This window comes from Diachasmimorpha longicaudata, chromosome 8 (genome assembly GCF_034640455.1).
Source record: "Diachasmimorpha longicaudata isolate KC_UGA_2023 chromosome 8, iyDiaLong2, whole genome shotgun sequence".
Classification (NCBI taxonomy): Eukaryota; Metazoa; Arthropoda; class Insecta; order Hymenoptera; family Braconidae; genus Diachasmimorpha; species Diachasmimorpha longicaudata.
In genome coordinates, this window is record NC_087232.1 from 6,099,620 (window position 1) to 6,308,078 (window position 208,459).

The window sequence follows — 208,459 nt, forward strand, 5'->3', positions numbered from 1 at the left end:
GGTTCGAAAATATTATAGACAGAAAGTTTCAGTGTTGCAAGCCCCGTGTCAGTGCATTTCGAGTGTCTAGTGTTTATTTAATATGGAAGAAATTGAAGAAAACTGAATCTCACAGGATATGGACTGAATTCCAGGTATTGGGTAGTGATAATCTAATAATTGGGAATATAATGGAAAAAATACCAGGGACAGGGCGATTTTCTATGGACAAAACACAATGTCGTATTATTTTATTCCATTAATTTTTATTCTCATATCTCAAAAATATATCGTATCAATGTGTATTACAATATCCACACACTTCACCATCGAGTACATTCTCACAAATGTCTATTGTGAAATTCCAATATTTATCACCACAATCGTCAATCGCGTCTGAATATATTAATATTGCTTAGAGTCATGTAAAATCTTCGTAGACTATCAAGTATCTCCACATTGTATTACAAGATAAATCAATAGATCGCAAAAATTTGCACAATTTTCTCGAAAAATCGACAATAGAAAAATTGACTTCTTCATTATAATTGTAAAATAATGGCTCATGATGCATAAATAGGATTCAATCATGCAGTGAGTGTTCAAAAATTCAGGAATGAATTTGAGCAGAATGAACACTCAGGAATGAATTAGAGCCAACAACGACAAAAGGCAAACTGAACTTTGTATCAACTCCAATATCTCACGAACCAACGATACAATTTTCGTCATTCACGTCTCATTTTGAAGACGGCAAAAAGACGTTCAAATCGAAAAAAAAATTATCGATTTTCACTCTGCCCATGTCGAGATATTGCAGATTGAAGCCAGTTCATCTATTCAAAAGGACAAATCGTATTTTGGTACTAGAATCCATAATTTAATTCTTACATTAATTGAGGGCTTGAGCTACAAATAGTTCCCAATGTCTTAAGCCAATTTGTGATCTCACGACTGAGCATAAAGACGTCTTCATCATTACGCGAGTAAGACGAATGAATTTTGTTGATGTTTTGCTCAATTCAAAAAATCCCCTCGAGAGATCAATTTCTTCAGTTTCAAATGTTTTATTTTTTTTTCACCCCTCGATAAATCGTATAAAATGGTAAAAATTCAGAATATAAAGCTATCCCCTACATCTCGAAATTCAGACTTAGAAAATTTTTTCGACTTTGAACCTTGACAATTTACTCAATACTGAGAATACTCATAAATTTTATTCATACATTCTCTCGAAAAACTTTCAAAGCAAACACCCCAGTGGATTCATCTCCAACCTTTATTCCAAAAAAGCCTCCACATCATATTCAAACAAAAAAAAATATATGTTCGATAGAAAATGAGAATTATTCTATATAAAGAGAGAAATCTTAATTCAAAAAAACAAATACATTTATGGCAACTGTTCCTCATATCTTCATGTGATGTCCTGACGTAAATAATAATCTTGCTCCATCACGAGGGACCAAACGACAATTGAAGTAATGAAATTCCTAGTAGAATTAATTCACAAAGCTGAAAGGAAAACCCAGCATTGATTTTCAACAATCAACTCTGAAAGTCCCCTCTAATTGCATTGGCTGTATTTTTGTTCTGTTGAGTCATGTTTTTAGGAAATATTTTTTAATTATTCCTGACTTAAAATTTTTCTAGTATTCCCGCTCGAAGTTCATAGAATTCTAATTAAATTAGTGCTGAATTTTGGTATAACTCATGAAATTCCAGGGAAATTTGCAGGAAATTTCAGCAAGATCGAATTTCGCTACTATTTGCAAAGAAATTTCGATCAATTCCCCACTTAATTTATACAAAATGATTTTTCAAGAGAAATAATTATCATCGACTCCCGGAGTCCTCGTCAATTTCCTCATACGTCATTTGAGTTGTCAAAAAAAAAATGTTGAAGCATTATTTTAGTCTAGTTCTTCGTCGTTAGAAGTTCCCTCGATATCATCCTGGCGTCACAAGCTGACAAGTTTAGGTGGATTGACATCTGGTGAAGTGAGATCAACAGCTGAGACATTGTTTCTTTGTTGAGTCGAGCAGGATGGAACCAATGGAGTTGACACAGGAGTGAGACCAGTGCCCCCCTCCATCAACGAATCAAAATTAAAGGGGATGCCACTGGAGGGTGTGGTGATGGGTATCCCAGCAACTTCATTAGCTGTTTTCATGAAAGCTGGTGTCTCCACTGTCTTATAATGAAGGGAGTCTGGTCGTTGTTTTGGCTCCACAAAGTTGAGACTTGTCGGTCGATTGTTATTATCAAAGCCCACGGGCAGGGAATTTGGACGATTTGGTCGGAGATTGGGGGTCGATGTATCACGCTCTGATGGATCGATGAATGCCTCGGATTTTATGATCGGTTTTACGTCTGGAGGTGAGGACGAACGCAGTCGGCAAACTGAACGATGGGCTTCTAAGATAAATTCCAACTCGTCTTTTGCTTGTTGGAGCTGATGAATTTCGTCCTGAAGACTCTGCTTCTTGTGTTCCAAGCCCTCGGTTTCCTGGAAACGAAAGGACTTTATAAGTTATCCAAGTTCAAGCGAATTTATGGTGGAGTTTATTTGCAATTGTGGGGAATATTTTATGGTATTTAATGTCAATTTCATTACCATTTCATGTAAATTTCTAAAACATTTATATTATAAAAAAGCTTACTTCAAGTAGAGCATTGGTATGATCCATTCTTCGTTTTCGGCATCTAGCAGCAGCCATTTTGTTTCTCTCTCTCCTGACCTGGCGCCTCTCCTCCTCCTCCGGGGACATGCCAATTGTCCTGGTGGGTCGTCTACCCCCCATGTTCCTTCTCGCCTGTTGAATTGGTCTTGACTGTTGATTCTCCAGGAGAACAGTGTTGTGATGCTGCTGTTGTCCACAAGTATTCTGGGTCTGGGCCGGTGTTGGCTGGGAGGGCTCCACCAGGGGTGGTACGAACCCTGCTTCGCGGCTGTGCTGGCCTGATTCACTCGCTAATTCCAAAAATGCTTGCTCAATGTTGCGAAGGGTTGTTGGGGTCAATGTTGGAGTTGTTCGGGTGGGGACTCCACTGTGTATACCATCGAGAGATGCCAACTGTAATCATAAATAGGGAAGAGATTTTTATATGAGGATTAGGATTGATAATCATAATGATAATTGAGAACAGTCATCGCAGGTGGATGTAGGGTAAATTTTGACGGTTTTGCGGTCATTTCTGGGTGGATATAAGGGAGCGCATTGGGCCCATCTTTCACCCGGTAAAACTTACAGTGGGACGTGTGAAGACACTCGTTTCGCCCTTAATAAATAATTTGTTATAAATACAGCCGCACATTTACGACCCACCCAATAATCCAAACCACGTGTATGTGCACCTAATTTTGGCAACCACATGGGGGAAACTCAAAATAAAAGTTCCCCAAAAAAAATATAAAACACTCAACTCCATGAGCCGTTATTTCCCCCTCATACTGACTCCTCCACACGATATCCCCGGAAAGAGATAAAAATATCGGTGATCCGGTCGATATGATATCCCCACGATTACCGAGAAAATTATTTTTCAAAATGAAAATTCAGAATTCCACGTGTGTTGTATATTCCCCCGGTCAATTCATGCCATAAAGTATATTTACAACTGCGACTACTTGAAGATAGACTTCTGTGTCATCGCTAAAATTAAATACACCCAAAAAGTGAATTTAATTGGCTTCCACCCACACAGCGAGTCCAAAAAAAAAAAAGAACTAAGAGAATTGAAACATTAATCACCAAATATCCATCTCTTTCTCTCATGACTGAGCATAACGCATATTTTTTCCGCCAATAGGAAAAATTAAATTTTTTTTTCCCCCCCGTACATTCACCTTCGGAGGTTCAAGAAACCTGTGATTGCCCGCCGAGTCATCGAAATCCGGTGCCGACAAGTTGAGACTTGTCGGTGAGCACGTGACCTCCCTCACGTACCTTCAAATTTCACAATCATAATTCACACTGAAAGGAGACCATGGCGATGAACTTTTTGAAATGGTTAGTGAAGGTCTCAAGGACACACAAGTCTTCCCAGAATTATCCTAAAATAAATTTCTTATCTACTTTTTGTGTATTATCTTCGAAGCTATCTGAATGCTGAATTTCGCAACGGACTTTATCAGATCCATCATTTTTCATTTTAACAAAGATTCATCTATTCGAGATTAAAAACGACATGGTTCAGGGATAGAATATGATGGTTCCATGGAGGTAATCGATGATTTCATAGTGTCGATCGATCATTTGATAATTGATTAGGGGAAAAGTAAAGGCGAAACAGTTGACAGTTGAAACGATTGATGTCGAGTGGTACTGAGCTTAAACTTCGCAATAGAAAATCGCTATTTCTATCAGACATTTTACTAAAAACTCTGAAAGCTCCCGAGTATTTTGCCTTATTCCCCACTCAATTAAGACCGAAAACTAGATATCGTTATCACATTCAATTAAGACAAAAAAAAATGACATTGGGATGATTTTATCGTACTCCTTGCGCTTTTGCGCTGCATCATTCTCCTATTTCTATAAATAATCTCAGTGACGAAGTGGTAAAACGAGATAAGTTACTTGCGATTATTGACCACTTTTCGGTGAATATCTCGAAGTCTAGGACAGATAGCACAATTTACATCAGAATCTTTTTTATGGAGCCAATTGAGATCTACAACAAATGTTATGACAAAAATCACGCTATCTCTTTTAGATTCGAAAATATTCGTCAAAAACACAACTCAGAAAGTTCAGTTATCTCGTTTTACCCCTTCGTCACTGATCTGGTGCCCTCAGTGATTCAGCGTTGCACCACCGAAATAATTATCTAGTTCATTAACGATCGGTGCAATTAATGCATTTGATCGCAATAAAAATCCACCAAAAATTGAACATCACTTTACATGCAAAAATCCACTTCTTCCCAGTCCCGTAATGACGTCAATAGCGGAGCAATCAAGACATATCTGTCTGTTTGAGACGCGATCTTTTCCTCCTTCTATCGCATAATTACCTGCTGGTAAAGCAACTCCTGAGCGAGAATATTCGCGATGTCCACAGAATCGATTGTAGTCGCCATGTCGTCTTTGTTATAAATTTTATTGTACCCAAAAGCACCAAAAAATTAAACGCAAATCGTCGCGTTATCGTCGGATAAATTATAAGCAAAATTTATATTGTCGAAATTGTTATAAATATTTAAAGACGACTGGTTAAAATTGACTAATCGTATCGTTCGTTCGTGATGAGATCGTTGGTCGTCGATTTGTAAAATCGGCGTTTGATTGAATCCTTCACGAGTAAGTCAGCAAGTCCGAAAACTCGCGTCCTTCTCGGATCCGTCGGCAACCGACGCCTATCTAACACTGAAAAACCGTTTCAACTTTTCTTCCACCTCAAGCCGTCGTTGAGATTAAAATAGATATCGCGAATTTTGAGCATGTGCCGCACAACCAACGGACGAATTATTTGGTAGCGTTATTTTCGCGAGTCATTTTTGAAAGAGATCGGCCAATTATTTTGATGAATTCGTTGGATATGGGAATTTCACTCGTCATTTGGGACTTGGGGAATTTTACCGATAATTATAGGAGCGAAATAGACGTCTTAATTAGCGATCTATGTTTAGGGTACCTCCGATGAGGATCATGGCAAGGGGCCAACAAATACTCGTACTCACAGAAATAGTTATTAAGACGAATAAAAGATTAGAGAAGTCGTAAAAGTTTCAGCGGAAACACCATTAGTCGAGTCTAATCTTTGATTTTTGGCGAATTTGCTATTATTATCATATCTATGACCGAATTTTACCTGGTAATTATGTACATTGTTATGAAACGAAAAAATCGAATGGTTTGGAAAAATGTTCATGTGCGAATTTTTTGTGATTTCAACTAAAAAAGAACTAAAGGCGAAGGTAAAAATTTAAATTTTAGGGGGGTAATTGGTATTGTTTGTGGACAAATTTAGCCCGAATGTCAACTCGATCGGTTCAGTAGTTTTTGAGATATGGAGGACTTTTTAAAACTTCGATGGCGTCAAGTTTTATCGAATTTTAGGAATTTTATTATCGATTAGGGAAACAGGAAATTTAGTTGATAAATGTGAATGTCGAATTGTTTCTAGTCATGAAAACGAATATAAAAATGTACATTTAGATCGATATATAGTTTGACTTGTCCATTGATTTTTCATATGCCAGAAATACCAAATTTATCGAAAATCTACACGAAATATTTAAATTTATATGTTACATACTTTTTATATATTAATTCCGTCAATTTCATGTGCAAAATATATAAAGAAATATATATTTCTTCGTATGGAATGACGGATCTGATAAAGGGAGAGGACCGGATGATGTTGGTCTACCACTAAATCTTGAGGAAGCCTCCGATATTCCGAGCTTCTTATTATTAGAATCAAAAATTTCGAAACGGAAGTTGACTCACGTTAGTATCCGGAGTTGAATTTTGGGTTTTGGGAATAGAGGAATTTTCAATGGATTTAGTTTTTCCGATAGTTATGAGTCAAACTTGGCAACTATGAGGGATATCTTGGTGCTGATTGTCTTCTTCTAAAGTTCACTTTTTTTTCCGGAATGTATTGTCTAATCAAGCAGGCATTCTATCTAATAACCGAGAGCACAAGAACGGAGAACAGTCTTGATAATTTGAATCCAAAGGTCAGACCTTCAATCCTCCGAGGAATGTGTGAAATATTTCAGGAATGTCGGATCGGAAATGATGCGAATGGTTGGAATCTCCAACTTAAACCATTCTTTTGGGTGCCAAAAACATAGTCTGGTAGGAGACAATTCATTCATTTCCGTTAATATCTTCATGTGGACGACATTATCATCCATTTTCACGCGCCTTCCGAGCAAAATAGACAATGCTATCTATTTATTTATGTGTCTTCCTAAAATATTTCACAACTTTCGAGGAAGATATTCTTTCAAATTAAAAAAAAAATCAAATCGCTTCAAAATCGTCTCTCAATCACTTCTTCTTAGCTCAAGCCAATCAAAGATACTTCAAATAAAATCATCAATCCCTCTGTTTACATAAACAATCTCATGTCATCACCTAAACATCTTCACTCCTCCCACAAACTATTTTTACTATACACTAAATTTCATTAACCCTTCACGGAGAGAAATGTTCAGTATAAATAACGTAATTTACTTTCATTTATCGATTACAAAAGTCACTAACAAGATTGACGTCACGATATCGCAATTTTTCACCAAAAATTTAACTGAAAATTGCGGAACGCTCCAAAAATATTCCGGAAAATTTTCCTCCACTAGATATTGCTTCAGAATTAGGAAAAAAATACGGAATTTTTATTTGAATAATTAACCAATTAATTAATTTAATGTCTCTTCGTGTGTAACATGTACACAAACCTCAACTCTCTATACTGAGTGTCGAAGGTGTATCATATACTCAATAAACACTCCATGAAATGCGATATGGAACGATGAAAAGTTTATCTCAGACTCAAAATACAAAAACCACATCGACTGCAATTACAACTAAGCATAACAGGGAAGATTCACCTTACTATCATTCCTCTAGGATTGAAATAACAACTGAACGAATGAATGATTGATGGGATGATAAAAAAAAAATCGACGCAGGACAGACTCTAGAGAAAAATCAATCCAATTATTTCAATGTGAAACATACATTCAGTTCCGCCCGCATACATTATTCATCAACAGAAGAGGATTAACTCAATGTATTCCATTCTATTCTCACCATCAGCATCATCTACATCAGTGGAGATAAACAGTTGTCTTCATCTCGTGAACAATTGTTCATTATTTTGAATCATTAGGAGAATGACGTTTGATATTTTAGGGGAGAACAAAGGAAAAGAGCTATCGTTCCTTAAATAATTCGTCCAACGACCCCGGGAGACCAGAAAATTCTCTACTCTTTTGAAATAGTCGTGTGCAAACAAAGGAACGTCTTCAAACACCCGGTGATGATGGCAAATAAAAAATTGTCTTAAAATAAAAATAAAAAAAAAACACCGGCGGATGGTCGGTTTTTTTCCTTTGTTATCGGTTCTGGGGAGATTAGAGGCTTCGGAGGGGGGTTTGGGGTAGTCGCGGAGAGGAATTATCTTTATATGATCATTTTTTGGGAAAAACTAAATCGTAAACTAAGGAAAATGTATTATTCCAATGAATCTGTCCAGAATTTGGCTGTGTAATCTCGAGATCTAGAGGAGGCGATTACGTTTTCGTAGTTTTTGGAGGGAATTTAATTCAATATTTGAAGGATCAAAGGGCGTTGGATATTTTGAGACAATTTTTATTGTCGTACTAAAATTATTTTACATCGATTCATGAAATTATGGGGAAATAGGTCTGACAAAGGAGTGATTGACGTTCGATTATAACGCTTGAACCACTTGACGTTTAGTTTTTCATCAGTTGAAGGCCTTTGGATCTTAAAATGAAAACAAAACTCTCGTAGTTACGTGAGGGAGCCCTTCTATCACACGTTCAATATCACTTGCATTCTGTATCTCCTGATAACTGAAGAATTATAAAAAAAAATATGTTGCTACGTATTTGCCTTTCATGTACCTCTCAATCAACTTCGTGTACGATCGTCTTTTCCGAAATTATGATTGATTCCTAGTCCGCGGAGGTGTAATTTGTATTTCGTTTTCGCCCTAGATTTTTTAAATAAATTGTTGCATATTTAAGCCCAGAGCGCATGGTTATACAAAAATCACTGGATATGGATTTATGAAATTCAATGGGTTGGATTTATGAAATTCTGGAAAAATAATTCCGACAAGGGACTAATTTACGATCGCTCGTAATCCGCACTCAAGAGCGGTTGTAATCCAAAATATGTGCTGAATTTTCTACGAAGGGCTGTGACCCTTCGTGATCATAAAACTTCGGTTGTCGTCTCTCGAGAAAGTTTTTCCTGGTGTCATAGTCTTTAGGCTCTGGGCAACGGCCGACGACTTTTTTTGCTAATTCGTTTGTACTTGTTGGCTAATATTCTGAAGTTTAAACTAATATCGAAATTATAGTCAAATCATTGTTTTCAGCTCTGAAAATTTTTTACAGAAATTTTTTCAACTAAATTGCTCTCATCTCCAATAGCTTCCGAGATATCCCGAAAAGCCAATTTCGCAGAGAAAAATAACTCTTCAAAAGTTGAATGAATTCCTCGAATCGTCGCACATAAAAAGAACCTCCGGTTAGACGAGAGTGGAGGGGGTAGGTGGGAGGACTTCATGAAAATGTCAGGCCAAGATCAAGAGGTCGGTTAACCTGCGTGTCCCGGTTGTCAAGGACAATTCTACGAAAAAAAATAAATAAATAAAAAATACGTTTTCCCCGATGAAATTTTTATTCACTGCTTATCGACAGTGTTTCCCTCTCACTCGGTCGCGTATTGCGCGGGAATAATGAGGCAATCCAAGGGAAATTCCAGAAAAATAGTCGCTTGTTTTATCATTAACTTGAAAACTGCTGGTTTCTGCCGTCCCATCCGCTGAAATATTATGAATAAATGATCATTTTTTTACGTTTTTAATTTGTAAAAATACTTATAATAGTTCTTCACGATGCGACGCAGTTTCTATTGTGGAAGGAGGCGATAAAGAATTCAGATGGAAAAAAAATGAGTACGGCGGACGCGAAAAAAAAAAACCCGAGACAAAGGACTAACGATAAATGAGTAGCAAATGGTAGTAATTTACAGGTTTACAACGAGGCCATTTTTGTCGAGCGAATGACGTTACCTTTTTTTTTTCTGTATTGCTGAGCCGTAAAAGGACAGCTCTTTTGCGAAATAATCACTTACCGATCCTCACAACTCTCAAAATCCAATAGTCCAAGTGATGTCAAGTCACAATTATTATTTATCGCTTTGAGAAGGGGAATTTTTTTTTTTTACACAATTAAAGTGGAATTTTTCACTTATTTCTCGCGTGATGGGAATTGAGGAGATTCAATGAGTTGCGACCTTAATCGTGGAATCGATGACGTCTTGGAGGTGGAAAAAAAAATGAGTGAGGAAAAAAGACGCAAGGATAAACTCGTTGGACGTTGGAGTGGAAGTTTACGGTACGGAGTCGAGAGTGACACTGACAGTGCTGTGGCTCGAGTTTCTGTCATCATGCTATCACCACATGGCCCGAGTGTGAGCTCGGGTGATGTCGAGAGGAGTCGGCCACCGGTCGGGAAGCCCCAAGCGCTCGGAAGGTGTTGGGAATTTTTTTTTTTTAGAGGAGGTTACAAAAAATGATGGAATTTTAGGATTGAATTGGCGATTTGGGGAGGGGCAGTTCTTTTGGGAGATGAATCGTGAACTTTCGTAATATCGTGCAAGAGTCCGGGAAAAATCGTGATTATTTCAAGTTCAATCGGATTACGTCATCACTGGAGTGGAAGGAGTTGATGGTTTTTCAGGTTTTATGAGGATAAGGCTTGAATTTTTGGGAAAGGGTTGATAACAGTGATGTTGAAAAATATTTTTTTTTTAATTTTTGGGCCTTATTGAGTGGCTGACGAAGTTGACGATGTTTCATGTAGTTTGTTTACCATGATAGAATTGAATCTGAGTTGGTAATTGTCGTTGATCAGTTTCATATCTTTAAGGAACATTTGGGAAAAAATTCATTGATTATTGAAAGGCTTGAAAACACTGATGAGCTGTTTTGTAAATCGGCCAGATATAAAAATTAAATTTTAAAGAGGGAACAGTCGTTAGAGTCACCGAGAGACGACTTTAATTTTGAAAAAGCTGTAGTTTGAAACAAAAATGTTATGAAGTTTATCTGAATTTTTGTTTTCTACATTTTCCAATCAATCATTATCAACTATTATCTTATCGAGGGCGGATAAAAATGTTGCAAGGAAATTTCATAAACAATTTTCTCGATTATAATGAAAATATTGTGCAACCGGTGGCGCTAAATCTGTGGGATAATTTTTCAATCCCTCATCACAAACTCCCATTAAATAAATCAATCTCAGTTTCTTTGTTCACCTTAAAACAAGTAAAAATCATCAACAATTACCGAGAAATCTGTTTATTCAGTTCTCGCACACCGACGTAAGTGATTCCTAGTAAACCTCGCACACTAGCCTTTCATTTTTCATCATGTCGGAGGCACGGTCGACCTTCTCACTCTTTTTAAGTTCCCATTTTTACATTTATCGCATTCTTTAGTACATACCACGTGCCGATCATAAAAAATCAAAACAATTCATTTTTACTCCACTTGATACCGAAGATTATTTCTTCGCAATTAATGAAACGCCCAAATAACACAATGAAATTAACCGATTCGTAATCAGTTTATCTTTGTCATTTGCTCCTTCAATTCATATAAATTATTTTGTTTCATTCCTCAGAATATTTATCAATCGTCATCGCTTCCTATAAACTCTTTAAAAAAAATTGCTATTTATGCATTTGTGTAAAAAAAATAAAATTGTTCGTAAATGTGAACACAACAGGAGGGGATGTTAATTCCTGTCATAATGAATAAATAAATTCACGATAATGACGAATGATAAATAATTTAGTTGTATAGAATTATAAGGCTTGTGGGAAATAATTAAAGAATGATGGATAATAAATGTAAACGACTGGGCCATTGATAAAAATAATATATAATTATCTAGTACAGTAGTGAAATTCCGAAGTGATGGGACAATTATTTTTTCTAAAGTCAAACAAAAACTATCCGTGAATTCCTCACCACTGACGTAATACCGAAGGCATTTCCGACGACGCGTGTGCTGCACTCTTCCATCCTCTCGGATCCTCGTGAATGCACATATAAAAGTTTCACCTACATATGAGGGTACCTACTGCACAGACACACGTGTGTCTGACCCTATCTCAACTTTTTTTCTCTTCTATTTTTCACGTCAATATCTCTGGAATTTATTTTTCCCCTTTTCTTCCTTTCTTTGGCTTTGTCACGGGACTTTTACCTGTCTAGTGCTTTAACGTGGGTCCCGGACATTTAAAAGAGAAAAATATTGTAGATAATATTTTATTTAGAATTTATTAAAATTAAATTTAAGGGCTCATAAGTTTTTTTTGTATTCAAAATGAAATTCAAATGTGATGGGACGATTATTTGGGGATGAATGGAATCTGGGCTCGTTTATCATCGACATAATGGATTGGAGAAATTGGAGATGATGGGGTGGGGTGGACTGGTGGCTGTAGATGAAAGATTGGGAGAAATTATTTTTTCAATTTTGAGTTACACTCTCGCGGTATTTCTCAGAATTATTTGATAATAATTCGCAGTCCTAAAAATACTTGAGATGTTCGTTCATTTCTATCGTCATAATCCAATAAAATTCCCGTTTTTTCAATGCCAAACGTAGCATTCAATTTTCAAATATAAAAAGTTCCTTCCAAAAGTTCTCAGAACAGACGAACGTCACGAATATTTCATAACTTCGGAGAAAGTACATCTCGTCACAACCCTTCCCTGGCCCCTCCGCCATTCGAAAAATCCCCGAGAAAGTTTTATCGAAGTTCTTGTTAAAAACCCAAGTTTACATCCGACATTTCAAGGTCGTGTATTACGTTCGCGTTATATCAAATTGAAAACACTTTCCCGGAAGCATCATACGTCCGTGAATGAGAAGATAATTGTCTCACGTAAATCAAAAAAATACAAGATTGAATTAAAAAGAAATAATAAATAAATCATTGTAATTACTGAAATGACTTCAGTCACTTGTGTGGTGAGAGGGAAAAAAACGAGAAAAATCATGCGAACTGGTGACTTCCGAGAACCCCCCGATGACTCAATATTAATCGCGATTTGCCAGTTTGCGAACGCGATGTTCAACAAATGTACGAGGATAATGAAAAATTGTGGATGTAGTGTATGATCGCGTAGATTTCATTCATGAGTCTATGAGGGGATGAGTCAGCCGATGCAAAAGTGAGGTAATCGACTCGAAAATAAAACAGGCGCCTTCGGGCACTCCCGAGAGTGATCTTTCAAGTGTATCTCTCTGGACAGACGGTATTTTTTTTTGTGGGTGAATATGACGTGGCTACTGAGCACGCGAGACGAGTCTGTGTCACTTGAATGGGTGATTATCGGTGTAGAATCGCGGAAGTGAGAGAAATGAATTCGGAAAACTTTTTTATTTGGTTCAAATTTAATGATCTTCAGGGTCAGGTGACCCTTGACTCTGCAGATCTCCAGATGTCGTTTGTTTGCTGGAGCAATTTGACGCTTGATCCTTACGACTATTTCAACCCTCAAATCACTTGACAATTAGTTTTTTATTTGGAGACCATTCGACCCCACAATAAAAACAAAATTCTTGTAGTTAAGGGTGAATCGTCCTGAGGGCGGTTTAGAGGCTTACGGGGTGGAGTAAACTGTTGGTTATTTAAACACAGGTTTCGGTTTTGATGTTGGTGCTACGTCCTTAAAGGTCGTTTGCCCTCAATACAATTTAACCCTCAGTTCCACATGTCGTTCACTGAAAACAAAGCAAAATTTCCCGGAAGGCAAGTGGCGCCGAAGGTCAAACCGCCCCGAGGGTCATTTCAACGTGAACAAAAACAATTATCTAAAATTGTTTATAACTCCATTTTTTATTATTCTCTCAGAATAAAAAAAATTATCTGACATTTCTCATTCTAATTTACTACCTGTTCTTTCTGGCCGATAAAAAAATATTGAAGCAACGGATAAACAAAACTATTTACTCCATCATATTCTCTCTTTCTTATATTTTTAACAGACAAAATAAATAGACATCAAGAATAAGCGGAGGAGTTACTTGCGGATGTAATAGCACCTTTTGCCTTATGACCCGTTGTATTTCATCTCCCGACAAAACTTAACCCTGCCTCGTTCAACTAAACCCACTAATTGAACGGGTTAACGAGCATTAACTCCTCGTTTCCTGTCAGATTTCAACGTTTTTCATAAGTTTCACCAACACTGGCGCCATGAAGTGTCTTCGAGACGGTCATTTCCCTCGTGTTAATCGTTATTTCACTCTTCATCATTTTTTAAAATTTTATCTTAACGCTTTGAATTCCGGAGGGCGTTAAAAATTCAGTCAATTGAATTAGTTACGATATCTCGGAAGAAGACGTGAATTCAGGCTGAATTTTTTTATCTGGTCATTATTATGTAACTGAGGGGGAGAATTACTTCGAAGAATTGCAAGATTATCCAGCTGCGAGAAGCTCACAAATGATCTGATTTATTATTCGTTTTCGGTCGTGATTAATGATTGAAAATAGCGTGTGAATTCCACTAAACCTTTTGAAAAAGGCAAAAGTTTTATTGAAAAATTTCATTTTAGATGAAAAAATTATCTTGTAATCAATACCTAATTAATCATCTTAACAGTCTCATTAATCACTGATCTTCATACTCCTGATATCACTTTGTCCTAAACAGCAATTGCAGTTAGAACTAATGACTAATTTTTTTAGAAATAAATATTTCGCATTCTTTCGGGGAATTCATTAATAATTCCCCTGAATTCCGCATTCCGTAGTCAATATCTGGGACAATCGACCATTCTCACATTGTTGTTTGACCTTGAAAATTTCCCGACCAACTCAACTCATTCATAAATTCAAGTCCCATCTCAAAAATCGCTCGCGATGAAAATAAAACTAAAAACCTCTAAACCATTATCTCCCGAAAGTTAAAAAATTAACAATTAGATCAACAAAATTTTCAATTTTGGCCAATTAATAGTCTGATCAAAGACACGCGATGCAGTCCAGTCATTCAAAATGACAGAGAAGTCATTTTTTTTTTCAAATTGAATCTCCTGTGAAAAATTTGTGAACTAAAAACTTTTGAAGTTCCGCGAGCCCTAAACGCAAACTATTAAATATTTATTTATTTATTTAATAGCCACATATAGCCGATAGGGCTTTTTACATGTATAACATGTTGAAACGATAGATTTACATTTTTCATTCATTATTTGTACTATTAATCTATTACCATTTATTACTATTTATTTATGATTTACAAATGATTTCCGGAACTCTTAATAAATAACCGCAACCAATTAATTCAATTTTCATACTCATTAATTAATTAATTTAACAACTTTACCATTGGATTGTCATCCTTAGTCAATTGCCACAGATCACATGCACCTGAATTCGGGTACAATGTGTAATATCCGTGATCATCAGCCATAGTGTCATATAATCCACTATTAGGTACACGCTGGGACATAGGTAAATCAGATGTGTCGTAGTAAGTCTCCATCAGTAAACAGTGTCACTCAACAATCAATTATCAAGAAAAATATCTCACAAAGTTCGATTATCAAGAAAAATATATAGAACTTTTTTGTTTTATTCGCAAATGTTAATCCAATGTTTAACGAAAAAAAAAATTATTTGAACTTCAATTATTGAAAACTCGGAAGTCACGACACTTGACTGGTCTAGATCTGCTGTTGACTGAAGTCTTCACGTAACTAGTGAAACTATATACACTTCGAACAACGTCGTACTCCCGCCAGGTCCCCCTCCCCTCGGCTCCCTTCCACTCCCATTGGCCACATGAGGCCAATGGTAGCGAGTGAGGCGCGCGCGCTTCTCAGTTCAGGTACACGTCTCTTATTCACGTTTAAACGTGCTACGGTATAATGACGTCATCGCCGTAATGATTCGGAGAATGTGCTAGGTTCGGGTGAATTCAGTGTCAATTCGTGTTATTGTGAGGATGAGATTATCATGAATTTTTTTTTTTTTTTCGAGGAAGTCATTTTATGCGGCAGGAGATTGGGTATTTTTGAACTGAATGCAGTTCAACAGAAGTTTTTACGGTGATGACGCGGGGAAATGAGGCGAATTTAGCCTTTGGGGGATTATGAAATTTCGGAGGATTAAAATTTTTGTTAATGTAGGAAACAATATCTCATGTTATCTCTGAATGGGCTTTCAGGAACGGTGTTATCTTATGAAATAATGCGATTTGAATAGATGTGTTTTCATTGTGAAGACGGTAAAAATACCGTCAAAGTAGTTTGTTTTCATACGAGTGTAGAAAGAAGAAAAGCGAAGATGAATACAAAAAAATTATTTCCCTCACGAAAATAATTTGTCATTTGCTAATTATGAAAATTCGATCGACGTTGGATAGGGATTCAACTCCGGGAGCTTTTATTTTCGAGACTCGCGCTCTTCATTATCAAATACAAAATCAAGATATCTTTTTCTCTTTTTTTAATGACTCATCGAAAGCCCAAAACTCTTCCCCCAGGTCTTTTACTCAACAATAGATGGATTATCCGTCATTTTCGGGCCTAGGCTAAGAAGTAAATGATAAATCACTCGGTGCTTTCAAAATAAATGAGTCACCGTAATTTTTTCTTCTCACATAAAGCGCTCTCAAGGTCCTACGGGTAATTAAACTCAGAATTGATACAACGAGACCAAGACAACCTCAACTGATTAGAAAAAAAAATGATAGGTGGCAATGAACCCATAACAACTACTATTGGCGGTGCAGAAAACAACAGTCTGCGATGAAAATGAAGCGCGAACAACTAACGGATGAGACAAAGACGACCTCCGCTTCACATGTGTTCCCAAGAACTCACGTTTAGGTTAGGAAATACCCTCCGAGGACTGAAATAGAAGAGGTTAGTCATGGATTTCGGGGTTTGAATTAGAAACTGAGAGGGTCCTTAACCTTCACCAGAGAGTCATCAACGAGGGTTTGAAGTTCAGAGCGAATTATCACGTAGAATAATATTTTTTGTTATTTCTGAAAACACTCGGGCTTTTTTCTCGTAATTGGTAGCTGATTTATAATTGGATAAGGATCGGAAAAATATCGTTGCTTTGTTTCTTCGGGGGAAATGAGGTATAATGGAACGGTGGGAAAAATGGAAAGATAGAAAAATTCGAGTCGAGACGTGCACAATTATTTATTTATTCACCTGCACTTCATATTCCAATAGTAGCCAATATAATCATGTCCTTGGACGATAGAATTAACATAATTCAAACCTTATCAGGAGCCTCTAGTAATGACTTGACTGAAGATGTACGATTATTGAAAAAAGAAATTTTTCTCTGGAGTTAATGAATAGTTCGGAACAAATATTTTTTTCTCAGTGGATGAGAGATTGAGATGATGAAAATTAGCTGACGTTCTTGGGGGACAAGTGGGTCAAACCTCTCCCACTTGACCCGCGAGAATGACTGACCGGTCGATTTCGGAGGTCCAATTAAAAATGTTTAGTTCAAAGCGAATTATGTGTAACATTTTTTTGTTATTTCTGATAATATAAATGGGTGAGTTATGAATGGATTGAAAAAAGGAAAGATACTCTGTGCATTGAGGTAAATTGGGACATGAGGAACATTTGTTTTTTCTCAGACTAAAAAGAAACATTTGCCTCTTGTTTATTTATTCAACATTTAATATGAAATAAAAAGGCATTTGAATTTCGTTTGTAGAGAATAGACAATAACTCGAACGTGTGCTATTTTCGAAGCGGTTTGCGACTCAAATCTTTGGATCATTTCACATAAAATTATTTCATTGTTCGTGAGAGAAAAAAAAGTCTTCAACAATAACCAAATCTCCTTGACGTAATTACGTCCTGACAATGGGCGCAAACATAGAGCCCTCTAGAGAAAATGTTCTTAACGAGCGTCATTAGGACAGTCTAACATTGCTCAACTTGTTCTGGCAAGTCAGGAAGCTAATTTGACCGTTTAGGAATCCGTAAATTGATCGATTTGAGCGGACAGTAATTACTCCCATGCAGAATCCGCTTATAGTGAGTTTTAATGAGGAATTTATTACTGAAGACAACGGATATTTAGTTGAGTTTGAGTAGAAATTTGTCAACTGGACAGAAAAAATATTGTCTGGAATTTTACAAGAATTCTTATCGGGACCCTAGCAGAGAATGCAATTACTAGTTCACATTGTGGTATTTTTTTAGAAGAGGTACATTATTTGGAAAAGAATAGAAAGGAGCACTCAAAAAAATATGTTAGTCATTTTTTATATTCTCGAACATTTTTTATGTCAAGTTGATTAAAGCTGAAGGGTGGATTGTAAATTAGAGAGAATAAACACGAAAGGAATGATGAACTGCGTTTTCGAGGGAATTCAAATGACAGAGGTGGTCTGCATTCGTAAATTCCAAGCACGAAAGACCCGAGATATAAAAGGATCCTAACGTCTTTTGTCCACGATGTTCGGTGCATCACAAAGCCGATTATTCTGAACTCATCGTCAGGGACTTTTGGAGGTTTTCAAAAGTATTCACGAGGGTTTAGAGTTGAGAGGGTTCACTGAACTTAAAATTGTTGTCCACGTGAACGTGTCGAACGATATCAAAACAAATTTATTACTTGAGAAATTTTATCAATAATTTCGTGGCGCCGATAGTGTTCACACATCGATAATCGGGTTTTATGACAATCAAAAAATTTTATTGGCGGAAATTAGAAAAATCAGTTCGTTGACGTGACCCTCTGGAGGACTTCTCTCAAGTGGAATACGATATTTTCTATTAATTTCATCTGAATCTGCTTGAAAAACTACATTATCTAAAACTATTATTATCAAACTATAGTTTTACTTATGAATTGCGTGATTCAACTGACAAAGAAGTAATACTACGTTCGATAATTACTTTAAGCGTTATTATTTATCATGAAAAAAACAGTTCGAGGTCATGTGTGATATCGAACCAGGATATTTCTCCGTGAGGACGTGCCAACGTTCAATTTCAATACGAAAATAATTTGCTATTTCTCCTTTCACATGAAAAAATTAATGATGACGTGATCTATCTTCTTATCGCCTTAACATAACGGGGAATGACAAGAGTAGTGCGTATATTCAGTTCAGGGTGCGATGATCCTAAATTTAAAATATTTATAATCCCTTGTAGTGTCATATATGAAAAAAGGGATTCTATATTTTAAACCCGAAATCACCGTCTTCATGTTGTTTCACTCTTATCGATCAATTGTTTTTATTAACCAAAGGCTCTATCGAACAAAATATCGATATTTGATCTCGAACGATCCCTCATTCAGACTATATTGACTATGCAAAAATCGTTTAGCCCTATCGTCAATTCGTTTTCGCTAATATCCACCTCCAGGCCATTACATTTAATGAATTGTCGGTATCACCTGTTTGATTGCCCTCTATTTTTACTCATGACTCTCACCGAAAAATTATTTACCCAGTGATAAGATACCGCGTATATCACAGGAAACAGATAATCGTATAATCGTGTATCCATTGTACACTTAATTTATCCAACTCATTTTTGCATAATCGTAAATTGAAAGAAAAAAATTCGTATTGTCCTTCGATGATGATCTCGTTATTGTGCGTTTATGTTAGCCCAGTTTTCCCCGGATTTCAATATTATTTTTAACTCATGATAAAACGTGTGGTTGTTACCCAGAAGTTCGTGAATAACTCGCAGGCGCTATCTACGATTTTTCATAATGCAATGTATTGCCATTTTTTTACGGCGACGAGTGGAGGTTTTAAAAAAAATAAAAACGATAAAACTGTCGTTTCCTCAGCTAAATCGATATATTTCCTGTTTTTTCGACGATTTTCACGATAATGTACAGAAATCGATGAATGAGAATTTTTGAATTTAGAAATTTGTAATTTTTTGGAATTATTATAGTGGTTAGGCTTGCAATTGAAATTGGAGAATCGAAACAATTTCCCTGAACAATAAATGAATTTCTACGAAAAAAAAAATCATAATCTCTGACCAATAGGAGAGATTATTTCCGCAATCCCACCAAAATAATAACATAAAAATTATGTTGACCACAATGACAAAACAAAAAATCCAATTCACGTTTGAGACACGTTCGTGACACCAGAGTGCGTCACTAACGCACGTCATACGATATTCTCGTAGTGGGGGTGACAGCAGAGGGGGAGGGAACGAACGATTGCACTTATCATTGGTCCAATTGCGTACTTCACTAGTCGATTGTTTTTTTTTTCTTATTCTTCTTCCCTCATGGCTTCATGATTCAATATGTTATTGATATACTTACGTTGTTGGCGATCGATGAATTCGTGATACTTGAGAGAAAATCGTGACTAACACGAGAACTCTGTGAGGTACCACTATCGCTGGACACGCTCGAGCTATCGTACAACACGTCAGACACTTCTAGTTTCATTTTGAAATGTAGATTTGTTTAAAAACTATTATATCCACTTCACGAGTCGATGAAAATTATCCGGAAATAATTTTTTATTTCTTTTATTTTTTTTTTAAAGGGTTATCTGGGAAAGTGTTATCAATAGTTAGCGCGAAAATAGGTCTGTCGCTTCGGATCTTTGTGAAAACTGTGTGGTACAGGCCCCCACTGAGTAACCGAACGATGACTCATGTTGTGGGGGAATACCTTCCCACAACTTCGGACGTACTCGAGAATTATCGGAAATTGCCGAGCCGCACCAGTGAATGATCTCATACGCGTGGAGGGCTTTACGTTTTCAAATTGTCGACCAATAAGGGGTTCTGGGGAGAGGGTAGTTTCGCGGCGAGGGGGTGGATCGATATCGACGGGTCGATATGCTGGGATGGGGAAGAGGGAGGGGGTAATTGATGGCGATGATTTTGGATACGTTTGATGAGAGGTAATTAATTCAATTTTTATTGTTCTGATTTTAATTTGAATTTTATTATTAAATTTGTTTAGGTCATTTGAGGGACTTTATTGGAGAAATTTATTGGAAAATAATTGATTGTTTATGCTTTCGAATGGATGCCCTGTTTTGCGTGGGTTTGGATTTTCTAATTTTGCTTGGAAATTATGTGGATTATGTGCAAAGTGTTTGTAATCAATCGGTTTGTAAATGTTTGTAAAATGGTCGTAAGCTTCCATTCGGAAGCAAACAATGTCTAAAGTAAATAATGTTGTTTAAATAACGCCCGAGTCACTGGTAAGCTGAAGAAATTAATTGAAAAACACCGATTGCAATTACTGTTTTCAAAAAACATTATTTGTAATCGTAAATCTTTAGTGTTATCATTTCCCATCAGTTATCAATTAAAAGACTAGTGAAATTCCTCTTTACTTGCTTTTCTTTACCATCATCACTAACGTCATTACAGAAATATTATCAAGATGTGACGCAATTAAATTGAAGCTGGGAATTTTCGAATTTAAAAAAACTTGACTTTCCAAGAATCGGGAACGGATGACTCATGCACTTGTGGTGTGGGTGTTTTCTCGGCCAGAGGTGGAGGGGAGGAAGAACTGCTGAATATAATATCGAACAAGATGAGTGACTCATCACATTAATATTCAAGATATTTTGTGGTCGTTAGTGTGATCCATCTGATGAAACAATCTTCGATTACAATCGGTTTTTCATGATATCTCGTTTCATTATCGATATCTGTGGGAAGATATTGTCTTGGTAGATGGATAATTACGGTTGGAGACAGCGCCTGCACCACAATTGTTTAATAATAAAAATGTATTTTGGTGATTCAATGCCTGACACAATTCTGAACATTTAATTTGTGACATTGGAGCATTGAACTTGGCATTAGACTAATGAAGATGGCGAAAGTTTTGTTCTCAAATTTTTTGAAGAGATTTCTCTCAACTTCCTTGAGATTTACGAGCGGTTTTTCTAATTCTCGATGTAAATATATACATTAATTATCTTGAGGCATCTCTGGGGTTTTATTTGTTTACAAAAGTGGCACTTTTTTGTAGAAGATTTATGTTGTTTAATTTGTGGAAGTTTCTTGTTTTGCGATTGCCCAATAGCCCAATAAATGTTGCAAAAATTAAGATATGGATAAATACCGAGGTGGGGAATTACTGGAATGCGATCTGGACCAAACCGTTGGCCCTAATGACATTCCATGAAATCAGAAACAGCAAAAAAACCACCGGAACTGGGAGATAATAGACGGGACGAAGTTATCATGACAAGACAAATATTCATTAAAAAACCGAAAAAGACTTAATGCAAAACTCTCCTATACTGATAATTAACGTTGACTCAGTTATCAAATTGGACAAAAATAGTTAAAAACATTTTTTTTTTCACAAACTGTGTGCGAATTGACGTTTTACGCACCCAAAATTCAGATGTAGCAACTGATTTTCTTGATTTCTGAAAGTGAGAGGCGAATAGAGATGACATTCACCCGTACAGTTCTACTCTCCATTTGAAAAATCAAACTCTCTCGAATTGCCAATAGAGAACGTAGTAATGGCCTTGAGCCAGTTCCTCCGTGCGGACTGAAGGCCGATAACGAGGGATAAAGAGCGCATACTAGAGATCACCGAAGGTGGAAAAATAAACGATTAGAAAAATGCGAAACAACGTCAAGATGGATAGGAATCTCATTGCCTCTCTGTGGAAAATTAGATAAAGCCTTGAATAGACTCCGAGGGATCTCATCAAGGTCTGAGAAAACACACTGGCATCTTTACTATGTCTAAGGACCTTCTATAAATTGACAATGATTTTTTTTGTGGTCGACAACCCTCGATGCTTCCGCAAAGATTAACGTCATTTTCATAAAATAAGTCTCCATCGTGCGTAATCGCGCGGAAAACTATTGAATTGTGAGGATTAGGAGAGGATTTAGAGAGAGAGACGTTGCGATGGATTTTTTCTTAGAACTAATTTTTTTCGAAAAAGCTTTTACAAAATTTATTTATAGGACTGGAATCCATAATGGGGGTTATTTACACTGCAATTATGCCACATTTTCCCCTTTTATATACATTTTGATTAGTTTTATACATAATTTTGATAAAATAAGAATTGCCAACAGTGAGCCAACGGTTGGCCAGCATTGGTTGAGTGTCGGCCCACTGTTGGTGATGCTTCCCCTCGTATCAGGAGATCATAAACCCCCTTTTCCCGTGATTATCGAACGTTATTTTTCAACACAATGTGTGAAAAGAGTTTTGCACATGCGTGGCGTGGGTAAAATACCACTTTACGCCCAGTGCGTCGAAAAATTACCATCTGCATTTCGTTAAAAGTGAATATTTTTCCATCCAATTTCTTACAAATCATTCGTTCGCCTTTCGATTCAATATAAAAAAAACTTGATAAAGTCGAGCCTGCGTCGAACCGCAGTGACTCGACAATAATCGAGAACAATGAAATGATAACGGGTACAACTGGTTTCAAATTTCCAGTGCGCAGTTTCCCGCGAATCGGGTAAAAAGGAAAGAATGAAAAAATACGAATTCAAGCGATAGTTACAAAATCGTACACTGAACAGCTGAGTGAATTCACTCGTTATATTCAACTCGAATTATGAGTCAACCCTTTTAGAGAAAGATAGTAAGTTATAACACGCACGTGCGACACGGCTGACCACACACGACTCGAGACAAAGGGGAAAAAATCTATATACAATCCGGTTCTATTTTATTGAAATCCATTGTGACGACTATTATTTATTCTTTTCACGGATTAACGACATGAAACTATATTACCGCATTCTCAGTTGGGTCATGTCGGTATTTCCTTTTGGGGATTCTCTATCAGTTCTTGAAGGGTATTTTACTTCCGAATGGAAAGCATTGCAATCGTCTAATCCCGATTGAAAAGACGAATCTTATTTTGCTTGGAAGTGATGGAGAATTGGGGTAATTTTTTTAGTTGAAAAAAGATATAGGTGGGTAAAAACAATTTTTAAAAATCGAAATTTTGGGAGATGGTAGGTAGGAGTTGACGTTAACTCTGGATCCAGATTCAGCTCAATCGCTCAAACGGTTTTCGAGAAATCGCTATTTGTTTATAAACGCTTTTCGCGAAACATCTCCTAAACTAAGGAAGGTATGGTGACTATTGTTGTCTTCAGAGGATCAAACGCATCATGGGGCACAGGAAAAGCCTCCCAGCTTTTAAAAGTGAAATAAAAAAAATCTTGTTCCTCATGTGTGATTTTTTTCATGACATACCGTATTTATTCACGATTTGTAAAAATTGCTGAGTATTTTTATCTCCATTGTATGTTAAATACAAGACCACAACAATGGACCTCGTACCACAAACCGATGAACATTTCGAAATGAATCACGAATTCAAAATGCGTCTTCTCGATGGACTATTGAATGTTGCATTAATTTTTCCAGCGGATACGACGCCTTATCAGTGGAGAAAGCAAAATAAAATTAAATATGACTAACATGTCAAGATAAACTCAGTTTTTATGACTCGCGATGTCAGAAGTGGTGATTTTTCTTTGTCGAAAGTGCTCATTTTTGCAATTGTCGAGTGATGAAAAAGTAGTGGATTTTTTCTTTCTCTTCCTATTTATCGAAACAAAACCGTAACAATATCCTTTTTTTATATATATTTCATCATATTTATACAAAATAACTGCACCGAAGCCACACACAAGAGAATAATACAAGAATAATAATATAATCTAATAGAAGAATTCAAGTTCTCATAAATCTAAGAAATGTCAATATTGCCAAAAAAAAAAATGTTTTAGGTCATACAAAACTCTTTTTACCCCAGTCCAAATCTTCGTTTGTTCCCCATAACATAAAGCTTACAGTACGTCGGTGTTTTAACTACTGATATGTACACGTGAAGTGGCGAATGTCCACAACAGCCTGGAAGTGGTTCCGTCGTATCGATAAAAGAGATTCTGACCTTTGAAATACGAAATAATTTATAGTACTGAGAATAAAAACTTTTTTGCTCATTCCACGAGAAGATCAAAGTGCTCAATTTCATCGAACGTTTGATTGACACTTTTTGCCCATTCGTCAAGTTGCTTCCGTTGTTCTTTTTCAGCTTTTGTTTTACGTTTTTTTATTTTACGTTTTGGAAGAATTTCGTCCTCATCCTCAGAATGAACATCATCAGTTTCGTCGGAGGTGTTGTGGTGAATATCTCTTTTTCGTTTAGTGTAGGAATATCTCGGAGGCTAAAATAATTAAAAATGTAATGAAAAAAAATAATATGAGGCTTCAATTAAAATTTTAATTTAGCTCTTAAATGTCTTAATAGCTAGGGAACTCAAGGAGAAATTCTAGAATTTTTTTAAGCATCTGATTTTCTAAAACATTAAATGTTAATTCAAAAAATGATTTACCTGTTTGAAGTGTACGGGTTCAGGATCAACGAATAGAGGTACTTCTAGAGGACTGGCATTCCTCTCGTCAGCGTCGAAGGTATCCAAGAATTGTCCTGCCTCCACCACGTCCTGTTTCGTGGCTTCGTGACTCTTAATGCTAGCAGCACTCCTTGTATCCTCATCCTCACTAACATCTCCACTGCTCACATCAGCCTTTCCCTTCTCCTCTTTCTTTTCCTTACTAACATCATCAACAATGGCCTTCTGCACTGGCCTAGTAGGCAATCTCATAGGCCTCTTCTCCAGGATTTTCTTCTGAACATTCTCCACATCGATCTTCCTCCGAACCTGTTCCTTGGCTTTATCCTTCTGAATCTTCTCATCAAAATTAACATTTTTCTGGATCTCCTCAGCACCATCAGTCCCTGAAGAAGTCCTCGAGGACTCATTCTGTCCTGCGTGGCTGTCTTCCTCGAATCCAAACGCATTCCCAATGCTGAAATGCTGCTCAGAAGCCTTGATACTCTTCCCAGGAACGATGCCATCCCCATCATCAAAGATTCCATGAGCAGTATTGATGCCGGTGCTCGAGGGCATCTCAGGAATTCCCAGGAAGTTATGGAGATTCGACTGCCTCAAAATCCTCTCGTCTCTCTGGATCTCCTGCTCCTTTAGCCCCCCAGGAGGTCCTTCGGTCCTCTTGTCCTTCTCCAAAGGTCTCGAAGAACTCCCCAAGGGTGCCCTCACCCTCTTGCTGGGGCTCTTCCTTGGGCTCATCTGATTTTCCTTATCTTGCACAGAACTTCCATCGGACATCCTGGGGCTGGCACTTCCAGGACTCGAAATATTCCCCAAAACAGTTCCGAATTTTCTAGGTGACTTTTTCGGGCTCTCAACAACCGATGAATCATTCTCCTCTACAATTCTGTTGATTTTCCCCAATGATCTTTTGTGTTCAGTCATCAAGGAATTGATACCGTGAGGTGTGAGGACTTTTTTTCCTTGAGGTGTGCTCTGAAAAACATTCTTCACTCTCGAGAATGTACTCAAGGAAATGGGCCTCCAAGGACTACTCGAATCAAAATTAGTATCGACTTTTTCACTAGTTTGTTTAACAATTGGAGAGAATGATCGTCTGATCAACGAGTGATTCAGCATTGTTTTAAACTGAGTGCAAGGACGATTGGTGAAGGCACTGGTTGGACCCATGGAATCCGAGGGTGGATGAAGTGGAGTTGAAGACAGGGTGATTCTTCTCTCTCCCTCGAGCTTTTCGTTGGAGATCATCTTGGGTTTTATAGAGTGGATGACTGGAGTTTGTGGAGTAGAAGTGGGAATTTTTGAGAGTCCAGGGGTAGATACTGGAGCATCTGGAGGGACGTGAACGTCTGCTGAAACCTCGAAGTGGTCGGCAAATGGCGAATTTCCTTGAGAAGATAGTGAGGAGGGAGATGGTGGGGCATCTTCGGGGATTTGATTATGATCAGTAGTATTCTGATGATCACTGGATGGTTTGGATGTTTCCTTCAGGACTTCACCAGCCTCCACAGCCTCTTCAATATCATCTTTAGCTGCAGGAATTTTTCCAGTCGTCTTTTTGGAGTTGTCACCAGATTCACCCGCAACAATTTGTTTACCTGAATGTTGAACGCCTGAATTTTTATCAACTTCTTTAGTTGCCTTCCTGGGCCTCTTGGCGGGTTCCTTCCGTACAGTCCTTTTCTTCCTCTTCTTCTGGAGACGTTCATTGGAGTCATTGGCATCGAAACTAAATTCATAGACTTTCTCCTTGTCCTTCGGTTTCTCCACGGTATTTAAGGTTTTGTAGACTGGCGTCTTTGGATGATCATCACCTCCAGGAGTTGGTTTTTTACTCTCGATGACTGTCTCCTCATTATAATCCTTGCCTGTTCGCCTCGGTCGCAACGTCTTTTTCATTTTTGCAAAAGATTCAGATAAAGTGAGCTGACGAACCGGTAAAGGAGATGTCTTCTTGCGTAACGGCCTTGTGGGCCTCAGGAGGCCTTGTCTGAGCCCTCGTTTCATGGGGGAGACTTTGGAATGGGATCCGATATTTCTTTTATGCTTGAAAAACTTTTTTTCTGATTTCTGGGGTGATTTAATACTTGATTTCGTTAGACGTTTTGATTTCCTCTCGATTTTTCCTGACTTCTGGGGAGACTTAGTACTTGATTTCGTCAGACGTTTTGACTTCCTCTCGATTTTCTCTGGTTCTGAAAGCTTGGATGGGGATTTTGGTGCAGCACTGGTCTTCAATTTCGTCTTGGGAAGGTCTCCAGAATCTACTGGACCTTTTGATCGAGTTCTTAAAGGTAATTTTGTGGTCCTGGGGGATTCTCGTCTATTTAACGGTTTGATACTCTTGGGAGGATCCTTGGACACGGTTCGTCGTATTGTTGTGGGGATCTTCGATTTTTCATTATCGGGCTCTTTCTCAGTCACTTGGACCCCAAGATTTTTACTCGATCTCGAAGGCACTGGGGGGATATGTTTTTTTACTCCTGGTGATGGCTTTGCTGATTTCTTCACAATTGTCTTCTTGCTGCTCTGGGCATCTGGTGTTGATGTTGACTTTGTCCTTGTCCCTCTTGTATTTTTTCTCGTTTCAGGTTTATCGCCAACCCTCTTATTGCCGATACCTTTTTTTGAAATAATAGTTTTTGATGACTCGACCGTTATATTCGTTCTGTCCCGCAAAACTGGTGATCGTAATTCCAATAGCACGTCTTTGTTGATTTTTTGATTACCTTTTCGTGATTTTGATGAAGGATTTTCAGCCTCCGGGGGTGGCTCCGCGATTCTGTATCGTGAACGAAGTCTCGTTGAACGAGACATCGTGATGGACTATTTATTTAGTCTGAAAAATCGTTAATTAATTGTTATTGAGTGATGAGAATTGAACGCGACAGGTAACATAACCTTCGTTTCTGTTTGGAGATTCACCAGTCGTCAATCTGTTGAGAATGTGGGAAGAACTCACCAGCTTGATTCTCAGGAGGTGCTTCAGCAACTTCAGAGACAGTCGATTATCGATTTAGGGGAACTTCTTCTCAGATAATTATTCACTACTAACTGATTTGTGCAATTTGGGGGAGAAATAACTTTATTTACTATCAAACCCCGCGCAAAACAGCGTCAAACGACATAAGGAAACATCACGACGCAGTATTGTGAGGGAGGGCTGGATCGTGTGAACCAATAGGAGGCGTAGAAATGGCTGCCATTTTGACGAGTTATGGAGGCAAACGAACAAGTCCATTCCCGTTGTAATTCGTATGTCGATAGCCCACAAAATGATTGTTTTTCGCAAAATAAACTGACTCCGTCGTTTGTACTAAATTTGTACCCGTTTGCAATCACCTTAAAAGGTTTTGTTAGTTCCTCATTTATTTTTAAATGAATAATTAAAAATCTAACATTGGTAGTGACCTCTGTATCAAATAAAAAAGTTCAATTTTTTTTCCGGCCATCATGGGAAAAATTCAAATGATAATTATCAATTATCCACGGAGCTACAAACAAAATCAATATATGTACAATGATGTACTAACGAGGTACAATCAGGAACATTAATTAGTTGTTCCATCTGCACCCTTTCGCTGGCTAAACACATTGGTGTAACAGATAGTGCGATTTGAAAAACATTCCGCTCCTTTCGGCAGAATAAGAATTGTTATCGAACCAATCCAGTAAAAAATTATTTTCAAAATGGGAGGGAAAGGTCCTGTCGGCAAAATGTTCGTGATTAAACGTGGTAAGTAATCAACAATGGCACGGATGCTCTGAATAATGGAAACAAATAAATCAACCCCCTGACGTTGAATCGACCTTATTTCCATTCTCAATATCTCGAGATCGAACGATACAATTTCAACGCATTAGGTTCCTGTTGAGGAGCAAAACAATATCTGTCGAATGAAAAAAAAATCCTGAATTCCTCTCAGCCGATCTAAAATAATCAGAAAATGAGCATACACTCCATTGTCCTTCCCCAAGTCCTAACCTACTAGTCTAACCGTCGCTCCAACATAATCTACGAATGAGGATATCCTGTCAGTCCCCCCAAAATGGTCTCCAATGACAATTCAATAATAGTAGACGCAGTAAATAGTCCAAGACAATGGAAAACAAACTGAATAATTTCAGATGGACATAAAGAGGAGGTCCACTACGACAAAATCACTTCGAGGATCCAAAAATTATGTTACAACCTGGACATGGACTTTGTGGACCCTGTGAGCATCCACCACACCTTAAGAAGTATCAGAAGGCCTACGTTTTTGTAAATTTCCAAACAAATTACCTGCCAGTTGTCAATATTTTTTGAACCCCAAAAGCATTCATCATCGTCTTTGCCTTGACGTCCAAAAATGTTGACAGCATTTCCTAGCGAATTTGTTCGCAAATTTTCAATACCATTGGCAATCTGTTATCCTTCAAAGACCATTTCCAAATTTTTCCACTCCTGAGATATGAAAAAAAAATTAATTTACAGCCTGCAATAACACTGAGAGTAGTCAGTGGTCTCTACTCTGGTGTAACAACAGTGGAGCTGGATAATTTAGCAGCAGAGACGGCAGCCACGATGACAACAATTCATCCAGACTACGCAGTGCTGGCAGCACGAATAGCAGTGGCAAATCTCCACAAAGAGACAAAGAAGAATTTCAGCGAGGTCATGAACGACCTTCACAACACCATTGATCCCATAACAAAGAAGCACACTCCAATAATTAGCAAGCATCACAATGATATCATCCAGAAGCATTCACAGAAGCTGGACTCGGCTATAATTTACAATCGAGATTTCAGCTACAACTACTTTGGCTTCAAAACCCTGGAGAGGAGTTATCTGCTGAAAATCAATGGGAAAGTCGTTGAGAGGCCTGCGCATATGCTAATGAGAGTGGCTGTTGGAATACACGAGGAGGACATAGACAGAGTCATCGAGACGTACAATTATCTATCAGAGAGATACTTCACTCATGCATCACCAACATTGTTCTCAGCATGCACCTGTAGACAGCAGATGTCCAGCTGTTTTCTCCTGACCATGACTGAGGACAGTATCGAGGGCATCTACGACACCCTCAAGAGGTGTGCACTCATCAGCAAGTCAGGAGGTGGTGTAGGAGTCAATATTCACTGTATCAGGGCTAAGGGGACAAGAATAGCTGGTACTAATGGCGTATCCAATGGGATTGTTCCTTTGCTGCGTGTCTACAATAATACAGCACGTTATGTTGAACAGGGTGGGAACAAACGTCCCGGAGCGTTTGCAGTTTATCTGGAGCCCTGGCATGCCGACATTTTTGATTTTCTAGACCTAAAGAAAAATACAGGAAAAGAGGAATACCGAGCGCGTGAGCTCTTCTACGCTCTGTGGATACCCGATCTATTCATGGAGCGTGTCCTGGCAGACGGTACCTGGAGTCTGATGTGCCCTCACGAGGCTCCAGGGCTTTCTGACCATTGGGGTGAGGAATTTGCAAAGCTGTACACAAAATACGAGGAGGAGGCACGTTACAAGCGTCAAGTGCCAGCTCGTGAGCTGTGGACAGCAATTCTAATGTCCCAGGTTGAGACTGGAACCCCCTATATGCTGTACAAGGACTCCTGTAATCGAAAGTCCAACCAGAAAAACCTTGGAACAATAAAATGCAGCAATCTGTGCACGGAGATAGTTGAGTACTCGAGCCCCGACGAGGTAGCTGTCTGCAATTTGGCATCAATAGCAGTCAACATGTTTGTGGATCCAGTTAAGAAGACATATGACTTTGATAAGCTCAAGACAGTCGTCAAAATTGTCACCAGAAATCTCGACAGAGTCATCGACGTCAATGATTATCCACTCGAGGTGACCAGGGTCTCCAACATCAGACACCGTCCCATGGGAATTGGTGTTCAAGGTCTAGCAGATGCATTTCTACTGATGCGTTATCCATTCGATAGTGAGGGGGCCCAAAAGCTCAACATTCAGATCTTCGAGACCCTGTACTACGGTGCCCTGGAGGCCTCCTGTGAATTAGCCCAGGAGAAGGGCACTTACGAGACGTACAAAGGCTCACCAGTCAGCCAGGGCATCCTCCAGTATGACATGTGGGGTGTCACACCGACAAATCTCTGGGACTGGGCCAAACTCAAGGAGAAAATATCTCAACACGGAGTAAGGAACTCTCTGTTACTGGCACCAATGCCAACAGCATCGACAGCCCAGATTTTGGGTAACAACGAGGCCATTGAGCCCTACACAAGCAACATCTACTCCAGGCGCGTGCTGTCTGGTGAATTTCAGATTGTCAATCCCCATCTGCTGAAGGACCTGACGGAACGCGATCTCTGGGATGATCATATGAAGAATCTGATAATAGCGCACAATGGATCAATCCAGGATATCGAGGAGATACCAGAAGAACTCAAGACACTATACAGAACAGTCTGGGAGATCCCCCAGAGGATGATCCTCAAAATGGCTGCTGATAGGGGAGCTTTTATCGATCAGTCACAATCACTCAATGTTCACATGGCCAATCCAACCACCGAGAGACTCACCTCCATGCACTTCTACGGGTGGAAAGCCGGATTGAAGACTGGGATGTACTACCTCAGGACCAAACCCGCCACCAATGCCATTCAGTTCACCGTCGACAAGACGAGGCTGAGGGCAAACAAACCGGCCAATGTGGGGAAGGAGTCAATGGATGAGTCTCTCAACAAGTCACTCAATGCCTCCATTAATGCTTCTCTTCATAAGTCTTTCAATCCCTCCATCAATTCATCGCTTGAGGAAGATGTTGCTCTCGTCTGCTCAAGGGAGAATGGCGATGACTGCATGGCTTGCAGTGGATGAATACTCATTATTTTTCTATAGTTACAGAATTGTTACAGTATTTTTCAGAAATCCCCGTTAAGATATACTTTAAAATATTTTTTTACACCTTGGAGTTGGCTGTGATTTTTTTGTACCACGCAGTTGAACTTGCATTATTATATAGAGTTTAATAAAAGTTTGGATTTCATAACAACATTATAATTATTTAAACATCAGCAGTAACGTTAATTTATTAATAGTAGTCATACAGATGCACCAGGTAATTATGAAAACGGATTCGAAGTCGTATGGAAATTATTACAGTTTTTAAATTTATGTTTCTGTTAGAAGGAGAGAAAACTACAGATTTTTTTATCAGAATTATTTTTTATGTTTTTTTTTTCTGAACATGACGTGGAAACAGAGATATCACACTCTGATTCACCCGTGAAAAATTGAGGAGGCCACGCACGGACTTGATTTAATCGTAGTTCCACACGGGAAACAAAGTGTTCTCTCAATTTGCAATTCTACTGGTAAATTATCATTTTTTTTCTCTAACGCACGATTTAATACTCAATCGAGGTACCCTTTCCACCTGCACGACCACCCAACGAGCGATAAAATTGCGTGTTTCCGGTGCGGAGAGGAGTATTTCTGCAGCGTATCGGTGAAGAGAACATATGTCAAGAAAATCCGTTCATATTAATTAGGAAATTTCTGGAAAATATCTGGGATTAAGAAGAAAAATAATAGCAAAATAATTAGCATAATTTATGTGGATGAATTTCGATACAAATATTGCAAGAGTAAAATTGTATAGGAAGATGGAATTTTACAGATTTTTTGCATAAAATAGTTTGTACGGATTTTGTTTATTTTTTTTTTTGCAACTATCAATTAGGATGATGAATTATTAATGTTTATGTCTGGAGTAATATCAAGTGCTTCATGATAATTGAATGGTCAATGAATAAAAATAAGGTGAAGTTATCCACTTATCTGCTCGCTCCATCTCTATGAAGCACCTGTTTCGAGTCACTAATTCCAAAACATGTGTTTTCACTCATTGATAGGATAATTCCGGGATGGGGGACCACACGTAATTAACGTGCTAATGACTCAGGGGCATCGTATTATGTTCCTTTACGCGTTGAACAAGTCAGTTTATCAACGATATGAAGGGGGTTCAGTTAGACAAGGTGGGTGCGGATGCCAAGTGTTGGGTGTCGCATTAGTGATAGCACTTAATTCCGAAGTGTGCATTTGTCGGTGGTAATTAGTCTCAGGAGCCTCACGAGAGGGTTCGTAACCGCAAATATTTGTAATACCTTGAGTGGAAATTTTTTTCAAGGGTACATTGCTTGAAATAATTCGGAGCATCTCCCTTTCCATTGGGCCCTTAAACTGATTTTATGCTTCACCCACACGTAAAAACACTTGACCCACACCTCGAAACACTCTCAAAGGTCGTTGGGCCCTCAATGAAAAATATTATCCTTTGAAGGAGAGTACCCTTGAGCATGCGATAAGTTTTAAGAACCATTTGACCCTTAAGTGTGGAGTTGAGGATTAAAAGGTTCCCTCGACTTTACCCAAAGAGAAAGAAAGTAGGGTAAACCAATCATTCCTTTTTTACTATTTTCATATTTATTCGTTCATCAATTATTCTTAATGCTCCCACACCCGGCACTTTAAACTACTCAGTTCTGTTCCAGTTTGTGAAAGTTCGGAACCTGCCGCTATTTGTTGTCACTCATCATTGGCACAAACATCCACTCGATTTAATGTTCGTTTTTCTCTAATTGCTCATCACACATACTTTATTACGAAATTCGAAATTACTTAGTAACTTCGAAGTCTCGGATTATTATGAAACAAAGAAATAAACAATTTTTTTTAACAAAAATGAATTTTATAATTAACTTTTATGGAACCTTTTACATAAGAAATGTTTGGATTTGTTGTTTTATTATTACGCGCATCTTCTCATTCTTCTCATTTATTTATTTTTATAATGTTTGTTTATGTTTGTTGAAAAATGTTGAATAGGAAAATTGATATAATGGGGTGGCTTATCATCTTTCAGGTGTCGTTCACTAAGAATTCATGGACCTTTATCGTTTTTCGTATTTTTTTAAATCAAAATTTCAGGTGAAAAAGTAAATTATTTCTCATTTATTCCAATAAATAATCAAATCCTCAGTTCAATCATGAAGTTTTTCTTTGTATTTAGAAGATAATGGATGATTTTTCAGTGAAAAATTGATTTAAAAAATCGAAATATGCAAATGTAAAAAAACAATTATGAAATAATGATATTATATTTAATCTATTTCAAGTCCACAGCTCTTACATTTACGTATAAGCTCTCAGTGACGATTTAACCCCCATAAATATCGAGATATCCCTCGATGTAATCAACGGAAAATATTGATTCTTTTAAACTCTAGGGATTATCCCAGTATAAAAATGATGAAACGTAATTGCACGTGTGATTATTTCGCTAATGAGTGGATCGATCGATAAATATGACAAGAGTTTTTTTTTCTTGAAATTTGATTCTCCACAAAAATGTCTCATAAAGCTTTTCGATGTATCCTTCAGTATTGGAGATACGCCCAAATCAATCACAGAAAAAATGTCATACAACATTCTTTGCTGAGAATTAAATTTTCAACAGAAAATATTTTTTAACATTTACCTATCGATCCATTTGGTAACAAAATAAGCACAAGTTTATCTGACGTTTAACCACTCGATCATTGATTTATTTTCATCGTTCTAATACTCAAAAATTTTGCAACATTAAAAGTTGCGAATCTTCTATTCCTTCTCGACCCATTAACCCTCAAATATCCTGGATCATTAATTTCTTCTATTTTTTACGATAAAAAATTTCAAGTTCTGAAACAAAATCGACTGGTTCTTTCCTCTTTGTCCGAATGCCTCCACTTCTCATCCTCAAGAAAAGCTATTCATTGATTCCTCTTTCCTCCTAATTATCTTCTAAAACAATCCTAATTGATAAATAAACTTAATACAAAAAATTTTGGTCATTAAATGCGAGAGGTGAGAGCATGGAGGGAGACAATGTTGGAAGGGCCAATCGAAATTTTTCCACTTTTATAATATTTTTTGCGCAGATAATTTTGTTTAACATTTTATTTCCTTACATATTCGTATACTGGTTACGGGCGAGATGACAGAAATTCCCCAAAAGTGTCTGGAAAAACTCTTGAATCGTTTCTGAATAATTTTCATGAACAATGACATTGAATGGATACATTTCAAAATTTATCGCAATCGTTTCGTTAATAAGAAAGGTAGAAAGGCTTTTAAAAATTCTATTTTGATGTCCGAATTTGAATGCCATTATTCATTAAAATAATTCATCAATTAGGCCCTCATTGCTTTACTCCATTTTCGCAAAAAGTCACTGACATTTTGAGGTCTATTCTTCATGTCAATTTGTGTCAAATCGCTTTAAACCTCAGTCAATGTTTCAATGTTCATTCCTTCAGCTTGCATTCTAGACGCTTTCACCTCGTCATTGTTTGTTGATTTCAGTAGAAACGGGTGTTCAGGATGCTTTTTTTATTTCCGGTGGAGGGTTAAAGATATTTTTAGAGTCAAATGACCCTCGTGATTGTTTCCAGGATTCTGAAGGTCAGGGTAGAAGGAAATGATCTTGAAGGTCAAACAACCCTTGATGAGCTTTAGGGTTAAGAGTGAGAAAGGGTTTTTTGAACCTAAGTTTTCAGGCTCAAATGATACTTCAAGAAAACGCTTTTTCTACGAATTGAAAGGTTGAAGGTTAAGTGGGAAGAAGGGCCATTTTAACTGTATTAGGTGGTTCAACTGCCGTCTAAATCCTTTATTTGGGGGACCTTTTTCACCAAAAACCTTTTTTACCCTTAGAACTTCAACCTTTTGACCTTTCAGGCTTTGAAGATTATTTCAAAAGCGAAAATGGCTGTTTAAAAAAAATGATCAAATGGATTCTTCCTCTCTATTTCATTCATCAAATGTTCTTTCAAAATTTTCATTCATGTTATTTATCAGTCCCTTCGTATCACGAACTAATTAATCATAAGACCAAGGCGAATAAATGAGTAATGATCGAAATAATACCCGACAAAATGTACTCCTTAATGATTCATTTAGCCTAGATCAGTCTCTCAATCCTCGTGATACGAAACAACTTCTCACAACATCATATTTTTCTTCCACTCATTCTGGTGAACAAATCAGAGGTGATAACGTCACTACACATTACTAATTTTACTTACGGGTATATACATACATTACAGTTATAAATTCATCACACGCATTACAAATTCCGCTCACAATTTCTTACGAAATCTAAACTTAGGTGCGATTTGTTCTGTTCTATTCTGTTCTCTTCACTTCCTCCTGTTTCATTTCTTCGGATTTTGTAGGTTTCATTCATCATTAATCAGTTATTTTCAAGGTCTAATATCTCGTGACTAATCTGTCTGCATAATTTTTCCTTCAATCACTGTTGAATTTTTTTTTTAAATTGCGGTTTCAACCCCCACGTGCAGACGATTTTTTTCGCTGAAAGCAGAGGTTGTTTAGTCAAGAGTTATCGCACATATATTCCATCATCATTCAGGGGGTCTCTCCATGGGTGTCCAAGGATTATTTAATGTTTTTTCCTTTCACTGAATCAGGGCGAAAAGAATTGAGAGTTGAACAATACATAATTAGTTGAGAATCGATAGACTTGGGGCTTCATTTCGTGAATATCCTGGGAGAGAGTCGCTGTAAGAGACAATGTCACTAGACTTTTGGCTCTGGGGATATTTACGATATAAAGAAATGACCGTCAAATATTAAAAAAAAAATTCAGGATCATGAAAAATAGTGGGATGTGATTTCTTGGGGATATTCAGTCAACAATTCCAGTGAATATCAGCAAGAAAATCAAATCTGTGACTTATACGAATGGTGGTTATCAATTTATCGATTAACCCATGGAGAGTTCTACGTCTACGAAGGAAAGTCTCAATACTCGATATTTGGCACAGATTAACCGAAGGTTAAAACAGATCTCCAATATGCACCGAGTAGAATAAAAAAGCAGTATTTAAAAAATGGAGCGCATTTCGGCGGTGAAATTGCAATTCTCTCTTCGTTATGACTTGATTATCTCGAGAGGTTCGATCGAGAAATGTATCTAGACATTTTTTGTAGGTTAAATTCTTCAGAAAAAATGTTCCATGACACTTCTGATAATTCCAGAGATAATCTTTTTTTCGTACCTTCGATTTTGCATTATTTCACCCCTTCACCACTGACTAAATCGCCTGAATCACTCAAAAATTTCGAAAAAAACTTCAATAATGTGTGTCAAATATGAAGCATGCCGGTAATCTCAATCAAAACCCTCCCTGTACGATATAACAATGACACAGGAGACATTGAGAAACATACAATATTCATTTTAAATCAATTAAACTCATCCAATGCATTTTTATTCATCATCTTTTAGTTTATGTTTTAACAATCGTAAAAAAAGAAAAAAAAAAAGAAAACGTAAATATATTATAATACAGCGTACGTACTTAAGCTAGGAATATTCATTGTGGGTTATTTACGCACTTGAGAGCCTCAATTTCTGTTTATTAATCTTAAAAAACATTTTTTTCCTCTTGTTTTCAACACAATTGAGTACAATTGTCTTGAAACTCTGCTTCATTATTCATAATTCATGAATAGGCTCGTTACATCGACGAATAATCTGTCATAAAAGTGCATGAGAACAAAAAAAAACATACGATATTTACATAAAAAAGTTGAAATATTGAATTTCATTTCGATTTTTCAGTTTTATCTTACATCACTCTCGTTTCTTTTCTACCCGCTGGCACCTCCAGGCACATTCAAATGTTCTCAATTCGCAATCAATCCATCATCTAATTATCCATTCGACTAATCAAGGAATTGATTACCGAAGACAATTTTTTTTCATCGAAGAAAAGTGAAAATTTCGTTTTTTTCTCGATTTTTTTTACTCGTTTAAGTTATATTTTTTGCTGTTGTTTCTTGCTTATCTGTTGGTGTTTATGGAGCTGTTGACGCGGGTTTTGATGTGGCTGATCACGAGTGCTTGACAACGATGACACCGGGTCGCTGCTGGTTGGGCTGATTGGTATGGAGGTGGGGGAAGTTGACGTCTGCATGGAGAAGTCGTTGTTTGGGGAAGTTGGCGGTGGCACCTGTTGGTTTGTTGGTGAGGGCCAACGGTGCGTCCTGGGCCGGCTCATCGCCAAAGAGATTATCACCTTCTAGGTGACGAATTGCCTCGACAATTGTCTCTAAATTCTGGCGCGAGGTGTTGGTGAGGTAGCCGCGCGCTTGGGGCGTACCGTCCTCGAGGGAACTTGAGGGCGATGGCAATCTGTAAATCATTGAGACAACTATAAATGTTTAATTTCGTGTTGTTTATTTCGTGTAATCCAGTAGACCCTTTTGACAATCTCGTTTGACCCTTGCAATTGCCTTCCCGAGCCCTTTAATTCCTATGACAACCCCTGTAAATTCCTCTCCATCTCCAGGAACGAAATAGAAAAATAAGAAAAAAAATTTTACCTTTCAACCTCGACCTTAGGTTCAGCCTTCATTGCCGCTTCAAGAACACTAGGTAAAATGGGCTCAGCAGCGGGCGAGAAGGGTCTCATCGGGCTCGCTGCAATAAACTGAGCCCCCGTATTTTTGAATTCACCAGCATACGTCACTCTCGAAGGTGAAAATGCTTCTGTATTGCTCCCTTCCTCAATTGTCGCTGTGAATATCTGATTGTTGGCGGCGAATGTGACGATTTTTGGACTTCCCGGACGTACCTCCTCATCCTTACCCTCCTCATTTAATAATTCAACTGGCTGGGGTGACAAGGGTGGTGATGTTGGATCTTCGGTGGTTGTTTCAACGGTTTGCGTCGAACCCACCGCTGGTATTGACATCACTGAGACCACCTGGAGGGCGGTCACGGCCTCTTCCGTTTCTTGGGCAAGAACGTTGTCAGTGTGTTCAATGACCTGAACATAATCATGATTAATTTAGTTGATAATAGGTTTCGTGATTGTAATTAAGGCTCGTATGAAGTTTCAGGGCAGTAATTTTTTTCGGGATCAAAATCGTCCGATTTTTATGACCATACGTTTATCCACTAGAGAAATAGACGGATAAAACGGTTGCTTTTTTTTTAATGTTGAGAACAAGTCTAGACATTTTTTGGACAAAATTTAATTTTCAATAAAAAAATTGATGACATTTTGTGGGAGGATTGTGGGGTAGGAGAGAGATTAATTACCTCGTGCGGCTGATAAGTCATGACTTGATTGTCACGGAATCTGTCTGGATAAACTTGTGCCTGGATAGCCCGCATCTGCTTCTCCAGGTGTAGCCTTTGATGGCGCTCTCTCTCCAACTGTCGTCTCAACTCGACAAGCTCACTACTGTTGTTATTGTTAACTACTGAGTGATTATCGGATGATACTGTGATTACAGAGAGGGGCTCGGGTGACATACTACCTAGTCCTTCGTCTCCACTCTCGCTTACGTGGATTGGGAGACTTACAACGACTCCTGAAACCAAAATTTTAGTTATAATGACTGTTTAACACAATTAAGGGATTTTATAAAATTTAGGGCGAGGGTGAAAGGACTCTTAAGGACGTTGGGAGCCAAAGATAAAAGGATCAGGCAAATCTTCATTTTATTCTTAAACCGCAATACTTCACAGTTCGTTCGTTCTTTAAGATATGGTTTTGAGAGTCAAAAAAATCTTGAGAAGATTTGAAGTTGGGGATCGAGGGGTCACGCACGTCAGGAGAAAGTCATTTGACCCTTCGCCCTGATTTCCCCGTGACTGTTTGTCTTTCCCGACAATTGGACCTTCAATTTTACATGGTCTAACTATCATTTAAACCTCGCGACCCTTTGACACGTGACTAAACACAAATAAAAAGTATCATGAATTGTGGGACTGTTAAAAGATATCGAACACGATTGGCTTTAAGAGAAAAAGTGCTAAAACCTTTTTCATAGTCAATAAAATTTTCAACAAAAATGATTTTATCACTTTTCCCTATAAAACTACTCATGACGCAGGAAAAAAAATTCAATCATTTGAACGTATCAATTTTTTCTCTTCACAAAAAAAAAATTCATTCTGAATAATTTATTTTTGTCGTTGAACATCGCAAAATGTTTTCAAAGAATCTTTCCCCAGTAATTTACCGTAATTTCGAGTCACCCGAAAGAAACAAAACTCCTGTCTCGAAGGGTTAAAAAAAATCGCGTGCAAAATTCCCCCAAAGGTCTCGCCATTTCCTCAGTACTTACTTTTTTATTGCATTCGAAAAAAAGCCCCGTTGCGTGTGTATGACCATTGAAATAAACTTGGAACCGGTATTTTACTTTCAAATTATCAAAACATAATTTTTCCTCGTGAATGCTCGCTTTTTTTTCTCCTACCTTGACTCTCGGCTTTGCGTTTTTTAATCGGCACGTCCCCTCCCTCGTGCTGATTCACCAGTCTTTTAAGCTGACAGTTTTGGGAAAGGAGCTGAGTTTTTTCCTGCTCCAGTTGGTAGATGTATTCAGCTGTTTGCTGCAGAATTGCCGCCTGGAAAAAGAAAAAAAAAAGTCCAAAATTAATTTCTATGATTTTGAGTTTCCTCCAATTATCCTCTGGAGTCAATCTAGAAATGTCCAGGACAAATCAGACTAATTTTTCTTTTAATATGAATTTCCAAATTTGAAAAACCGTAATTTGCCCTTTTGATCTCCAGCCATCCCTTCCAGAATAAAAAAGATGGAAGTTGGGACTGAGAAGAGGGTAAACCGCACACTCTGCAGGTGTTTCTGAGGTAACCCAGGATGGGAGTAGGGGCGTAGGGAGAGGGGATCGGGGGTATTACGATACCTGCATGTCATGGCGTGCGTAGTACTACGTAGTAAACAAGAATGACCTCAAAGAAATAAGGCGTGAAACAAAAGGGCTAATTGATACCGGCTGGGTCTTGTGTAAAGAGGGATGCGAGGGGAATGTGATACGAAAGGGAAAGAAGGAGGAGTGGGAAGCCACGAAGTCCACCTGCCGTTAGCGGGGTACCTTTTCTGCGCTGGGCTTTTGGAGACAGGTGGCCACCGACCCTGCAGATGCTGCACGTGACGCTTTTCAAATTGGGGGTCAAAAGATATTTTTTGGTTCTAATGGGGAATGGGGCTTCGAGGTGTTTGGGAATTGTTTTGTTTGATCGAGGGGTTCCAGCCCTTTGTATGAAAGTTAATTAGTTATTGACGAGGTTCTATACATTATTTATTAATGAGATTACCTGACAATTATGAGAGGATGCGATTGAATTCTGGGGGGATTTTTTGTTTTTCCTGAAAGGAAAAATTATGAATGAAAAAAAAATTACATAAAATAAATCATCCCCCAAATGAACTCAGCATACGCTGGGGCGGGAGACCATCGATGCAGACCCTCACAACGTAAATCCCGGTTTCGTGTTTACCCACATGGACTGGTAACCAGTAAACACCCGCTGGTCGTGGAGAAGGGCAGGCAGATCGACGCCTCCGATCTCAGGGCGGACAAGCTCCTGATGTTCCAGCACAGGTGAACTCGCCCCTCCCGTATCATCACCCCCATCTCCCGAAAATTTAGTTAAATATTGTGACAAGGGTTGAGTAACTGCCCCTTTTATCCCTTGCCTTGTTCTTCGGGCACCCCATCCCCTTGGACTTAGGACTGGGCCTGGTGCTGTTGGTTTTATTGCCCTATTAGTTCTCGGGGGAGACATGTGGACGTCTTCTCTACATTCTGTACAACCGTTTTACCCCACTAGTGGTTGAGCAACGTCCAAAGAAGAGACTGACGGTGGACTTTGGTCTTCGGACGAGTCCTGCGTTGTACCCTAACGAACTGGAGGGTTTCAGGAGAATTAGGGGAGTCCAGTCGGACTTCGCGTGGATGGTATTCATGGAGAGCGGATGGTACAATTATCATCATTGCTTCCCCTGGGATTACAGGTCATCAGAATTCGGAAGTCAAGGTGGTTTACCCCCCAATGTCATCGATTTCTTCGCTCGGTTGGATACGGCGTATGATTTACGGACAGCACCGCCACAAATTATTCATGACCACGCTCAGCGACACGGGGATGGCACACATTTCAAGGTCGGAGGTGATACAGGGAATGTCTCGGGGATTGGGAAAGTGTGGATGGGTGGACTGGGAATCGTTGACGGCTTTGGAATTTTTCCGTAACAATTTCAGTAGAAATTTTAATTTCCACAAAATATTTTCTCATGTTTTTTCAGGAAAATATTTACCACGAGAGTCTCGTAATTGGCAAACACGTCGAACTCCTTGTTGACGTTTCATTTTCTCTTTTCGTTTTTGGAAAAAAAATTGAAAGTCCCCTGTACGCATACGCGCCGTCTCCCGAAGAAAGTGCGGGTATTAATCTCCTCACGCACGCATGTCACCAAGTTTTATTCGTCAAACTCCAGGGCCAGAGGAGTAAACAAAATGGAGGGGACCGAGAGAAACAATAATACGAGTAAATACCGAATCGCATGTTGGGTCTTTTTTTGCGGGTTAATTATTGCTCGGGAAGGAACAAAAGGACGAATCGACAAACAATCCACTTTAACCCCACTAGGAGATATTTGCGTTTTAGTCAGACCTAAAAAGAAAGGGAAAAAAAATATTTGCACTAAAAATACAATACAATTTCTAAAAAATTCGCATCGAGAGGATTTTTGCGAATATTTTCTTTCTGAAACTTTTTTCATCTTTTTGTAAATAAATAATGAGTTGGAATGCAACATTCCACTGATTTTAATTGACGTATCGTAAAAATAAATTCGTCAATTAAATTAGTTATTTCTCTATCAAATATTTTCTCTTTTGAGAGTTGTTTTTTTTTTATTTTTCCGCAGTTAAAAAATGTTGAAAATTTTTTATGTATTTTCATGCATTACTTTTTCATTTTTTACACGGCCTCATTTCACAAAACATCGAAAAATAGGGGGAGAGGGGGGGCGAAGTTCTCCGCGAATATAGTCGACTCGTCCCATGTTCCTACGCACGTGCCGAATTCTCGTTAATACCGTTTTGCCGGGTGCCTGGGCCAAGGTCGACCTCTTGTGCCTCATTTTTTTTTTTCGTCTCTATCCTCGTCTTTCATGGGGCCTCGGGAGTGGATGTAGCGAAAATGTGCGCAGTGGGAGAGCAATTTCCGAGTGAAATGAAAGGAGAGAAGGAACATGGGACGGAGCATTCTTTCAAATAAGCCCTCGTTCATGAAATTACTGGACGACGCCTACCCGACAGGCCTTTTTCTTCTGCCGACATCAAAAGTTGCTCATGACTGTGTAGCAATGCGAAGCACTGCCACCAAAATGTAATCACTTGGAACAGCTGCCTCTCAGTCGTCATTTTATCACACGAGAGAGACATTTTTTGAGGGAGAATTCCGGCGCAATTTGGGTAAATTTAGAAAATTGGAGGATAAATATTTAAATTTTAATTATTTATTTATTTTCTATTCCCTTTCCTTTTTTGTGATGTCTATTTTTACGAGTGGTAAAAATTACGTATTTTTCCGGAGCAAAATATAGTTGTAGAAATTTTATCGACAAGACAATGTCCCTGACTTTTAACAATCAATTTATTGTTGATCAACGTGACAGATTCCTCTCTAGACGAACCGATAAATTATCTATCCGATTTTATCAAGTGTTTCGTTGTTTTCGAAACTTTATCGGAACTTTATGCACAAAAATAGTTGTGAAATAATACTCTTAATTAAAGATGTGATAGTAGAGTTATTGTAAATTGCTTTTCAATTATTTCATAATTATTTGTGTGAGAGAAATAATTATGAATAATTGATGGAGGGTAATTGCCAAGTGGGGTAATTATTCAACACAGGTAAGAGGTAAATAACGAACTATTATTTAGTTTTGACCAAAAAATGATGGCGCGAGTAAGTCTGAATAATCCAGCCTCGTGAACACCTGTGATTGCAAAAAATAAGAGTGAACCTGGCAACAAGTACGGCCCGATCACCGGGGAGGGCTCAAAATCCAGCCCATTGCATGCAAAAATGTCGAACGCTGCCGATAAAAAGCAGAAGCAAAAGAGAAATAACCGAGGAGAAAAACCAAAGACGGTTTGGCCCTCCGTGTGGCGTCCGGTCTTTGGAATGCCGCCGCAATAAGAAGAGTACTCGCGATTCCAATCCTCCTCCTCCTCCTTCTCCGTCAGGAGTGAGAGACTCTCGTACGCGGTGAGAAAAGTCTCTGAAAAATTATTGTGCCGGGCACTAGAATCGAGAGGCAAAATGCTAAAAAACTGAAATGTCTTTTACTCGCACATCAAAATTGATATCAATATTTTAAATTTTATAATAAATTTTGTAATTAACGGATAATATGTGGCTTCGTAAAATTGACTAAACAGTACTATAAAATTTGAAGATGTAATATTTTTTATTTGAGGGTAAAATAAAAATTGAGAAAAATCTTTTAAAAATTCCAGGTCAGATTATTTTTTTGGATCTTCATTCATTTTTCATTTTACCACACAGTAATTTTTCGGTAACTCACATGGATTGGTGCAACACTGAGTGCCGAATGGAGACGATTGTACGACGGCATAGTAATTTTTCCCAGAGCTGCAGTTTACGCCGACATTGTACGGCAGCTCAGTAATTTTTGTGGGAATCCCACTAAAAATTGTCAGATTTTTCTCTGTGTAACCGCATCGGTGGGAAGAGGACCGAGGGAATAAAAACGGCGAAAAAGAGCGATGAAAAAAATTCTTCAAAATAAAAGTGAGACTGTTGTAACCAGTTGTGGAATGTCATGGCGTTACTAACGTTGCAGCGATTGTGGGCTCTCACTTGGAACGGTGGGTTGTTCTTTTGGTTTTTCTACCCCCACGAAGTATCAGTACTCCCTTCCTTCTTCATCGGGTCTGATGGAACAAGAAGGGTAATTGCAGAGGGAGTGGAGTGGAGTGAAGTGGAGATTTATGAAATTCAATGTTTGGGGAATTTCCCTGAGAATTAATTATCAGATATCTAAGGGAGGGAGGGAGGGAGTTGGGGAAGAGTGCAAGGATGGGAGGGGGTGAGGTTGGATGACTGGAAAATTATCCGTTGAAATCATAACGTCACGTACGTAAAACCGAAAAAAGGATTTTTAAAAAATTTCCACTTTTGCTTTTTTACTTTTCTATAAAATCGAAATAGCTCGATCGTGAGGGGTAATACAGGGGTAGGAAAGAAATTTTGGGTAATAATTAAACCTTTGGAGGGTGAAATATGGGACGAAATAATAATCAACAATTTTTAGGTCAAGTTTTGTCGGAAAAAATAAACTTGGGAGACTAATTTTTGTAATAAAACTAACCTTTGCCCCTCGTTTCACCCCCTGGAGCCTCAATTTTAAATGTCTCATGACGTTTTATAATGAATTCGTATCCTGCGAAGAGAGTCTTATTTTTTTAACAGGAAAATTGAAGGAAAATTGCTGATCACATCAAATAATTCAATGAAATTGAACATAATTCTTCGAACAGAATAAAGTCTTCTTAATGAGGTACCCATAGACAGTTCAATCTCACAATTCTCCCGTTTTATCAATTAGAGAAGGTTTAAGGTTACAAATGGGGTAGAAAGGTGAGGAGAATCTGCAAAAAATGAGAGCGGAGTTTGTAATATAAAGAATTGACGAGGAGGGAGGGTGGAGAAGGGATATTAGAAATCCAAGAATGCTCTATCCGCGATTCTGATATGGGATAGCGGGTCGTAAAATACGAGGCTCCGTTATCCCATTATACAGAGTCACGTTTTGATGAGACGAACGAATTTGAATCGTGAATTACAAGGAGGGAGAGGGTGAGGACGATTAATAAGTGAAGATAATCGCTGACACGATTTTCACTGAGAATTAGAAAATATGGAAAAATTGTGAGTGTGTTATTATTTCAATGAAAAATTTTGGAAAGACCAGAACACAAATTTTTTACAAATGAGTCAGTCATTAATTTCTCAATTAAATAATAAAATTGTGTGAATTATCTAATTATTCGTATAAAATTATTGTTCAATTAAATTCATTTATCAAATTGAAGAAGAAATTAGTTTTTTGTGTATCAGATTGTCATCAACGTCCTCATTCGCAGTTGAAAAATAATTTTTTCGTGTTGTAAATAAATGGTCGCTGCTCCGATAACAATTCAATTTGCTCATTGAAATTCCTCTCGTGAATTCAATTCCCAACTGAGATATTAAATCACCCAAAATGCTATCATCGACTCCGAAATCACTGAATTTATTTCCCCTCAATTATTCTCCTCCCCCCTAGTGCAGAAAATTTGCGGTTTCCCTCTGTGGTGCACCTCCAATTTTAAACTTCACAAGTCCACACTGGTATTTCTTGCACTTTGTTATGATTATGAATGACTGCTGTTGAATGCTAATTTTATGTTGCACTGCGGTCCTTGTAGGAATTTTTCACAGTGTGAGTGTGTGGATAACGTACACTGAATCCACATCAGACACTGGTGGAAAATAATTTTTAATTTCAGGGCCGCAGACGACTATAACTTTCAGGAGCCACATTAAATGCAATTGAATTTCAATAAAATATTGCGCACAATATTTACGAGGAAATTTCAGAAAAGTTATTACAACTGAAAAGGGGAAAAAACTAATGAAAATGGATTTTCCATCGACCTTCCCTCAGACAAAAAACACGCAATAAATAATTTTCTTTTCTGATGAAGGGAAAAATTCAATTAACCCAGGGGGCTTTCAATCAATTTTCACCCAGAAAAATATCACAAAAAAAAATTATACAATTTTTCTTTCAATGGAAATCGCCCGAAGGTCAATTTTCACGCGAGAAGAACACCCTTCAGTGCAGTGAATATATCACGACTGAGTTTTCTATCGGGACTTTATGCACAAAAAAATCCGAAAATAAAATGTTATGCAAATAAAACAAAGTGGTACGTGATTTTTTTTCCAGCGGAGCGCCATTTTTTTATTTTCCCGGATGTTTATAGAGGGAGTAAAAACGAAGCGGGCATAAAAAATAGAGGAGCCTTTCCCTCCTTGGCTTTTATTACGTTTGTTCACTCTTTTATTTTTTTCCCCTTCATTTTCTTCCTCTCATTCTCCCCTTCTCGAGATTTTCTCTCGTGTGTATTTCTAAAGACTACTCGGTGTGACTCGCTCGCTAACTCCGAGGAATGTAAATTAACTCGGATGTTTCTGAGGCTCGATTGCGACTCCCTGCCACCTGCAATTCTTCCGATTTTTCAAAAATATTTTTCATTAATTTTCAATCTCAGTAGATGGGATAATTTCCGCTGCGAGAACGTCCGAAACGACCTGCCTTAATCGATTCCCTCGCACGATATCATCGATCGAAATTTCCAAATTTCAAACTTACGTCGTCGATATCTGCAGAAGGGGGCAAAATAGGTTCGTGACCAGTGAACGGAAGCGGAAATTACCCCGGCAATGCAACGGCCTCTTCCATTTTTTTTCTCGCCATTTTTTTTTTCATTGGATTTTTTTTTCGCAAAAAAATGTGTAGCAAAAAAATAGCATTTACATTAGTACACGAAGCCAAACGACGACGAGACATGACGCCGGTCGTTGTCTCGGTTTTCTTGGCACGCAAGTGCATATAATGCCCACCGATGTAAAACGGGTACGGTCTCTAGTCGCATCCGTCAGATTATGTTGCGCGGGTCAGGCGTCCCGGCGCCAGGAAAATAACTAGCGTGAAAAATCCTCCCCACTCCTATTCTCAAGCCGACCTCCCACTACTCTCATTGCTCACTTCGTCTTTAAACAACTTCTCACATGGCCCACTTGCATGTAAACGAATCAACTGAGATTGGAGTTGAGCGCAAGGGGGAGATTTATCACAGTTGTTGTGTGACGATGCTTGCGAGGGCGGGTTAAATCCCTTAAAGACCAGAAATACATTTCGCGGAATACTAAATTTGTTGGAGGTAACTGCTGGTTGTTGTCTTGAAGGAAATTGCGAAGGATTAACAAATTGCTCGGGAGGTTTTAATGACAAATCCAAGTTTTTGATGGTCGGTGGGAGTCTCTCGACATCTCAAGAATTCCCGAATTCCCGAAAATGCAAAAAAATTTCAAGCGAAAGCTGTTAATGTACTATTTTAGGGGAATTTACGAATTCGTAAAATATGTAAAAGACGTTATGACTTCGTGACATCTTCAACTGATCCTCGAAGGTCGACAGAATTCATCAATTCATGAATTCCCGGCATGGAAGGATGGAATTCCTAAAAATTCCCGACATCCGGGGAAAATTCATAAATTAGCAACACTTCACCCTTCGATGTCTACATTAACAAGTCAATGTCTCGATAATTCAATGCATAACGAGTCCTGAATTCCATTGAATTCCGGTGGTACTGTGAGAAGACCTTGGGATTCCCTGAACGAGTCCGACCAAACTGCAGAAGTTATTGAGTGACTACTCGACTTGGACTGGTCGTACTGTTGCATAATTCCATGAATTTGTGTTCTCTCCGATCATTTCTGAGGATTCGTGCCTTGGCACAGCCTCCACTTGTGCTTGGACCTTCCCCCCACTTTCGAGTGTCAACTCAAGGGTAATCGAACCATTGTGACGGCTTAATTGACGTCATTTGGCCCGCAATTGTGAGAAAATAATGGATCCAATTAGCATCAAAATTGTCAAATCCTTCCCTCTTTCCCATCTCAAAAATCCCCGGGGTAAAATGGGTTTGATCCGTGAACAGGACTGAAAAATTTCCTGGTTACCTATCGCGATGAGTTTTATTGCGATCCAACCATAATTAATAATCTCCACAAGTCGGTGCAATTGATAAATGAAAGGTAATTACGGCTTAATCATTCATTATTCAAATCCGTAATTATTTTCATGTTATATTGCATCTACGTAGGAACTTCCGACGTACATTTGTGACAGGATAATTGGTGAAGACCTCCTAGACCCATAAAGGGAGTAAAAACTGTAGAAAAATTATGAGAGTCGTAAATTTGAAGCAGAAGTAGCGAAGGAACTCTAGAACTACAGTCAACCATGATAATTCAGCCCGTAGGAGCAATTATCGCGGTGGAAACACTTCCGAGGGAATTGCCGTCAACTTTTCCTGATATATAATTCCATCTCATCCACTTATATCTTTACCTCACTCCCTTATTCTTTTCTTTTTCGAGTAGTTATGCCCTTTCCACGCGCAACTCGCTAGTCAACTCGAGACTATTTGCATAAATACATAAACTGCGGGGGCTCGAAACTGTGTTTCGGATGGGGAGGGGGAGGGGGCATGGGGGAGGTCTTATCAGAAGTATAATTGTTGTTATTATTAAAGGCTTAATGGAATAACAAGAAATTGATTTACGAGTTGGTGAGATATAGCACGAATCACTGGAAGGACGGGACAGGGCTCACGTGCACGGCTGTTTTCACGGGAATCCTTTGGAGATAGAAGAATTTTTGATAAGAACTTTATTCTTGAGAATTTAATTTTCTATAAAAAAGGTCTCTATAAATATTTCGGTAGCTGGATTAGATTCCGAGATATTCGTTGATAACCAAAGGTGGGACCGGATTAGAGTAAAATTTCGAAAGTTAGGGGAGAATATCGTTATAAATAATATTATAAAAAATTTAAAAAATGTAGATTTTTCAACAACTGACTCTCCACGATCTTCCCTGAATGTCTCCCCTGAAAAATATTTCACCCCATGTTATCCACCATTAGAATTCACCAGACGAATGCAGTTACCGAAGAATAAATACCCGGAATATCTGAAAAGGACACTTGAGGGCCTCTTATTACGCTCGGTTGATTTCGATCCACTTTACTAAAGAGAAGGATAAGTAAATTATCTTGTACTCTGCTATTCCCTCCCCCCAGGCGCCCTTTCACGATCGTTTTCCTTGGCAACTAAACGTGCGGTCTTCAACTCGAGTGAGTCAGTAACCCAAAAAGGCTTCTTACTCAGAGCCACTCCACCTGCAAGTGTCCCTTTTACCCGCTATTCCTGCGGTTTTATACAGCCAAAATGTGCCCAATGGAATGTCATCCAATGGCTTTTAGAATTACTTTGAGTGGCTGGGCAGAGACGGAGAAAAGCCACCATTCTCACATGAACAGACAGAAAAACCGAACTGCGGTGAAAAACTAGGTTCCACATGAGAATATCTGATGGAGTGGAGCACATTTACTTGTGAGAAATTAAACAAATTCATAGGACAGAGATAAAAAGGTGATAAAAATTATCCAAAACCTAGATTAACATTTTCCAGATGCTCCTTAAATACCTTTGATTTTTCTGAGAAGCTCCTGAATTTGTGACTCCTTTTCCAGACCTCACATTTTCCCTCACGTAAATTTGAAATTAAATTCTATGAAGTGGGGAGAATATAAAAATCCATTATTCAGAATTATGTCTCGTTTACTTTTTATCGATTCGTTCCTTATTCGGTTCATAAATGGGAAAAGTGGGATTAGAGTTCTGTTTTTAGAGCGAGAAATGAAGAGGTGGAGCAAGCGTGTGAACGTTTATGGGAGTTGTCCATTTACTTGGTCATCGCTGATGCCTCTGTACAACTGGGAATTACTGACCGTATGGCCATGACCTTGAACTGCACGAGGATAAGACGGATGGAAATGGACACGCGAATGGGGTATCTTGGGTTGAATCGTAGTGAGTGATAGTGGGCGTTGGAATTTCCCAGATTTTTCCAGATGTCACGAGAGGTACTTCTTCATGAATTCGTGAATTCCCCTGACACTCAAGAATTTATAAATTTAGGAAAAGTGTCATTAATTTGCAGCTTCAAACGAGTCCTCGAAATCCTAAAAATCGAAAAAAAATCGCGTTTATCTGGAATTCCCTGTCGTCAAATCCGCAAATCCGGGGAAAACTCAGTCGATTCATCTGCCACAGATCGAAATAAATCAAGCAAATACTGATGTATTTACCGTGAAGATGATACACAGCGTTGAGAATAAAAATTGAAGACTCCAGCGGATGAAGTTGAAGTGGAAATAGGCGATAGCATTGTTGAAGAAATTCAGGCTGTGTATGGACTCAGTGAAATACTTTTTCACGGTAAAAAAAAAAACAGGAGAAACAGGGGTAACTGTGTGAGAGAGAGAACAAGAGGGGGAAGAAAGCACAAAAGGGAAAAAAAGGAGCTATTGAAAATTGAAGTGCGCTCGAAGCGAATAAATTGAAGACACTGGAACGGGGAGGGACTCCAGACGGGGATAGTTACGACCAATAGAGGCGCTGAAAGCGACGAGGGAGCTGGGGGATTCCCCACCAGGAGAGGGCCAACTTGGTCATGGTGAAAAGTTGGTTTCTTTGCATTCCACACTCGTTCTTCCTCCCTCCCTTTCACCCCCCTACCGACCCCCCCCCCCTTACAACGCCCATCACTCCCCCGGTCTCTTACCACTTCTTCACTTCTTCCTCTCCTTACGTGGACATTATCGTCACTGGATGACGAGGGTATATTTATGAGAGACATTTCTCATTGAAAATTTGCGGGATTAATTTTGAAATAGAGGAACGTAAAAAATAAAGCTCGTGTTTGAGGTGGGGTAATGGGGCGGAGGAGGAGAGAGGAAAATATTCAATTTGACGAGGGACCTCTGGTACCTCATTTTTTTTAGTAATTTGCAAAAATTCGCGGATTTTTTTTTTAAGGGCCTCGAAACAATTAAACACTGGTCACATGTTGCAGGGAACGGTTAATTTTAAACAAAATTCCAGAGGATAAAGAAATGGAAATTAAAGCCAGTGAAATGGGGGGAAAAAATACGCCGGAAAATTTCGATATCTCGATAATAAATCAATGAAAAAAGTCTCTACGGGCAGTGAACGGAAGGGAAAATTTCCGGTGCAGAATCCAAATGTTCATATTTTTATGTCAACATGAGAATGTTTTTTTAATTGCACTAATAATCCATTTCGACCAGTTTTTCCGATGTTACTGAATGGGGAGATTGTTTACCAACTTTTACCAGTAATTCTCGATGCCTCCGAGGTGTACACTGGCTCGAGGGAGTAAGAGAGAAGTTGCCCCGAGGCACTGGGCCACACAGGATATGCAGAACGATATCGTGAATGCCACAATGAGCCACAGTCATATGGATACATTGATGGGGAGTGGGAGGGAAAGAGAAAGAACTCATGGGTTGGCAAACAGTGGGTACCAATATAGAACATCTACCTACACAATGTGGGATACATTGTCGATGGGGACGAGGGTGGCACAGTTGTCGGTTTTGTGCACGCCTCGGCTGATTGCATTATTCCCTCTATTTGTTTTTTTTTTTCATCGGAAAAAAATTAGATTTACCGTAATATTATGAGCGCGTTTCATGCGCGGTTGACGTTTCATTCCCTTTGAGGTTCATTCAGTAAATTAAAATGTTTTTTTTTGTATCGAGGATTTATTTTAGTTTGAGAAATGAGGAGGAAATTGTTAGACGAATTAAATGTGAGAAACAATAGATATTTTTCATAGGAGAAAAATTGACGAAAAAATACAACAAACAACATAATAAAATAGGACATTAATAGAAGAGAAATCGTAACTGTAGTCATTTGTAAAAAATACAATTGTTCTTTACTAGCGATGTATTACTGCAAAAACGGTGAATTCTTTTTTTATCCCGTGAATGAAAAAAAAGAATGAGGAAAAAAGTGTGAAAAAGAGTCACGCGTTAGCCAACTATTTTTTATTTTTTCTTGGCAGTCGCAACGTGTACGAGGACGAGAATGCCATGAGCAAACCTCCTTCCCCTGGAAAACTTTAATATCCCGTTTGGTTCCAAGAAGATTACAGACTCAAAAGTCTCACCTATCGTTCTTTGGTATTCCGGAGGAGATTTATTTTTCTGGGAATTTTTTATATTTTTTCCTGTCAATCGATAGCCGGGGAAAATTACCGATTCGTAAAGACGCTGGCAACCTCGTCCGATTGAAAAGTAAGGGGTAAAATGGCTTGAAGACCAGTGAAAATTGCCAATGAATGATAATTTTCCGAACTATTCCGAGGAAATATCCGGTTTTCCGTCGAAAAATGTTGATTTTCTTTATAAAAGTGATTTTTAAATACAGAGGAACATTTTTTTGACATTTTTTCAATTTTTCACCAACAGTTTTGCGCTGAAAGCCATGATAAAAATGCATGTGTGCATTTATGCCGCCCATCCCTTGCTCCAATTTGGCGGTTTTCGCAGTAGACGTGAAGAATTTCATTCCGTGTTCTCCACTTCGGATAAAATGCCACGAAAATTCGACCGTAATTTATCCACCGGCTGGGATGGAGTAAAAAGAATTCTGACTGGGTAAAAATATATAATGGCACATTTTAGGTGAGAAATTGCTGTATAACACTTGGAGAGAGTTAGGGTGGAACAGCGGGTGGAGGAAAATTCACAAGGCTTTCGGGCAAGAAAGAACTGGAGGAAATTTTTATCATCCAATTTTTTGCCGCGATCGTGACATTCTGCGATGAAATCAATCATGTCTGGTTCCTATAAATTGTATAATTTTTTGACTCGAGACAGCGCATTTTGCATGTAACAATACAAAAAAATCGAGATTTTTTTAAATTCTATGGAATTCACCCAATCGTCCAACGATTTATTCACCTGATGAGTCGGGAAAGGGGTAAAATTGGCTTGGAAATGGGATTGAACGATTTTCACACAGTAATAATGATTTTTCGCTGGGAATAACAAATAGTAAGGCATTGGTGAAGCATCTCCAACGGATTCCCCCCTGAAACTATGCGCATTCATGCACGTACACCTTGTTTGCACCGACGAACGCAGGTACACATACGTTACTGAGAAACTTATATGGTGTTTTATCGCAATGACTTGGAAATAGCAAAGAAAACTGCGAGAAAGAGAGAAAAAAATTCCGGAAACATTGACTGAAGCAATGGGGATTGAATAAATAATGAAAAAGATAGAGACCTATTGAGACAACTAACAATTTAATTACTTCAATGAATGAGGTTTCCAAAATACCGAAAGAATCCAGAGAAAAAAAATCTTCATTTTTTTAAAGTGAACATAAGAATGTGAAAAGCAAATGAAAAAAAAGTTTCACAGGATTTTTGTCTTTTAAATTCGCAATAAAAATATTTTAAAAATTGTTGAGGATTTTTTCGTCAGAAATCGCATATATTTTTTACTTTATTCAATTGCAGTTACGTAAACGAAGGTAATACGAGGTGACATTCTATTTAATTCCATTCCATTCTATTCCACTCTGTAAAGTTTCGAGTTGGACGGGAAGTGGAAAAGCCTCGAACGAGTCAGACAAAGGCTAGTGCTAATGACGCTTTTACTTGTCTCCACCCGTTGAAACTCATTTTATTCGTAATGAGGGACAGAGATAATTTTTTTTATTCATAATGTATTCGAGTTTCTCTCGTGTTTTTGATTTTACGTTTATTTCCACCTGCGGATTTATAGAATTGTTTTTTTTCTTTCGGGGAATTTTATTGTAACGCACTCGGTCTGCGGTCACAGCCAGAAGTGTTTATTTGAAACTCCAGTCGTCGAGATACTTTTATTGCCTCTTCGTGGTGGCTGTTTCTTTTGTCCTCATGGTTTAACATTCGTTTCTGAGGTGATGAGGACTTGAGGTTTGGATGAATTTTTTTTGGCAGGTGAAGCATATTTTAAAAAATAATTTTTACATCTTTTATACGGATGAAACATCCGAAACGAAAAATTATTGTTTTTATGAATATTGAAGGGACAGGATTATGTAGATTTTCTCTTGTAATGATTATTTGGCCCATCGCAAAATAAACAATTGTTGGCTTTAGTATTTGAAAAATATTCACAGAATAAATTTGAGAAAATTTCCGAGCTTGTCAAAGCTCTCAATATTAAATATTAAATGCTTCTGATGGCCCTGGATTTATTCGAACTCTTCAGTTCCTTCCACGTTTGGAGAAAAATAATCTGCAATTTCATGGAAATAATTAATTGAAAAAACTTGCGGAATTAATTGACCGAGTGTATTCAATAACCAAATGATACACCGACAACATTCTGCGGCCTTCTCTGAGCCGGCGAGAATCGATACTTATCGCGATGCCCGGTAATTACGCGAGATTGATCAGTTATCCAGGATGACGATCGCCACAGTAAGCCCGGCGCCTGTCGATCATTTTCTCTATTCCCCAGCCTCTTTTGTCTACTCTCAGGGCTGTTATATGTCCCGTCATCATGTTTTTTCATAAATCCGTGTTCTTTTGCCCCTCATTTCATCATTTTTTTTTTTCGATTTCTCACCGACGAATGATCACTAATGAAACGTTAGTTAACGACTTATCGACCGGACTATTATCCTCGGAATATTTTTATCACCGAGTAAGTGCCGGTTACATCAATTTGTGCGTGAAAAAGCGCATAATTGAGGAACGAATGAATTTACTCCCCGCAAATGTATTAAAATTCATTTCAACAAAAAAACGGATTTTCGAGATTTGAATTTCGCGCTCTTTCCAACTCACTGGTACCTATGAGTGACTAGGGAAATTTCAAGTATGAAATTTTTCCATTCCCATAAACAAATCAGTAACATTTATAGAATAATTTTGATGAATTTTCGATGTCTCATTCTGTGGTTGAAAATTGCTGGAGTCTATATTTCATTAAATGAAGATAATCGTAGAGTGACGTTCATTTAATTAGATACATATAATTAGTCAGTTGATGCAGTTGAAGCCCTCGCTGTGATTTTCACCGCAAGTACTGGATTAATTAACTAATTAATAATTAGTTAATTCACATGGGAGAATCGCTGCGAGAGGTATTTTTTTATTATTCCAGAAATTTCGAGAGCGCGGCGAGTATCAATTGACACACTTATTATCGATAATAAGCAAGTAAGTGGAATTATAGAAAATATATAATTACAAAATGCACTAGAGGTGCTGAGAATGAGTTGCATAATCACGCTGATTGTCCGTCAATTACGAATAAACACGTATTCCATTGATTTTTAAATCATTCGTACGCGGGAAAATATGTGTGGAATTGTTACGTGACATCGGTGGCTAGTAAGAGGGTAATGAGAGAATATAAAAAAATTATAGATCAAATAAATATATATATATTGATTACTGAATAAATTATCGATTTTGTTGCAAAAGAGGCATTTAATTACTTAAATCATTCCCTGCCCTCGTGTTATTTTCAAAATATCTGGAGAACGTGACATCCTACAGAAAAATGTCAAAAGACACTTTTTGTGCCCAATGAAATTTCCAAAAGAAAATATCTTGTCATGTTTTGCTCTAAATCTACTCGTCACCGAGATATTTCATTTTTAAAGAGATCAAGAAGTGGAATATTTTCGGACAATCTTCATCAATTGTCCCTTAACGTTAAGATTCATCAACATGTTAATGCATGTGACTATTTTGTTTAGATGTGCACAATTGTAGAGCATTGGAGGAAGTCAGTGGAACGATAATTTTGTTATAGAGAAACAATGTTATCCGATTTGCGTGATGAAAACAAGCGGCAAAAATTGTTATCTCGTTTTCTCATTTAAATTTTCTAATCGTGCTTGCCTCGACATTTGCTGTTATGGAGTAGATAAGATGATTGCATACGTGCGTACAGACTCCAACAGTTTTCTCGAGTCAAGGTCGGAAAATAACGGGTGACTCAATAGAGTTAATAATGTTAATAATATTCAGTCGGATGCTATTTTCAACGCCATTTTTTTGCTAATAAAAAACCTCGAGATGTTTGGATGAGTGAGAAAGAACCATTTATCTTCCTCGATGACTGGATCAAAGCATTTCATTTCAAGAACATTTTTTGAAAAACACAAAAATTCATATTTCCTTCTAAAAATCCGAAATAGAATCAATTAGATTATTATATTCCCTTTTCCCGGTGAAATTTTCCTGGCTATCACCAGTAGAACTCCCATTTACCCCTCAAAAAATCGCAAATTTTCAATTTTCTTAAATTCATCCAGAAGCAAAAAATAAATTCCCTGATCCCTCAGAATTTTTTATTTGCACAAAAGATCATTCATTCGTGGGAGAATGCGGGTATAATCGTCTGTCGGAGTGGTTTTCTAGGGGATAAATCGTTGGAGTCAGCCATCCACCACGAATAGATGTACGAATAAAGGACTTCGCTCCCCCATTCTCTCCCCCTTCCCCTACCACGCTACAATAGTAGTCAATTCTCTGTCTTTTTTCATCTTCCAATGAACAACTCCGTCATTCGACTCGCTATCTGCATTCCCCACGTAAAAAGCTGTCCCTGTATTTGCGCTAAAACCGACACAGAATCAAAGATTCGCTCGATAATGAGAGATGAAGTGGTGGTAGGTGGGGGTGGGGTGAATAGAGGGGCGAGGAGGAGGAGGAGGGGGAGCTTGTGCTGGGTCAGCCGTCAGTAGTATCTTGACGTACGTTTTACGAGTGTAGTAAGCGTACTACGGGAGACGGATCAATCTGAATTAAGGGGTTTAGTCCTGACGTTGACGGATTTTTTTATTATTCATGATGATAACGATTTTGGATTTCTGATGATTATTTTATGAAGAGTTGGGATTTAACTTGTGGGAGGAGATATATGGATTTTATGGAGACTATTTTTCAAGTTCCCGCACGGAGTTGAGATGATTTTTGGGTGTTGTACGAGATTTAAGGGATTTTTTGAGCTTTGGGGAGGGTAACGTTGGCAAGAGGGCGGGAAATTTTGGCAGAAGTAGAGAGCTGGGGCCATTTGCTGGTGTTGGAAATTTCATTTATGTAGTTTTTTCTTTTTTTTCTATTTTGATAACGAAATAAAACTGTGAGATAAGGATTTTTAAAAATATCACTCGATTATTAATTGTTAACTCATTAAAATCAATAATTATACTGGAAAAATACCGGGGCAAAATGGGTAGCCGAGACGAGAACAGAAATTCGAATTTCTCCGGTTATCTAGTATCACCCGAATCGACTCTATTTTTTATTTGCAAAACTGTCTTTCGCTTCATTCTGTTTTTCGAGCTGCCTAGAATGAAAGAGTGAGGAATGAGCAGCGCTGGGGGAAAAAAATGAGGAGATTATTATCAGTGACAATGACAATTGTTAGTCTTGGATGAGTGAGGAAATGCCATCCTGCAGTGGCATCGCTATGGTCTGGTGGAGGTGGGTCGTGCGCCACTACGGCTGCACTCTGTAATGAATGGTGCACCGTCCTGGGGCCAACGCCCTGTCAGCCAGCTGACTGAAATGAACCGAGGCGAATTGTACCGAGGTGAACCGAGCCAACCCGAGACAAAACCTCCACCCCAGATTTTTTTTTTTTTTTTCTTACTCTTGACAATTTTTTTTCTCTACCTTTCCACCCCCGCACGACGTCGGGAGCTTTTGAGGCCTTCTCTAGTGCATTGAATGGCGTGCAGAGCGTCTGACTGAATTTTCTGAGCTTACCTGTAACAGAAATGAGAGAAATGGAGATTAATTGATGTATTTCGATCGACGAGGACATTTGATGAGATTTTACTGTCGGAGGATTTTCGAGGGGGTGCGATATTTTTGGGAGGTTGAATGGATAGGGGCGGGGGCTGGGTATCCTAAAACGAGGTTGGTGACTTCTCAATTAGCTCTCGAGATGTATCGATTTTTGCCACGTACAAAAGTTTGAATAAAATCAAAAATGAAATAATTTGGTGAATCATAAATTATAAATGAATCAATTGTGATCATTTGTTAATGATTTTTTTTTCTTCATGATTGCATTTATAGCCCGAGGGATGCACATTGATCTCGGAGCAGGAGTGTATCTGGCTATGACGTCAGACGTCCGTAACTACTTCCAATGGTTCAGGAACAGGCGCACGGTATGTAGATAGCGCTTCGAAAATAAGTAGAAATGAACCCTAAAGGTTAGACAAGAGAATGCCCGAAAGAGTCACTGGGGTGAATAAAAAAAAAAAGGAGAATCTAGTCGCCCGGGCCGAGTGCAGAGTATCGAGCGAGGTCCAGCGTCGGGACGCCGACCCACACAAGCCGTGACGTCACCACGTCAGCTGCTGCATCAGGAGAGAGGGCGGCGGCCATGGAACTGTACCATGTGGACCCCGTAGCCAGAGTCGACGCCCGGTATTTTCCAATTTCCCGTTTTCGCCCTCGCAAAACCGCCAAAACATCAAAATCTCGCGGACAAAAACGTGATTATCTCGGCAATTAAAATCGCTATGCGAATAATTTTTTATTTTGGTCGAAAGCCAGGAAAATTCCGGATCCAAAAACAATATGACGATCGATTTTGCCCCAGCCATTGAGACGCCACCGTCGCACCAATTTCCGGCCGATTAAATACCGCAAAGAATCGTGAATTTGTTTTTTATTTCATTCAATTCTCCATCAACTGCCGGCAAAAAAAATAATAGAGTGTCGTTGTATGATAATCAACTACCGGAAATGATTAACTCAATTTTTGGAGCGTGATATGAGCCCACGTGGACGTTCCAAGACAACAGATTGTTTGAGACAAAAAACATATCTCGTGAAAAAAAAAAGCGTCAGAACCGCAGTGGAGAGACGCAGACACCCGGAAGTCACTCGCCAGACACTCCGGTGCAACGAGTCATTGTCTATGAATCCACGCACACGGCCCCTCTCCTCACCCTATTTCCCCACACCAGAATCTTTCGTTGTTCGAGAAGAAAAAAGAAGGAAGATAAAACTTGACACACACGAGGATTTTATGTACGCCTTGCCCTTCCGCCTGGGCGTTATACATTTGCACGAGCCACATTGCCGCTGGTATCTCTATTCTGATGGCAGACATCAGTGACCCGATCGCCTACGAGACTTTCACGTCTCGTTGTGCGTGGTTGTTCATTATTTTCCGTTTAAAGTTCCTTCATTTCCCTTTGTTCAAGTCCTTCACCATTTTTCGCCCTCTTCTTACTCCACTATCACCGTAACCGCTGGGGCAAAACGGGCTGTCTTATTGTTTTTGAATGGGAAATTTTCCTGGTCATCGAATCATGAGATAAAATTCGACGAAATTTTTCTCCGTGTAATATGGTCCTATTATGCACGAGAATATATATTCGGTTTACGGTTAAATCGTAAAATAATTTTTTTTTCATTCCACCTCCACCCAATCACAGGATAATTATTAAAGTAAAATTCGGTGACATGTGAATGGAAATGGAAAAAGGTAATGTTTGCGATTTTAATCGCATATGAGAGGTGAACGATTACGGAAAATAATTCTTTCATACGTGTGGTGCATCATTGCAAAATGTGTGCGAGATGAATCGTCAAAGCGATCATTCACTCATCGCATATACGAATAAGCGCAATTGGTTAACACGATAAACGTAGTTGGTAACGATACAGAATGGCCGTTCGAACACCGGGCATTTGGCTTCCTGTCGCGGGGCATTGAGTGTACCAACATTTAAAATGAGTAGACTGGTACAGCCAGTCACCGTTCAGTCATCACTGGATGGTATCATTCATCCGAAAATTACAGTTAATTATTTGCGACAAAAAAAACGAGGAATAGTGATTCGAGGTTTCATTATTCATTGGAAAAACTGATTTTCATCAACAGTCTTGAGAATATTAATGCAAATGTTCGGATTTGCTGTATCTCGAGAGCGGAATGACTGCAGAAGGTGGTCACCACCCTCTTTTCGACCAGTCAACCCCCCTGGAAATTCCTGCAGGAAAAAACCATAAATGCCGGAATACAACGAATCAATTTCAAAGGTCCCTCACGACGTGTTAATGACCCCCCAAAATGATAAGAGCGAGCGCCGATGAGTTCAGTTGAGTTGTAAAATTAGCGAAAATATCACTATTGCAGAAGAAGCTCAGGATATCGAGATGAGAATTTAAGTGTATCAGAAGGAGTTGGACGGGGATGGATATTACGCGTTTATTGCTGATAGGGGACGCCTTATCGGTTGATTTTTACTGGTGTGTTACCGTTACAAAAGTCGATGTGGGAGGGTGGTAGAGGGCAATTGCAAACTCTTCAAATGCAAGAGCGCCAATATACGAAAAATTTCAACTTTTAACGATCAGTGATAAAAGTGAAATAGCACTTCTACCGAGAGATTGAGACCCGTAAAACTACGACGATTCCGGTGTGTTGTGAATTTATTCGCTTGTTTTTTCACTATTTTATGGATTCCGGTTAATTAATTAATATCCGCCGACCACTGCAGGGACAATGGGAACAATGGGAAGAAGCTGATGAGAAATTTTTATTTGATGATTTCATAGGCTCATTCCTTTGACAATATCTCCAGAATCATCAGGTTAATCAAAAAATGCCTATAGACTTTTTTTCAAGTAATTGAATTTCCTACAAAAAATGTCTCATGACATTTTCCCCTATATTGAGCTATCATGGAGATAATTCGACTTTCATGTCGATTGTCTCGATAATTTAGGTGAATTGTGCTGATTGCACATTTGTTGGAAAATCCCACAAAATCATTTGTGTAAATAAACTAATTCTCCGCACAAAAAAAATTATATTTCCTTATAAAATCATTAGTTTTTTAGATGATTCAATATTTAAATCAACGAAAGGTGAAATTTCCTAGTTTTGTTGTATTCCATCATTTAACTTTCACCTTAATGCCTAAATTTTCATTCTCATATATTTCATCGTGAATCGTAAACTGTTTAGGAACTCCATATCGCGATGGGGATCGTTAACCACCCCATTTCCCTCGCCGATAAATTCCAATCCACGGAATTTCATTATCAATATTTTTCTCCATGAAATAAATGCTTTTTTTTCCTCAACAAATTTTCGCGTAGCAGCCGCATAAAATTCGAATCACCAAGCATAAATATGACATAAAAGTAATAACAGAGAATATGTGCGTGACAATACGATAATTGCTCAATAAAAATAACCGTTAAATTTTTCCAGTGAAAATGAATCTCACGAGGGAGTAAAAAGATCGGAGACGATGAAAAAAAAACTGCTGAGAATGCTGGAGGGAAAAAGGTGTAATTGATGCAAGTGTTGTAATACCACTGTAATTGACGAACAAAATGTGCAAGAAAAATGCTCAAGACATTTGTTAATGTTTATGCGAAAACAGGAAAAAAAGTGAAGAGTGAGAAATTGATGGGCCTTAAAAGCCGGGGAAAAGTGAAAAAAATTTAAACTAAAAAAAAATATTGATAACGACTTTTGAGAGTTGAACTGTGTTTTGAAAATGTCAGAGAGATGTCTGGGTGATGGAGTAATGTCGTGATTATGTATTGGCGCTTAAACTAACGGTTATTGACCGTTAGAAAAATGCCGGCATTGCCTGGGTGAAACTGCATTCTTTTCAAGTACGTTTGAGGTGGTATTGTGCAGGTGTATAAATGGCACTGGCAAGGTGAACTCGCGGGTTTATTGAGTCGAGTCAGTTGCAATTGAAATTTTTTATTGACGTTATGGTAGACTTATTACCCAATTTAGAATGGAGAGTGGACTAATGAAAACATTCCGAGGGTCATCGGAAAATGATGGAGAATCGATTTTTCCTGAGTTATTCATTGGACGGCGGCTGGGGGAGGGATATTTTTGTAACGTTTGATGGAAGAGATTCATCAGTCGTCATTTTTCCCAGAAATTATGGGTTTTCTGACTGTATCGGGAATGATAGGGGTAGAGTGGATCGTCAATTGCTGTTTTTTTCGGCTGAAATTCCCGTGGACTTTCGATTAAATCATTATCACTAAACTCGAGGATAATTTTTGTTGTTTTTTGAAAATGATGGGCCCATTGAGGAGGGGGATTTTTTTTGAGCACTCGAGTAGAGAGACTTGAGGGGTTGGGTATCCAAAAAAAGGCTGGCGACCTCTCGCAGTCGAGCGGTTCTCGAGATAAGTCGAACCGAAATCTTCGCAACGATAATTGAACCTGTGAATATCTTCCGAAATATTGTATTGGGGCAGTACGGGCCGTCATGTTGAGGTTTTCATCTGCAATTTTTCAGCCTCTGCGATGGGATAAATGTGATTCTCGAAGAAATTAATTTTTTTTTTCGGCTCAACGTGTGAAACTATTTAATTACTCGCTCCGCAGATTGCAAAACGGTACCTGAGAATTAAAGGCGACTGTGTGGGCGAACGAGGGCAAAGGATCCCGCGGTGATGTTGGCTATTTACATTTATTTCCACCCCCTCACACAGACACCAATAATCGTGTGAAAGAAAATGCAAGGGATCTCATACACATATGCCACCACGATTTTGTAACTGTGTGAAGTTGAGTTCTCAGCGCTCGCGCGAGCATGACCCGCGCAACCGCCGCTGCCGACGTCGTGGAATGCCACCACGGGGCCGGCTTTTCTTGTTGCACATCCGCACTCGATCGGTGGACCATAAAGCTTCCCCAGCGTGTGCAACACTGGGTAACGCCTACCTTTGGCCGGCCGATTGAAAAAGTTGCGATATTTTGGGACAATCGGGCAGACGATTGTTTTTTCGTTCACCAAAAAATGCATTAAATATTGAAAATAGCTTAAAAAATTGCATACTTTTTTTATTGCTAAAAGACAATGGACAATCAAAAAGTTTATGACGACCGAAGAAACGAAAACGTCTCCGATTTGGCATGAGGTCGTCATGAGTGAGATTTTCCCAATCGCGTTGAACTCGCAGATTTTTCCTGATTTTTTTAACATAAAAAAATTGGTATCTAATATTTTTTTATTAATTAGGTTTGGTCTGCTCTGTTGATATTAACGAGAACTCTAGCCTTCATGGCAGCTTCAGAGATTCGGATTTTAAATTGAAATAACATGCAAGAAGCTGTGGTATTGCCGTAACTCTCAGCAGTCAATCACTCGCTAATCAATGTTTGCTCTCTATTTTCCATGGTCACTGGGTGATTCATTATTTTCTATGGTCATTACTCAGGTTCTTCCATTGTGGAAATGAATGTTCACAAAGTAATGTCTACTCGATTCAGGTTACAGATGAATAACTGACTGTTATCCAACTCGGATGAACCAAAAAGCGATTATGAGATGATTATGAGAAATGAATATTCACCTCAGATTCTAAATTTAACCATTAACTAATTATTATCCTTATCAGTACTTTTTTTAATTACCTAATTTTACTAAATCCCTAGTAAAACCTTAATTATCCTGATTTTTGAATTTTTGAGTCGCGTTCACTACCACAAACGAACTGACCCTGAAATTCCATTTTTTTAATTATCAGTGTAATGAGTCATCAATTAATTTCAATTGTCATGACTCCCAATCACTTCCTTAATTATTAAAAAAGGAACTTCGGACGACAACGTCTCGTGATCCCATTGAATCGCTGCGATTTTTGATTTGTCAATCGCAATGAGGATCACGGGAGGGGGGGGGCGAAAATAGGGGTAAATTTCCTTGTCAATGAACCCCTGAGGGCTCCTGAAATATTCTCGACAGTGAAAAATCCCGGTGGGAATATATCGAATCGGAAAAGTCACCATTGGAACGCAGGAGAAGGCGCAGAGGCACGATGACCGGCTCACCTTGACGAGGTCCTTCCACTCACGAAGGCACGGAATGCAATTTCTCCCCCTCCTCCCTAACCCCCTCCCCGCCATTTTACCAACAGTTTCGAGTTTGTCGGTACAAATTTCAATGCAGTAGTTGTTGCTATTTTCAGTACAATTCAATGACGCGAGGGAACGAAGGAGAGGTGAATCGTGTACTGTGTCCTGGGGGAGAATATACTGCGATGCCGAAGGACGAATGAACGGGGAATTGGGTTATTCGTGTGTCGTAGCTCTCCACATTGTTTCCAACCGGAAAATATCATCGTCCATTAAATTTCCGGTGGGAAAATTTCGTGTTTCTCATACACAAAATTTTACTGTCATTGGGGGAGACGGTATGCACCCTAGGTGATAGCCGGGGAAATTTCCATCTCCGGTTGCTATTCATCATTTTTTTTTTGTGATTTTGGTCCATTTTTGGTTTTTTTGCAAAACTTAATTTTGATCTTGACAGTTAATACGATGATTCAATTTTATTCGAAGGCATAATAAATTCTCCTTCCACTTCAATAATTTTTATGACAAATTATTTAAAAATATCTGCAAAAAATAAATGATCAAGTGAAAAATTCTAGAGTGGTCGGACAATTTTACCGTATCACCTAAAATAAATTTATAGTATCATACAATATTGTTTAGCGAGCTTTGGTATAAAGATAATTTAACGATCCGAAATGACAGAACTGTAGGACAATATTTATAAAAAAATTCTCTCCGTCCAGTTGCCTGAGAACTTCTCCTCCCTTTTCGCCGCCAAATTCAATTTGCAATTCCCCGAAATGATAATTAAGGAATGATAGTGGGATTGAGATCTTGAATCAAGTCATTTACCCCTCGGGCGCAGTTAGCACAGAGCTGTTGGAATTTTACGAGCTTTTTTTTTACGCTATTAAACCATTGAACAGAGTGGTGCTGCCACGCCCAACATTGTTGGTCAAAAACCGACATCCTCCGACTAATAAACTCCCTCGGTTTTCCTCTCTGTACCGATCCTGCCAGTGCAGTTATTACGGCATCGTAAATATGTCGTTGGCTGTATGCGATACCGATCGGTGAATTGCTGTACGATAGTTGAGGTGAAGAATTGAGTTTAGAAGAGCCAAAAAAAAAAAAATATATATGAGAAGTGATGGAGAAGCGCAGGCGGTGGGTGATGAATGCCACGGTAATTTGCCGTCTCTCGGGGGGTCTAGCGAATTCTCATGTAACTCTTCAGTCAATGACTTACATCTCCTCATGAGCGGTAACAAATTTCTCGGGCTTTTTTTTTTTGCGAATTGAAGAAACAACAAAAAAGATGATAAATAAAAATGCGAATAGTTCTTGAGGCGAGCAACATAATTCAATTTAACTCGGCTCATGGGAAAGCTGAGAGAATTCTCCATGTAAATCCCGCAAACCCGTTTTACCCCATTGATCGGTTGAACGCAGACGTAAACACTTCATGTGAAAATGAAACTTGATCTTGAGATTCGATTATGTCATTAACGACTGAGTGTCCAAGGGAATGAGATTTCCCACGTAGAATTTTTACCCTATAGAGGATCCCATTTTGCCCCATCATTCGCGCTGTCACAGGCCAGGAAATGTGGGAAAAATCTTGAGAAAGACCAATGAAATTCCATTTATTTCCTCAATTCTGGTCTAAAATAATCTCTCAACTTTCTTTTCGCCCGCGGCATATGTCGGAGAGCCCCCAGCCACCTATCACCTCCCATAAACCCCCACTAAACCCCCATTGACTGGAGAAAATTAAGGAAAAAACCCGGGAACAATCGATCTCGTGTAAAATAAATAAAAAAAACTACATCAGCACCGAGTGATACTTCCTAGGGATCTCCAATGCATCTCCATAATTCATCGGTTAAATCTGTTCTGTTGTGTTGTCCCATTTAGCGACAAACTTTCACGAACGATTTTTCCCAATTAAAATTGCCCCATTTCCCGAGACGCGATATTTGCAATGCCGTCGGCGTCTTGTGTTGGTGCCTCGAGGAGGGGAAGGGAGAACACGGCCTGTCGTGATTTTAAAATGTCCCCCTGTCACCGGAAAAATTGGAATAAAATAGTTAATTGGCAGAGGCCAGAAGACGTTTGAGATATTGTTGGTAGTTTGCGTTGTGTGGAGACTGTGCGGCTCAAATCAATTGCTCGGTATAGATTTATTTTACTCAACTGGATCAGTTATTGCGGTTAGACCATTAGTTTTCCTGAGACGCGCTGACCCAGTCGGCTCGGAGATTTTCTGTTCAGCAAGGGGGGGGGGAGGAGGAGGAGGAGGCGGAGAGGTGTATCGTATGGAACGCGTTTTTTCGATAACTCAACGGTAAAATGTAAAACTTCACCGATGACTTCCCTCCGAATTAAAATGAAAAGTCTAAATTAAAAATTTTTCCGAGACAATAATAATTATTTCCAGTGTAACAGAATAATATATTTTTTTAAAATCTTTATTAAAAAAAATTCTGTTCTCCGCCGACGAGAAAAAAAAAATTCCCCACCTAACAACCAGTGTTTTTTCGCCAGCAAAAGTGCTGAAAAAAAATTCTCGTTCGTTGCATCTTTAGCAATAATTATTTCCACAAAAAAAAAAGAACTCGCTAACAGCGTAGGCGTTTCTTCCGGTTGTGCTAACCATGCAAAATGAAACCGTTGAGAGCCGGAACCCTCTTCGCGTGTTAGGCCGGAATGGAAACGAGTGAAAAGTTGGCTAATTCACCATGTTTTTTTTTCAACCCAGAAGAGGTGCTAAAAGGGTAACGTCAACTGGCTTTTCATCCGCCGCGAGCGCCGCCCACTTGACTGCAGCCCATTCATCCCACAGTATTTCATTGTATCTAAACCTCCCTTCCGTCATATCACAACCGACCCTCCCCCTCACCCCCTCTGACTTTCACCCTGCGCCGTTTCCTCGGTTGAAGTGAAGAAAGCGGTAATGAAAAAAAAAAATCCCATCAACCGTCGCAAATAATGCGCTTGTTTATCCTTATTATCATGAATCTCCATAAATTTAATAAATCCCTTTTCGTATAAAAATGAGAAAGAAACGACCCAGGAGATCTGCATCCTTTATTGGTTGAGAAAAAAAAAATGTACTTAAGAGGGCGATTGAAAGGAGAGTGAATCCACCCACGTAACGACGAGGCATTTTATTCAACGATAGGAACTTCTACGAGACCGAGATGATACAACTTAACGCTGAAATTATTATTGCCGATAATATTACATTATACGCTTCACTGCATATCTTATCGCTCTTCCCATGACAGTTGAAATCAGGATACCCTCCTGCCCACTATTCTTTATTTCACCCAATCAAATGAATTCTCCGCTGATTCTCCCACCATTTAATTCGTTTCGAAGGGAATCATTGAAAAGAGGAGGATAGATTGATAAAAAAAAGACATGGAATTTTTATTCACAATTTCCTTTCGTGTACCTCATACCTCATGATTAATTAAATTGACGAAAAGAAAATGGAGAATCAGTGATTTTAGTCAATGATCTATTATCAGCCATTGATTCAAGTTCAGTTGATCCAATGAAATGATAAATTATTCAGTATTAACTGATATCAAGGGGACACAAAGAGTGATTGAAGTAATTTCTTTCTGCTGTTAGTTGCCCAGGTGTGGCGTTCGTTGGCGGAGAAAATGAGTGATCTTCAGGTGGTGATTAAACTTTTATCTTGTATCGGAGTTTGGAGATAATGGAGTCATCAGTGGGTGTAAAGTCATGCATTATGTCACTCAAATGGCGCAATTATACCGATGTTTTTTTTTCATTCTCCTGATATTCAATCTTGTCGACGGGCGTTATTTGCACGTGGTGGTGGTGCAGGACACGCGTGTGCCCCTCCCCCCCCCCTCGCTCCCTCATCACACCGATTACCACTGACGGGGCCTGAGCATGCCATTGTAAACAGATACACCACGAGATAATGCCGGATAATTTTTTATTTAGAGTTGTTTTGCGAGAAGTTATCGGAAATTGGAATCGGTTGTAATGGTTGGAAAGAGTGAAATGCCAATAGACGAAGGAGAAAGTGAATTGCGGGCAGAACGAAATTGAAATAATTTTTTTTGTCTCAATTGTTGAAAATAATGATGATGAGTCGAATGTTTTTTTCGGTCAAATTGGTGAGTGGATGAAACGAGGGTCAAATCACTGAGCGAATACCCGACTCGTCACTCCCATTTCACCCTCTTGACCCATCAGCCATCATGAGAGGCACCTGAAGGTGAGATTGGGGATGATTCAAGTAATTAGTGCACTCATTTGCGCCCATTTGGCCCTCGACCACCGAAATTTTCCATCGTTTCATTCATTGTCACCACCACAACTATTCATTTCCGACGTAAAACCCCCGCCATTCACAACAGACTCGTAAAATTGACTGGGGAAACAATGAAAAAGTTAAGTGGAAGTATCATTTTACAGCAAAAACTGTACTTTTCAATTATCAAAAATTAATAGTAAAAGTTGAATACACACATGCAAAGTGAGGTTAATATTACGTGGTGATGTGCGAGTTTAAGTGGTTGTGCGTGACTCAACATGTAAATGGCCAACAGGTAGCTATTAATTTGTTACGTGTTTAACCCAAATAACCATTCTAGAATCAACGAAGGATCATTTTCAGTTTTGAATCAGTGTAACCCACGATGAGCATCTATCGACAATTTTCAATATTGAACTTGACCAAACCCTGTCGTTACGGGCACTCATCGTGTGGTGAACAGCAAATATTTTCCCTACCGCAAAAGGTTGCATTGGCACATTGAAAAAAAAAATAAAAAATAAAATTGACGAATTGGAAAGATACGTTGAAAATGGCATTAAAACCCAATCTACCACCCGACCAGGGGTGGTAGCTCTTTCTCCGCCATTTTTTTTTTAAATGGATGAGGACAATTTCGTGATAGCCTTCGATGATGACAGAATACCACAGGATGGGACAAGCAAGATGATACGTTTTTTTTTTCTTTTTAAGGGAAAGAAAATCTTATCCCGCGGAAGCTGTAAAACCAAACGACATTTGACGATCAGGGATTTACGACTTCCGCCCAACAAACCCTTTTCATAGTTTGAACGCTGTGCGCACACACCCAAATGTCTTCAATGATATTCCTCGGGGAGAGATTTCGCCCAAAGTTTTTCAATTCCTCATCTTTACGGCGTTGGGAAGGGATTGGTGGGAAGCTATCATCTTTAGGATTCGTCGACGCTGGTTTTACGATTTTCGGTGGAGGGCAATCTGCGCGAAGTGAATAATATGCTCGGGTATACTTGAAATAGATGATGAAAGGAGGCTTTAAGGGAATGTCTGTTAAGGACATTGTAAGCGGGGGGATCGACAAAAAATGGAAATTCCAAAATTTTTCAAGTTTTCGAGGGAAAATAATTTTTTTCTACTAAAATTTTTAAAGAAATTGTTAGGCGAACCTTGAGGACATCTTCGAAAGATGTCTCTGGTGATCCGAAAATATTTTTTGGAAAATTTATTTATGTGTTGAGTGCACTGTCCCCAATTAATTGACGAGCGAATCAATAAGAAATATCGACTGATTGGGTGGGAAAATCCCTCCTCCCCAAATATATTATTTCCTTCTCACCTGCGAAAGGGGACACGGGGCACCCGGAAATGTGACTTTTCCGCACAGCGATGTAAACGATTCTGTAACGAATCATCACAATTGCTTTTCCATCCTCTCAGCTCACACCTTCTGATCTGATTCATCACCTTTTCGTCGTCATTTTTTATTCCTCCCCTTCCAAGTTCCAACATTTTCCCAACTCATTCCCCAACGAACACTCAAACAAAAGAGTAACACTCACACACGGAAACATCACAAGAGAGGATATTTGATTTACGACAGGCTCCCACTTCCTTTTTTTTCCCACTCTTTTCATCCTCTCTTTTTTACGAGTGGACATTCCCGTAGGGCATAAAAACCCCTTCGCGAGCGACTCGTAAGTCGGAAGCGTTTTACGGACAAGCGTTTTCCACGGGGATGAAATAAAACCAGCGAATCGGCTTTCTGATTTTAAATGCTCACCAAGTGTTTCAATGAAAAAAAAAACCTTGATTAATATAAAAAAAGAAAGAAAACATATCGCAAAATTCATCGTAAGGTATCAATCATCGGCTGCGTGACCCGGATCGATGATAATCCCGGAGGGACGTATTACGCTGAGTATCTCGTGATATTCAATAGCCCGACTATTACATTATTCATGAAAGAAAAAATGTCTATGAATTTTTTTCGTACAATTTTCACAATTTTTTAAACGCCGTCATTTACATTTCGGCGATGTGATCCCCTCGGGGATCGTAAATAGCCCCAATGTCTTGGAAATTTCAACACCATCAGCTTAACGAAAGGCGACACGTTTTGCCTTGTTATAGTTTGATAAACGAAAATTCAAACAATGATTTTGAAATATAGAATTTTTTTTTCAAATTTTTCATTTACACTCCGTAAACAGTTTTCTCTGAAGTCACATTTGACCGCGATTTGCAGATAATTTCATCTGTTACGAAATAACACTTGGAAAAATGGCGATTCTATTTGTTAGTGGATTTGCGAGGAAACAATATGCAATGTTATGTTCACTAGAAGGAAAAACGTGCGGACAATATTCCCGAAGATGTCACGATTTGAAATAAAAAACATAAAAATGCGAAATAAGAATCAATTTGAACACATGGCACGCATCCAACAATTGTAAATCCCCCGTTAACCCAAAGTGAATGACGAAACCAATGCCAACAACCCCATTTCCCTCAGCATAAACACAGAATCAATGTTGTAATGTGACCCGAAAAGGTGACTCATCTCCGATGTAAGGATCAAACGCACATATTCCAAGCGTTCCTTCAAATGCAGAATTCCACGATGCATTGCCACTGGATATTTACGTTCGACATTGCATCTTGATAAGTGTTTTATAAATAAAATAGAATGTTCCAAGAGAAATATTAAGGTCGTGTTTGCTCCATCGGTTTTGTTTGCCATGGAAAAATAAAAGATGATAAAAAAAATACGGAGGATACCGTTGATTGGAGAATTATTCAACGAGACGAGGATTGATGATAGGATTGGATAATTTGATTCAATGTGCCGTTCTGCCGACATTTACACACCATTGGAATTCTCACTGAGATCATGAATTCTATCTTGGGATGGAAGAATTTAACGACAGCGAGTAATGGACATTTTTCGCGTTTTGAAAAATCTCATGGAACGGAATATCTAGCTCAATGGCGAATTCCTGTTAGGATGAAGACAACTTCATTGGATTTTCCTAATTGATACTTTCCGACATTTTTTGCATTCTCAAATTTAATTAAATTTATGCACTCATTAGATTCCTCATTTTGCCTTCGTATTTGCGAGGATGATTTGTTTCATAAATATTATTCAGACCTCTCTGGTAATGGTTGTTAGTCAACAATTTGCTGCACTGTTGGATTTATTTTACTGAGCAAGAGTCCCATCGAACTTCTAATCAATTTTGCAATGAATAAAAAGCTCAGAAAAATCGTTGCTCCAATTTTCAAATTATTTACTAAAATTCATTATCGAGTGAATGAGAAAATTCCGAGAAGCTCTCCGCTCATAAAATACCAGAGAAAAATACCTCTGGAATTGTTGTTCGGTCACTTCGGAGTCCCTTTTCCCGCGCAAGCCCTAGAACTATTCTTTTTAAAAAATTCCTTTCCACAAAGAAACAGGAGAGTGGAAAATGCTGGAAAATTTGAATTATTAAGAACATTCGGAACTTCTCAATAGTTTCTCCATTCCCCTCTCATCGTATATTTATATTCCTGCAATAACCCACAATTCATGTTGTAATACCAGTTGTAAATTCAAGTTCGTTAGGGACAAATCAACGCCAGGAAGCCCATCAACAATCCCGTAATTTGAAGAAATAACCGGAATGAGAGAGATAAAAACACTGAAACTTTTGCGAAATCAGTGATTTAACGGCAGATAAAGATAAAGACAGTACTTAAGCTTTATACTAAGTACAAATGAAAAGTGGGTGACGATGATGTTGTGAAAGTCTCATAAACCCTGTCAAATCATCAAGAAAACGGCTTTTCGGTGCGATGGAAAATTATTCACCAGCTCTTCACCGTGTGACTTATTTTTCGTTATTTGATGAATGAAGTCAAACAACATTGCAACGACTCCCCGCTGTTCCACCGCAATCAGAAATCTTCTCCAAGCTGAGCCATTTGATTAAGCAATACACGGGTTCCGACGTGGAAATTATGAGATGCAGTGCTCAAGTATCGGAATAAAATAAGTGAACTGACGGATATAATTTGCAATCACATAACGTCACATTTTTTTTTTTCTCATTCATCATCTTCTTCATTTAGATAATTTTCTCAATTGTGACAACTGCCGCCGAGAAAAGCATATCTGCTGTCTAATCATCTCTGTGAAACTTGATATGCGAATTAAATTTTTTCAGTAAAAAAAAGTAAATGTCAAGAATTAAAATTAACACTGAAAATAAGTGGGACATTGCTTTCACGTTGTGGACATATTTTCATGGGTAAATTACCGACTTGTTAACGAAGAATATTTTTGTGATGATGTCTTTCAAATTTAATTGGAGTTTTAGAGGTGAATTTTTTAATGTGAACATCAAAATATTGAACACGTTGGTTAAAACTTGTTGATTGATCTCCTTTTTTCTTAAAAAAAAATTCATATCAAATATTTTTCACCGAATTTCCGTATTTCCCAGGGTTTTTGCAATGAAAAAAATCCTAACAACCCAATTCGTAATTAATTGAGATCAATCCCGGCTCATCCGCGAGGAGAATTTCATATTTCAACGGGTAAAGTCCCCCATAACAAATTGATTACTTTCAGAATTTTGATTTCTCTGTGTACGTTGTAAATTACTGAGCCTTTAAACGCTAAAAAATACGAGAGAGAATTTTAGAGTTTCGGAGAATCCTACAACAAAATACCGGCATTTTCACTGCTTACAAAAGCGTCAGCTCGTAAAAGAGCAAACACAGTATATCGTGAATATAACCGAAAGACTACAGGCGAATGTGTGCTTTTACGACTGAGAAACATTGTCAGGTGGTGTACCAAAGTATTTTGCACCGGTGAAACAAGATCTATTCAGCATACCATGTAGCCAAGTATACAAAGTAAGCACAAGTAAATAACCGTGTAATCAACTGTGGCACGACAATGTGCAAAGAGTGAGGGGGTTTACGCACAATGCACATACATTGAGGCCGATCGATTGCCTTGTTACTCTGCAATCGCTTCCAGGGCAACGGAGGGTTCTATTTAATTATTATTAACAAGCCAGCACATTTTTATTTTTAAAAGATGAAAGTGGAGTGCACGGGGGATGAGATTTTATGATGAATATGTGGGATAATTAACGCATGTTGTGGGATAAATTGAGAGGGTAAGAGAGCACAATGTGTGGAGCCATTGTACTTGATGAAAAATAACAATTTTAACGTTGTTTTTGTTATACGATTACTATGCCAATTACAATAGATTGACAGCTATATTCCGAAAAAATATAACTCGATTTTTTAATTAGGGAAATTGAAGAAGGGAAATACTGATATTTGGAAAATATATTAATTTTTTTCAGTGTTCATTACACGCAAGGGAACAACAACTGACTATTATGGGATTCCGATGAAGGACAATATAATTACTAGGGGATATCCAAAAATCACTGCCCTTTGACCAATTAAGAGAATTCAACCCTGTTGAAATATATGCCGAGTCACGTTCCTCATAACACTGTTGACAATTTTTATCCATGGCTATCGACCCAACAGTTACACCAACAATGCTTGTGTTTGAGAGGGTATAGGCCATGGTCATGCAGAGAATTCTCGTTACGTTAGGTGGCGTCGAATAATCACGTTTCTGTTGTCCCTCGAGTGCAAACAGCCGACAAACTAGCATCAACCCTCACTGTACCATATGGACACTGTGTTTCATTCGGGTTTATAGACTGTCATCATCTCTTGTCGTTTGCCTTTGCATGTAACAACTGCGATGTACACCCTGTCTTCATTGTTACGAGAGTACATTATGATTTCCTCGGCAGTCAGTACATCGTCTCGTTTTAATGACAAGAAATTCACCAAAGTTGTCATTACCATTTGATTATGGTACCGGGGTGAAACTATTTTCAACGATCAATACGCTTTTTCTTTGAGAATGGCAGAGTGAAATTTCATAATTTTTTTTTTGTTTTCAAGGTATTCTATTCGGGGTTAGAATGAGTTCCGACACATCGAAATCGCATCGTTCAGTTCTGAGATATTCATGACTAAAGATAGATCGATTATAATTTTCTTCATTAATGGTTATCCAGAAAAAACAAGTCTCTTTTTAAAGTCGGATTTATCTCGAGAAGGGGCAATTCCAGCTGAAAATGTGCCATGAAATTTTTTGTTGCAAATTTTCCTACCTAAATAAAATGTCATAACACATTTTGCTCTAGAACTACGCGTTCTCGAGATAATTGCAAAATAGTCAAGCCTGTCACACAGCTTGGCAAAATTATTTTTAATCACTGACGACTGTTATATTGACATTTAATATGCAAAATGATTATTTGTGTACCGCATGAATAACAAATAGAAGAGTAATAAATGAACTCCAGGCAATGTTTACCCTTCCCTCCATTATAATTCTCCCTTTGGCCGGGAAACAACGCGTGTAAATAATAAATCATCTCTCTCAAAATTGATTGATCGGTTCAGCCCAAGCAATTGACTGATTTCGCATTTCATGCCGCATTATATTTATTATCGTGGTCTGTGATATTCATTGGGTTTTATGTACGAAGGGCTCCCCGATGCGTTAGGGGGTGAAGATATGACACGAAGGTGTGCCAGCATCATCGTGTGTATCTCACCAACAAGTACAAATATTCAGACACCGGACGACATTAAATTTGCATTTATATTGTATTTCGTTATTTACGATGAGGTTGTCGGGTTCAGCCTCAACTTTGGGCATTTCAGTTTTTTAAACTCTTTCGCGGGAAACTTTATCATTGTCTGATACGAAATTTAAATGTGGCATTGGGGGGTGGAGGTGTTTCACAAAGAAATTTGGGGTGATGAGGGGAGTATTTTCATTGAATGCGGAATTCAGTCTGAAAACAGCGAATGAATAACGAATTTACGATGTTTTTGAGTATTTTTCACTAGATTCAAAATATGCAAATATATAAAAATGAAAGTGCCTTAATTTTAGATCAATTTACTATTAATTAAATTAAAATGAGAACAAGGAATAATTGAGGTAATATTCTTAAGGAACTTGTGAGGAAAAACACTGGAGTTTAATGATAATCATATCGATGCAATTTTAAATTAATTAATTTTACAATCACCAGATTTTGATATTCAGACAAAAAAATTCATGTTAAATTTTATTTCTATATGCACGAGGCACACATTCAGAGAATTCCTCTCAACCTCCCCCTCCCCACTACTTTGATAATTAAAATACTAGGCTAATTACTCCAACAAACAGTCCCACTCAATAGAACATAAAAATACTCGTCAGCGAGTTGCAAAAACAGATCACAGGTGGTATTTTTCATTAAAAACCAACTGTACTTTGCACGCAGTTGCGTATGTACATGTCATTACCTTCTGTGCACATACACAGTACCATCGAGCTCTGGTAAATCGTCATCCCCTCGGTTACCCAAGACCATAACGCTAACTACGTGATATTTTGCAACAGTTTAAATGTTAATACAACATGTCCATGTTGGTTGCTTCTTTTTTTTTTTACTCCTCTTCTCGTTACTTTTACCTCCTCGGGAATCAACGCGCACGAGCCCATGATTATGAATGGAATTGCATGGCTGTGTGATATGTATCATGGAAGAAAAATAATTGCACTCACGAGCCGAGAGGTAAACAAACGGAGGGGATAAAAATCTGATTAATCTCGACTTTCATTCACTCGATTTTTACACGAGATTTTTTTTTTTTCTGCTCACCCTTTTTTAGTTGATGGGGTTGTACGCGGTGAGGGTTATGTTGCCGATTCCTCTCGACCCCGACCTTCGCCTGATTTGCAACCACTCATTATCCCTCGACAATTTTCGTTGAACCACCCGCTTTAGACGAGAAAGGGGGTATTCTGCACACACGGCAAGTTGTAATTTTCAAATGGGAAAATTGTTCGAAGCTCGAGAACGAAAAATTTTACTGCATAGAGGGGTGAGGATTTTTCAATTCTCAGAATCAGCTGATTTCTCGATAACTAACCGATGGCGAACAAAATGTTATATAAGATTTTTTGTGGAGAATTTTAAGAGCTTCAAAAAGTAATTTATCCCATTTTGCAATAAATCCAGTTTTTTAGAAAATATTCGCGGAATAATAAGAACGTAATTTCGTGTGTCGATGTGTGTCGTGTGTGTAAATGTCGATACAACTTATAAATAGTGAGCGTATTGACATCAAGAATTTTATATAACTCATTGAACAGAATGATTTCCCGCTCTTTCACTCGTCTAGAATTTAATAAGAAATATTCCTCACTCGTATTCTATTTTTCTTTGGCACAACATGCATTCTACAAATATCTCGTATGGCTACCTCCCCGAATTTTCCCTCTCGAATTCCTTTTTATTTTTATTGAATTTCATTCATCTATATTCATGCCCATATACCCATCCCTTTTATCTCCCTCAAAACCCTGGCTGGCACACTCTATGTAAATTAGAGTAACACGAGCCGACGCCCTGGGTTAATTGCTGCACTCGATGCTAATATCAAGGCGCTAAGGGGTAGTCGAGAGAATTTTCTCTTTCTTTTTTATTAGTAGTTTTAATTGCCTTTTAATTGTCCGATGGACGCGCACTGAATGCACCCAAGAGCAGGCCTTTTTTTTCATTATTAAAATTCAGGAATTTTTAGGGACTTGAGTGAGTGATGAAGAATTTAATCTTGTGTTTTGCATAGAAATTATTAAGTTTGTAGGATTTTTTCATACATATTTTAAACATCAATATATCAATTTTATTAGACGGAATGAAAACTAAACCTGAATAATTTGAAAAATCAAATAACAATTGAGCTCATTGAAACTTTCTGACGCTGACAAAACGATCTCATGGAACCCTTCGTTGGAGCTTTTCAGAAAAATATATATAGATAATTTAAAAAATCCTATCAACCTCCACAACATTATCTGACCCTCCTGACCTCATATGCAGAGACACGTGAGCTATAAAATATTACCCATCACTAAAAAATAAATAAAATTTGACAATGTAATTTTTATCAATCAGACCAATTTCCATTTTCCCATTGACTCGAGAAAAGAGCAACAATAAAAATCTTTTCTCCTCTCCGCGAATTTGTTTACACTGAAGAGCGGAAGTGATTCACTCCAGTGATGCTTCCCCGTTCCAGCCAAAATATTCGCCTTCAGCCAATGAAATTTAATTACTTCCTGCAGGGGTGAGGGATTGTCCCCAAATGCACACATGTCCCCATGGCCTGGGGCACTTTCCTCCATTTCCCTCTCGAAACACATATGTACATTCCCAGTGACTTCACGTGAGGAGTTTATAGCACCTAAACACCCGGGACACAGTGTATAGGTGATGAACGAAAAGATGAGAGATAGACGGGGACCTCTTCACCGGGTACATGGGATGTGTCACGTAACTAATCCCAGGAGCACGATTCGACCCCTTTTACAGCTTCCACTCGTTGGTTATACTCTACCTCCACCTCGGGAGTACCATTTGTTCTCCCTTCATCGTATTCAACTTGTAGTCCTTTTTGGTTTACGATGGAATATCGTTGGAAATAACTACATTTTCCTATTTTCGGGAGTTGGAATGAAATTTTTACAAATACCGTTCACTTCGCTCTTTTATGTGATTTTTAAACGTCAAATTCATTCGGTTTTTCGCTATTTGAAGTTGTGGTTTGTCGTAAGGGCTCAGGAGGGTTGCGAGAAGGGTCAAAAGAAGTTATAAAATTTGACTGGACTCTCTCACTATAATATCTATATTTTTTTGCGCGAATCTGTCTGAAAAGCTATGTTTTTATTTACGAAATGTCCTACGTTTTGTTCAATCATTTTTCCAACAACTTCCACTTTCCCTCCAAAATGTCGGAAGTCTAAATGGTGGGATTTTTCTCCAGTTAATTTTTTTGTTCTCACTCCGACAATGAAATGTTCCTTTTACCCTTTTAGGTTTCGTTACGCCAGAAAAAATCAAAACTAAAACACTCGGTGAAAACACCTAGGAAAAGTTTCCACTGTCGACTTTGCAGCCCCATAAGGCAAGATAAACTACATACGCTCGTTGGTGAGTTCGTTTTTCCAGGCTCTTACCTCTTTTACCGTTCGGTACTTACGTGACCGGCATCGGGAGGTTGGCTGAAAAGGCCTTGGGTCAATGTCGGATTTTTATGAGCCACCTACAGAACAATTCTCCACCTCACACTCTCTCGTCTCATCCAACGAATTACTTCACTGAGTTTATTTTCCCTGACAAGCTCTCAACCGAGGGCTTTTCGACTCTTTGTGGATGAGAAGAATTTATCGGTTTTCTCGGTATATTCCTACAGATCTTGACGATATATCACGAGATAATGCTGTATCACAATAGAGCGAGGAATTATATTATATCTTGTGAGGGATGTTTTTAATTTTTTTCAATAATCTCCTTTTGTCAAGGATTTCAGGAATAAAATGATCTTCGTAAGGACTTTGTCAGGCGGAAAAATCGTATTAATCTTTTTAACGGAAAATTTCATACGACTTTTTATCATAAAAGCACTCGGTGCACCGATATTTGTGAAATTTCAAACCAATTTCACTATTGATTACTCTTTCTCCACATTTTATACTTAAAAAGAAACATCCTCCACTATTCCCATTTTCTCAAAATAAAACGTAAATAAAATATAGGAGAGTACCAGCAAAAATGTTCATAAAAATCCACCAATATCGAGCACGGAATTTCCAAGCTGTGAGATGGCTTAAAGGGCTGAAATAGCAAATGGACGGGGAGTGGGTGGACGATAGTTGGAGGGTTAAAACGATGGTAGGGATTCCATGGATATTTCATCGTGAATTCCAGCTCACACGCGGAGAGATATAAAATTGCTCAAGGGAAATGGCAATGCTGCACCGGCCAATCCTGCGTTTACTGCCCTACGCTGTACCCCAGGATTTCTCACAGCTCGACCGATATTCAGGGGAGCTAAATGGGTACAACGCATACCGAGGGTACATGGTAACCTGATGGCCTGTCTATATCAAACGATAAACCCAGGAACTCATCTACATTAACTGCGCAATAAAGAAACTGAACATAACGATCGAATTTAATTCTTTGTTTTTCTTTTGTTGAAAATACTCTATTGATTTAATTTAATTTTAATTGTATTGTATAAGGGACAGTGGAGCTGTCATGTCGTCCAACATTTAAAAGTCAATCGATTATGAAAATAATTATTTACAACGTGCAACGTACAGAGTAAATAACTCTCTCAACGAATTCTGATGAACGAAAAAATAATTAGTAGAGGAAATTTAAATAGCCTCCCCTCAACGTCTCTAATTGTCATGTTATGATAATGCATAATGAATATAAACTGGTCCATTGGCATTATATGATCCGATAAACTGCATATAGACGTTAAATTCAACATCGTTAATCAGCAATCATTGAGCTTAGTTAGCTCGTTACGATTGGTGAATTCGGCCTAGGGCTACTCTGTCCTCCATCCTATATCTGCCTATCTTGTCCATATCTGCGTCGGCTCAACCTGAGATATCTCGATTGGATCCCAGCATCGATCATGACCCACGCGAGGATCTTGCATAGCCCCAAGCACAAAACAGCCCCAACTAAGGGATTATTTATCGATCCATAAATACAGAAACTATTGCCCCGTATTTTTCATTCTTATTTGTTAAATTGTTCTCGATGATTTTTAATGTTCTCAGGGTTTTTATTGAACAACCCGTTACCGTTATATGTCGGGGAAAATTGCATGGGTGGAATTTATAGGTTATCGCTACAAAAGGTGGGACTTTATGGGATAAATCGAATCGATTTTTCTGGGTGGGGTGACTCTCTCTCCTTCTAATTATTCAGTTATCTCGATAACCATTGATTTTAAACGAAAATGTCCCTGAACATTTTTTATCGAGAATCAAATTTCGCAGAAAAAATGTTGATGAGAATTTTCCTCTAGAGGCACTCTTTGCCGAGATAAATGAGCGATTATCAGACGCGTCAATAATCAGAATGTCAAATTTGGCGAATCTTCCGCATTTCTCCTCCAATAATCTCCATAACTATTGATTATTGATTGATAGACGAAAATTTAATCACACATTGTTTCGCAGCGAATTAAATGCCCAAGAAAAAACACTCCCGCAGAACCAATTAGAACCGAGTTAATTCCAAATAAAACAAAAGCTTCCGACAGATGACGTTCCATCACTCAGCAATTATGCACTTTTTTTTTTTTTCAAAAGGAAGTGAACAACCGACAACCGACAAAGTAAATCACAAGTATAAGAGAATGACAACCCCAACATCACAACTATAACTCCACGATCTGTCTCTTGGCATTACATAATTACAAACAAGGCGGCCAAATGACGTAATTGTAAGCAACGCATATCTGTAATGAGATCACCGGTGCCTCACACCACTCACTAATGGCATCTGATGTGTGTGTGTTGTGACCGAGGTAAACGACCCAAGCAACGGTCTCACTTACGCAATATGTGATACGGATTCAGGTACGAATGGAACAATTTTGTTTGATTCGAATTTATTGCAAAAACTAACAACTTTGTTTTGGCCTTAAAAAGAACATAATTTTACCCTCTCACCGTCACCAACGAATACACTAGAAGATTTCCGATTCCAAACTCAATCAAGAAATAATTTTCATCGATATCTGGTGTGATGAGAATTGCCCAGAGGTCATCAACCTCTTTCTGGATGGCAAGTCATATCGATGGGCATGACTCACCCTTCAAACAGCCCCCTACCCCCTTGCCACCCCGAAAAATCCCACTTGATATTACCGATCGCCTTTTGTACTCAATGAAATTCCCTAAAAAATTGATTTCAATATTCGCCGCCTCCTATCAAGAAATTCTAAACCAATCGAAATCAATCACTTCCCGCAATAATCGTGGTACCATCATTCCAATAATTAAACTAAATAAAACCGGAAGCGGATGCTAAATGCACGTGACAATCGCCGTAAATACAACAATCTTTATCCCCAGCGTGCGTTGAACTCTCTCCTTTCACCCCCTTTTCTTATTCTCAATCGTCATTTCCTGCTGCCTGCAATAATCATTTCTAATCATCCCATCACCGTGCGATGACAACCAATAAATTCGCGATACCAATACACCCAGGAATACACCACTGACTGATGCATTATGACTTGTTACTCGTTTGCGATTCCATCCAAGTTCCAGTGAAATATATCTGAACGCACGAGTCACTCGTCATAAATATATTTTATCCGCTTACCACCTCTTCCACCCCCACCCCCGTCGTCCGACAAATTTTTTTCCTCCACTCAGTTCTCTATCCCTCGCACCGTTTCAATCCCGATGGATTAAAAAGTCCCCTCCCCACCGTGGGTCATAGCTGTAGGACTTGGATGGCTTCAGTCCTATGATTTCTCTTCTTTCTATTTTATTGTGTCTGTATTTCATAGCCATTCCACCCCTCTATAATCGGTGGGGAAAGTGTTTTCCATTGATTCAAATGCCTTTGTAATTATATCAACTTTTTCATTTGGCCCTCAAGATGGCCGTTAAGGTCAAACGAGTGCTAGAGCCCTTCTTGTCTTCCATTTGCTCCCGCGGGACCTCAGGAAGGCCCTCGGGAGCCCTCCTCTTGACTAGAGGATTTTTAAAATTAAAATTTTTCCCAACATTTTGTCAAAAATGAGAATTTTCAGTTTTCCGGGAGATTCCTGTGACTATTCATTACGATGACGTGCAATAATTTTCCTCGGATCTAATTATCAAGGGATATAACAAAGGACGGGGAGATGAGATCTGTATTCTCGAATGCGAAAAGGGCCATACCCGCGCCTGTCTAGCTCGGGAACCTCAGACGGGGAGCATCGATCTGGGCGTCGGCCTCAAGACATCCCCTCTCTCTCAGCCCTTTTCCTTTGCCTCACCCTCACCAGGCACCAAAAGCCTGCGCTTCCCCGTGTGCAGTCCTCCCTCCAGGTTTTTCGTCCTTTCTTGTACGAGAGATATCTCAGATCCCATTACAACTGGGCTCCCATTCGAGGACGTGTAATTAACGAAGAGCAACGCCAATTTTCCCTGGACCCTCAACCCTACTCGCCTTTATTTTCACCGCAGACCAGAGTTTTTAATTAATTCGAGTGCGTTGCACATTACATTTTCGGGAAAATGCTAGCGAGTGTTTGAATAATTGGTTCCGGGGATTAGAGTCGTTTCAGTGGTGAAACTATCTTGGAAATTTATTGAGGACCAGATGGTCGAGGATATTTTCCTTATTTTAGCGACAAAAATTTAAATATCGTTTGTAGAAAATTTTATTTCGGGTTTTTCGACGATGATAAGTGAATTTAGGTGAAAATGTCAAAAGATATTTTCTGTTGTTAATTTCATGATCAGTTTAAACATGTTTGACAAATTTTTGTCTAAACTCAATAGTTATTGAGATTATTTCAGTTGAAAATATCAATAATATCTTGACCGCATCAATTAAAAGTGTTTTGTTCAATTTTTTGCAAATGTCTTTATAAAGAAAGAATTTACGAAAATATGTGACAACTAAAATGTTCTGGAGAATGAAATTTTCAACTCAAAATATTTTATTACATGATATTTTCCTTTGATCCCGGGAATGCATTAGATATTAGCAAAACAATGTCGAGATAATTTATCAAATCGTTTCTCACCCCGATTTCCCGCGCGACATCACCTAAATCCCGAAATAATTAATAAATAAACCCTTTCCAGCAGAGAACACCATTCTGTTTCTCCCACAAGTTGTTTTTTGTAATAATTGAGGGGGACACGGAGAAAATGCAATTTTTTTTACAACAGTCGCTGCTTTTTCACCAGAACTCTCGAGAGATCGGGGGACTTCTACTGATAGGGTCGGGCAAAAGAAAGTGGAATGGCGCGCGCGGAGGGAGACCCTCTCTAGGTGATAAAAAAAAGGGAAAAAGTGGAGGACGAATGATTAACGATCCTCCAACCCCTCAAAAACGAATCATTGGCTCTTGAGTGGCGGAAAAAAAAATTGAGTAGAATAGTTGATTCGACGTACCAATATATGTATCGAAATTCATACCACTTTCTGGCTCATTCGAGCCCCGGGGGTGGGTAAGTGTTTACATTCGGCAGGATGTGTACATTACCGGAAAGAGTGGGTTTTTTTTAGCAGCAATCACTCACCTGTAACAAATAAATGGAAAATGACGAATTAATCAGGGGAAATTTGTCAACATGAGCGATAGGTTGAAATTATTATTCAATATATTTTTATAAAGAGGTTTTCTGTCATTTTCAACATTCGTTGGCGGTTACAAAAAAAATTAAGTTTCGATTTGAAAAATATTGAAAATGAAAAAATAAATAACTTATTAACATTTTCATTTAATAAAAATCCATAACTAAATTGTTCTGAATGTTTAATGAACAATGTTTACATGTTAAATAGTTCCTATTTTTTCCTCGCCCTGGAAAATTCACGAGAATCGATAAAAAAAAAATGTCTCACGATCTAAAAAAAATATTGAATGACGTCAGAATGGCTGAAGAGTTCGGTGAATGAGTGCAGTGTATACTATGCAATTCAGATAATGCCAACCACAACTACGCGCCTGAAATGCCACCATTCCTTGGGTTTGTGGAGTACAAGCGCACGGGCTTTTATCATTTGCACGATTTCCCCTCTCCTCCCCCCTACCCCACCATCTCATTTCCACCGAAATGCGGCCTATTATCGTGACCGAACGACAGCTGTATCTCGAATACCCTCGGCCGATTTTTCTCCGCCATTTTTCCCCTATTTTTTTATTTACTGAACAAAAAATCGGATAAAACTCATTAAAAATCATTTTTTTTAATGATTCTTTGGCAAAGTTGATGGAATTTCATTGCTAATCTTATTTTTTCACACCCCGTTTCGTGGAAGTCAATAATTGATAATGACAAAATTCTCGGGATATTGCGAACAAATCTGATTGAACGGATTAATATTTTTCATCGACATTTCCGCGAAATCGTGATGCAAATACATTTATTTTTCATTTCTGGGATCGATACATCAATATCTGACGTTACAATCATAAGCAGAACGTACAGGAATTGTCTGTGGAAAAATTTCATCATCAGTACACAATGTATAGCCCATTCTGCCCCTGATGTTTAAAAAATATGAGGGATAAATTGTGCCTCCAATTTTTTTTGGTAATTATGGACGTTTGGCGGGAAGAAATGAATCAATTTCAATCAGCTCTCATTTTGGAGGTGAAAAAAAATCGTGAGACTCCACTCAGCCGAGATAATTGATTAAGTAAATGGACTCCTATCGAACATCGAACAATTATTAATTCTAGTAATTATGAAGTTGATCGAAAAACCCCAAATCGTACCGTCGCACATCAATCCAATGACGATGAATTATGTGGTCATCAAGGAAATTCATTAATGCAATTAGGAAAAAATAATAATTTCTACTTCCATCGTTGAAGAAATATTCTCCAGACGAATGAATGGACGATGAACTATGTGAAAAAAAATTTGAGGTAAAAATTAGACTTCCAGAGGACAAAAGGAGGGACGAGGGTTAGTTTTACCCCAAAAATTAACCCCCTAAGTCGAATTTTTCCAACAAAACTTGACCTAAAGATCGTTGATTGGCATTTTATCCCACGTTTCGCCCTCTAGAGGTCAAAGTTTTATCAAAAAATTTTTTTCGTGGATGGATTTGGGAGGGGAATTTTCGCCTGGAGTTGAAAAACTTCCTTAGATATTTCGTATTATTGTAAATATAAACCGGTGAAGGCACGTATCAGCTGCTCGACAAGACAGTGGCGATAGTAGCCTTGAGAGCCGTGCGCAGAGAGCGCAGGCAAGGCACGCGGTGAATTCTATGTTTAGCCGCATGGACTACGTCACGTCCGGTTTTGTCCCTCTCGCTCTACTCCTCATGCACTCACACATGGCGATACTCGTGACTTTGGAGTATCTTATTCGTTTCGGAAATTGTGTGAGTCGTGTGTGCATACGACGAGGGGGGAAAAACTAGTTGCCGTTGGTATGAAGGCTCGGAGACATAGGAACGAATCGCCGTGACCTACGGTGATGGTATTGTGGACTGGTGACCTTCGGAAATTATCAATTCAATGGGTTTTACTGCCATTTCGGAGTTTAATTCGAATATTCGAGAGGCAACCGGGGTTCCTATCATTCTTTTTTTTAATGAGAAGATTCAAAGTTTTAGACACGAAGGGAAATATTCTATAGATTTTCACTTATTAATTTGATTCGCCATTTTTCCGGAGCTTTAGATCATCTTTAGTTGAATTCAATTTGACAAATTTCAATACTGTCGCTTTTTTCTATTTGCAAATTCCATAATTTTTATAACTTACGGAGAAATTAAGGTGACAGTTCTGTTTAAATTTTAGAACCTGTTTTCCCTCCTAAATTACGGAAGAGATACGGAATTTTTATTTAAATAATTCTGGCTAAATAATTCGTCATTGAACACAAGCAGAACTACATTCTCTACAGACCAAAAATCCTCTGACATTGGTAATTAACCTATTGTTATTAACCTAAACATTTCCAGAAATTTTTACTAAAAAAAATGAATGAGTTCATTGTTTGGAATCCAATCAACTCTCGAAAAATGCCGGCCTGTAGTTATTTTATTTCCCTTTTCCCTACTGCGCACTTCGCTCTGGCAGTAGTACATATCCATAAATGTGCTCAGTTCGCTGGTGAAGTTGTGAAAAAAAAAGAAAATAGCGAGCAGCAGAGAGGGAACTTCTCGTGTTATCAATGTATTATCTTTCATTAGAAAGTTTGGAGGTGATTTTTTATTTTGCAAAGGAGACTAATTCAGGGTGAATTAGTTTTATGCCCTGCTGGGTCTGTCCCAGGGCCGATTTTAATTTTTTGAACCTTCGTTTAGCGGTCGTGACATCCAGTTTTTTTATCACATCGAGGGCTTTTTGTTACGTGGAAATGATCTGAGTTGTCAGTAAAATATGAAAATGGGGATTAAATGTAAGCTACGGGTATCACTTCGCCGGCCGGCCGGGCGTTGCCGGGAAATCATGGAGCGCATGTGCGCACATTTTGCAGGATAACTACTACCAGCGCAGAAAGTATAGGCCCCCAAAATTTTCAACTGTGATCTCATTTTTACCAACAAAGTGGCAAAAATATCAGGTTTTCCTCAAATAAAAATTTCTTTTATAAATAATTTTTTCAAGGAAACGAAATGAACGAAAAGTTTTTTAATTGCGCCTGATTGAAATGAAAAGGAAAAAATTTGTTTGCAATTTTCGTCGACTTGTTTAAAATTAACCGTTTTTAATAACTCAGTGACAGTTCATCCCTCTCCACAACTCCCGGATCAGACTTCAACCACCGCCCACGTACTCCCCGGGAAGTAGTCTCCTAAATCTCGTATCTCGGGCAGAAGGAAATGCGAAAAAAAAAAAGTGGTGAACGTAATCTCCGCTACGACATAAGCATCAGACATTAATACCTTAATTCAAAGTACTTCAATGCCATTCACAATTTTCATCCCTCTCCATTCGCGATGTTGAAGAAAAAAAGAAGCTTCGAAAAATCACCCCCCAAAGAAAGGAGAAATGAAATTTTAATTCTCCTCTCCATTCCTTTTCAGAAACTACTCTTTTGTGAGTTGAGGGTATATTTCTTTTTCTCTCCTTCAACGGAGGAAAAATCAGGGAGTGAAGCGTCGCTCTCCCGTGACTCTCTCTTCGTTTATTCATTGTCTCCACCTCTCGAGTATCGCCGGGTGAGGATGAAGGCACTGGGTTACTCGCCCGGCTAAGAAAAGGAGAAGAATATGGAGTAGTTGGAAGGGAAAAAAAACGAAGGGGGGGAAAAAGGAAGCTCCTCTGCACGCTCGAGGGCTCACCACGTCCTGTCTCATATTTTTTCATTTAAATTAACTCAACTGCATCCAATATACAGCGCAAATGAATATTTAAATTTTTTGAAAATTAAGGGAGTCGTGGATGAGAGCAAAGAAAACCCATCAATGTTTACGATCTAATGGCTTCGCAATTTTTTAGCAAATCTTGGAGAACGTGACCCTGGGAGAGAATCGATAATGCAATTTTGAAAAACCCCGAAATTTTCGCCGAAAAATTTTGAAAATATTCCACAAGCTGTGGGAATTCCCTGCAGATGCCAAAATTCAATTTTGTAACTATTTAAATTTCCTCCAAATAATAATAGTAGACATGTTCCCTTCACCCTGAGAACCATTGAATCCCGGTCCTCAAAAAAACTGGGAAAAAAATCGATTTCTCCCGCTCTGATTAATGAAAAAAAAATTAATTAAAGTAGCCAAGCCATACAGTTGATGTACTGAATGTCACATGAATCGGCGCCTCCTTGACTGCGAAAACTCGTACGAGTGGGCATATTTGTGACGTAGCATAGTACTACGCCGACTCTACTGATATCAGTTTTTCCCGCTCTTGCGCACGCAATTCCCTCGTTTCTCTTTTTTAAATTTTCCTGCCAAGTTTTTTTTTCCCCCGAGCACCGCTACTAAGTGGGGGTGGGTGAGGAAGAAGGGAGGGACTGGAGGGTAGAGAATTGACAAGGTAGCCCCTTCCTGCGCCGGCTGGTTTTCTCTCCTAGCCCCACCACCCCAAACCCCTCATTTCGTCTGTTCTGTGTCCCACTCGTCTTCTTTCTCCGACACGTTTTGCCACGTAACCATGGCAATATTGATCCATCCAACGCCGACGTACGGCCGCCGGGACAACCCCTACTATCTCTCTCACTTGGGTTTTCTCCCCTTTTACTACGACGTACACTACGCCCCAATCGCGGTGGGTTGGCAGGGGTCGAGAGAAGTAAAGGTATCGAGGGATGCCGTCAAATTACAATTCTTCGGTTTTTTTTAATACTCCAACAAATAAAAATGATGAAATATTTTTTTCATTCTCAATCAAATTTTTTTTCAATAAAATTCGGAATTTTTTTGTGTAAAATTAACGTATTGCAAATTTTTTGATTTTCTGTGAGAATATTCAATTATATATACATTATTGAAGATGCCAATGCTCCCAGTACTGTCCAATTTTTCCAAAGAGAAATTTTTCATCCCTAATCCACTGATACTTTTTCACGTACACGAGGGGTAAAAAAGAGTTGAAACAAAAGGGATCAAACGACAGAGGTCACGACTGGATTTGGACGGGGGTTTAATTTTAGAGTGCGACGCCCGAGGACCCCGACTGCGTCAATGTGACCACCGGGTCATGGACGTTATGCCCATGACGTCACTCGGTTGATACCCATGTGCAGATCATCGAGAGCAATGCGAAATACTTGTTCATTGCCCATTGTCAAATAATTTAATTTAAAAAAAGAAATCAAGATTTTCTGGTACTTTTTGGAACTAAATAAAATGTTTAAATCGTTTCGAGCAGTAGAGATGAGTTGATGAGATCCAGATAAGGGCCATCGGAGGTGAGGAAGGTCACCGTAAGGTCCTGAAGGTTCAAATATAATATTTCAATGCCATTGGCCATATGAATTGAAGGATCTGGGAAAACTTGGTTTATAAAAAGATCACAAGGGCCTAATGGTAGTGAAGAAGGTTCTGATAAGAAGGTCAGAAGATATGAATGCGATTTTTAAATGTTATTTAACTCTTTACAGTGCAATAATGTGGGTTTGTACGTGGAAAGTGTCTAGATAAACTATAATTCAGAATAAAAAAAAGTTTTCAACGATTCAGTATCAAAAAGGCGCAACAACAGCCCCGACAAAGTGCGATGCACCATATTCACAGTCCATTGCATAGACTAGAGTCCAACCGCTCGCTATTTAAAATAGAATAATGCATTACTCTATGTTCGAGTACCGTCTGCATAACTGTGCCAACACAGGGCCATTTGTAGACGACAGTCTGTGACCTCAAGAACATAATACACTCGTGTGATGATTAAATAACAAATGTCCCATACATTCGTAAAACGTGACTACAGGTCTCAATTTTCTGGACTCCAAAAACACCTGATTACACCTTTCTCTATTTTTCTAATTATCTTCGGAAAGAATGATGGGAATTCAATGAGTCAGCTATAATTTTGAAGATTATTAAATAATCTTGAAAATGAGATGAAAATCATGGAGTTCGACTCTACCAAACTGAAGATATTCCAGCTCAAAATTGAGTTTTGTCGTCCGTAATCAGCAAAGTGGAAAATTTGAAATTCTTTCACTAATTACCGAATTCCATTGATTGTAAATGAGTTTTGGTGAAAATGCCTTTCAAAGTTCACGCAACCCAGAAGATCTTAAATAACTAACAATTGTTCAGTAGTATTTTTCATTGACATTTTCACTTGGGAAGGTAAATAGTTCAAGCCCTTGACCCCTCATAAGTTTAAAAGCCCAACAAAACAGCGGACATCAATCCTTCCAACTAAAAAGAAATCTTGTTTCCTTCAACAGATCGACTTTGTATAAAAAATGAAAACAAATTTGCCAACAATGTTAATAGCGGTGGAATTGCTTTGACTTTTTGATGAAGTTTGAGAAATTATTGTTAACAAATGGGTGTGGGATTTCTGTCGACGAAGCAAATTTCTCCATTACAAGGAGCCTCATTATTTAAAGGGACACAAAAACAGTTGGATCAGAGTGAAAAGAATGAGGAGGGCTCGGGGAGTAGTGGGTGGAGGTGTTGCACCGTCGAGTGCATAAATTACGCTCTTCACTGCACGAAACACAGCAAATATTTACATACGAGGTACCCCAGGTTGAGGAGTGTACGGGTGAGAGGGGCTCCACTCTTTTTTTTTTCCCGTTTTTTTTTTATCTCTCCCTTCTTCACTACGATATATCGTTGATACTGATCTTCAACGTCGGCAACACCAAAGCCATGTGTATGCACTTCCTCATCGTGATCGACGCTGTGTTTTCATATGGTTAATGGAATGCCACGTGTCTGAGTTTTAATAATGCCAATAAATATACTAAGTTAACAAACGAACTGTCCTTTTGTTGAAAATTAAAGACTTGGCGCTTTTTATTTTCGCCATTTTGCGAATTACGAGTGGATTACCGAAAAAAAAAAATGCTACAATATTTTTTCCAGAGCCTAAAATTTTGCACAAAAAATATTCAGTTCCATTTTCGTCAAAAATAAAAACCAACTGGGAGCTATGATTGAAATTTTTGGTTTTCCTACTTGTCAATTATCTCGTTAACAACAAATTTTAACCAAAAATTGCACTAAACATTTTTTGTTAAGAAAGGCATAAGCAGCATATCCGGTTTATGACTTTTTCCGGTAGATCCACTCCTTACCGACATAACTGGGGTTTTAACGCGAGTACAAGCACAAGAAAATGTCACTGTAGTTCGCTGAATAAATGAATTTAAATTCTGAAAAAATTGTAAAAAATCATCCAACAAAGATTCAACATTTTTTCATCTGTAACACTATGCAGATATGTCATAATACTCCCCGGGCTGATGTCGTATAACCCCCCGGGAGGCATCAGTGTATATGATTCACGCTGGTATACACTTGGAACAATGTTAATGAAGCACCCGTGGCTCGCTCGTTACCCCGACAGGCTAACGCCCGTAAAACGACTGTACTACCACGACGGGAATGTCTCGTAAATTGCAGAGAAGAATGTCACTGATCCGGCAAAACTTCCGGCATGCCAGTCTGTCTCACTTCATCTTCATAATCATTCGGTTTTTATTAGTTTCTCCACTCAGCCCCGGAGGGCTCATATTACTCACTAATTAAGTGTATTAAATTTTCATTATTTATCATATTGATTGATATTCCCATAAATAATTATTTTTCACGACAATGATTTTACGGAAAAGAAATCTAATTATGAAGGGCCTAATGAGATCCAAATGAGGTCGTTAAGGCCAGGGCAAGGGTTGCAAGGAGACTGTATCGATGCTGAAGCTGGCTCACATTATCCCAGAAGGCCCTAGCAAGCTTCAAGTGGGGTTATCGAAATCATCGTAAGGGCTATCGAGATCGTGTTGATAATTTTTTATAATTAATGTCTCTATAGATTGAGAAAAAGCGATTTCCGAAACCGAATAGTGACGTTAGGCGACATTAAGAAAGTCTGATCGTGCCCTAAAGGTCTTGAGAAGGGCTGAATGGTGTTATGGAATCACCGTAAGGGCCGTGATAGCTAAAAAGTTTAAATAATATGAATAATCAGAATTATCAGAGAGATAATGAATTCTATTGATTTTTTTATTCATTTCTGTTCTCTGTTGAAAATATACCAAGTTTCCAAATGATTGAGTATTAATTATACGAGTTCAGTAGACAACAATAATCGATGGTAATTAATGAAGAGTCAATGAAAAATGATAGATCGCGATTATAATCCGCGTGGTTGCCCTAGCGTTAATTGCATCGCTAATTAATCGAGATTGATCTCGCGTCATCGGTGGGAGGTGAAGAGCGATGTTGTTGCGGTCAGACTCATTACGTATACCATCTTTAATTTGCCTGAGACGATTACAGAGACTGATTCATATATTTTCTCCTTTTGCATCAGTCAATTGATTATCAGAAGTGTGAGTCATTGAAATTCCCGGGAGTTTGATCTCAATTGACGATTATAAATATTGTCAAGGGGTTTTTATTCGATATTATCAGGGATTTGTGATAATAAATGTTGGGTGGAGCTATTTTATTTTCACACAAGAAGATAACAAAATAATTTCGAGAGTGGAAAAAAGGGGAATTTAATGTCGCCAATCAGGAGATATTGATAACTAAAGACGATTAGAAAATTCCAAACATGGAATTCAACTTTTTATGTAAATATTGGCTACTGATTAACATAATAATTGAGAATTTATCAAACGAAAAATTTTTTTCTTCATTTCTGCAGTACATTGATAAATTTCAATTTTCTCAAATTATTCAGTTTGTCCGGACGAATGATGGAATTAAAAAATTTGTGATTTTCTGGTAATGTATATGAACAGACCTTCGAAGTGGATTATATTACATTGAATTTCACTCTACCAATCTCACTATTGGAATTTTCTCCACAATTTCCTAACTCTTTATTTTCCAAATATCTTTCTAATTCCTTTTAAGCCATTGTGTCGATATAATTTTAAACGAAATGCGGGTGATAAATGAGTAAATAGTGGGGAGACTTGATTGCAATTAACAATTTCCCCTACGATAACGGGTGGGTTGGAGGACGTGGTGTGCCTTGGCGTGCGTAAATCGTAGAGTAAAGAGAGTTGAGGCGTGGGCCGAGTAGGAGAGACCCGACGATTCCATGAATGGATCGACGCCAGTTGGTTGCACGTGGGCGGTTAATCGTGTATGCAACTCAAAATTGCAGGGGAGAAAAATTCATGTCTGGCCTGGAGAAACCGATAGAATGCACCTACGCATGTAATTCAGGATGGAAAATACAGATAAATTTTATTTCACCGGTTGAAAATTCAATTACGTGAAAAGCCATTCGAATGGACAGAAGAAAAATTCCACCCATCAATGTTTAATGAATGAAATTAATTTTTGAATGAATAAAAAAATTATTTCTCAATAATTCAGTCCACCAGAAGAAAATTCATAAATTATAAATGATATTTTTATAATATTCGGAATATCAAATTATGTTCGATGGCAGATAATTCAATTATTCTGAAATAATTTAATGAAATATTCACTAAAGTTCGTATTACCATAATTAATGTCTTTAAGTTTATATAATAAAATAATGTACAAAATTGTTTCATTGAAAATAGCAATGGTTGGTTGGTAAATGGTATGCGGAGACACACACGCACGGTCACGCACGCACGCTTGTACAACCGAGACAGTGTCTAACGAGTTGCCGTTGTGGCACAGTCACAAGTATGCACACACCCACTTGGACTGCATTCATTCATAAAAGTCAACCTAGGCGGTGGCGAGCAGACGCCCGAGCCACTGCCTCGTCTACTGGCTACTTCAAACTCTCTCTTTATGAATTTTTTATTATTCGTTTGAGGAAAAATCGTGGGTAATTCCCTCGGCTATTAACAAAACTGTGATCCAGTTAATTGAACGAAATCTTATTTTGCCGATACCTCGAAAGTTATCAAATATACGGAAAAACGACCCGATATATTTATTATAGAAAATTTAATTTGCCAGAAAAAATGTCTCTTCACATTTTTCGCAAAAATCCCTCTGTCACGAGATAATTCACGAACAATAAATAGTTTCATTCAATTATCGCCTTCTCCTCGGGTTATTTCAACTTATCGATAAATAAATAGTTTTTTAAGACAATACGAGTGAAATAATTCCAATGTCACGACTTTATATTCTGATGAATAAAATTTATATGAATATTTCCAAGAGCCCTGACGAGCGATGTAAGTCAATCCAGGTCTCTGATTACCACTTGAGTGTATTCGATTATTCACACGCTCAAGATAATCATATCCTTTTTACTTTTCTCCTTGGTTATGTTTTTATCCGTGTGTTCTTTATTATTCATTTGTGAATGCCACAGACTGGTGTTTCACATGACAATGAACCGTCTGTTCGTCTCGCTAACGGAAATGATATGGTGATAAAGTTGTAGGAATGATTTTTAATGAGCCTGAGAGATGAATGGAATTGCAATTTTACCGTTATCATTATCTACGGTTTATTTACTATAAAAAAAATGGCGTTTCGGTTTTACGACGAATGCCACATGATACAACATTTTTTATCATCAGCAAATGTATAAAATTATGGTTTTAATCATTTTTTTAACCCTCTCTTTTACTATGAGGTGCCAAATGACTTTTGAGGGTGCGATGCGAACATTCGAGACATGTGAGCTTAAATGTTAATAGTCTATTTCGATACAAGCGCAACGGGGTGGTAACGAGGGTGAGCCACCCGAGACGAAGCTGATGGCCCTTACGACGTGGAAATATAAAATCGAAAAAGGTCGAAGGAACATTTTCGAAGTTAAATCGATATTCTTTTAATTGTTGGAGAATTCGCGAGGATAAGGGAACTGGATAAGGGACTTTTCTTGACTCCCATCCCTTAGTGACATTATGAGGAAAGGTAATAAGGGGAATTCGACCCTTAATACGGGGTAATTTGAAAATTTTTATCTAAATGTACTTCAACTGAGATCATTCCACTCCAAACGAAGCGTAAAAATTCAGTATAATTATTTTCATTTTCACGACTTTGTTGTGAACTTTTAATTAATCATAAACACTGATTACCAGATATAACGAATACAACCACAATCCATTGTATCACATGTACGTGTTGAATTCATATGTGCACGTAATGCCTCACTGGGGGCAGACTTTCTCGCTCAATGAAGCTTGCGCTCCCGGGATTTATGTCTGCATTGTCGGCAGAACCGCACTCAGTACAAAGGGAACAAATAACAGAGAAAAATAGAAATAAAAAAAAAAATGAATTTCAGGTAAGAGAGAATGTACATACTGCGTGACATTAAATTCCCCCAGAGTAAACGGGATAATTTTCGTTTGTTGGGACTATAACAACGAGGGTAAACAATGGGAATCGCACTATTTAATTCGTTGCCACTCGTCATACAAATGGAAATAATTCTCCTGTTCTCATATTTCGGTGGGAATTGGAATTGCAAGGCTTATCAAAATTAAATTAATCCCGTGAAACGGAAGACAAAAAAATTGAAATTGTGATTTTATCCATATGAATAAATTGATTCGTGCAGATGTGAAATGGTAAAATAGAACGAGGCAATTAAATTTTTTTGGTAATCAGTTTTTTGTTCAACCAGCGGATGCTGGTGTCCTCCTTTCATTACGTCCTGTTTCCTTTCAGATTGTTATTATTTCAATATTTCAAAATTTGAGGTTAACGAAATTTTCAACCGAAATAAAATCATCTTTTCACCAACGTCTCAGTTCTCGTCGCGAGGCAAGAGAAAAAAAAAGCCCACGCAGACGAGTTTTTAATCGCTTCTGGGTCACACCTTCGGCAAATATCAGAGACTCGTTGATTTATCGCTTCGAGGTCCCTATCGCTAAATAAATAACGAGAGGAGAAACCAAGGAGCATTTTTCTGATTAAATATTGTATGATCTTTTTCTATTAATTGAGCTTTATTTGAAGATTGAACTAACATCTCCCTAGTTTTACTCTTTACCTCCCTTCAATTACACGAAAAAAAATTTTGGATAAAAATTAGCCCTCTGAAATAAAAGACTTGACTTGATAGGTTAATTTTGGGGATAAAACTAAACTTCGTCCCTCATTTTACCCCCTGGAAGTCCAATTCTTCCCCAAAATTTCTCTTCAGGTTCTCAACAACCGTTCAACCCTCAAAAAAAAAATATGAATTTGAATGTATGACATTTACAAAAATTTCACCGTTTGTTTACATCCGACGGAATCCAAAGAACTTCCTGTGAATACCAGGGAACAATGACTCCAGTTATTTAACACTGGACGCTGGTGATTTTCAGTGAAAGAAAGCGATTTTGTTGCTACATTGTATGTGAGGGCCGCGTCAGACAGCGATTTGTGCCGCGGGGTCTGGGCTTTGAAACACTGCAGTTCAAGTGGTGGGGTATAAAGAAGAGTGAGGAAAGGGGGAAGGTGAACAGGGGGCCACAGGGTGGAGAATAAAGAGGAGTTGAACGTGAGAGAGAAAGAGATGCGGACGGTTGACTCTTGTGGGGGCCTGAAAATAGCGCACAGCTCTCACTGTCTGGCTATGTGGCAGAGCGTCTCTGCTCTACTCTCAACCACTCATTCTACTTGCCTGTCTGTCCGTCTGTCTCATCCTGACTCTTTTCACTTCGCTATCTCTTAGACGTATCTACTCGTAATTGCACTCGTGTTAGGAGAGGGGGGGGGGCAATTTTTATCATGAGAATTATTGGGAGATTACTCTCACCAGGGGAAATAGACGAGGAACCAAAATGTAAAAGCCCCAAAGAGCACATATTCTGAATAAAAATAATAATAATATTGGGGGATTTATTTTCGTTTTTGTTGGTTGAAAAATTAACTACCCCTTCGCTGTTCAAAAGCCAAGAAGAAACGCCTTGACGTCATGTGGATCAGACTCTCCCATTTGACCCTGTGTCGTTCAAGGATCGACTGAAAGACGGATCAACGTGGAAGGGTTAAATATAAGAGGTCAATCCTCTTGGATTCTACACATTCTTTCCACCTGACGGAGACTCGGGCTTCACCTGTCCCTTCCGTTCGGTCGAATAAAGGTAACAGATAGAACTCAACAGGGTCAAACTCTCTCATTTCACCCTCAAGAACTCCTGACCAAATGGTGCGATTTGGATGAATCAAGGCTCCTATTACAACTTGAGAAAATATTTTGAAAATAAACGAAAGAATAAAAATCTTCACTCAGATAATCTCAAGTTAGAGATTAAAAAACCGTTTGTTTTGGTTAAATTACTCACAACAAATTTAAACTCTAGAAAACTTGAGTATTTTTTTCCATTCAACTCCTCTGCAATTTGAAAATCCCATTTGAATTCAACTGCGTATTTGATTCCCACTCTCTTCCCAACTTCTTTTCTCCTTTTTTTTTATCCAACAAAAAACCACACAAACGACCGTTGGCACGATTGAAACCGCACACCATGCGGCATTACTAGTGTTACACACGCTTGGCGTTTTCCTCGGGTTACGCGTTTTCAGCACCACCGCACTGCTCCGGTAATTTTTATAAAAATAAAAAGAATACACTGAGGAAAAGTAGAGAGAATGAAAAAAAAAAAACGAACAAATGCAAGAGGGGATTCATTCTAGTGATACGATCAATTCGATCTCACGTCGTTAGGTGGGAGGGATAAGACAGTGGATTTCAGGGGATAACGCTCTCGATGGCGCATTCACTCCCTGGCAAATGGATAATTACAGTGTACCCTGAACTTGCCACGATGGGGTTACCCGACAACGGTATTCTGAGGTGAACGGAGAGGATTGACTCCACGGGAGATCGGATGTACTCATCCACCTCAATGGGAGTTCAATTTCGGGGTGAATGCGGGTAACACGATAACAGAAAAACTATTTTTAGATTTTTTTTTTTTCACACCTGAAGAAAATCAAGTTACACGAGTGATGATTTAGTTCTGGATTATGGGAATTGATGATGGATAGGGTAAAAGGAATTTTTTTTTGTGTGGAAAATTATGAGTGTTATTGAAATTGGTAATTATGTATTGGTAAAGGGTTCATCGTCCCCATCGGCACCACTTCCCACCCAAAAAGAGGCTGATGACCTGGTGGAGATGATTATGTCTCGAAATATTTCCAAAAACTTATGTTTAACAGCTGATTATTTTTGACTTAGAGTTTCGGAAATTTCGAAAGGTTTCGGGTTCACACCGTTTGCTCCGAGTCTCACCATTAAATATTGATTGACAAGAGCCCTATATTTGTGCACTGAAGTGTGGACAACATTGTTGTAGCGATGGTGCATTAACCAATTAATTATTAAAACATTTATTTGATTCGTACAGGTGACAAGTGGCCACAGGTTTTCCCTAGCTTTCCCCTTGATCCAAATTCTCCCCCCGAGAGGTACAGAAAGTTGTCATAAACTGGGTAAAGCATTGAGATGATTAAAATCACCAAATGATTTTAAATGAAATAATTCACGATTTGATGGAGAAATCTCGGGGAAATTCCATGTTTTTGCGACATTATTCTTGATAAACTTGATTATTGATTTATTTTCAACGAATAAATAAACGTCTGAAGCCTGGAAAATCGATGGATTGAGGTACAAAAATGGAATTGTATGTTTTTTTTTAAATAAAATCGTATAAGGAGTGAGAGTTGCACTTCAATCGACTCTTGGTCGCGTCATAACCAAGAAAATTGATCAATTAGAGTGTGAGTCAGCCATGTCATTAGCATTAAAAATATCGCACTATAATTTTCACCATTTTCGATCATCAAATTTGTTCGCTAAATTGCGTGAGAAAAATATTAAAAAAAATCTCAGTAACTAGTGACTTTTATTTCATAAACAGTTTCCCCAAACTAGAGTTCCCCTTTTTTTTTTGTAAATGTTCTGAAAGTGGGGCCCAAATGAAAGCTCTGAGATTTGACTAAAAAAAATAGAAAAGCTCTGGAAAAAAACAATACAAGTACTTGGATATCCTTAAAGAGAAGGATTTGAATCATGATTGATACGTTCTAATAGCGACCCCATTGGAAAAGAGTGCAAAATCAAGCGAGGACGAGGACATATCAAGCGTTTCGAGTCACTACGATGTGTTCCAGTTCGTTCACCTCGTGGCACCTCACGACACACATTGCGTTCTCCTCTCCGCAGTGTCGTTATTCACTGACATTCCGATAGGGAGGTGAAGGAAAAATGTCTTTAGGGTAAAAACAATTTACGGGGATTCGAAGTAAATATCCAACTATCTTTTACCGTTTGATAGAGACACTGTACATTGAACGATCTTCAATAATTAAATGTATCAATCAAATTATGATAAATATTTGAACAAAAATATAATGAATATTTGTGAATGAACTCTAAAATGTTTCCAAGAGAAAAGAACAATAAAAAAATTATGGATCTTCTTTCATTCAAAAAGTCTGTAATTATCTTGTTAGAGTTGGTTTCATGAATAACTTTTTGGGATTCTGAGAGAGTTGAAATCCCCAAAAAAATTTTTAATTCAAACCCCTCTAAATGAATCCATTTTGCCTCACACCTCCCAAACACATTAAAACAAAATTAAAATGATAAAATCATTTTTCCCCAGTACTTCCAGAAATAATGAGTTCTCAAAGGTCATCAGCCTGTTTTTGGGTGAGAAACTTAACACATGATGTTGATCAGTACCTCCAGAGCGTCATTAAATAACAGCTTGTTTATTATTTTGTCTCCTTCAAAACAATCTCCAAGAATGATCAAAGGACAGTGAAACCCATTGATACGAAAAATTTGTAAATACCAGGCTGGGGGGTAACGTATACAAAAATACTGAGAACAGACGGTGAATTGATTTCCCGATGTTCTCATATTACGTAAACAAAAATATTCCAGTGAATAAAAACCGCTGTATCAGATTCCAGGGGACTCGATTCCTTCGCGATTGAGTGACTATTGGCTCACAATGAAAGGGCAGGCGGTTTTTAAATCATTCAAAAATTAATCATCACCGACACATTTACGTGACAACTATATCATTAATTATTTCTCGGGACAATAGAAGGGGAATAATTTATTCAGAGCAGTTGGACTCGATGATAATCAAGGCACGCATGAGCCGTGATGAAGATTATTGTGCGGAAAACATGGAGAAACACAAACGACAAGTCGTTAAGGTGAAACCAAGGAAGTTACAACCCCTCGTTGAATATTATTGTGACACACCTGTGACCCAAATATCATGTTCCCATGAATGACCTTCACGCTATTCCATTATTATTCAATTATTTTGTCTGAGTTACGAGAATGTTAATTAGTTCGGAATAAAATGGCTTTAAAAATTAAAAATATGGATTATTACAAATACTCTGGGACTGGGCTTTTTTCAACAACTACAGTGTAAACACTGAAAAAATGTCTGACTCCAAATTATTCATTCAAACTCCTTTTGCTTCATTGTTATTTGGAAAATTATCAAAGTGAATTTTTAAAACGAGAAATTACTTTTGACAATAATTCCGCAATTGTCGAATAACACGTTAATCTTACGAAATAACTCTGGATATTTTCTTCATTGCGACTATATCAATTCATTTGTTACTGTGCCAAAGGTAAATGTCCGTTAAAGCGGGCACTTATTAATAGATCAACGGTATAAAATTCATTTCCACGAAAACAAAACATTGGCAATTGAGTAATTCGAGAATTAACCACTGGTTGAGCATTCCTACATTGGGAGTAAATGGGTATTTACCTTTGGTATGTGTTGACATGAGACCACTAAAGGGGATTACATTCGGAATTCCAGGCAAATTCTCAAATCACCAATTTTATTTTAAGAATTATTGGTCATTTCATTAATACAATTTTCCACCGAATTTTCTCCCAGAAAAAGTGGAAAATTTTGATCCTGGGAGAGTTAATAGCTCTTAAATTTTCTTGCTGTAACTCTTAAGGTTTTTTTTGCCCCCCCCCCCCTCCTTCCCCCCTGAAGTTTGAATGGTGCATAAAATGAAGAACAATTCAGACGCACCTCGCTGAGACAATGGAAATGAAGGTTTTAGTTGAGCAATTCCAGGGCTACTCGATAACCGATCATATAGTTATGATTTATGGTGATTGGTTACAATCCTTGCCCCTCAGTAGAGGCCAACACCTGTCATGTTACTTTTTTCCATCATTTATGACGACTCGTAAGGCAAAATTTTTCTTTTATTGAGGTATTAATCATCATATGGATGTGTGTGGAATCAACTATTGAGAAAGAATGAAAGTTGTTTTGATAATCAAATGATCAATTCGATAATTAGTGGTTTTAGGAGAAAATATTCTGAAACGTGTTTGCAAAAAGCGAATTTCAGACAGAATTTTTTCTCATTATTCTGCGTTAGAATTACTTAATCCATAAATAATTGGTCATATTGACATTTTCGGGAATAGTAGGCTTTGAGAGGGCATCAAGGGATTTTTGGATGAAAAATGACCTAAATGAAGACAATGAGTACCTTTCAACCATTGCTCAACAATCCCTTCTGTTCAATTAGTCGAATCAATGAAAATTATTCTCACCAAATATTACAAAGCAATATTTATCAATAAGATTAATAGCTGAATGCTACAAATCAAATAAATGGAAAGATTATTTGTTGAGACTTTCAATTCTGTGGAGATAAATAAATCATCGCGTCACAACACTGACCACTGATCGCCAGCTGATGAGCAGCGGCGCCAAACAGTCATTAAATAATGACTTTTGCTTATTGTGCGGCGCCATTAAAACAATTCTCAAGAATTATCAAAGAATTGCGCAAACCACGATTGATAAATATTACAAAATGAAAGCTATCAATAAGATGGATAGTTGGATGTCACTCCTCAAACGAATGGCAATATTATTTGTTAAAACATTCAATTCGTTGGAGGTAAATAAATCATCGCGTCAGAGCAACGCGATCACTGATCTTCAACGTCCTCAACATGACCAGACGGCCTTCCCGCCTACGGTACAGCCGTCCCCAACTCTCCTCTCTATTCAATACAATCCGCATTCTTTCCGTGTTGATGACTGTGCACGAGTGGGATAGAAAAACTAGAGGATAAAAAAAACTATTAAAAAAAAAAAATCGAATGAAAAGATGTTTGCGTGGCGCCGCGTGGTCGAGTGTCCGGTCGCGTCGCATGCAACGGTAATGACGCCAGTGTGTTACACATACTGCACTCGACTACACTGCATTCCAAATGGAAATCTCATTCTCATTTTTCTTCATGTCTTTAATGTCTCGTGATTTTTTCAACCGATTTTTAATTTTTTTTTTTTCACTATTACAACGCTATTAGAACGTTTATGTGTTTGCGCTTGATTCTCTGCGCTGTGCTAATTTCATACGGCAGAATGGAAAAGAACAGAAGGTTCTCATTTGTGGAAAATGTAAACAAACACTAATGTTGATCCTAATCGTTTATGATGATGATTAGATTGGAAATTAGAAGGGTTGGGTAGAATAGGGGGTTTTGACTGGCGATAACTCGAGATTGGCAGAGTGAAAATACATATATTTTTTTTTCAATTTGGAGGATTTATTCGGAAGTTTGAAATGAGATGTAATTTATAAAAATCGCATCGCTGGATCGGGAGATATTCAGGATTTAATTAAGTTGCTTTTTACATCGCGTTTCCCTCATTTTTAACAGGTTTTTTTTCCAATTCCATTCCAGTTCTTGATGATTACAAGGATTTATTTGGGATAAATGGCTCGGGGGAATATTTATGGTCAGACTTTGGATAGAAGAGGTAACACAGGTGCAAACGTCAATGGAGAATGGAGGAGAGGTAATAAGAGTGAGGGAGAGAGAGAGAGAGAAATAAAAAAAAAACTATGGGAATTGATGACTGTCGTTCCAAGTTAGTTGGTGCTACTATTGGCAGTGTGATCACCGGAATGAGGGTTATTTATAACGTGTCTGATGAAGCGAATTGTTTAAATAAATTCATCGACTGCCAATAAAAAGTAATAGTCAGACAAAAATTGAGAGAAAATCAAGAATCGGCGGGTAATATAGAAATCATACAAATCCATCACAACAAGTGATGTGGATGATTTTGGTCAGACAGATGATTACGAAGAGTCATAAAGAGCAAAATAATTTTATGGGGGTAATTTTTGGATTAGATAGGGATCAACCGAAAGTCCTAATAGGAGGATTAGGGCAGCTTATTTCCAGATGCATTCCTTCTGAAAAATTTTCTTCAGGATCTAATTCACTCACTGAACAAATTTCAACGTCACTAAAATTGTAGAAAATAATAATCAAAGTGATTTATCTTAAATTTTCTGTGAAAATCCTCGTAACATTTGTTTTTCTCAACCCTAACAAATTCACCCCTAAATCCCATTTCCAGCCGATAAAATATACACGCGAAGAAACCTCACTGTGTTTATCCTGACGTTACGTGCCCGAGATGTCAGTCGAGACCATGTCTCGTATTACCCCCATCGATGCATTCTTGGGCATCGCAATTTCCCCGCATTGAATCAGCAAAAGAAACAAATAAAACTCACGTAACAAACGAAATACCTGAACAAGAGGAGTGAGAAAAATTTTCAGTTAAAAAAAAAAATACTGAAACGTTAACAGTTATTCCGGTGACCTTGTCTGTCTCTGAAGTGTCTCTCAAGCAATTTTCAACCTCCTTTTGCAGTGAATCAACGACGGGGGAATAGTTTACACCCATTGGTAGGTGCCAAATCGTTACGGATAACTATTTCACTGACTCACATCTCCAATTTTATCGTTCGTCTGTGATCACAGTGAGTTTTACTCCTGCAAAGGCCCCACGGGAGGGTTTTTTTTTCTTTTTTGTTTAGAGTCATGAGTGTGATTTATCGGCTGACTAGAAAATTACGGGTTTACAGTTTTTCCCAGAAGCCATTCAATAGAAATCTATTTTTATTCAACTTCTCTTGCAATTCTCGGTATTTCGATATTGTCGTTTTGAGGTTTGAATCAATATTTAAACGGTTTGACGATCAGCCTTAAATTTAATTCACCCGGAGCAAAATTATTTCCAGAAATTATGTGAGCAATTTTCCATGCATAAACATCTAAACTGATTTATCGTTTGCGAAATGTTATTATGGGAAGAATAAATGATATCTCACTATCTCTATCTCATTTTTATCACAAAATAAATAAAAAGAAAAATAATTGCCCTTTGCAATTATTTTTTCTACGAAACATGAGTGTATTACATTGACTGTGTCAACTCCAAGTGTTCCGACGACGGAAATTAATGTCCACTTCGAATCATCGAATATGAATTTATTCTTCAGGAGTGAAAGTTCACCATGCGGTCATCAATACGGTACACAAAAATCATGAAATTTATTTTATTCAAGAAGCAGATAATTTTAATGGAACAAATTGAATCTCCCGCAAGGATAGATTAACAAGTATCTCATAAATCATGATTTAATAAAATTGTTAACTTTCATTTAACTTGAAAGAGTGTTTAAGAGGCAGTTGTTGCAAAATACCCCATAAAACATCCCCGGAATTGTGTAAAAAAAGGATAAGAAAACGCAAACCCTTGCCAACGTTAACGCAATTTTCTCACTGGCCTCACGTAAATCTTCACCCAAACCAGCCGTACCGAGACTTCAGGCGTTAGTATTTTATCTAAACGTATGGTCATTCCCGCCGTAATCTCAACACCAGTTTGCAGAGCTCACCGACACGATTTGTCAATAAATTTGTGAATAAAGTGTCATTCGTTTTGAGTTTATGGGGATTTATTTATGAATTTGAAACTAGCGAACGATGAGCCCAAGTGCTAAAGTAGACGGTACCCTCCCCTCCACGTACGCGGGACTTTTATTTTTTACCACTAATTTTCTAATCGGGATCCACCAGGGGGTGGGGTTGCCGAGTCTATTGTCGCATTTTCATCCTTATATTTTCATGCGTTGTTTAAATTAATAAATAGTCAGACTAGAACATTAACAACGAAACTCCCAATCAATGAGTCTCAATTTTGGTTCCCAGTTTTTTTTAAATATCTCCTAAACTAATGATCAAATTGATGAACACCTTAGGACGTTTTTGTAAGTTACGAAATTCCTCACAAAAAAACTTGCGCCATTTTTCTCTAAAATCACTTCTTACCTCAATACCCCATCAATCAAAAACCGTCCAACTCTACAATTTCAGAACTCCATTAAAACACCAAAATCCAATTAATCCCGCAATTACCCCCACCCCGAAACAATCATCAGCAATTAAGCTCCCAATATTAATCAGACAAAAAAAATTCATCCAATGAATGACTGGAATAATTCCTCAATTAAAACTCCCGAAAAAAAAAAGGTCTCAACGGATATTTGGAGCACAGCCGTGAAGCGCAAACCGGAGGGAAAAATGGCGGGCGCAGGTACGACCTCAGGCCTTTTTGAGAGGAAGAAAAAGAGAAGAGTAAAGTGAAAAGAGAGCGTTTGAAAGGGGAGAGAGGCCCCAAGAGACAAAGGGACGCGGGCCCAGCGAGACGGTGAGAAAGAGACGAAGAGGAAGGGGACTTGGAGAGGGGGAAGGGGGCACGACAAGGGACTGGATATGACCCAGATAAGGCGCGAGTGATGGCCAACCAGCAGTCCCCCAGCATACACATAAAATTTTCGCATATACACACATGTACACATATGTTTCACACCAACCCACCGAATCCCAGCGAAAATAGCCAGACGCTTGCCCTTCGATATGAGTTACTTTGATACAACGACTTTACTCATGATCCACAACATTGTTGCACGCTAGGTGTGACCTTGAGTGATGAAAATTGAAACCATTGAGGAAAGCACTGAACAAAGAATAATCTCCAGAAAAAAAAATAAATCCATAATTAAAAATAAAATGTGTTTAGGACACCAAGGGCTGTGAAGGTTACACCAAATAGGATGTGAATAGCCACAGTCATCGATTATTGTCGTAAATCGATAAAAAAAAACAAAATCGATCCATTGCGAATTTTCAAGATTCTGATATGATACGATAATGTCACAATCGTCTCCAGCAATAGGCATGTTTGTTAACAAAAAAGTTGGGATACAACTGTTCCTGCAATTGTTGGTGTGATTTGAAGGGAATTGAATTATTGATCGAAACCACTACAATGGACATTTTGGTACCCCATAATTTGAAGACGGCCCAGGGCCCATTTCAACGGTTGAAGAAGTTTTGTATCTCGAAAAATAATTATGTTGTCCGGGTGTTCACTCACTTTCGGGTTCGGAAGTCATCATCATTATGAGGATTCATCCCCCTTCAACGACTCCGCGCACTCTCTTTCTCCAAAAAAAAAAATCATAAAAAACTGTTCGATTCTTCAAAAAGAAAAATCCAGATGATTAACCGAATGTTAAACGTTCGAAAAACTCCTAGCAATGGAATCGAACTGGGCAGGCGAAAAAAAATTCGAAATCAAATTCTGAAATTGAGTCCTTTGTGGCCCAGAAATATTTAAACCTTAGACTAAAATGCATTTCGATACTCCAAACCGATTTCTTCAATATCTGGAGAACTAAGCCATCTCCACAGGGCTTTAGCCACTTTTTGGATCGAAAAACATAATCATCATTATCATCCACGTCCCCAATGACCCCTCACCCCTTCCCATCCCACCAAAAAATAGGAAATATTCGATTTCAATGAATTCCTCCTCGTAAATATCTATAAAAAATTAACGACTTCCTAGAAATGATTTCCAATCAATAAAAAATAATCTCTGAACACATTTTCTGTTGATAATCCCCCATAAGATGGCATTCGTAAAGTTGAACAAGAGCAGTTGAAAGTGGAGAAGTGGCTTCGTGGGAGTTTGAAGGAGAGAGGGAAAAGGCGCCTCAAGAACGTGAAGCCAGAGTAGAAGAGAAGTTTCGTGAAGAGGAGAGAAATAACCATCGGACAAAGCACGTGACGTCTGGGTTGTTTGTGTCCTTGTCTCATACTTCTCTCCCCCTAGCCACCAAAAACTTCCTCTCGTATCTCTCTTTCACCTACTCGAGGCACTCGCGTTTCTCTCGCGTCTTTCCTCTGTCCTCGAGGCCTACCAGTGCAGAACCCTCGAGTGTTCAAACACACGTAACGTAGAAGACCTCCCTTCAACGAAGAAATAACGCCCATAAAATACGAAACAAACCGAAAATTATTAGTTGAAAATAATTTCTATAAAATTTAAAAAATTCCAAACGTCAAATTTTCCAACTGAAAATACGAAAAAAAATACTTTTCAATTTCTCCATCAATATTCGATAATCCCTCTCATTAATAAATTATAGAAATTATTAATTTGCGAGAGGAAAATGATAAACAATTTTAATTCTTCATTATTTCCATGATTATCAATTTGTCGCAACTTCTTGCAAATTTATGATAAAATGAAAAATTTTTTTGTAGAAGAATGAATAATAAAAAAACACAAACTCGTGAAATATTTAGTAATTTAATGTCTGAAAAATTGAATCCTCTCAGAGATATATTAACTATGAGAATGCAAAAAAAAATATGACTTACTGTTCGAGGAATATTCATAAATAAAAATAAGTGTAGGTAAACATTGGGATGAGGTATGGGTATTATTAGTTTAACGACTGAACTGTACGGAGGGTAAAAGTATTTGGATTTAATGCACATTCTGTTTAGATGGTGGATGAATTTACGAGAAGGAGAGAATGAAAATTACTGGGGAAAATGGGCATGGACAGGAGTCATGGTGATACTTGTTATGGGGTAGGTTGAACTGTCTAGCATCCTCGGCCCAAATAGTTGTTTCTCATCAGGGAGTGGAGATGAGGGTAACACCGGAAATTACTCTAAATCTTCCACGAATTTCCGAGATTCCATCATTAAATAAAAATTCAATAGACATTGAAGAAGTTTCTTTCAAGTTTATTCTTGAATTTTGGATCATAAACCACAACGTCTAATTGGTGGATAGGAATATAGAATTACTAAACTTTCAGTTGTATAAGATGTAAAAGCTATTCTTTGGGAAATGAATCAAAATCCACTAAATTTTCCTATTAAAAAGTTGTATATTTCGAAATAAGTGCGACGGGGCATCAAATTTTTTATGCTCTCATAAACTCGTGACGGAGGAACGAATAATCAGAAAAAATTTTGATTTGACATGCCCAGAGCGCCTTAATCCCTTAACGACCTCATAAAATGACGAAATTTTCTAGTAAAACCCAAAATTTCATAACAAAAAAACACGAGAAATTCATGGAAATTATTTAATTCATCAATTCTATTATAAACTCGGGAGTGAAATTTCTTTATTAAAAATGGTTACCTCCCCACAAGAAGAAAGATGGAATTTCTATTTGCCTCGCCTTTTTAATGCCTTCATAAATTCCTGACAAAGGGACGAATAATTCAACAAACTTTATGGATTTGACATTCAGAAAATGCTTCAATTCCCTAACAGCCACAGAAAACCTCGAAATTTCTCCATGAATCAAAAAACTTCTCAATAAAAATATTAATTACCCAACATAAAAAACAATCCCACGCCCCTAAAAACTAGCGCCAAATTCGTGGAAAATTTCCGGATTTCCCACTAAAAACATTTATCTCAAAACTTAATGCACTAAAGAGCAATCAATTCCTCTTTAATTCACCCCTAACATATGGCTCGATCCAAAAGGGTAAAAATCCCTGAAATTCTAGTTCTCAAGATATTATTTAAAACTGCAGTGCCGAAATCATTCCCTCATTCTCCAACTAGTAAAAAATAATTTCCTTTTCCAAATAACAAAATATTTAAGTCTCTGAGTAACCCCCTGGAAACCACCAAATTTCTCATGCCCCTCAAAACTTTCCACCAAAAAATTAATTACCTAAAAGAAAATATCATGTAATACATCTCACTTTCCCAAAAGTAGATTCAAATTACGTAACAAAATACCAAGAATCCTTTAATATTCACGAGGCAGAGAGACCGAAACCCACAATAAAAATAACAGCCATCGAGTCGGCATTTTAAAAAGAAAAAAGGTATGGAAACGAAAAACGTTCAGTAGGCCATGGCTTCGCAAAAATTCATCATGCCCAGTTTTGTGGCCTTCGAAGTTGCTCTCCAACCAACGCCGAAGTAGAAGGGTATCCCCTCCCCCCGCCCCTCACTCCTTTCAGGGGAGAAGACATGACATAAAGAAATACGAAATAAGAAAGAGAAAGAGGGAGAGACGCGAGCAAAATGAACTGAACCGAGAGAAGAAAGAGAGAAGAGACATTCTCTTACTCTCTCTCTCGCTCTTCACGAAAAGAAGCAAAACGGAGAGAAAAGAGGGGGAGGGGTGATGAGGGCGAGCCGGTCGCCCGAGAGAAATGCGTGGGAACCAAACCATGTGGCTCGAAAACCGGTCCGCAAAATATTGCGTTACGATAAAGAGAGGAGTATTTTTTTTGTTTTGAATATGTTTTTTTTTTCGGCTCGTTTGCTGGGGATTTTATTTTCTTTTATTGTTTTTTGGTAGTTGGTATTTGCTTGGGTTGGGTTTTACGTATGGGTGAGGCGGTGTGTGGGGGTGGATCGTACGTGATAAGACAGTTTTTTCCTGATTAATTTTTGTTTAATTTTGAAATTGATACGGATTTTTGCAGAACTGATGAACGAAATTCGGGCAGTTCCATTGTGATATTGTAGTTTAATAAAGAAGGGATTGTTGAAGATTTAAATCTTTGTTGATGGACTTGTAAAAGACGATGATGAAAATTTTGATAACTTAAGATGTCAAATCATTTCGTTAAGACGTGACTCTAGACAAAAGTATCGTTGTCCCCAAAAATTTATCAATTCTCAAGAATAGAGAATGATTGTTATAAAATTATTATTTAACGAAAACTATTTAAAAACCTGACATAGAAAATTCCGATCAATTTCTCGATAGCTCGTTCTTAAAACGTGACTAAATAGCCCAATAAAAATTTAATTTTTAATTAAATCTCATCCCTCGCTCTCCTCAGACATAATTTTCCCCCAAATAAATAAATAAATAAAAATTCATTAAAGTTGATAACAGCTATGAAGATGGCATTGCCGGTGAAAGTTGTAAAACTAGCTTCACGTGCATTTGAATTATTGAAATTGAAGAGCAACTTTCGTGGTGATAGTGCAGATCGAACGACCGCGGAACGCGGTAAATTATACACCGAGCTAACGAGCACGACATTACGGTCTTATTGACAGGCAGTGATACATATAACAGGGTAATTTGTGGCACATGCAGCCCCATTTTTCCGCTGATATTCCAGCACTTGAATTACATATATTCTTCAAAGTATCTTACAATGTCGTTACCGAATCATCTTCTGGGCGTATTCTCCAGTTAATGATAGCATTTCCTAGATAATTTCTTGATGGTTATCATCAAGACATAATGTCTCCTGAGGATTTTACTGTTTTTACTTTGATTTCTCAATATTTCTTGCAATATTATTTCATTACTCCTGGGTTGAAGTGAAATACACGTACTAAAAGCAACATTGTCGCGCATATTTCACAGATTTTTCATAATTTTAAGGCTTGACAGTTCCATACTTTACATGACAATGATTTTCATAGTGTGTATTATGCGAAATATACGTACTAAAAATTATGTGTCACGTATACTCCACAAATTTTTTATGATCATCATGATTGATGGAATAAATTTAGGGATGATATGCGGTGAATCATGCGTACTTAAGTCGAGTGTATCACGCATGACTCCCGGGTTCAGAAGACAATCGTCTCATTGAATTTGAACGATTTAATGGGAATATAATTTTTGATTCATCGATTTATTTTCACCATTAGCAGATCATCTGCGTGATGTACCGATGAATTACCAGGATATTTCTACATAATTTTATTTATCAATCAGTGAATGACCGCTGGGAGATATTTAATAAAAAATAACATCAGAATAAGGCAACAAGTGCGCAGGAAATGCGCATCGAGTATCCGGTTAAATCGCGTGACTGATAATAATTTACGTAATAAAAACGTGAATAAAAAAAACAAATGATCCTTGAACTTTCCATGGGAATTCTCGAGGGTAAAATTAAGTTTATAAAATTTTGTGGAAATAATGGATGGGAAATATCCCAAGAAAGTGAATTGAAAATGTCCCATCCATAATTAACGAAACCCGAGAACGTCAAAAATTCTACCTGAACTTATTATCGAATATCTCCGATTGGAATAATTTTATAAGAACTGCGGTAGGAAATTAAATTATCTACATAAAGAATTTTGGAAATTTTTTTTTAGACCCAGTATTTTCGCAGATATTTGAAACTTCGTGCAGAAAATAAAAATGATAAAAGCGAAACTTAAAAAAACTATCTGCACCATTTTACAGACATCTCCAAAATAGGCGATTGGAGATCATAAAAAAAATGGCATAAACTTTTTTTCAAGAGATTAAATTATCTACAAATAAAATCCTGGGACATTTTGTAGATTTTTGTGGTAAGTGAGAACATAAATAAACATGTCACTGACCTTAGACAGTTTCTCCCCCTCATGACGTGGCAGTAGTGTCCTCAATGATTGAAATCCAGCGTTGATACTCTGCATACGTCGTCTCTCGTTGCTATTGGCGATTTCTCGCCTTATTCGTTTCTCTTGCTCCATATGTGTACGCTGTGTTACTCTACCAACGTTGCTCGTATCACTACTGGCGCCACTGCCAAATGAATTATTCTGGCCAGCTCCACGGCTACCACCTACGTTTCTACCGGATCTAAGTGTCACTCTGTCGGATTCCTGGATTTCGTTGGGCTCTTGTACATCCAAATCAGAGAGTGGATCTTGCTCCTGGCCGTCTGCAATCTCCAAGAGTGCCACTGTTGCGAGACCACTCTCCTCCAACTCTTCAGTACTGTAAATAACCAGAACAAAATTATGAGTCAATTGATAATTAATATTCCCATCAGCTACATTTATATTTGGATGAGTAATTCTTCATCTACATTGTTTGTAATAAATTCAGACAAGCGTGAGATATTCATAATCATTTTATGATTCAAGTCTCTGGTAATAGAAAAATCATTTGTTGTTAAAGCCACAAAATCTAATGCATGTGGAGGATTTCAAAAGAGCAATATAAACATAAACAATGATTTCATCCCATGAAAGAACAGAGTATTTCTTCTTCGGTGACGATATTTCTTCAAGTCCTTTATGGTCAGGGTATGTCTCATGGGGATACTCGAAGGGTACGACGTTCCTCGTGTGTTTTAAAGAATATAAAGAAAAATAGTTCAACCGTGTCCGCATCAATAATTATTCTCTTCCCATTTATAATAAAAATATAAATATTAAACAGCCGGTATTTTTTTTTTTTATTTATGGAAAACTTATGTTAAAAAAAATATCAAATCTGACTAGAATAGCTCCCGGTGGTCTCATTCCCCCCTATTCTTCAACCCTTTTATTCCGCCAATAAATATCTTCCGCGAAAAAAACCCTATAAACCGTGGCCCGGCGTAATGGAGTATTTTCTCACCCCGTTGGATGTTTGATTTACGATGTGGATAAGCGAGAAAGCGTGTGCCTGTCTCAATGAACTTGAAAAAAAAAAATCCCACGCAGTAGTGATGTCTCACACCCAACACAGTACCTACAACTTACATTGTATTTTGTAGCTGCGGCGAGCTTTTACGAAAATTGCTTTATCTTGTGGATTTTATATGGAATCAACCAGATAGTATTTCATCCTGTCATTTTTTGCAAGACATAGAAGTTATTGCACGTGACGGTTGTACAGTTTCTTCGACCCACGTCACTCTTCCTTATTTTTTATTAACCACGAAGTCAATAAAAATTCAGTTCAATGTAAATAATAAAACTATTCTGGGAGCAATACAGTTGGTTAATTGTTAAGAATAAATTCGAGGAAAAAATGTGGCATAAAATTTTCTATTCTATTTCCCTGAAATGACTTGTCAGTGAAATAATGCAAAACCAATAAAACTTTTAAGGTAAAAACCTCTTCCGAATTTTTCACATGTTGAGTTCATTGTACAATTATCCAGTGAATGAGTGATTTGAAAGCAAAATGTGACGAGTCATTTTTTGTTGGAAATTTTCTACTCTGAGAAAACTGTCTGAGGACATTTTATTTTAGAATGACTCATTATCCGCGAAAATTATTCAGATTTAATCATCTGACAATAGAATTATTTATTGATTCATCCATCGATAAATACGGTAAAGGATCCCCTAATTCTCTAATGTTTTCACCTCGTGATTAGAGTGAGAGTCAACGTTTAACGTCTCACCGGATAATGCATACACAGGAAACGGCAGAAATTCCGTGGTGGTAACCCGAGAGGATACGTGCAATGAAACGAGTAACGGATTAAACCGGCGAAGGGTGTGGAGGGGAGGGATGAGTGAAGAGGGGAAAAATAGAGGAGAGATGTAGATAAAATAGAGGCACTACAGCTCCAGGGGTAATCAAGCTGCGCAGCAGTAGTCATCGGATATTTCAGCTTGCGTAACACCACACGAGATGAGGGGAAATTGGGAAAGGGAAGTAACTCAGTTTCCTACCTAACACAACGTTAAATTATTTCCTCAGCAATTAAATACGTCACCAATCAGGGCAATATTGCAAATGTCTGTTGGATGATCCGAGGAATAATTAATGAAGGGAATTATTTTCAGTCCTCAGACCCTAAATATCAGGAGTAATTGATCAAGAATTGTCTGTTAAATTAATAATTGATCTAATCAAATACAATTGTAGTTAATTATATTTTTTTGTATTTATTGATAATGCTGTTATTCTCTTTCTTACCCCACCATTACCATTGACTTCGCCCTTGTTAATAATCCTTCAATTCATTCACAATATTGAAACTCAATCAATACGATTCGAATCGATCCAGCGATCATAAATCGAACGATAAAGGAATAATAACTTGTCGCGCATTGTGAGAGACCGATTAAATTCCGATAGGAGCCAGCAATTGTTCTGCACCTTGTTATTCATCGATGTGACACGTGTCAAGGGTGGGGGGGAGAGAATACGCCCCAGACTGCCAGTAACATCAAAAACCAAATAATCGGGTGAGATCATTGAACAGAACTAGTGAAAACAAAACCGAAATAACAGAGAATACTGGTGAAAATAAATAAAAACAATAGGCATTTCCGTGAGAAATCAGCGGTGACAACTTGTCCAAGTACCAGAGTAGTTTGTTACGTACTACGTAATAGTTTAAAAAAAAAAAAAAAACAATATGAAAATAGAGAAAAAACAGTACGATTATTATCGATGTGAAATTGCGGATAAAAGTGGGTCGTGGGGGCGTCGGGGCAATTGCACGCACAAGCCTAATGTTATGTAAACAACGTGTTTTATTCCACGAACAATGGGCCTGTACTGATCAGGTTAACGTTTACCACATGTTTTGTATATTTGTATTGAATTTTTCAGGTTTATCATGACATTTGCATTATTTGGAGGAATTTATGACTGTTTGATCATAAAATGCCCTTCGTATTGATTTAAAAATTGCCCTCATATTTCTCCACAACACATTAATGTATCGATAATCATCGTAAATTAATTCAATGATGAATATTGTAATTCCATTTTTGAAGAAAAATAATTTTATGAAAATTAATAAAGTAGCACCTCTACAGATAATTAAATTCTCCACGTAAACAAAAACTTTCGGCATGTTGTCCTTAAATTTCTCATTATTCTGACCAATATAATTAATTGCAGAAAATGTTCCAATAATTTCGGATGATATTAATTAATGAGGAATAATTTCAGAATATTATTGGCCAAAATGATTCATGTACTCGGTTCCCACAGATAAAAACCACGTAATTTCTATTTTAAAAAAACGCCGCGAGGTTGGGAGTGCGGTGGAGTGAGAATCCCCCGAGACAGCTGTTTGGGATTATAATGCATTGAGGAAGAGAAAGAGAGCGAGAGAGAGAGAGAGAAAAGGGGGCGAGAGTTAAGGGAAAAAGGGAGAAAATTTCTGGTCCAGGAGCGGTGGAAGGGGATGGGGGGGGGGGGGATCGGATGACGAATGACTCAGCTGTTGCGAGGGACCGTGACCTTCCTGGACCGAAATAGAACACAATAGTCATACCCGGCGATACCAAATGTCGTGATAGTAATGTAAAAAATAAAAGTTTGAAAATTATTCAGAGATTAATCATTCCAGAGTCGTTTATATTGTGTGAGTCACATTCTTTTGAAGCGACGAAAATTATTCAATTTATATTTTACGGCCCGGAAGTGCCAAATTTGATGAAATTATTTCACTGGAAAGATCAATTATTTTTGTTTGGGTTCGTTTAATAGCGGGCATTTTACGGGGGCGAGGGAGGTGTCATGAATCGATTGTTGTTAACGTTCATTGTTGCAAATTATTAAAATAATTCTTATGTAATGGCATGCGTCGATAAAATCGCCGATGACTGAGAGAGGAATGTCAAGCCGAGCATTAAAATTCGGAGTGATAATTTAAAATCCCAATCCTCGAGATATTTCTCTCGAGAAAAAAAATTTGATGTGAAAATTCTCTAGACTTCAGAAACATTTAAAAATACCAGGGGGCTCTCCATCCTCCAATTAGTAAGTCAAAAACAAAACCATGAAAAAAACCTGATCCTCGGAAAGTTGTAATTATCGAAATGTTTTTTAAAAATTTAGATCCACATTCCCTGGATGCATCGTCTCATCTTTAAAGACATAAACAAATTTTCCAGCCTTCAGTGTAGTTTGGATGTATCCGGGGATTCCCCCGCATTAATAAACACAAACAGACTCCGTAAAAACATTAATCACTGAAACCCAATATCACCAACTGGAACTTTGCACTGTGAATAAAAAAAACCTGATCCTCCCACCGTCGCCACAGCATTGAGCTCGTGTTTCATTCATTATTATTTGCCGCAATCTGTGCTTCACTCGTTCACTGATTCATCCGGTCTTGCGAGGGCATAGACATACATACACTTCACATACGACACGCACACACACTGATACAGAATGGAAAGAGCGTTATATGCACTTGGGTTCAAGGTCGTGATGTCACATGGCTGAGCCAATGGCTCGCGGTGGCTGCACCGCCAGCAAATATGTGCCCACCACTCGATATCCGGCTTCCGACAGACTACGCCATTTTTTTTTCTAACACGCTAACCTATTTATTCATCTTCCACCCACTTTATGCATCTCGTGATTCATCAGTGGATTAATTTTTATTTTCATCATTTTGTGGGAATTTACTGGGTGTTTTTTATTTATTTTATCAACATTTTTATTCCGATGTGTGAGCTCAGCTGAGAATAACAGATTGGTGATTCACGCTGGCATGTGTAGTGATGCAAATTATGGTAATTTCTTTACATGCGTCAGGTCATTTGTAAGTTGACCGATTTCTCATGAAATTGTTAATGTGAATGGATTCCTTGTGATTCTGAATAAATGATTTTTATTGTGGAAAATTGATTGTTTGTAAATTATGAATAAAAATGTTCCTCAATTACAAGAATTTGTTATTCCCGAGTTATTTCATCAACCCCTTTCCAAGAATAAATTTAAGAATAATTCAAGTTGTCATTTTGAAAGCATTTTCGCATGGAATCTCAATTAAAAAATCATCGCCTTAATCCAGGACAGAATAAAAGTTAAATCGTAAAGTAATTTTGCCAAAACCATTTCCCTGCCTAATTAAATCTCTCGATTAATTTGAAGATTTCTCTCAAATGAATCTCTCTGAATATCCCAGAACAAACTCGTTTCAGAGGAACCTGTCACAGGATTTTTTTTATTTAATTTGCTGCAAAAAAATTTCTCGTCCCATTTCTCTGTGTCACTCATCGCCGAGATGGTTCCCTAAATAAAAAACTCTTTTCACGAAGAAAATTAAATGAAAAAAAGCTACCTCTAGGATGCTTTTCTCCTAAGAATCCCAAAAACTTCATCATTTTCCCTTCCCCCATAATTTCAGGTACCAAATATCCAATAAAACCCAAAGTAATTGTCCATTCAAGGACTCCACCCCTCTCACCCCAAGCCCGTAAAATTCTAAAAATAGCTCAATAATTACTCCTCAGGGCCATAAACAAACCGTGAAACTAAAAATCCGGAACCCAAAATAAAGAAGTAAAAATGTTCAAGACACATGGGTGAAGGCGCTAGTCGTATTTCACCGAGATCAGCTGATGCTTGAAAGCTAGGTAAGGCAGAGAGGAACACCGGGTGAGAGGTGAGGGAGGCAGGAGACAGGCGGGGTCGATCGTTCGGTTCATTCCATGTCGTGACGTCAGCCACTTCTCGTCTCGAATAGAAACGACTAGCATTTTTGATGTTCAACTGCTGCGAGAGAAGATAAAAACGTGTGCCTCGACATGTCATTGTTATTTTATCGAGATGTATAGAAATGTAAATCGAGTTTTTTTTTCAGTTTTACGCATTTTAAATTCCTATCAGGATTTATTGAATGGAACGATAATTGCCCGGCAATTCATATCAATTTTGGGTTAAAGATGAATATTTGCTGCCTTATTTGAGTGGCCAATTGACTATGTGATTTTCGTCGAATATTTATGAATTTCTATTCGACTGAGAACTCCACATTTCTTGGAATTTTTGAAAAAATAAAAAGGGATTAACATTTTGATTTTCTATACGAAAAAGAGAGGGGAATATTTTCCGAAACATTCTGAGGCTTCTAGGAAGTCTTTGGGGAATGGAATTTGTTTGTATGCGGGCTTATGATGATGTAGTCACCGCTGTAAAGTGACATTTTTTTTAATTCCAAGAAATTACGTGATTTGAGTCATAATTTTTCTTTTAATAAATTCATGAAAATTATGTTCGTCAGACTATTTCAAATAATTAGACAGTTAATCCTCTCTTTATGCGAAATAAATTTTTTTTCTAACAAATATCACGACAAAACCCTCTCAGTGTGAAAGTACTTTATAAACCTCGTAATAAAAATTACAGTTTTGGCAGGAGGTGAACGTGGTAGCAGTGACAAGAAGCACTATTTCTACCTCTACACGTACACGTCTGCATTAAATTTACTCTCAAATCAAATCACGGGTAGAAAAAAGGGATAAAGGTGAGGTCGTGAGGTTGAGCCAAACGAAATCTCGATCGCAGTGTGGTTGGTCGAGCGAGGTGGATGCACTTTCTCCCTGGCTCGAACTCCGTGGAATGCAGAGCGGGAAATTCCAATGCACGCGGAACAAGACAGACGAGTTGAGGCTGTTATCGTCATCCGTTAAATGCGAATATTGTAGAATTATTTTCTGTTATTGATAAGGCTAAAGGGAGACTTTTTTTTTCCTGTTGAGGAAAATAATCTCTTTTCCTGTTGACGGATATATTTTTCCGCTTCGGTAAAAAAAAATTCTTCAGTGAGATAGGGAAGAATTGAGCTAACTGACGTTTTGGTTGAGACAAAAATTCAAAATCGATGAATTTTTGAGTTTGAGATTTGAACAAAAATGGGAGGAAATGAATCGAGCCAAGAAATCTGGCAACGTCGCGGTTTTGAGTCTGTGTGCGCAGACTTGTGTGTACTTGGCAGCTGGTACTACATTAGAATCTGGAGAAATGAGGGGGTTTGTTGAGAAAATTAGCACGAGGATATTTAGATAATTCTCAGGTGGAAGAGAAATAACGCAATTTGTGAAGTTATACAGTTTTTTTGGTATATAAGATTATCACGGGATAAAATAAATTTACAAGAGAGTGTCAAGAGAGTTTTCATAAAATTAAGGAAAATCCGGTGGTATAGATTTTGTGATTATGTCGATAACGCGGAAATGTCCACAATTTCCCCAAAGATGTGATATTTTTTTCAGCAGATGAAATTTTCCCTAAAAAACGCCCACTCGTATTTCCCCCTATACTGGCTCACCACGACAATAATTCAACGTTAAAAACATCATCTGGTCTGAAAGCTTTTTTTTTCATTTTTATTAATCATCTACTAATCTCCCGAACGAGTGACTCCATCAAATAAATCTCAACAGCTGTTTTCGAAGTCCACAAAATTTCCCCTAACAATTCTCTAATAATTTAATTTAGCAATAAAAACACGAGTGATAGCACTAAAAAACGTTGACCCACAATATCAAAAGCCCCACAAATTTCAACGAAACAAAAAAAAAAGTCATTCACAATTTCTATCCCATCGAAAATTATTTCCTCGTCTCCACATCAGACATCATTTGCCTCAATCCAGCGGGTGAAGAATTTTTTTTTTTATAATTCATTTTTTAATTGCAAACATCATTCAATAATGCAATAAAAATGTCTACAACTGCTCGATGGACGTTACACGACGGGGCGGACAAAATCGTCGGGTTAGCTGGCGCACGCTTCGGCTTCTCTAGTCGGTCGCGTGAGTCACCAACAGCTGATGGCTGGCGCCACTCAGCTGGTTGTTACCCGTGTGCCTTCGCCTGGCGACCGACGGACTTGGACGCTATCTCCGGTTGCGTATCAGCTGGCTATCATTATTACCCCACCTCCCTCCCCCTCCCACCTACCATCGCTCTATTTCACGTCCTCTATTTTACACAGTGATGCAACATCACGAAATTATTTTATCGGTGAAGGAATTATACTCATTTCTTTTTATTTCAATGTTTTCACACGATACCAGGGGGGAGCTGACTCAATACATTATTTATCAAGTCATTTTGTCATTTCTACAGTTTTATTTTGCTCAATTTTTTTTTTTCATTGAAAAACAATGCTAAATATCTCGACAGGAAATGGTCTTTTTGTTATTTGTTTTTGCAGTAAACAATGATGAAACAGTCATTTTTCACGATGGAAAAATTTATACGAGGGACATTCAAAAATAAAATGACAAATAATAAAAATGTAAATTATTCCATTTAACCATAAAAAACATTGGATTAAAGTTATGATGTTCCTACAATGCTTTCACATTGTAAAACCAAACAAATAAAAAAAACCAGCAATTGATTTATGATTTCTACTTTCATTTTTACAATCCGAGATATTGACATGAGTACTTTTCCCCTCAAATTTCAATTAAAAATATGCTTTTCATTATCTCCCTCAAAAATACTTAACGAACTGTTCTTCAATGAAAAAAAGCACCTAGTCCGTTGAATAAATTCGCGGTATTCATTTTATATTGCAAAAGAATAAATAAAAATAATGTTTTATTAATCCTCGTTTTTTCCAATTGAGTTTATTTTTATTTCTCACTTAAATTTTGACTCATCGAAGGTTATCTCACGTCTGTTTCTCCAAAGAGTAAAAAGTCATCTGTTGGATGAATTCTGGGAGTCGTAAGAGTGATGTGGGTGGGTCGAGGGGGGTCACTAGCGGAAAGGGGGAAGGAGGAGGGGAATGGAGAAGCCAACAGATAACATCCGGTGGGAATGCTCGATGGTAAACGAATCTGTCGACGGCAGACGTTAGACACGCGCGCGTTGGCTCCATTCGAAGGCCAAAAGGGACGCGCAAATCCTTTTTTCTCCACCATCCCTTCTCACCCCTCCTACACCACCTATTCTACGCTTGGACGATCCGGAAAATGCCAAAAGAGAGGGGGAAAAATAGAGCTAGAGAGATTGGCCTGCATTTCAAAGAGCAGGCAAATCTCTCGATCAAATCTCACTCGATTCAATTGACTTTTCCATTTGGTTCCATCTGGTCTGCGGTCCCTTTGTACATCGAGAATCGAACAAAATTCATTTACCATTTTTTTTTCTTTTCATTTTATGAATTTAATTGATTAGTAGATTTGGATGAAAATGCTTACGACTGTGATGCGTAATTTTCAAAATAATCTAAAAAGATTTTGTTGAGAAAAAAAAACTAATGAATAAATTCGAAATTCTCGCACGTATTTTTCTGCAGTTCAGCAGGAAAAAAAATGGAAGGTAAAAATCCATTCGTGGTTTTGCCATTCAAAAATACTAAACGCGACCCATGGTGTGAACAAAGAAGGCTTTACGTGCCCAGTGCCGAATAAACTACAAGGCCAACACGCAGCAGTTGGCGTACCCAAAAGTGAGAAGATGATGGAGATGAGGGAGAAACAAGGACAGACTGAAGGGGATCTCTGTACACAATTATTGCTCCAGTAGTTGGCATTGACGGAGAGGGGGGGGGGCTGTACTTTTCAAATGGCAGATTTGTTAGACCCGCACGTAAGCAACCTTTTGACCTGAAGCGTGACAGAAAAGAGAATAAAAAATGCCGTTAGGTGCGTTGTTGTATGACCCGCACATTTCAATATGGTATCGCAGAGAGCAAAAAGGGAAGTGGATTTTTAAAATAAATAATTCAGCAGTGCAGTCTAGCAAAATGGAAGAAAATTTTCTTTGTTATTTTTTAATTTTATTTTATGTTGAATATTGGATTATTCACTGAGGGGCAATTATTATGCAAAATACCATAAATTATTGTGACATTTTGATTTAGAATTGATTGTTACTGAGATATTTGAAAGAAAAAACTGATGATGAAAATTATTTAATTCTTGTAATTTGCAATTGATTAACCATCCCCTGAGCACCTCGACGATAATGAACATAAATTGATAAAGATATCAAACTCAGTCAATCAAAATGCTTTCGCGAATTTTGAATTATTTTTGTAGCTGTCCCATAAACAATCCACCAACAAAACACTATCAATAATATGTGCATTGCCATCGAGACTTCTCAGTGAATTTGTGGAGCGTGAGAGGTCACATAGTGGGCGCATTGTTGTCTGCCGACCGGGAGCAATCTTTGATCTTGGATCGTTTCTAGAGGTACAGAAAAAAAAAACGAAACAAGGAGAAACCTCAGTGCAGATAAAATTGTCATTCAAACGATTGAATAGAACCAACAAAGAGAAATCGATGAAAAAACTCTATTCAATCGAGAAACGTCTCGGGAGTTTCCCAAACGTTCGGAATTTTTTTTTTGCTCAATTTCTCAACGATTTCGCGAGCTGCGATGGCATGATAGCGAATTTGGTTGGTTAAGGTCAAAGGGCTGGAGGGTCAAACGCAAGACACGAACGAAATAATCAGAAGAATGACGTTTGGTGAAGATTTAATGGAAAGGCCTAAAGAGTCAAATGGAAGAGGCCCGGCCGTCTCCAGAATTTTTGACCGTTTGTCAATGTGGGTTAAGGGTGAAATAAAATAATTAAAAAAGAACAACAATTTTGTTAATTTTCTAAAAGGTCAAACGGAAAGGATCGATGGAGGCGTCAAAAAGACTCGGAAGAAATTACTGAAGTTTCAAACCTGTTTGACCCTTCACCACAATTTTGAATACTGAAGTTAAAAAAAAAATCGACGGAAACAAAATAATTGCCTTAATTCCCTCCACGGAAAGAATAAAATAATGGGAGTCGCAAAAAAAAAATCTGTTCAACTTCCCCATGAACTCGTGAAATATATTTTTGACATGAACACCTGGCAGTGGGCCACATTCTCGGTCTTATCAACTCCAATCGTCTCAAGGGCTGAAAAAAAAAATCTACTCACGTGATGCACGAGTGCAACGTGCCACACACGTACTCTCCATCTCAGAGTATTTCACCCCCTCCCCCCCCCCCTCCCCCACCTCCTCACTGTCCCCCTCACCCACGAGAAAATAGTCTGACTGATGGAATGAAGATAGAAATAAAACATAACGTGTATACGGTCTGTACATTCCCCCAGTGCGATAAACAGCATGAATGAGGCCCAGTGATTCTACACTGCAGTCAGAGCTGTCCAACTCGCTCTGATAGTATTTGAATTCTTTGTTTTTATCACAGGAGGTATATCCGGTCTGGAGATGATGGAGAAAATTGAGTGGAGAACTTTATGGAGTTAGAGAAATTCAATATATTGAGTTGGAGAAAAAAAAAGCAATCACTGTTTTTACAGACATTTAAAGAGAAATTATCTCTGCCTCGAGTTATTTTAGGGAGAAATCTTATAAGACATTTCTTACGGAGAATTTTGTCAATAAATAAATAGGTCTGAAACCATTTTACGCTAAAATCAGTCGTGTTCGAGATATTTTCAAATTTTAGAGAAAGAATTTATTCGCTAATTTGTTTTTAATCCATCGATTTCGATCGTGCATCTCGGTAATGACTCATTTGTGTCCGAAAAATTAAAAATCGATGCAAAAATCTCTGGTAAAAAATGTTCTTACAATTTGTTTTCAATCTTCCCGTTACGTCTGGGTTACATAAATCAAACAAATACGTCATGCATCGAACATTATCTCTCTGAGCGCATTGCTAGACGATTCCTGACAAGTGTCAGATTTCCAAGTTACACTGGCGCCTTAGACGATCATTTGGTAGTCAAAAGTAAAACCCTAAGAGTCAACTAAAAAAATGGAAATTTTTCGCGGAATAATTTTAAAATATTGTCACACGTGAAAATCTTCATTCCCTGAAAAACTAAGACTAGGAAAAATAGGTTGCTACTAACACGATGAGTAATTACCAGTGCGGTTAACACAACACCTCATTTTTCCTCATTACTCAAATCTAGTACCCTCTTTCCTCCAACCACAGGTGAAATAGAATAATAAATTCGATTCATCATAACGTACTCTGCCCCTCCCCCTGTAGTACACGTGCACTAGAATACACCTCCAACTGTTGTTATGTTCGTAGTATCGAGCCCCCACCCCGAGCCATCAGAAAACTCGAATCAACTGCCAACTCAATGCACTCTCATGCCCCTATACATTACATGAAAAAAAAAAAATGTTAAGTGCACGGGGATAGCATACGTTTGCATAGACAACTGCAACGTTACCGTCGGCGAGTTGAGCGTGGTCAGGAATTTACGACGACCGACTTAAAAACTTTGCCAACATTTATTTCATCGACTCGCCTCAATTAAAATTATTCCCTTTGCGAATAACTTTGGTGAAAACAGAAGTGAATTGAAAACAAAAAAAACTTGTGTTGGAGCTTTCGTTTGTACATTTCAAAGAACTGGAACTTCGGGGGATGTTTCGGGTGAATTTTTAATCACAAGTTGGAGGAAAGTTGGAGTTGGATAGTTTTTTCACAATGTTTTGGAGAATAATTGAAAACAATAATTATGGAGTTGGCCAATTACAGAGGTAATGAGGAATTCACGCGATAATAGATTTTTTTTTAGAAAATTAATGAAGATTACAATTAATAACTATCGAAAAAAAAATATTCTCTCATATTTCGCTCATAAATTTCTTTATTCTCAAGACAATTCTGCATCTATACGATGTACACGTCATCCTCAGCGAAAAAAAACATTTACCGACATGTAATTTCAATAACAATCAGAGCGATGATGCGAGAGCTCAATAACACCCCCCCCCCCTCCCTCCCTCGCCCCCTTTGAGTACATTTTCTTATCTCAACAATAAAAACAAGCCTTAAACGTATGCGCACTTGTTCTGTGTTCGGTTCAATTCTATCTAGCAAAAAATGAGGAAAAAAAAAACGACAACTCGTGTCGATGAATAAATGCATAACCCATATCACCTACGAGTCCAACAAACTGACATACGCGATTGGAGGTAGAACGGAAAAAAAACCATGAGGATTTATTAACTACGATTTCGGAAAAAAACCTGATTAATTGATTTTACTTTTGAACGGAGAATTTTATTCCATAAATCCGCATACAATTCCATGAAAGAACAACGCTTATCTAATTGCCGGAAAAAAAATTGGCCCATATTTAGAGAAAGACAAAAAATACGTTATTGAAAAAAAAACGGTAATAATCCGCGCAACATAATGTTACTAACGCCAATAATAAAAAAGATATCCACGTGGCTGAATAATGTAAGTCGCCAGACAGAATCATTTGGCATAATTCATTGGCATACGGAAAACCCCAAAGATAAAGGCGAATGACATGAAAAATCATGTCAAAATGATTATTTTTTAAAGCAGCGTTGCCTTATATTTAAACTACCTGTCAACAAGTCAAAATCCTAACAAAGAATTTCCCCTTTGGGAAATTGACAATCAGAAAAAAAAAATTCAACAAGTAAAAGAGAAAAAAATGTCAAATGATAGTTGAATTCCTCCAAGAATTCAATCATGAGGAAGTGCAGCGGTGCTGCGTTCCCACTAACCCATGCTCGTTTGAAAAGATGTAAACAAGAAGTTGTGTGGATGGGGGGGAAGGGGGGGGGGGTAGGAGCCGGCATGCTTCGAGTTATTTATAGAAGTCGATTATTGTGCAACAAAACGCCGCTTTACGTAACTTCATACACACGCCAGTCGGCCTGTCGGTCACTCGGCCGCTCTTTTGCGAAAGACAACTTTCCTCATTCAGTCTGAACAAAAAATCAAACTGTCCTCCCCCTGTAGACGTTAATATTCACTAAACTCAGTGCATTGTGCGGTAGGGGGAGTGATGCAGAATGAGGTGGTTTGAAGAGAGGATGAGAATAAACATTGATTGGGTAAATTTTAGTGCGAGGGGGAGAAGTAATCGTGGAATGAAAACACGTGTTATATTTTTCTGACAGTTTGACGTACTGACGTTCAATGGTTTTCTCCATAAATGTTTCATGGTTTCAGGGTGTCCGGTTTTCCCACATGAATTTTTTATCGGTCCAATGCTCATCGGCCTATTTACTGAACATTTACATTTGGATTTTTTTCTGCTTTGTTGATTGAATTCTGAGAGGGTTTTTCCCGTATGATGATGACAAAATTCGTTATCATTGCGGTTTATTTATTGAAATGAAATTTTGGAAAGTGTAATAGGGATTTGTTGGAGAAGGGAATGGTCAAGGTTCATTCAACTTCGGGGATGTCGATGGTTAATCGGCGTAGTGTGGGGGGTCGTTTGGACAAAAAATTGAAAGTTATTTTGTCAACTATAAAAAATTGCGAGAGATGGTTTTATCTAAAGTCACTTGGTCAGAAAAAATTGGTAAATACTGAGACTTTGTAGTCATTTCTCCAGAAGTCCATTAAAGTTTCAAGAAAGTTGAAAAAGATCTAGAACAATATGAAGTTCTCTCAAAAAGTTCGCAATTTTCCGACGCAGAATATTCCAGAAAATTCTGGAGGGCTTCACAACCTTTATGGAATATTCCAGAAAATTGATGAAATGTTTAGAAATTTCGTCATTAATATTGATGCTAGTGTTTTGGAAAAAGACCGTAACTTTCCAACTAACTTGACGCAGTTAAAAAATTACCGTCATTTTTTTCTGAATAATTTTCCGGAGAAACAAAAAATCATCTCCCCCGCCTTCCCAGTGATTACACAATCTTCAGAAAAAAAAACCATCAAAAACCATTCGCCTCTTCACTTTTATCACTCGCCTCCTGATTTTGCGAGTAATAATTCCGCCAAACGGATGTCAGAAACTCAAGCGGGAAGGATCGGGCGTTGCCGCCTCCGCAAGGGGGGCAATTGCCAGAGCAGGAAACGTTGAGTTTGCCCCTTTCCCTCCCCCCCCTCAGTCCCACAGAGTTCGCGTCCTCCCGATAATTCGCATTCCCAGAGTCATAAAGCCTCTCAAATCTCAAGTTAAAGATAAAAATTAATGGAAAAAAAAAACAAAAGCGAGTGACTTGATACGAGACGGAAAAGCAGTCGGGCCGGCTTCCAACAGCTGAGCCTCCTCTCCCCCTCACCACCCCCCCCCCCGCATTCAAAGACACAATCAACCGTCATACTGTGATATATGCTCTTTCCCACCGCGTCACAATGCTCTCATTACGTCACAACAATTGTCTGTACTGTCGACAAAATAAAATTTGCAAAAACCGGTAAATCAACCTCTGCATTTGCCTGAAAAAGGCAATGGGGGGAAAAACTGTTGAAGATAAGAAAAAAAAAGGAAAGAGGGGTAGCAACCGGAAGTAGTGAAGAGCATAAAACAAAACCCAAACGGTTCATAAAAAATGCAGAAAATGGATAAACAAATTGAAAAAGAAAATGTAGGTAGAGGGGTCCGCGGTTAAGTGATAATATCTCGAAATTGGCAGAGTAAAAATTAATGCTTTTGCTCACATTTTGAAGAGAATTTTAAAGGCTTCAAAATGAGCAGTGGGTCTTCCAAATCGGACCATTAGTGATCGAGATACGGGAATTTCAATCACGATTTAACAGTAGAGAAAAAAAAGCACCAGAAGATGAGAAAAAATTCTCCATCGATGTTCAGACAATTTTTAAACCCAGTAAAATAATCAAGAAATTGTATCAATATCATCGATAATGTATAGCTAATATAAATATGAATAAACTCACCCGAAAAACTCAGTCTCCTGGTCTTCGGTTGTCTCGACAATTTCCTCGATCACAATCCGTTCGTCACCACCAAACACTGACATATCTCGTTGTTCCTCACCCACTTGTCACTGAGTTTCACTTTTCGTCGTTGACGAATTAATGTTTTATTTGATAATAATAATTAAACAATAAACCACCGGATAACGCTTAGAATATTTGTGAAGCACAGGATTGAAGAAAAAAAAGATCCCAAACAGTTCTGCTTCTCAACTGTGCAATTATAAAAAAATTATTTGTTTTTCACTCGTGTCCAGTCAATTCACTTCAATCAAATCACTTAATTATTTATTAATTTTTGTTGATTTTCAAATAAACTGTACTTTTTTAACTGAATTTTCCCCATTAATTTTCATAATTTTTTCACGAATAATTTTAATGTTTTGTCTTCACACACGATATTTTTATTTCAATAATCCGTTGGGGGTCAATTACTGCGAATTGATCTGTATTGGCGTGCCCTCAGGGCGCCAGGAAGCGCCGCACAACACCACCCGTTTGTTCACTTTGATAAACCCCACCTCACGATTTAATAAATTTGTAAAATGGAGAAAATAAAAATTTTAACGGAAAAATAACCAGTATCCTTCCGATTTTTGTTTTTTTTTTCTTCTTATACAAAAAGCACTGTTTGATACTTAACAGGGCACAAGTGAGATTATTTAGCCACGGGGAGAGCCACTCCGGCGGCGCACAACACAACGCCCGAACGCGTTTTGTAATGGCGATCTTTGGCGGGAAACAGCTGAGGGCCCCCACGAAATACCGACGCCAATTCTGAGAATATCACTCCGCCGCCGGTAGACAGGGCCGTACCTAGCGACGACGCTGAGGGGGGATTCTACATTTTTTACGGGGACCACGTGAACTTCTGAAAAATCCACCTGAAATTAGAAATTTCTATAAGAATTTTTTTCATAGATAATTTGCTTCACTTAGCCAACATTCTTATTATTGACAATTGCTTTTTTAGTTATTTTTTAGGGGGAAAGAAGGGGGGTAAAATGGAACTATAAGAGCCAACGAATATATGATAAAAATTCTGCAATTTTTTTTTCATTTATATTCATTTAAAAAAAATGATTAAGAGGTAAATATTGTTGAGGGCCAAATGCGAGAGAAGTTGAGTGATCACTTCACCTGTCTCACATATGACACCTGAAAAATATTTTCCCCACGTTCTCCTGCTAATGAGAAAATATGTCCAGGACGAGTGATTTTTGCGGAAATTGTCAGAACAAGTTTTTAAAAACATGTTTTCGGAAGGAACCTGAAGGCAATCACCCAGACATTTGAATCATTAACTTGAAAATTCAGCAGATTAAAATGCTGGAATATATAAATTACTAATACACTAAACTTGAGGCGTAAAAAAAATCACGTTTCTGCACACGTTTTGCTCTCCGCCATTAAATTATGCGCCATCACATGGAGAATAAAAAAACGTTAACTGATTTTTTAAAAAACAATAATAACAATAAAATAATTCTAATAGCGACAAACTCATGTCCTCTTTTTTTTTCGAAAAAAAAATATATATATAATATATATCAGTGGATAAATAATTTTTCTTAACATCTACATGTTTTCTTCGAGTCATCACTCTCTCAACCCTAACAAACCGAATGAAAAATTCTTTATTCTCTGTCCACCACAAAGGCATACCATATTACCTCTTCCCTTTCAGATACCCTCCTGATACCCGAAAACCGTATAAAACAAATTCTCCCTTCTAAACATTTCATTCCAATAAAACCCACAACTTCAACAAGCAAAATCACATACTCACAACGCCGGCTCGCCCCACCTCATTCTCCGAAAATATCCAAAACAAACGATTCCCTATTTACATTCTATTACTGCATAGGGACGACAAAGAGAGCAAAACAAAAAACGTCTCAGGCCTTCATTCCTGTATTAGTGCGACAAATTCACCCTCCAACCACCTGACGCCCTCTCCGCCCCTCCCGCTGCCGCTAAAAAACTTAACCTCAATTTTCTCCAATTCGATCCCCCAACCGAAGAATATAAATTCCAAAAAACAGTAATTGACGAACGAAGACGAAAACAGTGATAATTAACGATAAAAAAAATGATAATAAAAGCATTTACCCAGGGTTCGATGTTGATAGCGTCTTCCCTGTGTCGTGAGATTCCCAGAGGGTTCGTCGGCGTCCAAGTCACTCGAAAAATCTCCCGTAGAATCCAAAAATATCCACCGATAACCGACAAAACGTTCACACCACCTACACAATAATAAATTCACAAGTAAAAACAAATTCCAAGGACTTATTGTTAGTCCAATTGCCTAGACGCCAGGAACTACTTGTATGTCGCGTACTTACGCGAGCGTTGTGGCTCGACCGCGCGGGAAACATCTGCCAGCTGGCCGAGGCCCCGCCCACAGGTGCCTCTCCCCCTCCAGCCGCACTGCGCACGCTCGCCCCCTCTCTCCCTGCCTACCCCCCTGTCACAAGCGCAGGTCATCGTAGTTTGGCGTGACGTACACACGTACAAGAGAGAGAAGAGGACTCCCCCCACTCGTAGTACAAACGAAATACGAGAAAGACGGGTACGAGCGACGCGCAGACACGTCTGCGCACACGTACGTCGTAATACCTCTTCACTCCTCATTTTGTGCGGGATTCCTCGCTGTTTAAATGATCGAGACGAGTGCTGAAGGCATTCGAGAGTTCATTTGTTAGAGGAAAGAGCGCGGTCAGGGTTGGCCATGTTTTCAGCAATATCGATTATCGATGAATCGACATTTTCATAAATAAGTTGACGTTGGACATTGATGGTTCGGAGAAAAAATTTTTTTGTTGAAAACCCGACCTTGTTGCAGCTTAATTTTCATCGATCCAGAAATAATTTTCTTGCGAAAATGATCGATTGAAATTGAACTGCTCTGCTCTCGAAGTTCGGATTTTTTTCTTCGGTAAAAAATCGCTGATCCCCAGTATTTTTTGAGGAATCGTTGGAGATTCCTGCTTATAGATGTCGCTCCAGCATAGTCTGCTCGATGGGTACATCTTCGACATGCACATCATGATGATGAGAGCCTATTCCTCGTCCTCCAGGTTCGAAATCCCTGAGGATGTCCTGCGAACGAAAAAATTTCTTTTCTCTAAAGCTCAGCAGTAGGTTTCGACACCTCATACGTCGCCTTGTCACGTGGAATTTGAGGAAAAAGAGCATTTACTGCCAGTGGGAACAAATGAGAATAGTTTAAAAAAATTACCGATGTCAACTAGAACATCTGCCCCCTCATCTACACCCCAACGAATCTCCAATGAATTATGCGTGTAAAACGTTTATTCTTGTATTCCATTTATAAAATCATAAATATAAGAATAAGTTGGCGAATGATACGAGGCGATTCTTCATCCCTCCACTCTCCCATCTTCCCATAAATACTGTAATTAATTCCACATTAGCATCAGATAAAAATACATAATTGCCATCTGTTTCTTTTTATTATCGATAAATCAATTAAACCTTTACTGGAAATTATAGCGATGAGTAACTTAATATAACTTTGAATACGAAATAATAATTTTCCCAGATGAAATGTTCTCACTCGGTTTTGTTTTTGTCTATAAGATATGGACAGACAACTCTAGAAATAGTCTCGTGTTCTTAACAGTTGCCTTCTTTTAAATAGTAGAATGAGATATTCGTTCAACCAGAGAACGACTTTCTTGCACAATTTTTTGTTTTTCATTTGAAATGAACAATTATTGGCTTCACCTTAATTTTAGCCTAATGTAAATTTTAATTATTACTATCGAATTAATGTACTTTATACCGTACATTATTGTTATCAACATTTGATAACAAGAGACCAATGATAATTCATACTTTTCGTGAAAAAAAGGCGATTATTTTGGGGATTGAGTTGATAAATTGCGTTCATCCCTTGTTTGTATAAAAAATTGAGTTTTTTCGGATTCAAATTCGTCTCCCTTTATCTTCAATCAATGAAAATGTTCATTTTGTTTTTTTTTGTGAGGTAAGTGGCTTCAGGGGGCGGGGGAGGAGAGGTGAATTATGAAGTGGAGACGTAAAATGATGGACAGTTCTTTTATCGTCACTTATTTGACGAAATAATTTCATGATCGATGAAATTGAATTGTTATGAAGTTCTTTCTCTCCTCAATTGTTCATTTACATTCAGAATATCTGAAAAAATTATCTACTCGTCTCGCACCGAATAATTGCAGTCCATCAATATTTTATCTCTTCAATTCAGAATTATTGGAGCAGAAATTCGTGGTTAATTCGATTATTTAATCGAATTATTGTATACCTATTGTGTTTGTACAGTCGTAATGCACCAGTGTAAAAATAACTACCAAATTCGGCGTGATTCAGATAAATAATGTGTACTTGCACATTTCAGTGAACACGAAAACAATTTGATTTGTTTTGTTTCAATTCAGCATCAAAGTGGTAGAACGAAACATAGAGCTACTTCAAAAATGAGTAATTACCGGACAAAAATTCAAATAATAATAATAATTTACATTTACGTAAATGAAAAGCTAAAAAAACAGTCTCCTCCCGTTACATTCGCCCACTTGACAGCTGAACAATTCCAGATATTTTCACCTAATCGCTACGCGTTACGATTTATCGGACTATTTAGGGCTGCATTGGCTCTCAATAATTGCATACTTTAGCATCAAGTGCTACTAAATATAATATGTACAGGATCGTAGATTACAAGGCCATTATTCCCATATATACAACGAACGATTACTCGAATAAAAAGCCATAAAACAATTCATCACTACGTCTGTGGATCGAAAAGTCAGAGGAGTACTACTTTTTCCATGCCAAATTATCTGTAATGAAGTGAAACACTTAAACTATAGCTTCGGATAGAATTTCAATGGCACTATTCGCATTTCATGACTATTTGAAGACTATCAAGGTCAATGATTACGCCTTCACTTCATTACAGACAAAAAAAATTGTGAATCCCCATTGATAATTTATCGAGAAAATCGTCGACTTAAGCAACTAACCAATCTTTCATCTTCCATCCAATAATCACGAGTTAAAGTCATTCTGCTCGAAAGAAAGAAATGAAAAATAATTCGACAATAATACACTTAACCTTAGTCACACGCCTTATCATATTCCATGATTACCCTAAGTAAAAAAATCGAAAAATCCACGGGGAAATCGAAAAGTACCCAAAAAGAAATTACTCTAAAAGTTCTATCTTTGTTATAATATTTTTTTCAGTCCTAGTTTCAACCTTTCCTGAGCTGGATTAACTTTGATTTTTAACTGTTGTATCAGATCGAATATTTTCAGTGATGGGCCAACTTTGAAGCCGGTTAGATCTATGATTTGGTCCTTCGTTAGGGTGAGTAATGTTTTACCGTCAATTTTACGTTTACTGAAATTGTCACAGTATGTTGCACAATCATTTACACGTAGAAACTGGGCTACGTCGAATACATTCCACTCGTTCGGTACTAATTCACCATTTTCGGTATTTCTGTGCCAACCGTCCGCTATTCTGGGAATGTACTTCCCACTCGTTGTATTCCCCTGAAAATAATAATAATAATTTTCAAAAGATGATACACATCATAAAAAGCGAGCTGCGCAAACCAGTTTTTTTATTTATCAGAAAATGACTGCAAAAACCATTGAAAAAAATTTTGGTCCCCACTCACGTGAATATAAGAAGTAGCAGTCCTCTCCTTCGGTGGATTCGAGTTATCATCGCCACAGCCCTGTCCACTAGCAGCACTGGGTAGCATCTGATCAACCGCCCCAGGTTCCTCAGCGGGTGCGGGTTCCCTCTTGACCTCCTGAGGCAAGCTCTCCACCTCCCTCCTCTCGATTTTCGTCCCCAAAGCGGGCTCCATTCCCATCTCCTCCCTGCCCCTCGTCCTCTCCCTGAGGCCACCCAGCCTTTCACTGTGCCTGGGCAGAATATTCCTCCCCGTTACCTTTCCCTTCCTGACTTTCCTTTTGGCCTTGCGCTTGAAGCCACGTGGACTCTTGACACTGGGGCTCTTGACTGTGGAGTTCTTCACGAGAATCCTCGGTGCCTCGAGTTTATGATCCACCAGATCGCACCAGCCGACAGGATAAATATCAGGACTCTGGCAGTCCAGCCACTGGTCGTACTCATCCTCCCAGCCATCGAAGTGTACACGAAGGAGTCTCCCGATTACCCTTGTGATCGTGGCAACGCATACGAGTCTGGGATCCATCAGGTCAGCTGCCTCTAGCCGCATTCCCTCCACAAATCCATGCTGGGGTACTTCTCGGTTGAACAATTGCACTGGTGCTGGGACGGTGTTGGATTCAGCCAGGTAACTGTCCCAAGTAAAGGCTGTTGGATCGTAGCCTTTTGGTGGGGTTAATGGTAGTCCATGCTGGGCACAGAATCCAATAGGGAAGATACAGGGAGAGCTGACGTTGTAGCAGAACCAGTCCGCTCCACTAGTGTCCTCGTCGTAACTGTCAATCCTGATCATTATGTAATCCTCCTTGAGCACTTGCATGATGGTAGCAGCACATATGGCTGACAGATTCAATGGATCTATCGCCTCGATTTTCATTCCCTCACGAAAAGTGTACCCCAGAGTGAGGTGATGATTCTTTGGCACGTGGAAGAGATTCTCAGTGGAATCCTCCTGGGATAATCTTCCTGTGTTTATCCTGTCGAGGTAGTCTGGATAGGCGTCAAGGGTCTGGCCCACTTGTTTTGCCCAGCCAACAGGGTGAATCAAGGGTGAATCCTCGTGGCACCAAAAACCATTGTCATCAGGTGATGAATCATAGTATCTCACGTGCAGACGTTTACCCACAATTTTCTGAATTGTCGCGACCTTCACCTGAGATATTCGATTCTTGTCTACCACTTCCAAGTGCTGGCCACAACGAAATCGTGATTTCATGCTGTCATTCACCTTGTTGTAGAAGTTAGTGGGAAGAGTTCTGGCACCAGTTAGTCGGCGCATCAAGAAGTCCTTCCAGTCTTTGTACTTGTTGGAGATTGAGTTTGGGGGGATAAGGGGCTTGCCTATTGTTGCACACCAACCCACTGGGTGGATATCGTTGGAGCAGAGGGACACCCAGAAGTCCTTCTCAGAGTTGTGTCCAAATCCCTCGTACCTCAGAAGTGCTCGATAACCCGAGATTCTGAGCACAGTGGCGACCCAAAATGAGTCTGGAAATGCCTCGCAGACCTCATCACAGTCGGTATTCTCCACCTCCACCTTCATCCCCACCGTAATATTGTCCCAGATCTCGGAAATTGGGGCATGTTTGAAGCAAGAGACAGGCGCAGCACAGAAACCTGGTTCTGTGAGCTGAGGTGTCCAATCGTATGAACCCTCCATATCAGCTGTCCTCTTTCGTCTGACGGGAAGCTCGTCAGGCATCACAGGCTCATTAACCACGTCCTCCATCTCAGTTTCCCTCTTGCCACAGTCCCTCGAGTCCTCCTCGTCGCTCCTCTTGGCTTTGGCCTCCTTTCTAGAGACGTTGGACGGCTGGGGAGGGTTCGAGCTATCACCCGGTGGGTCTGAACTCGTTGAGGACTGGTCCGACGTGTGGGAGGGACTCCTCGTGGAGTCCGCGTTGGGATTGTGGAGGTGGTGCTCTGAAGAGCGGGCGCAGGCTCGACTGCAGAATCTACGCTCTTTCGTGTAGAAGGCGTGCTTCACACCTATCGCACCACATTTCTCGCAAACCGCTATACCATCCTTGCGGATGGGAATGAAGTTGAGGTCTGTTGTCGGCTGGTACGCTATTGGGGTCTTCAGGACCAGATTTGGGTGTTTTATGGGTTTGATCTTGCGATTTCTACTGTCTTGGGTTGTCTGCGTTGCTGCATTGTTTACTACCATTTCCATCTGCTCCTCCTCTATGTAGTCATCCAGAGTGAGATATTCACTCATTTCTGGATTGTCTGCCTGAGGCTCGTACTCCTGGAAATTATTTTTTACTGATGGTCACATGACAGTAATGTTTGGGAATGAAAATGTTAAAGCGTTCAAACGAGCGGTTGTAACATTCCCATCACCAGTCGTAAAATAAACACCACAAAAAAGAAGTCAACGAGCAATAAACCAAGAAAAATTTATGATTCTTTTCCCTTTCCTAAAATTTTCCAATTTTACAATCTTACCTGATGCATATCTTGTCCATCAGGAGGCTCCATAGTTTCCTCAGTTTCCGAGCACTCATTCGTAAATTGTTGGGGCATATATCTGACCATTGTTGTCTGTGCCATTTGATGATTTCTAATATTATCAAATGCATGGGTTCCATGAGTGAAATACGAACTCTCAGCCTGACGTGGATCCAGCATCAGCTCGTGACTAGGTTCACCATGGACCATCATGTCACCCATCCATACCATTCCCAATTCGGGAATACCAGGGATGGAGGCGTACACTGGATTCACACAAACATTCATTCCTAATTAAAATTAAAATTTATAAATTGTTAAATCATAATTTACAAAGGGTGTGAATATTGCGAGGGAGTTATATCCAAGTAAGCGATTATTTCACAAATTAATAAATTAATTCTGACAACGTGGCATTACTTTTTATTGAAAATATCGGTGAATTCTACTAACAAAAAATAGGATTCCCAGTCATGAAAATCATTTCGAATGTTGAATGAGCTGATGCTTTTGGATATTCTTTCCTCAAATAAATAATTAAAAATTTTCAATTAATGAAAGCATTAGAAGGAGGATTTGAGGATCTTTCATTCATAATAAAGACGGGTCATAATTTTTCTGGAGTAGGAGAATCACCCCTGGACATTCCCCGTCAAATAAATAATTTCATAACATCATGAAATGAATAAATAAATAAAAGTCTTGGAGTGAGGATTGCCAGATTTCATTTATAAAAAAGAGTTACAATTTTCGGAAGTGAATGCTTCCTTCGAGTATGATTTTTCTCTTAAATAAATAATTTGAATATGTCACGTGGGGGCTTAAAAAAAGTATTGAAGGAATTCTCGTGAGTTATTTCCAGTTGTAGTCAACTTTTAACAGTGGAAGCTGGACTTTTTCGGAGGGAATGGGTCCCTTGGATCTGCACTTCCAAATAAATAATTCGAAACCACGATAGAATGCCTAAATAAATAAATAGAGGATATGAAACGAGGATTTACACATCTCTCATCACAAAAAAGGGGCCAGAATTTTCTGGACAACCACTCTACTGGAAAATTTTTCTTCTAAACAAATAAGTTTAAATGTGCCCTGCGGTTTCCAGAAAAATAAAGGGGGTTGTAAGGATTTTGGGACGCTAGGCGTCGGAAGAAGCTCCAGGTTCATTTAACCTTTTTTAAGGGAAGGGAGGGGGGTGCGAGACATCCCGAGTCGACATCATGGAAACTGTCAATTTCAGGGGAAAAAAAATTACAGCAAAGAAGGGATTGAATCTTCCAGGGGATTTTCCTACTGTTTTGAAAACTATTTTTTGCAAGTGAAGTGGTAAAAATGTTAACGAACCGTTCGGCGCCTGCATGTCCATGACAAAGGGTCTCTGACGGATTAATCGAACGATTCCATCCGTTATTACATTTGCTATTACCGCAACCAATGTCTCTTGCACTTCATACTCATCGATACAATGAATTCCAACGGCATTATTGCTTCGTAATTTCAAAGGGGTGTGAATCACTCGGGACTTTTCCACATATTTTGAGTTTTTCCCGTTTTTTTGAGAACACTGGGTGAAGAATTGGGCAAAACATTAAAGCGGCAGGCCTGCTATCCTGAGCTTCACGCGTTCACCGCTCGTGAATTTCGGCACCACAATCGCACGCCGCGCAGGGTTGGCAATCGACGTTTCCGGTTAATTCGGCTTGTTTTCATTTTTGTGGGCGGGAAATTTCAATTTTCAAAACAAAATTAATATATTTCCCCCGTTTCCTTTTTTTGACGCTCCATAAATTCAATGACCTGATTAATCTTATTTTTTTTCTATTACAAAATTGGAAATTTTTCCATTTGTTTGTGTCTTGAAAACACAAATTTCCCAGTGTCTATTTTGCCATATACAATCCATCTTTGCATTTGACTTGTTTAGAGAAATTAAACTTGCAATTTTCCATCTTGTTTTCAATGTTAAAAATTTTTTTAATTCGAATGTTCGAGTTTGAATTACGAAACAATTTTTCATTCATTTTAACGACCATTAGCATCCGCTACGTCTCGTTTTTTTGAAGACATTTAGATTTACGCAGGAGAATCGGCAGATAATTAGCTTTTTATGGACCGAGTTGATGAATTATTTATTTATTATTCAAAAAAAAATATTCTGCAGACGTCGAAATTTACATGCGCCTACTGCATGACTTTCAGTTTTTGCCTATACTCGATCTGACATTTAGCTCGGAGGTATCAGTTCAATCCATCAAGTGTTGTTAAAAGACTTAAATAGGCTACATTAAAGTCAAAACAGGTTCGTAGTTATCCACTGAGAAGGTTTGTTCAACCAAAATAATTCCGAAGTTAGGTCTCTTAAAGAGGTACATTTTAATTACACTATCCCCAAACATTATACAAGTATATTATACAATCAGCTAATAAATGTGTTATCTGACCAATATGACGATTTTTACGTGTTGTAAAAAAAAATTACGTCCATCATAATGACATTCGTAAGATAATACTTTTATTGCCTGGTGAAATAGCAGTTTATGGACCCTACTGACGTAAACATACTTGACGGACAGTGTGACAAAATTACTTTTAAGACCGCTGAGTGGGAGCCCGAAGAGAAATGGAAAAAAAAATCTCAGACTAACTTTCATTCTCTAGCATGCTAGAAGCAACGGAACTCACCCTACCCGTCCCCTGGGGCCACGTATCAGCGATATCCTGGGGATCGTCAAAAAATCCTCCAGTGCTGGTAGTGCACGGTAACCAGGACAACGCAGGGGCCTTTACGCGCCTTATCGAACTCCTCCCCGAGACCTATCACTACGTCGCCATCGACCTCCCCGGGCACGGTCTCTCCTCCCACTTTCCCCAGGGAATGAACCTCGATTTCTTCAATTTCGTCCTAACGCTCCGCTACGTCCTGGACGAGCTCAATTGGAAACACTGCTTTTACCTAGGGCACAGCTTCGGGGGACAGATTGGCGTCATGTTCTCCATTTTATTCCCCGGCAGACTCCAGAAGGTGGTTACCATCGATGCCCTGATGAACAATGGATTTTCACCAGCTGAAACTGTTGAGAGGGTGAAGATTACCCACGGAGCGACTCTTTTTGCTGTGGGGAAGAAGCAATCTCAACTCTACACAGGTGAAGAGGTCCTCGATGCCCTCATGAACAAGAGGCAATTCAAGTTGAATAAAAAGGCTGCGGAGGCCCTGATGGTCAGGGCTGTCACCAAAGTCGGTGACAAGTACAGGTACAACCGGGACGTGAGGTTGAGGGTTCATGTGGGACTCTACTTCAACGATGAACAGAATTTACAATTCTTCAGCCACCTTGACACTCCGGTGCTCTTCCTCCACCCCAAAAATTCCTACTTTGGACTTTTGAGCAAAATGTACATGGCGGAGATGTACAAGGAGAAGTTTCCTAAGTTTGTGACAGTGGTTCCTGTCGAGGGGAATCACGATGTTCATAATAATGCACCAGAGAATATCGCATCGTATATTGTGGCTTTCTTCGAGGATACCACCAAGTGTAAATTGCAGGAGGTGGAGGACAAATGCCAAAAAATGTCCATTCAATGAACTTAATATAAAGAATAAAATCATTTTCCTATCGTGCAGCTGGTAATTAAACCCTAGAAAATTTAATGGACTTTGACTAAGGAACTGCGTATGGGGCAGAATGAGACCTGGAATAAAGTTGCAGCAGTAGAATTATGAAAACTCAATTTCCAAGTCGACCGTTCGAGGGCTGAACCTTTCACAAAGGTCTAAAATCGGCAGGAGAGTTATATTTTTCATAATTTTGTACTTGTTTTTTCAAAAGAATAACCGATTGTCTTGTTAAAAAATATCATTAAAAAATCTTCTATAATACAACCTGGTTTCTTTGACAATATTAATAGAAAACACCTTATCCAAAAAAAATCAATTTACCTGACGATGTCTATTGAATATCAAATGGGAAAATTATACGCAAATAAGTAATAAAAGGCATAATGTTTTATAATGAAGGAATAATCGAGTCACTCTACATTGACACATCTGGACATTGATCCCATCGAGATATCAATCGGCAACGATCGTTGACACATTGAATCCAATTGTTCCTTGAATCCCTGTACACAATCTACACGCAACTGACGTAACATGACGGTTGAAACAGTGATTCCGCTCAGTCACTCAGGACTTTTTATTTTCAACATTATTTTCCATAAATCACCTGATCGCCGCGACTATCAGCCAGTCGATTTTCTACTGCCGAGACGGTAATCAGATTTTGCATATCCAAATGAGTCTTTTACGTCCTGACAACAAATTCAAATAAAATTGTTTTTTTATTCCGTGTGCCATAACCTCTTAGTGTTAATTATATAGGACCCACTCGTTGTTTATTCAGGGTTTACCACAATTAATTATTACTGAGGCAATACGCGATGTGAGTCATGCATAACAGATTTAACGAGGCGAAAAGTTCATGGAGAATAACTGACATCATATGATTATGTCAATATTTTAATTTTTAACCCACAATTTAGCTTCCTGGTTTTTCTGTTCGTTTCCAAGGAGACTGAGGTTAGAAGCAAATGTCAAAAGAAGTGTTCATGGAGAATTTAATTTCCAATCTAATTTGTTTTATGACATATTACTCTAGAAATACTTGTTATCAGCATAAGTATAAGTCAATCATTATCAATCACCCAGTGAACTGGGATGACATGGTATTCGATGTTGATTAGTACTAGACCCCTTAATATCATTCACCACTCAACCTCTTCTGAAGTCTCCAACAAAATTTCTTAGATAAAAAATGGCCGAGCCTACGGAACTGAGCTTGAAAGTCCCTTGGGGTCACATCTCCGCCCTCAGCTGGGGCTCACCCACTGCAAAACCAATGCTCCTGGTGCACGGTACTCTGGACAATGCAGGGTCCTTCACTCGTTTGATGCGCCATCTTCCCCAGGACTTCTACTACGTCTCCATCGACCTCCCTGGCCACGGTTTGTCCTCCCACTTCCCCCCAGGCATGTTCCTGGACTTTTTCAACTTCGTGATGGCGATCCATTACGTCCTAGAAGAGCTCAACTGGAAGAGGTGCCTCTACATGGGCCATAGCTTTGGAGCCCAGCTCGGGGTCATGTTCTCCATCTTGTCCCCGAATAGACTGGAGAAGATCATTGCCATAGACGCGTTGTTCTCCAAACACTTCGCCCCGGAGGCGCTGTACACAAGAACGAAAACGATCTTCGATACGACAATTTCTGCAGGACAGAAGAGAACACCGAGCCTCCACACCAAGGAAAAGATTCTGGAGACACTCCAGAATGGAAGACAGTTTCCCCTAACGAGAGAAGCTGCAGAAGCGCTTTTTGTGAGAGCCACGACGAAGGTTGGGGACAAGTACAGGTACAATAGGGACGTGAGGATGAGAAACATCGTGACATTGTATTTCAACATGGAGCAGTTGATGGCGTACATGAAACAACTGACCGTCCCTACTCTGTTGATAATCCCTGAACACTCGTGGTTCGAGCACTGGGGGGAAGTGGACTCCCTGGAGATGATCAAGAAGCATCTCGCGGGGTGTGTGACGATGCTGCGAGTTGCTGGGAACCATGACGTGCACAATAACGAGCCTCAGATCGTAGTGCCTCATATCATGGGGTTTTTCAATGATCAGAGGAGCAAATTGTGATGATGTGGCGATTTAGAAGCGAAATCGGAAAATTATTTTTCGATTATTACCTCCATACGTATTTTTATAAGCTCTAGGATAGGTCAAATTATTGGTCTGATCAGGAAATTGAATAAATATTTGAAAAAAAAATTACTTTCATTGTGATATTATTTTGTGGGGATTTGCTTGATTTTGTTTTCATTTTTCATTTAATTAATTCCGACATCAAAAAAAAAATTATTGACTTCGAACATCTGTCAATACTGATAATTGCTTGTCATTTCGTGCCGAAGAATATCAGGTAATTATTTGTAAGGCACCAGGAAACAGAAAAAATGCCTGATGTTTATAAAAACTATTGAAAAACATTTATTATCAAATCACATGGTAATTCGTTATTCAGAGAACCAGACTCACTCTGGTGAGACCCGTCATCTGCAGTACCTTAAACCTAACATCCTCGCCCCTCTCAATGACCCCCTTCACCTCGTCCTCGAGGATAATCGCGGAATGATTCATGAAAGAATTCTCTCTCCTGGATGCAACGCAATTACCCCCGTCCAGATGAATTGTGTACCAACATACCAAGACATTTGGGAGCACCCCTCGTTGCTGAATCTTTCCAAAGTTGGCAACAGCAGACGTCGTATTCCCCTCATCAATCTGTACAAGTACCCTCTCCTCACTCACCTCCACAGCCTTATAAAGTGCCAGATCAAGATCGAATCGTTGTCTGCATGAGTACTGATTAACGAAATCCCCGATGACATAATTGCTCTTCCCCAGGGACCTTTGTACATTCTTGTCCTCCACGAGTACCATTCTGGGTAAATCCTCCGAATAAATTAATTGACCAATGAGGAAGATCCTCCTGGGCAGTATAAACCCATCAGTCGACAGAGTCAGTTTCAACGCCTGGTAGAGACTCGGTTCACTCCAGTCGTTGATCTCTCCCTGAGTACTAAAATTATGATAAAATACAACATCTAAACTCCTGTCAATCTCCTCACAACTCTCCACAATGCATATCTTCTCCCGGTCTACTCCATTCTGCTCAGCAATCCTCATTATAAGGTCACCAAATTCCTCGGTTTCCGCATAACAATAAACCCTCAGCACCTCCTCATTCCACTTGAGCATCTCCAACCCATAGACTGGAAATGGACCCAAGTCGAGGATATACCTGTACCTCTTGGTTCTATGCAACTGAGCAACACGTGCTATGGAAGACATATAATCGTCGTCATTCAGAAACATCACGGTGTGCTGAGAGATGCGGTAGAAGTCCTTGCACTTCCTCCAGTTCGAGTTGTCATTTTTGTCCTTTGGGAGTTCGTAAGTGCACCGCAGCTGCTCCCGCCACAGCTCAGTTGTGATCTTCAAGTCCTGTCCAATCGAACACTTGACTGGTTTATCGGCGAAAACTGCTAGCTGCCAGCAGGAGTCCTCCTCAGAGGTATCCAGTGTATTCTCCTCGTCAAGGTCCAGCTTGAACCAGACCACAAGTCCGTCAATCCGTCCATCTTTGCGCACCTTCACCCAAGACACGTTCTTCGTGCCGTCGGTGTGGAGTTCTTTTAGTTCAGAGAGATCATTGAAATTCACCTGGAGAATTTCCACGGGGTCCGTCAGGTAGAGTGTCTTGTCTTCCCTGAGACTGATGGCCTCGTAGTTCTTGTTGTCCGCGCAGATGTTAATGCCGGCGAAGTTGAGGGTCAAGTCGGATTTGGCTGCCGGGGTGACATGGGACATGAAGCGAATCTGGGGACTTTCTACAGCCGCTGCGAAAACCGTCGCTCCCATCGGGAGGACTATACCATCGGCTGAGAGCAGGTGCTCGTGGGCGTGGATCAGAGTCGACAGGACGAATTCACCAAAGAGAGCTACGTCGAACGTCTCGGTTACGACGAGCTTCACTTTCTGTGGAATGTCTCGAGGAATTTCAATGGAAGTGGAATGCTGAGGAAGGAGTGTGATATCAGTGCTGTTATTCGTTGAGAAAACTTTATCGGCGATGAAGGACATCTCCGTGGAGAGCTCGCAGGCGTAGACCCGCTCCGACCCCGAGTCTTTTGCGTACAGGGAGAGGAGACCACTTCCTGTTCCGATGTCCAGAACTGTGTTGTACCCTTGGCTGATGCGATTGGAGATCGCTCGCTCGTAGCAGGTGTTACGGTTGCGGTCGTTCAGCATTGGGAAGTGCCATCGGTCTATCAGAAGATTGTACGCGTAGTTGCGGTTCCATTCGGCGGGGAGGAAGTCTGGGGCTGAGGAGAGGGCGCGGTTGAGGTAGGGAAGAGCCTCTCGGGGAGATTCTTTCCTAAAAAATGGAGAACCCATGGAGAGAATTGATTTGTCAATCCTAAAATTCTTGATGAATTGAATTCTCTACAAACAATTAGTCTGATGTATCATCACTGTCATCATGAAGATCACTTCTTTTAAATTATCTGTACCTTATGTAATGTGCAGCACAATTATTCAGCATTCGTGGATTATCAGGAAAGATTTCTAGTGATCTAGTGTAGCACAAGACCATCTTCTCAAAGTCGACTTTTTCTAAATCCATTCCCCACTTGCCTGAAGACCAAATTCATTGAACTATTGATTTAATAAAATTCAGGATCCATTAAATCCAATTAATTATTCGGGATTAAGTAATTTTCTGTTTACGTACACAAGACATCAGTGAACTCCTGCTCAACATCAGCCCTCTTCTCTGGTGCTAGCTCGACGACAGCGGTGTAGTGTGCATAAGCGTGTCCGTAATTCCCTGCTGCCCTTAGCCTTCTCGCCTTCTTCAACGACTTCTCCACGAGATCTTGTATTTCCTTCTGCATCTTTCACTAACCTACGTTAACTAAATAAACGGAAAATAATTACATCAACACTCCTGGGTGTTGATGTTTACCGGTGCAACTAGCTAAGGGGAATCTCCACTGAACGATATTCGCAGGTGATGTAAACAAAACCAAGTGACGCCAAATAGCCGTGAATTTTGCATTAATGCTTTGCAAATGGCTTCTCATATCGTCATATAACCTCTAATAATAGCGCCACAGTTAATTGGAACAACATAAAAAAACAAAAATTTCAATCTTCGCAATTGCATAAACTATATTCGAATTAAAAATACCAAAATACATTTGTTGTACTTTACTGTTCATCCAAATTCTCGCGCCTTAGCTAACTGTCGCGAATTGTAAACGTGATGTTAATTTCCAACGACGAATGCTTCACGCCAAAACAGCTGATCCATTTTGGCGTTGGAGGAGAACCCACAGTTACGACCACATGTTTGTGCCGCAAAGTGTCGCATAATTAACGCAATTGCCGAGCAAGTAATGACTGTAAATTCCAAAAAAATCTCGAACTAAAGTGAAAAAAGTGAAGTTATCGTCCAATTCGTGGAACGGGTCATGTTAGTACCCTCGTGTCACTGAATAACCGGAATAACTTTCTGAAACGCAGACGACATTTCGCCCCTTTTTGCAATTTTTCATTTTCCTTTTTTCGAAATAAAATGGCTGACCGTGACAGTGCATCGGAGAGCGATTCGAGCTCAATTGATGGTGGTCCAATTATGATGCCACCGTCGCCGGTAACACGTGAACAGTTGCAGAAGAGGATTGAGTCCCTTCAGCAGCACAATCGAGTCCTCAAGGTTGAACTTGAGACGTATAAGCTGAGGGTTAAGGCACTGCAGGAGGAGAATCGCTCGCTTCGACAAGCTTCTGTCATTATTGTGAGTTTGATGGAGATGATGATGATGATAAATGATAAGAGGATTTGATGGAGCATTTTTTTCCAGGAATTGAATCACTGATTCGATTAATTTAAAACAATAAAAAAAGTCTTGCTGTTCTTGTTACTTTCGCATGATAATGACTTTGAAATTTCTTTGCAAAATTTTCCACCGCCAATTATTTGTTAAAAAAGCCCTATAACCAAATTAAATTTTTATGTTTAACAAATTCTACATCTCTACAAAATAACAAAGCCCTTGTCAACGTCCTCTTCCAGCAAGCTAAAGCAGAGCAGGAAGAAGAATTCATCAGCAACACTCTCCTGAAGAAAATCCAATCTCTTAAGAAGGAGAAGGAGACCCTGGCTCATCACTACGAGCAGGAGGAGGAATGTTTAACTAACGATTTGTCCCGAAAACTGAATCAGCTCCGCCAGGAGAAATGCAAGCTCGAGCAGACGCTCGAACAGGAGCAGGAGTGCCTCGTAAACAAGTTGATGCGGAAAATCGAGAAATTGGAGGCTGAGACACTCTCCAAACAGAGCAATCTAGAGCAGCTGAGGAGGGAAAAGGTGGAGCTGGAGAACACACTCGAGCAGGAGCAGGAGGCACTCGTCAATAAATTGTGGAAGAGAATGGACAAGTTGGAGGCGGAGAAACGCACTTTGCAGATTAAATTGGATCAACCGGTGTCTGATCCCACGTCACCGAGGGATCTCAACAACGGCGATACTGCGACCAATCTGAGCACCCACATACAGACACTGAGGAGTGAAGTCGCAAGATTGAGACATACACTTCTTATGTCACAACAAGAACGTGAGTTCATGGAGGCTTTTTATTTAATGCACATTCATTGGAGGTTTATCATTAACGAATTATTTTCTTTGTTTGTCAAGTAAAACGTTGTCGTGACGTTTGTTCCTGCAAAAATGTCTTTTGACAATTTTTATTTTTGGAGTTTTATTCAAAATCTTTCTTGTCAAATTTTGAAGGTCTCTTCAAAGTTATTTATTTATTTTTTCTCGTGTCTGTCAAAGCGCCCAGTTATTTTAGGATGTATTCACTCAGCTGGAATGCGAATTATTTGTATTTTTAGATACCGAAAAAATGCAACGGTATGTGAATGAGGAGAAGCATATTCGCGAGGAGAATTTAAGACTCCAGAGAAAATTGCAGCTCGAGGTTGAACGTCGTGAGGCCCTTTGCAGACATCTGTCTGAATCTGAGTCAAGGTAAATTCCTTCAACTTTTCAAAATAATGATGGATTCCCCTGAAGCTTGACTGCTATTTTTTTTCCTTTCTGATCAGCTTGGAAATGGAGGAGGAGCGCCATTACAACGAAATCGTAATGTCCGGTAGCAACATTAGAAATCGCACAGTATCGAGTCCAGTGCCATATAATCCATCCCCAAGCTCATCAAGACCCCTCAGCCCGGGGGTAAATGTCGTTGGCTCAACATCTCGCGACACCTTCACGTCCAATCGATGCTTCGCCTGTGGACAGAGTATGATGATACCGTTCTCCAGCTCACCACCACCGACAGGAGCTCACATAGGGCCGCCGACAGGCAGACGCACTTCAGACAGATTTGTGAAGCCAGCGATTCCTCCGACAATTGTGAGCCCAGGGGGCCCACCACTGGCAGCACCTACAGTGAACACATCTGTTGGATCACCCATGGACATCGCCAAAACATAAATTTACCACTTCATTATTCACTTCCCATTGACATGTAATCGGTAAAGGTACCCCATTATTATTTTTCTCGTTTATTCCTAAGCGTATTCAGTTATGAGGAAAAGCACGGCTCTGTCTCTTGCTCTGGAGTAGGAGGATGAACAAGGAGACAGCAATCAATTTACCCAAATAATTTTGTAACTACTCATTGAAGTACTTGAACGAATAAGGTTCACTAGTGGAGTGGCAAAAGAGTTCACGGGAAACTTGGCAACTGCTCAGATCTTAATGGCAGACAGAAAATTTTTTGTAGAGCTACTCGAGGGCTGATAAAAAGGTCATTACGAAAATTTTTCGTTTTGTTCCTTTGTTATTGCATTTAATTTGACGATTTGGTGAATTATGAAATTATCTTGAACAACAATTTGGTAATATTTGGAATTCTCAAGGGTTTAGAATTTTACTCAATAATTTCCTGAGTGAGAAATTTTAGAGGACAATGTCAAGAGAATTGTTTCCATCTTTCAAAATTTCTTGACCTCTTCTCACCAATCGTTTTTTGAAAACAATTCGAGGATATAAAAATTCAGTTGTCGAGACAGTTCCACAATTAACAGAGTATTTCGTTTACAAATTTCGTTGCATGAATTATTAGAACTCATTTTTGTCCTTCAGAGTAAAACTGAAGTATTCATATGCCCCAAAAACTCACAATCCGTCAGCCGACATTTTCCTCACTCGAAGTTTAACTGATAATATCGTGTCCTTTTTTCAATTAAAAAGTAAAATAAAATTAAAAAAAAAAACAATTTTCAAGAGTAATCCAGTGTCATAATGTCAAAATAATTGAATGTTCGTGTGTGTCGCTTGTACGCTTCCACAGACCTTATAATCTCAATGTAGGAAACTTCAAAATCATTAAAGAATCATATTTTCAACGAAAAAGTCAGAGATAAAGAGCTGAAAAATTAATAAAAATCTCATCCCAGCTATTAATATAAACAAGATGAATCATTCAATCATTAATAAATCAGCACGAAAGTAAGAAAAAAGTCCTAATAATTCAAAAACAATAAACAGTTATTCTCAAGAGTAATGAACATAATTACAAAGTAAAAGATAAATAAAAATAAAGTTTGAATGTTAAGTCTTGTATACCTATATTTTTCTCGTTTATATAAAATCGCCTAATTAATGAAACAAATGTAATACTATGGATTAATAACTGTGTTGAAAGTGGGTATGTTACTGGGTCAATTTAATATTTATCATGAATATTAAAAAATAATTACGTATTGAAGGTATGAGTCACGTGTGACACCGATCTAATATTTAGAAATCAAATAAAAAAAAATCATGTGAATGAGATATAAAATTATAAAGATGTTAGCGAGTGTAAACTGATCTGTAAGCCTCTTGAATTTATCTTTGCTGGTCTTTTTGGAATGATTATCGTGTCCGGACACGATTTTTTCGTGAAAATTGAAATTCCAGACTCGGGGAAGGGAGTGAAAGGGCACTTTTTGTGGAAAATTTATTTCTCCACAAAAAAGTGAGAGCCATTTTTTGATAACCCGATGGATTCGGAAATTTTGAAAAAATAGTATGCACGTGATTCTCCGAAAAATCTTCTTGGATTTGATGACTAATTTGCTTGATGATTTCCCTTTTTTTTACTATGGTTTATTGCATATAGACAGATAATCGAGGCTTACGAATAAAAATTGATAATAATCACTAGAAGCGTGAGGATCATACTCGCGAATTGCATCGTCAACTGCCACAGAAACTTAAATAAATTGTTCTATTGGATATTCGACTGAGTGCATTTAATCCTCTACGATCAGTTGAAATCAGAGTTAGCAGTCTGTGACATTCGTTGATCAATATAACTATTGGCGATTAGTTATTTCATATGCAATTCGTCAAGAGTGAATCTGTATCAAGTAACGAAGCATAAACTAACAACTTGAGGAGGAATAAAGCAGAACATAACGAGAAAAGCTAAAAAAAAATTTCCTCTCGTGATATGCCTAGAATTATCTCGACAACTAGTTCGGCAAGAAAATGTCATAAGAGAATTTTCGTAGAACATGTCATCAGTTACGGAGAAAGTTCTTGCTGATTGCCTCCTAAAAGTGTTCGTTATCGAGGTATAACAACTTTTACGAAAAATGAAATTTCACGAAATCGTTGTCAAACGTTTCCATCACCAAATGAATGAAAAATTGTCACAATTGTACTCTCGGTGCTTTAAAATACAGAAATACTATTCAATCAATCGGTTTTCTCACTCATTTGCTTCAATAAACGGCACGAAATGATTTTCTCAAATTACAGAATAAAGAAAAGTATGAGAAATATTTTTTTTATCCAAAAATATTCAAACATAACATGGTCTTCACATGCTTTAGTACGTTTTCGTAAAAAACAACTATTTGTTAATGATTTTGTTAGTTTTATGCGTGTACCATGATCATTCTTTAGATACTATTATTCGTTTTGCTATTAATCCTGATTTATTACCTTTAGTTTTAATGAAACATCAATAAATATTTGAAAATTGAGGGAAACACGGAGTGAACTGAGTCTTAATTTTTTTCAATGTTTTATTTTTGTGCTTGTGAAGTGTATGAGTTTGTTAAGTGGTTTTGGTAACGAGTGTGGTGATGCTCATCCACATGGCGAGAGATATGGAGTCCTCGTAGGTGCTTGGCCAGCTGAGGATCTTGTCTAGAGGCCAGAGAGCTCCCTTTGGCAGAATCATCACAGGTTCACTTCGATATAACATCATCATTATTACCATAACCAGTCCCTGGAAATTTGAATAATTGGCCCAATAAAGTTCTTCAATCTTTTTTAATAGAGAAAAAGATTGACAACATTATTAAAATTCTACAGTTTGTACTGATCAATTTTTTCAACCCACTTACATTGAAAGCTCGAGCTGAATAAATGAAAAATAGTTGAGCTTTCGCTCTTGCAGACACTCTGGCAGACACTAGAAAGATCAATCCATTTATTAAAAATTAACAATAATTAATGAAATAGGATAATTTTCTTTTCTCGAGTAGTGTTGCAAATAAAAAAACAAAAATTAGCTAGTAATTACCAGTCATTGATAATTATCTATTAAGTCAAACTGACGTACAATTGCAATAATTTGCAAACCTTGATTTTTAAAATTCTCTCTGAGTTTCGTGTGTTGCCTTTGGATTTTCGTATATCTCGCGAATTCATCGACCATCGAAATGCTTGACATCTCCTGTTCCAACCTGATTATTTCCTTTCGAGTATTCTGCTCCTCCCTAGATTCTGCGAAGAACCATCCCACGATCTATCCCAATAATTGAAGGATATTACAACAAAATAACCACGTAATTAATCAGATATCTAATTATTCTCATTTTCTTGGTTAATAAAATACCGGATGACCTGTACTCACGTATTTAATAACAGAAGGAATTACATAAGCAAAAATGCATAGGGAAGTGGAAATGACCAATAGGTTGGTCATCTTAAACTACAAACAATATAAATAAATTTTAATAATTTATAATCGCTGATTACAACTGGCCATAATCAAAACATATTTCGTGAGATCACCGCGATCACTGATTCTTCATGTAAACGGTGCCAGGAGTATAAGGTTGTTTCTAGATTCCAAGTGCGTTATATGACGGTCACATGACGAGAACTTTATTATATCCGCCATAATCTCTTCTTCCTTTATTGCCTATGTCATTGGGGATGCAAAATGAAAGTCATTTCATTGAAAAAAATGTTCCATCTCTGGAAATGTTGGAACCCCTATAAAATACCCATTGGTGAAGGAATAATGAAATTGTCAGGCATTTGCTGACGAAAAATGACAGGCAGTATGACAGTCATCATAAAAATTTCGTCATGTATCCCTCGATTATGGTCACATAACCGTTATATAACTCTTGGCCATTTTCTAACGTAAAATACGTCGCTGAAACATGCATTAGAAACTCCCCTTTACGTCTCTATCGGCGGCCTACAAGGGTTGAAAATCTCTGGAGGAGCCACATTTAGTCAGCGGCATTTCGATCGTGTGTGAAGGTACGTCCGACATTTTTTCAATCTCCTTTCAATAAACAATTGCCTCGAGCACCCTCCGATCTAAGTCCTAGATCGTCAATTGTACCACACGTAACCTGTGAAAACAAACATATTTGCAGATATCGAGCAGTCATGGGCGTGGATGTCGAAGTTATTTCATCCGGGGACGGTAATTATTTGCATACCTCCACTCTTCATTCCTTTTTTCCGGCGTTTGTGCTCGGGTATTTGTGTTTACGAGGGTAAAGACGGAATGACCCCATTGGGGTAATTACAGGACAGCTCTTGGCAGTGTCAAGGACTTGTATTTTCACCATTACCTAGGCAAGACGCCGTTCTTGTTCTTTGTGAAATCAATATGTGTATAAATTATGAGAGTGTTGGACTCGCCAACGAACTCGATAGACGGGATGACCTCGTGGCTATCATGGGCTCGTTTGTCGAACCGCGAGGAAATTTTGTACAGGGAGAAAAAAAATTTCTTTTACCAGGAACTGGTATTTACTGGACAAGAAAATTTTCTTGGCATCAGCTTGTCTTACGGAAATATTTATACATATTTACTAGGGTCAAGCTCAAGCGAATATACATGGCACAAGATTTTCTTCTCAGTGCAGAGATACCCAGTGAACTCCGTCGAAAACTTTATTGCGTATTGAAACTGAGAGATTTTATACATTTAATACTCATTCAATTAAAATATTTTCTGCAGATTTTTTTTTATAAAATCCACAATCAGAGGTCTGCTAGTCTCAATTTTTAATTTATGAAATATTATTCTCGATTATTCAAATATTTTTTCTATTTCACATCTTTCATTAGTTCATTGTACTATTTTGTAGGAATATCTTGTGAATTTATTGCAGAATTTTGAATAATACAAGCTGATGTTTTTTTTGGTTGGGTTTTTCCAGGTCAGACTTTCCCAAAGACCGGACAAACCGTGGTTGTTCATTATACAGGTAAATATCGCTTTTATACTGGTAGATAAATCTTTATTAATATTCAATCTTTTTAATAATTTTCATTAGGATCCAATTTTTTTTTCAACTTCTGCTATTCCGATCTTTTGAGACATGTGTATAAAATCAATCGTGAATGAATTGATCGTAGGTACGCTGACAAATGGAAAGAAATTTGACTCAAGTCGAGACCACGGTGCACCCTTTAAGTTCAAGATTGGCAAGGGTGAAGTTATCAAGGGATGGGATCAGGGAGTTGCTCAGATGTCTGTCGGTCAGCGTGCTCGCTTGACCTGCTCGCCGGATTTCGCATACGGCAGCCGAGGCCACCCTGGCGTATATCCTTTTTCCACTTGTTTGATGAACATTGTAATTAACTTACAGGGAATCATATTAATTCAATTCTGCAGGGGAGTTGTGAATGTAGATCATTCGAAAATTACCATGGATATTAAATTTGAATCTTATTATTTATCGAAAACGAAACTATGACCTGGGTCTTTAAGTAGTTTGGCCCGTAATTGAAAACAAAAAAAATCCTCAGAGTAAATGATAGTTTTTTCAGGAACTTACTTCGTCCGGATGTTTGGATTTTTTTTTGTACTTCATAATTTTATTCTGTCCATCGTTTAATTACTTAAAATATATTATCCTTGACAAAGACACACTATTCCGCCAAACGCAACACTCATCTTCGACGTGGAGCTCCTCAAGGTCCAGCCTTGAACGTTCTTCCATGGGTAAAATGCCAAACTGATCAAAATGGAAGAACTAATTGCCGTGAAAAACAAACATCATAAAGAATTTGCCACCCCTTTTTCTTAAATTAATTCATCCACAATGGCACAATGTACACTTTATTCAATCGCTCAATTGGTCTGGATGGCATTGACGAATCGCTGAATGGAATTGAGAACAACTGAAAGGTCTCCGAGGATAAAACTCCAACACGGAATTGGAACGACCAATACAATTTCATAATAACAATTCATACCAAACTTTGCAATTTTCAATAAAAATATTCAACGATCCGATGCTCCTGCTCTCATAATTCGTTTGAATAGAAATGACTTGGAATTCATCGAGCGATAAATCTGCATTTATAAATATGTATCTATTGTACACCGTGTTACTATCCGATTTGATGATTGTGAAAAAGTTTTTTTTTCTTATTTTATATCGAGCGATTGAATTAAAGAATTATTGAACCATACGCAATTGTGTTTTGATTATTTTTCACCCGAAAAAAAGCCTGTAAATTACCAATAAAATTTCCCAATGTCAATTCTTTTTCGTTTGCTCTTTTCTAGAAGGGGAAAAAAATAAAAATAGTCATTAATAATTTCTCCAATAAACTTTATTACCTCACAATACTTCAGCACAAAAATAAACAACGAATAAATAGCATTATCTGTCGTGTTAAGCGTAATACCTGATCGAATATGAACATAAAGGTATTAATACAAAAATACCTCGGAATTGTGCATAAATTGTAGAATAAAAAAAATTAATACGTTGTCAGGGAATTAGTAAAACGTGGTAAATCGATGGTACGATATTCATTGCGATTTTTTCTCTGGAACTTGTGATGCGGGGAGAAAAAAAAAACCAACAGCCAACGAAATCCATCACCGAAGTATCCTCTGAATTTCTCCTTTCCCCCAAAATTCTCATTATCCTATAAATGCCATCAAAACAAATGTCAAGAGACTTCCAGAGGGATAACTCCCCAGCAAGGATTATCTCTCCACTTCCAAGACGCCTAGATCCCCTTCTCCATAACGCAATCAGCAAAAATGTCGAAAATTATTTTTTTCCCATCAAAACCTAGTATTTACATTCTCGCAGAACAACTGTTCCTGTCTAAAAATCTAAAAACAAATTTCCCAGCCAACAGAGCTCTCCACGAAAAACACCTCCCAACATTGGCCCTCAAAGCCCGTAAATATCGAGACAACTCCAATCAATAAGATAAAAAAAAACCCTCCTCTTCAATGCTCCCCCTGTCATCACGTTTTACTTCTCCAGTGAAATAATTTTATTAAGTTAGAACAAAACAGATCCCTGTGTCAATAATATTGCCCTTTCTCCCTCAATAAACAAATAACTCGGGAAAATGCACCTCATAACTGGGCACATTGACCTTATTCTCCACCTGCACACTCTGCACCGCAACATTCCTCCCCTCCATGGTGAGAGAATTAAAGATATCTGACAATTTGCTCTGGAGCACATCGCCCTTAGGCTGTGTCTTGGAGACTAAATCCTGGAAGGTCGCATTTCTGAAATACTCAGACAGTTGTGCCCTTCTTTCCACCTCAACACCCAGATTATTGTTGCTCTCTGTGAGAATTTTCTTCATACTCTCGAAGGTGAGCTCCTCTACAAGCTTCCGGGAGACCCCGGGTGAGCTGCCTCCACTGTCCAACTCGGTAGTCCCAGCATTGATATCAGCAATGGAGTTCCTTCCAGCGCTGTCGACCCACGAGTGCCTGTGCTGCAGCGATGCGTTGCTGTAGCCAGATCCCTGTTGCAACTTGACGGTGTCCAAGCCAGCGGTCTTCAGGCACTCCGTGACCAGTGCCTGATCCACCAGAACCACCCCAGTTACCCTCTGGAAGTCTCCCACATACTGGGCCCTCAGTTCAGGCAGCAGATGGATCGCCTCCGTCCGTCTGGTCTCCACGATCTTCATGCTGTACTCCAGCAAGCTACCAATATTGCAGACGTGAGCTATCAGCATGAGAAGGCTGATGACGATGGCGTGAAGATTGAACTTGAGGGCACTGCTAATTTGACTGCTGGTTAGTGCCAAGTCCTGGAGGCTCAGGACCAGTCTCAGCTGCTCCAGAACAGTGTCCTCAGAAGCTAGTTCGACGATCAGAAGAGCGAGTGTTGTGTAGATAGCTTCGATATTCTCGACTGTGTTGCTGGGGAACTCCAGGGATTCGTAGAGAGCTAGGTAGATCTCGGGTCCGTGTTTCCTGATGAAAATGACGTCTGGACGAGAGGACTTCTCGATCGCCAGGTCCAGCTCCAAGGGGCTTATCGAGGGCTTCGCGAGCTTGTCGATGTTGTGGTGGCGATCTATCAACGTGTGGAAGATCTTCTGAACCAGGAGACGCATCTCAGCGTCAGCTGCCAGGGACATTCGGAGGAGGGGATCCAAGAAGCTAGGGGGGAATGTCGTGTTTAGGTGGATTGTTTGATATTTCGAGCCAACTTTCAAGAGGGATTTCAAGAGAATACTCTGTAGGAGTACGTCCCCCTTTGCTACTGATACCAGACGGTCTGGCTGGCTGTAGGGGACCTTGCTCATTATGAACATCATGATCTCAATCTTCTGGTAATCGGGGAGGTGATTAGCGAACTCTCCCAGAGCGTTTATCAGGGCCTCCTGGTACAGCTGCTCGTCTGGGCTTGATTGCTGGTTTCGTGTTACTGATATACGCAGGTGCGACAGCAGGGAGTTTATTATTTCCAGGACTGAGGGACCCACACTCTCGCCTGCCGCGATCGATATTATCTTAGAGAGGGTATCGGCGATACTTGTGCGAATTTTTGGAGAGGACTTGGAGTTCTCGTCGAGGTGCGTCATCAGGGCCTCGACTACTGTGTACGAGTATTGGGACTAAAAAAAAGATAGCATTTAGAGTGAATCTATTAATTATTTTTCAAATTTCCTGGGGAGGAAAGCTACTCACTTGGATTGAAAACATAATTATCCTAAATGTGTGAATGGCAAAATAATTGGGAACCCATAATTGATGATTGTCTAAGTGCCTCAGAACGGGTCTGATGACACAGCGAATGTGGCCGAATGATGCACGACCCACTAATTCTCGCATGCAAGTCTCTGCAAACTGGGGCGGGTCAGAGCGCTCTTCAGTTGGACTGTCTGGTGTTGTACCTTCCTTATCAACATATCTGTAGACAATTCGACAATACCAGAAATTTAGACGAATTGTTGACTACTGGATTATCTTGAAAATTCCATAAATAAAAGTAATTTCAAAAAGTAATAGATTTTTTTTTAAATAGTGAAACCAACTTGGATAAAATTAACTTCACCTTGAATTCTGCATATTGTACAACAAAGATGGTACTATTTTATCCATGTGAATAGATTCCCAAATATTCTCCACAAGATCATCGCTCAACGTTTTTCTCACGACACCCTGCAGCCCCTGTATGCCGGCGAGTCGAATCTGCTTGCGTATTGCCAGGTCGTCGTGGTTGGCGTGGCACATTGCAGAGAACTTTGATACAAAGAAATCGTAACGTGTGTGATAAGACGGCGTGTCCTCCTCGATGTTGGCAAATCTAACAAACTGTTGGAAGACAAAAGTTTTTGGAGCTTTCGATTAAATTGTACAGTGACAAACCGTACTAAGAGATCATTAAAAACCGTAGCAAATGGGATGAAGAAGCAAAGTGTTTACGATTAGTATCATCCATTGAAAACTGTTAATTATGTTTTCATCAGTGACATGCTTCTATTCTTGGATTTCAAAATCGTGACGGCCTTTATTTATCATGCTGATGAATCCATTATTGCGTTTTAATGTAGAGACTGAATTTTCCCTTCTGGAAAAATGTTCAGAGAAAAAACTATTAATGCACAAATTTTTGGAAGACTTTTCCGGCATTTCGGAAAGTATCTTTAAAATAAATAAATTTTGAGAAAATAAATAAATATCAGCAAGATGGATGAAGACATCAGCGATTTGGAAATTGGAATGGGGTCTCCCCTCGAATGCCATCAACTCACAGATTGGGTCGCCATTATCTGGAGCTGGGGATCTGTCGACTCCAAGAGTTTCTGTATCATCTTTAAAAAACTCTCAACGAACAAGTTCAACGTTTGCGCGTGGCAGGCCAGCAACAATTGATCCATGGCCTCCATGGCGATGATAACAAAGCCATTTCGGCGCCTATAGATATCCCTGGAAGCACGCTGAAATAAATATTCACCGATTCTATCTAATTTTTCAGGGCTACTCAGCGAGTAGAAGGTCAATTTCTCCATGTTATTTTTGACCAGTCCATCCTGCAACAAACATCATTATTTCATTTAGAATTCTGACATCGTCTCACAGTTTTATATTTGGGCAGTGCACCGCGAGCTAATGTTGATAGTGCTGATAGTATTTTTGTGATCAATGTAGTCTTGTCTGTTAGTTAACCCTATTAATTAACCTCTAAAATTACCTGTGGATTAACGGGAAAAATATTGTCAACCAGTCTCTTGTACCTTGGCCTCAGTGCCGAGCAGCACCAGCAGCAGCCTAGACAATAATATTCAATCGTCATCATCTTGTATTGTAAGAAATAAACAGTATTGTCCAGAGACGATGGCATTGATACTAATACTACCAAATCAATGGCATCAACAATTCGAGATAAGATATTGTATTTGAGGGTGACAATAGCTAATAGTGAAATACATTCCAATAACTGACGGTTGAACAAAAACTCATTACCACACATGTCCACTCGATAGTGACAACCGATAGCGTAAATCCCCACCTACGAGTCTATTTTATCACTTTATAATGAAACCGAATGAGTTTTGAAGTCTTCACCGTGAGTCTTGCTCATCCTGGATTTTTTTTTTCAATTTTGCAGTGGCTATTGCGCAATGACAGGACAATATCGACTGCACCAAGCTGCAGCCAATGCAATTCAAGGCTCGGTGCATCGGACGTGACCTTCACGATCACGGAAATTATGGGGATCGATGGGGGAGGGATTCATTGCGACTTTGGAGGGCTTTTAGACTTTGTGAGGGGGATTTAGGGGGTGATTTGTAGGGAAATACGAGGGAGTGTCGGGTTAACTTACATAACTTGTCCATCCTACTTTTATCGACTGAACATTCGCATTTGGGGAGTGCGGTTTCGCGAAACGCTGGCAGGTGGCGACACCATTCACTCTTTAAGTGAAGACTGTGTCTGACCTTTTTTTTGGCTGGTCTGTTACTACTGAACGCAGAAGAAATATTAATTTTTTATAATTAAGATTTTTTTTTCTTTTTTTATTGTGAACTGGGTTTTTTCGTTCCACCGTTATATTGTTCGGTAACTTTCGCCCCTGGATTCAAAAATAAATAGAAGAGAAAATATTCCCAGAAGTGTAATTTGCATTTCAATATTCAGTACGACTTCACTATCGACTAACGTTTACGTTTCCTCCAAGGTAAAATTTGGATTGGAGGATGAATAATTGGATCGCCTACTCTCCCCTCGACGTATTCCCGCCGCCAATGGTTCTTCGAAAATCGATAGACGTCAAAGTGCAGGAATAGCACGTGTAATGATTCCAGACGCGTCAAGCGGCCATTATTGTAAATGTCCAATTTGTCTCTCCGAAACTATGAATATTGCCTTCAGTTTTGAATCGCTTGAAACCTGAATAATACGTTCACCCCAATTTCCATGAATTTTATTCTAATAATTACAACGAAAGTTACTCTTTATTGAAAATTTCTTGAAATTCCAGAGGAACTATAAATAAATGTTGATAAAATTTTTCAACAATTTTATCTGACGTTGCAACGCTCAGGAACGAATCTATTGCCTCATGCCTCATAACTTTATTATCAACTGTTGTTTATTTTTCCGTGAAGACAAAATCTTAAATGGGGGATGAATAATTGTCTCGCTGATCCTCCCCTCGCCGTAGTCGGAGTCGAAAATAGTTCTTTGAAAATCGATAAGCATCGGGGTATCAGAATAGTTCGTGGAATGGTTCCGGTCACGTGAGCCAGCTATTTTTTTAGAAAATGATCCTTTCCCAAAGTATTATATATTTTACTCTCAATATCCAGTCCAAATAGCTAGTTATAACTACATTCTATGCTCCTAAATATCCAATTGATGTGAAAAACTATAATTTATTTGTCTGAGTTGTTAATAATCCTCGAGTGACACAGTGACAATTACAATTTACATTTTAAATTGAGAATTATTATAAATTAAATTTTTTCTAGTTCCCTCGCAATTGTAATTTGATAAATGTTTATAACAAGTGTACGTGAAATTGTAATATTCATCAAAATAGAATAATAAATGCAAATGAAAGAACAAAATAAAATGGAGGGAAAATAAATGAAAATAAAATGATGAATTAATTCGCTCCATTTTATCACTTCACCCCTCAGGACTTTATTATCCACTGATTTATTTTTCCTCAAGACAAAATTTTAAAAGAGGGATGAATAATTGTCTCACCGAGCCTCTGCTCGACTCCCAGTCACAAATAGTTCTTCGAAAATCGATAAACATCAAAGCATTGGAATAACACGTGTAATAATTCCGGTCACGTAAAACAGTCACTTTTTGTGAATATCGAACCTTTCTTTCCCGAATTATGTATATTCTTTTGAAATAAAATCCCAAAAAATAATAAATAAAGGAATTAAATGGTGTGACGAGTTGAGTAATGAGCTTTAGTCCGTCATAAATAATTCATTCGACGAATAGAAAAATTCGAAGAACGGGATCTCGTGTTTTTACCCGGTCGAAAATTTTGCGGGAAGATAGAAATAACTGATTTCATTGTATCATTAATATTAATGAGACAGCGCACGACAGGGCGAAACAAATGCGCTGGCAATTTTAATATATCGATTTGTCCATTTCATTCACTCCACGACGCAGCAGAGCTTAATCCATGAATTACTGTTGTTAAATAATTGCGTGATTTATTCTGGTGATGTCTAAATAGTTGATGAGTTCTGAAATAACGTTAAATCGCCCTTTTCAAGGGTATCTGCAGCCGTGTAGGTGATTTCCCCGAGTACCTACATATACTTTTCGTGGAATATTATAATTAATTCATTGAAAAAAGACTCAAAACTTGAAAGAGAATATTATAATACTAATAATAATATAAATAGTTTGCAAATTTCGGTAGATGAGTGCATGTGCCTCAAAAAACATTTGACAATTTAGAAATGTGCATTTGTAACAAATAGATCTTTTTATCAAGACCTCCAATTGTTAACTAATCATAATAAAACATTTAGGGGACAATAGGGTGATGGTAGGGACAAAAAATTTTATTAATATTTTAAACTCACATCCAGGATCAGTGCACTTCCTGACAACACTCTCCAGGACCTCCGGCGCCTCGACCTCAAAACAGCACTTGATGAGGGCCATCAGGGAAATCCCCCACGAATCAACCTATATATTAATTCCTCTACTCCACCTTTGGCCCCTGTCCACCACTAAAATCACCCTCTAATCCCCCATATTTCCCGAATGAACTGTCACCGAGTGGTGGGCCAGACTATCGCCACGAGTACTCATGACCCGGACCCTCGCCCGTGCTCCACTAACCCGTATCACACGAGACAACCCCAATGATTTCATCCCCCTTGTGACGTCACTCCCGGCGAAGCGCCTGTGCCAGAGTGATGGGCATTCGCACAGGCGCGTGTGACGTAGAAAATTCGATTTTCTCTAATTTCAGGTGCTCTCACCTGTCGCCCACTATTTTCGGACCAATGGAAGCCGTTCATCAACCTCTTCCACGAGTGTGACCTTGTCTGAATGCGTCCCATCGTCCTTGACATCTTTCACTTTCATTCCGACGTGGAGCGAGTAAAAAACGAAAGAAAGCTTCGGGGTGGCCCTCGAGACGCCATTTTTCTTGTTTACATTTTTATTCTCTTTGTTCTTGACCCGTCGTCCCAGCCACAAATTCCAAGTGGATGATACGTTATGTAAAATAAATTTTACCCGCGCCAAAGAAATTGCGGGTTCCAAATGTGTGATCGTCTCTTCACTGGTGCGTAAAGTGAAATTTTACACACGTGCTGGGTGTACGAGGACATTATCGACATGAACATTAAGTAACAGCAGTAAAAATAATAAATTGGGCCTCAAGTGCGTAATAAACACTTTTTCCCACCCACACGATTTGCATTTCATTAATAAAACGGATTTTTGCGGCTGAAAATTCACTAAATTAGTCAAGTTTCAAGGCCGGTCAGAAAAAGTAACTTTTTACGCAGCCGTCGCAACAAGTGAACTTTTGACGCAGTTATCCGAAAAAATAGGGTGTGATCGAACGACGAAAAAATTCTCTGAGGAATATTACTTCGAAATCACATGAGTCAGTTAATTCTTCTCTTATCACTGCGTCAAATACAATATTTTACGACTGACAAATTCCAAAAAAATCTTTGCATGTATATTCATTCCACCACATCATAACTCCGAAAACATTAGACTGTCCCTGATCGTGAAGAGAAATAAAATGAGAGGAAGAGATGAAGAACAGATCAGAACCGAACAAGTTGAAATAATCTAGTGGGCAGAATCGCATCGAACGGTCGTCGAGCCAAACACGGCGAGGACACGAACGACGAGGACTCTTTACGAGTACACAACAGCAATGACGTCAGGCCCATTCTACCCACGCGAGATAACATGTGTCCGTGATTTTACTAATAATACAAGATTGACAATTACGACGTTGAGAGGTAGATTTTTTTTTTTGACAATTATTCTCTCTTCTCGGCCAATGACCCGTGCGCGGCAACACACCTCATTTTGTTATTACTTTATCGCGCGGAATAAGATAAGTTCGCAAATGTTCTTATCAGAGAGACATAATATTGAGCTAGATTACGTCAGGAGGTGAACTAAGCACTTGGGAAACTGAGTAATTGTTGATCTTGTTCGAGTTTTGGGGAGGGGAGGGGAGGAAGGGCCGGATTTTCCGATGAGTAACAGCACGCGGCGAATTTGTATTGTGTCGCCTTCGCCTTGAAAATTATTAATTATTAATTGTTAAATATCTAGAATTTTCCAGACACTTTACTTGGAAAAGACGATTTTTTTTCAAATTTTTCCAATCAGCCAATTCATAGTAATTTATGCAATGCGAGGCTCGCACACATGAAAGGAACATTGAGTACAAGCGACGAAACTCAAGTTCGCTGACCGCTTACGGAAGTGACGGAACAAGGAAAATTCACGAAGTGGTATCGTAATTTGTCGCAGAAAATTCGGTTAAAAGTGACGGAATACTCCGGGAAAATTCGCCAAAATTATCCTCAATCACATTTTCCTCTTACTGAATATTTCCGGTCGCGTAGGGTGATGAATCTAGGGCTAAACTGCAACATCGGCGCACGTGCGGCGTCCCACGTAATGCCTCAGTTGCCAGAGTTGTTGGGAAATTGTGGCATTGTGATTAGTATCGTCTCAGCTGATTTCTTCGATCGTTATCACGAGGCTTTGTCGATCAGGCTCGCAAAAATTACGGCAGAAGATAATTCTTATAAATTCGTGCTGATCTAATTTTTAACTCACTCGACGCTGGGGTACGAGGTGCATCGAACGATAAGATTCACACGAATATTTCCACCTCGAATATAGGAGATGACTCACTGGAATTTAACATTACGTTTCGCTGCAATATGTCTGTTTTATTGCTTGATAATTCAGGGTCAGTGTTTATTTTTCTCATTATCTATTCTAGTTTCTATTTGTTTTCCGGTGATTTTTTTTCCATCCCCTCCACGTACGTTTACTGTTCACAGGTCTTGGTGCACGAAGATTGCGAAGAATGTCGGGTGGTACTGAGGCAGATTCATCAGTTATTTTTTATCAAGCGTCCTTGAGAAGTGACGACTATCATTTTTGCGGTGGTGCTATAATAAGCGAGAAGCACATTCTCACTGCTGCACACTGTGTCGCTGATTTGTTTGTACCACCTTACGATGATTTAACAGTGGTCACGGGGTCTGGTGCACTCCGAGGTGGTAATCAACATGAAGTATTCAATGTCAGTTGGCACCAGGAGTTTCACCTGGAGTCTCGTGCTAATGACATTGCCGTTATTACCGTGAGTTGAATTTATTATTCCACGAATCCGATTACTGGTGATAATTAACAAGTTTCAATCACTGTGGGATGATTTTGAAAATAAATCTGGCTGTTATCACTCACCGTATCGTTTCCAGGACTCTCGGGTTTATTTTGACTCCAAATTAATGTCAATAGTGCCTTTCGTAGTCGACATGACGTCTCTAAGTTGGTCGAAATTCTGATTAGATTCAGGGCCAATCAATTAGATCGCGCTCCAATATTTTACTGGAATTTCTCTGATGTATTTTTAGGGAATTGAGTCAGTCACGTTTGTTTGACTACCCTTTCGGAATTTCCCGATCTAGCCCTTGGCCAGAAAAATTATTCTTCTCTCCCAGGGTAATAAATCAGTTTCTTTCATCTTCCAGCTGAGACAAGAGATAAATTATGATGAATTTCAAGGACCAGTACTACTACCCGAATCTCCACCGCCGTACAATGTGAAAGGTGTGGTAAGTGGATTTGGTCGGCTTAAAAAGGACAACATATATCCATCGAAGACCCTTCAGAGAACTTCCGCGGTCGTCATCACCAGAGAGGATTGTCAGAAATTCATGAACTACACACTTTTACACGGTCAAATTTGTGGTTCTGCTCCGAGGGGCGTTGGGATTCAGAAGGTAACTTCACCTGAAGATGACGATCGTAACTCTTGAGTCAATAATTAATTAACAAATAATTTTTTTAATCGACTCAAACAACGGTTGTTGTCTGCATCAACACACGAGGATGAACGAGTTTAATAAGTTATCAGATCGTGATAAATTAAATTCTTCAGAATTTTTGTTTGGAAATCCGTGGGGATTAACTTTTGCGTGGTACTGTCTTGGCATATCTTGAGCCCGAAACCGACAATTATCTTAGGCCTCTTTTACGGTAGATCTAACAGTTTCAAAAATACCTGTCAATCGTCTAATTACTAGAGTGCCCTTGGCTCGGTCCAATGATTTCTGACTTGATATTTTAGGGAGACAGTGGTGGTCCTCTTGTGGTGGATAACGTCGTCGTTGGCATAGCATCATGGAATATTCCATGGGATCCGGCGGCTCCTGACGGCTATACTGATGTGTACGAATATATGGACTTTATCAAGATGATCATGAAGCAAAATAATTCTACTGGAAACACTCGTCTGAATGACTATTAAAGCCATAATTTCTTTGTACTAATGAATTAATATATTTATTGGTTGTGACTGTCTCCCATGGCAATGCTGTATGATGTGAAAATATATAGAGTGAAATAAAGAGAATGATGAAATAGAAAAAGATTATGATTTAATTATTAATTGATGTCGCACAGAAGTCACATACAATTTTCTACAAATGCAGAAAAAAAATATAAATCTGGGAAATGTAGGAATATTTTTTAGAAAAAATGAGATCCTTAATGTTATAAACGCAGATCCGCATAATTTACATGATAAACTCGTGGTATTTTTTTGGTAAAGAATATCATCAAAATGCACGTTATCTTTAAAAAAAATTAAAGTTCAGTGTTGAAGGAGTAATGACCAGACGAACTCAAAATAATATTGAATAAAAAAAGTTTATCAGGAGCAACGGAGTGGCAAATTCAATGATATGGATAATTGCAAGCGAACTATACTGAAAATTCTCGGAAATCGTCTGTCCATAGCTGCTTTAGTCGATATCAGTATTGAATAGTTTTTCCCAAAATTTTCCCGAAATGTTTAGAATAATCTTAATAAGCAGAACCAGAGAAGAAACAGAAGATTGAATGAACAAGGGCCTTTTGTGAAATGGTTCTAGGGCGTGAAGACTTTGATCACTAAGAGTTAATTGATCTGGAGACATCATAGGAGAAGGATATACCTTCTGCGTGTGATAAATAAAGGATTAAATAACAATAAAATGCATAGTCGAATCGTCTTGATATTATTTAGACAATCCCTGTCCATAATCCAATGAACTGGTTCATTAAAAAAATATGGAATGACTCCAAAGTACATGAATTTCTTCTAATAATTTCCATAAATCGAATCAAATCCGATCAGCAAAATAATGTCTTTCTCACTGTACGACTAAGAACCGATTCATCACCTCTGGATCATGATTTTTCCTCCTCATGTTCATCCCTTCACGAATAAGTGACGTCAAACCTCAAAACATCCCCAATATTTTAATAACTTTGAATGGCCGAATCAATGTCACGCTCATTGATACTTTCTCACATTTCCTCATTGTCACGTACCAATCTCCCACCAAACATCAAGAGCATTAACAAAATTATTTATCCAACCGACGTTTGTCAATATGTGCATCAAGCAGGAAGAAACATCCACCTGTCAGTTATTTTTATCATCATCGATGGATATAAAACTGCATCTCATCTCTCCAACGATACATTCACCAATAGCTTGTACATCCTAACCGCAGCATGACGGGCCTGACTCTCATCTTCGTGGCGCTTGCCATCGTCTCCGGTAACTAGTGCATCCTACTCTATTCAATAGAACCAGTCAATCGCTGACTCCCCAGATATTTTCAATAATCTTTGGTGCTTTCAGTTGCCAATGGCAAACCTCCTCAGCGAATCGTCGGTGGAACTCTAGCTTCGAGAGGTGAAATCCCATACATCGTCTCCCTCAACAGGAATGGCCATCACTTCTGCGGAGGCAGTATAATAAGTGATAGACACATCCTGACAGCTGCCCACTGTGTCCACGACTTCACTTCATCCACCCAACGCTCGGTGACCATCAGAGCCGGTTCCCTGACATCAAGATCTGGTGGACAAACTTACACAGTTGATAAGATCCAAGTCCACCCCGAGTACGTTGATCACTTAGGATCGCCACCAAACGACATCGCCATCATCAAGGTAATTGTTGTCTTTTAAACTACCCAGTGACGTTGTCAATCCATTGACAATTCCCCTAACGACCTGTCAAAATATCCTGGCAAAAATACCCCAGAGCAATTTTACGCCGAACGATTGTCATATTCAGGTGAAGGAGACCATCAAATTCGACCAAAACACCAAGAAAATAGACCTGGTGACCTCAGAACCAAAAGCTGACGCTTCTGTGGTGGTTTCCGGATGGGGATTGCGCAGCGCCCGATCTAGACAAACTCCCGCGGATCTGTACACGGTGACGGTAAAGGTTGTTTCACCAACCACCTGCCGAAGGAGTTATCCAAGGTCAATGAAGGACACCCACGTTTGTGCATACGGATCAGTTGGACACGGTGTTTGCATGGGAGACAGCGGTGGCCCTCTAGCTCTTAATGGTAGACTCGCCGGTCTCGTGTCATTCGGCCTTCCCTGCGCCGTTGGACATCCTGATGTCTACACCAGCGTCTATCACTACAGGACCTGGATCAGGAACACCATGGCCAAGCTATAAGATTGAGAGTATTATGATTGCGCCTTTTCCTGTTCTGTTCTGTTCTCAATAAATATCATGTGTCAATGATCCAACGAGTCTCCAATTCTACGAATCCCAATATTCTTAAAGATGATAAGACAACATCAAAAAACGCGATAAAAATCTAAATAATTTTTTTTCTATTGAGATGTGCCTGGAAGAAATTCAGCAAAAATTGCAAATCTCTTCGATGGGGAGAGGAATTTTCTCGAATTCTTCCCGCGGACAATTTTTTTCATTAACAAATATGGAGCTAAAAGTTGTAATGCTTTAACATCCTCAGGAATTTAATGATCTCCCATAACGAACTGACTTTCCAAACTTTCTACTTTTGTCCCTTCGCTGCATGATCGCGTCGTAAAATCATTCCCATCATAACGAGCCGGTCATCAAATAAAATGAAAGGCCGCGTTGAATCCTCGCCTCTACTCTTCCTCTCGCTCATGTCCCTCATTTCATTATCGTATGATAATACGATGACAACTTCCACGGTAACGAATGATCACGGCATATCATGGTCCATTGCAATGCTGCAGTATCATCGTATCGAGGAAAACGCGAGAGAGCTCGCGGAATAGCACACGATAGCGCGAATGAAGACAGGAAAACGCATTTCCTCGTTACAGTTCCCTACCGGAACATTAGAAGCTTGTCGTCATTTATCGGAAACGCGTCAGCATTTTCATCCGCTTTGAACTTGAGGAAAATGTGAATATTCACGCGGCGATCGGCGATTTGTATATATAGAGCTGGCAAATTGAATTATTTCCATACGGGAATAGATCTGCGGAGAGAGTCTACATCCAACTCTAGTCTTAGATAGCGAAGTTATTGATAACTGTTATTGTGCGATTTTTTGTCATGTGTGCAAAGGTTGTGGCCGTGGCCAAGCTCTGCTTGTTTGCCATAATATCGCAAACTGCGATTGCAGGTGAGTGCGAGAAGACAAAAGACAAAAATCCAGTCTTTACATAAATGATTTGTCCTAATGAGAATTACAAATCTCTTGTCACCATAATTAATGAAAAAATTAATTCAATCTTTACATGATATTCATTATGAAGGCGTCAATCTACTAATTATACTGGGATGGATTACGTCTTGTTGAAAAACATATCGTCATCGATTTATCAATTTTTTAGAATTAGGGAAATAGATTTTTAAGTTTCAGAAAAGGACTTGGGTGGGAATTATTTAGAGGGAAATTCTCTCGGGTCGACAATTTGATGCGATAGTGACTAACGAGATAATTCGTCAGCTGCAGTGGGAGATATTGAGACGAGGCAGAAGATCGTTGGCGGCGTCGACGCAGATGACGGCGAATATCCATTCTTGGTTGCCATACACAGTGGGGATGGCTTCTGCAGTGGCAGCATCATCTCCAGGAATTATGTCCTTACTGCGGCCCACTGCGTCAACAGCCTCAATGTTTCCGATATTCCCGATATTTCCGTGCGGACCGGAAACGTAAGATCAAGGACATACGGTGGGAAAATTTATAGGGTCGATGCTATAGCTATACATAAGGGGTTTGAAAATCACGGAAATTTTCCACATGACATCGCGATTATGAAGGTGAGCTCCATGAGGAAATAGAAAAAAATGATAGGAAAACGGGTTTATTGAGAAAAAAATGTCCATTTTTCTATAAAATTTATTTTAGTAAAATACTTTGCGCCCAGATTTCGCAGTTAAAATATTCTAAATAGAAAAAATAATTAGAACAAGAACTTTTTACCTCGGAATTTCTCTTGAAAATTTCTCAATAGAAAAATATCACAGGGAAAAACGTATAGAAAATTCAATTGAAAAATTCTGGGACAATTGGATTTAGAAAAAAATATTTTGCTTAATACAGGGTTCAATCTGGGAGACTAAATATTAAAATAAAAACAAATACATCGCTGATCATCCTAATTAAATCATCAAAATTTTTCAGCTGAAGAAGTTGATCAAATTCAACCGATACACTGAGCCCATTTCATTATCGGAATCAGTACCTCGTGCGTCCAACAAGATAACTGTTATCGGTTGGGGGCGAATAGCTCCGTCCAATAGCACTTCCCCGGTGAAACCCCAGGTGATAGATGAGATAGTGCTTTCGCGAAAAAAGTGCGCCAAAATTCATGGTCCCGATCCTATCACCAAAAGTCACATCTGCGTGAGGGGAAGCAAACGACTGGGAATCTGCAATGGTGACAGTGGTGGGCCAGCTCTTTTCAACAACGCACTCGTCGGCATCACGTCATTCAGCGGCCCCTCCTGTGCACGTGGCGAGCCCGATGTCTTCACCAGCATCCCGTATCATCTTGCGTGGATAGACCAGACCATCGCCAAGATGGAAACATTATCCTCGCAACACTTCACCTCATAGTCATTTCACTTGATCGTTCGTCATTTCAGTCATTTTGCGCATTTTACGGAGATGAGCACCCGGAGCGGAATTTTCAGTAAAAATTACGAAATTCATAGTTCATTTAGTGATTATGTGACTCGGAGCTGTTGTCAGAAATTTATTAAATCGGAAAATTAGAATTTGAATTTATTCTGATTTTTCACAGGTGATTTACGTAAAAAATTCGAGGTTTCGCTTTGGAATTATGAAAAAATACGCAATTTTTATTGCACATGTCCCTCGGTGCAGGATCTCATCAGATCTCATTATTCAATGTAGATGTACATTTAAAAAAAAGTATTGATAATCATTTTTAAACACGTGATTTGTAATTTTTCAATCATTCATTAATTATGTCTTCTCATACAAGAAATTACCTTCCCAACATTCCCTCATAATTGTGACTGTCGACGTTCGGAAAATTGTGAAAACAAATGGTTTGTAATTTAAAATTTTTGGGACTCATAATTTTCCATACATTTTCGCACATTCGTTTTATCGCCCGAAAATGTCAACCATTAACCGTCGATTAAATCGCCCATGCGTAATTCGGAGAGTGAAAGTGATTTTGTAATGCCACTCATCCCGAAATTACAGACCCTAGGAGACGTAATTTCAATACGTAATTAATAAATACGTAATTTACGGTTACAGATATTGAGTCGAATTGGGCTAATTTAATGCATGTCGTAATTTGGGATTAACACACTGTCATACCTTTCACCGCAAATCACAATACTTCTGGAGAATCTTTTTTTTCTGGAAACTCTGGTCAAAAGGAAAGCGAGGACCATTACTTTTATAGTTTCTGTCAGCACCATGAGTATCAGTCTCTGTGGAACAGTGTTGTTGAACTGTGTTTAAAGCGTTGACTAGACATTTTCCCTGACCATGCACGCATCTGAGCTGTTCACGCGGATCAAAAAATCATCTTTAGTTGCGCTGTTTTATCTCGCTACGGTGCCCAGTAAGTACACACGTACCAAATAAATTTTACAGTAAAACTCGGTGCAGTCCCTTTGTTTTTTATTTTTTTACATAACGTTTTACTGGCGGCAGCTCACACGAAGAGAAATTTTTGATAAAAATTAGACCTTTAGAGGGTAAAACGTGGGATGAAATGACAATCAATCGCTTTTTAAGTGAAGTTTTGGTGTAGAAATTAGACTGGGGGCTAATTTTTGGGATAAAACTGACCCTCGTCCCTCCTTTTGTTCCCTGGCAGTCTAATTTTTATCGATAGTTAGTGATTATTCAGTGGACGTTTATGTTACCATAGTTATGATGGTCAGACCGGATATGACGTTTTTTTTTTAAATAGAAATAATTTCCTATCAATTAATTCCTATCGAATCGTCTTTATTTCGATTTCCATTACATTCGATTATTATACAGTTAGGAAATTTTGAAAAACCCGAGCAATTGTCATCGCAATACGCAATTTCTGATCATCAAATTCGAATCGATGAATTTTGTTTTCTGTAATTTTTTTTTTTGCTTTCTTCTCGGTGTAAGACTAGTTGAATTATTATCTTCAGAGAGGAGATAAGATAATTATCCGCTTTGCAGGGAGCTATGGCTCGGAGCATGAGAAAATAATCGGCGGTGTTGGAGCAGAAGAGGGTGATTTTCCGTTTTTGGTCTCTCTGAGTCGTTACGGCAAACATTTCTGCGGTGGCAGCATCATAACGGAGGTGCATATTCTTACTGCCGCCCATTGTATTGCCAGAGTGAGGCGTTCACAGCTTCGACATGTGCAAGTGCGAACAGGAAGTTTGAACTGGGGGAAGCGGGGGACACTGCACCATGTAGACAGTGTGAGGCTTTTCCCGGGGTATGGACGACGTGGGGGTTTTCGGCATGACATTGCAATCATAAAGGTATGACCAGGAAGTGGTCATGTCGTTTAAAATTTTCCAAATTTTTTTATAGCAAATTTACGAACAATTTTATCGCGTTGTTTTCGTTGAAGTTTTAGGAAATTTTGGGAACTATTTGATTAAAGTGCGGTCTCCACACAGTAAATCGAAACTGATCAATCGATGAACTGATTAGTTGATTATCCAATTATTTGATTGATAAATTTTCCGATAAATCGGGGGGTTGATTAAATTCAAACGAAATTTCTGAAAATTATTCAGAGTTTTTTGAAATTATTTTTCTCAGTTGAAGTCACCGATGAGATTTGATCGATACACGACGAGAATTCAATTATCGAAATCAACTCCACCTGCGTGGTCACAGGTGACTGTGGCAGGGTGGGGGAAGTATGGACCGTCCGGTCGTAGCATACCCCAGACCCAACAGACAGCGGATTTTGTCGCCATCCCCCGGGCTAAATGTCGCAGATCGTACGGATGGAAAATCGATGAGAATCACATCTGTATAAAGGCGAATCAGGGGGTGGGAGTTTGTTTCGGAGATAGCGGAGGTCCTCTTATCTCCCACGACCGACTCGTCGGCGTCGCTTCCTTCATCGGAGGAAAGTGCGGCTACAGCGGTCGACCCGATGTGTTTGCGAGTGTTCCCCATCACTTCGAGTGGATCAACAAAGTCATCAATGAATGAGAGCTGTGATAGGGTCTATTTGATTATTTCATCATCCCTTTGTTAACTTTGTTATTTATTTTTTGTTGCTAGGGATAGGGCATCAGCGCCGCCCGTTTTTTCGCTGTCCCAATAGATTATTGATCCTCGATTTATTGTCTAGTCTACAACTCTCGTTCGATGTTTTTCAGGAAAAAGTGGAGCTTTTTTTGCGAAGTATTTTCGTAATTCAATAATCGGTACATTTTATGTCCAGTAAAATGTTGTCATTTCGTTGACTTTTCTGGTGACTTTTGAGTGCTGAAAACTTTTTCGTGTTCAATTACTCTAATACGTAGTCGTTGGCTCCACGGTGTCCCAGATTGTTGTACAAATATTATTGAATAATGTAATTGCGAAAAAAATTGGGAGTCAGTATTGTATTGCAACACGAAACAGTTTTGTAACACAAAACGTGGCAAGTGTGCCGCACGGTTCACAATAAAATCGACATCACACTGGACTCGAACAGGTCATAATCGACTGAGTTCGGTTTAAGTCACTTTTACATCTCTTTATATTTTATACTAGACGAAATACAACAAGTACCTTCAATTTTTAGATTGAGTCCGTATTACTCGACTATTTCATTCCTTCGATCGCTTTTCCGAGTTCATTTTTCCTGATGAAAACCTGATAAATCATATGATATGAAAACCAATGATTAATTAAGTAATACTATAATTTTTTCACTCCAATATATCCAGTTATTCTCATCAATAATTTGTTATCGCCATTTTGTGGAAATAAAGTTCGAGCTTAAGGTGAAAAAACACTTCCTAATTATTCTGCTACCCAAAATAAATAAGACAGTTGTTTTCCTGTTGAAATCGAAGTTCACTAGACCGAATTAATTAGTCCCCCGCAATACTTGATCACGATCAAGGATTTGACCTTCGTCTGACGCACAAGTTATTTGATATGCAAATGTTGTACTCATTTCAATGTTAGCATTGCTGACATACTCAAGGTTTCAGAATAATTTTGTCAGTTGTAATCTGAATTTTATTTTGGATCAACCGAAGCGTATAACAGGGAGATGGAAACCGGAAATTCATTGGGACTGAATGAAGACTTTATTCCTCATTTCCTTGAACCTGGAGACCATGAAGGGTACAGTAAAGCGATTATTCTGAAGGCTTTCGAAAGAATTACGATTTCTCAGGCATTTCGGGGCATTAAAATGGTTGTACTAGACGTCTTTATCAGGACCTTTATTTATTCTACATAAACAAAGCCCCAAAACTGCTAGCAATTCTATTGCAGTAATATTTCAGCTAAATTGTGACAAATAATTGCAGGAAACTCATAGACTTATGTTTAGAGGGATCGATACTCGCAGTCGTATGAAAATGTCCATTAGGCTGATAAGGAAATAATTATGATACGGCAAAAATTACCGTATCGACAGGGCAGAAATATTTTCGATCCCATTCAAGATTTGGAGCATTTACTTTTCAAGATAGGATTTTTTTATTTTCTGAAATCCAAAAGAAAGTAGAAATTGTCTGTTTTCTGATCAATCACTAGCTATTGCCCCTTTACTGATTACTCTACCTGACGTTCAGCTCGCCAATAGGAAGTAAAATTTAATCCGTGTGTGTTCACCTGTGAATCACATAAATATTATCGGCAATTAAAAACCAAAACAACTCATTGATCCCAAAGACTGTTGTCAAAACAAATGTATGCGTTTATGTATACCAGGATCACTGATAAACATAAATGCCGATACTTTCCCTGAAGATGAATAACAAAGCTTAATAAAAATCTCCCTGTTTCTTCAATAATTATAAATTTCGCGACTGATATAAAAGAAGAAAGCGGAATGCAGTGCATCACAACAGCTCACCTGATCATCATCATACGATGGCGAAGCTCCTGATCTTGATCGTGATAGCCTGCACATCAGGTAAGTTCCTGATGACTCTGGAGACCACTCAGTCATCGATGATTATCAGTAATGATGAACATCACCTGCTGCAGGTGTCATAGCGAAGCCTCCGCAGGCGATAAAGGGTGGCAATTTGGCGGCAGAGGGTGAATTCCCCTGGCAAGCTTCTCTCCAAAAATTTGGCAGCCACTTGTGCGGAGGAAGCATCATTGACAGCACCCACGTTCTCACAGCAGCCCATTGTGTCCTCACCAGCGGTTTGCGCCCCGAGAGTGGTCTAACGATCCTCGTGGGCACCAATAACAAGGATCAACGATCAGCAACTATCTCCAGGGTTAAACGAGTTCAAGCGCATGAGAGTTACACAGGAAGGTCACCTTATCGACACGACATAGCTGTCATCACGGTACGATAGTTTATTAAGAAGTCTTGCATAAAGAGGTATCTAAACCTAACTCACGTTTTGATAAACGTAAACATAAACGGATGTTGTCTATTGGAATCTAATTTACGTTGAGCTTTTTTGTAGGCGGTAATTATTTATTTAATCAGAAGATTCAGAAATTATTTCATTTATTTGTGCTCCTGACATTTCAGTTGACAACGCCAATTGCATTCAATAGACTTCAACGGTCAATAGCATTACCTGTGAGAGACGCGAATGTTGGTGAGGAAGGTACCGTTAGCGGATGGGGTGTCACTGATTATCCTTCACGGCGGTCTAGCAGTCGGCTGATGAAAATGACGAAGAAGGTGATCAGCAACGATAGCTGCAATCGCCAACACGTGAGCATGATCCACCCTGAGCATCTTTGTGCCTTTTCTAGACATGGACAAGGTATTTGCCACGTAAGTTGATGATCATAACTGCAGGTAATCCTTATTTGGGATGACAGCGGATGTCACGGGGTGTCAATTGTTTACAGGGTGATAGTGGCAGCGGTCTCGTTGTTAACGGTAGAATCATCGGCATCGCTTCCTGGGTAAGACCTTGTGGTGTTGGGTATCCAGACGTGTACACCAGGGTCTACTCTTACAGAACGTGGATCGCACAGAAAATCGCTAATGATCGATAAAGTGTTATAATTGATTGGCTGATCGGTACAATGAGACAATAAAGATTCTGATTTGAGAAAATTTGTGAAAGTCCAGTGATTGGCGGTCGTGGGAGAAGTAGAAGTAGATGATTCCTGGGGAAAATTGTGATTATTTTTTCACAATTTAAATAGTGATTATTGTTTCAAATGATTTTGTAAGTCCACCATCACAAGAACACCAGCATCCAAAAGTTATTTTCCAAGTACTCATCCATATGTGACGCAAATGTTCGTTATCATTTATGCACCCAAATGTGATGCGAAATTATTGGAATTGATAAGCAAGCGAAGAGAAGGTCGGATGAATGAGATATTTTGCAAATACAAATGCAAAAGGTCACCCAACTTTAGCAATTGCTCCGGTGTAACTCCAACTGCGCCAGATGATATAAAATGTGATCTCAGAATGGAGAGAGTCAAAACGAAAGGAATCAGGTGATCCTGAAGAATGGAGGGACTTCTCATCGCAATCGTGATCGCTTTTGCACCATGTAAGTCATCATCTAGGTGATGTATCGTTGAGCTAGCGATAATTATTCACTGTTGATTTTGTTGAAGTCATCCTAGCGAAACCTCCTCAAGCTATCAAAGGTGGTGATGTAGCAGTCGATGGTGAATTCCCGTGGCAGGTTTCGATTCGCCAGCATCACGTTCATATTTGTGGTGGAAGCATCATCGATGATCGTCACATTCTAACAGCAGCTCATTGTGTTCAAAATGAAGACGGAAGCTTATTCCAAGGATTGAGGGTTCTGATAGGTACCAACGACGCCCAGCAATGGTTCCCCAAGACCCACAAAGTCAAGAGCCTCCATCCCCATGAGAAATATAAACAGATCTCACCTTATCGCTACGACATTGCAATCATCACGGTAAGTAATTGTGGCAGATTATGGAAGTTCATCGGATCTGATAGGTTCATCATTCGTCCTTTTCCTGATATTTCAGTTGGAAGATCCAATCGAGTTCAATGACAGACAGAAACCCGTTGCATTACCTGAAAAGGACATATCCGTTGATGATACAGCTACTGTCAGTGGCTGGGGACATATCGGCTGGCCTGCGAGCATGGGAACTTATCCAGACAGCTTGATGAAGATGGAGAAGAGGGTCATCCCAAGCAGTCGTTGCATGAGGGACCATCGAACCGTGATTTATCTTGATCAGCTGTGTGCTTATGGTGGTTATGGAAAGGGCGTCTGTCATGTAAGTTCTTCTTGTTTTTGTGAAGAGATCATAACATCCGTCAAATCCTGAATTTTATCATTCCAGTGTGGAAGCGAAAATGTTCATTGCAGTGTGGAAGTGAAAGTTGAGAGAATATTAACTCCTAACGTTTGAACGACTGATCTAAAATTTAACTTTCATGATACGAAACATTATTTTTGTTTCTACGATTGCAATACCCTTTGGGGATGTTTCAGGGTGACAGCGGTAGTGGGCTGATCTACAATGATCAAATTGTTGGTATCGCTTCCTGGGTGATACCTTGTGCCGTTGGATATCCGGACGTTTATACTAGAGTGTATGCTTATACAGATTGGATCGCTAGGATAATTGCTGACAACTGATGACACTTTGTATTTTAATAAATTATTTAATTGTTTAATTGAATTGAACATTGGATTATTTCGGTTCTTCAACAATTGTTGGGTTTATATAATGAGAGAATTGAACTGCAACTTTTTTTTTGGGAGAGAAGACAAAGTTCAGTGAAGAAATACGAATTTAAATGACGTCAGACTAGTGACCTTAATACGCGTTATGCACGTGTTAGTCTATGCCTGTCGTTTCTGTTAAGCGGTATCAATTTGATATTACAAACAAACATTTGAAAAGGAGCCAAAATACTCGATAATGGGAAATGGAGTAATTAAGTTCACATTAGTTACAAAATAAACACATTTGATTCTTTCGGGCGATATACGTTATCATTAAAGAAAATAGAGTGATTACCGAATACATCGTTATTGGAGACACACAGACTCAAACTATTAAAAGTTGATATAAAAATCCCAGTGGCTCAGGGCTCACTTTAGTAGTCCAACTACTTTGATTGTTAGACCAACATAGTAACGAGGTATCGCCGTTGTGTCTCTCCTCATAGTTGAAGGAAATTGCAGAATCCGCGGAGATTTTGTTTTTTACCAATTTTATAAGTTGGATTTTTGTGAGTAGAAATAATAACAACTATTCTACTATTCATTAGTTTGTTGACTATAGAATAGACTCTTTGGAGTCACTTATATTTTATATATTGTTCCCAAAATATATTTTTTTCCGAATGGGCAAGTTAAATATCATTTATTGTTACAAAATGCTCTGACGATAGATAAAATTCTGTATGATGTCATTAGAGCTAATGAACAGTGGCATTGTCCATAGGAATCCGCACATATCTCACGTGCGGCTTGATATATTTTGATTGAGCTGCGCAGAATGAATCCTGACAGTTTCTTCTCGGGACCATTAATTCCATGAACCCTCGATATTCATGTTCGCTTTACGACTTTAGTATCAAAATAAAGTTCTCAGTAATATTGTAAAAATTCGTCAGGAATTCATACCGGAGAGAAAATTTCAGAACTTGTTTTCTGGTGTTACGTAATTGTCAGTGTATTTTCAGGCTAAAAAATAAAAATTTTCATTTCTACTTAATTGAATCATTATAGTTGAATCGACGACTAATGGAGTAAATTTGGTCATTGCAGACAATCCTCTTATCTTCTGTTGTGGAGACTTGGCACCGAGCACACTTTTGAAACCGATAATGGGACTCGTGAGAATTGAACTGATCGTGGTCCTCGTGGTTTGCGTTTCACTTGGTACGTTGAAAAAATAATGAACAGGATTTTTTTTGTCGGTCATCCCATTAACTATGAAAATGGAAAGAACTATAAAAACTGAAATCACACAGAACCAATTAAGACAAAATTACTCAGCAAATGATCTTGGATAACAATTGGAAAACAAAATTCTGATAATTTGGAGAATAATCAATGATTTTTAGTCAACGCCATATTTAGCATAGGAAGTAGATCGTTCACGATAATTCTAATGTTCAGAAATCAACATATGTTACATTGAAATAATATGTTCCCTGCGAAGACTATCAACCTTTGCATTAGATAATTTTTTTTCTCAGTGTGAGATTATAAAAAAAAATTGTGCATTTTTTTCCTATTGACAGGCGGATATGGGAACCCTACCTCGAAAATCCTCGGAGGTAGTGTTGTAGCTCCAGGGGAGCTACCATGCCTTGCATTTTTGCAGACACGCGATGGTCAGTTTCTCTGTGGAGCCGCTATCATCAGTGACAGTCACCTTTTGACCGCAGCGCATTGTATTCTTAATCTCAGAAACGGCCGCAATGTCATTCGGCACCTCATAGCTGTCACAGGAACCGTCGATAGACACTCGTTTAATCCAGCCGATACTTTCAACATAACCAGATTCTATTACTCTCGCAATTACACAACCGTACTTAATGGACCTGATATTATGATTTTGAAGGTAAACATTATATCAGCGACTAAAAGAAGTAATAATTGAAGAAGTTCAGAGCCCTCTTCAAGATAGATCACAAGAAAAGGAGATAAAAATTTAGTAAAAATTGAGTTACCCTCCGCGACGATAAACTTGCCAATTTATTGAACATGTAATTTGTTCATTTACATTTTTATCAAAATCGACGGAAAACAAATCCTCGCATGACGTGAGCTATTCGATTATTTTTACTGAATATTTCTCTTCGTAATGAGGGTACTACACTCCTTTCAATTTTTTAGCGACTGATTGTTTTACTTGTCTCATTGATATATCGAAATTTCATAGTTGAATGGATCAATTGTCTTCGATAATTTTAAACAACCAATCGCACTACCGAGCACACCCACACCCTCCGGTGAAGTGGCAACCGTTAGTGGCTGGGGCCATGCAAGCTTGGTTGATGGAAAGAGGGAAATCCACCAACATTTGCTCAAACTTGGCGTGAAAATAATAGACTTAGACGAATGCAAATCTCACTTTGGCGACCGCGTCGGCTTGAACAATATGTGTGCTACTTCTGCCATAGGAAGTGGATTTTGCATGGTAATTAAACACAACTTATATCTTTCCTAATCTAAAATGACTAATCATCGATACTATCGATACCTCGAAGGTCTGTCGTGATTCCACGAAGATCGTGGAAAGATAATTCTTTTAAAGATCTTTGGACAACATTTTTGGAGACGGAAAGCACAGGAAATCCGTTGTCCTGTGCGCACTGTGCTTTTGATAAAATCCCACTTCAGGGAAAAACCCTCCAAACCTTTCTCCAAATTTATAAAACCCGTAATCACTGCGTCCTCTCTCGTCCCGTCTTCCACTTTCCTTCTTTCCTCTCCTTATAAAAAAAATCAGGTCCATTGAAATGTCTCTATCATGTTGTTATAATCGATTTTAGGGTGACAGTGGTGGACCTCTTATTTACAACAGCACAGTGATCGGCATTGTCAGCGTTGCTTTGGGGGACACGGGACCTGAGTGCGGTTCCAGGCACCCAGATATATATGCGAATGTCTATCTACAGACATCGTGGATTAAATGCGTAATGAAAGAGGAAGGCTCATGTTTGGGAATTATCGTTAGACATTAAAAATAACCTTAATCAATAAATTAACATTAAAGCTATTGCCTTGTGAAGAAGTAAATATATAAACTGAAGGTACAGGTGAAAATATTGTTTTCCTCAATGATATCGTTTAAAACCTCGATCAAATTGGTAATAAAAACCTCGATTATCGAAAGAAACCGACTACTCCTTAAAAAAATTAATTTTCAACTTTTTACAATTTTCGCATTTTCTTCCGGTGACTTATATTACAAGTTATAAACCGGAAAGTTTCCGGGAATTTATTAGATATCGTGGAATTGTCTCGAATCTGCTGATAAACACTGAAAACTTCCATTGGAATCTGCTGAGTAGTTTTCCCGCGAATAATGAAAAATAAAACCAACGAAAGATATTTTATGCAAAGATTAGCGGGCTATTTGTCATCCCGAAGAAAGCCGGATATTGCCGACTTTCAAATGTATATAACAGGGAATGAAAACACGAGTCGGTAGTTTTTTCCGACAAACTACAACGGCGGTAGTGAATTAATTAAAAAAAATTATGGGGCGCAAGGGGATTCAGTTGGTGTTGGGGCTGGCAGTTTGCATTGCTGGTAATGAAAATATTTTTAAAGACCATCATGTCAACTATTTATCCCATTTTATTCATCTGTTCCCATTGTTGATAAAAAATATCATTACTGATCTAATTATGTAAATAATGTAATAACGGAAATATTATTATTATTAGTGTGATTAAGTGCTGGAGTTGATTCAGTAGTTGAATTGATCTGGAAAAAAGTTTAGTTGAAGTTGATTAAGTTCAGAATTTCTCCTCTCTGTGTACAACAATTCGAATTCGCGATTGCACTTGATAATTTTTCAGTGGCTTATGGTCAGCTTAATGAAAAAATTATCAACGGTCAGAATGCCTGGCCCGGACTCTTCCCGCACCAGGTCTCACTCCAACAGAGAAAATCCCACTTCTGTGGAGGGAGCATCATCGACGCCACTCACATACTGACGGCCGCGCATTGTGTTGTCGACGACCTTAGTCAGGTTCTTCGACCTGATGACATTAAAGTGGTCACTGGTGTTGTAGATCACCTGGCCCGCAGGCCCTCCAACACATTCTCTGTTGCCGCGATTATTCCACATGAATCTTATAACTCAAGAGCCCTCAACAATGATATCGCCATTTTGAAGGTGAATATGCAAATTGTATTTTTATTGCGGTTCGTTAGACACTTCCAGAAGATGAGGAATGCGATGGAAGTTCGAATTTAGCGAGAATATGTACAAAATATATCCGCGATTTTCAAAAATATAAGTTGAGGCCGTCTAAAGGGCTTTTAAAAAATAATTTTCAAAATTCTGGAGCGAAGTGGTTCTCAGGATTTGTTGAATTTTACAGTTAAATCGCCCCATCCCTTTCAACTCCCTCCAAAGGCCAATTGGTTTACCGACCAGGGACACCCCATCTGGCACAAGAGTTACAGCCAGTGGTTGGGGAGCGACCTGGACGAATTCAGCGGGTTTACCCGGTCCCTGTCCACGATTTTTGCAACAACTTCCAATGATCGCTCTCAACTTGGACGAATGCAAAAACCTTAATGACGGACGAATTTATCCCGGTCAAATATGTGCTGTCCGCCCAGCAGAAACAGGAATATGTTTCGTACGTACCCCTTTCCCTTTATTATTTATCTGGGGCTAATTGTCATTTGAAAATACCATTCATCGATGGAATTATTACTAATTTTTTGCTCTATGATTTCAGGGCGACAGTGGGGGCCCCCTCATTCACAAAAATCAAATTATCGGCATCAGTTCGTACGTGAAGGGTGGATGTGCCTCCCCAAACGCTGATTTTTTCACTCGCGTTTTCACATATCTCCCATGGATTAATAATGTCTTGGCCAGTTATTAATGACCCCTTGTTCTGCATTCTAATGACTTCTTTGTAGATAAGCTTTATAAATTTTTGTAGTTAATTATTATTTATCGTTTACTCAGGTATTATTTTTTGTACTTTCATTTCTGTTCCTTCTGTTGAGACAGAAAATAAATATTGTGAATACGTCGACTGTAATCTTTTTAAATTTTCTGTTCCTCCAATTCAAATTCCAATTCCCTTTAACTATAAAAATTCCGTTGAATTCTCTTCAACTTGTTTTTACTTTTTAACAAAATCATCACCAGATTCGCAGTTATTTCGGTCATAATGCGATGACTTCACATCATTCGTCACCGAGTTTATATACTTTTCTGAGGAAAATACTTGTGAGATCGTGTCAAGTAGATTGAACTACGATTTTTACGGTACATTCCACCTGGAAGCATCATCTGAACTCCCTTGACACTGCGGTCAGGGTAATTTGTCCATAACATGTTTCCCCATGCATTAGAATCATGAAAGAGCTTATAGGAATTCAGTTCTTGACACTGGCTATCTCGATCTCACGTAAGATACAAAAAATTCTTCAACATTATTTTTCTTCATTGATCAATATGATCAATAATGATATTGACAACCAACAATCATTACCAGTTGGAAAGGTAAGAAGTCCAATGAAGATCGTCGGAGGTCAGAATGCTAAACCCGGTGAATTCCCATATCAAGTTTCAATCCGAAAGTTCAATCGTCATTGGTGTGGGGGTAGTATTTTGGATGCTACTCACATTTTGACAGCAGCCCACTGTTTCGTTTCCGATGAGAAAGTCGTGGACGACCCTTCCGCTCTCCGAGTTGTCACCGGGACGATCTACTCTGAGGACCTACGACCAGAAAATATCTTCGCGGTTTCCAGGGTCATCGCTAACGACTATTACACACCCCACGTGCATAATAATGTCGCTTGGTTCGCTGATATTGCTGTCATGAAAGTGAAGCTACTGTTTCAACATTTATATTCTTGATATCATATTGTGAGCTAAAGTGACTTTGCTCATATCCTTCGATAAAAGTCCCTTTTCCCCACATTCTGATGCCATCAATTGTTCGGTCCCCCTTCGATTGTTGTCACATCCTAAAATGAATTTGATTGACCCTCGCAGTTGAAAGAATCAATACCTCTAGACCGTAATCTTCGCTGGCCCATCAATCTACCGAGCAACCCGACACCCCCTCGTACCCGGGTCATGGTCAGTGGTTGGGGGACATCGCACTACGGTAAGGAAGGCGCAAAAAGCCCGAAATGGCTCCAAAAGCTAGGGATGGAGACCATCAGTCTTCCTGCGTGCGAGATCATTCTCCCCTATCAAGTCAACGTCGGACAACTTTGTGCTATAACACCCCCTGGTCATGGTATCTGTAACGTGAGCTTATCTTTTTTGTTTTCATTGATCAGGAGCATTCAGTAAGGAATTTTCGATGATAGGGAGATAGTGGTGGCCCTTTGGTTCATGACAATCAAGTCGTTGGTATTGTCTCCTGGCTGACCCGATGCGGCGATGGACGACCCCAGGTTTTCACAAGTGTCTACGATTATCTCAACTGGATTCACTGGGCTTTGAATTTACGATGATAAGAATATTACCTCCCAATGTTTTTTCATCAAACGAATAAATTAATTATTTATCATTACGGTGGTTATCTGATCTCTGACAAACAAGGCAATGTTGGATGATAATTTATGATGACTGATTATCATGTGATCTTCTGTGCATTGAGCAGATCCATTCAATGGTGAGGAAAATGACATTTTATTTGCACAACTGTAATGCTCCTGTTTTCTCTCATTAATCTCGGTAAATTAAGTTCAAGGACCGACGGATATAATTTAGTTTATAAATCAGGACCAGAGTTTGAGACTGCGGAAGACGAGAAGATCTCTCGTCCATAAAATATCATTCATCTTTGACTTTATAATCGATACATATAAATGTAGAATCGAATAATCAGTGATTGCAAAAACTATTTCAAAATATCACTATCAGGATCGAGAATGGAAACCAGAAAAATACAATCGATGATGTTGTACTTGGCTGTCAGCATTTTGGGTAAGCTGCAGCACCACTTCCTTGGACCCTAGTCGTCTTTAAAAGATCTAGGTTGACCTAAAGACTGATTGTACCCAGGTGGACATGGGAAACCTCCATCCAGAATCATCAAAGGACAAGATAGCTCGCTTGGAGAGTGCCCGTACCAAGTGCAGCTGCGAAAGGACGACCAACATTGGTGTGGTGGAAGCATCCTCGACGCCACTCACATCATCACTGCTGCGCACTGCTTATCTAATACTCACACAGTGACTCGAGCTGAGGAACTCCAGGTTCTCGCAGGTGTCGTTGATTCCCGTGATCCCAAGGATGACGATCTTTACGATGTCTCCGAAATTATTATTCATCAGGATTGGAATCCCAAACTATCTCGGAATGTCGCCCATTTTGGTGACATTGCTGTTCTCAAGGTTAAAGGAACATAAATGTCCATTGATCGTGTTCAATAAATGGGATAGTCACTGTCTCAGTTTGTAAAGATCATTGAGGACCAGTGGACCAATGATGTCAAGATAAAAAAAATGTTCTATGTTATTATAGTTGGCGAGACCCATTCGTTTCAACCCTTATCGACGCCCGATTAGGTTACCAAGTCGTAATCCACCTGTTGGCACACCCGTCATCGCCAGTGGGTGGGGAGCAACGCATCACGATGTTGAGAACTACAGTGGTCCAAGCTGGTTACAAAAATTGACCATGAAAATTGTCAGCCTGGAGGACTGCAAAAAAGCTCATCCTCAGCAAATCGATGATGGACATATCTGCGCATTAGGTCCCCCGGGGTCAGCAGTCTGTTTTGTGAGTTCCATTTATTTTAATGTTCCAAAGGAAAATCTTCCACGAATCCGAGAAGACCCCACAATCAGGTCTCTGTGTTTCAATCATACTGATTACCCAGAGCTAATTGCTCATTATGGACTGTTTAATTTCAGGGTGATAGCGGTGGTCCTTTAGTTCACAAGAACGAGCTGATAGGGGTTGTTTCCTGGGGCGCCGGGTGCGTCGAAAGGGCTCCAGATGTATTTACCGATGTCCTACTCTTCAAAGAATGGATCCAATGGGCCGTCAAATACCACTGACAGTCACTGTCATTAATTATGTTAGCTATGAACGTACATAGTCGCCATTGGAAATTAATACGAATACTATTGTTGAATGGAAAACACCTGTGAATGATATTTGTAAATTTACCAGGCAATTGAATTGCGCTTGTAAATAAGTCAATAAACTTCCTTTTCTGTAGATAATTCGTTAGCTCATAGATTATGAGCTCATTTCGAAGATATTTCTCCGGACGATAATGAATTAATTTATATAATTCACGACGAATCTGTACAAACAAGAGATTTCTATACTCCATGCTTAACTATTCATAGTTAGTGGTGATTAATTCATTGCTATCCAGTGGAATGTTAAATTCGCCATCGTAATCAGTAATCTCATAAATTTTTGCATGTGCTAAGACATCTGAATCGCAGTCGATGGGTGTTGGCAGCACTTTAGGACAAGAACCTTGTGGCCCTTGTGACAGTGACACTAAATTAATTGACTTATCTAGGAATTTTAAGTACTCATTGTATTTTAATGACAGGCGCGAGAACTTCCTATTTGCACATACAACATGTGCCCATCTGTCACCCACCCTCACCTGTCATCCATTATTTCCGAAGTGTCAATTGATAAATTCCAAAGATAAACAAAACAACTGTTTCGCGATCACTTGCGCAGTGCACCAGATGACCAATTGTCATCTTCTCGGAAGTGACAATGTCCTACAGGCTGAAGTGTCATTTGATAGAATGTACGGTAAATGATGAGCTTGATGAGCAATTGAGACATGAACAATGAAAAAAGTGTAAAGAGGTGTATATAAAATAAGGATGCAAGATGGAGGCATCATTATCATTGATCCTGAAGACTGTCAGTCGTATTGGAGATGATGATGGAATTCAGGAGAATTCAGTTGGTAACGCTGTCATTGGCTACGTGTCTTTCCGGTAAGCTTGCACAACAATCGTTTAGATCTTTCGGTCAATGACACCAGGTGCCATCCTGAGAGTATCCAGCAAGAGGTTTGTCCTGCTACTAGGACACTGACAAAGATCAATCGTAGCAATTTTATGTACAGTAATTGCAAGTCTCTCGCGAATACCCACGTCATTTTGACACTTTTGCCATTCATCCCTCTCTTTATTCAAATAAATATCTCGTTACATCATCAGTTGGATTTGCAAAACCTGCGAGCAAAATTGTTGATGGACATGATGCCTTCGTGGCTGAGTTCCCGCATCAGGTGTCCCTTCAATTAGGAGGACAACATTTCTGCGGAGGGAGTATCATCGATGCTACGCACGTTTTGACTGCAGCACATTGTGTTCTCGCTGATGATGGCACAGTAATCCGAGGAATAGAAGTTGTCACGGGTGTCCTTGATTATCACAACCGCAATGCTAACAACGTTTTCACTGTTTCCCGAGCCATTCCCCACCCAAAGTATGCACCGAAGGACACCTGGAGGAACGACATCGCGGTCCTGAAGGTAAGTGATGTGATTGCAAATTATTCGTTGTGTTTGTCAATTAGTCGTGTTAATTTTCCGAGTTTTTCCAGCTGACGAAGCGGATTATCTTCAACGCTAACCAAAAACCAATCAGGTTACCAACCCGGGACACACCCGGTGGTGCTCGTGTCATGACTAGTGGCTGGGGAGCAGACATCTACCTCGGGGATAAGAGCCAGTCGGTGCGATATCTCCAAAAACTTGCGATGGAGGTGATCAGCCTCCAGCAGTGCCGGAGAGTCTTAGGATCTGGTATTCAGTCGGGACAGATTTGTGCTGTTGGTAGTAGAGGAACTGGTATCTGTGTTGTAAGTATATAACTAGATGAAAACCAGGTAGAGCCATCTAACTATTGACTAACTGCTTCGATGATAACTTGAATTTCAATACTTACATTTTCATTCTCGATATCTAGGGTGACAGCGGTGGTCCATTGACCTATAACAACGCAGTCATCGGAGTTGCTTCCTTCGTCATACCTTGTGCAAAAGGATACCCAGATGTCTACACACGTGTTTACAGATACGTCCCCTGGATCAACCAAGTCAGACGAACCAGCTAACAATATTGATCCTGAAATTAACAAGTGCCTTATCCTCCTGATTATGAGTTAATTAATATAGTCATTTGCCTGAAGTCAATGCTAATAAGACTGTTGGCTGTCAATCGTTTACGTTCAGTATGATCAGTTACGCTTTACGTTTTGTTAGGCCTTTCAAGCTTCTGGTTTGATATTCGTCTTGCTGAAGAGCCCCCGAAGATCCATCATTTGGACGTTCAAGCACTTTTAGCGTGTGCTATTACTCAACGTCAAGGTGAAAGCACCACTTGCGATCAATATCTGTGGAAGCGTCAATATGAGGGATAAATGAGAGCTTCCAATATTCGTAAAACAAGTAACTCATTGGTGATTCAATGTGCGCGACACGTGCGATATATGATAAAGTATTATCTTCGATTTTTACTCTTTTCTTTATGTATTGATTTTGGTTGATAAATAGGTTATTGCGTCATTGAGAACTGATGATTTATATTGCACGATCACTTTGGCGGGACCAGCACCCATTGCGTAATGATGAATCACATGAAGATTAGGTGGAAACATCGATGGAAATCGCAATATCAATACGAATGACGTATCTGATTGAATAGTGCGTCAGGATATTGTAAGAAATCTTCACCGTTATCGATGCTGATATCGGTACTTTTGGTTTTCCTGCTACAGCACAAGGTTGGTATTGCTATTTTTCAATTTTGAAAATATTACGGGTACACAGGCTGGATGATTAGCACATGTCAAGTGAGTTCACTTGACCAAAATGAATAAATTTCCGGGAATTTTTTTCGCAATTTCTCCGGAAAGTGAACTTTTAAGTGTCACTTTTGCGTCGGCGAGGGGATAAAAATTTTTCTGATGAGCTTTTGCGATGATTTAGTAAAATGCTTCTCCTTTTTATTGATTTTATTGTCAGTTATTAATTGTGCCAGGGGGGTGGCGGTGATCCTCGAGAATACAATAACGAAATTATTCGAGGTATATCTAGCGCTGGACCCTGCGGTCAAGGATGGCCTGAGATATATACGAGAGTTTACAGTCATCTTGATTTCATCAACTCGACTATGAGTGCAATTTAATATGCTGATTTGATGGGGAGGAACAATAAAAATTAAATGAACTCGTTGCCATGGCCTTGAAGGTGTGGAACTATTACTCTTATTTTTTATTCTTTGTTGACAACCCAGTCATTCCAAAATACGGTTTAAATGACAATGGGGAAACAGCTCATACGTGTCGGGAATCCCGAACAATATTGAAAGAGGTAAATTCTGTACAACTCGATACAAAAGGTGGCCTTCGATATGTCGATGAGCATCATCAATTGTTGTTCGGTTATTATAGATTTTAACTATCTAGAAATAAATTATGGAACTCTATCCTATCTATCGACGTGTTAACGGTTCTCCAGAAATGAAGAAAGATCATTAGTCACTGAGGATCAGTACCTGTCGGTTCTCCGATTACGTCGGACGTCGAGGCGCACAAATAAGTTGCCAAATCGTTTACAGTCGCTTTTAGTCGACAATCATATCTGAAGTATTGTTTTGAGTGGTCAATATGTTGGTGTATATTCTCCTGGTGATATTATCAGCGATTACTCCAGGTAGGAGAAGAAAATTATGATAATTATTGATCATCATCACGAATACTCATTTTAATCTCAGAAATAATATCAAACCTATTTCCAAAATTCTTCTCGACAAAATGAAAATTCTGTTTCCTCGAGGGACTCACCCTTTGACTGAGTAAAATCGAAAATTAAAGTAATTGTAATCCTAACTCCTTCAGGCGTACGTTCACTGCGATTTCAACTGGAGAATCGCATTTTGGGTGGCTCCGAGGCATCAACGAATGACTTCCCGTCCCTAGTTGCAATCTTCAGACAATCCGAACAAACCTGCGGGGGAACGCTCATCAGCCCAAAGCACGTCCTCACTGCTGCCCACTGTATTTACGAGGGCAAACCCTACGAATATTCTATTCTAGCTGGTGTCACGAATTTGGTCGATTACCAGGGCATCCGAATTGACGTACGTGGAAAAATGCGCCATCCAAACTACCACCCCCCGATTCCTAATTTCCATCATCTGAAGAATGACATCGGCGTGCTGAAGGTCTGTTAACTTGTCAAACCAAATATTCACGCGTACAAAAACTGTCAACAGGAATGAAAATCCCTAGTATCGTCCAAAAAAATATTTTCCCCCATCAAACATACCAATTCTGGAATGAAATATTTTTTCTCTCTCCACGTACCATTATTCCGTCATACCTTAACATAAAATACTTGACAGTGACGTGTACATTGTGTACTCTGCCTCACCATTATTTGACAAAATTCGTTTACTTCCTGTACAAGACCGACTCCACTAACTTCAATATTCCAGCTTGTTTCTTCCATAGACGTAACCGCCCCAAACATCGCTATAGCAAAGCTTCCGGCCCGCAATTTAACCCCTCGTACTGTCGGCTTGACCGGTGGCTGGGGGAGTTTGAACAAAAAAGGCGAAAAATCAGACTATCTTCGTAAAGCTGTTGTCTACGTGTGGCCCTTGAGTCACTGTCAAGCAAAATTTAGCTGGCACACCAACGATCAATTTTGCGGGAGTGGGTATGACGTTCCCACCAACATGTGCTATGTAAGTCTTTATCTTTCATCATTCCTCTTCCTGTTATGAACTCCAGCTATTTTATTTTTCCACATTAGGGGGACAGCGGTGGTCCCTTCATGGTGGGTGACACAATCTTCGGTGTTCTCTCGGTTGCCACCTGTACCTTTCGCGGCACCATAACTTACACGAAGGTCTACTCACATCTGACCTTCCTCGAGGTGGCCTTAAAATTCTGACGATGTTGGTTTATTGATTTACCGATTGGTACCATTGGTACCAACAAGTTTATCCCCTTTTGGTTGAACACTTTCTCCCACATATCGATGTGGCTTCCTAGTCGAAGTTGTGGAGGAATATCGTGTAGGAAGGCTGTTATCGGAAATTGATGAATACAGATGATTAATGTACCAAATGGATGACGATGACAAGATTTTGGTGGAGGAAATCGAACGAGGAGGAACGATTATTTGGGGAAGTGATGGATGAAGTGCTGTTTCAATCATATTAAGTGATGATGTACAACATTCCGGAGAGGCAGTGGCCCTAGTTGGTGTAGGTGAAAGGCTGTTGAGCTGAAAAGCATCTGGCAATTAATGTCATCAGTCATTTTGGTGGCTGTGAGTGGCCTCTTGACGATGGACAGGGAATATGGAGCTCCTAAACGTTGAGGATTAGTGAAACCAGGATCATCAACACATCACGTATCGACGTTATAAATATTCATCGTAGAGCAGCATAAATATTCATCATTAGATGAAGACAATCTTGAAGTATTTTTGGAGGCATTTGTTCGGTTTAGAAGATTAAGATTATCGTGACTTTGAAATTATGGTATTTTATGTCGGATTGTGGCTACTAATTGTTGAGGAGATTGAACATGAAAACGAGAACCGATTGAAATGATTTTTTTAGGTTGTTCCATTCTTCTTTTCGTACTGATGTTGAAGCCGTTGATAATGCGAAACTTTCATTAAATCTCGCCCCGTGAGTGAAACTGAAGATTTTGAATAATTGAAGAAGGCAATAGTGAAAGCTCGTTGACACAAACACGGAAGTAGGTATAGCTTCATTGTCACATCCTTGTAGACGACCATAATCAGATGTTTATACACTCGAGTTCACAGCAGCAAACGGGAAAAATCCCATGATGATGTACGTTCAAATGAATATGAATATTGTAGAGAACCTGATGTCATGCAAATTACAAAAATAAATTCCTGTGTTGTAACCTTTTCGCTGCTGATAAATTTTTCATTATTAGAGTATTTCATGCAAAGTCATGAATAATTTGAGGGCATATGAATAACTTGATTCGCGTGAGTCCACTGGGGGAGGTGGGGGGGAGAGGGGATTAATAACAAAGGAAATGAAAATTTATTCCACTGTTGAGAACTATAATTACAGTCTGAGTAATGAAGAAATCTTTGTGGAGTTCGCTTAGTTTATTTTTTAAGTCCTTCTCCTTCCGTTCAGGGTGTATATTTTTCTCGTATAATATCATCCTAAAATAGTAGTTTAGCTGGCATTTATCTTTATCACTCGACTTCAACTCACTCACTGGTTTGTACCCACGTGCGTTCGTTAGAACCGGAATTCGGTGTAATTACAGCACATGGAAATCAATGGGGAACTGAAACACGGTGATTATAAGAATATTATTTTTTAATGTGAGAGAATTATCAGAGTTTAATGAATTGGAAGATTTTTTATCAGAAAAGATTATATGAGGTAATTAGGTCCATTTTAATGGCGAGATGGAATTTCTATCCGGAAGTAAATTCATGGCGCGATTCAAATTCCGGATCCGTCCTGATGTTTAATATCGTGGTTAGAAATTCTTATCGAGGTTTCAATTAAGGTTCGAGGCTGAGTTATTATCTGGGGAAATTCCTCCGCGGACCTGAATTCAGGGAATCTTGGGAATATATTTTTTCCACACGAATTCAGTCCCTTGAATTTATCCCTGAACCTTAGGGACGTCGGATTAAATTTAAAGAGTGATAATGAAGATGTATCGGAAAGGACGGTGACAAAAAAATAGAATCGCTTTTTTTTTTAAAGAAAAAGATAAACCGGATATCGATAATGCATCAGATTCATTATTGATCGATTGCCGAAGATTCCGAAGCGTTCATAATCCCAAGCCCGGACGATCATGAGGTTGAAATAAACCAGGCGTCGATAAATCAAATCTCACCAGCTCGTATTTCACTATTTCGAAGAGTATCAATTTTCCAGAGGTGAATTGGATAACGAGAATAGAAAACTCTCTGTGTGGCTAGTACTTTACTCCATCGGTTAATTCGAGGGGCATGAGAAAATGTCCAAGGTTCGGTAAAGTCCGAGACCTCGGGTACCAGTCGACTTGATGAAATGTTTTTTATGCTGTTTTTTTGCGCACTGCTGAGTGGTGGAAGTATGAATGAAAGTGAAGAAGGTCAATGACACTGAGCAGAATTGAACGCCAACACCAATTGAGCTTTTCACAAATTTTTTAGATGGTTCACGTACACATCAGTGGTGAGTAATGATAATTTACTGGGATAATTACACAGAAATGGTCATCATGAGATGAAGTGACTTAGGACAAAGCTGGGATTCATTTTTGGAAATTTTTTTTGAAGGTGTCGAGTCATCAGGTTCACAATAAAAATTCTTCGTCAGTATTTTTGAATAAATTTTATTTATTCACAGTCATCATATTTTTGATCATTGTTAAAATCAATTTATTAATTTATTAACTCAGTAACAACAAGATTTTGTAAGGGCCATTTGCCTCCCCCCTCCCATATTCTCATTATACGATAGCCCAATAAATCAAGAAGTAAATGAATGAGTACCTAATGGGCCTAAATATTTTTTTACAAATGAAAGATGAACGATCAATTTGTTTAAACTTTCCGTCAGGTGATAAGGAAAATATGTGGTGAAATCAGGTGACTTTCCTCTTCGTCCCAAGGCTATCCGAAGAATTTAATAACATTTTTTTTCTCGGCCGAAGCAATCTCAGCTGCGATAACCACCTGAAAGCCATCTAGTTAATCCGGCTCTCCGGATGACTCTAAAACCGATCGCCAACGGCATTGCTGCCGATGATCGTTGCACGCCGCCGGGACCAGTTGTAATTAATAGTTTATAGCCCCGGTTTAAAGAATTATCATTCATAATCGTGCATAAACGCGTGACAGGAATACTCTTTGGTTGGGTGGAACTGAAAATTCATGATTCTCACACTGGATATGGCCGATATATCGGTGATGCTTCTATGGTGGCACTCGCATTATAATCTGCCGATTCGCTATTCACTATCGGCATACGGCGATGGAAACTGCCTAGAACTCGTGTCACCTCAGGGACTACAGGAGACATTTTATCGGAAGAAAATTTCCCGGAATCGTTGACGCGGTGAATTTTTCTGCCGAGGGTAATGATTATGTTCGCACGCTATTAAGTTTTAATTTTACTATTCGGGATTAATTGAAAGGATACAAGCACCGGATAATCTGTTTTGCAAATTATTAATTCACCAGCTGATGAAATATTCCATAAGTTTTTAGTATCCGGATTTTTTTCTTTATTTTTATGAAGAAATACTGAATATTTTCAAACCTTTTTCATTTTATTTTTTCTATTGTTCATCAAAGTCATTATCTAGTCATTTTTCATGTCTCAAAAATATTTGCAAGTGTGTCAGCAATATATTCATAAATTTTACTCTCACGAATTCATATGTCGAAAGAAATATCGAAACATAAATTCCCTTCAAACCTGATGAATTCACGTAAACATTGAAATCCCTTTGAAACCGGAAAATCATATCCGGGAGGGAAGAATTCTTCTTAAAAAATAAGGAAAGGGTTCCCTATAAACCCTTGGAAAATATATCAAATTAATAATTTGCACCGTAAACTCGCCTAAATGTGCCGATAAACAGCGGAATTTTCACTAGAAATCCGGGAGAATTTTCCAACAAATTCCCTAGATCTATCCATAAAATCCTTTTCCACCTGTAATGACGCAGTAAAGTCAAAACCCGTTGCTTATCTGAATTGTTAAGATTAAAAATCAGGGCAAATGAGTATCCGCAATAAATTCCCCCATCTCAACAACTCATAGCCAACATATTTAGCACTTTGGTATGCGCACGACAATTTTCATACTGTCATTGCGTACATGGTGTACAAAACGTGCCAGCCCAAAACGTGTTCGTTTCAGGCGCCTCCGTTGTATTTTAATGCGCATACCAAAGGTGCCCACGATTATCATTCCCCATGGGGACGGTATCTGGAAAACATGAGAAAGAGCGTGGAGGAGGAATGAATGAAGAAATGAAAGAAACGACTGAAAGAAAAAAAAAAATGTCAACTAAAAGGAACAAGACCAATCAAAGTACGCCTACTGTGCGTGATCTATTCGATTATCTCTCTCGATTCCTACATCTCTCCTTGTCTCACCTATTTCCCCCATTAATACCTCATTATGTATTCCGTCTGGGTCTAGACAAAATTGAGGTGCGAGACAATTTATTGTCGAAAAGATTTTATCCCCAGAGAAATATAAAATATAACACATTGAATTTTATTTTATTCTGATTGCAAATGCCCAGTTTATTTATATCTTTATTTTTTCATCTTGATGACTCTTTTTAAATCCATTTGACACATACGTCGGGGAAAATAAAGCCAGTCTGAAGGACGCTGGATTGAGACTGGTGAATTGCATAGCCATAATAGCATTAGTAACATATTAATATATGCAAAACACTCTTGCCATACCCTCGGGGTGATATCCTCGCCCATTTGTATATAAACCGTGAATATCCCCCAACACTGGCCTCATCAATCCTGCAAAAGAGAATAAATAAATTAAAAAAATGAATTATGCGGGAGAAAAAAGAAATGAATGAAGGTGTAGGGATAGAAGGAGACATCAAACGTCCTTTGGCGATTGTAATCCGACCAGGGCTTGTGTTATTTTGCGGATTAAAGTCGACAGGACAATTTATACGATTCACGCATCAACGAAATGGAAAATCTATGTGAAGTAGTGCGTCGCGGGTAATTAATTACTGTTGTGGAGTTTGAAGATTTTAGTGGACAATTTTCGGGAGGAAATTGTTTTTTTTTTTGGGAGACTCGTGTTTGGGATGTAAAGAAAACAGACGCCACGTAATAATGCGAGAAACTGATCAACACGTGGGCGAGGCAGGTTGAATGCGCATGTGTTCATTACCCCGAAAAATGTGTTTGCTGATGGTCATTGTGCCCCGGGGGCGATCAATGCGGCCCACGTTCTTTGGGTTGGAGGTTAGCGAATGTACAAATTGAGTTCTTTAGGAGATTCCAGGATTTTTTTGGGAGAGGACGACTGCAGTTGGGGTTATTCATTAAAGGGCTGTAAAAAGGTAAAATATTGTCATTGAGGTTGGACATTTTTGGGATAAAAGTACAAGTGAATTGACAATTGTAGATAAATTTGAAATAATAAAATATTTTTTTTAAGTTACGGAATTAATTTGGAAGTTACTGATACTTTAGACAACAGGTTAAATTTAGGTGCCTAGTTGCACCTGAATTAGAATAAAAAATTAATGGGCGAGTTACGATTTATGAGCGGACACAATTGACATTCAGTCCCGATTGCAGATCGACGTCCTATTAATTTCCAAATTTTAAAGAAATTTAAAATTAATTTCCAAGCATAAATGCGCGTCCGGAGCAAATAACAATATTGAGCAACAAAATAAATGTAAAAACCTGGCGCCATCTTCTGAATCACTCCGGCTATTGTCTCGTCTCGTAAGAAAATTGAATTTGCCATTTGCGGCCGGTTAAAAGTCACGGAGAATAATTGAGATTGACTATTTGTTTTTATGATTTTTCTTTCAAATATTTCCACCTGCCCGGTACACCAATGGATTCATCTGGTTTTACGGTATTTTTTTTCTCCTCATTTTCACTCGCTATTTCACTTTCACAATGGAATCGAGGCAATGCAAAGAGTTTAATTTGTAATGCATGGATTTTAACGACGTAAGACTCTGTCACTGGTCACTGTGTCAACACTTTGAGCGATGTCACGCAACGACAATAGAGAATTGCTTAACCACTCGCGTCTATTTCCCGGTGAGTATTTTTTTTAGGTTAATGCTCGATTACGGAGACGTGAACACACGCGGAATTTATTATTTTTTCATTGACGAAATAAATGGAAAATTTTTATTGGCATTCGTCTTACGTCTTCTCATGCAAACTGGCAATTATTGACGGCCAATGAAAAATTTCCTGTGTCGAATGCGTGTGAAACGGGACATTAAACTATTTCAGTATAGAAGTGACTTCTGTGAACTGTACGACACCATAAACTTCAAAATGGCGGTCCTATGGTTCCTCAGTCCTCAGGGGGTGGGTTTAAAAAGAAATTTCATTTCGTTGAGAGCAATTGGGAAGTTGAGAAACCGGCGAAGAGGAGAAAAATTGTGAAGGGAGACATGGAATGAATCACCACGTCGTCTTCTTTCGTTTACATTCGTCAACAAGTACCAGTTTCTTACTACGAACTCGCCAAAGTCAATAAACTCTTTATTTGTAGTGTTGTGTTTGTGGTAAAGTGCAATATAGTCATTTACTAAAGTGAATAAATCCATTCGTGACGCGTGAGAGTGAAAATGTGTCGCAATGACCATCGCCAGAGGACACGGGAGCACCGGCTAAACCCATAACCTGTCACACGGCACGTCACACCGGTGAGTACGAGTGTCATTTCAGTCGTTTATTACTTTCAATATTACGTACAGAATGTCATGACTTTTGTTTTTTATACACGATGATCCAACACCTCGATTGACACAAAATGATTGTGAAAAATGGCTTTCACCCGATCAATCAATCATTCCATGTAACTGGAGGGGAAAAAAATTAATTGGATTAATTCTCAAGTCAAAATGAATTATTCTCACGGTTTTTTTTTTATTTATTTCAGTTTTTTGCCCATTGAGAAATAATTTTTTTGCTCATCAGAAAAAAAAACCACTTTCATTCACTGAGTTTAACTGGCTCGACTTTCAACTCATCTCGGTACTTCTTTGATGAAATGCGCTTTTAATTTACCGGCAATAATACTAAAAACATTTAACGCGAATCTTCGACGCGTTAAATCATCAACCAGAATTCCATTAAACGTTCGTTTTACTTGGCAACTCTTAATTTCTTTTATTTCAGTTTATCTGCCATCTCGCGTTTATTTTTGCTTTTTTCATTATTTTTATTTTATTTTATTTCACGCCTTTGCGTTGCCACTTCGGACACCAAAAGGAAGGTAAAGGCATCGGTGTTCTCTTGCATTTCGTCTCGGGGTGACTTTAAATGAAATCTGGTTTACGACCTCCGGGATATCAACGGGGGAAAGGGGTATAAACGATTAACGCACTGCACGCGACACTATTATTTTCAAAAATTAGTGAGTGTCGGAAGTAATTATTTCGGCTTGTTTTATTGGGGTAATTATTTTAGAGGTCTTTCTGTGGGCGGATGAATATTTATTATATTGACGGCAGAAAAAATATATTGTAGTGAAAAGAACTTTTCTACAGTTACTCATCAATTCAATTCTTTGCATGAGAGACCTTCACTCACGGTACGAAAATCCACTTGAAATTGGTCATCGAAATTCTTTCCACATTCGAAATAATTGAATAAACTAATCTCCATCATCAATCGATAGTCCTTCAACTCGATATAATGATCCACCTATTTTCCTTTGTCGGATGGTATTTGACGTGCCATCAAATTCCATCCACCACTGACATTTTACCGCACGATTATTCACGGTGAGAAATGGCACTCTTCGTGAAAATACTTTGCAATGTTATGCCAATCGTCTGTGAAAGTTTAATCCATTGGATTAATTCTCCCATTTAAATATACATTTACTTATTTCAACTCATTCATCCACTTTTTTCACTTCAATCAGCCAGAAACAAAAGTGGCTCGTAGATACATCAGCGATGCCCCCAGGAATTTCTCTCCTTTTTTTTATTGCTCACTCATCCTCTTTTTGTTTCGACGCTTTCATTCGCCGGAGAGTTTTGTATTTCCTCTCTCGAACCCATTGATGGTTTAAATGAATGTCCCGTCAATCCAAAAAGTTGCTTCTCAGGTTCAATCTCGGGCTTGACAGTAAGCGTGGGCTGACAGCTCTCTCTCGCCAGGGCTGAATGCGAAATTATTTGCAATTATTTTATCATCTTATTCCATCAGCTTGAATGGCTCCCTAATTATTCAATTTTCTTTTATTTGTTGACTAGAAGGGTCTCTTTTGCGAATTCCAGTATTCTCCACTGTCTTTCGTTCCCGGAATAAAAAAGTCCTTGAAAATCCTACAATAATTTCCTGCCAGAAAAAAATTCTCCCACTGAACGAAAACGAATTCGCAGGCAAAAGTAAGGAAACATCTCTTTGCGATTCATCAAATCTCATTATAAAATAATATAAAAATTTGCTTAGAACAATGTGCATAAGCCCCGGAGGCACTTTGTGCCTCGATTCTAATGCCAATGATTATTTTTCCCGCACCTCTCTCTATCCATCGAAAGGAAACGTTTTTTTTTTCAATGAAGATATTACGAATAGTTTGAATTTTCCTAGAATTCATTAGATATGTTTAATATCCGATAAATTAAAATAATGATACAAACGAGTAATTAACCACTAGTTTCTTCCAACTATCTCAGTATTAATAAATACGTAAGTATTTTAACTGCTCCAGGTAAATGTATGAATGTTAGATAGGAAGCGGGTACGGTATCGCCTCGCAACACCGGTATTTACGACCTTTGGAAAAAGGAAAACGGCACAAGTGCAGTCCAACACAAATATATGGTGCGGGACGGGGGGAATAGGAGAGTGTGGGGTATACGTGGAAGACCATTTGCACAAACTGATGACCGATCCACACACTGGTAAATAGTTTTTGATTCATGGTGGGTAGATAAAGGGGTTGGAGGTTGGTGGAGGTGAGTCGAGACTGGAGATCCGTCGATTCCGGTGTGAAATGGTGGAGAGAATCCTGGAGAGGATCATCGCAGAGCCGTCATGGTGATGCCGATAATGTTGAGGAATAATTTGATACTTATTTACTTATTTTTTCAGGGAATGGGTTGGAATTAATTGAATGAAAATTCTAGTACGACTTCTGTACTCGTGAAAAACTCTTTAAAAAAAGCCAGGAGTGGCGCGAAAATTCAAACACAAACACAAGAGATGAGATGAGCTCTAGTGGATCTCCGTCTGGAGATGCAGCTGAGAGAGATCTCTCCGTAACTTCACTTTGCTTTCGTTATAGCCGTGTTACTGGGGGGCTGGTTTGAAGTAAGGATTATATGCATTGGTAGTAGTAGGGTGTACCTTGCCCAGGTGAACGGAGTCCGCTTGTCAGTTCTTCCGAGACCATAGACTCGAGCCATCCTGCGAGGATATCTTTTGTCGGTCTAACGTTTTATGAAGGACAAATACCAGAGAAAAAGTCGAATAAAATTTTCCTCGAAATTAATTTTAAAAAAATCCTCGGCACCCAAAACGGAGGAACAATTGCGAGAATTTTTAACGTCAAACAATTGATACTCCTCTAATCGCAGTGATTAAATTTATTAATTAATTATTAAATCATTGGTTATTGTGCGAATGTTCGGAAGATGAAAGTGCAAGTGGTGAATCCCATCTGGTGTCTCGTCTCATAATCAGAGACTTCAGACTTCCGTGAGTATTCCAATATTATATAAACGTTTTTTAACATTTTATTTTTCTTAAATTCAATTGACATTTTGATGGCAATGCAAGATGCCTCTCCCGGCATGACGAGGCCATTTGCGCTTTTACTTTCTTCCAACGCGTCCGTAACACGTTTTGTAAATCAGGTTTAACACGGAAAATATTATTCACTCGGTGAATTAATCATTCGTCATGATGTACCCGGAGTAGAAATAACAAATGAATAGAAAATTGATGGAACAGTGTTTGGGGGTAGGGTTGGGGGGGGGGGGTTCAGTCATTTGTCATTTAATTATTCATCGGATTATGAGTTGTTAGGGGTAATGCATGTTGCGCAAATTGTGCGGAGAATGGAGACACATTTCCTTTCATTTTGAAGACACATTCCTCAGGGGGAAGCGAGGGGGGGAGGGAATGAAGGGGGCTCTATCACGTTACTTAGACCGAGGAAGTGTCACTCAGGTCATGGGTCAGACGCGAGCTATTAGTTAATGTGGTTAGAATTTTGCTATTTTGAAAATGTCACCGTTAATTTGGATAAATGATTTTCCGGACTGCACTTGGTATTGGTAGTCAGTGATTTAAATAATTTTTCACATATTAATTGAATCGAAATATTTGATTTTATTATATTTATTGACAAAGTCATCAAGCTGATACATCTCCATCACATAGACTACAAAATTATGTGGTGTGGGTACTCATCATTCCTTTTATGATATGTTTGATTTACACGTTTGTACAAGTTTATCACAAGTTATCTGCACAGACTTGCGCTGTGACCGATACCCATTAATTAGAGTACCTGAATTATTCATCGACGAATCGGACTTCTATATGTAATCAATAATCTCCGGTGGCTGAAGAGGAATCCTCCTCATCACGGATTATGTTTGCATATTTATACATTCGCATTTGTAATATTATTTTATATTTGTAAATATGCAGTGGAATATTTTTTCTAGAATTTTTTTTTGAATTTCTATACAAAAAATTTATCAATCCCTCAGTTTCTCACTCCCTAAACTCGGAGAGGGGCTGAGGAGGGCAGGGCCCCTTGCGTTGCTTCCCCTGAGGAGATTGCCTTCGATTTTAGCGAATGTAATCGAGTCTCGAGTCTTTTAATACGAGTGAAGCTGATCACATATACATGTTCTTCAAAAAAAAAATTCCCTAAACTACTCGAACATCCTCTTCTCAAAGAAACCAAAATCTTTTCTTCCCCAACAAGGTCGGCGATTGTTGCACATCTGAACAATTAAAATTATATTAAAAAAAAATCTCAGGTCTCATTGAGTAACAAGACCTCGTCCTTGTGAGAGTTTATTGTGCTAAATGGTCACTTCAATGGAGACTTTCGCCGATCCTTGCAACATCCATCCGTTCCCAAGCGGCATATGACCATTTTTCTCTCTCTCCCTCTCCCCCTTGACTCAGTAATTTTGTTTAGAACCTGGAGTTTTTTTTGTTCATCTACCGGTGGTATTTTTTTTTTAAGTCGCCAAACTCTTTTTTTGTAATTAATGACTCGAATCATATTGAGAGGTTATAACGTCCTACGCTTTCTAGGAGCAGCGTAGGCCACACACGTGCGTGGGTGATTTGTAAGGATATGCCAATGGGATAACCGTAAGATAGACGCCACCACTGTTGGGGTTTTTATTTGAAATCGTTTTAGTGGCCTTTTCTGGCGCCAATTAAAAAGCCACGATTAGTATCCAGGGATTTCTTGGATTTCATTTTATTCATGGGAGAATTGAATTTTTTCATTGTTTTTCCGCTTTCCTTGGCGGGAAACATCAAATGAGGGAATGACCTTTATGGGAATTTAAGAGTATTATGGAAATTAATGAGTCATTCAAGGGGACTATTTATTTTTCATTTAAAATTCAATCAACAAAACACTTTGTTAATTAATTAATCACCTGAAAACCCATTGAATGTAATTTATCGTCATTTATTTTTCACTCCATCGTTACCCTATTATTTATTTATTATTCTCCACTAGTTATTGGATAAATAAATGCATAATTGGACTCGGGGCCGCGCGATGTGATGCAATCGACGCAAGATGAAATGCAGAATAAACCGTCAAATCGAAAAACGAAAAATAGGAGATGAATTGATTCTGGGGAATTGATACGATTGACTTTAGATTGAGGGGAGTGATAATTCCGGGGGTTTCAATTTGCATTTCGTAATATTTGGCGAGATTCTCCCTGGCAGTGGGCGATATGGATCGGGTTAAACGAGACATTGGCATCTCTCTCGGGTATCTTGTGACATCGAGATGTTTCGGTTGGACAGTTGTAAGCTACTTGTTTTGGGTATGAACCCACTGGGAGATGAGTGTGTGGGTTTAGGGGGAGTGTAAGACCTCTTTGTCGGTGAAGGCTGACTGAAGCTTCATCACTCGTACAGGGGAGTAGAAACAAGTTAATTTTTTACTTTCAAAACTCATTCATTTTATTATCTATTTTCTCAATTCGTATTTTATAATTTTACATGTCTACCATTAATTTAATTAATTCAATATTCGGTGCGTATTTCATGAAATTATATGTATAGATGAAACAAATAGCGAATTCATGAGTAGAAAAATTAATGTTTCTTAAGATTAATTCATTGTTAGTCGTTTTTGTATTCTCCGATAACTCCAAAATCCCCCTGGATTTTCCAAATTCCTGAAGAGCCACTGGGTCGTGTCCAAATAATGTATTCCACGCCATGGAATAATGATTATGTTGGCGTCACCATAATAACTCTACTTTGCATGTCTTCAATTGGCCAGATTGACGCGTGACTCTGTACATAATGAACGCAGTACACGCGCACTTGACGAAACCACCTTGACGTGGTCTCGTGCAGAGTCACCCCCCCATTCCCCCATTCTTCAAGCCGTCAACAAGTTTCTCCACCCCGCCCAATCCAACTGAAGCACTACCATATCCTCTGGCGCATAAAAATTGTCCATGAGGGATTTATGAACGCGTTGGGGCGTCAAAGGAAGACGCGTGCACACCTGAAAAGAATGCGGAAAGAGCAACACTGCTCTTCCGAGAAGTTGTAATGTTTTTATGTCGTGCGTATAGGCTGAATTTTTTTTCAATAACACCTTGGCCAATTAGGTGGACTACACATTGTTGTGGGTTTTGTTATTTTATCTGGATAATGGCCGGGAATTCATCAGCAAATTGAGGGGAAAATTATTGTTAGATTAAATAGTGAGAGAAAATTAGTTCGCTGGAAAAATTATATGACTGGCTGGAGGGGTTTTTGGTGTTGTGAATCAATTTACGAGGGGATGAAAAAAAATCTCCACCGAAACATGATAATTTTTGTTGCAGTAATTATTCGCGAGAGATTTTTATGTCTTTGGAGGAAATACAGTCGTTTTAAAAATTGAAAATTAAATTTCAATGATTATAAGGGCACCGTTCAAACGACAAAAATTAAATTAATTAATTTTCTCATTGATTAAGAGATCGATTAGATAGATCGTTGATTGATAGTGTTAGTGATTAGGGATGAGGAATAATCCGAACGGTTCTGACTGTCAAATGAAAAAAATTAATTTGCGAATTTGATTTTTGTGGAAGAATAAATAAATTGGAAGGGAGAAGTTGACGCTCAAATTGTATAGACCAAATGGGGTGCAGTTGATTAATGCAAGACAGCATGGGAACCCGGATAAATATGAAGAGAGGAGTGGGAGAGAGGCATAAAGGTAGACAAAATAGGAAGTCTATAAAATCGTAACGGTACTAGGAAGGAAATATGAATTTAAGAATTTTTTTAGCGCCGGGTTCATAGAATTGCCCTTAAAGGTGCTTTGTTAAACATTTTAGTCCGAATTTTCAGTGGTGAATCGGGTAATAATTTTATCGTGTCACAAGTGAAATGAAAAATCCAACCGAACTGTAAATTTATGTTTCATCCGGGGAAATATAAATAAATCTTGAATATCATCGAAAATTTTACAATTAGATTGTAAATATGAAGGAATTCAGGACTTCTGAAATGTCACTGAATGTCCAGTGCAACTGATGGTCAACAATTCATAATAATTTGAGATATAACATAAATAATATCGCTTGTGTCGGCACAAAAATCAGCTAAACCCCTGAAACCTGCTCCGTTCTACTTCCTCCCTTTTCTTCCCCATTCTGAACGTCAAATATTTTTTCCTCTCCCGAAGTAAATTTGGGAGACGAACGAACTCCCATTCAATAACGAATGAAAACCATCAAGCCTTCTTCAAAAATATAAAACACTTGACTTATTAACCCTAAATCACGTTATTTCACTCGAGTCGTTACCAAAGAACATTTTCATCTCATTTATTTCCCATTTTTCAAAATCACCATTTCCTCTCCCTTCGAGCGTTAAATGAATGGCCAAAAGATACGGCTCTCGTCAATGTCGAATAACGAATGAAAAACCGTAAGGTTAGTGCCTTGGGTTGGGGGAATACCTGGGGTAACACACAAGAGATTTTACGATCAGTTGAAAAGTTGAAATCCCCGCGAGATTCCACTTTGTAGCATTGTAAATTTGCACGTTCCACCCCCCTGGGTCCCTCACCCCTCCATCATGTACTCGTAGTTGTACCGGTGGCCGTTACGGTAGGCACTTCAACTCTTTCTTATATTTTTTGATGGTAAAACGCAAACGAACCCGTGCCCCAGCCAGCGAATGGCATAAAACAAGGTTCATAGGTCGTATTCTTTACCGAGGCCCTTTCTCTCTCTCTCTCTCCTCCTTTCTTTATCACTCTACCCCACTTCTTCCATTTCTTCCGGGGTAAAGTACACGGACACCTGCGAGGAACCGAAGGGCGATGTATAAATCATTTATTTAGTATTTTAATAATTTTTTTGGAATTTGTTCGTGAGTCGGAAGAGAATTGCGAGCGACCCCGAGGATATCTAGGGACATTCTCGGAGAAAATGTCATTCGAGTTAAAAAAAATGTTCTCATTAACAAAATATTTCACTGATTGGAATTAATAATTAGAACAGATGTGAACAAATGCAACAGACAAAACATGGAAAATAATTATTCCATAAACAAATGTCATTCATTTTTTACCGCTGTCACAGTTAATCATGAATGAGATTCAATATTTTTATTTAAAAGCCCTGATGATTAAAATATCGAACCAATGAGAATTCGCAGTAATTTGTTGATTTGTTTGGAGTAAAAAATTGAAAAGCATAATTTATACAGACGTCACAGCGTTAAACCTTCTTTGTAGTTCACAAAATTCAGCCCTACCTCTCAATTCCCAAGATAATTCAACAATTACAAAAATCGTTTTGCTTTCATTCCCTCAAATATCTGTTATTAAGATTGAAAATAACTCGAATGACCTTCAATCAGATGATCAGCACAATCTCATCGTTTTTCCCAGCTCCAGGGTCGTCCATTATTATCACCGACAATTTCGAATAAACGTGCAGTGCAAGATCCACACGCACTCGCTGTTGATTATCGTTGAAAGTAACATTGAACGATAATCACGAGTACTTTCATTGTGTTGTAATGACACGAGTGAAAAGTAAGTCATTCAGTGGTGCCATTGACCCCTCCCTCATCCACATTTTCACATCATCTATTTGCGGTTAATTTTCATCTCAACCGCTCCGGTGACTCACTCAACAATTTACGTCCTTCAACCTGTTGACATGCAACAAAACTCCACTTTTTGTTATTTCACTTTTCGAATTAGTTTTTTTTTCCCCGTCAAGTGCCCAGCGTTGAAGCGTCTTTATTTACATGCCATGTGACACGTGACGTTTTCCACCCCGGAGACGATGAGAAAATGATAATTATAGTGATAATACTGCCGAGGAGGTACGACAAAAACAATCATCTCATGGTGATCGTGAAACAAGATCTAAAGTAGCTCTATCCTGAGCTCGATGAGATTAGCAATTCTCATTTCTGCGAGGTCTGTTGTGTGATCAATTGTCAAGTTGAATTGTCTTCGAGATTAATAGTCCGGTTATCCCAGACTTCAGGGACGAGTTACAATACTCAGCAACATTTTATTAACGCGGACTGATCTTAAATAAATGCGTTTATATTTCAAGATAATCTCAACATCCTAAACCGCGACAATTTTCATCAATCTCAAGGGCACTTAAAAAATACTTGAATTCTCTTAATTTAAGATACTTGTTTTTCCGGCTTTGCCTGATAATTCTCTCGATGAGTGAAAGTAAGTGATACCGAGTTGTTACAACAACTTGTTTTCATTTTTTTTTTTTGCAAAAAGTACTTTTGACTTATCGTAAAATCGTGTCCTTTAGTTTATTATTTTTCAGTCGTGATGACGTCTGGCGCAGACCGGACACACCACTCGTTATTTATTCAATATATTTTTTTTTTTCATCTCCAATTTGTTTTGCTTTTTGTCTTCACGCTTGGTCAGCGGAAAATTAACTGCTCGAACGTGTATACGTGTGTTGATGGAGATTGGCTGGGTCTGGAGCATAGAAGCAATGCCTCGAGTGTCTATGTCGTTTTATGCCCATATCCCAGTGGGTCTTAATGCTAAGGATCAGGACAGTGTGATGTCTTTGGATTTTTTAGGTTTATTCTAGCCACTTGGCTCTTTCTCCCTCTCTCTCTTTTACTTCTCCGGGGGGTGATTGTTTACGTAACGATCGGAGTATTACTGGGCACACATGAAAGTTGGCTTTCTCCGGTGGTTGTTGAGGTGTGTAGCTGAGAGTGTTTGTGTTTGGATAGGAAGCTTTTTTATTTCCGGCGCAGTTGACGATTTCAATAAATATATTTGTGGATCGAGAGGACAGATTTTTTCGATTGATGAATACACCGAAGGAGAACTGCGTTAGTTTTTTTAAAAGACCATTTCCTTTGTCCTGAGAAACGGATACTCTGCTAAGGTTAGCAATTATCTTCGTTCTCATTTTTTATGAATATCTGCCGCCGGAAATGGCTTTGAAACTAAGTGAATGGCACATTTACGTTTTAATATGCGAAGAAAGATCGATAATCTAGCAAAATAGTGTAATGTTTCCAGATACAGTCGAGTTATATTTTTGCAGTAATTGCTTTTATCTAACTCATAAAGTTTTATTGAAACTTCATAAATCATCGAAGGTAAATTTTATGGATCTTTCGAGGTAACCAGGGACATTTTTCTTTGCTGAAAGAAACGAATATTCAACTAAGACTAGGCATCACCGTTGCTCTCATTTTCAATTAACTATTTTTCCATGAAAGGAACTCGTATAAATAGAACAATAAATAAATAACCCCAATAGAAATCATTCCAAATTCTACTTTGCATTAATGAAAAATCAATTTTTATTTTTTGTCTGTTACTGGAGAATTCAATTAAATAGATAAAAATTAAATAAATAAAGTTCTCCTGATTCATAAAATTTCAAAATCCCTGTGGATTCCCATCCACTTCAGCGGGCATCCATAACATCAGCGATAAATTCATTTTATTCGAAAGTGAGTGAACGTAACAATTCAGTGTTTCACACAGTAAAATAGCGAGTTGAAAAGGCATCAAAGGGATTCACGTCGCGTGACGATCAACCGGTGTGTGCTCATATGAGATACGCGTGGGTCGACCTATTACCCGATGTATATTAATTTACGTTATTGCATGGAAAATACTCACACACTCAAGCCTACCCCCACTGAGTATGGAAATGTGGATTGTAAGTTCATGTGGAATTACCGAGAGGAGATGTGTGTACAAGCGGTCGGATTAATGTGTTCACGGATGCAAGTATTTATACACAAACATAGTGAACATGTGGATTATGAGGAAGACCCCCCTTGCTGCGTAAAATGAGAGGAGGGACTGCACCAACTGGGGGTTTTAGATCTAACACCCGGGTAATTGCGATATGGTTAATGTTGACAAGAACATCATGCTTTGCTGAAGTTTTTATGGGGTAAGGATGAAGACAGTCGTTAAGAATGATTTTTATGAATTGTCAGGGGTTGTTTAGTTAATGGATTATGGATGGTACAACATGAATCACCGGGAATTAATTTTCTAATGAAAAAACAATTTGTCTGAGTGTTTATTATTTTAATTACAGTGCACTATTGTCGACGTTTCAGAATAAAGAATACAATGACTCGGACCATAAATAAAAAATGGTGAATAATTTCATAAAATTATCAAGAAAACTTTGCTCTTCTGGCTCTGAAAAACACCATCCCACTTCCAAGAAATGTCCCTTTAATAAATTAACCATATAAACACCACCAAAAGCCTCTCTCTAAAAATAAAAAACTTGAATTAGTGCTGCAATAAAAATGAAATTCAATTTTTAATGTTCGAATTACTCCTTAAATAAATTCTAAAACCATTTAATACAAACTTCCATCTTCACCGACAATTAGACCAGCGAAAAAAGACTATTTACCCTCGTCAATAAATCCATAAAAGTCGAAAAAAAAATATAAGAAAGCCGGAGAGAGAACGCATTGATAAATTGAAACGAAAGGCCAAGGACAAGGACTACTATATACCGAGTTAAAACCATCGAACCGTTATCTTTCGCCGTTTGGCGTATAACATGCGTATATACCATTGAATCATGTGAGTCGAATTGATCGAGAAGACACGTAAACTCTCTCGAGATATGGCTATAGAAAGAGTGGAAAAATAACGGGGGGAAAATAAACAGCGTGAGGGAGGTAGAGGGCGAGGGGGAGGAGGGGGAAGAGGCTGGCTTGGAGAGGGAAAGATATGAAAATAAAAGCAATGGATAAAAGAAACAGAATTATGACGACGATGGCCGATATAGCTTGTATATAAGCTCGAGGCGGAATCTCCACGCAGGATCATCGTCCTTATGCTTACTTGTATGTCCGGCGTGTGCACTGAGTTACGTCGGATGTGTGCGCCTATGTGCACGTGGAACCATTCCCCCGATGTTGATTTTTCTTTATTTTACACGTCTTCTCGCCAGGTTTTTCCTTTTTCGAGTGTTTATTTACGTTTTTTTTTTTTTTATTGTTGTTTTGCTCGCGAGTTGGTACCAGCGCCGATGTTGCGCAACCAACTCCATTACGATGCGGGGATTGAACTTGTACGGGCACTAGTGGGGGCCGGTATTACCGGGGAGATGGTGCGTATTTCATGGGGGATAATATGAGGAGTTGTGACAAATCGGAAGTGATGGGGGGACTGTTATTTATGGAGGTGCTGGTGATTTCACTAGGTGTTTTTAGTTGGGTCTGATAATGGGGTTTTTAGCTGCTTTAATTGACCGTTAATCGCGCGTGTCTCCGTCCCGGCCGTGATCTGATGAACTGCTGATGCAGCGCTGTTGCAATGTTGGCGCTTACGGACGGGTGCGCGGCTCTAGGGCGACGGGAAATGTGGCAGCGGTGCCGTCCGAACGGTCCGCAGGAACTCGCATCGCGACGCCGCGTGAGTGCGCCGTAAACGCGTCGCAATAGGCTTGCGGTACGGTACATTAGGGAATCTCGTTTGGACATTTCAATTTTTGGTTTGAATCAATATTTTTTGTGAGAGAACTTTTCTGAAATGTGTTTGAGGTTTTTAGAATTTTTTTTTGTGCTCAGGGCCTACGTCGATTGAATATTCAAAATGATCTGTGAAAAAGGGCGTAAAAATGTGACGAAATCCAAGTCATAAGAGATTATGAGGCTGATCGATGAACCCATTTACAGGCCGAACGTCTTTGCAATGTTATGAGAGGTTAAAATTGTTCGAAATTATCAAGTAAATAATAAATCATTCATTGATGATAAATGGCGCTTACATTTGTGGGTGAAGAAAGATGTGAATATGTCTAAAGTAGTGATGAGGAAATCAAAAACAAATTCACTATTAATCCAACTTGTTTGATCACCTGTCCTAACAGATTACCCTGAAGGTTGTTGACGATTCCCGTCAGTTATTCATTAAAAATCTGATACGATTCCAGGCAGAGAATAATTAAATCGGTATCTTGAGAAAATCGTCCAGTTGGTTTTCGTAATAATAATGAATTAATGATATCAAATCGTGGGTTATTAGTTGAGGTACCTTTGAGGTTTTCACCAGTCTATCTACCCGCCATGGGAGGTTTGATTTATGAATAATTAATTTTATTATTCATTAAAAAGTTGTCTCGCAACTTTGTTGGGAAGTTAACGATGAATTCAATTAGATTTTCACCAGCTTTATGATATTTTAATTACAATATTAAAGCGAGAAGCTGAAAATTTCACTCAAGTGCTGGGGAATTGTTGAAAGGCAAAACTTTTTTTCAAATTTAATGGAACTGATGCATTTAATTCTAAATGC

The 208,459-nt window shown here is 38.6% G+C and overlaps 19 protein-coding genes across 39 annotated transcripts; 12 read left to right on the forward strand and 7 right to left on the reverse strand.

The window, feature by feature from the left end:
- Window positions 1–225: 225 nt before the first annotated feature.
- LOC135164950 (transcription factor kayak) lies at window positions 226–20,393 on the reverse strand. 3 transcript variants are annotated; one of them, XM_064125764.1, is made up of 3 exons: window positions 20,079–20,393; window positions 2,644–3,057; window positions 226–2,489 (listed from the first exon to the last, which is right to left on the reverse strand). In XM_064125764.1, exons 1-3 carry the CDS (start codon window positions 20,205–20,207, stop codon window positions 1,941–1,943), a joined length of 1,092 nt encoding a protein of 363 aa, XP_063981834.1. In that variant the 5' UTR covers window positions 20,208–20,393; the 3' UTR covers window positions 226–1,940. The 3 variants fall into 3 exon arrangements, with proteins under 3 accessions (XP_063981834.1, XP_063981833.1, XP_063981835.1); XM_064125763.1 differs by lacking the exon at window positions 20,079–20,393 and adding an exon at window positions 15,112–15,486; XM_064125765.1 differs by lacking the exon at window positions 20,079–20,393 and adding an exon at window positions 5,000–5,354.
- A 2,321-nt stretch (window positions 20,394–22,714) lies between these two features.
- LOC135164938 (proteoglycan 4-like) lies at window positions 22,715–28,363 on the reverse strand. Of its 4 annotated transcripts, none has more exons than XM_064125743.1 (4): window positions 28,113–28,362; window positions 27,880–27,989; window positions 25,130–27,771; window positions 22,715–24,961 (listed from the first exon to the last, which is right to left on the reverse strand). In XM_064125743.1, exons 2-4 carry the CDS (start codon window positions 27,965–27,967, stop codon window positions 24,734–24,736), a joined length of 2,958 nt encoding a protein of 985 aa, XP_063981813.1. In that variant the 5' UTR covers window positions 27,968–27,989; window positions 28,113–28,362; the 3' UTR covers window positions 22,715–24,733. The 4 variants fall into 4 exon arrangements, with proteins under 4 accessions (XP_063981813.1, XP_063981814.1, XP_063981812.1 ...); XM_064125744.1 differs by having other exon boundaries at window positions 28,052–28,362; XM_064125742.1 differs by having other exon boundaries at window positions 25,130–27,989; window positions 28,052–28,363.
- A 298-nt stretch (window positions 28,364–28,661) lies between these two features.
- On the forward strand, window positions 28,662–32,698 carry LOC135164939 (ribonucleoside-diphosphate reductase large subunit-like). The gene is made up of 3 exons (XM_064125745.1): window positions 28,662–28,886; window positions 29,279–29,367; window positions 29,628–32,698. Exons 1-3 carry the CDS (start codon window positions 28,841–28,843, stop codon window positions 31,980–31,982), a joined length of 2,490 nt encoding a protein of 829 aa, XP_063981815.1. The 5' UTR covers window positions 28,662–28,840; the 3' UTR covers window positions 31,983–32,698.
- Window positions 32,699–33,574: 876 nt separating this feature from the next.
- Window positions 33,575–129,834, reverse strand: LOC135164942 (uncharacterized). Of its 2 annotated transcripts, XM_064125747.1 has the most exons (7): window positions 129,586–129,834; window positions 127,435–128,357; window positions 111,681–112,059; window positions 40,449–40,599; window positions 39,283–39,557; window positions 38,562–39,007; window positions 33,575–38,370 (listed from the first exon to the last, which is right to left on the reverse strand). In XM_064125747.1, the coding sequence occupies exons 2-7, from the start codon at window positions 127,515–127,517 to the stop codon at window positions 38,070–38,072; spliced, it is 1,635 nt and encodes a 544-aa protein (XP_063981817.1). In that variant the 5' UTR covers window positions 127,518–128,357; window positions 129,586–129,834; the 3' UTR covers window positions 33,575–38,069. The 2 variants fall into 2 exon arrangements, with proteins under 2 accessions (XP_063981817.1, XP_063981818.1); XM_064125748.1 differs by lacking the exons at window positions 127,435–128,357; window positions 129,586–129,834 and adding an exon at window positions 113,983–114,007.
- Window positions 129,835–130,770: 936 nt separating this feature from the next.
- Window positions 130,771–137,311, reverse strand: LOC135164958 (polycomb protein Sfmbt-like). 3 transcript variants are annotated; one of them, XM_064125776.1, is made up of 4 exons: window positions 136,985–137,311; window positions 135,638–135,906; window positions 133,167–135,437; window positions 130,771–133,038 (listed from the first exon to the last, which is right to left on the reverse strand). In XM_064125776.1, the coding sequence occupies exons 1-4, from the start codon at window positions 137,004–137,006 to the stop codon at window positions 132,709–132,711; spliced, it is 2,892 nt and encodes a 963-aa protein (XP_063981846.1). In that variant the 5' UTR covers window positions 137,007–137,311; the 3' UTR covers window positions 130,771–132,708. The 3 variants fall into 3 exon arrangements, with proteins under 3 accessions (XP_063981846.1, XP_063981845.1, XP_063981847.1); XM_064125775.1 differs by having other exon boundaries at window positions 135,638–135,930; XM_064125777.1 differs by having other exon boundaries at window positions 135,638–135,752; window positions 136,985–137,310.
- Window positions 137,312–137,789: 478 nt separating this feature from the next.
- LOC135165515 (serine hydrolase-like protein) lies at window positions 137,790–139,523 on the forward strand. 3 transcript variants are annotated; one of them, XM_064126886.1, is made up of 2 exons: window positions 137,790–137,939; window positions 138,299–139,523. In XM_064126886.1, the coding sequence occupies exon 2, from the start codon at window positions 138,300–138,302 to the stop codon at window positions 139,224–139,226; it is 927 nt and encodes a 308-aa protein (XP_063982956.1). In that variant the 5' UTR covers window positions 137,790–137,939; window position 138,299; the 3' UTR covers window positions 139,227–139,523. The 3 variants fall into 3 exon arrangements, with proteins under 3 accessions (XP_063982956.1, XP_063982957.1, XP_063982955.1); XM_064126887.1 differs by having other exon boundaries at window positions 137,818–137,962; XM_064126885.1 differs by having other exon boundaries at window positions 137,848–138,006.
- A 234-nt stretch (window positions 139,524–139,757) lies between these two features.
- Window positions 139,758–141,474, forward strand: LOC135165516 (serine hydrolase-like protein 2). 3 transcript variants are annotated; one of them, XM_064126890.1, is made up of 2 exons: window positions 139,758–139,912; window positions 140,448–141,474. In XM_064126890.1, exon 2 carries the CDS (start codon window positions 140,455–140,457, stop codon window positions 141,337–141,339), a length of 885 nt encoding a protein of 294 aa, XP_063982960.1. In that variant the 5' UTR covers window positions 139,758–139,912; window positions 140,448–140,454; the 3' UTR covers window positions 141,340–141,474. The 3 variants fall into 3 exon arrangements, with proteins under 3 accessions (XP_063982960.1, XP_063982961.1, XP_063982962.1); XM_064126891.1 differs by lacking the exon at window positions 139,758–139,912 and adding an exon at window positions 139,919–140,082; XM_064126892.1 differs by lacking the exon at window positions 139,758–139,912 and adding an exon at window positions 140,095–140,219.
- A 192-nt stretch (window positions 141,475–141,666) lies between these two features.
- On the reverse strand, window positions 141,667–144,294 carry LOC135165513 (protein arginine N-methyltransferase 9-like). Of its 3 annotated transcripts, none has more exons than XM_064126881.1 (3): window positions 143,999–144,294; window positions 143,778–143,901; window positions 141,667–143,641 (listed from the first exon to the last, which is right to left on the reverse strand). In XM_064126881.1, exons 1-3 carry the CDS (start codon window positions 144,159–144,161, stop codon window positions 141,721–141,723), a joined length of 2,208 nt encoding a protein of 735 aa, XP_063982951.1. In that variant the 5' UTR covers window positions 144,162–144,294; the 3' UTR covers window positions 141,667–141,720. The 3 variants fall into 3 exon arrangements, with proteins under 3 accessions (XP_063982951.1, XP_063982952.1, XP_063982953.1); XM_064126882.1 differs by having other exon boundaries at window positions 143,778–143,922; window positions 143,999–144,138; XM_064126883.1 differs by having other exon boundaries at window positions 141,667–143,709; window positions 143,778–143,922; window positions 143,999–144,138.
- Window positions 144,295–144,564: 270 nt separating this feature from the next.
- On the forward strand, window positions 144,565–149,029 carry LOC135165514 (coiled-coil domain-containing protein 6). Its single transcript, XM_064126884.1, has 4 exons — window positions 144,565–145,066; window positions 145,345–145,885; window positions 146,166–146,301; window positions 146,379–149,029. Exons 1-4 carry the CDS (start codon window positions 144,845–144,847, stop codon window positions 146,767–146,769), a joined length of 1,290 nt encoding a protein of 429 aa, XP_063982954.1. The 5' UTR covers window positions 144,565–144,844; the 3' UTR covers window positions 146,770–149,029.
- Window positions 149,030–149,339: 310 nt separating this feature from the next.
- LOC135165521 (guided entry of tail-anchored proteins factor 1-like) lies at window positions 149,340–150,390 on the reverse strand. 2 transcript variants are annotated; one of them, XM_064126898.1, is made up of 4 exons: window positions 150,194–150,390; window positions 149,920–150,085; window positions 149,682–149,749; window positions 149,340–149,602 (listed from the first exon to the last, which is right to left on the reverse strand). In XM_064126898.1, the coding sequence occupies exons 1-4, from the start codon at window positions 150,263–150,265 to the stop codon at window positions 149,390–149,392; spliced, it is 519 nt and encodes a 172-aa protein (XP_063982968.1). In that variant the 5' UTR covers window positions 150,266–150,390; the 3' UTR covers window positions 149,340–149,389. The 2 variants fall into 2 exon arrangements, with proteins under 2 accessions (XP_063982968.1, XP_063982969.1); XM_064126899.1 differs by having other exon boundaries at window positions 149,340–149,563; window positions 150,194–150,382.
- A 338-nt stretch (window positions 150,391–150,728) lies between these two features.
- Window positions 150,729–153,009, forward strand: LOC135165522 (peptidyl-prolyl cis-trans isomerase FKBP1A). Its single transcript, XM_064126900.1, has 5 exons — window positions 150,729–150,834; window positions 150,954–151,003; window positions 151,749–151,796; window positions 151,948–152,134; window positions 152,465–153,009. Exons 2-5 carry the CDS (start codon window positions 150,967–150,969, stop codon window positions 152,520–152,522), a joined length of 330 nt encoding a protein of 109 aa, XP_063982970.1. The 5' UTR covers window positions 150,729–150,834; window positions 150,954–150,966; the 3' UTR covers window positions 152,523–153,009.
- Window positions 153,010–153,135: 126 nt separating this feature from the next.
- Window positions 153,136–160,550, reverse strand: Stma (stambha A). Of its 5 annotated transcripts, none has more exons than XM_064126875.1 (6): window positions 159,880–160,550; window positions 157,008–157,084; window positions 156,568–156,846; window positions 155,868–156,127; window positions 155,501–155,723; window positions 153,136–155,427 (listed from the first exon to the last, which is right to left on the reverse strand). In XM_064126875.1, exons 1-6 carry the CDS (start codon window positions 159,959–159,961, stop codon window positions 153,889–153,891), a joined length of 2,460 nt encoding a protein of 819 aa, XP_063982945.1. In that variant the 5' UTR covers window positions 159,962–160,550; the 3' UTR covers window positions 153,136–153,888. The 5 variants fall into 5 exon arrangements, with proteins under 5 accessions (XP_063982945.1, XP_063982950.1, XP_063982946.1 ...); XM_064126880.1 differs by lacking the exon at window positions 159,880–160,550 and adding an exon at window positions 157,641–157,700; XM_064126876.1 differs by lacking the exon at window positions 159,880–160,550 and adding an exon at window positions 157,280–157,529.
- Window positions 160,551–161,966: 1,416 nt separating this feature from the next.
- Window positions 161,967–163,950, forward strand: LOC135165518 (chymotrypsin-2-like). Of its 2 annotated transcripts, XR_010299522.1 has the most exons (5): window positions 161,967–162,260; window positions 162,355–162,659; window positions 163,051–163,302; window positions 163,411–163,558; window positions 163,650–163,789. XR_010299522.1 is itself a non-coding variant. In XM_064126894.1 (4 exons), exons 1-4 carry the CDS (start codon window positions 162,194–162,196, stop codon window positions 163,827–163,829), a joined length of 804 nt encoding a protein of 267 aa, XP_063982964.1. In that variant the 5' UTR covers window positions 161,987–162,193; the 3' UTR covers window positions 163,830–163,950. The 2 variants fall into 2 exon arrangements, 1 of the variants encoding a protein (XP_063982964.1); XM_064126894.1 differs by lacking the exon at window positions 163,411–163,558 and having other exon boundaries at window positions 161,987–162,260; window positions 163,650–163,950.
- Window positions 163,951–165,050: 1,100 nt separating this feature from the next.
- LOC135165634 (transmembrane protease serine 9-like) lies at window positions 165,051–171,827 on the forward strand. The gene is made up of 16 exons (XM_064127110.1): window positions 165,051–165,128; window positions 165,213–165,526; window positions 165,654–166,040; window positions 166,947–167,004; window positions 167,332–167,648; window positions 168,013–168,446; window positions 168,546–168,561; window positions 168,635–168,643; window positions 168,839–168,905; window positions 169,066–169,077; window positions 169,123–169,157; window positions 169,345–169,435; window positions 169,712–169,755; window positions 169,864–169,942; window positions 170,038–170,348; window positions 170,635–171,827. Exons 1-16 carry the CDS (start codon window positions 165,083–165,085, stop codon window positions 171,034–171,036), a joined length of 2,622 nt encoding a protein of 873 aa, XP_063983180.1. The 5' UTR covers window positions 165,051–165,082; the 3' UTR covers window positions 171,037–171,827.
- Window positions 171,828–172,878: 1,051 nt separating this feature from the next.
- LOC135165635 (transmembrane protease serine 9-like) lies at window positions 172,879–175,616 on the forward strand. The gene is made up of 8 exons (XM_064127111.1): window positions 172,879–172,966; window positions 173,041–173,354; window positions 173,546–173,797; window positions 173,875–174,009; window positions 174,206–174,440; window positions 174,604–174,917; window positions 174,994–175,251; window positions 175,470–175,616. The coding sequence occupies exons 1-8, from the start codon at window positions 172,924–172,926 to the stop codon at window positions 175,614–175,616; spliced, it is 1,698 nt and encodes a 565-aa protein (XP_063983181.1). The 5' UTR covers window positions 172,879–172,923.
- An 878-nt stretch (window positions 175,617–176,494) lies between these two features.
- Window positions 176,495–178,766, forward strand: LOC135165517 (trypsin delta-like). The gene is made up of 5 exons (XM_064126893.1): window positions 176,495–176,655; window positions 176,757–176,870; window positions 177,236–177,558; window positions 177,880–178,137; window positions 178,493–178,766. Exons 2-5 carry the CDS (start codon window positions 176,816–176,818, stop codon window positions 178,682–178,684), a joined length of 828 nt encoding a protein of 275 aa, XP_063982963.1. The 5' UTR covers window positions 176,495–176,655; window positions 176,757–176,815; the 3' UTR covers window positions 178,685–178,766.
- Window positions 178,767–179,111: 345 nt separating this feature from the next.
- Window positions 179,112–185,853, forward strand: LOC135165636 (uncharacterized). Its single transcript, XM_064127112.1, has 21 exons — window positions 179,112–179,255; window positions 179,528–179,847; window positions 180,056–180,319; window positions 180,422–180,568; window positions 180,658–180,729; window positions 180,844–180,939; window positions 182,318–182,360; window positions 182,428–182,478; window positions 182,581–182,643; window positions 182,722–183,053; window positions 183,184–183,441; window positions 183,576–183,640; window positions 183,838–183,854; window positions 183,926–183,975; window positions 184,020–184,025; window positions 184,107–184,449; window positions 184,523–184,640; window positions 184,688–184,770; window positions 184,866–185,182; window positions 185,254–185,511; window positions 185,619–185,853. Exons 1-21 carry the CDS (start codon window positions 179,204–179,206, stop codon window positions 185,763–185,765), a joined length of 3,102 nt encoding a protein of 1,033 aa, XP_063983182.1. The 5' UTR covers window positions 179,112–179,203; the 3' UTR covers window positions 185,766–185,853.
- Window positions 180,876–182,371, forward strand: LOC135165519 (chymotrypsin-2-like). Its single transcript, XM_064126895.1, has 4 exons — window positions 180,876–181,105; window positions 181,193–181,527; window positions 181,699–181,959; window positions 182,022–182,371. The coding sequence occupies exons 1-4, from the start codon at window positions 181,054–181,056 to the stop codon at window positions 182,166–182,168; spliced, it is 795 nt and encodes a 264-aa protein (XP_063982965.1). The 5' UTR covers window positions 180,876–181,053; the 3' UTR covers window positions 182,169–182,371.
- A 461-nt stretch (window positions 185,854–186,314) lies between the features above and the next one.
- On the forward strand, window positions 186,315–189,602 carry LOC135165520 (trypsin-like). Its single transcript, XM_064126896.1, has 4 exons — window positions 186,315–187,365; window positions 187,551–187,876; window positions 188,150–188,401; window positions 188,470–189,602. The coding sequence occupies exons 1-4, from the start codon at window positions 187,320–187,322 to the stop codon at window positions 188,608–188,610; spliced, it is 765 nt and encodes a 254-aa protein (XP_063982966.1). The 5' UTR covers window positions 186,315–187,319; the 3' UTR covers window positions 188,611–189,602.
- The last annotated feature ends 18,857 nt before the right edge of the window (window positions 189,603–208,459 follow it).

Excerpts from the sequence above, each read along its gene's own strand:
- LOC135164950 (XM_064125763.1), bottom strand. The coding sequence starts at position 15,270 with ATGGAGACTTACTACGACACATCTGATTTACCTATGTCCCAGCGTGTA. Across the intron at positions 3,058-15,111 it reads CTAAGGATGACAATCCAATG|TTGGCATCTCTCGATGGTAT; the intron begins GTAAAGTTGTTA and ends TTATGATTACAG. Across the intron at positions 2,490-2,643 it reads ATACCAATGCTCTACTTGAA|GAAACCGAGGGCTTGGAACA; the intron begins GTAAGCTTTTTT and ends TTTCGTTTCCAG.
- LOC135164938 (XM_064125742.1), bottom strand. The coding sequence starts at position 27,967 with ATGTCTCGTTCAACGAGACTTCGTTCACGATACAGAATCGCGGAGCCA. Across the intron at positions 24,962-25,129 it reads AACCCGTACACTTCAAACAG|CCTCCGAGATATTCCTACAC; the intron begins GTAAATCATTTT and ends TAATTATTTTAG.
- LOC135164939 (XM_064125745.1), top strand. The coding sequence starts at position 28,841 with ATGGGAGGGAAAGGTCCTGTCGGCAAAATGTTCGTGATTAAACGTG. Across the intron at positions 28,887-29,278 it reads AATGTTCGTGATTAAACGTG|ATGGACATAAAGAGGAGGTC; the intron begins GTAAGTAATCAA and ends GAATAATTTCAG. Across the intron at positions 29,368-29,627 it reads ACATGGACTTTGTGGACCCT|CCTGCAATAACACTGAGAGT; the intron begins GTGAGCATCCAC and ends ATTAATTTACAG.
- LOC135164942 (XM_064125747.1), bottom strand. The coding sequence starts at position 127,517 with ATGTCAGTGTTTGGTGGTGACGAACGGATTGTGATCGAGGAAATTGTC. Across the intron at positions 39,558-40,448 it reads ACGCAAAGCCGAGAGTCAAG|GAGTCGTTGTAAGTCTCCCA; the intron begins GTAGGAGAAAAA and ends TTTTGGTTTCAG. Across the intron at positions 39,008-39,282 it reads TGACTTATCAGCCGCACGAG|GTCATTGAACACACTGACAA; the intron begins GTAATTAATCTC and ends GATTATGTTCAG.
- LOC135164958 (XM_064125775.1), bottom strand. The coding sequence starts at position 137,006 with ATGGACATGCAGGCGCCGAACG. Across the intron at positions 135,931-136,984 it reads GGACATGCAGGCGCCGAACG|GAATGAATGTTTGTGTGAAT; the intron begins GTTCGTTAACAT and ends AATTTTAATTAG. Across the intron at positions 133,039-133,166 it reads CTGCTACTTCTTATATTCAC|GGGAATACAACGAGTGGGAA; the intron begins GTGAGTGGGGAC and ends TATTATTTTCAG.
- LOC135165515 (XM_064126886.1), top strand. The coding sequence starts at position 138,300 with ATGCTAGAAGCAACGGAACTCACCCTACCCGTCCCCTGGGGCCACGTA.
- LOC135165516 (XM_064126890.1), top strand. The coding sequence starts at position 140,455 with ATGGCCGAGCCTACGGAACTGAGCTTGAAAGTCCCTTGGGGTCACATC.
- LOC135165513 (XM_064126881.1), bottom strand. The coding sequence starts at position 144,161 with ATGCAGAAGGAAATACAAGATCTCGTGGAGAAGTCGTTGAAGAAGGCG. Across the intron at positions 143,902-143,998 it reads GGAGTTCACTGATGTCTTGT|GCAAGTGGGGAATGGATTTA; the intron begins GTACGTAAACAG and ends TTTGGTCTTCAG. Across the intron at positions 143,642-143,777 it reads TGTGCTGCACATTACATAAG|GAAAGAATCTCCCCGAGAGG; the intron begins GTACAGATAATT and ends TCCATTTTTTAG.
- LOC135165514 (XM_064126884.1), top strand. The coding sequence starts at position 144,845 with ATGGCTGACCGTGACAGTGCATCGGAGAGCGATTCGAGCTCAATTGAT. Across the intron at positions 145,067-145,344 it reads GACAAGCTTCTGTCATTATT|CAAGCTAAAGCAGAGCAGGA; the intron begins GTGAGTTTGATG and ends GTCCTCTTCCAG. Across the intron at positions 146,302-146,378 it reads CTGTCTGAATCTGAGTCAAG|CTTGGAAATGGAGGAGGAGC; the intron begins GTAAATTCCTTC and ends CTTTCTGATCAG.
- LOC135165521 (XM_064126898.1), bottom strand. The coding sequence starts at position 150,265 with ATGACCAACCTATTGGTCATTTCCACTTCCCTATGCATTTTTGCTTAT. Across the intron at positions 150,086-150,193 it reads TTCCTTCTGTTATTAAATAC|ATCGTGGGATGGTTCTTCGC; the intron begins GTGAGTACAGGT and ends TTATTGGGATAG. Across the intron at positions 149,603-149,681 it reads ATTCAGCTCGAGCTTTCAAT|ATTGAAGAACTTTATTGGGC; the intron begins GTAAGTGGGTTG and ends CTATTAAAAAAG.
- LOC135165522 (XM_064126900.1), top strand. The coding sequence starts at position 150,967 with ATGGGCGTGGATGTCGAAGTTATTTCATCCGGGGACG. Across the intron at positions 151,004-151,748 it reads AGTTATTTCATCCGGGGACG|GTCAGACTTTCCCAAAGACC; the intron begins GTAATTATTTGC and ends GGGTTTTTCCAG. Across the intron at positions 151,797-151,947 it reads CGTGGTTGTTCATTATACAG|GTACGCTGACAAATGGAAAG; the intron begins GTAAATATCGCT and ends AATTGATCGTAG.
- Stma (XM_064126875.1), bottom strand. The coding sequence starts at position 159,961 with ATGGCCCTCATCAAGTGCTGTTTTGAGGTCGAGGCGCCGGAGGTCCTG. Across the intron at positions 157,085-159,879 it reads GAAGTGCACTGATCCTGGAT|GCTGCTGCTGGTGCTGCTCG; the intron begins GTGAGTTTAAAA and ends ATTATTGTCTAG. Across the intron at positions 156,847-157,007 it reads TTTTTCCCGTTAATCCACAG|GATGGACTGGTCAAAAATAA; the intron begins GTAATTTTAGAG and ends TGTTTGTTGCAG.
- LOC135165518 (XM_064126894.1), top strand. The coding sequence starts at position 162,194 with ATGACTCACTGGAATTTAACATTACGTTTCGCTGCAATATGTCTGTTT. Across the intron at positions 162,261-162,354 it reads TTATTGCTTGATAATTCAGG|GTCTTGGTGCACGAAGATTG; the intron begins GTCAGTGTTTAT and ends TACTGTTCACAG. Across the intron at positions 163,303-163,649 it reads GGGGCGTTGGGATTCAGAAG|GGAGACAGTGGTGGTCCTCT; the intron begins GTAACTTCACCT and ends TTGATATTTTAG.
- LOC135165634 (XM_064127110.1), top strand. The coding sequence starts at position 165,083 with ATGACGGGCCTGACTCTCATCTTCGTGGCGCTTGCCATCGTCTCCG. Across the intron at positions 167,005-167,331 it reads ATCGCAAACTGCGATTGCAG|CTGCAGTGGGAGATATTGAG; the intron begins GTGAGTGCGAGA and ends ATAATTCGTCAG. Across the intron at positions 169,943-170,037 it reads AATTCGAATCGATGAATTTT|GGAGCTATGGCTCGGAGCAT; the intron begins GTTTTCTGTAAT and ends TCCGCTTTGCAG.
- LOC135165635 (XM_064127111.1), top strand. The coding sequence starts at position 172,924 with ATGGCGAAGCTCCTGATCTTGATCGTGATAGCCTGCACATCAG. Across the intron at positions 172,967-173,040 it reads CGTGATAGCCTGCACATCAG|GTGTCATAGCGAAGCCTCCG; the intron begins GTAAGTTCCTGA and ends CACCTGCTGCAG. Across the intron at positions 175,252-175,469 it reads ATGGAAAGGGCGTCTGTCAT|GGTGACAGCGGTAGTGGGCT; the intron begins GTAAGTTCTTCT and ends GGGATGTTTCAG.
- LOC135165517 (XM_064126893.1), top strand. The coding sequence starts at position 176,816 with ATGGGACTCGTGAGAATTGAACTGATCGTGGTCCTCGTGGTTTGCGTT. Across the intron at positions 176,871-177,235 it reads CGTGGTTTGCGTTTCACTTG|GCGGATATGGGAACCCTACC; the intron begins GTACGTTGAAAA and ends TCCTATTGACAG. Across the intron at positions 178,138-178,492 it reads TAGGAAGTGGATTTTGCATG|GGTGACAGTGGTGGACCTCT; the intron begins GTAATTAAACAC and ends AATCGATTTTAG.
- LOC135165636 (XM_064127112.1), top strand. The coding sequence starts at position 179,204 with ATGGGGCGCAAGGGGATTCAGTTGGTGTTGGGGCTGGCAGTTTGCATT. Across the intron at positions 179,848-180,055 it reads ATGATATCGCCATTTTGAAG|TTAAATCGCCCCATCCCTTT; the intron begins GTGAATATGCAA and ends TGAATTTTACAG. Across the intron at positions 180,320-180,421 it reads CAGAAACAGGAATATGTTTC|GGCGACAGTGGGGGCCCCCT; the intron begins GTACGTACCCCT and ends CTATGATTTCAG.
- LOC135165519 (XM_064126895.1), top strand. The coding sequence starts at position 181,054 with ATGAAAGAGCTTATAGGAATTCAGTTCTTGACACTGGCTATCTCGATC. Across the intron at positions 181,106-181,192 it reads ACTGGCTATCTCGATCTCAC|TTGGAAAGGTAAGAAGTCCA; the intron begins GTAAGATACAAA and ends AATCATTACCAG. Across the intron at positions 181,960-182,021 it reads CTGGTCATGGTATCTGTAAC|GGAGATAGTGGTGGCCCTTT; the intron begins GTGAGCTTATCT and ends TTTCGATGATAG.
- LOC135165520 (XM_064126896.1), top strand. The coding sequence starts at position 187,320 with ATGTTGGTGTATATTCTCCTGGTGATATTATCAGCGATTACTCCAG. Across the intron at positions 187,366-187,550 it reads ATTATCAGCGATTACTCCAG|GCGTACGTTCACTGCGATTT; the intron begins GTAGGAGAAGAA and ends TAACTCCTTCAG. Across the intron at positions 188,402-188,469 it reads TTCCCACCAACATGTGCTAT|GGGGACAGCGGTGGTCCCTT; the intron begins GTAAGTCTTTAT and ends TTTCCACATTAG.